At 37.0% G+C, this 288,358-nt stretch overlaps 8 protein-coding genes and 1 long non-coding RNA gene across 16 annotated transcripts; 6 read left to right on the top strand and 3 right to left on the bottom strand.

Moving 5' to 3' along the window:
- Positions 1 to 30,345: 30,345 nt before the first annotated feature.
- Positions 30,346 to 33,451, bottom strand: LOC127869214 (uncharacterized). Its single transcript, XM_052411581.1, has 3 exons — positions 33,285 to 33,451; positions 31,536 to 31,636; positions 30,346 to 31,047 (listed from the first exon to the last, which is right to left on the bottom strand). Exons 1-3 carry the CDS (start codon positions 33,340 to 33,342, stop codon positions 30,898 to 30,900), a joined length of 309 nt encoding a protein of 102 aa, XP_052267541.1. The 5' UTR covers positions 33,343 to 33,451; the 3' UTR covers positions 30,346 to 30,897.
- A 7,538-nt stretch (positions 33,452 to 40,989) lies between these two features.
- LOC127869213 (uncharacterized) lies at positions 40,990 to 60,804 on the bottom strand. Of its 3 annotated transcripts, none has more exons than XM_052411580.1 (3): positions 60,641 to 60,798; positions 42,090 to 42,238; positions 40,990 to 41,966 (listed from the first exon to the last, which is right to left on the bottom strand). In XM_052411580.1, the coding sequence occupies exons 1-3, from the start codon at positions 60,708 to 60,710 to the stop codon at positions 41,796 to 41,798; spliced, it is 390 nt and encodes a 129-aa protein (XP_052267540.1). In that variant the 5' UTR covers positions 60,711 to 60,798; the 3' UTR covers positions 40,990 to 41,795. The 3 variants fall into 3 exon arrangements, with proteins under 3 accessions (XP_052267540.1, XP_052267539.1, XP_052267538.1); XM_052411579.1 differs by lacking the exon at positions 60,641 to 60,798 and adding an exon at positions 42,941 to 43,108; XM_052411578.1 differs by lacking the exons at positions 40,990 to 41,966; positions 42,090 to 42,238 and adding exons at positions 58,669 to 59,648; positions 59,794 to 59,945 and having other exon boundaries at positions 60,641 to 60,804.
- Positions 60,805 to 64,861: 4,057 nt separating this feature from the next.
- LOC127869212 (uncharacterized) lies at positions 64,862 to 67,948 on the top strand. Its single transcript, XM_052411577.1, has 3 exons — positions 64,862 to 65,021; positions 65,982 to 66,130; positions 67,144 to 67,948. The coding sequence occupies exons 1-3, from the start codon at positions 64,961 to 64,963 to the stop codon at positions 67,360 to 67,362; spliced, it is 429 nt and encodes a 142-aa protein (XP_052267537.1). The 5' UTR covers positions 64,862 to 64,960; the 3' UTR covers positions 67,363 to 67,948.
- A 4,366-nt stretch (positions 67,949 to 72,314) lies between these two features.
- LOC127869211 (uncharacterized) lies at positions 72,315 to 74,536 on the top strand. The gene is made up of 2 exons (XM_052411576.1): positions 72,315 to 72,343; positions 72,647 to 74,536. The coding sequence occupies exons 1-2, from the start codon at positions 72,329 to 72,331 to the stop codon at positions 74,375 to 74,377; spliced, it is 1,746 nt and encodes a 581-aa protein (XP_052267536.1). The 5' UTR covers positions 72,315 to 72,328; the 3' UTR covers positions 74,378 to 74,536.
- Positions 74,537 to 84,595: 10,059 nt separating this feature from the next.
- Positions 84,596 to 93,255, top strand: LOC127870453 (uncharacterized). Of its 2 annotated transcripts, none has more exons than XR_008044828.1 (6): positions 84,596 to 84,676; positions 87,791 to 87,880; positions 89,959 to 90,035; positions 90,412 to 90,601; positions 91,401 to 91,604; positions 92,479 to 93,255. It is a non-coding gene; the product is annotated as an uncharacterized LOC127870453 (long non-coding RNA). The 2 variants fall into 2 exon arrangements; XR_008044829.1 differs by having other exon boundaries at positions 91,401 to 91,608.
- Positions 93,256 to 112,049: 18,794 nt separating this feature from the next.
- Positions 112,050 to 117,619, top strand: LOC127870452 (leucine-rich repeat-containing G-protein coupled receptor 4-like). Its single transcript, XM_052413040.1, has 2 exons — positions 112,050 to 112,191; positions 113,597 to 117,619. The coding sequence occupies exons 1-2, from the start codon at positions 112,171 to 112,173 to the stop codon at positions 114,845 to 114,847; spliced, it is 1,272 nt and encodes a 423-aa protein (XP_052269000.1). The 5' UTR covers positions 112,050 to 112,170; the 3' UTR covers positions 114,848 to 117,619.
- Positions 117,620 to 133,242: 15,623 nt separating this feature from the next.
- On the top strand, positions 133,243 to 134,219 carry LOC127870129 (putative protein TPRXL). The gene is made up of 2 exons (XM_052412784.1): positions 133,243 to 133,786; positions 133,865 to 134,219. The coding sequence occupies exons 1-2, from the start codon at positions 133,248 to 133,250 to the stop codon at positions 134,217 to 134,219; spliced, it is 894 nt and encodes a 297-aa protein (XP_052268744.1). The 5' UTR covers positions 133,243 to 133,247.
- Positions 134,220 to 135,082: 863 nt separating this feature from the next.
- Positions 135,083 to 269,463, bottom strand: LOC127869210 (CAD protein-like). 5 transcript variants are annotated; one of them, XM_052411572.1, is made up of 44 exons: positions 269,321 to 269,463; positions 263,769 to 263,858; positions 260,475 to 260,654; positions 254,064 to 254,206; positions 253,072 to 253,213; positions 252,416 to 252,587; positions 251,027 to 251,212; positions 249,242 to 249,343; positions 246,984 to 247,134; positions 245,171 to 245,302; positions 241,980 to 242,213; positions 240,526 to 240,747; positions 239,241 to 239,429; positions 220,728 to 220,961; positions 218,765 to 218,899; positions 215,268 to 215,435; positions 212,024 to 212,106; positions 204,026 to 204,272; positions 202,514 to 202,612; positions 200,640 to 200,741; positions 198,550 to 198,672; positions 188,121 to 188,303; positions 187,299 to 187,517; positions 186,317 to 186,484; positions 185,789 to 185,971; positions 182,530 to 182,634; positions 178,667 to 178,921; positions 171,050 to 171,131; positions 166,684 to 166,847; positions 165,425 to 165,592; positions 164,278 to 164,409; positions 160,435 to 160,636; positions 159,183 to 159,298; positions 158,481 to 158,696; positions 157,626 to 157,833; positions 149,354 to 149,395; positions 144,458 to 144,618; positions 142,346 to 142,423; positions 141,227 to 141,368; positions 140,348 to 140,544; positions 139,989 to 140,133; positions 139,371 to 139,483; positions 138,017 to 138,111; positions 135,083 to 137,284 (listed from the first exon to the last, which is right to left on the bottom strand). In XM_052411572.1, the coding sequence occupies exons 1-44, from the start codon at positions 269,406 to 269,408 to the stop codon at positions 137,182 to 137,184; spliced, it is 6,699 nt and encodes a 2,232-aa protein (XP_052267532.1). In that variant the 5' UTR covers positions 269,409 to 269,463; the 3' UTR covers positions 135,083 to 137,181. The 5 variants fall into 5 exon arrangements, with proteins under 5 accessions (XP_052267532.1, XP_052267533.1, XP_052267530.1 ...); XM_052411573.1 differs by lacking the exon at positions 149,354 to 149,395 and adding an exon at positions 147,420 to 147,440; XM_052411570.1 differs by lacking the exon at positions 149,354 to 149,395 and adding an exon at positions 145,639 to 145,704.
- Positions 269,464 to 275,472: 6,009 nt separating this feature from the next.
- Positions 275,473 to 286,462, top strand: LOC127869209 (uncharacterized). The gene is made up of 4 exons (XM_052411569.1): positions 275,473 to 276,010; positions 280,411 to 280,554; positions 281,058 to 281,110; positions 282,414 to 286,462. The coding sequence occupies exons 1-4, from the start codon at positions 275,951 to 275,953 to the stop codon at positions 285,667 to 285,669; spliced, it is 3,513 nt and encodes a 1,170-aa protein (XP_052267529.1). The 5' UTR covers positions 275,473 to 275,950; the 3' UTR covers positions 285,670 to 286,462.
- Positions 286,463 to 288,358: the final 1,896 nt, after the last annotated feature.

The raw sequence follows: 288,358 nt of genomic DNA, 5'->3' as shown, positions 1-288,358 counted from the left end.
ACGAACTAAACAACTTAACACAAAAACATTGTGATTACGAAAACAATAAAAATATTTTATAGATTTAAAAACTTTTTTTTTCAAGAAAACATTTGACTTTACTCAAACATGGCTCTGTTCAGACACTGGCATCGACTATTAAACTTTTCCAACTACTTGTTTCCGTACAAACAAAAATGACTTTGTGAATGATGCTTAACAGAACACGGACTCGAGAACGTTTCATTCAGCCTTCGCGTAATGCTCAAGATGCAATAGAGCTTTAATAAACATGTTTAAATACTTACACGATTTAAAATTGTATTGTTATCAAAATAGTAACGAAATGACCAAATGTCATTTACCTGTTAATATATCTTCATATTTTAAGTTTTTAAAATGATTTAGCGTTCACTAGAAACTAATAGGGGCCTATCTCACACACATAGGGGAAATAAAGAAAACACTTTTTGTCAGTTATGTGTGTGTTTTATGCGCTTTATTGAACGTTAAGGCCAGCGTTTTATGATCTTCTGTTTAAAGGGAGCGCCTTATCCAATTTTCGGAAAAGTGAAATAAAAATAAAACAGAAAAAAATATTTTTATTTTTATTTTTTCCTCCGTATCCAAAAAAGTGGTCTTTAAAAAAAGTTATTAAAAGAGAAATGTTTTATCTTATCATCCATTTAAATTTTATTTCGCTAATATTTCATAATGTTAACTAAATATGCTGTTAATTGTTATGAGAAGAAATATCGCAACCGAGTCATACCGATTTTCGGACTACTTGCACCGACATGTGTGTGTTTACAATACAAATGCGGATATGTCAAACATCATGAATATTCATGAAATTGACGTCATCTTGTTCACGACTGATTGAACTTTACTACAATGTTTTCAAAATGGACGTAGGACCACCCTTCGCCAAGAAAATAGTACCCGACTTTAAAGTTGAATAAAATGACTTAGGATGGACCGATCAAAATTTTGAACGTAGTTCTAAAAACTAGAAAGTCTAACTTAAATTATCAAAATTATTGTCCGCAAATGAGAATTAGGTATCCGCATCTTTAAACAAAGACGCGCATTTATACCATTTGACCTCAATTTACCTGCAAGAGGGAGGCGCCATTTTTGTTTTGCTTCGCTAATCGGTATCGTTCATAATAGTCGGAATTTATTTAACCATACTCGCGTTTACTATACGGAAAACACCAGAAAAGGTTTGGTATGGTCATTTTCTGATTAATTATGGTTGAAATATATTTAAAAAATCATACCATAAATATTTAAACAAGCTTTTCGGATCGATGGCAACGTTCGCGGTTTGTCAATTTGACACGCAAATCATATAGCCATTATCTGTATGAATATTTCAGTATTGTGTTATGCATGCAAATAATCGCATTAAAATTGCTGTTTACATCAAAACAAATAAATGAATACGTTTTTCTATCAGTATTTACGTAATTAAATGGATTGTTTGAATCGGGTACGAACTTAAAATTTTATTCGCATGTTCGTACCATTTTTTTTCGCGATTTTGCAAAGCTGACAGATAATGGAGTTAAACGAAATCAAAACGATTTTATATGCATTTTATTGTTTTATAAATATTTGATATGTTTTGTTATTTTACCAGTGTGTATGGCTGTGTTAAAGGTGAAAGACTGCAAAGAGTAACGATGGAGTATCCAGATGCCTTAAGCAGGAAGTGGGACTATGCTGCAACTCCATCATAACCCCTCCAGGAGAAAAGAAAGGCCAACGGACTTATCTTCTTCTATAATGTGGTTTAGGGCAGGTTCCAGCCATGCCAAGCCAAGACTTCCTTACCCCAGTCCAGCAATCTAAATGCAGAGTTCCTTCTAAGACTTTCTCAGACTTAAAAGCAGATTACATCGTTGAAAATTACTCTAGCAAAAAACTCTATGTGTTACATACAAATCAAGTGTAAAACCCTACTATATAAAAACTTTTTTTTCCAAAAGACATAACTAGAGTGGAATAATCTAGAAGAAAGTTAATTGAGCGCAGACACGGTTTGCAGTTTCAGGTCAACTGTCCTACAGTGTGACTAACCTGACCCGCCTCTCTACCGTTGTACCGATGCCGAAGGTCCCTGCAAAGTACCCATCCAGATCCAGAACCAAGCAAGTTGAAAAACCCAGTTCATTGACAAATGGAATCGTCATTGAAATACTCAACTGCACGAAGAAGAATGGTTATACCTTAAGACATTTTGTAGAAATGCTCTGTATGTAAAATAATGAATGTAAGCACGTGCTAGCCATCAACTCTGACATCAAAAGTAAGCATTGTTCTTGAGTGTTAAATAGAGAATAATAGGTTAGTGTTGATTATAGATCAGGTTTATCATGCGAGGCTTAGAAAACAAAAAGCACGAGCCTTGGCGAGTGCTTTTTCGTTTTCGTGCCGAGCATGATAAACCTGATCTATAATCAACACTGACCTATTATTCTATTTATCCAACTTTTTATTCAGTAAACTTTTTTTATTTAAACAAAATAAGTTTTCACGAGTGTTTGTCGTACTTTGATAATGACTGTAGTGTAACCAAGGTCAGTGTATTACTCCGCGTTCCAAAAATAACCGCTGATCAAATAATCATTTTTTTAAATCAGAATATCGTTCTGTAACAAAGTGTCGAGCGTTATTAATTACAATTTTAATCATATTGAATTGCAAATCTTTAAGTTTTATGACATCAATATGACATCAAGTTGTTATATACAAGGAACTACATTTGTTTACAACGTAGCCTAACACCACACACAATTCACTTTCGATATTAAACTATCGAGTCGATCACGAGGTGCACATTATTTGCTGCTTTGTTATAATATGTGGTTATTTCGTGACGAAATAACAAAGATTACTTGGATTTAAGCTAATTATATACATTAACATTTTGATGTTGAAAGTGGCACCAAAGAATTGTGAGGCAAAGTTGTTCGAACGCTGGTGAACCGTGAAGTGACTGGGTGGGGCGAACATCAAGATCAACTTGTTCGACGGTAGACAGTGGTTGTCTGGGCTGCATTTCGGCCATAGTTTTGGTGCGTGAAGGTGTACAAGAGGAACTGTTGGATTGTTACATTTACTGGACTGGGCAAGAATGAACACTTTTGCAGCTGTTCAACGGATATGTTGGAATAATTGGTTAAGGAATGGACATTTTTGTGCCCTGTTATTGCCATGGTTTCAGTGGGTGGATATTTGTATTTCGAAATTTTTGGACCAGGAATTTGCGAACTGAGTGGTTCGTTATTCTCTTGTGCTTGAGAAAGCCGGAGTCTTTTGCCATGGCCTTCAGCATCTGACCTAACTTGTTGACACCCAATTGTTGACGCAAGAATCACCGGGATGCAGTGTCATTTGTGCGTATTGCCAGGTAGAAAAGATGCTTTGAAGAAAAATCAGATGGATGCATATCCGAGTACAGCTTGTAAATTAACACAGGATTTCTTGGTCCAGACGATTGTTTTCTACGGTCAAAGGGGAGCAACTCGCACTGACTTCTTCAAAGGGGAGCAACAACAACAGAACCTATTTGCATAGTGTTAAATTTACCCAATACTTGAGGTTTTAATAAAAATAAATGACAAAAAAACGTTTTTTGCTACTTTCCTTTGTTTTAAGGTCATTAAGATTGACAAACATTTGAGATTGTTTTTATTATTGATGCACTTGGCAAACACAGGTGACGAGGTGCGTGGGAAAAAGTAGTCCCGGTCCGGCAGTTGATGACGTCATTTCGTGCCATTGATTATAGCCTTGCCGTTGATTATAGATGAAATTTAATCAACGGGGCTTTAATCAACCGATTTCGCTGTAAAAGTGGGATAAAAGAAGTTAGAAGTAATAAGAAAGCTCCTAGTTTTTAAACTGTTAAACAATTACTGAGAAAAGACTTTAATGTGTGTGTAAAAAAGAAAACTGTTTAAGGTAGCGCACCTCTAATGATTTCGCGCGATTTCTTCGAAGGTTGAAGAGCCTACTATTAGGTACCGTAGCCTAGTGGTTAAGGCGATAGACTAGAAATCTTTTGGGATATTCCCGCGCAGGTTCGAATCCTGCCGACGACGTATACTTTTTTGCGACGCGTTTTATTTATTTTCTAACGTAATTTGATTTAATATGGCATATAAGCTATATTTATTGTTAAATATGTTGCATTTTTTATGCACATTCTTCAATTATTAAAAGTAAAACAACGTTATGGCGAAATTGGGTGATTTACTGTTGAAAATACGAACCATGCATGTTGCATTTTTATTTTTATTTCAAAAAGTAAACGGTAAATCTGTCTATTTTTTGGTATTTTTCCTGTATATAGTGTTTCTATAAAAACTAAGTCTAAAATATTACTTAAATGATACTATTTTGAATTTTATGACACTTTGTTTTTAACCGACCCAATTTTTACTTGGCTGAAATCACTTACATTTCATGGCGCTCTTCCATAGATAAAAATTTGTAAAAAATAAATGTCTGTAAAAGAATACTTATTTCATCTTGTTTAAACTTTAAACACCTTTACAGCATCTGTACACACCAACTGCATGCCCATATTTGGAAATTTGAATGAATTATGGAACTTTTATATACCCCAGGGGTGAAAATAAACTGGACAAAAGCCGAGCGTGGGGGTGGTTTTAAAAAAATCGGTATATTTTTTTAAAAAGCATGGAAAGCCTACCTACAAATTTGCATGTAGTTCAGTGAAATGATGCTGATTAAGAAAATAATTACTTAGATTATATTTGGATATGTGCCCATTAGAGGTGCGCTACCTTAAACAATTGGTGAGTAAGTCGACTCAGTGCAAACTGCTAATGGCTCTGTGAAAATATATGCCGTTCGAACGAGGAAGGGTTATTTCTAATAAAAGGAACTCAAAAAATAATTCTCTAAATTGTCCTTGATAGTTTCAGTATTGAAATATTGAGATTTTATTATATTTTGTTTTATTGAATCGTACCATATGTTAGCACCTGAAATTATTGCAGTTTACATGTTCAATGTAGTATTGACTTATTAAAGATTTTCACCATTTAAAAACACATGTTGTGATGTTGTGCTTTTCAACAATATATTTATGAAAAAAAAAAAAAATTGTCACTCATTAAAAATTAGGGTACTATACCCATTTGTAATCAAGAAAATAATGTTTTTTATGGTAATCTACATGAAAAAAGCGATCAGTATGCCAAATTTCAACATTGTACCTTACACCGTATAGAAAAAAAATACAGAAAAAAGAAACTTAAATATATAAAACGCGGATCTGCAAATCGAATAACAACTTGAAAGCTTAATATAAGCAAAAAAATCACCAAAAGAGCTATTTTTCCTACGTTTCAAATTACCATACATGTAAATTTGAAAGAAGTTTGAAAGAGATAAATTAATAATTCAGACTGATCTGATTCTGGGCTGGATTAAATAAGATCTTAAAGTTAGTTAGTATCAAAAAATTAAAAAATTTTGTGATTTAAAATTTATATATACTTAAAACATTTAACTTCTTTTCATGTTTTTGAGTCCCCTCACACTTTATACTGACTGGGGACTGTCTGGCAATATTAAGCAAGTTTACAGGTAGTTTTTTTAAACTGTTTTTAGTAACTTTCAAAAATAAAATATTTTATTTTTATTATATTTTATTTTTATTTTTATTGTCCTATGAAACTTTTATTTTTCCTCCTTCTACTCAAACTTTCAAAAAAAAAATCTCGTTAAACAGAAGATAATAAAACTCTGGCCTAAACACCACGACGTTTGAACCGTGGTTAAAACGATGTCAGAGTGGAATTTTATCTCCCTTTAAATTGTTGTTTTGCAACTAAACTCAAATGCAATGACTGTAAAACCATATGAAGTATCAGACTTTGTTCAGTTTAATATATTATTTTCTAAAAAGCTAACCACGAGAAGATATAATAATTTAGGTATATAGCATTATAAGACATTATTCATTATCCCCCTACAAATATGCAAATTTGAATTTAAATTTACAAATTTTGACAGACATGTCAGCCAAGTACGTGTTACACGCGCTTGAGAACATGTCTTACACTGAACTATATAAATGAGCATGGGGTTTAGTGCTTATGCGTAAAGTGTCGTCCAAGATCAGCCTGTGTTGCCCACACATGCTAAACAGGGACGACACTTTTAGCGTTTATGCTATTTTTTTCAACCTAAGGCAGAAAGTGTCGTTCCTAATTAGCATGTGTAGACTGCACAGGCTAATCTGGGACGACACTTTACTCATATGCATTTAATCCCCTTTTCACAGAGCACGGCCCAATTAGAATGCAAATGTTTTCGTATAGCTTGTATTTAATCCCCTTTTCACAGAGCACGGCCCTATAAGAATGCAAATGTATTCGTATAGCTTGATTTCCTTATTAGTTGGCCACTTAAGAATATGAGCTGTCGATTGTTAGTAAACAATAACATAAACAATTGTAACAACAATATGTCAACATAATATACATAGCAAACAAGTTTAAACGCGATCTTCTATCGGAAACAGTTTCTTAACAAAAAATACCTCGTTTTTTATTTGACGTTTGTAGGTCCAGTTTGCAGGATGTGGGGTTCCCAATTAAACGTTACTGTAATAGTTGTATATACACACGCCGGTGATTGGTGCTTTAAAAAATACTTTGATAAACAATTGTTCTACAGAATTTCAACTAGTGCATAAAAGAAGAAATTCAGTAACAAAACAAATCTGTATTATACGACATAGAAACATATATTTATGTTATATAATGATAATCTCTTCTTGGCGAACAAATGATTTAAACATTTGAACAAATAAACAATTTAACAAGGACACTTAATGTAAACATGTTTTGTAACAATGACTGCAACGGAACTCGTCAGCGCGTCGCAAAACTCGTTTTTCATGACAGAATTCCACGTGCAGCGGATGTCCGCACAAGTCAAATTGTCCACAGTTGAGGAGTTTACTGTGAGGGCGGTCATTAATGGTTGGTGGCTAGTGTTATGATATAAAACCAAGTATTTATAACGATTTAGCTTTCACTAGAAACTAATATCTCACACACATAGGGGAAATAAAGAAAACATTTTTTGTCAGTTCTGTGTGTGTGTTTTATGCGCCTTATTTGACATTAACCACCTCGACGTGTCCTTGGTTATATCGATATCAGAGAGTGGAATTATTATCTCCCTTTAAATTTTTGTTTTGCAACAAAATCAAAAGTCATTATACAAAACCCTATTTAGTATCAGTTCTTCTGTTCAGTTTAATATATTATTTTTTATGAATTCTAAAAATTTAATTAAAAGAAGATATAATAATTTACACATAGTTATATCAGGCAACGTATGAGAAATCAGTACTATGGCCTAGGGGCTTCGCCCCATGCAAAATTTTGACAGACATGTCAGCCATGTACGTGTAACTCGCGCTTCTGAACGTGTCTTTCACTGAATTACATAGTTGAGCGCTCTGTGAACATGGGGTTGAGTGCACATGCGTAAAGTGTCGTCCAAGAGCAACCTGTGCAGTCAACACATCCTTATCAGGGACGACACTTTTAGCTTTTATGCTATTTTTGTTTAAACAGTTTCTTCTTAGCAAAAATCAACTTAAGGCGGACTGCACAGGCTAATCTGGGACGACACTTCACGCATATGCATTAAACCCCCTTTTCACAGAGCACGGCCCAAAGAGAATACAAATATGTTTGTATAGCCTGTTTTCCTTATTACTACTCAAAGTCAACGAAAATTTCGTACGATGTTTCAAAAATAATCTTAACCTATTAAAAATTCCGTGTTCCTTATGGCAATTGCCGAAATTTCAACGCAAGGGGTGTGGTCTGGTAAAATGGATTTTTGTAGATACAAAATGCTCGTTTTTATTATTGTTTTGCATATTTAATTCCATTATAATTTCCCGCAACGATATATATTAATACGACACATGAACACTAACATGGTGTTCGTGTGCCGTATGAATAGAAATATTCGCGGGAAAATAAAATGGTATTAATTGTTTCACAAATAAATAAAAACCAGCATTTTGTATCTACAAAATCTATGTTATCATACCACATCTAGCGTTGAAACTGTGGCTATTGCTATAAGGAACACTGCTTGTTTAGGTGTAAACTTTATTTTATGAAATACTTTACGAAATGTTCGTTTATTTTGAGCGTTAAAGAGGCTTTAAGAATATAATGAGCTGTGGATTGTTAGTAAACAATAAAATAAACAAAAATAACACGATATGTCAAAAAAATATACAGAACAAACAAGTTTGAACGCGAACTTCTATCGGAAACAGTTTGTTAACAAAAAATTACCCCGTATTTTATTTGACACTTGTATGTCCAGGTTGCAGGATCACGTGACGTCGTGGGTTCCCAATTAAACGTTACTGTAATGGATGTATATATACGCGCCGGTGAGAGGTGCTTTAAAAAAATTCTTAATATTGTTAAACAATTTTTCTACCGAATTTCAACTAGTGCATAAAAGACGAAATTCAGTAACAAAACAATTCTGTTTTATAAAAAAAAAACACATTTAGGTTATATCAATTATTACAAGGAAAACAATGAAAACTAGAAATGGCGCGGCAGAGGCCGACGCGTATCCCCACGCCGAATGTTTGACCTAGGTGTGCCCCAGGGTTGGTAATGGGGCCATGCATAGCTGAGATTGACCGTATTGTCATAAGAGAAGTTCATCATCAATTAGAAGTGAATTGGTGTAGAAATGAAGAAGTTATAGTAAAAGGCAATTTTGGGTGGGTGTGACATATGTGGGCAGGGCGCCCCAGGGTTGGTAATTGTGCCATGCATAGTTGAGATTGACCGTATTGTCATAAGAGAAGTTCAGTATCAATTTGAAGTGAATCGGTGTAGAAATGAAGAAATTATAGTAAAAGGCAATTTTGGGCGGGTGTGGTCTATGTGGGCGGGGCCCCAGGGTTGGTAATGGGGCCATGCATAGTTGAGATTGACCGTATTGTCATAAGAGAGGTTCAGTATCAATTTGAAGTGAATCGGTGTAGAAATGAAGAAATTATAGTAAAAGGCAATTTTGGGTGGGTGTGGTCTATGTGGGCGGGGCGCCCCAGGGTTGGTAATGGGGCCATGCATAGTTGAGATTGACTGTATTGTCATAAGAGAAGTTCAATATCAATTTGAAGTGAATCGGTGTAGAAATGAAGAAATTATAGTAAAGGCAATTTTGGGTGGGTGTGGTCTATGTGGGCGGGGCCCCAGGGTTGGTTAAGGGGCCATGCATAGTTGAGATTGACCCTAATGTCATAAGAGAAGTTCAGTATCAATTTGAAGTGAATCCGTGTAGAAATGAAAAAAATATAGTAAATGGAATTTTTTGGTGGGTGTGGCCTATGTGGGCGGGCGCCCCAGGGTTGGGATTGGGACCATGCATAGTTGAGATTGACCCTAATGTCATAACAAAAGTTCAGTATCAATTTGAAGTGAATCCGCGTAGAAATGAAAAAATTATAGTAAATGGAAATTTTTGGTGGGTGTGGCCTATGTGGGCGGGGCGCCCCAGGGTTGGGAATGGGGCCATGCATGGTTGAGATTGACCGTATCGTCATAAGAGAGGTCCAGTATCAATTTGAAGTGAATCGGTGTAGAAATAAAGAAGTAAATGTAAAATAACCTAAAAAAATGAGTGACAATTTCTGAGGCGGCCCCACCCCAACCGCTATAACTTTTGACCCAGGGGTCAGATCAAAATTCCAAATAGTGCAGGGTCGCACATATGCTCATAGCTACCATATGTGTAAGTTTCAAGGTTCTAGTGCTTTTAGTGTAGGAGGAGATAGTGGCCAGGACGGACGGACAGACAGACGGACGGACGGCGGAGATAACCACAATATCCCCACCTTTTTTTCAAAAAGCGTGGGGATAATTAAAGTCAAAGAATAAAATCTATATTAGAAAATGAGGCATTATAATGAATTTTAGGCACTATGATATTCACAAGCAAATATTATTATGGAGTATAATTGGTTCATGTTGAGGCAGATATTTATTTTAATTTAATAACTTCATTTGATGCCAAAATGGCTCAGCAAAATGATTTGGAAAATCCGTACAGTCAGTCAACAAGTTTAGAATAACCCGACAAAAACGTTGATCCTTTTGACCACAACAATGTCTTTCGGGATTTAGAGTCAATATGAAAAGATGTAAAAATAAAGGGTACAATTTATTTTGTATGATAACAGGTTAGGCCAGACGGCATATGCAGTATTTAGTAAAAAAAAAAAGTTCAACCTTCGGAAATTTATTTAAAATCTTACTGAATTAGTATTTCAAAACATTTCAACCAGCAAAAAGTTTATTTGAAAATAGTAAAGCCTTCTTTATCCATATGCGCATTTCAAAACATTACTCATTCAATCAGTTTCGGTTAACTTGTTGCTGCATTTATCCCCCTGTAAGCTATTTACAATAGCTTTCTTGCTAAAACTTTATTAATTTATTCCTTTACCTTATGTATACCTTAGACACTTTTCATTTTGTTTTTTATTGGATGTATTATGGTAAATACAATACAAATTAATCGGAACTGCTGATTAGCCGGAAATGGTTGACAAACTGTATATTAAACAAAGGGTCGCACTGTACACTTCGATGACAATCATGGTGGACATCGGAACGTACGAGCTAGAATCGGGTTTTTTACGGCCAGGTCTGTGTCTGTTTAGAACCTAGACACACTTCGGGTGGGTGGCGTTTTCGGCTTCATTGGTATTCTCCTCTTTATAGCAGGCGTCGAGTTAAATCCGGGAACGTTTCAGGTGGTAAGAATGATTGTTTACATTAGAATATTTAAATTATGATATCCCGCGTATTAAACCTTTTTGATATAAAGAAGTTCAAGTCTTTGCGTTTTAATAGTCAATGTAGTTGATGATAGAACTGACAGAAAATTATGACGCAGTGCTAAAACAAAATATTACACAAGAAAGAAAATGGCCAGAAACTTAACTGTTTAAGTTAAATATTTGTACTCCTCACGTTAATCAATAAGTCCCTGGGACGCAATCGGTAACGCGTCAGACTTTGGATCCACTATTATATTGTCACTGCGTTGGTTCGAACCCCAGTAGGTCCGGGTTTTTTTCCAAATAGCTTTCATCAATAATCTTTTTAATATTAGCCTATGATGGAAAACGCTTATGCTTTAATGTATTTAAACAATTTTTTGGAAAAAAAGCCCTATGGTGCTTTCAAGCTCTAAATGGAAAAAAAATCGTCCATGAATTTTTTCACGGTGAACTTGTCTGAACTACAACAGAAATATAGGTATAAAATGTGGTTTAAATGGCCTTAAAATGAACCAGAGACATTCTAGTTATGAAAACAATTTGCAGCGGGGGGGGGGGGGGGGGGCATGCCCCTGGAACCCCATAGAATGACCTAAGATACTGCCTCGGCTAAAATTTGGGTCTGGCTACGCCACTGGCTCGTCCAAATATATCTCCGTATTGTAGAGTGTAACGTCTAATAACCTTTAATTATTAGCAATATAACTCATTTAGATGTATACATTCAGATATAAGCCAATTATATATACCGTATAGTTTGAATCACACTTTAATATGTGTATATTTTGCGTAATAAATTTAGCTTTACCCATTATAATTTATTGTAGATACGATTATCATGTAAACATTGTATTCTATCAATCTTTAACTAATACATTGCTATGCACAAGGAATATAAAATAAAACATATTGACTAATAACGCTACCGTAAATCAAATATTGCTCACTACAATGACATTGCTAACGACCAAGGTTTAGCCGATGCCGGTAAGTGTACTCGTATGTGTTGGAGAACGCAACATTGTGTCTGTTAGATTGGTTGCCTTCCCTTCTCTATCGCATATGCTCTATATACACAATGATAGGGCGAATACCACAACTTTTCCGCTCACCGTCGAAATTTTATACTTCTGACAAGAGCACCGTATCCTTTTGTCAAAAACATGACCGCAAACTTATTGACTAATCCAGAAATGAAAAAAAAAACGAGAAAAGAAGGTAAGTTGGTAGTAAAAAGATATTCTATCGAACGAAGTATATACTTTACATCTAATTGCCGTTAACCGCATCAGAATTGAGTCGCTATTAACTTCAAAATAGTGAAAACAATTTGAGCATGTCGTGAAAAAAGTGACTTACATGACGCGAAAAATCGTATTTTTTTTGCACATTTTAAACATTTTAAATGATTTTTTTTTGTTTAACGGTATTTTATGGTAGAAGAATCAATATACGACAAATTATGGCATGCTTTATTGAATATAACTGTCATTATTACATTTATACGTGTTAGCAAGTATGCATCGCTCAAGACTGACATCGAAATATGAACACCGCTCAACAATGTCCGTAAAAGCACCGCATCTATATGATTTTTGGCACCGCTTTATTCTGATATTTTTTCTTTCAGAAGGAAGAGACGTTCAAATATATGTTTGAACAAACCAAAAAAACAAGAAAAAGAGACTTTTTCCTCCGGGTGCTGAATATTACAATGTACTTTGAAAATATTTGGTTTACAATTGTTTTTTTTAATACTTGACGGAAATAACTATATTATATATTATTCGAACCCTTTACATCTGGTTAAAACGGACCGCGCTGTAATTTCTTATCTATGGAGACATGCACTCACAAGCTTCTATAGACAGACTCAAAAAAGTTTATTTTTATAATTGTAACCCCTTTGTTTCTGATATAAGTATCTTTGGTATATATCTTTGGTTTTGGCCACAAACACCAAATTCATATTTTAGTAAATTTAACCAATGCAACATCACTTTGTACACTCTATACATAACTAAATTTATTATTTCCTTCGGTTAGTTTTACACCAACATTTGCTTATACCTTTCCATTTATCGTAGCTGGACATCTTTTTTTTTACTGATTATGGTCTGAAATCAATAAATAATAGTTATCAATAATGATTAGATAAATTGAAACATGAGACTTAAACTTATGCCCTCCACGTACTGGAAAGCAAGACAATCGATGCCGGTGAACCTTTTTTTGGTGCAAGCATGCCATCATGTTCAATATCAATTTTGGGACATGTAACTTTTATAAATGGAAGATTATCGTAAATAAATTCAGCTCGCGATGGCTAGTTCTAGCTTATCATTTAAAACCATGTGCAGAAGTTAGCGGTGCCACTAATTTCAGTGACACGGAATATAAATACGGTGTTTATAACAAGTGTTGCGCGGTGCATCGATATTTATGTAAGTGAAGCATGTTTTCTATAGTCACATTATTCCATGTGAGCAGAAATGAAAAGCAATACACATTTATGAGCCGTTCTCTGTTAAACAGGGGTGCATGTGCCTAAATTGCCGTCCCAGATTAGCCAGTGCAGTCCGCACATGCTAACCAGGGACGACACTGTCCGCCTAAACTGGATATGTGCTAAGAAGATACTTTCTTTGAACTAAATATATCATAAAAGCGGAAAGTGTCGTCCCTTATTAGCCAGTGCGGACTGCACAGGCTCATCTTGAACAATTCTTAACGCCAATGCATCAAAGCCCTTTTAACAGAGCGGGGCACAATTTGATTTCATGTTAGTTGAAGTTAAATGTCTCCATAATCTGCAATAAATTATCATAGCTAGTTAAATGTTTTGGGTGTCTTAAGTTAAAATGTTTTTAATGCGTACTACCTTTTTCCTGTACGACCCATGACACCCAAACCAGTCAGACAGTCTTGAATAGTTTAGCCTCCCATCTGCACCTATGAGGTTTCATAAAATCAACCTGAAAAAGTTGTGATAGGATTCATTAAATTAACAACTGAATTATATGTATTTTGTCAACATTTGGAAAACAAAATAAAAACCACAGCAACACGTTGATGGTAACAATAAAAATGTAAATTAGATATTTCATAACATATTATAAATAATGTGTTTGCATAATTTTACAGATAATCATCATACAAGCCATTTCTCTACTGCCGTCTAAGCATTGAAATCCCTTATAGTTACGGAGCACAGTTTGACTGCCCACGGTCTGAACAGGGTCGTATAGTTCATGTTTCGTTAACAGCTAGTCTAGACCAGCTAAATGCGTGTGAACAGCTGTTATAGGAAGAGGTACTGATTGGTGAGAAACAGCGTTTGAAAAGATGTTAATAGGAAGAGTTACTGATTGGTGGAAGACTCGATATCTCGGTAATTCGACAATGATGCCCCGAAGGCCCTTCTAAGCACTGAATAGGGCTTACCATTAATTCTATCTTCGTCACATTTGGACCATGCCTGTAAAGTTAACTAACAATTTATTCAAATATTTCCAAGACGAACTAAACAACTTAACACAAAAACAGTGTGATTAAGAAAACAATAAACATATTATATAGATTTGAAACTTTTTTACAAGAAAACATGTGACTTTGCTTAAACATGGCTCTGTTCAGACACTGGCATCGACTATTAAACTTTTCCAACTACTTGTTTCCGTACAAACAAATATGACTTTGTGCATGATGCTAAACAGAAAACGGACTGGAGAACGTTTCATTCAGCCTTCGCGTAATGCTCAAGATGCAATAGAGCTTTAATAAACATGTTTAAATAATTACACGATTTAAAATTGTATTGTTATCAAAATAGTAACGAAATGACCAAATGTCATTTACCTGTTAATATATCTTCATATTTTAAGTTTTTAAAATGATTTAGCGTTCACTAGAAACTAATAGGGGCCTATCTCACACACATAGGGGAAATAAAGAAAACACTTTTTTCAGTTATGTGTGTTTTATGCGCTTTATTGGACGTTAAGGCCAGAGTTTTATGATCTTTTGTTTAAAGGGAGCGCCGTATCCAATGTTCGGAAAAGTGAAATAAAAATAAATCAGAAACAAATAATTTTATTTTTATTTTTTCCTCCGTATCCAAAAAAAAGTGGTCTTTAAAAAAAAATAAAAGAGAAATGTTTTATCTTATCATGCATACAAATTTTATTTCACTGATATTTCATAATGTTAACTAAATATGGTGTAATTGAGAAATTTATGAGAAGAAATATCGCAACCAAGTCATACCGATTTTCGGACTACTTGCACCGACATGTGTGTGTTTACAATACAAATGCGGATATGTCAAACATAATGAATATTCATGAGATTGACGTCATCTTGTTCACGAATGATTGAACTTTACTACAATGTTTTCAAAGTTGACGTAGGACCACTCTTCGCCGAAAAAATAGTACCCGACTTTGACGTTGAATTAAATGACTTAGGATGGACCGATCAAAATTTCGAACGTAGTTCTAACAAGAAATATCTTTAAAAAAGATATACGGCGTAAATAGTTTAATGAATGAGATCAAGGATAGCGAATGTCTTTTTCTGTGCAGTTCTTAGCTGCATCACACGCAGTACGGGATGTTACGGGGAGTTTTCGCGGCTTATTTTACATTATAACATATTGCTGGTCATAAACCTATAGATACAAAACAGAAAACCAAAAGAAGAATGGAAGTGAAATTTAAACATATGAGTCAACCGGCCACACGAGAACAAACCTGTTTTAGTGGTCTGTCGGGCATTGCTTTTTGATTCGATTATTAACAGTATCGAGAATCATCGTGCTCATGCTTAAAGTGATATTATGGGCATTTTGCACTGTTGAATTGAGCTGAAAAGAATTAACAGGTCAAAATAGTTAGTTAAAATGTGGTTACTGATCAATTATCTGCAACTCACCTTGCTACCAGTTGTTTATAAAAATATATTTTATATTCGATATTCTTACGTGACCCACCCAGTCCTGTAAGCCGAAATGATCCGTAAAACAATATTGTGTCTTTGTGTCGTATGAACAAATCTGCACTAAAACTAAATTTAGGTTCAACTCGTAAACGCATGATCAGTTGTCAAACGAAAGTACGGTTAATATTCAAATGCATTATTTTTCTCTTTCTGGTATATTGTTTTAGTATGTTGATGCTGCATTAATTACTATAAGTGTATATGAAGTAGAAACATCAAAAATAATCAACGGTTGCGATAGACACCTATAAACTGTTACATGCTCATAATATCACTTTAGTACATTAGGCAATATGGTGGAATAATTATTGTTAAATTTATTAAAAATAATATTTATCATTGTATTGTTGAAAACACATTAAGAATCTATTATTGACATACCATAATTATATTGCTGAATATCTTCTTTTAACATATTTCTGGTCTAAAGAAAATTCCAGGTAACCTAGTTCACGGATAGCGTCTTTATTATATAACGATTATTTTACTGACCGCGAACTCCGGTGATGACCTGTATATAAACTCTGAATGTCCGCGACTTGACCCGAAACCTTGCGGGTTGAAATGCAATTCTTTAAAGTGAGGCCTCGCTTCCACTGCTCTTTATACTTTTACATGTTAACATGTTGACAGGAATATGGAAGTAAGTACTAAATATGAGAACATAGCCTTTTAAGTATAAACGCTTTTGCGCTGGTAATACTCTGAAAATAAAAGGTGTACGCACAAACTGTATTGATGTCGAGAATTGAGTGTAAAACTGTTCTATCTATTAAGCCTTTTCATTAGAGATAAAATTGTTTCATACAGTAAAACAGTGTTACAAAGACGCGGATATGTTTCCAATGTTCCGGTGGTATACTCAAATCAGCCAATGGAATAAATGAAGTGTATTCATTCGTACCTAGCCGCGGGAAATTTTATTTGAATTTTATTGGACACTTACAAAGGTCAAGTCAGGGTGAAAAGCTGGCTTATGCAGCTTACGCCAAAAAACTAGAAAGTCTAATTTAAATTATCAAAATTATTGTCCGCAAATGAGAATTAGGTATCCGCATCTTTAAACAAAGACGCGTTTATACCATTTGACCTCAATTTACCTGCAAGAGGGAGGCGCCATTTTTGTTTTGCCTCGCTAATCGGAATCGTTCATAATAGTCGGAATTCATTTAACCATACTCGCGTTAACTATACAGAAAACACCAGAAAAGGTTTGGTATGGTCATTTTCTGATTAATTATGGTTGAAATATATTTTTAAAAATTATACCATAAATATTTAAACCTGCTTTTCGGATCGATGGCAACGTTCGCGATTTGTCAATTTGACACGCAAATCATATAACCATTATCTGAATGAATATTTCAGTATCGTGTTATGCATGCAAATAATCGCATTAAAATGGCTCATTATATCAATATAAAGAAGTGAAAACAAATAAATGAATACGTTTTTCTATCAGTATTTACGTAATTAAATGGATTGTTTAAATCGGGTACGAACTTAAAATTTTATTCGCGTGTTCGTACCATTTTTCTCGCGATTTTGCAAAGCTGACAGATAATGGAGGAAAACGACATCAAAACGATTTTTATATGCATTTTATTACTCATAAATATTTTATATGTTTTGTTATTTTGCAGTGTGTCTGGCTGTGTTAAAGGTAAAAGACTGCGAAGAGTAACGATGGAGTATCCAGATCCCTTCAGCAGGAAGTGGGACTATGCTGCAACTCCATCATAACCCCTCCAGGAGATAAGAAAGGCCAACGGACTTATCTTCTTCTATAAGGTGGTTAAGGGCAGGTACCAGCCAGGCCAAGCCAAGACTTCCTTACCCCAGTCCAGCAATGCAATCTAAATGCAGAGTTCCTTCTAAGACTTTCTCAGACTTAAAAGCAGATGACATCGTTGAAAATTACTCTAGCAAAAAACTCTATGTGTTTCATACAAATCAAGTGTTAAACCCTTCTATATAAAAACTTTTTTTCCAGAAGACATAAATAGAGTGGACTAATCTAGAAGAAAGTTAATTGCGCGCAGACACAGTTTGCAGTTTCAGGTCAACTGTCCTACAGTGTGACTAACCTGACCCGCCTCTCTACCGTTGTACCGATGCCGAAGGTCCCGGCAAAGTACCCATCCAGATCCAGAACCAAGCAAGTTGAAAAACCCAGTTCATTGACAAATGGAATCGTCATTGAAATACTCAACTGCACGAAGAAGAATGGTTATACCTTAAGACATTTTGTAGAAATGCTCTGTATGTAAAATAATGAATGTAAGCACGTGCTAGCTCCCATCAACTCTGACATCAAAAGTAAGCATTGTTCTTGAGTGTTAAAAGAAGTAAGAAGTAAGAAGAAAGCTCCCAGTTTTCAAACTGTTGAACAATTACTGAGAAAAGACTTTAGTGTGTGTGTAAAAAAGAAAACTGTTTAAACAATTGGTGAGTCAGTCGACTCAGTGCAAACTGCTAATGGCTCTGTGCAAATATATGCCGTTCGAACGAGGAAGGGTTACTTCTAATAAAAGGAACTAAAAAAATAATTATCTAAATTGTACTTGATAGTTTTAGTATTGAAATATTGAGATTTTATTTTGTTTTATTGAATCGTACCATATGTTAGCACTTGAAATTATTACAGTTTACTTGTTTAATGTAGTATTGATTTATTAAAGATTTTCACCATTTAAAACACATGCTGTGATGTTATGCTTTTCAACAATATATTTATGAAAAAAGAACACCAGATTGTCACTCAATGAAAATTAGGGTACTATACCCATTTGTGATCAAGAAAATAATGCTTTTATGGTAATCTACAGGAAAAATGCGATCAGTATGCCAAATTTCAACTTTGTACCATTTACCGGTATAGAAAAAAATTACAGAAAAAAGAAACTTAAAGTTATAAAACGTGGATCTGCAAATCGAATAACAACTTGAAAGCTTAATATAAGGAAAAAATCACCAAAATGGCTATTTTCCTAAGTTTCAAATTACCATATATGTAACTTTGAAAGAAGTTAAGATAAATTAATAATTCAAACTGATCTGATTCTGGGCTGGATTTAATGAGATCTTTAAGTTAGTTAGTATAAAAAAAAATAAAGATTTTTGTGAGTTAAAATTTATATATACTTAAAACATTTAACTTCTTTTCATGTTTTTGAACTTTTTTGAGTCCCCTCACACTTTATACTGACTGGGGACTGTCTGGCAATACCAAGCAAGTTAACAGGTAGTTTTTTTAAACTGTTTTAAGTAACTTTCAAATATAAAATATTTTGAGTTTTATTATATTTTATTTTTTTGTCCTACGAAACTTTTTTGTTGTTTTTTTCCTCCTCCTACTCAAACTTTCAAAAAAAATCTCGTTAAACAGAAAATAATAAAACTCTGGCCTAAACACCACGCCGTTTGAACCGTGGTTTAAACGGTGTCAGAGTTGAATTTTATCTCCCTTTAAATTGTTGTTTTGCAACTTAACTCAAAAGCAATAACTGTAAAACCATATGTAGTATCAGACTTTGTTCAGTTTAATATATTATTTTCTATACATTCTAAAAATCTAACCGAAAGAAGATATAATAATTTAAAATATAAAATTGTAAGACATTATTCCCCTACAAATATGCGAGTTTATATTTAAATTTACAAATTTTGACAGACATGTCAGCCAAGTACGTGTTACACGCGCTTAAGAACGTGTCTTACACTGAACTATATAAATGAGCCTTGATCTGTGAACATGGGGTTTAGTGCTTATGCGTGTCGTCCAAGATCAGCCTGTGTTGTCCACACATGCTAAACAGGGACGACACATTTAGCTTTTATGCTATTTTTTGTCAACTTAAGGCGGAAAGTGCAGTCCGCACAGGCAAATCTGGGACGACACTTTACTCATATGCATTTAATCCCCGTTTCACGGACACGGCCCAATTAGAATGCAAATGTATTCGTATAGCTTGTTTTCCTTATTAGTCGGCCACTTAAGAATATCATGAGCTGTCGATTGTTAGTAATCAATACCATAAACAATTATAACAACAATATCGGAAACAGTTTGTTAACAAAAAATACCTCGTTTTTTATTTGACGCTTGTAGGTCCAGTTTGCAGGATCACGTGACATTGTGGGGTTCCCAATTAAACGTTTCTGTAATGGACGTATATATACACGCCGGTGAGTGGTGCTTTAAAAAAATACTTTGATAAACAATTATTCTACAGAATTTCAACTAGTGCATAAAAGAAGAAATTCAGTAACAAAACAATTCTGTATTATACAAAATAGAAACATATATTTAGGTTATATAATGATTATCTCTTTTTGGTGAACAAATGATTTAAACATTTGAACAAATAAACAATTTAACAAGGACACTTAATGTAAACATGTTTAGTAAAAATGACTGCAACGGAACTCGTCAGCGCGTCGCAAAACTCGTTTTTCATGACAGAATTCTACGTGCAGCGGATGTCCGCACAAGTCAAATTGTCCACAGTTGAGGAGTTTACTGTGAGGGCGGTCATTAATGGTTGGTGGCTAGTGTTATGATATAAACCAAGTTTTTAAAACGATTTAGCTTTCACTAGAAACTAATATCTCGCGCACATAGGGGAAATAAAGAAAACATTTTTGGCAGTTATGTGTGTGTGTTTTATGCGCCTTATTTGACATTAAACACCACGACGTGTCCGTGGTTATAACGATATCAGAGAGTGGAATTATTATCTCCCTTTAAATTTTTGTTTTGCAACTAAACTCAAAAGTCATTATAACAAACCCTATTTAGAACCAGTCCTTTTGTTCAGTTTAATATATTATGTTCTATGAATTCTAAAAATTTAATTTAAAGAAGATATAATAATTTACACAAATCATAATCAGGCAGGATTCAACGTATGAAAATACAGAAAAAATGCATATTTTGACAGACATGTCAGCTAAGAACGTGTAACACGCGCTTCTGAACGTGTCTTACATTGAAATACATAATTGAGCGCTCTGTGAACATGGGGTTGAGTGCACATGCGTAAAGTGTCGTCCAAGAGCAGCCTGTGCAGTCAACACATGCTTATCAGGGACGACACTTTTAGCTTTTATGCTATTTTTGTTTACACAGATTCTCTTCTTAGCAAAAATCAACTAAAGGCGGAAAGTTTCGTCCCTGATTACCCTGTGCGGACTTCACAGGCTAATCTGGGACGACATTTACGCATGCATTACACCCCTTTTTCACAGAGCGCGGCCCATATAGAATACAAATATGTTCGTATAGCCTGTTTCCTTATTACTAGTGGTCGGCCACTTAAAATAACATTACGACTCAAAATCAACGAAAATTTCGTACAATTTTTCGTAAAATAATCTTAACCTATTAAAAATCAGTGTTCCTTATGGCAATTGCCGAAATTTCAACGCCAGGTGTGGTCTGGTAAAATGGATTTTTATAGATACAAAATGCTCGTTTTTATTATTGTTTCGCATATTTAATTCCATTTTAATTTCTCGCAACGATATATATTCATGTGAAAATACTGAGCTCAGGCCGGGGATGGAACCCACGACCTCCAGAGTGGAAGTCCGACACTTTAACCACGTCGCTAAAGAGCTAGCTCAACAGCAAGGCTGTTGGAAGTGACCTTATTTCACTACAATATTCATACGACACATGAACACTAACATGGTGTTCGTGTGTCGTATTATTAGATATACTCGCTGGAAATTAATGGAATTAATTGTGTCACAAATAAATAAAAAAACAGCATTTTGTATCTACAAAAATCTATGTTATCATACCACATCTAGCGTTTAAACTGTGGCTATTGCTAAAATGAACACTGATTATTTAGGTACTAACTTTTTTTTACGAAATACTTAACGAAATGTTTCGTTTATTTTGAGCGTTATAGGGGCTTTAAGAATATCATGAGCTGTGGATTGTTAGTAAACAATAAAATAAGCGATTATAACACGATATGTCAACAAACTATAAATAACAAACAAGTTTAAACGCGAACTTCCATCGGAAACAGTATGTTTTCTAAAAAATAACTCGTATTTTTTCGACACTTGTAGGTGCAGGTTGCAGGATCACGTGACTTTGTGAGGTTCCGAATTAAACGATACTGTAATGGATGTATGCATATATATACGCCGGTGAGTGGTGCTTAAAAAAAAATTACTCTGTAAAACATTTTTTTTTACAGAATTTCAACTAAAATAACTGCATAAAAGACTAAATTCAGTAACAAAATAATTCTGTATTAAAGAAAAACAAACATATTTAGGTTATATAATGATCAACTCTTTTGGGCGAACAAATGATTTAAGCATTTGAACAAATGAACAATTTGACAAGGAACCTTAAAGGGGCCTTTTCACAGATTGTGGCATTTTTTAACTTATTCATAAAATGCTTTATATTGATAAATGTAAACATTGGATCGTAAAAGCTCCAGTAAAAAAACAAGAATAAAATTTGAAAAAGGAAAAGAACATTGCCCGGAGCAGGTTTCGAACCAGTGACCCCTGGAGTCCTGCCAGAGTCCTGAAGTAAAAACGCTTAAGCCTACTGAGCTATTCCGCCGAGTACACAAACGTAACGTATTTTATACATTATATAAGCAATCTTCGTAGTTGCACAAAATTTAACGACAAAAACAGAACTCTCCAAATTATTCAATCGTTACGCGTTGCAACGCTTTATAATTTTTAGGTTTTAAAGTCGTCAAAAGATGCATATAATGGCTATATTAGAGCATGGTAATTGTTCAGTATTACTGTTTCCTCACAAATATCATAACTAAAACGAAAATTTGCGAATCTGAAACAACTTTTTTCAATTTTGTCAATTTACCAAAGCGTGAAAAGATCCCTTTAATATAAACATGTTTACTAACAATGACTCAACGGAACTCGTCACCGCGTCGCAAAACTCGTTTTTCATGACAGAATTCCACGTGCAGCGGATGTCCGCACAAGTCAAATTGTCCACAGTTGAGGAGTTTACTGTGAGGGCGGTCATTAATGGTTGGTGGCTAGCGTTGCTGATAAACGCAGCAGACCTCGTTATTGCCCTCATCTTCATTTCCAGGCTACGAATCTTGGAAGATGTCACTGTTTGACGGCATAGTCGTTATTGGAACATTCTCATTTGCTGGCTTCTTTCCTTTAGCTTTTACGAAAAGTTTTCCTTGTCGAGCTCGTTGATTTCAGTCATGTATTGATCGCCTGTAACTTCACGACCACTTGGATTGGGTTCGCTCTTTTTATGTTCTTTATTCTGCACGGATAGCTATCGGATGTGACAGTAGTTTGGACCACTTTTTTCTTCAAGTATTCTAGTATGGCCTTCCCCACCCCCCCCCCCCCCTCGCATAGCATCCGCTCTTTGTAGCGGCGTCTCGTCCCTAAATGGTTCACATGGGAGATAGTTCTCTTCCGAGAAGGCGCTTCTGTTGAAGGGGAAAATCCCAGCTTTTTTAACTACCGAACTGATGTTTAGCGGGCTCACATCTTTGAAATACGCCTTGCATGCGATGCTGGCCCCACCACACTTTGTCATCCCCTTACCCATGTGTTTATGCATAAAGGTTGCGTACAATGTGTAATAAGAGCGCTGAACGGACCGAATTCGGTAACATCAAGTGGTTGGAGTATGTGCGAAGTTGTGAGCAGGCAATACAAACAAATTGTCATAAAATGTATAATAAAACATTAACTCAAACTCATCAGGTACCAATATCAGTCATATAAAATCATTTCTTACAGTGCCGTATTTAAGGTATTTTATGTGTAAGGTCGACGGGTGTATATAGTAAATAAATTACTTTTGCTTTTGGTAATGCAAAAAGCATAAAGGGCTGGATATTTCCTCTTTAATATGCAATATCTTATGATATTATCACCTTTAGAAACAAAGAAAGTGGGCATGTGGTTACCAGCAGCATTGACTCAAGCTATAAAGGTAGTAGTTGCTAACCGCGGTAAAGTCACTGACTGAACTGACTTGGGCTTTTCTTTAGTGCAGGCAATCGCATTGGGTGGGCGATGCTCTGGCCTTTACGGACGCGTCCATATTGTACACACGCTCTGCACACTCATGTAATCAAAGCTCAGAACGAATCCTGCCCAGATTGTTATAGAAATACCATTTTGACTCTGGAGTTGATTTGGCACTGTTACTGTCAACAGCGGATGTTTTTTTTGACACACGAAAGTTAAGGTCTCATTGGCCGCCGCCTTCTGATCCTTTACTCGAAAGTATATCTTTTGCAAATATCCGGGCAGCCGGTGAAAGTTTGACCTACCTCGGTGTTTCATACTGCGAATGTTTGTACAAGTTCTAATTTGGGGTTTATCATTTTGATAGCAATATATCATGTCAACTGCCCGTGTCAGTTTTATTCTTCTGCGGCCTAGTTCATGTCAAAGATAAGGTGTTACGAGAGTGATGCGTGCTTTCCATATTAATAAAATGAACTTTGAATTTATCTATTGAATGGCGATTCCTGCATATTGGTTGGTCTAACTGTCCCTAGAAATAATAATCATATGCAAGTGCAAAATTTGCCGCCTTTTCAGAGCACAGTTGGTTTTAAGATTTTCGTCAGTAAAGTACGCTTTTGTATATCTATGTTTCACAACGCTTTGGGCACAGATGGCATGTTCAGTAAGTTATTTTTGTTTTGTTTGCCTACGTTCGGGGAAATTGTTTTTGTTAAAATAATTTAGTTTTTGTATATACTAATGAATTTGTTAACACCAATAGCTGCAGGATTCCTTTTGTTAAAGATATTTTATGCTGTTTATGTTAATAATTGTTTATACGTGAGTATGAAATTGCATTTGTATTTTTATATTTTAGTTAGGGTATGAATGTTTGACTTTCAAATAACCGCTATTTACAACGTTAATGTCTACGCTAGATTGATAAATCGCTATTGATAATAGATTGCTAAATTGATGAACGTTATCATCGATGTTTGTGTTTGGGATAAAAGTGAATATATAGCGAATATATTGTATCTTTCGTTGTGTTGCACAAGACACCCTGTGAAGCTGCCCACAACAGCTGTGCGGTTGTACCTATGTAAGTGATTGAACAGTTACTTACTGAACAGTTGCCGACAGTTATTTAAAGGTCAAAAGCACACATCAGTTTTTTGAGACACACTCGGCTAAAAATCCATTTTCCTCCTGGCGTCTCACAAGGGCATGGTCTGCCTATTGATGGAGTCATTAACCCATTCATGCCTAGCGTCCTGAAAAAGGACATTGCAAACAGCGTAGACCCAGATGAGACGCCGCATGATGCGGCGTCTCATCTGGGTCTGCGCTGTTTGCTTATAGGAATTTCAGTAAGTTATATTCTAAATATAGAAATAAATATACTTGACACCCCTAATTTTGGAAATAAATTGATCCAATTAAGAAGGATAGGAGAGTCCACTGGGCATAAATGGGTTAAGACCCAGCGGTATCTGTAAAACAGCAAGCCTGAAATACACACACACGCAAGTTGTATCGAGACTATCCGATAAGCGCAGTGGTAAAAGATGCGCCTCTTTATGAACAGGATCGATCCCAGTTTCATAAAGTATCTGAGTTTGGTTATTGGTCACCATACCGGATCTGTGGGATTTTCTTAGTTTACTCCTATCCCATTCCCCATTCCCAACCCCAAGGCCGAGCCAAATATGAAAATCTTTTAGTATTTAGTAACACCTTTAGAAAGCATGAAATCACAGCTATAATATAAAACTAATCCAAACGTTCGTGAGTCTAGTAAGTTGAGCAAAAACGAGTGCTGGGGCGCTCTTCTGGTGAACACATGGTGCAGCCTCCGACGTGGAAGTACATCATAAACTTCCAAATATACAAAAGTTACATCGAGATGTGGTGGAATCACCTATTTAATGTCCTAAACGTAGCACGATGATGAATTAAGTAATATGGGCTCGAAGGGCTTAATAATTTACTATTTAGAGCATTTTAAACTAAGAAGACAGTCGTACGTGTTCATGTGGGTGTAATACCGTATCAAATTGTGACACGGAGTTCAAAAATGCAAATGTGTTCAGACATAATTAAAAATAAAACCTTGTCAAAAGAATGTTAATCCATTTAATTTCCAAAATTAGGGATGTCTAGTAAATTTATTTCTAATGTTAGAATAGTTCTTATAGAAATTCCTTTAAGCAAACAGCCAAGACCCTGATGAGCCGCCGCATCATCTGGGTCAACGCTGTTTTCCAAGGTCTTTTTTCTAGACGCTAGGCATAAATGGGTTTATAAACTGTACTGTATTGTATACCAAGGGAGACGATCGTTTTACTTATTAATTGAACATATATCATACATAATTATACAATATAGCAAAAAATGAAACTCCAAAAATATGAGTGCATATAGATCTATGAGAGAAGTGTCATGCACAGTAACCATTACCCTACATATCCCTTTGTTGTTTGTGCATTCCTTTACAATTTATTGCTATATATCGGACAGTTAACAGGACTTCAACATGGCACTTTATTGGTGTATAGTTATCAGTGAGGAGAAGTGCCACAGGTACCATAGCACTACACTTGCTTAAATAAGAGTACTTACCCTTTATTATCTCCCGCCATAGGCGGAGGGATATTGTTTTGGCATTGTCCGTCTTACCGTCCGTCTTACCGTCCGTCCGGAGCCATATCTTGGAAGTGCTTTGGCGGATTTCATTGAAACTTTGTATGAGTATATATGGAAAATAGGATGATGCGCGCCAAATGACATTGTACACCATCTGTTAATAACGGAGTTATGGCCCTTTGTGTCTTGAAAGTATGCTTTTTAATATAAGCTTAAAGCTTTATCTCCATTAACATTAAAGCCATGAAACTTGCCATAGTTGTTCTCAATCATCTTGGGTTGCTTCACATTTAACACCCACAATCCTAGGGGCTCAGGTAAAGGTCACACATTGAGGTCGAAGGTCACACATTTGATGAATTATTCATTATTTAGTCATTCCTTTACTATGCCATGAAACCTGCCATAGTTGTTCTCAATCATCTTGGGGTGCTTCACATTCAACACCCATAATCCTAGGGGCTCAGGTAAAGGTCACACATTGAGGTCGAAGGTCACACATTTGATGAATTATTCATTATTTAGTCATTCCTTTACTATGCCATGAAACCTGCCATAGTTGTTCTCAATCATCTTGGGGTGCTTCAAATTCAACACCCATAATCCTAGGGGCTAAGGTCAAGGTCACACATTGAGGTAAAAGGGTGTCGTCCATCCGTCCAGAAAAGTTTTGTTTCCAGAAGCATATTGGCAGGGGATATCAATTCAACGAATGTGCTTGTTGTTGTATGTTTTCTTTGATGTCAGAATATAATGTAAAAATACCATACGCTTTTAAGGGTTTAGTGAATATGCATCTCGAGGAGTGTGATGTCTACTAAAGGGTACAGAATTACGCGTCGCAAGGTGTATGGGATGTTATACTAAGGAAGCGAGGGTTTAGTATCCGCTCTTATTATTATTAGCCAGATCAAGCAAATGTTACCGACCGTAGTCGGCTTCATAATAACATTACCGAGATACATCTCAGGTGAGCGTACTTGGTATTTGTGATCGCCTTTTGTCCGTACTGTTAATACGTACTACGAATGTTTATAAACATACTCGTATATGTATGACACGAATATGTTTTGTTTAGAGAAAACAAATATAAACATATATTTACATATTTCATCTAAATATATCATCCATTAAGATAGATAATTAGAAATATTACTACTTTTGTTTTTTAAATTATTTCCCTTGTTTTAAGGGAAGAAACTATGCGATGGTTGCCACTCGAGATCGCATTAGCTGTTCTGTCTAAGATTGTTGTATCTTTATTGTTATCCGAGCACGTACGGAAATCATTGTTTCCGCTACTTGTCTTTGTGATTTACCAATACCAAATACAATTATAAAAAAAGAAAAAAATATATATATTATAGAGGTATTGTTTCTTATTAACGTAGTTGGTGTAGATAATTTTTCAAGTCAAATCTGACTATTTGAAATGAAGCAGTGACGGTGTAATTTCGATAAAATAAAATTAATTGCTCTTAAACAGTGCAGACCTGATTGGAAAAGAAGTATTTGATTAAATCGAAAGAGATGGGCATTGGCGCTGATCGCTGCTTACGACGATCAAAGAATTAAATAAGTTGGTCTATTAGTATTCGAAAATGCCACGTTGAGCGTGATTTGTCATCCATATTGAACAGAACATTTTTCTGTTCTTAATAACTACGCTGTCAATAGGGAAACAAAAATGAGAAACCCCCAAACAGTTGTCTGGTATTTTTCATTTAGCAGACCTTCGTACGAGTTCATATTTGCAGTCGATGACAAAGAAACATATACTTAAAAACTAGGTATCGATTTTAACATGGTGTTCGTATAGCAAGTTCATGCAGTTCTCACCATTTCGTACTATTCTCCCTTTACTTGAACTATTGTTTTTCTTCCCTATTATACCAAGTGGACTCTCCCATCCTTCTAAATTGGATCAATTTATTTCCAAAATTAGGGATGTCTAGTATATTTATTTCTATATTTAGAATATTTCTTACAGAAATTCCTTTAAGCAAAAAGCGCAGACCCAGTTCAGACGCCGCATCATGCGGCGTCTCATCTGGGTCTATGTTTTTTGCCAAGGCCTTTTTTTCTAGACGCTATGCATAAATGGGTTAATAGCAAGTTATACAAGACAACGTACTAAATGCTCGCATTCATGTTTCATGCTAAAATTACTTAACTACATGTATGTAAAATGTTGTGTAAATCATTAGTAAGATGCCGAAAGGAAATTTTGAATATCTTGTCTTTAATATAAAATTAATATGTCATATTTAAAATAATGATACATTTAAAGCAAAGTTCACAGCTATATTGTGTGGATATTTTAACAGTTGTCGTTGGGAATGTGGATATAGCAAGATTATATCATTCAAACATTGATTGTATTTAATGGGCCCTGATCACGTTTTGATAAATTTACAAAATTGATAAAAAAATTGTTTCATAATTGCAAAATTTTGTTGAAGCTATGTTTTTTTTAAGAAAACAGTAATACTGGACATATATTATGCTCTAAAATATCAATTGTATGCATCTTTTTGACGATTTAAAAACCTGAAAATTCTAAAGCGCTACAAAGGCGAAACGATTGTATAATTAGGAAAGTTTGTTGTTATCGTCATCATATTGTTGTTATCCTTATTATAGTGTAATCGTGTGACATTACAAGGATTACCTATATAAAGTATAAATTAAGTGCATTGTCCCGTCATAACGATTGGCCGAATTTGCTCCAAGGCTCAGTGGTTCGAGCCCAGGTGTGGATAACGTTTTTTTCATTCTTCAATTTCAACCAATTTATGCCTAGAAGACTCTCCCATCCTTCTAAATTCGACCAATTTATTTCCAAAATTAGGGATGTCTAGTATATGTATTTCTATATTTAGAATATTACTTACTGAAATTCCTTTAAGCAAACAGGGCAGACCCAGATGAGACGCCGCATCATGCGGCGTCTCATCTGGGTCTACGCTGTTTGCAAAGTCATTTTTTGCAGGACGCTAGGCATTAACGGGTTAATTTTTGTTTTTAACTGAAACTGTTTTGTTCCGATGTTTACATGAATTTAAAGCATTAGTTCGCAAACTTCAGAACATGTCAAAATCTGTTAAATGTTCCGTTTAAGTCATGGATGTTAAATACTTATTATGACGTGAGCCGTATATAAGTTCAACAGACAGGAGATATTTGCTAATCCATAAGAGCTTATTGCAAATAAATATTATCACGCATGCAAAAGTCAATTTGCCATTTTAAAGTTGAGCTGCTCTTTAAGAAAAGGGGGTTTAATACATGTGCATAAAGTGCCGTCCCAGATTAGCCTGTGTAGTCCGCACAGGCTATTGAGGGACAACACTTTCCGCTTTTATGATATTTTTCCTTTCAAGAAAGTCTCTTCTTAGCAAAAATCTAGTTTAGAGGGAAAGCGTTGTCCCTGAACAATATGTGTGGACTGCACAGATTCATCTGGTACGACACTTTACGCACCTGCATTAAACTCCCTTTTCACAGAGCATGGTCCAATTTTAATATATCCCTTGTCTTTCCCATTTAAATATACGCTTAATCTAGTACGTACATAACCAAATGTATCTGTTTGAATACAATAAGCAAGAATCACAAATTAATAAGCCTTGGTTTTATGTCAAACCCATGATCCACATATTTAAAATAATTATTATCAAAACACTGTGTAATTTTCTTTCTGTTATTATATCTGCAATGTAGACCACAGTACATCGTATACAAAGTATAAAAAGCCTTTTTATCAAAGGTGAGTGTATTTTGCAACACTTTCCACAGACAAAGTATGTTCATTTAACAAATACAAAAAGTGCGAGACGATAATATTTATTAGCAGAAGCGGCCTTAAATACATGAAGCACAGCTTAGGAATTTACAGATATTTACGGCAAATAACAGTTTACAGCTCCTGGTCTCAGTTTGAAAACAATCGATTCGTTTTGTTTAAATTAACAGCATTCTTGAATAACTGGGCTTAACGCATGTGCGTAAAGCGTCGTAATAAATTATCAGAGCAGTCCAAACAGGCTAATCAGGGACACCACTTTGCACCATTATTGGACTTTCGTTTAGAAAATACTTCTTTAGCACGAACAATTCCCTAAATGCGGAAAGAGTCGTCCATGATTAGCCAGTAATTACACACGCAGAACAGGGATGACACTTTTAATACATGCATTAAGACCAGATTGTTTGTTAAAATAGTTTGTCTTGGGAACACACTTAAGTATTGTATCGTATTTGATAAACAATTGTACGAATGAACTAATTTATACCACTGAAATACAGTTCTTAATAAAAAGCTGATCGAAGAGTATAACGACGAAGAAACGTGAAAAGCCGAGGTTAATGTTAACATAGTGTTAGTAGTCGAAGTAATCCTTATCGCATCTCTCATTGAGATCTCGAACGATCTTCTCGCACGTGCCGAAATCTCGCAAGTCATCTGGTATCACAATGACGATGTTGTTGATTTCATTGCTCTTTGGATCCCTCAGGATGAAGTCGTTCCCCTAATTGTACAAATAAACATAATTGCAGTGCTTTGTGAAAAAAGAGTTTAATGCTTGTGCAAAAAGTGTCGTCCCAGATTAGCCTGTGCAGTCCACACAGGCTAATCAGGGACGACACTTTCCGCCGAAACTGAATTTTCTCTAAGAAGAGTATTTCTTTATAATAAAAATATCATAAAAGTGGAAAGTATCGTCACTGATAAGCCTGTGTGAACTGCACAAGCTAATCTGGGAAGAAACTTTACGAACATGCATTAAACCCCCTTTTCACAGAGCACGACCCATATGTTACATGTAATATGTCTCATTTGTCTATATTTTATGCGTATACTCAACCAAACCGTAAAGCGTTTAATATCTAGACTTCAGATTTCCTACTTGCCCCGTACAAATCGATAAGCAACAATAATCAAAAAAGTTGTTAAATCGGTCGTTTAACAACAACAAAACAAATGTGTCCATCGTAGATATTACTAGTAACTGCGTACCATGGAGTGCTCCGAGAGCCCGCAGTTTGTCGCAAAGGTCCGCAAGGCTTCGCTGTTACAGTCGTCTGGAAACCGAAGAGGTGAGTCCGTCGACCACCAGGCTAAAAATACATCAACAACGCCGGGTTTTAGCCAGTATTAAAAATGCCGGGGTGGGGGAGGGGGTTGCTAGTGAGGATGAAAAGAGGCAGTGTGACCTTATAGGTGAAAATTTGTCGATTTTAAACTGTTTACATTGTAATTATTTCATAGAGTTGTTTACACTTATGTACACGAGCATAAATTACCTGCATGGACATTTTGTTGTATTGATACTCGTTTAATTTCTTGCAAGCGTAGAACTATTATCATATGACCCGCGTATGACATATGCCGCAAGCGTAGCTCCTGACAATACGAGTCGTGTTTTGAGAAAACTGGGCATAATGCATGTGTGTACAGTGTCGTGCCAGATTAGCCTGTGCAATCCGCACAGGCTAATCAGGGACGACAGTTTCCGCTTTTATGACAATTTTTCTTTAAATAAAGTCTCTTCTTAGCATAATTCCAATTTAGGCGGGAAGTGTCGTCCCTTATTAGCCTGTGTGGACTGCACATAGCCTGTGCGGACTGCACAGGATAATCTGGGACGACACTTTACGCACATGCATTATACCCAGTTTTCTCAGAACGCGACTCATAGTGTGCGAATAGACAGGCTGGCCAGGTTCTACGCTTGCCGCGGTCCGTTCATGAGACCACGGAGCCTTGCTCGTTATACCGGACAGGTTGGCTCCTAACCAAACAACGCACACTGGTCATATATGACATAAACCCCATTTTCGCATGACGTTGCTTAAATGATGCCCAGCAGTTGTCAAAGCGGATTTTAACAAAAATCGCCCCACAATCGTTCTATCAATATTCGACTTATATAAACTTATATAACAAAAATCGCCCCTACAGTCGTTCTATCAATATTCGACTTATATAAACTTATATAACAAAAAGTGAAAATTGAGTCTTAAACGTAGCACTAATCGAAGCAAGAGAATAATCAGTAACAGCAGTAGTAGCAACAATAGCAGTAACAGCAGTAGTAGCAACAATAGCAGTAACAGCAGTAGTAGCAACAATAGCAGTAACAGCAGTAGTAGCAACAATAGCAGTAACAGCAGTAGTAGCAACACTAGCAGTAACAGCAGCAGTAGCAACACTAGCAGTAACAGCAGTAGTAGCAACACTAGCAGTAACAGCAGTAGTAGCAACACTAGCAGTAACAGCAGTAGTAGCAACAATAGCAGTAACAGCAGTAGTAGCAACAATAGCAGTAACAGCAGTAGTAGCAACAATAGCAGTAACAGCAGTAGTAGCAACAATAGCAGTAACAGCAGTAGTAGCAACAATAGCAGTAACAGCAGTAGTAGCAACAATAGCAGTAACAGCAGTAGTAGCAACAATAGCAGTAACAGCAGTAGTAGCAACAATAGCAGTAACAGCAGTAGTAGCAACAATAGCAGTAACAGCAGTAGTAGCAACAATAGCAGTAACAGCAGTAGTAGCAACAATAGCAGTAACAGCAGTAGTAGCAACAATAGCAGTAACAGCAGTAGTAGCAACAATAGCAGTAACAGCAGTAGTAGCAACAATAGCAGTAACAGCAGTAGTAGCAACAATAGCAGTAACAGCAGTAGTAGCAACAATAGCAGTAGCAGAAGCAGTAGCGGTTTTAGCACTAATAAAGTGAATGAATTGCAACACAAGTCTTACCTGTCACTACGGAGATCATAAGACCTATGACGAAGAGGAAAACCACAGCCTTGCTCATCTTTGTGGACTAACAGGCACGGACAGACAAGCAGTGGTTTAACTGAACATCAGTGTGATCAATTTATAAATCATTTCCTACATTTACAGCCAGTAACGGACATTCGCACTTAGGCTATTACAGGATTATGCATGTTTTGCTTTTTCAAGTCCCACTATTTGTATTGACGCTAGAACGTGTCCTCGATCGTGTATGATTAAAACCTACCTACATGTATGTGTTCCCCAAAATGTACAGTTTTGTGTGAAGCATTCATATCAAAATTATGATATTTTTTAATATTCATGCAAAGTTGGAAATGTTTCATTTGGTCATTTTGCTATTTGAAAAATCAACATTTTATTGCTGGTAATGAAAACCGAATTAAAACAACGTAGGCCTTAAAATAGTTAACAAACGTAAGTGCTGTACGGCCTCATGTCTTTCGCAGGCGGCTAGATTTGTATTGAACAAGGATATAGGACTTGACCGGTTTGTCTTGATATACAAGTGCGGTGGTCTTCACCGACACAACACTCGAGGCATCTAGTAGAGCAGCAAGGGTCGGCGGATGTGTTTACTTCCTTTGAGCAGCAAGGGTCGGCGGATGTGTTTACTTCCTTTGCAATACTACAAATTAAATGTGCATATGCAATACCAAGAAACCTATTATTGTTCTATACTCTATAAAAAATGTAATAGTTTTACACATTATAAATAAATTATAATAGTAGGAACTATTCAATATTTACATAATTATATTATCAAGAAGTATATGATATTTTAGAGGAGTTGCATTGTTTTGCAAAAGCACAGAGACGTGATAGGAGATTGGTTAATGTGTGGTCCCCGTATTCAAACTATCTTCATATAAGTTGCGAGCAGTAATTTCAAATTGAGTTTAAATTGTATGTACCGTTACGTTTGGATGGTTAACTGTCACAGTGGACAACGCTAAATGAAAACTGTTTACATGGTAACGTTCTATTATATCAGAGAGCTCTTGATGCCAATGGAACACTCACTGGGATAGTCGTCGAAGCAGGATGCGATCTTATGGGTTAAAATTGTATTGGACATGGGTAACACTATTTGAATGCCATATGTTCATTATTTAATTCCTGTGCAGTCCGCACAGGCTAATCAGGGACGACACTTTCCGCCTAAACTTGATTTTCGGCAAGGAGGGACTTCCTTGAAACTAAAAATACCATAAAAGCGGAAAGTGTCGTCCCTGATTAGCCTGTGCGAACTGCACAGGCTAATCTGGGATGACACTTTACGCACATGCATTAAGCCCAGTTTTCTCAGAACACGACTCTTATTAACAACTTTCATAACGAAACACGCATCATAAAAATATACTTATTTAACAGGGATCACCGTATTAGAACGGTCAATGCAAAGCATCGGGGATTAAAACCGGTTTGAAAATTAGCCGATCCGAATCAGGTTCCTCCTGATTTTGAATAACACACAAACAGCACACTGACAACAATTGACAAATTATGTTTGATGAACAGAGACCATTAGACCTTATGTCTGATGAACAGGGACCATTAAACCTTATGTTTGATGAACAGAGACCATTAGACCTTATGTTTGATGTATAGAGAGCATTAGACCTTATGTTTTTCTCCTTCTCCGGTATACGAAGCAGTCAACGCTATATCTTTTACCCCATACCCTGAGGTCTGAATATTGAATATCATATTTCGTTTTGGGGCGACTTTTTGCTTGCCTGAATCCAATTTTTCACGCTATTGCTGTTCATGTTTGTAATTCCGTTGTTATACGATGTAAAGGTAAGAAAGAAGTCAATCCTATTTATATTAGCTAGATTGTTTCGTTAGCCCCAGCTTGTATGTAACATTCTCCGCTATCCTGGTAGAACGAGTACCTGATATCTACGGAGAAGATCTTCTAAAGGCTCCCTAGCTCACAAGGGATACTATGGAAAAGACGTTGAAAAACATACATGCATAAAATACAGCAGACAATTATGTGACCGCGTCTCTTAAGCATAGGTTTATTGAATCTTCATATCTTAAAAACGCAGACAATAAGTATTTATTGATGTATCCGTTTTATCTAGGATGTGCGTCTTGACCTAAGAGGTTTCTTTTCCCAGCGCATATCTGCCATTTAATGTAAAGTGTTTAAAATCACGTTTGTTTGAGTACATAAAAAGGCACTCCATTTAATGTCTTTACAAGCCATTATAAACCACACGGACGAAATACAAAAAGAGATAAATCTATATGGATATCAATCTGAATCCTTTTGCAATCGAATGCTTGTGGAAAAGCATTCATCTTTTTCTAAAGTGGCTGTATGTTATATTGTGTCGTGTTGTCAGTTATCTTCCTAAAAAACATAGAACATTTCAAACTGTTCAATCTGATCACGTAAACAATGCTTCATGGTTGTTTAATAAAAATCAACTGATAAATATATAACAGTATTTTGATGACAGCATTTTCAAGTATCATCCGCAATATAAATACTTAAGTTATTTTTAGGAATTCGCAACTAAAATTCGATTTTGTTTTCGATGCGTCAATCTTTGAACATGTTCCTTTAAGAAGTCGTTTGCACCAGGAAATATGTGGATGAGTAGTGATATTCGATATGTCTTGAAGGAACTATTTTTCTTAGTCTGCAGGCTACAGATCAGTAACTCGGTATATCAAATGACCCGCAAGCGGAAAACTGATGTGCTGTTTCCTGATAATGCAACCCCCGCTAATGGGTCATAATATAATTCTTTACGTGATCAATAGAGATGATAACCGATTCGGGTTTAGCATTTTAGACGCTGTATTCTATGACAATGAAAAGTAACACAAAAAGTTCCAACACAAATACAATCAAACAATTACAACAATCCATCTATTCAACATTGTACTCATTGATCGTGGTCAATATTTCATTTGGTTGTATTCTTGCGCGTTTTGCATTCGTTTAGTGAAACCGTTACAGTGCACTCACTCAGGTACTCTTCAACAGATTAAACTCACTTCAATATCGGTACCTAAATATTGTCAAACATAAAGGTCAGTGCCACTTTAATATTGGCGAACTATACTTTATCATACATATCCACATAGTCACAGAAGGTGTTAATAGTCATAGTGCGGGATGACTTGTATTTGCATGTGTTTGCATGAAAACACACGTAAAATATAGCAGTCACGGTATGTATGTCAGTGCATCTTACACGATGACTGCTAAACGTAATACAATTCGTTAAACAAACGTATGATATAACACTCGGGGTAGGTGTTCCAGTGCAAAATACGTAGTGACCGCTAACTGCATTATGATACTCTACACAAACGTAACATATAATCGTCTTTATGTACGGGGGCTATGACGTTTATCTTTGGAGCGGGATAACGAATGTAGGCGCGGTTTGACACTGGCGGCTACCTTCCGAAACAGCTAGATATATATCGAGACGCGTTCTGGGAAAACGGGGATTAATGTATGTGTGTGAAGCGTCCTTCAATATTATCATGTGCAGTCCGCACACATGCTAATCAGATAAGATACATATCGCGTTAATGGTATTTTTCGTTGTAAAAAAGTATCTTCATATTAAAAATCCAGTTTATGCGGAAAGTGGCTGATAAGCCTGTATGGTTTGCAAACTCTAAGCTGGAACAACGCTTTCAACACATGAATTAAGCCCAGTTTTCGCAGAGCGGGGCTCACATCATTACCGCTCTGATATGCGCCCAATATTAAGAATACCAATAAGGATTAAATATGTTCGTCAGAAAACGTTTCTCATGCACTTGATTAACCTTTATTGCGAATATTAACATCAAATAATCAAGCGCTGTACTTAAATGAGTCGCGTTATGAGAAAACTGAGCATAATGCTTGTGCTTAAAGTGTAGTCCCGGATTAGCCTGTGCAGTCCACACGGGCTAATCAGGGACGACACTTTCCGCTTGTATCACATTTTTCGTTTGAATGAAGTCTCATATTAGCAAAAATCCAATGTAGGCGGAAAGTGTCGTCCCTGATTAGCCTGTGACGGCACTTTACGCACATGCATTATGCCCAGTTTTCTCAAATTAATAAACAATAATTTGCATTTTTTGAAATAGTACAAAACAATGAATTCAACATCTAGTTAAACAGCGTAGATAACGTATTTCCATTTCCGCAAGATTGTAACCTGAAAACGGATCTTAAGAAATGTAACTCTGTTACATTAACCGAGAACAACAAAGATTTGTCTACCTTGAATTGCACACAGTTTCTTCAGCTTATTTCTAAGCTCTATTATTAGTCGAGAAGCTGAGGAACCTTGTTCTGGCCATGAAAAGTGCGTGTATTGATTTTACCATTGTACAGCGTCGATGACGTGAAATCATGACTTGGTATTTTTTTTGCACCCATGCGCCACATATTAAATATTTGGAAAACACTTTTTATTTACATTCTAACATTTAAGATGAAATCGGCAACTCTGATTATCCGATTCGTAAAAATTGATAAATATGACGTATTTATATTCTTAAACTTTCATGTTTTATCTATTATAGGTATATAATATTTAGTAAAGAAAAGTTGCTCAAATGATAATACTTATCTCTTGACAGATGGAATATTGACTATGTAATAAAGCGATTTAAAGGCTTGACGTTTATAATACACATTTAGTAGTATAGATATTTAATAAGGCATCCGAAATGCGAAATGGCGCCTACATTTTTACAGGAAGCATACAAAACCAAGAATATATCGTGGTTTTGCAACTGAGTTTAATTGTATTGCTAGTAAACATGCAAAGTTACACCCTCGGAATGTAAGGCATCATGCATTTTTACATGATATGTCCTCCATCGCTCATACATTCAATGCAGAAAATTATATTCCATTCATATGATTACAACACAAAATGGGCATTTAGTATAAATTCAACAGTTTAATGGCCATAACATACGTGTAGCCAATGGCGTAAGAGTGATGTTACAGAATCGTTTTCATCTTCATGAACGCATTTATCGTAAACGTCAAACAATGTCGTAATTTCATCATTGAGGAATCAAAGGCAATGCCTTTAATGATATAAACTTGTCATGAACTTCGTGTAAAATCGCCTAATTTCGTACATTTCTGTCACCTCGAAACGACCTTCGAGTATGTGAGTTAAACTACGATACTTTTGTCAAATGCAGTCGTGGTGTAGTGTAGCGTTGTACATCAACTGCAACATGGTTACGACATGGTTATTGCATATTGATTTTTGCAAACGTCGATGCCATTGCAAGAGAAGCTGGTCATATGTGCGGTGAAACTAAAACATCAGTTTTATAAATTTTTATCTTCAAAGTTTGTACATGTAAACAATAATGAAACTGCCCAATTAATGGACATGATGTTTGTCAATATATGTTTCTATTTTCGTTGTCCTCTTCAAAACCCATCGACATTAAATTAAATATAAGTAATGATAAGTTGTGATGTTATCTTTTGGCAGTATGTTCTTTCTCGACGTCCTGGTTGAAAAGGATTCGCTAAAATGGTAGAAAAAGTGCTTTATTCCGTTTCAAATATAGAAATTGTATATCTCTAATGACAATCATAAGTTAATTGCTGTTTACAAACAGTCTCAATAGTTGTGTCCTGTATTAAGGTTGTAAACTTCATGTATTAAAGTATACACTTTAAGAACAAGAATAATTAACCCATTTATGCCTAGTGGACTCTCCAATCCTTCTAAATTGGATCCATTTATTTCCAAAATTAGGGATGTCTAGTACATTTATTTCTATATTTAGAATATTTCTTATGCGGACTGCACAGGCTAATCTGTGACGATTACCATTTTGGTAAGAAGAAACTTAAAACGAAAAATACAATACAAGCGGAAAGTGTCGGTCCCGATTAGCCTGTGCGGACTGCACAGGCTAATATTGGACGGCACTTTACGCACATTCATTAAACCCCTTTTTCACAGAGCACGGCCCAATTTTGTTTCGTGACTCAAAATTTTCGGACAGAATGTTTCACAATGTAACAACCCTTATAAAATATGATAAATCGGTAGATCGGGTAGGCCTGTCATATCAAAGGTTTACAAACATTTTGAAATGTAAACCGTACACACCATGCATACTTATAATTTAATTAAAATTCCATTAAAAACGCATGATTTTTGTGTTTATGTACGTGCGTTTAACCAGTGATAAAACATCCCTGGTAAAACTTAATATGACCCTATTGAAATACAAAAATATTTCTGCATCGACCGGAAAGCTCCACTCTGTAGTTTATCCTAACAGTGCACGAGATGTTCAAACAAACGTGTTTGCTTTTTGTGGTGGCTTGAAACAAAATGCAAACGAACTAACAAACAAAAAAGCACCGCGACACGAGTGGATACATTTATTTTTATTTCAACATTCTTGCTTGGATCATAGACGTTATTCTAAAATTTTGCATTTTTCATATTTGAATTTGTTATTGTAGACATCTTTGGGCAATGCTCTGTTGAAAGGGGACTTAATGTATGTGCGTAAAGTGTTGTCCCAGATTAGCCTGTGCAGTCCGCACAGGCTAATCACGGGCGACACTTTCCGCTTTTTTGATATTTTTCCTTCAAATAATGTATTTTTTTAGCAAAAATCCAGTTTAGGTGCAAGTGTCGTCACTGATTAGCCTATGCGGCGGACTGCAGTGTCGTCACTGATTAGCCTGTGCGGCGGACTGCAGAGATTTATCTGGGACGACACTTTACGCACATGCATTAAACCCTATTTTCACAGAGCGGGGCTCATTTTTTTTCTAAATTTAATGACAAGCCTATAAAAAAATTATTCGCACCAAGAAATGGAACAGCGATACGTTTAGGACAGAAAGTAGCTGATAAGAGATTGTGTTTAAACTTATTAAGAATGTTTTATGTGAATCAAGGTCTGGAAATTGCATATGCCGACCAGTCCTTAACTTCATAAAATTTAACAATAAAGATGACCAATGAGACAGGTGTTGCGTGTATATTTGTGAGTTCATTCGGATGAACAATTCAATGTCCATTCTTGGCTGAGATACATTATTATGATCAAGTATTAGTACTGTTTGATGCACGCTCGAAAATCCTCTCAGCAAGACGGAATGCTGTTGATATTTGAGCCTCGCTCTGTGAAAAAGGGTCTTGCGCTTGAAGTGTCCTCCCAGATTAGCCTGTGAAGTCCGCACAGGCTAATCAGGGAAGACACTTTCCTAAAAAACTCGATTTTTGCTAAAAAGAGGCTTTGTTCAAACGAATTATATCATTAAAGCGGAGAGTGTCGTTCCTGATAAGCACGTGCGGATACGTATTTTAGATACGTATTTTAAGTGTTTAGACTTTTCTAACTAGATTCAAGTTTTTAAGGCTTCATTTCCAAACCTTAGATACTGATGAGAAGCAAACTGCATAAAACCTGAAAAGGCTGCGAGTTACTCACAGGCTGTTCTGGTTTAATGCTGTTTGCACATAGCCATTTTCACTTTGCCTCTGAGTGGGAAAGGGTTAAGTAGGGAACACATTCCACTGTGTTATTGTTACGTGGTAATTGGGCTTATCAAACTTACAAGCCTAAATTAGTTGGGGACGAACACATTTTGTTAACAAAATGTATTGGGAAAAATAGACACGAATATCAATTAAAATTTGGCTTTTATTTAATATTATTACTTATTTTACAAATAAGTGCATATTTCAGTTGGTTAAATTGCAGCGTTTTCCATAAGAAACATTTGTAAAACTAAATTGATTATTCAACGATTACAAAAATGCAATATTTCTACTGATATTTAATTAAGATAGCAGTTTATTTACAAATTAAACAAACAAAGGGTATTTAATTTAAAATTTGGTTAAAAATGAAATTATCTTCTTCCTTGGAACGATTAAGTATATATATACTACCGAGACTATATGTTAGTTTATAAAGTGTTACATGGTTTGTCCTATACGTAGATATTTTATTTGAACGGATGCACGCCTAGACACAGATTGCTGCAGAAATGAAATGACTGTTCAAGTAGCTTATACATATTACACACCTTTCTCAATATGGACCGTGCTTTGTGAAAAAGGGGTTTAATGCATGCGTAAAGTGTCGTGCCAGATAAGCCTTGTCGTCCGCACAGGCTTATCACGGACAACACTTTCCGCTTATCTAGATTTTTGGTAAGAAGAAACTTAAAACGAAAAATACAATACAAGCGGAAAGTGTCGGTCCCGATTAGCCTGTGCGGACTGCACAGGCTAATCTGGGACGGCACTTTACGCACATGCATTAAACCCCTTTTTCACAGAGCACGGCCTTTATTTAATCATGCCGTGTGGATGAATGTTTTCTAATAAATTGTCTGTTTTATAATGTTTAAATAGTGATTTCCAGATGACTAGTGACCATATATTGGTTGTCAAATGTGTTCTGCGCATCTTTTCTGGGTAGTTCGGTCTACTGGTAATCTCCCTCGCCGTTGTAGTAAGAAGCGTCAGTAGTGGAAGGTTCGGCGGTGGTTGTTGTACCTTCACAGCGGGCTGTCAAAGCGCTGATGATGTTACGGCACCGTTGATTGTTCCTTACTATCCAAGGAATCGTCGTGATTTGCACGTTAGATGCTGGGTCCTAAAAAAAGAAACAAGTTGGTGAAAGTTGAGTACCTTAAAATTTCACGCAACCTTTACTACTTTTCCTATTAGAATTAGGATTGTGACCACTAATAGTGCATGCCATATGCAGAATATTTACCCTGACACAGTAGCCATTCCATCTTATTGAGACCTTGAGATTGCATTTCCTGGCGTATTTCACCAGGGTGCGTCTCGCACAGTCACCTGGCCACCGCAGGCCCAACTGGTCATCATCGATGTCGTAGCGGACATACTCCGCGTTAAAATCTGTAATACAAAGAACGTTGTTACTAAAATATAAATGACGTACTGATAAACATTCAAGTAGTTTAGTAGAGGCAAATTTCGCCATCAGGAAAAGATGCTGATACGGACTGGGGAGCCAAATGGCGAACTGCATCATCAGGAAAGAATTTTGATATGGACTTGAGTTACAAAAAGCAACCTGCTGTATACTGAATAGACACTGGTGCTTATATGATACAATGTACATTAAATACTGAATATTTGAAATTAAGGATGTATTTAGATGGCAACACGGATGCCTCTACTTATGACATGTTTGACATAAAAAAATCCTTTATTGAGACTTAAACTAATATTTAAGAAAATAGGTAACAACAGATGTGCATGATGCATTTTTCATTTAAACATTTTGATGATGACGTCATGGAAAGAAGCACAAAAATCTCTTTTCCATCAGCGATACTGAGTCAAACGGAACATTTTAAAGAACATCACAAACTGTTGTTAAAATCATCTTTAAATAGAAATATAAGATATTTTATTTGCTTAGAACTAAACATATGTTGGTCGGATATTCTACCACGAAAACTATCCGCATTAGAATTCTGAGAACTTTTTGATCGGCCGACAAACAAAGTTTTTTAATTATAACGCTAGTCGTTGTTTATCGTCTAATAAACACTTGAAGATATCAACTTATTTCACAAATACAATGTTGCTTACCTTTGGCACTGACGACCGCCACGCACACAACGACAAATACTGAAAGCATCAGCTTATTCATCTTTGTCATTCAGTGGATCCGTAAAGACTGGCGTAGCCTGAATGCGCACTCGTTTTTTATATACTATACACGACCTTGATCTTTAAAGAGGGCGTTTCAAAATAAGGGACACTACAAAAATCTCCAATTAGTTTGGCGTGATGAACGTCAACATGTTCAGGATCTACAATTCGATGTTTATTTTTTCGCACGATTGTTTAAGTAGCGCTTCCTTAAACGAAATCGATTCATCCTTAAGATTTTGAATCAAAACATCATTGATTTATTTTATTTCCGTTAAATGAGTACTTTCAAAGTTGTTCATTTATAATAAGTCTAGAAAAACAATCTAGCATGTGTTAGCATGAGTCCTCTACTAATGTTTTACAAATGGTTGCAAGACTTGCAACCAATTTGCACTTCAAGATCTCATTTTTATTTATCAATATCACACACGCACGCACACGTACACACGCACCCCCGAAGGCACGCACGCACGCACACACACCCGCAAACACACACGCGAACACGCACGCGCGCAAACACAAACACACACGCACACGCGCACACGCACGCGCACACACACCACACACATTAATAAATATGAGGGGTTTGAACGGTTATTACAAAGTTTAAGGGCCTTTCATCGGTTGTGTGCTTAAATCTCACACTCGGGCCAGAGTTTTAAAAATTCACCTTATATAATCAAACTGACAATTAAACATATGCAACAAAATAATACATTTCAAATGCATTACCACTTTATTTCTCATTTTGAAACGATGTAAAAAAACGTTTTAACAAATGCCATTGTGAGTGCAATGTCTGTACTTATTATCTGGAATCTTTCTTATCAAAAAGGATTTACCAGACAATACATTATATACGCTTTATGTTCTATTAAATACCAAGCAGTGGATGTTATTATGAACACACAATACAGCAGTTTGTAACAAAAAGTACGAAATTCACACAGCAACTAGCAATACATTTAAAGTAAATAGTTACACAAATGCAACAACATAAAAAAACAATCATCATAAGTCAAGCATTTAAGAAATACATGTTTAATTACGAATTTGTAAAATTGATATAACAATAATCCGGTTTCCGCTCTAGCGATATAGCAGATGGTAATGTTTCTTTAATTCTTTAAGTTTATCGTACTTAAAAAATATATACATTTGTTTAAACTTAATATGATGTTTGTGTTTGCTGTATGTCTTAAATCTATATGCCATTGTATTGTTATATTTAGTTGTCAATTAAACGTGTTATTTTTCTAAGCAATCTTATCATAGTACTTTTCTCTAACGTAATTGTACTGCAATTGTCCTGTAACATTTTTAAACATCTGTGTGCATGTGTGTGTGCGTGTGAATGTTTAGATATGCAAGTTTATGTTTTAGTTAAAATTTTAATGTCTTTATATGTAAAGTATTAACTGCCTATGTTTTAAATAGAGATTTGTTTCTTATACCTCTGAACTGAGTGGCAACACACTTGTAATATAATGAATGACTCATATGTGTACATAGTTGTAAAACATGTGTATTGAAGAGACGTTAATAAACTATTAAACCTCTGTTCCCTTTCTCTCTAAAACTATTATTGCGTATCTATGACGTAACTGGATTCCTCCAATTAACTAGCATCCAAAATGTGTTAATGCTGAACAATCATATCAGTGTGACCAAAACATATAACAGTGTGTGTAGTAAATGCCATTTCAAATGCCATGTAAGGGACGTGTCACCTTTCTTCCCAGTTCTCCTCACGATCCAACTGGACCTAGACAATACAGAAACTACTAACAGCTACGCATGTGGACCTATAACAAGGCCAAGGACAGCGTCCTTCAGCGCCGTTTAGAGACAAATTAACACTTGTATAAGCCATAACTCTAAATTAAAAAAAAACTTGCAGCTGAATAGACAAATACATTATCTCATATCTGATCTTATGTTCAAATCCAGTGGCAAAATCAAACAAATTTAGTGAGCGAAGAAAATCAATGTTTTGGTCAGTCCGCCTCATGTTTTTAATATAACATCGCACATCTCTCGATCAGAGATCCTTCATATTTAATGAGTTCCAAATCACAATCACATCACAAACGCGATTATCAATGTTGTCAATCAGTCCGGATCAGATCTTAAAGATAACATCGCGGATCTCTCGAGCACCGATCCTTCAGATTTAATAAAACTCTAAGTTTATATATCTGACCACACTTCGAACTCAAGTGATACATTGATTTGTCACTTAGAATATACTACGGACATGAACAGATGTTTACTGTTGAAATGACCTGCTGTTTATGATTTTGATTTATTTGATATATACAACAACCGTGTTTTTTACATGAATGATTTAATCGTTTTATCCTGAATGATTTATGAATAACATTTGCATCATAATATTTTCTGTAAACTCATTTCTGTATGAGCACAACAGTGCTATTGTTTTAAGTAAGTCAAGTCAGGTGCTGTGTTGGGTAATATTTTGACGTCTTAATGCCGTTATTCTCCCATGTAATGTTATTGACTTTATGTCACTTTTGTCATCAAACAAATAGCACGAACATGTGTCTTATATGTTTATTATTTGTTAAAGCCCATTAAACAGAACAATTTAAGATGACTATGATTAAAGTGGGGACATAAATTTCAAAATAGCCGTAGTTTTCAACAAAGAGATCATAATTTTTTGGCGGACTGCACAGGCTAATCTTGGACGACACTTTACGCACGTGCATTAAACCCCCTTTTCACAGAGCACGGTCCATATATTTTAAGAACGTACAAGTCTAGAAATGTACGATCATATCCAGAGATGAAAGGTTCGACAAATGAACACCAATAAGACTATGTCTGGATTTAAGCAGTATTAATATATCAATAGAGGGATACGAGCAGACGCTGTTGCCATAACAAGAGAAGTACCAAATTATTACTTCAAAATATGAAGGGGCAAAGGTATCCCATTGTTTAAACGAAATTCCATTGTAACAGTACATGTAGTAAAATCACATTTTTATGAACATTGTACTCTAAGTACGGTAGTTATAATGCTAGCTACTTCATGACACATACATCGCAAGACTTATATGTTAACAACAAGGTTCAAACAAAAGGAACTAATAAAGTTCGTACGCTATCATGAATAATAACGCAATACGTTAGAATTTGAGTATAGTATGCATGTATTGTATTATGCACATTGTATTGTTTTGAATTTTTTTTTGCATACACACATTCTTTCTTGTGGCTTTGATACAAACATATTATTTTTGCGGTACCCAGATTAATGTGGCTCTTCATAACGTGTCAGGTTCTTAGTGACTTATCAAATGATTGGCGTCGCACTGAAGTGCGGCGACTAGTATGTAATACGTGTTTTTTTCGCTTATGGGAGGAGAAGTTATTGTACGGATCAATGTATATATTTTTGTTTAAAGAATATCTTGCATAGTGGTGATTTGTTGTGTAAATTAGTGTAAATAAGTACTGCATTTGTGCCTATTACATTTACTACAACATTTATTGCCAATAATGCAAAGCTAATTCTTTTAATTAATAACTGATCACAGGGACTTGGCAATAATAAAAGACTGGGCAAATACGCGAACCGGTGAAACTTTCTGGTTTTGTATAAAAACAAATCATAATCAAAATATAGTTATTTTGTGTTTTTACTAACAATAGCGCAGACTTTTGCTGTTCGAGTTTTGGTTAACGCGTATTTTCTTCAATTTTACAAGACGACAGCGATTACACGGTTTATTGCTTTATTGATAACCGTTACACTACAGTCACTTATTAAGGCAGTAGGTGCCTAGTGAGATCGGGAATAGTCGGTCGATATCGCCGTATTCGGAAAGCGTTTCGGCTATAAGCGATATCTACGGTAAAGTCCGGAAATTATACACGAAATTAATTTGTATTTTTTATTTTAAGAGTTAAATTTGCTTTTCTCTTTGAGATTTAATAACTTTACAATACAAATATAAGTTACATAAATTCGTTTCATAAAATATTTGTGTTCATGACGTCTAGGTTGTTGACATTTTCTTAGCAAAATGAAAGTGCGAAATAAAAGCGAGCGATTTGCAAAATCGAAAAAGAAGCAAACACCGATCGACAATGTTGTGTTCGATAACAAATATTCATTTACCGAGCTCTGCGATGGCGATTTGAGTGAAAATGACTCAAGTAAAAGCTATTCGCATTTGCTAAATGGCGTGCAAATGAGCAAGCAGAAGTGGGTGGGGGAATGGAAGAAGATTGATTGACTCGTTGAGCTGGAGGTTTTGCTAACCAAATTACAGAATGGTAAGTTTTGTAATCTGTGTCCCATTCCTTTGACACAATATAACATTGTTGGCGAACTCCAAAATGGCCTCAGTGGTTATTTGTACGTTGTTTGTGAAAACCCTGACTGTAGATAAGTAAAACGTGTTGCTTATGGAAAGCAGCACCATCTCAAGATCAGGGGAATGCCATGCTTTGACGTAAATACCAAGCTTGGAACAGGTATGCATGTCCTAATTGTTTAACCTGCCATTTCTATCAATGTTTAATCATTGTACAATTGCCATTGATCTTTGGACTTCTTACACATTTTCAGACCCCTTAAGGGGTGTTGCTGCAGTTTTGCTGATTTTTTTTCCATCGAATAGATTTTGTCCACAATTTATATTTAAGATATACATACAAATACTATATGAGAAAAAAAAAAAAAACATAGGGTCACCGGCGCCTTGTTTTGATTTTATTCACCATTATATAACATGTACATTTTCAATAAAACTGAAAAATCTATGAATTAGTAAAATAATTAATAACCTATGAAATTGGCAACATGGAGATATAATATAAGCTAAGATACATCATATACCATTTAATTAAACCACACACTACCAATAAAATTGAGTACACAATTATATATATTTTTTATAATTTTTATGTCGCCCCCCCAAAAAAACGTCATATTTTTACTATTCTAAAAGGTTAAAGTTTAAAGGTGCGGTTTATAGTCTGCTTCTATATACATATTCAGCCGACTTCACAATCAACCCCCCGATCACTGGGATCTAAGTCGTCCGTTAACATATGGCGCACCAGGCAGCCACGGCACATTGGCTTATTTCCCTCACAGGTACCCATTTAGACACCTGGGTGGAGAGGAGCAGATGTGGGACAAATTTCTTGCTCAAGGAAATTACAGCGGTCAGGGCGGGATTCGAACCTGGGACCTCTCGATCCCTACGACAGCGTCCTACCATTAGACCACTGCTCTAACCACATAAATAGAATTTTAAAAAATTCGGTCAAATAGAATTCTGCGAAACTGCTCACATATGTTCATCTACGTATTGTTATCATTAAACCAAATAAAAAAGGGTGTCACCGCACTTTTAACAGATAATTTTTGTTTAAATTATCCCTACCGTCTAGACGTCAAATTTCATTAAATACAGCAATAAGGCAAACCCAAATACCGGTACATAGATTGTTAGAAATATACATAAACATTAGAAATTGTTTACAATTTTAACTGGGATCACAACAGCTTACCAAAAGACATTAATAAAAAACAATATTTAATCACAAACATAATACCATACAGTATCAAACTCGACCTTCATCATTAATAACGTACATGTTCACAGATTTCGGCATGTTTTGAAGTTTGATATAAATGCCTTAAATTGATAAATGTAAACAACAGGACTAAAAAGCTCCAGTATAAAACAAGAATGAAATTAAAGAAAGAAAAAAAAGTATTTAAAAAAAGTTAACCCCACTTGGGATCGAACCACTGACAATTGTATTATGAACCAACTCGGTCATTTCTGATGATACTGATAACAAAAATATTGAGTTGTGATAATAGCATCATCGGTGTTGCTATAAATTTATCATCGGTTAAATAAACTGCCGCAACACCCCTCAAAATTCCAAGTGTCATTCCCAGTGAATATTTGTTTATCGTGTAATATATAAGGAAACATTCCGGTGTCCGTCATATTCAGTTTTCAAATTTAGTTTCGCGTTTGTGTTGTTAAATCTAATTGATTGCTCATTCATGTTATTTAATAATGTAATGATGATACGAATGGATTCTATGAAAATACATTGTGACGTCATTATTAAGTAACTACGGCCTTATTTTGTTGTCATGTTCTTATCATTTTCAATTCTCTTTTCAGCAATGAAAGTCAGTTTGGGCAGGCCGGTGAAGGTAAATAACTTCCTAACCACTCTAAACATAACGCTTATTGCAAATAGAAATCTTAAGAAGATGGAGGCTCGTGCTGGGAAGGCAATCAAGAAAATTTCAACTGCATCGTCTAACAAGGCTGCCATTGATGCTTATGTGCTTATGAGAAAGAAATGGAGTAAGTGTAAAAACTAACTTTTAATACAATGTTATTGACTATTCTGGTGCCAAATTTTAGTATGTTTTCTGATCAACTGTCTTCTTATTTTCTATTCCAGATGAACATGAAACATATTAATAATAATTGTTTTATTAAAGGCACTGTGTTCATAGTTTGGTAAAATTACATTTTTTTTAAAGATTTTGGTTAGAACCCCAGGGCAGGCACATTATTAAAAATATTTGTGATTGTTATTATAAATATTAAAAGCTATTCAAAATATTACAATTTTTAAAAATAAATTCATTACTTTTAGTAATAAATCTTATGGAGGAGCATAGGTATATTAAATTTCTGAGCTATTAATATAAATGGTGAATTCTTTTCACAAGCGATAATTTGAGTTCAACGACTTGTCAATATGTAATGTGCTTGTTGTGCTGAAAATTGATTTTTCTCATAACCAACGATCATATAAGGCGTCAGGATGAAACTTAGAGGGGAATTATAAAATTCATGAAATAAGCATTGTGTGAATTTAATTTTGTATTTCAGTTCGAGGCACAGTAATGCCTGATATTACTCAGATAGCTGCTGTGCATTTGAAGACGGGTTTAAGTTCTCGACATATGTGAAGACAACAGTGCCAATTTCTTCCGAAGTTCAGAAAGTGATTGGCATCTCTGTTGATGATCATGGCATAATGCGTGTAAATGGTGGAAGTGTTGATAGTGTATCAATTAAAACTTCTCTACATTATTGTATGATGTGGCTTGCAAAGTTTCCCAGAGCCATTTTTGTTGCTCATAATGGGCGCAGGTTTGATTTTCCGGGTTTGGTTAGTGCATTGCTGAACACACACTGTTTTGAAACGTTTTGTAATTGTGTTAGCAGTTTTGTTGACTCTTTGCCGGTTTTCAAAAATCGACAGTCACACAAACAGGAAGATCTACTGAACGTGTTCTCCAGGCAACATGCAACGCCCACAGTGCTCCTGATGATGTTGAAGCACTGGGATCTTTGCTTAAAACATGTACAATTACTGACAATATGGCCCACATCTTTACTGTAACTGCAATCCATTATTCAGTTTGTTTAAGTCATGAAAAGCCTTAAAGGCAAAGAACATTAGATTGTTAGACGTGCTGTTGCATAGAGGAACTCTAAAGCGACCAACAGCTGAAAACATTGCGGGATATGGACTGGCCTTGTGTCATTTGAAAGCCATATTTTCTAGTTCCGGAGAGCTTGACTTTAGGGATACTTTCATTGCTAAAAACAATGAGGGACTACCAAAAGTCACAAACGCAAAAATATATTTTATCTGAAGTGTTCCCTAAAATCGGTCAGTTGTTCAGTGACGAAAAGTGACGGAACGAGATAATATGGCTTTCAAATTACACGCGGCCAGTCAAAATCACGCAATGGCTTTATACGGATACTAAATTATGTACATCTAGTTGTCATTAATCTGGCTGTTTTTATTAAAATATAAGTTGTATATTATTGTGCTACATGTTTAAAGAAACATGATAACTTATACATCTTTATGCTACGTAATATTCGGACAACTTTGACATTTTGTAGTGAACTGCGCCTGTATTCATATGTTGCCTTTTGACTTTAGGTGACTTTAAGATTGCATTATTAATGTATTATTATATCAATATTAATTCAAAGTTAGCTAAATTTCTTCGCATGTCATGGTGTATAACTGTAGCTTTTAATAAGCAACTAGAAAACCCCCAAAAAGAAGTGATATACAAATTTATACATAAATTCATTGCGTTAAAATGAATTGGGGTAGGCATACTCAAAGTAAAATTTCTTGAGATAGGAACGGTAAAACTTCCTGAAATTCATTCAGTGTGTAGAAAATATGTTATGTTAAATAAATTTGTACAATATATGCATTTGATCACACTACAAGTGACATAAAACGTAATAAAAGTTTCTTGTCACTGAACCATTTGTTGTCGTTTTTGCCATTTTATCCAGATACGTGCATATATTATTGGACATCAAAGGCACAATTCGCTTTCAATGACACTTTTTTCATTGTGTTTCTACTAACAAAATCCAGTCGAGTACGTTTATTAAGTTCATTGTCAAAATATATGTATATCCCATTACAAACAAGAGGCCCATGAGGGCCTGAATCGCTCTACTGCTATAAACACTGTGCAAGTTTGGAAAGAATAAGATGTAAACTGTGTACTTATTTCTCCGGTACTACTCATATTCAATAGTGTTCAAGTCCTCATTGATATAAAGATACTGTGCAAATTTGGAAATAATTGGATGAAACTGTGAAATTTATTGCGTAAACAAGCGGGATTTCAAAATTTTCTCATATTCAAGGGGAAGTCATTCTGGACTTATTACTTCGATATTGCTCTTTTTAAACAAGAGCTGTCAGAGGACAGCGCGCTCGACTATTCGAGTGCTTGACAATATAACATAATCCATCATGGGGAAATTGTTCATATTGAATAATTTATTAGACGATCTTTGAAAAAATAAAAAAGGAAAAAACAATTATTTGGGGGTGAGGTAGGGGGGTGAGAGGGGGGTATAATATGGTGTGTGGTCATTTATTAGATGATCTTTCAAAAATAAAAAGGGAACAAAAAATATTTATTTATTTTTTTTTGGGGGGGGGCGGGGGGGGGGGGGGGGGGCAGGGATTCTGGGTTGGGGCGTGGGGTATTGTTTGGGTGGAATCCATTGTGGTATTCAGGTAAGTGTTGTTTTGTCAAAGTATTAATAAAATCTGATCATAAATAAAGAAGTTATGGCAATGTAACTAAAGTAATATGCATATTGTAAATGGAAAAATGGCCATTATTCTTACAAAATGCCTGATACAGTTGTCTGCTCTTGTTTATAGATTGGGGTCATGTTGGTAAAGAAGTTAGCAAAATATGAAAGCAATATGTCAAGGGACTGTGCAAGTTTGCCAAGAATTGGATGACAATTATGGTGTTTATCACATAAAAAAACTGATTTTTCATATTTTTCTCAAATTCAAGGGGAGATTCTGGACTTATAACTCCGATCTTTCTCATTTTCAATAGGGTTTGACTCATCATTCAGATAAAGACACCGTGCAAGTTGGGAAATAATTGGATGAAAACTGTGGACTTTATTGCGTAAACAAGCCTTATTTCACTATTTTCTCAAATTCAAGGGGAGATAATTTTGGACTTTTTACTCTGATGTAACCCATTTTCAATAGGGTTCGAGTCCGCATTAATATAAAGACACTGAACAAGTTTGAAAAGAATCGGATGAAAATTGTGGACTTTATCGCGTAAACAAGAAAAAGTCTAACGCACGGACGGACGGAAACCACGCCATCCCATAAGCTCTTCTGGCCTTTGGCCAGTGGAGCTAAAAACTATATATTTTGGATATAGGGTAAATAGAAAACGCCCAACCGAGTCAAGGGGTAGGTGTATTCAACCAAGTATAAAAAGTTAACCGGCTGGTAATCAAATTATTTTATTTGTGTTTTAAGTTAATTTTTTGTTTTGATGTAGACATTTTAGTTAATAAATATGCTGTTTTATTGTAACCATTTTTTGTTTTTATTATGCTCATGAAATATATGTGTGAGAGGGTGGGGGGGGGGTTCGTAAACATTATTTATTAAAACCTTCTTTATTCCACTATCCTAGCAACCACCTAGTTACTAATAAAGGCGCTATAGAGCGCGAAGCGCGACACGTATTATTAATTGTAATAATGAGTCTTGATAAAGGAAGCAGCCGCTTATCAATGAGGAGCACCATCACAGCACCCCAGTCTCATTACTATCAAGTCCTCATACAGGTTTTTTTTTAAACCACAAATAGAAGGCCGCAGGCCTGACCCGTATCTTGCCAGTGGTATGGACCCTTTGGTATGGACCTTTAACCCTGCTCACTATCCAGCGTTTAAACTTCCGGGTTTACATTTAAACCGACTATTAATAGCTTATTAATATCTTAGTTAGAAGGTGATATTTCAAGCGGTTCCGTAGTGTAGTGGTTACACGCTCGCTTCACATGTGAGAGGCCCAAGGTTCGAGCCCCAGTAGAATCAAATTATTTTATTTGTGTTCTATGTTAACTTTTTGTTTTGATGTAGAAATTTGAGTTTAAATAAATATGCTGTTTTATTGTAACCATTTTTGTATTAATTATGCCCATGAAATATATGTATGAGAGGGTGGGGGGTTCGTAAACACATTAAAACTTTTACAGTGTTTTCATATCAATGAGTACTCAACCCCTATCGTAAATGAGCAACGTAAGAATAAGTTCAGAATCATCTCCCCTTGAAGTTGAGAAAAATATGAATTTACGCTTACAAGATAAAACCTACACAGTTCTGTTCCATTAATGAAAACTGCACACGGATGCCAGTACAAAAAGGAAACCAATGTAAATAAAATGAACTTTGAAATAGTTGGGGGTTACAACACAAAATCATAGATAATGGTTATGTGGGGGTTATAACACAACATCATAGATAATGGTTATTTGGGGGTTATAACACAAAATCATAGATAATGGTTATACCAGTATCTTTTTTTATTTTGTTTAAAATAATCGGCCAATATATTAATATTTACAGTAGAAAAGAAATCGTTCCATGTAACTTCATTGAGTGCCTTTTACACTGAAATTCCCGACGCCCTTTGATGCTTTGCATCAATACTTATCTTGTTACGAACTGTAATGTCATGTATTATTGTATAACGCATACAAAATAAATAACGTGTAATTGCATGATGTATTCGATACATAACCGTATGTTTGTAAGTGCGTATTGTCCTGTTGTTGCTTATAAGAATGTGCAACTATGGTCATTTCCGGTTTAAATAATCTAAGGAGAATGGTTATAAAGTTGTAAAGAAGTATTTTCTTAGCGAAAATCCAGTTGAGGCGGAAAGTGTCGTCTATGAGTAGCCTGTGCGGACTGCAAACTCTAAGCTGGAACGACGCTTTTGGCACATGAATTAAGCCCAGTTTTCGCAGAGCGCGGCTCACATCATTACCGCTCTGATAAGCGCCAAGTATTATGAATACGAATAAGGATAAAATATGTTCGTCAGAAAAGGTTTTTCATGAACTTGATTACCCTTGATCGCGAAGATTGATATCTAATAGTCAAGCTAATAATTTATGTTGTGTTCTGAGAAAAATGGGCATAATGCATATGCGTAAAGTGTCGTCCCAGATTAGCCTGTGGAGTCTGCACAGGCTTATCAGGGACGACACTTTCCGTTTTTATGAATTTTTCGTTTAAATGAAGTCTCTTTTTAGCAAATGTCCAATTTAGGCGGAAAGTGTCTTCCCTTATAAGCCTGTGCGGACTGCACAGGCTAATCTTGGACGACACTTTACGCACATGCATGCGACTCATTTACTTAAATTAATAAACTATAATTTGAAACTTATAACAGTGAATTCAACATTTATTTCAAAAGCGTAGAAAGCGTATTTCCATTTCCGCAAGATTGTAACCTGAAAACGGTTTTTAAGAAATGTAACTCTGTTAACATTAACAAGAACACAACAAGATTTGTCTACTTAAAAATTGCACAAAGTGTGTGCAGCTATTTCTTAGCCCTAAAATAAGTCGATAAGCTTAGGAACCCTGTTATCGCCATGAAAAGTGCGTGGATTGATTTTACCACAGCACCGTATTGATTACGCGAAATCACGACTTTGTATTTATTTGCACCCAAACGCCACTAATAAAATATTTGGAAAACGTTTTTTATTTACATTCTTACATTAAAGATGAAATCAGCAATTCTAATTGTCCGATTCGAAGAAATTTTAAAAATATGACGGATTTATCTTCTTAAACTTTCATATTTTATCGATCAGTATATAATTTTTAGTAAAGAAAAGTTGCTCAAATGATAATACTCATCTCTTGACAGGTGTAATATTGACTATGTAATAAAGCGATTTAAAGGCTTTAAGTTTATAAGTTTACACTTTAGTAGCTTAGATATTCAATAAGGCATTCGAAAAGCGAAATGGCGCCTACATTCAAACACGAAGCATACAAAACCAAGTAGTAAACATGCAAAGTTAAACCTTCTGAATGTAATCAAGCATGATGCATTTTTTTTGCATGATATGTCTTCCATCGCTCATACACGGATTCAATACAGAACATTATATTCCATTCATATGATTACAACACAAAATGGGTATTTAGTATAAATTCAACAGTTTAATGGCCATAACATACGTGTAGCCAATGGCGTAAGAGTGATGTTACAGAATCGTTTTCATCTTCATGAACGCATTTATCGTAAACGTCAAACAATGTCGTAATTTCGTCATTGAGGAATCAAAGGCGATGCCTTTAATGATATAAATGTGTCATGAACTTCGTGTAAAATCGGCTTATTTCGTACATTTCCGTCATCTCGAAACGGCCTTCGAGTATGTGAGTAAAACTACGATACTTTTGTCAAATGCAGTTGTGGTGTAGTGTAGTGTTGTACATCAACTGCAGCATGGTTACGACATGGTTATTGCATATTGATTTGTGCAAACGTCGATGCCATTGCAAGAGAAACTGAGAAGTGCGGTAAAACTAAAACATCAGTTTTATAAATTTTTATCGTCAAAGTTTGTACATGTAAACAATAGTGAAACTGCCCAATTAATGGACACGATGTTTGTCAATATATTTTTCTATATTCGTTGTCCTCTTCAAAACCCATCGACATTAAATTAAATATAAGTAATTATAAGTTGTGATGTTATCTTTTGGCTGTATGTTCTTTCTCGACGTCCTGGTTGAAAAGGATTCGCTAAAATGGAAGACAAGTGCTTTGTTCCGTTTCAAATGTTCTAGAAATTGTATATCTCTAATGACAATCATAAGTTAATTGATGTTTACAAACAGACTCAATAGTTGTGTCCTGTATTAAGGTTGTAAGCTTCATGTATTAAAGATACACATTAAGAACAAGGATAATTAACCCATTTATGCCTAGTGGACTCTCCCATCCTTCTAAATTGGATCAATTTATTTCCAAAATTAGGGATGTCTAGTACATTTATTTCTATATTTAGAATATTTCCTACAGAAATTCATGTAGGAATTATGCGGCGTCTCATCTGGGTTTACGCTGTTTGCCAAGGCCTTTTTTCGAGACGCTAGGCATATATGGGTTAATTAATAGATCTGATTTAACGTTTAAATAGCGTGTTCTTTCTATAAGGGTAATTTAAAGTTAAGGATAATGTTTTCCAACGTACCGTTATAACTCTTAGTTTAAGGGCACTACATTTTTCGGACAACTACATTTTAAGCAAAAATAATTTGGGGCGGGCTGTGTGAAAAAAGGGCTAATGCATGTGCGTAAAGTGCCGTCCCAGATAAGCATGTGCAGTCCGCACAGGCTAATCACGGACGATACTTTCCACTTTAACGATATTTTTAAGAAAGTATTTTCTTATCAAAATTCTAGTTAAGGTGGAAAGTGTCGTTCCTGATTAGCCTGTGCGGACTGCACAGGCTTATCTATGACGACACTTCACGCACATTCATTAAACCCCTTTTTCACAGAGCACGGCCCAATTTTGTTTCGTGACTCAAAATTTTCGGACAGAATATTTCACAATGTAACGACACTAATGAAATATAATAAATCGGTAGAGCGGGTACGCCTGTCATATCAAAGGTTTACAAACATTTTGAAATGTATACCGTACACACCTTGCATACTTATAATTTAATTAAAATTCCATTAAAATGATTTTTGTGTTTATGGACGTGCGTTTAACCAGTGATAAAACATCCCTGGTAAAACTTAATATGACCCTATTGAAATACAAAAATATTTCTGCATCGACCGGAAAGCTCCACACTGCAGTTGATCCTAACTGTGCACGAGATGTTCAAACAAACGTGTTTGCTTTCTGTGGTGGCTTCAAACAAAATGCAAACGAACTAAACAAACAAAAAGCACCGCGACACGTATGGAAACTTTTTGTTTTATTTCAACATTCTTGCTTGGATCATTGACGTTATTCTGGGTCATATCAAATTATCATAAATAGGGGTAATCTTCTGCTTATGCATATGAAATTTTGCATTGTTCATATTTGAATTTGTTATTGTAGACATCTTTGGGTCTTGCTCTGTTGAAAGGGGGTTAAATGTATGTGGGTAAAGTGTCGTCCCACATTAGCTTGTGCAGTCCGCACAGGCTAATCAGGGGCGACAATTTCCGCTTTTAAAATATTTTTCGTTCAAAGAATGTCTTTTCTTAGCAAAAATCAAGTTTAGGCGCAAGTTTCGTCACTGATTAGCCTGTGCGGCGGACTGCACAGGTTAATCTGGGACGACACTTTACGCACATGCATTAAACCCTATTTTCACAGAGCGGGGCTCATTTCTTTTCTGAACTTAATGACAAGCCTATAATATAATATAAATTATTCGCACCAAGAAATGGAACCGCGATACGTTTAGGACAGATAGTAGCTGATATGAGGTAATGTTTAGACTTATTAAGAATGTTTTATGTGAATCAAGGTCTGGAAATTGCATTTACCGACCAGTTCCTTAACTTCATAAAATTTAACAATAAAGATGACCAATGAGACAGGTGTTGCGTGTATATTTGTGAGTTCATTCGGATGAACAATTCAATGTCCATTCCTGGCTGAGATACATTATTATGATCAAGTATTAGTACTGTATGATACACGCTCGAAAATCCTCTCAACAAGAAGAAATGAAGTTGATATTTGAGCCTCGCTCTGTGAAAAAGGGTCTTAAATGCATGTGCGTGAAGTGTCGTCCCAGATTAGCCTGTGAAGTCCACACAGGCTAATTAGGGACGACACTTTCCTCAAAAACTCGATTTTTGCTAAAAAGAGGCTTTGTTCAAACGAATTATATCATTAAAGCGGAGAGTGTCGTTCCTGATAAGTACGTGCGGATACGTATTTTAGATACGTATTTTTAGTGTTTAGACTTTTCTAACTAGATTCAAGTTTTAAAGGCTTCATTTCCAACCCTTAGATACTGATGAGAAGCAAACTGCATAAAACCTGAAAAGGCTGCGAGTTACTCGCAGGCTGTTCTGGTTTTATGCTGTTTGCACATAGCCATTTTCACTTTGCCTCTGAGTGGGAAAGGGTTAAGTAGAGAACACATTCCACTGTCTTATTGTTACGTGGTAATTGGGCTTATCAAACTTCCAAGCCTAAATTAGTTGGGGACTAACACATTTTGTTAACAAAATGTATTGGGACAAATAGACACGAATATCAATTAAAAGTTGGCTTTTATTAGTTAGTATTACTTATTTTACATATAAGTACATATTTCAATTGGTTAATCTGCAGCGTTTTCCATGAGAAACATATGTAAAACTAAATTGATTATTCAACGATTACAAAAATGCAATGTTGCTACTGATATTTAATTACGATAGCAGTTTATTTAAAAAAGTAATCATAGCAAAGGGTATTAATTTAAAATTTTGGTTAAAAAATATAAATTCTCTACTTCCTTGGAGCGATTAAGTATATATATATATATACTACCGAGACTATATGTTAGTATAAGTTTATAAAATGTTACATGGTTTGTCCGATACGTAGACATTTTATTTCAACGGATGCACGCCTAGACAAAGATTGCTGCAGAAATGATATGACTGTTCAAGTGGCTTATACACATTACACACCTTTCTCAATATGAACCGTGCTCTGTAGGGGTTTAATGCATGCGTAAAGTGTCGTGCCAGATAAGCCTTGCAGTCCGCACAGGCTTATCAGGGACAACACTTTCCGCCTAAACTAGATTGTTGCTAAGAAGAAACTTAAAACGAAAAACGCAATAGAAGCGGAAAGTGTCGTTCCTGATTAGCCTGTGCGGATTTCACATGCATTAAACCCTTTTTTCACAGAGCACGGTCTTTATTTAATCATGCCGTGTGGATGAATGTTTTATAATAAATCGTATTTTCATAATGTTTAAATAATTATTTCCTGATGACTCGTGGTCATATATTTGTTGTCAAATGTGTTCTGCGCATCTCTTCTATGTGTCTCGGTCTACTGGTAATCTTCTTCGCCGTTGTAGTAGGAAGCATCAGTAGTGGTAGGTCTGTAGGTGATAGTGGTAGGTCTGTAGGTGCTCGTTGTACCTTCACAGCGGGTTGTCAAAGCGCCGATGATGTCACGGCACCGTTGATTGTTGAAGACTATCCACGGAATACTTGTGATTGTCCTTTTAGTTGATGGGTCCTACAAAAAAAAAAAGAAACAAGTTGGTGAAAGTTGAGTACCTTAAAATTTCACGCAACATACACGTCTTTTCTTATTAGAATTAGGATACATTTTATGAACATGGTGACTACTAATAATGTATGCCATATTGCAGATTAGTTACCCTGACACGGAAGCCATTCCATCTTATTGAGACCTTGAGAAGGCAATTCCTGGCGTAGTTCACCAGGGTGCGTCTCTTACAGTCCTTTGGCCACTGCAGGCGGCCCAACTGGTCATCATCGATGTCGTAGCGGACATATTCCGCGTTAAAATCTGTAATACAAAGAACGTTGTTGAACAAATATAAATGACGTACTGATAAACATTCAAGTAGTTTAGCAGAGTCAAATTTTGCCATCAGGAAAATATGCTTATACTGACTGGAAAGCCAAATGGCGAACTGCATCACGAGGAAGTAATTTTGATATGGATTTGAGTTACAAAAGAAACCTGCTGCATACTGAATTGACACTGGTGCTAGTATGATACACTGTACATTTAATACTGAATATTTGAAATTAATGATGTATTAAGATGGCAACACGAACGCCTTAATTATGATATGTTTGACATAAAAAATTCCTATTTTGAGACAAAAACTAATATTTAAGAAAATAGATAACAACACATGTTAATGATGCATTTTTCATTGAACATTTTGATGATAACGTCATAGACAGAATCACAAAAATCTCTTTTCCGTCGGCGATACTGAGTCAAACGGAGCATTATAAAATAACACAAAATGTTGCTGTTAAAATCATCTTTAGAAAAAAAGATATTTTATTTGCTTAGAACTAAACATATGTTGGTCGGATATTCTACCATAAAAACGAGACGCATTAGAATTCTAAGCCCTTTTTGATCGGCCGACAAACACAGTTTTTTAATCATAACGCTAGTCGTTGTAAACCGTCTAATGAACACTTAACCATATCAACTTATTTCACAAATACAATGTTGCTTACCTTTGGCACTGACGACCGCCACGCACACAACGACAAATACTGAAAGTATCAGCTTGTTCATCTTTGTCATTCAATGGATCCGTAAAGACTGACGTAGCCTGAATACGCACTCGTTTTTTATATACTCTACACGACCTTGATCTTTTAAGAGTGCATTTCAAAATCAGGGACGCTACTAAAAAAACTTAAATTAGTTTATCGTGATGAACGTCAACATGTTCAGGATCTACAATACGATGTTGTTGTTTTTGTTCGATTGTTTAAGTAGCGCTTCCTTAACGAAATCGACTCATCTGTAAAATTTTGAATCAAAACATTCTTGATTTATTTTATTTTATTTTATTAAATGGGTACTGGCAAAAACAATCTAGCATGTGTTAGCACGAGTCCTCTACTAATGCTAGTAAAGTTTTACAAATGTTTGCAACCAATATGCACTTCAAGATCACAGTTTTATTTATCAATATCACACACACGCACGCACACACGCACACACGCACTCGCATACGCACACACACTGAGCACATTAATACATTTGAAGGGTTTGAACGGTTAATACAAAGTTTTATGCCCTTTTATCGGTTGTGAGCTTAAATCTCACACTCGGACCAGAGGTTTATAAAAAAACATTTCATTTAAAAGTTACCTTATATAATCACACTAACAATTAAACATATGCAACAAAAATAATACATTTCAATTGCATGACCACTTTATTTCTCATTTTGAAACGATGTTAACAAACGTTTTCACAAATGCCATTGTGAGTGCAGTGTCAATACTAGTCTTATTATCTAGAATCTTTCTTATCAAAATGATATACCAGAAAATACATCATAATTATAGGCTTTTTGTTTTATTAAAAAAATACCAAGCAGTGGATGTAATTATGAACACACTATAAAGCAGTTTGTAACAAAAGGTAAGTAATACACATAACAACTAGCAATACATTTAAAGTAAATCTTTACAAAAATGCATTTACAACATAAAAAAAATAATCATCATAAGTCAAGCATATAAGAAATACATGTTTAATTACGAATTTCCGCTCTAGCGAGATAGCATATGCTTATGTTACTTTAATTCTTTAAGTTTATCGTACTTTAAAGTTTAAACATTTGTTTAAACTTAATATGATGTTTGTGTTTGCTGTATGTCTTAAATGTATATGTCATTGTATTATTATATTGAGTTGTCAATTAAACGTGTTATTTTTCTAAGCAATCTTATCATAGTCCTTTTTTTCTAACGTAATTTTACTGTAACTTTCATGTAACATTTTAAAACATCTGTTCCCTTTCCCTCTAAAACTATAATTGCGTATCTATGACGTAACTGGATTCCTCAAATTAACTGTCATTCAAAATGTGTTAATACTGAACAATCATATCAGTGTGACCAAAACATATAACAGTGTGTGTAGTAAATGCCATTTCAAATGCCATGTAAGGGACGTGTCACCTTTCTCCCCAGTTCTCCCACGATCCAACTGGGACTAGACAGTACACAAACTTCTAACAGCTACGCATGTGGACCTATAACAAGGCCAAGGACAGCGTCCTTTAGCACCGTTTACAGACGAATTAACACTTGTATAAGCCATAACTCTAAATAAAAAAAAATTGCAGCTGAATAGATAAACACATTATTTCATATCCGATTTTATATTCAAATCCAGTGGCAAAATCAAACAAATTTAGTGAGCGAAGGGCATCCTTGTGAAACATCCTCGTAAGTTTGATATAAATTCGATCACTTACAAGATAATCAATGTTTTGGTCAGTCCGGTTCATGTTTTCAATATAACATCGCACATTTGTCACTTAGAATACTACGGATATGAACACATGTTTACTGTTGAAATGACCTGCTGTTTATGATTTTGATTTTTTTGATTAATACAACAACCATGTTTGTAACATGATTGATTTAATCGTTTTATCCTCAATGGTTAATGAATAACATTTGCATCATAATATTTTCTGTAAACTCATTTCTGTATGATAAGCACAACAGTGCTATTGTTTTTAGGAAGTCCAAGTCATGTGCTGTGTTGGGTAATATTTTGACGTCTAAATCCCGTTATTCTTCCATGTAATGGTATTGACGTTATGTCACTTTTGTAAGGAAACAAATATCACGAACATGTGTTTAATATCTTAATTATTTGTTAAAGCCCATTAATCAGAACAATTAAACATGACTGTGATTAAAGTGGGGAAATAAATTTCGAAATAGCCGTATTTTACAACAAAGAGATCATAATTTTTTGGCGGACTGCACAGGCTAAACTTGGACGACACTTTACGCACGTGCATTAAACCCCTTTTCACAGCGCACGGTCCATATATTTTAAGAACGTACAAGTCTAGAAATGTACGATCCTATCCAGAGATGGAAGGTTCGACAAATAAACACCAATAAGACTATATCTGGATTAAAGCAGTATTAATATATCAATAGAGGGATACGAGCAGTCACGGTTGTCATAACAAGAGAAATACCAAGTTATTACTTCAAAATATAAAGGGACAAAGGAATCCCCATTTTTAAACAAAATTCCATTGTTAAAGTACATGTAGTTAAATTACATTTTTATGAAAATTGTACTCAAAGTACGGTAGTTATAATGCTGTCTACTAAATGACACATACATCGCAAGTCTAATATGTTAACAACACGATTCAAACAACAGCAATTAATAATGTACGTACGCTATCATGAATAATAACGCGATACGTTAGAATTTGAGTATAGTATGCATGTATTGTATTATGCACATTGTATTGTTTTGATTTTTTGTTGCGTACACACATTCTTTCTTGTGGCTTTGTTACAAGCATATTATTTCTGCGGCACCCAGATTAATGTGGCTCTTCATAACGTGTCAGGTTGTTAGTGACTTTTAAAATTATTACAAATCTTTAATGTCATGTATTATTTTATAACGCATACAACATAAATAACGTGTAATTGCGTGATGTATTCGATAAATGACCGTATGTTTGTAAGTGCGTATTGTCCTGTTGTTGCTTATAAGAATGTGCGCATGTTGTCATTTCCGGTTTAAAAAATCTATGGAGCTTAGTTATGCAAATCAAAGTCCATAATAGTGACACAGAACAACTATATATTCTTAACTGTATTGCTAATAGATACATCCTAGAAAACTTGACGTCCGAAGTCCAAACATACAAATAATAATTATAAATGTATCGCGTTCTGAGAAAACTGGGCATATGCATGTGCGTAAAGTGTCGTCCCAGATTAGCCTGTGCAGTCCACACAGGCTTATCAGGGACGACGCTTTCCGCTTTAATGACAATTTTTGTTTCAATGAAGTCTGTTATTAGCAAAAATCCAATTAAGGCGGAAAATGTCGTCCCTGATTAACCTGTGCGGACTGCAGCGGCTAATCTTGGACGACAATTTACGCACATGCATTATGCCCAGTTTTCTCAGAACACGACTCAAATATGTATCGTTTACAAACTGCGTATGTATGGTAAAATTAAAAACAAGATAGGACCAGTTTTCTATCATAGATTCAGATCCGACATCCTGTTCTTCAGAATAGATAGTCAACGTCATTGACATTAAATGTCCCGCATCTGGAGTATTCTACGCCACCATATAAAGGATCTAAACTGCGATGCTAGATTTCTCGTTTGTGTGTTAAGTAGAAATCCCTTTAAACGAAATCAATTCATCTCCAAATTTTAAATCAAAACATCCCAGAATAACTTTATTTCCGTTAAAGGGGTACTGTTAGAGTTTAAGACTTTAAATTGATAATAGGTCAATGAAATCAGTCTATATTGTTTTAAGAGCGAAACTCTACTATTGTTTTGAACATTGTTGTAACCAACATGCGTTTCAGAAACACATGGAATATTAATATCCTATGTATATATGAACCGCGCTCTGTGAAAATCGGGTTTAATGCGTTTGCGTAAAGTATCGTCAAAGACTAGCTTGTGCGGTCCGCACGGGCTAATCAGGGACGACACTTTCCGCTTTTATAATATTTTTCGTTTCAAGAAAATCTGTTCTTAGCAAAAATTTAGTTAAGGCGGAAAGCGTCGTCCCTGATAAGCCTGTGCGGACTGCACAGGCTAATCTGAGACGACTCTTTACGCACATGCACTTAACCCCGTTTTCACAGAGCACGGCTCATATGATTGTTTAAAATGCCACTTTTCGTCCTGTCCCAAACTGTGAAATGGTCCCTTTAAAGTTCAAGGTTGCGTGGAACGTATAAATACGATCGCGTATTCAGGTCACATCAGTCCTTTACAGATCGACTAAGTGACCAAGATGAACAAGTTGATACTTTCACTCTTTGTCGTTGTGTGCGTGGCAGCCGTCAATGCCAAAGGTAAGAGAAATTTCTATTTTTGAAATAAATTCATATGTACAATTGTTTGCATAACTGTTATGATTAAACAACGGGGTGTTTGTTTATTATTATCAAATAATATAGTAGTGTATGCAAAGGATATGTCCGTCAAGATAATGTGTCTGTTTAGTTTTCTACCGATTTATATATTTTTGTATACGAAATGACTAGTTTATTGTACAGTTATGTTTCTCGTCGCATGTGCTTTGTTCTACACTAAATTCGTGAATCATGCCGTTTGCATACACTTGGTAGATGTTCGTGTAATTAATGCAATTGAAGAAAATCAGTAACAAAAAAGCTGAGTTTATACATTAATCCTTAAAACATCCTTATAATAAATGCATTGTATACAATAATATACGCCCATGTCGTCTTTTAATCAGCCAATCTAGATATTTTAATTGATACTATCATGATAGGTAAATGTGTGTTAACGTAAAAAAAACATTTTTTTTATTAAAAATCGAAAAAAATATTGAAAAGCGGTTTCAGTGATTTAGCTGAAGCAAGATGTTGATTATACTTTTAACATAAAATGTCTGGATTGCTGCTATGTTCTCATGATCTTCTTTGATCCATATTTCACGCATTCTCGCACGATCATACTTGTTTTTTTCCTATATTTTGTTTAAATACTTGCAGTTTTATAAGCTATTTTCTTTATATTTGTGCCTCGTTTTTGGAAAATCGGGCTTAATTAATGAGCGTAACGTCTTGTCAAAAGATAATCTTGTGCGCTATGAACAGTCTAATCATGGCCGACACTTACTCCTTAACTTGATTTCGATTAAGACGAGACTTTCCTTAAACTACAAATTCCATACAAGCGACAACGTACTTCCCTGGTTAGCCTGTTCGGACTTTTCGCACATGAATTATGTCAAGTTTTTTTTCCAGAAAGAGGCTTAATTATTAAAAAAATTCCGTTCGTTTCAGTTCTGAAATCGAACGAGGCTCTCTACGCCATTGAAGATGACCAGGTGGGTCTCGAATACCCCGGCGCCTGTCAGAGACGAACCCTTGTTAGATACGCTAGGGACTGCAAACTGATGATCGCAAGGAGATGGAACGGCTACTGCGTCAGGGTACATATGCAATATTCTCTTAAAATTTGAGTGTTGCACTGTCATTTGTGTTCAATACATGCACTGTTACAATATGAATTTTCGTTATGCTCTGTGAAAAGGGGTATTAATGCATGTGCGTAAAGTCCGCCTGAAATGGATTTTTCCTAATAAGAGACTTTATGTAAACGAAAAATATCATAAAAGCGGACTGCACAGGCTAATCTGGGACGACACTTTACGCACATATTATTCTAATATTTGAATAAGACTCATAGGCACGTGTTCTTCTGATACATTAAACCTGGTCACAATAATCATGTAATGTTTGTGTCTTTGTATCTTTACTTTTATTTAAAAGACATCCAAGACTTAACTATCTTCTAATTAAAAATTAATGTATATGGTATATGTTTAAATGCAGAGATTACAATAAAGATGTTCCAGTTGTAAATGGTTACATGCATGTAAAGATGAACGTGTTTACTAAGTATCTATTAAAGACTAATCCAAATATAAAATATTTTAAGCAAGTACACTTTACGACATGCAGTATAACTATATGAACTTTTATTTATATGTTACCAATTTTGATTATTGGATAAGACACATATGCACGTTTGCTTCTAAAACTAATGCTTATTAATACTCGATTCATAATTTGTCCGTGTGCTTATAGAGTGTGTGAGCGATAAGGTGGGCTATTACATCGTGCAATCTGGTTGCTTCTGTTTATTATGAAAACAGAGTTGGTGAAAAAAACGACTCTTTTTAATGCAGTCATTTGAAAACAATATGTAGGTTTTGAGGTACTTAATATCACATGTACATATATCATTGTGTTTTTACGAGAATTGTTCACACTTTGGTACACAAAAAACTAACAATTGCCATGAATTTTCAAGAGAATGTATGTATTTTATTTAAATAAGCAAGTTAAAACAACGTTCTAAGTACATGTTTGTTTATTGGCATTAGATACATATGGCGTGAAATCTAATAGTCCTCTGCACCAACTTGTCTCGTGTTTTTAGGACTCCAATACTAATGTGCAAATCACCGTCATCCCGTGGATAGTCAGGCCGAATGAACGGTGCCGTAAAGTCATCAACGCTCTGACAGCCCGCTGTGAAGGTTCAACAACCACCACTACACCGGTCACTACCACGGAAACATATCGCGGCGAGAAGGGGCCTGAATATTACGGCGAGATGGAGTCTGAATACTACGGCGAGGAGGAATACTACCAATAGAACGAAACACATAGAACAGATACGCAGAACACATTTAGTTTCCACGTCAAATGCAATGAATCCTAATGCAATCAAGATTTAACCCATTTATGCCTGGTGGACTCTCCAATCCTTCTAAATTGGATCAATTTATTTCCAAAATAAGGGATGTCTTGTATACTTATATCTATATTTATAATATTTTTTTCAGAAATTCATTTAAGCAAACAGCGAAGACCCGGATGAGACGCCGCAACATGCGGCGTCTCATCTGGGTCTACGCTGGTTTTAAGGCCTTTTTTGTAGACGCTAGGCATAAATGGGTTAAAAGAAATCAAACTGACGGTTTATTGTAAAATATTTGACATGATGTAGTGTAATATCCTGAAATAATATTTTCGTAGCTTGTTGGTGTTATATTTTTGAAACAACTATACTTTGGTTAAATATGTTGGTAATATGTCTATGCCAGTTGAACAATTTCATATTTATAATGCAGCAATTTCTCAATATTTTTGCAAAGGAAAACCAAGCGATGCCATTTAACCACTTAAATTAAGTAGGCAAATATATTTTTGAAATTACCAATAGTAAATCAAAACTTTTATTGATATTAAATTTTAATTTTCCCGGTGCATGCCCAGTCCTTGTCTCCAAAAAATGGCCTTGATTAGTTGACAAATCCATTATCACGTAACAAATTGACGGTGGAATGTATTCCCTTCATAACGGTACGTCGAATTTAAAACAAATCGCACGAATGGCCAGGTACATATAATTGTGTGTAGATACACGATGGTAAATTGCCCAATTCAAACCACATGTTCATATAGAAGTTCGTCTACATCACTGATTTACATACTATTTATAACACTTAATGCTGATTTGTGAGAGTTGCTATACAAGTCATGTCTCTGACATTGAGATTATGGTCCAAGAAATAGGAATAATAAAACTCCAGAAACCTCATCAGTAGAGACATTTTATAAATTTAGTCTTGTATTAAATGATAGAACCCGATTGGTCATAGAATACAGCAAACTATACGCCATTCACTGCGGCATAAAACAGCAAAATAATGTATTTAAAGCTCGTTTTGGAAAAGTCCATGTAAAGCATTTGAGATACACCCCGGCTGTATGGCGCACCGAAAGTCCCACTTTAATAGCCAGGAAATAATCATTAACACACACTTGTAAAACATAAATATCATATAACTGTTATTCAAATTAAAATGGAATATAAGAAAATTTAAATTCGATGATATTCCAACTTTTTTAGTGAACAATTAGAGCGGGTGTTCATAATTCCGAACATCTAAGCAAAGAAATCTACAGTTCGGAAATGCAACCACACTTCCGCAAATCGATGCTATTTTTAGAAACAACAACGCATACGGGACCTTTTAAGAACATCGATTGCGTGTATGGGTCATCGTACACTATTATTTTTGGGTTAAAGGAAAGGCAGTAATGTATGCTAAATCCGAACACTGGTTTCAATTCCGAACATTGGTGGTTTTAATTCCGAACACTCAAAGTGCATTCCAAAAATGTAAAATATTCAAGGAAAAGAAACAGTCAGACTAATTTATTCCACGAACAATCAAAACAAGAACATATTTCCAACAATTGTAACAGTTATGCACTTTAAAATTTCAACAATATTTGCATTCGAAAGAAAGTTTATCGCAAATCAACTGATTTTCAACACATGCAAAATGAAATCTCCGACCACAGTAAGTGCATTCAATAAAGTTGTCATACGTCTTTTCACATGCAAAACGTTTGCCGGCTTCAACTTCGACGTCACTGTATGATAACAAATCATTGATTTCCCGAAGAATTGCCTCCTCGTTCTCCTGTCAAGGTGACCAACTGGTTGGATGGTGAAACAGATGGAACTTCTGACTGGTTGGTTACCATTACAGTTTGGGCGACGAACTGGTTGGGTTGGCTGTCGGACATTTCTGATCAGTTGATTGGGTAGCGTGTCAGTCGGTGGCTGTTGGGTTGTATGACGGACAGAGTCACCGATGGCCTGGCTAACATAATATTTCGAGTGTCTGTCAAATTCGGCAAACCAACGCTAAATTATCTCTATTGTGATGACGGCCCGTTCCTTCCCTAATTGGATAGTTGTGACGAACAAATACGGATGACGCTTTAAAAACCCACGCAATGGTTGCCGTCCCAGTTTGTTAACGAGAAAAGGGGTTTCTCTGCCAGTGTCATAGAGAATCTTCTGGACCACCGTACACAGGCCATGTCTTGTTCGACCGTAGCCAACCCTACTCATATGGACCACCCATTTGGCAATTCGTTGCTCTTCGTCAGCACTGAGGACGGTCTTCGCATCGATATGGTCAGTTGCGTACTTCCCATAGACACGATCAGCGAGTGTTGTTTTGGGTATATTATACGTTTTGGAAGCCTGGCCAAGTGTCATTGTACCCGATTTTATTATTTCGACTGCGCGACCAACCACTTCTGGGTCGTTCTTTTGACGTTTTGCTTGTAATTGACGAATCATATATAAAATAAAACGAATTCATGTGTCAAGACATTAGCCTTTTATTTTAAGTTTTGGTAATTTATAAAACAATGTTCTTGTAAGTCTTTGCTTTCTAATTCTTGCAGTAAACTAAAATCATAAACACTTAAAAGAAATTCGTTTGTAATTCCGAACACTTGATTTTTGCCTTTTTTGTTTGTGAAAGCTATAAATAGAACATACACACTAGTTGGGAAATGCCTAACTAACAATATACTAGGAAAGCCTTATCGGGGAAATACTTAAATGACGTCACGTAACCTTAGGAATTAGTGAAGGTGAAATTGAGATTTGCGTAATTCCACTCAATTGACTGGTTGGTGAAACGACTTTCCGAGATTCTTCAAAATTTAAACATCCTTACCGCTCAAACATGGACGAAACGGAAAGAGTTAAGTTATGATGTAATAAATATGATGTCATATGTCAGAGTTCATGCTTGAATTATATTGTTTTTAAATGTTTAAATTTTTGTTCGGAATTAGACGCTGTTCGGAATTATGAGCACCCGCTCTATACCATAGTCTAGCGATATAATTAAGAAATAGTAAACTTCACTGAGGTCCCTATGGCATTATATAAACAGTTTGCGGCTGTCTGGCTGGTCACTGTAATGCCATTGGGACCGAAGTGGAGTTTACTATTTCTAATATTACACCAAAAAGTTTCCCCTTTACCATTGTACAGTGTTGTACGATTGTTTATGGTTTAAAAGAGATAAACTGAAGAATTTCGCAGGAATAATGACGTCATTTCGTTAAAATATGACGTCATTTTACAGTAAAACAGTGCAAATTTAGTGGTGTGTAACCCCGAACGGTCCATATACAAAAAATAGTGACCGGTCCATATACTTTTAGGTTCCTCTATCGCATTTTACAGACTGAAACCGGTCATATAGATATAGAAGGACCAATATCTCTGAGGTGTAATATTTACAATTATATCGCTGGAATATGGTATAATGGTTCACTAAAAGTTACGGTGTATCGATTCGATTTGGTTTATGATTTGAAGATGTATTCTTTTTGAAATTTTGAAAGATATACGATTGTGCGTGCAATATTATTCTTTACAATTTGACTATTATAAAAGTACACTAACAGATTAGACTATTTGGGTTTCATAATTTAAAATCAAAATTATGCTGAATCAGTTCAAGACATTCATTGTTCGCCTCTAACTTTTCTTCAAATCATATGTATTTGAACTATCTTAGTGAACATTTTTGTAATGTATTTCAAGTCATTTCTATTATCACTGCCGACTGTTGACACTCTGGTTAGAACGTCAGTACATAAACACACAAATGAATACGTTTTCAAGGGAAGTAATTCTTGTAGACCAAACAAGTATGTAATGACGTATCCTCCCTTCGAAATGTTTCGCGTGTGTATTACATGTTTGTATACTCCTATATTAAAAGGCGTACTCGCTCTACCGATATAAATAAATAAATAAATAAATATATATATGTGTGTGTGCGGGTGCATTCGTTTGTGTGTGGGTGTGTGTGCGTGTGAGCGTGCGTGTGTGTGGTTGTGTGTGTGTGTGTGTGTGTGTGTGTGTGTGTGTGTGTGTGTGTGTGTGTGTGTGTGTGTGTGTGTGTGTGTGTGTGTGTGTGTGTGTGTGTGTGTTTGTAAATGGTGGAAACCCACTACCGGTCTATCGTTACACACCAAACAACCCACTACATATTGGCAACCCACTACACAAAACCTGGTAGTGACTTTGACATTTTGCTTTTTTGGGCTAAATTTGACATTTACTTTTTAAAAATTGTATTTTTACCATGGAATTGACTTGGCGGTTTTTATTCGCGATTGTGTGTTGCCGTACACTCTTGCGCGATGTTGCCATTTTCATGTCTCACACATTTTGCTCCAGTAATTGTGCGCATGCGCGCGTGTTCCAAAATGTCCTACAAGACCGTGCTTCAGATGGGAAATACAATTTAAGGTATTTGTATGCTGAATACGTTAATTTTAAATGCGATATTAGGCGGTTAAATAATAAATGTTCTTCTTGTATGAAATAAAGCGCACGTTGTCGGTTAAACTGCTTATTTTCGTATATAAACAGATACGATTTTACTAACAAATGTCATTCGTCCTTGCTTGTAGGGACCGTTGCTTGTATCAAAATAAACATTTTCAAAGCTAACCTTTTACAAGTTTTAGGTGATGTGGAAATAAGCTCAATGGCAACGTTATTGGAAACAGAAAAAGTATTCAATTTTCATTAGTATTTGCGAAATACGATTTCATTGATTGTAGTTTTGAGAATCATATGGCTTGTTCTCATTGAGTCGTGGGTTCCCTTTGTGTCGTGGTTATAGAGATCGCGTGAAATCACTTGAAAGAACGTTCGCAGGCGCTGCAGTTCGTTCCGGTAAAAAGTTTGACAGAATCTGCGTTCATTTTACAGATCGAAAATGCGTCAAAAACAGGTAAATAATTCAATTAACCATAACCCGATGCATTTTTATACACAAATAAACACTATTTCTACCCTTATATTGTTTCTTAGTAACACAAAATCCCCTATTTATGAGTATTTCCATGTTACATCGTCTGTTGACATTTTTACACAAATGACGGTTTGCGCATGCGCGAAGCACTTGCTGTAAACACACTAAAGTTTAGGTCACACTCAACCAATTGTTCCTTAATTGAATTGTTAAAATCAATTGAGAAACAATGGGTTCACTTTGAGAATTCCAATGAAACACATTTTTGTTTTTATTTTTCAGAAACAACCTATCAGACTGATGAAATGCAAGGCATATTCTAGGGAAATGATGATGAGTGCATACAAGGCAGTGAAAGATGACCATTTGCCAGTTGATAGAGCAGCAATCATGTATGGTGTGCCAAAACAAACACTGAGGGACAGAGTGTTGAACAAAGTCAAGATCAGCTCAAGGTGGGGAAAAGATTCATTATTCACCCATGAAGAAGAAGAATTGCTTGTTAGCCATCTGGAAGGGTTGGCCCAGGTTGGGTATGGCATTAATCGCTCTCAGTTGAACATTCTTGCAGGTGATTTGGCTGTGAAACTGGGTAGACGTTTAACTGACTCCAAACTAAGCAACAACTGGTATTATGCCTTCTTGAGACGATGGACACACAGGCTGAAAGTCATTAAACCAAGGGGTCTTTCATCAACAAGAGCAGCCGCTGTCACACAGGAGAATATTGACAGCTACTTCAGGGATTTGGATGCTATTCTTACCAAGTACTCCCTGAAGTGTAAGCCACATCTAATTTATAATCTGGATGAGACTGGCATTCAGCCAGAGCATCGACCATCAAAGGTTATCACAGGAGTTTCGTCAAGCAAAACTCAAGCTGTCACCTCTCCGAATACAGGCACCACAACCATTGTAGCGTGCGTAAATGCGGCCGGAACAGCTCTACCCCCTTACTATGTGTTCAAGGGAAAACGGACAAACGATGACCTATTGAAAAATGCAGCAGTTGGTGCCAACTACGCCATGTCGGATTCTGGATGGGTAAACGGGGAGGTATTGATGAAGTACCTTGAAGAACACTTTCTGAAATTTGTTCAACGAGGATCAGGTGACATTTCCCAACCTATACTGCTCATATATGATGGCCATGCTTCACATGTCTCCATTGACATAGTCAACTGGGCAAGAGAGCACAATGTCATACTGTTTGTGCTACCCCCACACAGTTCTCATGCCCTCCAACCATTGGACATTACATGTTTTGGGCCGTTCAAGTCTATTTTCCACAATGAATGCCATCTATACATGGCTAAGCAGAGGGGAAGAGTCATAACAAAATATGACATAGCTGACTTGTCCGGGAAGGCTTACTTAAAATCCATGACACCAGCAACAATCCAGTCTGGATTCCGGAAAGCTGGCATATCGCCATTTGATCCGACAAAAGTACCAGCAGAAATGATAGTGCCGTCTAAATCATTCCCCAAAATCATTCCAGAATTGCCAATTAGGACCATGAAAGAGCTCCTAGATGAAAAGTTAATGGAAACAGCTCCAAAAGCCAAACTTGAAAAACCAAAAGCTAATAAAAATAAGACACAGGACAAAAAGAAGAAACCAAAAATGGGTGGAAAGGCCATTACAGAAGACTGTACATACTTTCAGCTGCTAGAATACCAACAACAGAGAGAAGAAAATAACACAAAAGAAAAAACAAATAGATCAAAACAAAATTTGCACAAATCACCCCAACCAAGCACAAGCAAAGGAAATATCGTGGACTCTGACATTGAAAGCGAAATTGAAGACGAAGATCCAGCTAACAACTGTTGTATATGCAAGAAGTTTTCACCGCCAGGATTGGATCAGTGTGATGAACTTGTGATCGTCAAATGGGCCCAGTGCACAGCGTGTGGTCATTGGTGCCATCTGCGATTTTGTTCACAGATCAGAGTAGTGCGCCGGCTATCTGATTTCTTCTGTCCGCATTGTGCTGAAAGAGAGTGTTAAATCTTTTGACGGTTACTGCATCTGTTAGGTTGTTTAAATAGTATTTTTATTAAATTGTTATGGATCAGTTAATTTCATTCCATCAGTATTTAATGTTTATAATTGTTTTTGTTGTTGTGTAAATAGTAAGTGACTATCAAGTAATTATTGAGTTTATGCACAGCAATGACTTTTGCATATTTGTCAATAAAATCAATTGTGAAGATATTTTGCAATAACTGTTTATTGACTTTTCTTGCATTAGCTTTATTAACAGAATTTTGCTGTTTTAATTCTTAATTATTGATCAACTAATTTGTTTATCATTTAAAATTATTTATTGTTATAGAAAATAAAATTGCATATGTATTTCAATAAAATTTTATGATTATTGTTTGAAATAAATTAGTTATAAAACACACACACACACACACACACACACACACACACACACACACACACACACACACACACACACACACACACACACACACACACACACAATAAAACACTTACTTGGTTTGCATATAACATTCAATAAAGAATGTAACCTGCAGTTTATATTGCATTAGTGTGTTTACAGCATGACATATTTGCTTACATACAACAGCCAATCAGAATCCACGACTCAATGAGAACGTATTTCCAAGATGGCCGCTTGACATGATGTAAACAAAACAAATAGTTAGAAGTTTTTGTATTCGTTTAAATCAGCAAAAAGTATCCAAATTGATTAACAAAGGGTTATACTTGTGAAATTAAATCTTAATTGATTTGAACTCTTTAGTTAATAAAATATTTTACCGATTTATACACAATTACCCACGACTTAACAAGGCAATAGCATAATCGGTAACTGGTCAGTTCGTACCTATTCTAAGCTCGTACCATACAGCATTGTACATTGTACAGATGCTGAACAAATTTGTTGCAGGCAGTCTCCGCCAAACTAGTCAAATTTTTACAGGACAGTAGGTCCTGTAACTGGGAAAAAATACAGGACCTCCTCTTTTTTCACAGGACCTACCAACTACATAAATATATTAATACAATCACACGAAAAGCGGCCATACATGGTACTTGTTTAGTTTTATGAAACATGTTCTGAAAACTATTGAACACATTTATCATTATAATTGCACTATGTACAAAAAGATTTTAGGAGCATTTCATTTTCAGGTGTTGCCGGTCGTTTTCCACCGGGAGTCGCTCCCTCGTAATATCGTAGAAACATTTTTCAAACAGTTTTCAAAGTCAAACTCGGCGGTAGCGTTTGTTGATTCTTGTTGCTAAGTGTCAGTGCGCATGTCAGAGAGGAATCTGGTCAATACGGCCTAAACCCACGACGGCTTAGATCATTGATCTCCAGCCTTTTTCACGCAGGAACATTGACTGTCAAGATCATGACATTGCGAATGAAGATGATCACAATTATTAATAACTATCTCGATTACGTCCATACAAATTGATATTTGTTTCATTTAATAATCAGATTTATAATTAAACTAATTAGCGACTAGGCCGTCATGGATTTAGACCCTCCTGACGAGCATTCGTCATATGGTAACGACGCAAAAAAATGGACCAATCAGGTGCATCGAAAAATTCCGTAGAGTAGAGCGTTGGAACGGAAAGACGCGATCGCTATTTTTATACCGAGGAAAACTTTTAGAGCCGTAAAAACATAAATAATCAACAATTTCGTTCTTTTTTTTACCGGACAATCGGTCCTGTAAATTAGACCGACAGGCCGGACCTTACAAAATTTTACAGGACATGTCCGTCGGTCCGACCATGTTTGGCGGAGACTGTGCAGGCCTAAAAAGCTAAATGTTTTGTGCAATAGGTAACTTAAATTTTTTCCGTCAGGTTCTTCTTCCATGTGATGACATCATGTCTGCAATGAGACCTCAAAGAAAGAATTTCAAGAACTTTAGGCGATAAGTGGGACAGATCTGTTTCTAAAACGGGATGAAGAAAAAGGTATGTGCATCAATGAAGGTAAGCATTTAATTGTATGCCGATTCATCATATAGACAAGTTGATCGTTATATAGACGAGTTGATTGTTATTGCTTACAATCTGTATTTTTCTTGCATGCGCAGTTACTGGTTGGGCTATGGCAAAAGCGCTGATTACTGATAGCCTCAGGGTACCAATTCTCGAATTTTTTACCGATTTTATTTAATTTGTCAAACTGTTTCAAGTTTTAAGCTGATATTTCATGTAAAAGACTTCTCTTTCTGAAACTATAAAATGTAAAGAAAACAAGCATTAATAACTCGACCTTACCGTTGGTCAAATGAAGTTGGTTATGTTTACATTTTGCAACCGATTCGGAACCAATTATCGAACGCTCACTCATGCAAGCCATCAGACATTTGCAACACACATAAACTGGTAAAATAAATTCATTTACATTGCAACTGACGTGGATAATCATTACAAATATATTTTGTTCATTTAATCAAAAGATTAATACTAATTGATACTTTGGACAAACATTTTCCTTTTTTGACTTCTCTAACTACTGCTTGTAGAGCACAGACTGAGTATTTATTTGAATTTTTTCGTGTCATTTGTCTAAATGAGAGAGAGAAAATTAAATCTAAATAGATGTAATATATTTATCAATATAATGATTCTCAATAAATGTTTTTGAATGGTACCGAGTTATAAATGTGGTTGAATGGTACCGAGTTACAAGTTGGCTTCAGTACGAATTGATCATAAAACAACTTAGTTGATTGCAACCTAAGCCTTTAAAATAATATTGTACTCACCGAGTTACAAGAGAAGTTCCGCAAACAATCCTCCACAGCTGGACAGAGTGATGCCGAGAATAATCAGGAATTCTGGGTGATTTAGTTGTCTTTACAACTTCAGCTTGTAGCATTTTCGTGGTAAATATTAAACTTTTACTTGGTTCAATGAATCTTTGTCTGCAGTTGTGTTTACAAAGTCAATAAGAGGCTGTCAAAATGGAAGTTTGCAAATAGAATGTATTCATATTGGACTTACTTAAATAGGACCCGATTTCAAATTAGATAGATAGATAGATTTATTTCGGAGATAGCATACATACTCACAATGCATCGAAACAACATGTACATAAAACAATATGAAGTAAAAACAATCATAATTGAAAAGTACATGCATAGAATGCACTATGGCATGCACACTAACGCCAAGGATTACACAAAAAAGAGTAATATCCCTTATTTCCATTGTGGTCCTTGAAATTCAACTATTCCACCGTGTGTAAATTTTATAATTTATAAAAATCGTTCGAGAATTGGTTCCGTTTGAGAATCGGTACCCTGAGGCTATGAAAAATATATGCAGTAAGTCATGTTTTTATCAGAAAATGAGAAAGAACTTCTAAAATGAATACTTTAACACAATAAATGAATTTAAGAACTATATGACACCACACCAACATCGGCTTTGGAATAATTGTATTGTTATTTTTTGTAATAATAAGCCTACATTTGTAAATGATTGAGGTTCACCGTCCATTGGTCTTCAACTTGGAAGCTCTGTCAAATGTTTTGTGACAGAAATAAAAGTATTTTATTGGGAAAAAAAGGTATAATCTTTTTGAATTAATATTGGAGCAGTTGTTGGAATCATTTTAATGAATTAACCTCGTTAGTTCTGTATGTATTTGTAATACACAAATGTAGGTGGTAAATTGGAGAGTAAAATGAACCTACAAATGATTCATAATATCAATTTAAAATAATTACATCAATATAAAACTATTTTATCCTTCAATGGACAAATAAATAAATAAATAGGTATATATATTGTGTTTTTGTTCATTGTAGTACGCATTTATACATATGTTGCAATGATTTCATAATTTATTCGATCAAAATATATGCCACTGATGTACGATGAGCTTCCAATGTTTGTATTAAGGATAAATAGTTTTTGATCAAATTCATTATTAAACATTGTTCACCACATAATGACATTTTGATACTAAAATAATCGTAATATAACATGCTTACAAGGTCATCCCTTTAAAAAAAAATAGAAAGATACAGGTTATCTATACTATACAAGTGATGATGGGGATGATTATGATGATGATGCAGTTGATAATGATTAAAAGTGCGAGCATTCGCTGATTGCATTCAAACATTTATGTTTACTGAACCACCATTTTATTGGATTAGTATTATAAAATTTTTTATTTATATGCAACAATTTATTGTCTATTGTTTCTTCTATATTATAAAATGTATTTATTAAGATGAAGAAAGAGAAAAAAAATGACACAACTGCATGCTTTTTTTAAGGTTCAAGATGAAAGCATTATTAATCTTGTTTAATTACTGGACAGACATTCGCCACCTGTTGGGGGCGGGCACTTTGGGTCACTAAAGTTTATGACACCCGTGTTAATAGTAAGTATATGTCAAACAAAGGGCCAATTATACCACGGTTTACATGTTGAAATCACGAGTGTCGACGCTTGTGAACACATGCAAATTATTTTAAAGTAGACAGCCACTTTCCATTTGTGCTTTTACATTTTGTCCAGACTTGGTAAGGTTTCAATATTCAATTTATCGTAAAAATCAAAGAATGCAATCTAATAAGAAATGTTTTTTATACATGTTGGATTAATTGCTTAGTCCATTTAGTTTATTTTAGAACCATATATATGCTGAAACAACTTTAAATGATAAACCAATGATAATCAAACGGTGTTAACTTGTTTGTACAAGTAGTTGTCACCTAAATATTGTTTGTGTATATTTATGTTGAACAAGTTGATTTCATAACTTCAAATGCTTTATTAGCGAAAACAAAAATACAATCTTACGTTTTTTATTAAAGTTATTTATTATAAATAATTATTAATATAATTGAGTTTCACTGTGTTTTGATGAGTTAAATAATTGCGGAAATTACAGTTATTTTCAACATAATCTATAGATCAGCGTAAAGCCAACTGCCTTTTTCCCACTAGTGGGCGTAGTCAGAAAATAGCAGGTGCGCGTAACGTCATTCTTCAAATTGTCTATAATAGCACATTAGAGCGTAGGCTACTTTGCTCCATATTTTCTTGCACAGTCCAGCATTTATGTTATACTAATACGAATATTTTCCATATAGGAAACAGTAATTTATAGAAACGTGATATAATGATGAATTGTTTCACCCAAACTTGATAAACTTTCCAGAAATGATATTGTTTGCTCTACACTATTTTACCTAGTACTGAATATGGATGTTTTGTGGGTGGAATCAATAGTTCGCTTTTGCAAGAGTGTTATTTAGGTTGAATTGATTAAAAAAGATATGATGCTGTATACAATTGAGCGCTTTTTAATATTAATATAAAATGATGACAATGGAATGCAAGTGGTAATAAAGTTTAACTTTGAAGAACCAAATGAATTGATATTAAATGTTGTTATATATTAGACCTATTTAATTTATCATTTTGCCTGTTCTTTATTGTACATGATTCTGATACAGTGCAATGTCTTGCAAGGACCTGTCTTGTGTAATTTGTTATAGCAACTATCTCTAAAATTAACACTTATGCCAAACATAAATACTTGTATGTTTCTAAACAACACTTTACAGGCGGACTATGTTGACGATCTACTTTCTGAAAAATTGGCTCATATGAAGAATCGGCTTACATTCAAATGTTTCCGATCAATTCATGTTCGTAGGCATAGTCAAAATAATTAAAATAAAAAATAATAAAAATAAATTGATTTAAAGTTAATTTCAGTTTTTCTTGTTTAATCTTTGCTTGTACATAAAATTAGTATTAGTAAAGTAAACAAAGGTAAAACTTTAGCTGCCCCAGCACCAGAACATTCCCATCATCAACCGCGCCTACTTGAATTACGATAGCTCCTTAAAAGAAGTGTGAGAATTATATTAGAATATAACTTTTTGTATACATTTTGAGAAAAAAAAACAACATAACACACAAATTGTATTTATCTGTTACTCTCAATTATAGAACTACTTTGAACAAAAATATTATAGCAGTTCTCTGTCTGCAGGCCCTTATGTTTTGCTAAAATCAGTTAGTTAACAGGTCTACACAATATATTTCTAAATGAAATACAAAAATAAGTATAATATAATTAATAATATTAATAAACACACATGATAATATTAATTACACACATGGCAAGATTAAAGTTCTAACCAAAAATCAATTAGGCATTCCTGGTATTAATTTCGTCAAGTCCTTCGTATAATCCTATGTATAGAGAAACAAGTTATTTATAACCGACCAATGACGTTAAACAATGCAACTTTCAATTGACACAGTGCCATACGGTACAATCGGAATGGAACAATGATAGTGTTTTTAGATCTGGAATAGCATTACTTGTAAGTTTTTATTAACTTTATTGTAATGCAACTAGTAAAATAATGTTTATATTTTATATTAAGTAACTCTTGCATGATCATCTGCACTGTTTGCAGCCGTTAAAGCTTCCTACTTTTCTTAACTTGTTGAAACGATGCTATTGTAAATGGACGTTCAACAATATGAGGTCGATATATATTTATAGGAGTAGTTTGTAAGCTGTAGTGACTTGCATAGTTTGTTTGCCAACGTAGTAACTAACTTAATTTGTATGACAGTGTAGTGACTTGCCTAGTGTGTATTCCAATTACATGACATGCCTAGTGTGTCTGCCGCTGTAGTGACTTGCATAGTTTTTATGCAAATGTTATAACTTATTAAGTCCATAGTTTGTATGCCAGCGTAGTGACGTTCCTAGCGTGTATGCAAATTTCATGACTTAGTTACATAGTGTGTGTGCCACTGTAGTGAGAGGGAGCAGTGGTCTAATGGTAGGACGCTGGCTTAGGGATCGAGATGTCCCGGGTTCGAATCCCGCCCTGACCACTGAAATTTCCTTGAGCAAGAAATTTATCCCACATCTGCTCCTCTCCACCCAGGTGTATAAATGGGTACCTGTGAGGGAAATAAGCCAATGTGCAGTGGCTGCATACTGCGCCAAGATGTTAACGGACGACTTATGACCCAGTGATCAGGGCAAAAATGTAAAGCGCCTTTGAACGCACATATCGAGTATGAAAATGGCGCAATATAAATGTGGTACAAACAAAAGTGACTGGCTTAGTTTGTATGCCAGTGTAGTGACTCGCCTAGTGTGTATGCCAATTTCATGACTAACATAGTGTGTAAGCCACTTTAGGGACTTGCATAGTTTGTATGCCAATGAAGTAACTAGCTCAGTTTGTATGCCAGTGTAGTGACTCACCTAGTGTTTTTTCATGACTTACATAGTGTGTGTGCCACTGTAGTTACTCGCCTAGTTCGTATGCCAATTTCATGACTTACATAGTGTATGTGCCACTGTAGTGACTTGCATAGTGTGTATGCCAATGTGCATGTAGTAACTTCCATAGTTTTATGCCAGTTTAGTGACTCACCTAGTGTGTATGCCAATTTCATGACTTACATAGTGTATGTGCCACTGTAGTGACTTGCATATAAATATAAAATATTTATAAAATTTTATATACTATATGGTTAAATATGTATAATATTGATTAACTTTTACAAATCTTTTATTGTTTATTTCTCTTTCAATTAGGTTTGATGAAACTACAGAAGATGGCAGTTTTGGAAGGCTTGTAAATGACTCCACACAGCCCAATTGCAAAGTGCAGTGCTTTGAGGAGGAGGGTCTACCAAGCTTGTATGTTGTTGCCCTCCGTGACATTCTGCCACTGGACAGACGCTACAGGTGACTGTGCCAGTGTCATCTCTCGTGCAGAGAAGAAGTTGTGTATAATTATGGTGCAGGACCATATCCATGGAGGAAAAAGGTACTTATTAATAAAGAAATGTTTCCTCTAAATGGCCCTTTTTACACCCCCACTACTAGATGATCCGTCTGTCCCAAAATTGGCTGTCCTCTAACTTCCTGATGAATTGCCTGAGGCCTGTTTCTACTGCCTTCATGGGTCCGATAGTCGGACCCTTTCCCAATGCCAAATATGCATAGTTTTTCCCAATTCGTACCCCAAAATTCCCAATTTAAAAAAAAAACCTGTTATTTTTTAGCTCATCTATGCTATTATGACCTGTCTTTTTCCGTCTAGGGGGGTCGTGTGTCAACATTTTTACTTAAATGACATCTCCTACTAAATCGATGGGCCAGTCTTGATGTAAATTGCCAAGAGTGAAAGTTTTTCAAAGAATTGCATGCCAACCGAAAGGAAAAAAAATCTCTCTAAAACTGCAAGGTTTAAGACTTTAATAGATATTTGGCATGAAGCATCGTCTGTTGGAACTCTACCAAGATTGTTTGAAGTACATTGTAACGCCCATTTATCGCAGACCGGTAATGCGGCCTACTATGGCATGCAATGAAGCATGAAAACAGTCGATTAGTGACAGTGTTGTTTGCACACAGCCGGGGTTGTTTTTAATATTTAAGAAATAACTAATTAGTGTCCCTGCATAGGTTATAATGGCAGTTTACTGTACTATAAGTCGTTAAATTTCGCAACTGGTCATTCTGTCTCTGTACACGAAATACATCGCAAAAATGGATACGCATAATACTGTCACACGCAAACATAAACAATTCTCGATTACTGAGAAGATCGAGATAATAGACACGAACTGAAGAAGATGGCAACAGATTTCCATTGGTCATTCCATACTGTTTGATAGGAAAGTATGTGTACATAACATTATTTCATTTATTTTGGCAGTCATTTTAAGGATCATCTCATGCTATTGAATTACATCAATAGATATACCCTGTTGAAGGTTTTATAGAGATGCCACTTAAGCAAACCTTTATACATAAAATATTGATTATCTAAAACTGAACTAACTACAATGCATTGCAGTTATAATGTGATCAAAGTCTTCTAGTCATTTTGTGAGAAGGAAATTTAAGTTGTTGTGTCATATTTGCTGCTATGTTTCATATACTGATACAGTGTGCGAAATTCAGATTTTAAAGTATTAGCCCAAATTCTTACATATATAAAAAGTAAAATTTCTTAGTAGCCCGACTATATAAATGTTTAAATTGTTCCCACTAGCCCGAATGGATTTTCACTAGCCAAAACCCTTCAGGCTAGTGCGAATTTCGCACACTGCTGATAGGTAGCAAACAAAGTTAAGTCATTAAAAGTTACAGTTTTATTTATACAGAGTTTTTTTATGCCTCTGACATCTTGATGCAGGACACATATAATGATTGTGTTGGCCATCAGTAAATCCGTCCATAGGATGGTCTAGCGCAGGGATTGACCTTTACTGTTGGGAGGGGACGGTCCACAGGACTGGCTACCCTCAAAGCCCACTTGTTTGATACTGAATATGCATGTACTGGTCCTGATAATCAAAAAACACCAATTTGCATTATCCCATAGTGCATACAATAGCATAAAAATCCAAATGATTATCAAAATTGAATTTTGGCAAATAATAAAGCACATATAAATATTTTCAATGTATAATATAACATATTTCGCTTAGAATATTATAAACCATTGTTGCTTAAATAAAGATCTAATATAGAATACTTTAACTTGACTTAAATTTGACACTATGGTTTTTTGTGTGCTGAGCAATCAATAAGCAATTAGAGCAATTTAAATATTTATCGATATTTGATAGGGCTTTCCATTTCTTTTTGTTTTGCAATAATTCCTAAAATGTGAAATCTTGACATGAATTTTGCTTACTTTGATTGTGTGTTTTTTAAAATAGGGTTACAATTTAAAACTGCCTTTTGTAGAAAAAATAATTGCTGAGTTGAAAAGTTGTTCATCAACTATTATTGCGTCTGGAGAAATACTAATGATATCCAATTTTAGTCAAATAATGGCCTAATGACGCATATAAGCCAACCTCACTTTGGCCTTGACATAGTTTGTACTTAAAATATTAGAAATGGGTCATCCTACACGAGCAATAAGCCTGTGTGGGCAGTGAGCACAGCATCTTGTTTTCAAGGAAAATAAAAATATGCCTAATGTGTATTTTGTGCTCTAATATATAAACTAAATAGTACATGTACAAACACATTACTGGGATTATACATATAAATTACAAAATAGCCTATGCCTTCCAACACAGCTTGTCAGGGCATAATATATAATAATACAGTAAATATATAAATGAAATGTCGCTATTTAATTTGAAACATGTTTTGAAATCCAAACAGTATTGTTATTTTTAAACTGCAATTCGAAAAGCTGTGACGTTATAGTATCCAAGCCAGGCGTGAGACCAGTCCATTGCCTACTTGAAGTTTAAACAACGGAAAGGTAAGTATTTAAACCCTGTAGATTATTTTTCATGGCATTGTGTAATATGACGCATGTTGCATTTAGCTACAAAACTGTGTTTTTGAGCAAGCAATCAATTTTATTCGCCTACAACTCTTATAAAAAAAAAAATTAAATTGATATCAAAACTTAACAATTAGTCACGTTAAGCAGTTTGATCTGTAATAATTGACAAAATCCTGTCCGTATCAATCCTCGAGCCATATTTACTGTGTTGCAACAAATAAGAGCACAGCAAATATGAGTGCAAGAAAATCGGAAGCTGTCTTAATAAAGATAACTAACAATAAAGAGCTTGAAACTAGATTTTTAGCTCTTGTTACATTGTTCAGAAAGTCGATAATGTGAATGTAAAGAAATAGTTTTTCCTGTTCTAATTCATAGCGATAAAACCTGTAGGCATTTTTAAAAGACAGTGCTAGTAGCATTGTAAACATATCTGGTTTATTAAAGTATGTACATTTGATCTTTCCTATCAGTTATTTGCAAAATAATCAGATTAAAATGACAATAAAACTTGAAAGCAGACACGAAAGCATTGAATGACAAAAAAAGTGCTTCCATAAGCAATAAATAAACAAGTACTGATGTAGATTTCTTCCATCGTTTATTAGGGTTATGTACTTTAAACCAACTGTCAATTTAACTTGTATGTTCAGATGAAAACTAATCGTTGCTTTAAAACAAGCTTATTGTTCATTTGAAAGCAATGATTGTTCTGAACTTTTATTCAATTTTAAATTTAAATATGTTTATTTACTTTATTTGGTTAATTTTATTTATGTCACTGTATCTAATGAAAAACTCTACCCAATCTAAGGTAGCGTTCCCCTCTCATCATTCTGTTTATACAAGAAATGCAGTTATAAAGTAAGTACTCAATTCTAATTTGATAATAACTTTAAAAAAGATAATGAAATCACTGGCATAACACTTCCTGAAATACTAGATTATTGTTTGATACTATCTTAGTTTTAAGAATTAAGGGTTATACTAAATTGACCTGAAATGCTCTGTAGGTGTAGTATATGCTACTAGTAATTCTTATCTACTGGTTTCATTTACTGCCCTTTTGGGGGATCTTTCAACTTGCTTTCTTTATGAAATACATGAAATTACATTGTTATATTTGTCAATGCTTAAAGAAACATTACTACTTAAAATGAAGGAAAATTTTGTTCAATATTTCGTAAAATAAAGCTAAACAATTAAAAATCATTGTATCTTATGGAAATTGCCAAAATTTCAACGCCAGACGTGGTCTGATAAAATAGATGTTTGTAGATACAAAATGCGCGTTTTTATTCTTGTTTTACATATTTAATTCGATTTAATAACATGGAATTAATTGTGTCACAAATAAATAAAAACGAGCATTTTGTATCTACAAAATATATGTTATCATACCACATCCAGCATTGAAATTGTGGCTATTGCTATAAGGAACACTGATTTTTAAGGTGTTTACTTTATTTTACGAAATACTTTACAAAATTTTCATTGACTTTGAGCGTTATAGAGGCTTTAATTGGTGGCTCCCAAAGTGATAACCCATGACAATGCAGGCTCTAGTGGCCTGAGTGTTTGTACACACACTCTACATGCAAGTCACTACACAGTACACACTCTGCAAGTCAGTACACACTATGCAAGTCACTACACAGTACTCACTCTGCAAGCTAGTACACACTATGCAAGTCACTACACAGTACACACTCTGCAACAAGCCAGTACACACATGCAAGTCACTACACAGTACACACTATGCAAGCTAGTACACACTATGCAAGTCACTACACAGTACTCACTATGCAACAAGCCAGTACACACATGCAAGTCACTACACAGTACACACTATGCAACAAGCCAGTACACACATGCAAGTCACTACACAGTACTCACTATGCAACAAGCCAGTACACACATGCAAGTCACTACACAGTACACACTATGCAAGCTAGTACACACTATGCAAGTCACTACACAGTACTCACTATGCAACAAGCCAGTACACACATGCAAGTCACTACACAGTACACACTATGCAAGCTAGTACACACTATGCAAGTCACTACACAGTACTCACTATGCAACAAGCCAGTACACACTATACAAGTCACTACACAGTACACACTATGCAAGCTAGTACACACTATGCAAGTCACTACACAGTACTCACTATGCAACAAGCCAGTACACACATGCAAGTCACTACACAGTACACACTATGCAAGCTAGTACACACTATGCAAGTCACTACACAGTACTCACTATGCAACAAGCCAGTACACACATGCAAGTCACTACACAGTACACACTATGCAAGCTAGAACACACTATGCAAGTCACTACACAGTACTCACTATGCAACAAGCCAGTACACACTATACAAGTTACTACACAGTACACACTATGCAAGCTAGTACACACTTTGCAAGTCACTACACAGTACTCACTATGCAACAAGCCAGTACACACATGCAAGTCACTACACAGTACACACTATGCAAGCTAGTACACACTATGCAAGTCACTACACAGTACTCACTATGCAACAAGCCAGTACACACTATACAAGTCACTACACAGTACACACTATGCAAGCTAGTACACACTATACAAGTCACTACACAGTACACACTATGCAAGCTAGTACACACTATGCAAGTCACTACACAGTACTCACTATGCAACAAGCCAGTACACACATGCAAGTCACTACAGAGTACACACTATGCAAGCTAGTACACACTATGCAAGTCACTACACAGTACTCACTATGCAACGAGCCAGTACACACTATACAAGTCACTACACAGTACACACTATGCAAGCTAGTACACACTATGCAAGTCACTACACAGTACTCACTATGCAACAAGCCAGTACACACTATACAAGTCACTACACAGTACACACTATGCAAGCCATTACATACCATGCAAGTCACTACACAGTACTCACTATGCAAGCTATTACAGCATAATTAATTAATTTGACATGAGATCTATACAGTTTTCAAGCTCTTCATTAAGTTCATGAGTATGATTTTTATTTTTTATGTGTTTTAGTAATAAATTTTTTAATCTTCAGGACAAGTTTGCTTTATACACTGATGTCGGAGCTTGGAGAAATTCACTTGACTACATTACCCAGCTCAGGCAGTCTGCAATACTCAAAGAAGTGAGGACTCTGAGATAAATAATTTGTACGGATCATGGTGATAAAACAACATGCATCATAGATAGCTAAATCAGGGCTTTTTCCTTCTGTGAGAATGGGCTTTCACAAATTTGAGAAATTGGCGACTCAAATTTCACAATTTCAAGAAGTTTGTGACTCAAATTTTCAAAACTTAAGAAAGTTCACGACTCATTATTTCACAATTTTGAACAGTTTTTGACTCATTTGTTCACAATTTTGAACTGTTCGCGACTCTTTTTTTCACAAAAGGAGGGTTGGGGCCAAGGCCGCTCCACAAAAATAGGAAAAAAAGCCCTGTGAATGAGTACTTTGTATTAAGTAGTGTGTTAATTTTTGAAGGCATTATGAATACTATTGTGTGAAAATCTGTCATAGCCTAGGACTATAATTACTATATTTAATAAAACTGGTCCAAGGAATTTTGACTATATACTTTTGGTAACAAAATCAAACATGTTACCACTGAGACAATCAAAAATTATAACTGAAAGCTATATTTTAAGGATATGTGAGTAATGATAATACATGTTTTGACATTATTGGAGTTTTCAGACATAAGTGGAATGTAGGGCACCTGTGTCATTTGGACATATTTCTGTTTGAATCTGTGACAATTTTTTGGATATTTGTCATTTTGTTATGTAGACAATTCTCTTTGAACATTGTGGCATGCGTAAAAAAGTTTTTTCTAATGTTTATAAGGTATTGAGCTTTTCAAAGAATGAATTTGTCTGTGCCATGTATATTGTTGGCTAAGGGATTAAATTTGTCTTTAAAGGGATCTTTTCACTGCTTTGGTTAATTGACAAAATTGAAAAAAGTTGTTTCAGATTCGCAAATTTTCGTTTTAGTTATGATATTTGTGAGGAAACAGTAATACTGAACATTTACCATGGTCTAATATAGCCATTATATGCATCTTTTGACGATTTTAAAACCTAAAAATTATAAAGCGTTGCAACGCGAAACGATTGAATAATTTGGAGAGTTCTGTTTTTGTCGTTAAATTTTGTGAAACTACGAATATTGCTTATATAAGGTATAAAATACGTCAAGTATGTGTACTCGGCGGAATAGCTCAGTAGGCTAAAGCGTTTTTACTTCAGGACTCTGGCAGGACTCCAGGGGTCACTGGTTCGAAACCTGCTCCGGGCCATGTTCTTTTCCTTTTTTTAATTTTATTCTTGATTTTTTACTGGAGCTTTTACGATCCAATGTTTACATTTATCAATATGAAGCATTTAATGAATAAGTTAAAAAATGCCAAAATCTGTGAAAAGGCCCCTTTAAAGTGGGGCTCATAAAAACTTTTATCTGCAATATGTGCCAGTTATCCACTTAAATTGAACAGGATGGGTCACATATAACTACACCGCATTGCATTGCTGCGTGTCCCTATTTGAATGCTACACTGTCCTCAGTTTGACTTTTCACTGTCCTAATTAAATAAGATATTACTTTTTAACCAGGTTTTCCGAAGGAAAAATTAACCAGGTTTTCCGAAGGAAAAAACTGGTTATTAGATTGGCGAATGCGGGCGGGCTGGCTGGCTGACGTGCTGGCTGGCTGGCGGGCGGGCGGAACAAGCTTGTCCGGGCCATAACTATGTCGTTCATTGTCAGATTTTAAAATCATTTGGCACATTTGTTCACCATCATTGGACGGTGTGTCGCGCGAAATAATTACGTCGATATCTCCAAGGTCAAGGTCACACTTTGAGTTCAAAGGTCAAAAATGGCCATAAATGAGCTTGTCCTGGCCATAACTATGTCATTCATTGTGAGATTTTAAAATCATTTGGCACATTTGTTCACCATCATGGGACGGCGTGTCGCACGAAAGAATCACGTCAATATCTCCAATGTCAAGGTCGCCACGACTAAAAATAGATTTTTTTAAAAACAAACTTACAAAGGGGGTTAGTTTTGTTTGTTCATTTCAAAAGTTCAGTTTGAGTTTTCTCCCTTTATCAGATTTTTTTTTCACAATGAAAACCTGGTTTTGTGACAATTTTGTCCCTTGTTATAATAATATTATACAGTTCTTGATGACTGCAGTGTCCACGACTAAGATGTTGAACCAGATGGCCTACATCCAGAACTGACGCATGGAGTTCAAAACTACATGGATAAAGGTATTCTTTTCTGTAAAACCTTTTGAAAAAAAAGATTTCATGTACCTCAGGCTAGTTCAGTTTATAGGGAATTTGTCCATAAACCCCACATTCAAAGGTTAGATTCAAATAAAGAAGGAATTTATACATATGGAGGTGCAAAACAGCTTGGAGCAAGATATTCTTTGGTGTGAAACATGTTGAAAAAAAAAGGTTTACATATACATCCAGCTAGTTCTATTATTTTGGAACTGGTTGATCAACCTCACATGCACAAGTTGGATGACAGTGACAGTCACAATGTTTACATTTTAAAATTAATGTATGTGGCTCAATCTGTTTTCTTATGTCATGTTGTTACATGTACAGTGATGAGTCTGCATCGGTTACCTTCTAGGCAGCTACGTTCGATTCGGCTTAAGGTCACCATAGTTAGCCCAGACAGCCCTCCGGCACTTTGTCAGAGGACAGATCATCTGAGATGTGATTGAGAGTCATGAGGTAACCGCTGTGCAAATATTTGGCTCGGATCTGACAAACCGCAAAAAGTTTGCCTTTTAAAGAGTGTGGCATATCATTCCAACAAGGTACATTTTATAACAAAATGATTAAATACTTGTTATATATACATTTGTCACTGTGAGACCATTATTTAGTTTAGCTGTTCGTAATGTTATTATATTTTAATAAGAGTGAATTGAAACCTAAAATTTTTGTATTGTATTTTCACCTATATGGAACATGTGTTAGTAAATGTTTTTAATGTTTCTTATGATTCGAGACAAATAGTGTAAGCATTTTTTGTTTTGATAATATATTAATTGTAATGAGTTAAATATTTTAGAAAAATATGTACAGTACTATATGCGTAAATGCATATACTTCACATTTCTTATTTTATCCGAGGAAGAACTTGTCCAAAACACTCAAATGTTGAGTTTGTAAATATGTTTTGACATTTTTGGTGGTCAGTAGTTTTTTTAGATTCTCGTCTTGTAGTTAGTTCATGTACTGTAATAAGGTATTGATAAGAAAAGTTTATTGGTTTGGTTTAAAAATGTATGAAGCGTTTAGATGATTAATTACTTCAATGTATAACTGTCATAGACTTTATAACTGGCGATTTATTTTAAATAAAAATTAATGTTGGATTGATTGTGGCTTCAAGTCACAGAAGACATCTCAGATACAGATCATTCCTGGAGTTCAAACATCACATTAAATTATTTCATTTTTCATATGTTAATGTTTGGACTAACAATAGCAAATAAGCAAGCATATACACGTATATATATATCCAGTTCAAACTGTGTTTGATTTCAGTTATAAGTGCGGTGTAAAATATTCATATTGTATAAACCATAAACTTAAACATAACAATTACAGATGTGCATTGCCCCATCACCTTTGTCCAGCCACCTGGCAGATTCCCTGCGGAGTAGTTGTGTGCTAACTTCTCGGGTTCCATCACCAATGATGGCTTCCCCAAGGCTACAACTACATACAGAAGATGATAGTCAACATTCAGCTTGTGATGTAAGAAACGGGCATTCAGCCGGCGAATATAAACCAGCACACCTTAACTGCTTGGTAGGTATGTAGTTACGAGTACATGAAACTGTTTAGTTGTTGAAAATTAAAAATTGTTTTCCCTTGAATCATCAGTAGCAACATTAGCCAATGTAAATTTTGATGTATTCTTAATTAATTTATCATGGAAACTTTGAAAAGAACAATTTAAGTGTTAATATCTGTAACATTATTGTTAATTTTATTATTAAGCTAAATAATGTTTTTGTACATTACTCTTTCTTGAATAAATTTGGGATAAAATAATTCCACTTTCCAAGCACGTGTACTTTGTACACATGTACATGTATTTGACTTTATCTGTTTGTTTTACATTTTTATACTAGTTGATAATAGTAAATGTAGTTGACAGAAATAATTGTAAACAATATTGCTGTTACTGGAAAAATCCTTATAGTGTAAGCAAACACACCTTTCCATATGGAGAGGAAATCCAGGTTCAAATCCTGGTGGGGATCCCATATAAGCAGCAACTTACATAATGTGCATATAAATTATACAAATAATAGTATATGTTGTCATAGTGTGTGATATTTAATATTCATATTAAAATAGTTATTAATTTTTTGACATTTTCTCTATCACACACACACACATACGCAATATACGCTGGCAGTGACATATTATGTATTTTTACTTTATGTGATTTATCATTAGGACACCATCATTAGCTTTACGCTTCAAAAAAGGCCCATCACTTTCTCCTGGCAATTAATTATAATTATTACCCTTTTTTAATTTAAAAAGAAAAGGGTTTGTTTTCAACGAGTGTGCATCTTTTTTCAACTACAGAATCTGATGTTCATATCTTCAGTGTCTTATTATAAGGCAAATACTGAAATAAAATGAATATTTCATGCAGTTTTTGTGTCAGTTTTCATGTGCAGTGCTCATGGAAAGTGCAGGGAGAGGATCTTGCTGGAACAGGTGCTCACCCTTCAGTTGGCTCGATTGGTAGCGCCCAAGTCACTGCCAGCGCCCATGAAAAGGCCAGATGCCCTGGAGATGGGAACCACTGACACATGATCAGTTCCCCATCTAGAGCAGCACTAAAGGCGACCTCCATAAAGCCTACTTTCTGGAATACATCTGTGTGCAGAGCTTGTACATCAAGTTGAAGACTTACAATTCATCTCATTGACAGTGATACAACATTTAAACAAAACCGTTTTATGACTGAAAAATCTAAATAAAAACAAAATATGTTGTTGCCTTATACCAGTGTCATGGCACACTGGTCGCTTTACTATATGCTGCAATAAATTGCTTCTTTTCAAGGATGAGGCTTTGTTGACTGCTTTAATAAATATATAATGTAAAATTACCTGCTCAACTATGAAATTATATGAATCAAATATTGTGTACAACTACTGCTTGCCTCATTAAAAAAACACAATATGAAGCTTCATTACTAAATGTGTCCGCAAAATTTTATTCCCGATTCTGATCAGTGACTCCTTTGTGTAGCTTATGTTTAACGACTGTTCAGTTTAGTTGCTTTTTTGACCAAGTTAGTTATTTATCAAATACAGTGTACTTTTCTAATCATTTTGCTCTATGTTGTATAAAGTTACTGTTCAAAATGAATCAGATATCTAAGATGAGTATTGTCTAATCTTTTTTAATTAAAATCACTTGTCATAAATATAACTTCCTGGGCTAGTTTTCAAAATTGCATATGCATTGCGCAAAATGTTTGTTCATTTGAATTCAAGTGTTTCAACAGTCAATAAATTAATATTAAATAAAAACAGTTTTAGTTGAATAATAATTGATGTTTTGGCTATTCGGTCTTTTTTACACTTACACAGTATTTCTATACAATTGCGGATAGAATTGAATTACAGATTGATATTATTTGACTATTTGACAATTTGCATTCTACTGATTAATATACACAATCGAATAATTAACATGTATCTGAAAATCAAGAATAAATACAGTAACTTATTGTTATGAGTTATTACGGATTAAGTTCATATTGTATATTAATGTACATATATATCTTGTATAGTTGGTTGCTCATTCGATGATGCAGCCTGTCAAGTTTATAAATGAAGGTCACTCGCTGAATGCCAGATATATCCAAATCTTTCATTTACATTTAATTGATTGTATGTCTTTAATATAATTAACGGGTACTTCAAATATAGAAATGTTTTAAAATAGGTATCGTAAGGAAAAAAATAATCATAAGGTCCGTTTTGCGATAGACGTCTGCAGTCGAACATGAATTTTGCTATTATAATAACCGTGTAAATAAAAACTATACGCAACTACAGTGCCTTTAACGATAATCGATTTTTATGCCCCCGAAGGAGGGCATATAGTGATCGGACCGTCCGTCCGTCTGTCCTTCCGTCACACTTTGCGTTAAGGTTTCTCAAAATGCTCATAACTACTATGTCCCTTGAGATATAACCTTCATAATTGGTATGCATGTGTATGTGGAAAAGGCCTTTCCATACGCACAAACATGTTGACCCCTGTGACCTTGACGTTCAACCTAGGGTCCGCATTTGGGTTTCGAAATCTACGTTTAGGTTTCGAAAAATGCTCATTACGTCTATGTCCCTTGAGATATAACCTTCATATTTGCTATGCATGTGAATATGGACAAGGCACCATATGCACACAAACTTTGATCCCTGTGACCTTGACCTTGAACTTAGGGTCCGCGTTAAGGTTTCGAAATCTGCGTTTATTTTTCGAATTATGCTCATAACTTCTATGTCCCTTGAGATATAACCTTCATATTTGGTATGCATGTGTATATGGACAAGACCTTTCCATACGCACACACATTTTGACCCCTGTGACCTTGACCTTGAACTTAGGGTCCGCGTTTAAGTTTCAAAATCTGCGTTTATGTTTCGAACAAAGCTCATAACTTCTATCAAGCGTTTATAGGGGGCATAAGTTATCCTATGGTGACAGCTCTTGTTTTCTATATAAATATATATATATATATATATATATATATATATATATATATATATATATATATATATATATATATATATATATTATTCAAAACGATGCACTACTGCAAATGATGTTCTGTGCACTCGAAGTGTCACATTAACAATCCTTTACAATTATGAAGTTAAATATTTCTTTTATAAAATCGTACCCTATGTGATAAGCAATCATTTTATAAATACTTCAAAAGCTTAAGTAAAAATTAACGAACACCTATTCTCATTGATCAGCTATCGCGTGTGCATCTAATAGCTATTGCATGCGCACGTTATCACTCTTACGTGCACACTTAATAGCTATCGCATGCGCACGTATTAGCTATATCATTCTAACACAGTAACTGTAGCGTGCGCTCATAATTTTATTGCGAACATGATCAATACTATCGCCCGCGTATGTAATACTATCAAGAGCGCACGTTATAATAGTGTAACGCACATAATAACTTAAGTGTGTGCACGTGATAACTATCGCGTACTCGCGTATTTACTATCACTTATGAAATAGCTCTCTTAATATCGCTGAACCATTATATCCCAGTTTCAGCATATCGGTCTTTGCATGGCGCACTCACGACCTCCAAGATATACACAGAACGCAAAGGTGCTCGTTATGCAGTCGCCGGCAACGTTTGGCGCAGCGACTAGGCATAGGCGCCATGTCGCCGCGATTACTTTGACCTTATTTCAAATAGGGTCGCCGTTCAAATGCATTGAATATGACTTTTGCAAGAGGCTATAAAGAGAGTGCGTATGAAACGCCGTAGAAACACATCTTTGGCATCGTTATCTCTACAGGCGCTGTATAGACGCGCTAGAAAACGTTTAGGGTCGGAGCCATCGGCGTGATGTGTTGGCGTCCTTCAAACCTGCTTATACACCTATAAGATGTCAGAAAGCAGCCACCAAACCAACATACATAAGGATATAGCGTCTGTTAAAAGCTTGCTTATCAACATTGCAATGCAAATGTATATTTACATGTTTTAACTTAAGACATATTTTAAATACATGTAGACATGTCGACATATAATACGCTGTCATTAGTGACAGGTCACACTGTCCTCAGTTATGGATCACACTGTCCTCAGTGATGGGTCACACTGTTTTCGATGGTCGGTTGCCAAAAAATAAAAATAAGCTTTGTTTTGGATCCTGCGTCCCTTTTCACAAACATTTAGAGTCTGAATCCGATACTAAAATACAAGTTACTAAACTGTGAGACATCTTCAGCTAGAAAATTGTTTTACTCTACCTGGTCATCTAAGTGTTGTCAACACTGTGATTGATTTGATGTTTTTGACAATAATATAATTGTATATACGCTATATAATTCTTTTGAGTCTTAAATAAAAAATCTGTATATTTATGAAAATGATGAAGTTGTGAAATAGTACGTGATTTTAAATCATATTGCCCTCATATAGTGCAATCTATGCGGAAAACGTACGGCGTCTGCGCAAGGCTGCCCCAGTGGTATTCGTCACCGCTGTTAGTTTAAAAAACTCATAGCAAGCAGATTACATCACGACTCTTGTCAATTTGTATATGCATTTAATAGCGGTGGGTAATATTATTGCGCACGTTATCACTCTTGTGTGCACATGTAATAGCTATCGCATGCGCACGTAATAGCTATCGGTCTCACATAGTAACTAAAGCGTGCGCTCGTAATTTTATTGCGAACATCATTAATACTATCGCCTGCGTATGTATTACACACACTATGTAAGTCATGAAATTTGGATACACACTAGGCAAGACACTACACTGGCATACAAACTATGCAAGTCACTACACTGGCATAACGAACTAAGATAGTTACTTCATTGGCATACAAACTATGGAAGTCACTACAGTGGCACACACACTATGTAAGTCATGAAATTGGCATACACACTAGGCGAGTCAATACAATGGCATAAAACTTTGGAAGTTACTACATTGGCATACAAACTATGCAAGTCACTACAGTGGCACACACACTATGTAAGTCATGAAATTGGCATGCAATGATACACACTAGGCATGCCACTTCACTGACATAAAACTTTGGAAGGTACTACATTTGCATAACACTATACAAGTCACTACAGTGGCAAAAACACAATGTAAGTCATGAAATAGGCATACACATTAGGCGAGTCACTACACTGGCATACACACTAAGTTAGTTACATTTTCATACAAACTATGCAAGTCACTACCGTGGCACACACACTATGTAAGTCATGAATTTGGCATGCAGTAATACACACTAGGCAATTCACTACACTGGCATAAAACCTTGGAAGGTACTGCATTTGCATAACACTATATAAGTCACTAGAGTGGCACACACACAATGTAAGTCATGAAATTGGCATACACATTAGGAGAGTCACTACACTGGCATACACACTCACTAAGTTAGTTACTACATTTTCATACAAACTATGTCACTACAGTGGCACACACACAATGTAAGTCATGAAATTGGCATGCAGTGATGCAAACTAGGAAAGTCACTACACTGGCATAAAACTATGAAAGTTACTACATTGGCATACATACTATGCAAGTTACTACAGTGGCACATACACTATGTAAGTCATAAAATTGGCATACACACTTGGCAAGTCACTACATTGGCATACAAACTAAATAGGTTACTTCATTGACATGCAATTGGCATACACACAAGGCAAGTCACTACACTGGCATAAAACTTTGGAAGTTACTACATTGGCATACAAACTATGCAAATCACTACAGTGGCACACACACTATGTAAGTCATGAAATTGGCATACACACTAGACAAGTCACAACACTGGCATACAACTTTGGAATTTACTACATTGGGGTATGTATGTACGCAAACTTTTTGGCAGCAGTATAGTGAAGTTCTCTTTTTGTCAGTAAATCTAAGTACGTTTCATATTCTAGTGATGTGTTGAGTACCCTATACATATCTAAAACTGAACTATTATTCATATTGTCAAACCATTCTTGTTTAAATGTTTCTATAATTCTACATTTAAATTCACATAAAAACGAATTTGTACTAATCGTATTTACATTTTCGAATGTATTAGAAAATCAATAATCATTTAACAACTTTTTTGTACATTAGATACCCATTTTGTAAACCGTTTATTACAAACATTGATTGCTTGGTTATACACAGTTTGCATGATAATATGTTTACTATTAACAACTTTAAGCCAATATTTTATAATACGAACATATATATTTGCATACAGTGGGTGTCTACCTAATTATCCATACAGCGTGGTATGACATGTGTTGATTTTAACATTTAACAACATTTTGCAAAATTTTAATTGAATGCTTCGGTTTGTTTAAGCTGACAGAACGACTTATCGGGCGATCTGCTATGCAGCTTTTTACAACGTGAATTACAATAAAAAATGTCTTCACACGCATTTTAATTATTTAAACTATTACGGTAAATAATTTGAAATTCAGTGAACAGTAATAAGACACGAAGCATGGTTATATCGTTTGATACGTATGTCGATTAAATAAAAAAATAATCTATATAAAAAAGCGCTTACCTTTGATTTATAATAAGAACGTGAGTCCGCCTTATATCGGTAGACCGCTGTATGCGATGGACATCAACTTCTCAAACAGAACGTCATGGAGACGATTTAGTATTGCTTTGTTTGTGATGTCCATGGCTCTCAAACATACACCGGAATAACACGATATTACACGCAATGATTATGAGGGATGGAATACCCTTTTTCCCGATCTTTCATTCATGGCCATTCTCCTGCTTAAGATTTCATTTTAAAATAAAGATCGCAACTATGTTAATAGTAACAATGAAAACACTTTTTGGGAAATAATTTGTGTCTACATGGTCACCATAAACTAAAATTCTATGTCCAGACATGCATACAATTATTTAAGTACAACAGTTCACAAAGCAAAATAAAAATGTTGCTAAAATAGGTGAAAATAACCATACATTTTGAATAAAATCTATGCTCATTCATTTTCGTTCTAAAATCGATATTCAATGTTCATTATAAACACATATTTTACTCAAATTGTTTTGTAAAATTTACAGATTTGTGCTGAGAAGTTTGCAAATTACTGTTATCTTATGAAAACCTTTATACATAATTGAGTTGCGCATGACAAGTTACAACACATAGTATAAGGATAGGCATCAAACAACTGCAAATTAAAAGATCTCTGATCGGGGTGTAGTAGTTTCATATTGTGTTGCCAAAATGATCGTTAAATAACTAAACGTTGGATTAAAGAAACAAACACGTTAAGATTAATGAAAGAACGTGACTATTTATCCAGTAAATTCAATTTCACATTTTAATTATTGTGATTTTTTTAAATAAATATTTTGGCCAGATTGTACCAGACTACTTGTACGCAATTATGCAAAGATAATGTTAAAAAGCAAAATAAAAACACGTTGTGTACGGTTAATTAAAATATAACATATACATGTACTGCTGATTGTGTACCAAGGTTCTTTCTGAACGTTTTTCACATTATATAGTTATTTTTATGCTTTGCAATTTATTTTCACGTACGTACATTAACGTATTTGAACAGTTTAGAGATTTCAGCCCTCTTTATTAAGGGTACTTCGAACCCCGATTTTGCCCCAAAATCCGATTTTTAATAGGTGTATAAAATAATATATAATGCATCGAAAGGATTATCAATATATGATGTACAACAAATGTATTTATAATTAAAGTATTTTAAGAAGAACATTTAGTTGCGAAAAAAAACAATTGAAGAAAATGAGGCTCTTTGGATCTTCAGTCAAATGCGTAACCGCTTGGCTTAATTGCTAATAAGTATGACTGTATACATGTATGAGCTTTAATCAAGTACATTAAGTTAGGTTGTATAAGATTTGATAATTTTATTTCAAACAAAAAATAATACACGTTTATTAACATCCTGGCATCACCCGTTATCCATATCAACTTATGGATTACCGTTTCCGCTTAATGGTTTATTTCATCGCCCAGGTTATTGGAGTTGAACGACGTACGATGACGTTTTATGATTTGAAATTACAAAAATATCAATGACTTTTTAGGATTCGGAAAGTTCTGACTAAAATAAAAATATCAACCAAATGTCATCGTGTATCAATAATCCTTAATGCAACTTATCTTTTAAAGTTGTGTTATACGTTAATATAAAAATGCGTGTTGTCTTTTTTTATTATTATTACTGTCGTTTTTGACGTTTTCACATTCTTGAGCGCAGTACATTTACATAATATTTTATATTTTACTGGGGTATTTGGTAAAGAGATCTAACTTTGCCAATGTACTCCAGTGTATTTTGACAGTCTAAATGCCTTAAACTTGATGACGCTTCGATGTTAATAGAAATATTTGGATAATTGCAAAGGAATGGTTGACATTTAGATATGAAGCATCTGAAAAAAATGTGGACGGCTCATTAGGAAATGGTAGGCGAGGTATAAAACCCGGAAATATCCGGAAAACTCGGAAATCTTTAAGGTTAACCACGGAAAATGTAAAAAAAGGTTATTATTCGTCCGATATGAATAATAATGGTACCGTTGGAAAGAAGAACCTCAAAAGTTTCTTACAATTTAAAAATAGTGTATGGCTGGGTCAGAAGAGTTAGCCTGTAAATCGCGGTCAAAGTCGGCCTATTGTGAGGGTGTTTTTTTACACACCAAAATGCCTAAAGGAAAACCCGGAAAAGGTAAAAGTGGTTATACAAACATTATTATAAATTTCGATATTAATAAAATGCTACCGTTGTAAAGAAGATCATATGAGGTTTCTAACGATGTAAAAAATAGTGTTTGTCGGTATAATATTAGGGCGGCCAAAGTCGGCCTATTAATATGATTTTTTACACAAAACAATGTATTAAGGAAAACCCGGGAAGATAAAGGGGTTATACAAGCAACATTTTTTCCAACCGACCATACATTATTTGGTACCGTTGTAATGGTATTCCTCCATCGTTTCTAAATATGTAAAAATATATTGTGAGAATAGCATATTATTACTGCTAATTGCGACCGAAGTTGGTGTATATTTTTATATTCATTACAATGACAAACTGTGTTTCCAGTAAAATCCGGATATGATAAAAGTGACTATACAAGCATTATTCATTCGATATAATTGTAAATGGGGATCCTCTTAGAATCTAAAATATGCAACATATATATTATATATATAGTCGTGATCAGAGCTAGACTTGTATTGTAGTAATGACTGTTTCATACAAAAAAATCATATTTAAGTATTCGGATCGGAACGGTTTGACAACAAGCTGTATATCTACTAATTATACTTCATGGAATATCGAGATTTTGAACAAGTGCGTGTATAAATGGCTTTGTTTGCCTGATCAATCTAATAAGTATTGCTTGAAACTCATAGCGTCCAGTAGTTATATTTTGAGATAATTGTAAGTAGTGAGTTGTCTGGGAAAATGTGTGTGTACATGTAGTGACAAACTAGTGTGTATAAATGTAGTGATTCACCCGGTGTTTTTTTTTCAGAAGCGTGTATGTAGTGGGTAACATGGTAAAATATAAGTTTGATAAAATACATTAAATTGAAATAATAAAATCATCGTTCAGTAAAGCAGCCCATTTGACATAATTTTTCCAAATATTAAATCGCTGGCATAGCTAGATCTAGTGGTAGTGGGTTTCCGGGAGAAAATGTAGTGTAGTGACTTTGCACCATTTGCACGTATGTGTGTGTGGGTGTGTGTGTGCGTGCGCGTGTGTGGGTGTTTGTTTAGGATGGAATATTTATAAAAATGTTGAAATATTTGACTCGAAGAAAAACCTAGCAACATTCTACTTTTCTCCGTGTGTTCGTGTGTGTCTTGCAGACATGTGCATGTTTGAGTTACTACGCTTATAAGGCTTCAGAATCAACGGGGTTTTTAAGGGTTTACACACCGGCTGCACGGAATTTAAACATAACGTTAAGAACTTGAAATACATTTGCAAAATCTAGTTAAAAAACAGTTTTCTTGCAGTTTGTACCGATATTTCAAGGTAAAAAAAAGTCATTGAATACGTCCGAAATAGGTGAAAACATTTCCCGTTGCGTGAAACAAAACAGTGTAAAATGAATTCAGTCAAAATGGAAATTTGAACAAGAACTTATTATCATGCTTATTAAATAAAGTATTTCTGGTGTATTTCTTTTATGCACTAGTTTAAATTCTTAAGAAAACTTGTTTAAAAATAAAGCACCACTTACCGTCGTCCTAAAATCCAGTAAAGTTAAAAGATGAAACCCTTAAAAGTCACGTGATCCTGCACCCTGCCTATGATTATACAACTAATTTGAGTATTAACTTGTTAAAAATAATATTATGTTTTCATAACGTATAGATATTCGCAATTATTCATCACTTATAATTGGTATAAAAAGTAATGTAATTAGCTGATAAGAAGATGTTAATGTTATTATTGAGCATTAGATTAATACATGTTTTATTATTTATAATAGCACAATTTATGCTGACCAGTTATAGCGTCCTTGCTAGGTACCTACCTTTCGTAAATAAGGGATCAAACGCCACTGTCTCCAAGAAGATAATAGATGGCATCATGTTCGTGCAAAAAAGTGATTGTTATAAGTATATCCTTGCCATTTTTAAGCACCGTATCATGGTCAAACACAACCTTAAAAAATAACTCATGTTCAAATAATATCAAGATAAAATATTATTGTGTGAAGTCTAATCGCCTCATTTTATTATCAGTCATAAACAGGAATATCTATGCATGAAATACTGTGATAATCCAGGATAATTATTTTTAAGCTTTTCAATATTTTTTATAATGATAACTTTCTCAAACTTATAAGCATGTGTATCCGAAGTAAAGAACCTCTTGATGGATACAGCTTAATATTAATGGAGTGCAGATTAAAAAAAAAACACCAGTTTAATTCGTCAAGGTATAGTTAAGTGTGTAGTTTTGGACAAATCAACGAAAACTGTATTTTAATCGGCAATGTTTTGACCAATTAGTGCCTAGATTGAGTTCCCTGTAGTAGACATTGTATCATGTACAATGTTTCTCATAACAACTAAACTATGATTGGTTACTAAAATTTGTTACTATGCGCATGTTTTCTATAAATAGTTCTTTTATTGAAAACGAAACTTTTGTTCATATTGTTAAAAAACGGTTTACATTTTTTTAGAAGTAGGCGACATTTAACTTTGCTCTTAAAATATTGTTACATTTTTTCACAAATAAACGACTTAAAACTCATTTAATAAACTGCAAAATAATACTACAAAATCGCACTCAAACAATTAGATGATACGTAATTCAAATTAGCCATTGCATGTCTCGGGTAAACATGACATACTTTCAATGAAAACGTGGAATCATCAATAGATATTTATACACGGAACAAAACATAAAACTTAACTAAAAATTTAACTTACCAGCACTTCTTTACTTTTTTAATAGACTCGTGATAATAATCATAACTATGTTGCTGTTTTCGAAACGCTTAATTAATAAAAAAAATCTTTGATGCCCTTCAATTTACAGATTTACCGCGATATATTTTGTTTCATTGTTATGTTTTTATTGCATAACCTAACAATTGTACATGCTCTTTTATAGTATTTTATACTATTTTTATTTTGCAAATTTATCATTTCAAAACAAATAGTAGTAAATATTTCAATTGCCGTCTCGCTTTCAATTGTAAGTATGGGTTAATTCCATTACTTTATTAAAACTATCGCTATTCTCAACAATAACATTTCATACAACTTTTCGATACTGAAAAACATTTCACATTTGTACGCTCAACTATGCCATTGGACGCAAAAGGACGCAAAGTAGAATATTCCTTCATTGTTAAGCGATCATCCGACGTTCCTTAAAACATGAGGTGGAAATATCAAGGTTCAGGAAAATCATAAGGATAGTTTGCGTTGAGGATACTACTTGAAGAATATTTAAACAAATGCACTAATTCAAAATCATATGAACTACAGTAATGAACACATATTTTTGGAGAAGTTTTCTGGACCTTTTTTAGATTAAAATACTTGTTGGATGTTTATCGCATATCTCGAAACTAACTACTGCTAGATATGCTAACCTTAATAGTGTTGATGTAAATGCATTTGTTACGCGACAGATTTGTAATACAAAAAGTGGAATGCAGTGTATCCTATCTAAATAGCATGCATCCAATAAACAAAGTGGTAATTACTCATGTAACAATAAAGACATTGATGGACACTGAAGTGTCTGTTGGAGATATGCAACACACACTCGCAATAAATTTAAACAACTGTTTGTATTGTGTGTGTCACTGATTAAGGTGAAAGATGAACTCACAAATTCTAGACTCTTGTCTTAAGTTAAGAGTCATTGTCAAATTTTGACAATGACTTTGGCGTTAGCCTGTTTATGGGCTGAGCTTTATTAGATGAAAAACGCATAATTTGTCACAGAAACTTGCACTTGTGTTGCTTTGATGAATATTAATCTAATACGTATTTAAAATGATAATGAACTGGCAAGTTGTATAAACGGTTTTTGCTTTTAAATTACTTTTACAACGTTATGAGTTTTATTTTTAGTAAGACTCGTGATGTTTGCTATTTAATCAGGGCTTCTTGTGAGGTTTGGCATGATGTGTACGAAGTGTGACCCTCAATACAACGAATTAACCTTTTAATATTTTCAACTCGGCTGTATAATATGTAAGAGAGCATGATTAAGAAATCTTGATTTCTTAAATTCATTCTTAATCAATGGAATAAGCGACTGACTTCTTCAAAATGTTGTTTATTGAAGATCATGTAGCGAGGCTTAGAAAACTATTTATCGTTTTAATAGTACTGTTACTATTACGATTAGTTGCATCAATGAATGCGTATTAGAGCTTTGAGCATGTTGATGGTTTCTTTGTGTTGTATTTGTGTTTGCTTTACTCTTTTAAACAAAATTACGATGCAGCATCACGTGACGTTATTTTGCTCTTTGGATTGTACATGTCGCGTAAACGAGTAAGTCATTTAAGAAATTACACCGCGTATCGAACTTTTATTTTGACATAAGAAATCAACATTTTGTTACAAAACAACAGAAAATCTCCAAATTATTCAATCGTTTTATCACTCTAAATCCATGATATAAATTGGGAAATTGACGTTTACAAAATAATTGAAAATGTCCCTTAAATTAATAAGTAGTTTTGTGCTATTGTTAAATGGATACATAGTTTAACAATAAGGCATGCCGCAATGATAGCAGATTAAAACTTTAAACCTTAAATACAGATCTCCAACTTAAGATCGTGCGTCAAAATATAGTATTACAGTCATGTACCTGGATTGTGTGTAGGTCTTCTTTAATGTAAGGGTATTAACATTGAACAAGCCCAACTTTCTGAGAAGGCGCCTCTTGTAAAAAGCCTGTTAAATACGAGTTTTACATATGGAAGAATAATTGATATGATGTGTATAATTTGATTCGCTTATAATTCATCCGCTCTTGATTTTACGGGATTCAACGATTTCACTACGAGCAAAATTTCTACTTCTGTTATAACAGATTTAAAAAGTTCGTTATGTGATTCATCAAAATTGTCAGTATTTGCATTTATATTGATGTTGTGTAGCTCTTCATTGTCATAATTTTCTAAATTAAACAGTGTTTTAAAATGGTCATACCATTTGTCACATGATATGTTATGCTCTGTTGCTGAATGTTTGTGGAGATTTTTTTAATTTTTCCTTAAAACGTTTTTGGTTTTTGACTGTGTACGACAATTTGGTTACCACATTGTCCTTATATTGTATACGTTTTTTGCCACAAAATATGTGATAGTTCTGTTTAGCCGATAAATTGTCCTCTAGATTATTCACATTATCGTCGACCCTACATAACCGAAGAGCCTTATTAACTTGCGTTTTATTATTTTTGTCATTCTTTATCAAACCGTGTTGCTTTTCGCTTTTTATTGTTTGTTTTTATTTAAGAAAGTAGATACCGACTGCAATTAGAAAGGATATCGTGAAACTTATTAATAATGATGCCAAATGATTAATCTGTGTTAGAACACATAGCAAACAAATCATTAGTTTTAATTGCCTTCGAAAGGTTAAGATTGTACAAATCTAGCTGGTATGTACGGAGAATTAGGACGATACCCGCTATACATAATACGCAAATTACAAATATTCCGCTATTGGTTAAAAATACTTAAATCAAGTGATAACAGTATCACAAAAACAATATACTCTGTGATATTTAACGATGCACAACAAAATATCACATACAACCATCGAAATTGGGCGTCACACATAAGAAACACTCTCGACGAGCTTGGGTTAAGCAATATATGGGCGGATCAAACAACTATCATAAATCAAACCGATCAAACATTCATCTACAACACAATTAAACAACGTTTATTAGATAATTACAAACAAAGCTGGTATAGTGAAATAAATAATTCCCCTAGACTCATGAGCTATTGTAGATTTAAACACACTTTTGAGTTAGAACCATATCTTGATTTTATAACAAATAAGAAATACAAAACATCACTTACACGATTTCGATTATCGTCACATAGATTAGAAATCGAAAGAGGTCGTTATAATAACATACTACGCGATAATAGAAAATGTAAGTTTTGCAACGGACACGCTATAGAAAACGAGTATCACTTTCTACTTGTTTGTCCTTTATATAGAGAAATTAGAAAGAAACATTTAAAATCATATTTTCAAAGGTGGCCAACGTTCAATAAATTTGACTTTCTAATGCAGTCGGCAAATAAAAGAGACATAATAAGCCTTGCTAAATATATTTTCAATGCTAATGAAATGCGTAATAATATAGACAATCAGTTATAATTGTTAACTTCTACAAGACATAGCCATGTTATTTTTTATTTTATTTTTTTCATTGAATATGTTTGTATAATTAATTTATTCTACATTTTCCTCGTATTACAGTTGATGATATAATTATATTGATTACTGCTGTACGTACTACTGTTTTTTGTAAACTTCTCTTATTGAATATTGAATCAATGTATGTTTAACACACACACTGCGTAACTTTCTGTTTTGTGGCAAAAAAGCATTGTATTATGCTTATATGCTAATAAAGGTTGTTGTTGTTGTTGTTGTTGTTGTATAATTCTAGATTCTGCACACTGAAGTTTGCCTTAAATCGTTCTTCCAATGTGTTGCTCTTGAAGGTTACCATTTCACTTCTTTCAATTAACAATGTTTCTAATTTTAAAATAATTGGTAAATGGTCAGAAGAAATTTCCTCGTCAACATATATCTTTGTTTATATAAAATAATTCAGCATTGCCGATGAAATACTCGATAACACTACAGCCATTTGAGCTTTCATATGTGAAATTAACCTTATCTCTATAAGATCCACATCTACCATTTAGATATTTTTTTCATATGATGCATACATTTTACACAAATTCAGCAAGTTTCTATCACAGGCATTAACATTTATTTTTAGTTTAGTTTAGTTAGTTTATTTCACATACTCGAGGATCTACATTTTGGACACACACACACACACACACACACACACACACACGCACACACACACACACACACACACACACACACACACACACACACACACACACACACACACACACACACACACACACACACACACACACACACACACACACACACACACACACGCACACGCACACGCACACGCGCGCGCACACACACACACACACACACACACACACACACACACACACACACACATACAATGACAGACAGGCCGAAAACAATATACCCCCGATCATTAAATCGGGAGGCATACAAATAGACTCATATTCGTTAAACCTTGGCAGATTTGAAATCGATTCAATTCGGTCGCCTTCGACAACGACTCTTGCATTAAGATCGCCTGCTAAAGTCTACAATACTCGTCTGTTTAAATTGAATAATACATGTTCAATTGTATCTATAAATTTAACATCTCTATTTTCGTATACAGGAGAATTCATGGGCGGTATATATACATATATCAACCGTATAACGCCAGCTATCTTCAATACCTGTTTATTAATTTTAAAAAGGCGTCTTTAAACGTTTGAGGTACTTGGGTAACAGAATGATTCAATTATCGTCTTAAACCTATCAAAACACCACCATATTTCTTCCACCTTTCAAAGACCTCTTTGCTGGCGATATATACCACACAAATACTTTCAAAAAACTAGATTGGTAAATTAAGGTAGCGCACCTCTAATGATTTCCCGCGATTTCTTCGAAGGTTGAAGAGCCTACTATTAGGTGCCGTAGCCTAGTGGTTACGGCGATAGACTAGAAATCTTTTGGGATATTCCCGCACAGGTTCGAATCTTGCCGACGACGTATACTTTTTTGCGACGCGTTTTATTTATTTTCTAACGTAATTTGATTTAATATGGCATATAAGCTATATTTATTGTTAAATATGTTGCAATTTTTATGCACATTCTTCAATTATTAAAATTAAAACAACGTTATGGCGAAATTGGGTGATTTACTGTTGAAAATACGAACCATGCATGTTGCATTTTTATTTTTATTTCAAAAAGTAAACGGTAAATCTGTCTATTTCTTGGTATTTTTGCTGTATATAGTGTTTCTATAAAAACTAAGTTTAAAATATGACTTAAATGATACTATTTTGAATTTTATGACACTTTGTTTTTAACCGACCTAATTTTTACTTGGCTGAAATCACTTACATTTCATGGCGCTCTTTCATAGATAAAAATTTGTAAAAAATAAATGTCTGTAAAAGAATACTTATTTCATCTTGTTTAAATTTTAAACACCTTTACAGCATCTGTACACACCAACTGCATGCCCATATTTGGAAATTTGAATGAATTATGGAACTTGTATATACCCCAGGGGTGAAAATAAATTGGACAAAAGCCGAGCGTGGGGGTGGTTTTGAAAAAATCGGTATATTTTTTTAAAAAGCATGGAAAGCCTTCATACAAATTTGCATGTAGTTCCGTGAAATGATGCTGATTAAGAAAATAATTAATTAGATTATATTTGGATATGTGCCCATTATAGGTGCGCTACCTTAAAACAAAATTTACTTCCCATCGTATTAAATAGTACCAATATTGTCATATAACATTTCAATCATATTGTTTAAACTTTACAAATACTATCCTGTTAGAGTTTTTGTTTACTCGCCTACTCGTTTTATATCTAACACGTGATCATCTTGGAACGGGAGTGTTCGGAACAGCGACAGTGTATACATCTGATACAAATTTCTGTTTTGTTTTATCGACTGTTTCATTTTGTTTCATCAGTGAGGCCAAATATCATAAGACAAATTTTATTTCAGCATATTCAATTTTCTCTATGCGTTAACCAATTTCGTTCAGTTCTGCACTATCTTTATCAACTTCTTCAAACTCACATCTTATGTTATTGTTCATTTTTAATGTCGAAATGCCTGCACTTCCATACGAACAACGGCTATACAATCGTTCGTCTGCCTTATATAAGCCGCCATGGTATTCACAATACATAAGGTGTCCGAATTCATACAATGGCCAAAGTATACATCATGCGGTTGGGTTGAAGCCAAACTACTTGTATCGCGATGCATAGGGCCAGGATTAAATTCGACATTCATCGCTAATAATAATGTTCGCTGGAGATAGCCTCTGTGCACAAATGGATAGCTTTGTGTTTAGCCACATTATATGTATGGCATGGGTACAATGTATGACATTGGTACAATCCATATAATTTTCTGTAATGCGATAAAACTGTGCGTTACGTTCAATAAGTGTAGATTATAAGTCTACCGAGAAATAGATACCTTTAATATAGATACAAAGGCCCAATGCAACCAACATGCACGCGAACAGTCTGAAATTCACATCGTATCACGGCTTACAAGGATTATACAGCTTATTTTCATTCCGCTGAGCTGGATGCGACTAAGTTTGCACCAAACACTCAACACGTAAACGGTGTTGATTGAGCTCGATACCCATTTTTCCGTCTAACAACAGTTATGAGATTTCACACGAAAAAAAACTTGCAACGCACGTGTAAATTGTAATGTCCACTGAACATTATCAACCACTACTGACCAACTCTACACAGTCTGTGTGTCTGCACACAGTCCTCGCCAATCACAATTAAAGGTAACAATAAACATGTATGCACGCTGAGAAAATGAAACCATATACATGTAGTTTATAAAAAGTGTATACTAAATGCTAAAGACTCGTATGTTGTACTGAAACTTTCACGTATTATATTTAAGAACATTACAAAAGAGCTCACATTAAGATAGTTTTTGGTCCAAGGCCACTAAAAATCCTTACAAAGGCATTATATATTATAAAAAGCAAGATTTGCTATATTCTCGTCTAAGGAACCGCTTCATCCTTTGTTTAAAGCCTGAAAAAGTATAGATTATCTATTCCATATGACGTTTTACGAACGTATACAGTAAAATAATTGTTTGTACGATAAAAAACGATTTTGTTTTGGAATCAAAAGAATGATTCGTGTTAATAAACGTTCATATATTTGTTTTAGTTAACAGTCCGATACATTAAGGACGTTTTGTTCCATATAAAGGATACTAAAGTCCTGATCTGATGATAGTTTTAGTTATCATTGTTCTGAATAGATGCCGTGCCCTGATTGTTCTATTTTATCACTAGCCCCACAAATGAAGCCTGTCTGTCTGTCTGCCCCACAAATGAAGAATGATCTAATCTCACGTGCTTGGCCAAACGTGCGAAAATAAATTAGAACAGCCATATTTCAGACTGTCTTAAATTAAGGGTAAGGAATAAGGTGTGCAATGATAAGAAAATGTACAGCCGGTTGCAAACCCCAGCGGTTGTTAATGACTATAGAGCAACGTGTTATCTAAAATATAGATCTTAAAACGTATACTATGCAAACTCAGTTAATAAACTGTTTTTACATGCAATTACCTTTTTAGATTGGTTTGACATAATTGACAAATGAAGTTATATAATTCCGATGAACGTTTCCTAATATAGTTATCAGATAAAGACCGGTTTTCATATTCTATAAACACCTCATCAATGTATTTACAATAGCCTTTAAAAATCGTTTTTGTACGAATTGCATTCAATTTCTTATGTAATTCTACTCAGTTTGTACATTACTCTTAAATTTAATTAACATACATTCACATTGAACTGAATTCCAATAGTTCACTTTTATTTTGTTTTAAAAAAAAGGCAGGCAGACAGACAGACATACAGACATACAGACAGACAGACAGACAGACAGACAGCAAGACTGACAGAAAGACAGACAGAAAGACAGCAGGCAGACAGACAGACAGACAGACAGACAGACAGACAGACAGACAGACAGACAGACAGACAGACAGACAGACAGACAGACAGACAGACAGACAGACAGACAGACAGACAGACAGACAGACAGACAGACAGACAGACAGACAGACAGACAGACAGACAGATAGACAGACAGACAGACAGACAGACAGACAAGACAGACAGACAGACAGACAGACAGACAGACAGACAGACAGGCAGACAGGCAGACAGACAGACAAGACAGACAGACAGACAGACAAGACAGACAGGATGTATATGCGCAGAACACACACGTCTACAAACATGAATTTATACAAGCGAAATACAGAGGATGAACAATTTCAATTAATTTTTACGACTTAACAAGTTTTATCTTATAGTCAGTTCCGACCTATTGGTTGATTGCAGCGATTGCAAATACTTAAAAACATATGGATGATTATTAGTAATAGTTGTGTATGTATTTCTTCGTTATATCAACACATGTTGAACCAATACATACAAAATCAAACACGTCTTCAATATCCGTGACATCAGAACAAATACAATATATTGCGTGTCTAGCAATATTGTTTCCATTATATCTACCAGTATGTATAAGAAGAGGGTCAACAGATATTCTTAATCGGCATAAATAAAATCTTAAATTTGTCGGAACTAAGTCTAGGTAAATCTCATATTCAACACTTTTATTATAACAGTCGTTATTAATTTTGACAAACAGCTCAGTTACGTAATTCCTCTATAATTATAAATATCTGTTTTGGAACCTTTCTTTATGAAGGGGGATACTATTACCTTCCGTCCATTGATCCGGAAAATAACCGGAATTAAGTATATTCTTTAGTATATTGTTAAACAAATCGCAAAAATGAGACGATAGAATGTCAACCGATTCTATAAAATATTCATTTAACAGGTTGCCACTTCCATAAGCTTTAAATCGTTGAAGTGATTTTACAGCAGTTGTTATTTCATGCACCGTTATCGGTTCGTCTAATTTAACACATGCATTAGTGCATAAAAGCAAATAGGTGGTCTTCAAACCCGTTCAAACAATGTCCTTGAATTAATGAACACATCGTGAGTCTCAGTCACGCTGATTTTAGTATAAATACGACGCCAAACGTGTGGAAAATCGTTTCATGATCTTTTTATCGGAGACAACACGTTCACCATGTCAAACCAAAGCCGAGTTGTAAGTTAAAGCTTGTTATTATTTTGTAAGATAATTTTGTGAACATAATGTTTAATTTATGATTTTGTTTAGAATTAACACAGGTTATATATGTAAAGGTAAACATTTTCGAAAAGTTTATTTTTACAAAGTCAATAAATTGTCAATTATCATTCAACAAACGTTGCATTTCATCAATCAAATATCAATTATTTATATATATATTTATATATATTTATATTTATATTTTTATTCATTTATTTATTTATATATTTTATTTATTTATTTATTTATTTATATTATATCATTTATATCGATTATTTATAGTATAACCAATCAATAAAATACTGCTTTTCAACGCATGCACACAAAATATTTAATGTATTTGTATTTGCATTGGAAGTCCGTTTGTATTTCTATTTTTGTTTTTGTCCTCAATTTCTTCTAAAAATATCCATAATATAAAACAGAATATATGACAATTTATAAAACCGCCATGCTTGAAAAAGTGTTCAACAAATAAAAGCGATACAGTTTACTACAATTGGAGATTGGTTTACACATATTAAACATCCGTTGTCGTTTTTTGTTCAATAAATTTTAAGATATAAATTCAAATTTTTAATAATCTCTTTTTGAATGTGTTGTTTTGTTCACGTTGATTATTGTTTCAATTTAAAAATATACTTGCAATTACTTTTTGAATTACACGCAACAATCTGTGCGGTAATGCAATATCAATTTTATTACAGACGTGGGTTGATTTGTTTTTGGGTCAATTCATAGCAATTTGGATTTCTGTAGTGATTGCATAAGACCATGAGTGAGTTATTAAGCAAAAAAGTAGTAACAATTGATCATTAAATGGAGTGATAAATATGCATAACATGAAAGTCTTTATTTTACTAAGATGTTCTCCGGATTGGAACTACTATTTGCGTTGTTAGTCTGTTACTGTACAGAGGTTTTTTTCCATCATAAAAGGTTTAACCATTAGTATATTTCTAGAAGAAAGACTTTTACTACCGACTTAACTACACAAATATTTGATAACACGCAGCTGTTATAATCAAAACCTAAAACAGTAGGAGTAGAAAGTACTCTTGAGTTTAAATACGCACACTGTTTTATCTATACATATCCTATTCCTCCTAAATATCATAAACGTCTACTATGTTTATTAAAACTGAGAGCACGTTTTTATTATTATACAAACCATATTGAAATAAAATGATAACGAATACAAATGCAGATTTAGCACAACCTGGACTAATTACAAAAGTTACTGTGTTTGAACATTGAACTATTGCATATTAGGAGTTGTATATTACACAAGCATATAATATGCATGCACTGTAAATTGCTCTTAGTTTGAAACATTACACAAGTAAAAACATTAATACCATCGATATTAAATGCGCTTCAGTTCGTGTGGACCATGCTGGTATCTTCTTTGTGTCATCCAATACAACCATTTCTTCTGTCTGGAGGCGCTGTTTGTTTCGGAATATGCAACTGCGTTGAAGAGATGTTGTGGAACCCCTACATATTCGAAACCGAAGTGAAACTGGTACGATGCGATGAGAGGAACCTCAGATCTATACCAACCTTTGCTATTCAGAATCTTCCTACTGGATTCTACCCCGGTGGAAAAAACTTTTCCGTTGACTTGCATCGCAATTATATACAAACTGTTCCTGATAAAGCGTTTGGAGACCTTCCAAAGCTGTCCAGCGTTGACGTATTTGGAATAAGTCTATATGATAATAGAATATCTTCCGTAAGCGATACGGCATTTCTTGGTCTTGAAAATACAAGAGTTGTTTTAGATCTCGGACAAAATATGTTGACGACAATCCCTCAAGCACTGCGTATTCTAAGAAATATCGAAGTGTTACAAATAGAAGACAATCAGATTATGACCTTAGATGTTTCCATGATTCAACACATCAGTCCCTTGTTAGAATTCAGTTTAAATTTGACTTTGTATAATAGCTGGCCAGTAGAACTCAATAATCTCCATGTAGAATACCTTTGGTTAAATGGTTACTCTGGAAATTCGTTTCAGAATTTCGATGTCCATGGCATCGGTCAACGTGGGTTTGAGTTAGAACTTATAGGGACGGACATTGTAGATCTAAGTGGGGTGATTTGTAACAACCAAATAAACTTATCTAAGCTTTGGGTTTATGAAAATTACAACGTAGATATTAGACCTTTTGAAAGGTGCAGCCAAGGAAATGTGATGCAAAATATTAAAGTTTTGCGGCTTAGTGACTTTGACATTTCAATGATCCCCAACTTCGTCCACACATTGTCCAACCTAGAAGCGCTCTCTCTCGAATTTAATAATATCACCGAAATAACTGCAAACGACTTTCGGGGACTCACAGAGCTAACATTTTTGGCTCTTAATAACAACCGAATCACAACAATACATTCACATGCATTCGACACCAACACAAAACTTCGCACGCTTAGCCTCTTGAAAAACATGTTGACGAATATTCCAAATAGTGTCGCTAATTTAAATCTTGAATATTTGGAAATGGATGCTATCGATTGCACATGCGCCAGTTTGCAAAATCTGAAACGAGTTAATGCAACATTTGCCTATGACGTTCCTTGCCTTGGCAACACGCGGTTTGTCAAAGACGCCCTCGCTGCCTGTCCCTAATAAAATTGTTCAGCTAAATCATTCTAGTCGTACTTGTTTAATTTTATCCATCGATATTGATATAACACTTGGAAATTCTTAACTACATTTTTTCAAATACAAACGCGGATAGTTGATGAGATTGTGAAGATTTTCTTTACGCATTTTTTAATTGTGTCTATGTTGTATTACCACTCTGCCTTGTCTCTATGTAAAACGTTAAACATAACGTATAAATAAATATAGTTTGTTTTGCTTTGTTTCATGCAAATATGATTGTTTATATTTTAAGTTATCATATTAATGTAATGGGTATGTGAATGTTGTGCATGCCAAAATGAATAATTGATTAGATATGTATTTTAATCGGGATATGTATAAATTGTACTTAAATGCGCGTAGCTGTCCAAAAGTGTAATGTGTTATGTTGATTCAATGTTTACTCTTATTGAACATGTGACGGTGTATGGAGTTTTATATTTCATAATGTGTACATTTTGTTTTTGTTTTTGTAATTTTTACTGTTGAGCGTTAGTGGATTTGCAGATGTACAATATTTAGATGTCATTTAAAAGCTGTCTTCCTATTTTTATTGTTACAGCGTATGTGCATAATATTTTAATACACTTTTTGATTGTTAAAATAGTTGTATACGATTGCCCACCACATGCCAAGTTGCTTAAGGTTGACAAGGTGACTTAACTGTTTTCCAACCGTTGGGCATAATATTTTTCACAAGAAATTTACCGAATAATAAATGTACTTCTTTCCGAATGTAGACCCTAACATATCAAGTACATAACCATTTAATTTTAGAATTCTACCATATATTTGAAAACCGCTGTGTGCATATGCTCATGAAATGCAGGTTCCGTTGATCAATTAGTCAAACAGCAAACTCACAGACACTCAAGTTTTCATGAGAATATTAATGCAAATACATTTTGAAATATCAGTTTACCGGTATTGAGCTTATAATGATAATGAATTTCCAAAGCCAATTTGAGCACAATATGTACACTCTTTGCTGATCATGAACAAACACTTAACAAAGCATTGCGACTTATTTAAATACATTCAACTAAACCAAAATGCCAAGAAGCAGATAACAATATGTTTGTGTATTGAAAATGTCTACAAACCGTGGGTTAAAGCCAACTCTAAAAGTAACAAAATCATCAAAAGTTCGCTTCATTTCGCATATTGTATAACGTTACAATTGTGTTATGATAATCTACAAAACTACGTTGCTTTAGCAGGCGTTTTTAAATGATTAAAAGCTATTTGTTGAGTTGAATGAAATAACGTAGGTTCTTTTAATGGTGGTCATAAACAACTAGTTAAATTATAATTTATTTGCTTATTCGACACTACTGCTACATTAAGCACGTTTAATAATGGTTATGTAAGCACATTGTATTCTCTCATTTACGAAATAATGGAAGACTGTCAAATGTATCATGTCGATGAGGATCGATGTCGATTGTGAAGGCTAATCAATATGTACTACCAGTACACAAATCAACTATGTTGCGGGATACAGCCTGTGGCTGTCAATTTATTACTTAAAGTGTTAAAATAACGTACATTTGATCCGATGACTGAATGCTGAACATAAGCACATGTGCCGTGTCATTATCAGTTTGATGTAAGTGTATAAATAAACATCTCAGTGTTAAATGGCTAATATTGATGAAACAAATACATTTTTTATTTAGTTATAACCGTTTCAATTGCATAGCGTATTATTCTTCATTAACTCTCAGAATGATACTTCAATTATACATGGTGATGTATAATTCTAAAGATGTATAATTTTACAAGGGAAAGGTAATTGCATTTTAAGAACACCTTCCCCTGAGTCCCGTGTTCCCATTAGTATTACCCCTTAGACCGACATGACGTTTGAAACAGCGGCGGCTGCTTAAATATCCACTATGTTTAGCTGTTAAAGTCACCTTATATTATAAAATGATAACATTAGTAATGCCGAAATTGAAAGACTGATCAGGACAAAAGGAGAATATATAAAAATGTTTAAATTGTTTTGAATGTGCAAGATGTCTAATACATAATTTCCAATTCGTTCAATAAAGAACAAAGACTATATTAGACATGTTCCAAAAATACCTTCGTTAAACCGGATCGGCGTCCTCTATCCCAAAGTAACCAGTTTTTTCTTGCAAAGCGCCTTCAGTGCATTTAAAAATAAATCCATTATCTTTTACGTAACGACGTAACGTCGTTGACACAATGTTCTTGGTGTGTCTTATGGGACTCTGCTGTGACCTTAACTTTTGAACTTCGTTTCCACGACCAAACAGCTTGTACGTTGCGTGCATACCGATGTTGTTTTTATGCAGAAAGTTTTATAATATATCCGCTCATTAAATTGTCAAGACGGTATTTGAATATGTATTAGTAAAAAGTTGTATATACAACACAGTAATGGTCAAGGTAGCAAAAAGCCAAGACTTCAAACATTACCTTTATCGGTTAGTTTTTGCAGACTTGCACTAATACTTAATCACTTAATACATTGACCATACCCTATGCTTATAAACATCAACATAAAATTTCAAATAAATCAACTATTAATTAGATTTAACTTAGTACTTCATCATAGTGTGTTGTTCTGTTGCGTAAGATGTCAAGAAGACGTCATTGCTCTATTTTTGACGAAACGTAGCGTATAATTTAATGTTAATGTACCAAGTAGCTGTTATTAGGCCAAGTTGGATGGAATGGCCCTTAAAATATGAAATATGTGTTACGAAAACGCATGGAAGTAAATGTAACATGGAAGAAAAACATTAGAGGTCATAAATTTCTGCCAATATATATGTAAACTACACAATCATAAACATAACTTAATGACTAATTATTACAAAACATGGTTTGTGTTTCAGTAAGACACATTTTGTATGCTGATTGAAAGACAAGGTACATGTAAATAAGTAAATGTATATAAAGATGAAACGAAATTTATAACGCATGTAGAGTTTGGTTCTTTTATAACACACAAGGGTTAAATCGTTTGTTTTGTCGAACTAATTATCCTAATTATGACATGCACATTTGAGCAAAGTTCGAATTTTGTAGTAACATATTTCAAAGACAACACACAGCTAACAATCGATTCAAGTATATGTTTAGGGATGTGACTTAATAACGTTGTATGTGAGTGGGAATGCAATTTTGACTATTCCGGCGCTTACTTCGTTTCCGAGAAAATAAACGACTTTAAGTTGTGAATACCGTTTCGCGTACTTAGTCAATTAATTTTTTAGCCATTAATAATAGTTTAATTTTCAAGTAGAACATACAGCAAGATTGTCTTTTGCGGGAAATTAACATTTATCATTTTTCATTTGATTTGATATTTAATGGTTTACATTAACCTCAGCTTAATATAACAATGAGCTGTCGGGCAGATTTGGAGTGTATATAAAACGAAGCTTTCAGCGCATGCTGCAAATTGCAGGCTGTGTTATCGGGGTATTAAACCACCCGTTACGACTCGAGTTATACTGTTCAAGAGGCCTAAGGTTAACGGAGTTACGCTCTATTGACAGGCAAAGGAATTACCATTAAACCATTTGGTGTGGAGTTAGCCTCTAGATAACCTGGCTGAAAGATATATAAATAAATAGTTTATTTATAGATAACGAAGGAAGAGGGATTAGGCCACGGTATCTCGATCTTTCGATTATTTATTAAAAATAATGAAAGAAAACGCCCTTTTAAGTCTTAAACTTAATAAAGAAGTGAAATACTGAATGAAAATTTACATTTTGTTCAAGGAATTTTAAACATTTTAATATTGAATACTGTGAAACCACGAAATTTCGTCCTTTTTAAAAAAATGACTGTTTCGTCAGCACTTAAATTCGTCCATTTCTGGTTTTGAAAAAAAAAGCGTCCGATTTGTTTGTAATGTTTGTAATACATTTAATACGCGGTTGCGAAAAAATCGTGCTGGGGAAAGAGGGGTGACACTTGGTAGTCACTTGCAGGAGGTGGGCCTTGTTTGGCATATGCCAATTAACAAGCCTGTTATTTCAGGTGATAGTAACTGTCCCTTATTATTTTATGTCATTGACACGTTCTTTGTTATGATTAGCGGATAAGTGGGACTGAATAACCGTTCACGAGTGTTTTAAACAACGAAGCCAATTGCCAATTAGTCTTTTTCCATAACAATCACGGACAACCAAACACACATCAATATGTTCTTTATTAATTTGAAATAAAAGCGCAGAATATATTTCAGTCAGGTGTTGATCACAAATCGTCATATTTTAATTCCGTTTAATAGTATTGTCTTTAATTTACATTTTTCAATGGAAACACCTGTCAGGAACCGGATGCCAAATGTTTGAACAGTTCCCACCGGAAGTGGTTGAAAAGCGCCGAAAGTTAGTGCCTAAAATGAAGGACGCCAAAAAAGAGGGAAAACGATCTTGGATCGTGTACGATACCCTGTACGTGGACGGTAAACCAGTGAAACAGTAGGAGCACGACGGGGATGAACTTTCTATCCTTTCGTGGAACATTCATGGCCTTACCAGAGACAAAAAGGAAAGTCCTGACATTGTAAATATTTTAAAACAGTCTGATATTTGTTTTCTTTACGAATCATGGTGTGATTCTAACAGTAATATAAATCTAAACGGATACATTTCACATAATTTTTACCGTAAATTTCAGCATAGAAGAGCCCGTAGAAACAGTGGAGGAATTGTTTTATATTATAAAGAGCAATTAAAAGATGGAATACAAATAATTAAAAATCATTTTGATACAATCATTTGGCTTAAACTTGACCATTTATTTTTTAATACCCAGAACGATATTTATGTATGTGGAGCCTATATCTGGGGAGAAGATTCACCTATGTACAACAGTATTAATATCGATTTATTTGATATTCTAGAAAATGATTTGTTTCTGTATGATAGCTTAGGAAGTGTTTTTATTTGCGGCGATTTTAACAGTAGAGTCGGTCAGAAAAGTGATTTTATTATATTTGATAAAGTAAATGATTGTTGTGATTGTCCTGATTATGTTTTCGATAGCACACCTGCACGGGCCTCCAATGACAGGTCACATAATAACCACGGGATAAAATTGTTAGATCTTTGTAAAGGTACATGTTACCGAATTATTAACGGTCGTATAGGTAATACTGATCAATATACATTTTTGTCCAATAATGGTTGCTCAGTTATTGATTACTTGTTAACAAAAGAATGTAATTTTTCCCAGATAAAGTCATTTACAGTATGTCCATTCAATGAATGGAGTGATCACGCCCCATTGCATTTTTCACTGAACTGTAATAACATTCCCCGAGATGGTTTATACTATTCAGAGACTAGGTATAAATGGGATTCTACGTTTAGAGAGGAGTTTCGCTCACGACTTATTTCTCAATTGCCTTTGTTTAATACCATTGTTAATACCGCAGATTATTTAAGCAGGGATTCCGTGAACAATATGTTACTTTTATTTACAAACACTATTCGTGATATAGCTGACCCTTTGTTTTCGAAAGAGTGTATTTTTAAAGATCAGGTTGCTTTTGAAAATTATACTAGTAGTAATAAGGAGTGGTTTGACAGTGATTGTATAGATTCCCGTAATTTATATCTAGATGCACTTCGATGCTTCAACACTGATAAAACATTTAACAACAGAATAGTTTTATGTGAGAGAAAAAAAGAGTATAAAAATATTGTCAGAAAGAAAAAATGTTGCGATTATAAACGAAGAATGGATAAAATTACAGAATTAAGGAAAAGTAAACCAAGGCAATTTTGGAAACATTTTAAGTCAAACACCAATAGAGCTAATGATATACCGTTAACTGAATTCACAGATTATTTTTCGAGGATTAGCTCGGATAATGTTGGTGCATCGAATTTAGAAGCGGAAAGTTTTAATTTGTGTAATGATTTTAATCTTCCTAATAATGTATATCCTGAACTAGATGAACCGATAACGGTGCATGAAATAACAACTGCTGTAAAATCACTTAAGCGATTTAAAGCTTATGGGAGTGACAACCTTTTAAATGAATATTTAACAGAATCTACTGACATTCTGTCATCTTATTTATGTGATTTATTTAACAATATACTAAATTCCGGTTATTTCCCGGACCAGTGGACGGAAGGTATTATTATCCCCCTTCATAAAAAAGGTTCCAAATCCGATGTTAATAATTATAGAGAAATTACGTTAGTGAGCTGTTTGTCAAAATTATTCACTACTGTTATAAATAAACGCGTTGAAAATATCTGTACAAAACATAACATAATTTCGGACGCCCAATTCGGATTTCGAAAAGGACGATCTACTACTGACGCAATATTTATTTTATTTTCTTTGATAAATCATCATTTATTTGAAAACAAACGTTTGTATGTTATTTTTGTCGATATGATGAAATGCTTTGATACTATTTATAGAAATGCTTTATGGTTAAAAATGTTTAAATGTGGTATTCAAGGCAAAATATTAAGAATTGTGAGAGATATGTACCAAAAAGTTAAGTCATGTGTGAAATCATTATCTTCATTTTTGGATTACTTTAGCTATGCTGTTGGCTTTCGTTAAGGAGAAGTTATGTCGCCTTTGTTATTTTCTATCTTTGTAGAAGATCTTGAGTTGTTTTTGCAAAATAATATTGATTCAGGTTTGCAACTAGATGACATTGTTTTAATTTTATTACTTTTTGCAGACGACATGGCCATTGTGGGTAAATCACCAGAAGAAATTCAGAACCATTTAGATAATTTATATACTTATTGTAATACATGGGGACTGAAAGTTAATATTGATAAGACAAAGATAATGGTTTTTCGAAAAAGAGGCGGATTATTGCCAAATGAAAAGTGGACATACAATGGCCATGCTATAGAAACTGTAAATGATTTTAATTATTTAGGTGTTGTATTTAATTATACAGGTAGTTTTAATTTAAATCAAGAACATTTAATTGGTAAAGCTCTTAAAGCATTGAATACATTGTTTTGCAAATGTCAAGAATTTGATTTAAAGCCAAAAATTCTTTGTCAGTTATTTGATGCATTCGTAGGGTCTACTTTAGGTTATTCATCAGAAGTATGGGGTTTTACGAAATCTAAGGAATTGGAAAGGATACATCTGAAGTTCTGTAAAAGGCTTTTAAGAGTTAAAACTAATACATGTAATGCATGTGTTTATGGTGAGTTAGGAAGATATCCTCTTTTTATACATAGATACATGCGAATCGTACAATATTGGTTTAAAATAGCAGCCTCTGATAACATAATTATTAAAACTGTATACAATATTGGAGTTTCAGATTACGCCAAAGGCTGTCGAAATGGGATTTATAACATCAAGAAATTATTGGATGATTACGGATTAAGTTATGTCTTCAATAGTGTCCATGATATTGATTTTAATTATTTTAAACCCATTATAAAGTCCAGAATTATAGATTCATATAAACAAAATTGGCACCGTACACTAGAAGATAGTTCAATGTTAGACATCTATATAACATTTAAGTCAAATCTCGAATATGAGATTTACCTAGACTTAGTTCCGAAACATTTAAGGTTTTATTTATGCCGATTAAGATTATCTGTACACCCCCTTCGTATACAAACTGGTAGATATAATGGAAACACTATTGCTAGGCAAGAAAGATATTGTCTTTGTTGTAATACCACGGATATTGAGGACGAATTTCATTTTGTATGGATTTGTTCAACATTTGTTGATTTAAGAAAGAAATACATAAAAAAAATATTTCTATCAAAATCCATCTGTTATTAAGTATGTACAATTGCTACAATCAACTAATTGGTCTGATTTAATAAAACTATGTTTGTTTGTTAAGGAATCATTGAGTATTAGATTGAATTTGTTAAATCGTATAACATAGTTTTCTTATTGTTCATCCTCTGTACTTCTGTATATATTTGTTTTGTAAATATTCATTTTTGTTGACACTTGTTTTCTGCGCATATACATGTTGACATATATCAATTCTAACCACCTGTGATGTTGACGATGTACATTGTGCAAGTCAAATAAAATGTCTGTCTGTCTGTCTGTCTGTCTGTCTTTAATCCGGATTCGCAGCGTGTTGGCTGTATAATCTGCAACACCCCTGAAAAACACAATACACACAATGGGTAATAAAGTTGTTAACAATTAGCGCTAATCAACACTATTATACCTAAACGAAGTCGACGCATTCAATACAGCCTTATTGCATTCGCGATTGACAGGAAATGTCAGTTGTCAGTACACTGAATAATGTACACCCCTTTTTGTCAAACCGGATTTAACTTGAGTGTGAATAGTCGACTTTTTCATGTTCTTTGTATCAATACCATCCGGGTATCTGTACTATAAGTATACCAGTCTACAAACAAGGTGCGCTCTTCCGCATATGGGTATTCGGACGTTCAAAAAATTGACCTACGGTTTAGCGTTCATGCCGTCGAACGCATTTAGCAATATAACTCGTTTTTTTTTCACTATTTTTTTACTTGCAAAAAATACTAGTGGCTTATAACTTACCTTGCAATCTTTTTTTCTCACATTTTGGGAGTGTGCGAGTGTTAATTTCGAGCCCTGTGTATATGTGTGGATTACGCTGGATTTAAATGCCTCATGCCTACGGTAATTCAGTCTTATTTGTTTCAAATATGGGACATGATTGTTCGTTAGGATATTGAATTCGCCCATCGGTCGAAGGACGAAAAAAGACGAAAATTAATGTCTGACGAATAATAATGGTTTCACAGTATTATACATACTAAAGTGAATCTTGTTACCGCGTGGTTTATTTGTCATACCTCTTAAATGTATTATAGATTCATAATTTTGAAAACACTATGGATATGTTGATAAATATATTATATTAAGCATGCAATAGCAAAAAAAATAACACACAAGAAATGTTAACGGAATAGGGTTTTATTTAATTATTTATTTATCTATCTTTTAATCTATTTATTCATTCATCCTTCTATCCGTCCGTCCGTTTGTTCGTTCGTTTGTGGGTTCGTGCGTTTGTTAATTGTTTGTTGTTTGGTTCGTTCGTTTGTTCTTGTGTTCGTTGTTTGCTTCGTTCGTTTGTTTGTTCGTTTGTTAGATCGTTCTGTTTTTTTGGTTGGTTCTTTGGCGGGAATTCTTTCGTTAGTTCCTTTGTTCATTCGTTCGTTCAATTATTTATTTATTCATTTATGTATTTATGTTTTATGCTTTTATGTTTTTATTTATTGAATAATTCATTTATTCATCTGTTCATCCGTCCGTTTGTTGGTTCGTGTGTGCGTTCGTTCGTTTGTTCATTGGTTTGTTCGTTTGTTCATGAGTTCACTCGTTCGTTCGTTCTTCCTTCCATCCAGCCAGCCAGCCAGCCAGCCATCCATCCATCCATCCATTCATCCATCCAGCCATTTATTCATTCATTCATTCATCCATTCACTCATTCATTCATTCATTTATTTATTCATTTATTCATTTATTTATGTATTTTGTATTGAACTTTTAACCTTTTTTATTTATTAAAGGTATTTAATGTCTATTTAAATATATTAGTGTAAAAAAACCTTCAAAATAAAATATACATATAAAAATGTTCTAAATTGAAATACTGTAAATAACTAAAAATAAATATATCATAGAAAAGCGGTTAAACCATCCTGTTCATTCAGTAAGATGCTTGATAAATATTCAATTGATACGATTATTTGCCATAATGTATGTCTATATGAATGTGTGTAGATTCAAAACTTGTTCGTATGTAAAAGTCTTCAGTAAAATTTCATCGGTGAAGTACCATGGGCGGCTGGGTGGTTTTCAAGGTATAATACAAGTTTTAACTCTCAAAGACGAGAAAACCTTTTAAGGCACTTATGATATAACTTTCTATTATTACCATTACCGCTAGAAAACAATTATAAACATTATTTACCGAATTTAAAAATCACGGTACCCGGTGTTACAAAACTTTTATCGAACATAAACACTTCAAAAGCTGTTGAACCAGATAACAGCTAAAATGCTATTTAAAAAAACAATTCAAAACAACTTGCACCCGCCTTAACATCGATATTTCAAAAATCTGTTTCAACTAGAGAGCTTCCTAGTGACTTGGTAAATGCTAATATATCGCCCATCTATAAGAAGGGAAATGTACATGCAGCAGAGAACTACCGGCCTGTGTCATTGACCTCAGTAACCTGTAAAATGTTGGAACATATTATTTGCAAACATTTATTGAATCATTTGGAAGAAAGCAAGACCTTAACAAATTTAACCCTTGGATTTAGATCAGGATATTCGTGTGAGACCCAGCTTGTTGTTACACTCGAAGACTTGCTAAAAAACAATGATGAAGGATACCAAACTGATGTTATGATCCTAGACTTCACGAAAGCGTTCGACACAGTCGCTCATGAAGAACTCTTAACAAAACAAGATAGCTTTGGTATCAAAAGACCCATTAACACTTGGATCAGGAACTTTTTAACAACCAGATATATGCAGGTACTTGTCGATGGAGAATGCTCAAAGAAAGTGACAGTAGACTGGGGTACCTCAAGGTATTGTTATGGGACCATTATTATTCCTCTGCCATATCAAGGACATGCCGAAATCAGTACACTCCCAGATCAGACTATTTGCAGGCGAGTTCTTACTTTATCGCAAAATTAGAAACAAAAATGACAACCAAAGCCTACATCATAACATCATAATGAATTAGAAAAATGGACAGAAAAGATGACATGCGTTTTAATTCAAAAAATTTTTTTACCTTCTCAGTGTTAATAATAAATCCATGCAATTGTATTCACTTTGTGGCAAATTTCTGAAACAGGTAGAAGAAAACCCCAACATTGGATTAACGGTACATGAAACTTTGAAACGGTCTTCACATATAATAAAAGATGCACAGTAAGCAAACTCAACCATGACATTTTTTAGATGAAACCTAAGAAATTGTTCTAAAGATTGTAGAAAACTTGGTTACATCTCCCTGGTTAGATCATTGACAGACTATGGCGCTATCATCTGGGACCCCTACCTTCAAAATGACATAGAAAAGATCGAACTCGTGCAAAGACAAGCAGCACGCTTCGTAACAAACAATTATCATGATAGAAGTGAAGGCTGTGTAACAAGGATGCTAAAGGACCTTTAACTCCCACCACTCCAAGATCGCAGAAGATCCAGCCGGCTGATCTTCCTATACAAAGTGATCGAGGGTATGGTGCCAGCTATACCACCGGAAGAATATATCCAACCAGCAAAAAACAAGAGGCAAGTGAAAGTTAAACCGACAAAGACTTTAAAACAGCAAACATTATAGATCGCTACAGCATAAAAAAGAGGCTTGAAAGTGAAATCCGTCAATACTGAGCAGAACAAAAATTCATTTTTTATAAAGACTGCGGTGCATTGAACCACCTTGGTTACAATATCGCATGTGCACAGACAATTGAGGGCTTTAAGACAGCCTTCCCACAGTGCTACTAGCACTCCACATCCGGTGTTTACGCCGTAACTGGCCCTGCACAGGCCTGCACTGTACAGAAGCAGTCGCAGAAGCAGAAGATTGGTCTTTGATTTGTTCATACTTGTATAATTATTATTTAATATTCTGACTTTTTATGAACCACACAACCATGCAGCAAATGGCATGTGTCCATCAGAATTAAAGTTGAATGTTCGGATTGTCCATCCGAATTTCAGTTTTGGACTTTCTAACAAAAATTTTGATATTGTTTTCAGAACTGTGCACATTGATTAAAGATATTTGAAATCATGTTTGGTCGATAATTATTCGAGTTTTCTCAATTAGTTTGGTAGTGTAAACGTTTATGACAGGTATTATTTATAGGACGAAAATGTTTGATCATGTTGATGGAATAAACTTCTGCTCCGTAAATGTAAAACGTAGCTGTTTATTTATAGATCACCAGCGATGTATCACTTAGTTCTGTTCCGTCTCATTCGCCCAAGAGGCCTCCCGCAGAGAGGACGAGGAAAGGCCAGATTGGTTGGGCGAGGAGGGGGTCGCAGCCAGCCTGCGGCCCGAGGCCGAGGTAGAGGTTGCAGAGGAAGAGCTTGTTTTGTAATCTGTTTAAAATATGATCGTGTAACTGTTTTTCATAACACTAAGATATCTTTTACAGTGGCACACTTTTTTATTATTCCAGTCTGCATTCTGTTTAACATACTTGTAATAACTGTTTTGCAGGATGAGATCAATGCAATGTCAAGGGACGAGATGGTGGCTCTTTTGGTGCAGACAGTAAGGATCAACCCAGGTCTGATGTTCAACGTCATGAGGCCTTCTGTTGCACCGGAATGCGGATTCCATCTACCAGGAGACCAGCAATCTCCGCATTTGGGTAGCTGCGTCCAATGCAGGGATATGCCAACTCCCGTTGAGCGTGTTTGCTGTGGAAAAAGAGTGTGTATCACTCACATCCCGGTAGTTGAAATAATGAAATATAAAGTTTTAATTCAAACTGACTGTCTCCATAAGCAGGAGCTGTGCTACTACATGATGAACCAGTACTAAATAATATAAAACAAAAAATCTGCTGAATATTTTTTTCCATTTTTATGCATATTTGTTTATTACTAGTATGTTGAAAATTAGTTCCGTTTTTATTGTTTTTGTGAGATTGTTAGTGTCTTAGTAAACAAATTAATATTAAACCACATTGTTTCTTGCTTTATGTTTCACATCTATTTTTAACAAATGTTTCCTGTATATATTTACAGAAATTCAATCTTGGTATTGGATGAGCGTGTCCTGGCTCTAGGACGGTTACTGCGTAGAGACAGTCTTTTGTTCCCAGATGAACAACAATGAGAAGAAGAAGATGACTACAAAGCGGCCAATAGGTTTCATGCCTACACGAATTATACCCTTTGGGGGCTATAGGCGCTGGAGTAAGGCTTCCTCCCCCGGCCTGTGCTGTGTGGAAGATAAGAGACAAGTTCCCCCACCCATATGCACAGTACACCGGTTTCAAACCATCAAGAGTGTAAATGTTATCATCTAGTGTTCGTTATTTGTATGTTGTGCTTAATTAAATAATGAACACTTATTATTTAGTTTTTATTTCCATTAGGTGCGGGTACTTATATTTTTTTAAAGAGGCCATTCCAAATGCTCAAAAGAAATGCAATAAAAGGCATACTGTAAAATTTAACAATACTGTATACACTAGACTATGTTTACAACTATATAAACTGAAATTATATTTAAATATAATAATATTGTTTGCCCCTTTCGAAGAAGAGGGGTATATTGTTTTTGGCATTTTTGTCTGTCTGTCATTGTATGGGATGAAGTTGGTTAGATGTTATTTTACACCTTTCATGGGATTGACAACAGCGTTATCCCTCGGTTGTTGTAGTTGGAATTGAGCTCGCCTTTCTTGGAGACTTGATGAGGTAGCCAGCCTGTTGGTATTTCTTCTTCCTTCCATATCTTGTTGAGGAGCAGGTCGAGTAACTAAACATAGGTCTAAACATCTGCTAGTATGATACCATAGCAGCTGGGCTGTTTAGTAGCCCCTAGAAGTGATCGATCCGCCTCTTTTTCTGTCCTTCATCATTTGCAATCACTCCGTTTTTGTCCTTACTGGTCTGTCCGGTATGTCATTTCGACGTGACGAGAACTTAACCAGGGATCTTGTCTCAATGTCTTATTTAGCTGACCCATATTCGAGTGATTAAATATAATAGTCGATGTCCATAGGTAAATAGAGCAGACCAAATGTCATGACTTGTAATTGAAGTCGAAGTCGTAAGGGATTTGTAGCATTATAATTATTATTAATTTACTGTTCCAAACCAATTATTTTATAAAAAGCAAATGATAAAGCCAGGTAGCGTATGGAAAATTATATATCTTATCGGGGTTTAAATTTATTCTCTGAGCCATACTAAAGACCCGAGACTCGGTCGACCGAAACGTTGCACTGGCTAAGCAAACTTTTCTGCTATTCCTCTGGTGATGGAGTGTGTCTTCTTGTTTTGTTCTGTCAGTCTTTGCTGCTTCTGTAAAAAGCGTCTAATAGGGCCGCTTGTTTGCTCTTATACTTCTCTTGACGTTCCTATTTTCGTTTGTGTACTCAGTGCTTTCACATTTGATGCTGTTGTTCTGATGCTGTTGACACTTGCTTTCTTTACTCTTCCTTTTCCACTTTAAGTAGCTTTTCTGCTGATATTCACTCCTTGTGTATGTACGTCTCATTTTGCGATTCTGCGGGCTTTATAAATATTGAAATACATGAAATAATTCCACCCCCTCTCCACTCCAGATTTTGGAGGTGGTTCTGTTTGTAGTGGTATTTCTACAATAATCTCATCCATCCAGAGGCATATAAACAATAATATTGAATGTATTCAACGGGTTTAGTATATAGTCTAAATTATGTCGTACTTTAGTGAGTAGGGAATCATAATGCACCAACGTTGATCAATTATATTACTTCCGCTACGGATACTATTATAATTCCTTGTGCTTCGATCATCGAAGTCGTTACCAAAACTAATTAAGTCGTTCACACGAGTAAGCTTTTTCATTAACACCTTTTACTACGTCGGCCCAACTACTTACTTATATATTTTCATGAGGTACCAATCCATGGATTTGCCGTGGAAAGGACAAAAACCCATGCACATGGCAGATCTTTGTATGACAGTATTTTTTAGGCTATTGTCAGGCAACTAAGAAATGTAAAGGGAAATTCGACTTGTATGCATTTATATTAATCAATAAATGATAAGAAAAATGATTTTGTTAAAAGTGGCGTTTGCGTTTTAAAACATTTCTTGATGGTGTCGATGGATTTTACACATGATGCATTTAAAGCTGTGTACGCCATCTGGAATGCCGAAAATAGAAATTGATGCAAACCATGCAGATAGACGAGCAACTTTCATTCAAATATTATTCTTATACGATTTAAAAACTGAAATCCTTGTGTAAATTATCCAAATAACCATATATATGTAGAAAGGTTTCCAAAGTTAAATAAAACAAATTGTTCAGAGCAAAAAGTTCGTTCAATGTTCTGGATCTTGTTTTGCTTAAAAGCGTGCGCTATCGGATTATGTAAGCAAAATATAGAACATTTAGGACTCAGCGTGCTCATTCGTTTACTTTCGCGTTTCTTAACTGCAAACGAAAAATCTTGCCAAATAAGAATAATTGTACAAGTTTTCTTTGTGTAAAGCACTTACAGTTTTATCTTGATCAAGATTTGAATAAATTGTTGCACCAAATGTAATACAGGTATCACATACATTTTTATTTACGGTTTTTCCAATTACCAAACGTATTATTTGAAAGAAACATTAACAATTACCTTATTTAACCGTATCTTATCATATAATTTGAAATATTCATCGTTGTTTATCCACATATGTCGATTCGTGTTTTAAGAACCAGTTGATTACATCTTATGAAATTATAATATGCATAGATTAGTTTAAATCGGCGCTGAATAACTTTGGCGACGTTTCGTGTTTCTGTGTGTGCGTGTTTTTCCTCCAATTCATTAAATGGCTCAGTAATTTATATATAATTTATCCTTTATTTTATCTACATCATTTATATGTACAAAAAGGATGAACACATAATGATTCGATCATTAAATAATTAATGCGCAGGCGATTTTAATTTTGAAACTCAAAATATACCAATTATCTTGTGTATGAGCGATGGTATATACGAGTGTAAGGAAAAGCAAACTATTAATCTTGTAATATTCAAAGCATGCCCCCACTACTGACGCCGCGTTAATAAAAACAGCTCTTTGCATCATGTTTAATTTGTGGGATGCTGAATTAATAATAAAGTTCTATATTTTCAAAACATTACATTATAAGTGCGTTGAAAATGTCAACATAATACAAAGCAAAGCAATCCGATCTCAATATGGCGTGACTATACATTTCTCACCATTCTGTTTAATTAGTTTGATGCTCAATCATTATATACCATCCACAAATAAAATGTATGTTATTTGTTCCCGCCCAAAGTCTGTCTGTTTTTTGCTTTTATGAATAATAATAACTATTTAATGACATCTCGGTTTCATAGGAGCTATTGAAATTAACAAGCAGTAAAACAATGCATGTAGACATGAACAATTAAAGTTACAAAATGGTACAGCATAATCGTGGTCTCGACAATTTTAATTACATATTTCGCATTACATAAATTAATTCACCCAGTGCCGTATCAAAATGAATGTCATCATTAAGAGTTGCATGCCTAATAAAAACTAACAACTTTCTGTATCCGTATGGATTATGTCTGATTTTATTTGGACGAAAAAAAGATACGTTTCGAAATATGTAGTCTTTTGTATGTTATGTCCGCGCTAATCATTGTAATCTTTGTTTTAAAATAGAAACTTCTGTTATATTTTTAATGTAATTGCGGTGACAATGTGTACCAAGAGTTGAACAAGATCAGCGGGTGTAGTGGCTCTTCTACATAGTACTCTGTTTCACCATTTAAGGAACACCATTTGAGGCTCAAACACAATTGAAGGTTGTTCCAGTTAATTAACATCCTTACTCGTCAAGCAAACACATCAGACTACCGTTGCACATGCTATCAAAGAGGCCTTTATGCCGGAGGCGTGTTCTGCAAGTAGGCGTGGCCAGTGCGAGCTATACCAAAGCGGGCATCGAGTTCACGGAAACCAATTGCTGAAGACTTGACCACACTTTACCACACTTGACCCCCGATTCAAATATTGCCGCCATTATTTTAAAGAAAAATATTCTTATCAAGTTAATCAAGACAGAGTCACTAATTCTGCCCCTAGAGTTGTAAAACGGCTTTTCTAAGATTTTACCTGGTGACCTACTTTTTTCTTTTAAATCCTTGGTATTGTCAAAGCTAACATTCTTAACAGAATCATGATAATATTCTCTAGACAGGTAAACAATGTTATTTCTTAAGATTAGACCTTTAAACTTTTTTTTTGGACACACGTGACCGAGTTTCGAACGCAGTTTAGAAAATGTCAATATAAACAATCTGCTACAGTTTCATGAAGTACTGGTAGTACATGTGGCCGTTAAGGGAAGCGGAATGTCCTGGTGAGGTCCCGTTCTCGTCTCTTGCCTTTGAAAATCCACACTGCATTGAATCCAAAAGATGCCGGGAAATGCTTCGGAAATGAATTATGCATTAAATGCTTGTACATTTTCAAAGTCCCACGACTCAAAATATCATTGAAGAGGGACGCCTCGAGTCACTGCGCGCCGCTTTATTGTAATGCAGCTTCTCGGGATGTTTAATTGACCCATACATCCAATATTTGCTGATTACATCTCTACAAGGATGTGTGTTATATGGCCATAGGTGGTTTAACGGGAAAGTATGCTCAAAGTTTATGTATGGTGCAATAGGAATAAATGTTTTTACGCCATTTGTGATGTAACAGGAATTAAAGTTCAATGGCCGCATTTGCTGTAAAATGAACAAATGTTCTAGTACTATATGGGGTGTAATAGGAATGAAAGTGCTATGGTAGAATGTTGTGTAATATGATTATTTATTATATGGGCTATACGTTGTGCAAGGCTGAATGTATATTGTATTGACTTATGTCGTGTTATAGGATGTTTTAAGGTGGTGTAGTAGGAATGTAAAGTGTATGGACATATGTGGTGTAATAGGGAAGTATATTTAATGCCCATACGAGGGGTAATAGGAATTAATGTTCTATGGTCATACGTTATGGAATGGAAATGTACGTTCTGTTGGTGATGTTATAGGAATGTTGATGATGTAAACAGAAGCGTATGATCAATTGCCATAGGGATATGTTCTCTATGCATTATTCGAGTTATATGCCTGTAAAAGTAATGTTCGGAAGGCACGGATGGTGTAATAGGAATGTAATTTCTCTTGGCAAAGGTGGTTTTACATTAAGTGTGTTTGATAGGAATAGGGAATAGGTTATGAAATACAAATACCTGCTCTTAAGTCATAGGCGGTTTAATTTCAATGCATTCAAATGGCATGGTGCAGTAGGACTGCATATTTAATAACATGTGTGAAGTTAAAGGAATAAATAATCTTTATGAATATGTATGTTTTAAAGGTGTAACTATCACAGAACTTACATGTAGCTGCTACAACCAGTCATCATCTGAGAAACAATCTGTCAAGGCCTGTTTTGTCATTTCAATCTCATGCAGGTTCGGGATAGCAGGGCAGAGATGTATGCCCACAACTACCCATTCATGGTGGGCTTCAGTAACTGGCGTTTTGCTCGTGCCACAACCAACTGGAGCTTTTTTCAGCTTATTGTCTTACCATTTACCCACAAGGCAGTCAACATCCAGTCATAGTGCAATGAAACCCCTGCCAACATCCAGTCAGAGTGCAATGAAGCCCCAGTCAACATCCAGTCAGAGTGCAATGAAGCCCCAGTCAACATCCAGTCAGAGTGCAATGAAGCCCCTGCGAACATCCAGTCAGAGTGCAATAAAGCCCCAGTCAACATCCAGTCAGAGTGCAATGAAGCCCCAGTCAACATCCAGTCAGAGTGCAATGAAGCCCCAGTCAACATCCAGTCAGAGTGCAATGAAGCCCCAGTCAACATCCAGTCAGAGTGCAATGAAGCCCCAGTCAACATCCAGCCAGAGTGCAATGAAGCTCCAGTCAACATCCAGTCAGAATGCAATGAAGCCCCAGTCAACATCCAGTCAGAGTGCAATGATGCCCCAGTCAACATCTAGTCAGAGTGCAATGAAGCCCCAGTCAACATCCAGTCACAGTGCAATGAAGCCCCAGTCAACATCCAGTCAGAGTGCAATGAAGCCCCAGTCAACATCCAGTCAGAGTGCAATGAAGCCCCAGTCAACATCCAGTCAGAATGCAATGAAGCCCCAGTCAACATCCAGTTAGAGTGCAATGAAGCCCCAGTCAACATCTAGTCAGAGTGCAATGAAGCCCCAGTAAACATCCAGTCAGAGTGCAATGAAGCCCCAGTCAACATCCACTCAGAGTGCAATGAAGCCCCAGTCAACATCCAGTCAGAGTGCAATAACGCCCCAGTCAACATCTAGTCAGAGTGCAATTAAGCCCCAGTCAGCATCCAGTCAGAGTGCAATGAAGCCCCAGTCAACATCCAGTCAGAGTGCAATGAAGCCCCAGTCAACATCCAGTCGGAGTACAATGAAGCCCCAGTCAACATCCAGTCAGAATGCAATGAAGCTCCAGTCATTTTCCAGTCAGAGTGCAATGAAGCCCCAGTCAACATCTAGTCAGAGTGCAATGAAGCCCCAGTCAACATCCAGTCAGAGTGCAATGAAGCCCCAGTAAACATTCAGTCAGAGTGCAATGAAGCCCCAGTCAACATCCAGTCAGAGTGCAATGAAGCCCCAGTCAACATCCAGTCAGAGTGCAATGAAGCCCCAGTCAACATCCAGTCAGAGTGAAATGAAGCCCCTGCAATAAACTTCCACTAGATGGTTCAAGGTTTGCCAGCCTTGTTTCTAGCATTATTCCAGGAGAACCTGGTTCATCTCCCTTTACCCTTCATTGGCTTGCACACGTCTCATTGCCCGTGGGACAGCTAGATCTACGATAGATCCTGCTATCGTCATACCACTCTTAGAGCTGAAGAAAGTATATGGTCTCAATTTTATTGTACTACAATATATGGTGCGAATGAATGTAGGGTCCATGGGCATACATTTTTCAAAGCAATATCTGGTGTATCATGGGCTATTAAAGGGTGTAATAGGAATGTATATAGATCACGACATAGGAGTCCATGTTGTTCACATATATGGTGCAATTTGAATCAATGTTTTCGTATCATAGTTGGCATGATACGAGTTTTCATTCAGTGGGTATAGGTAGCATATCAGGAATGCATGATTTATGGCATAGATGATGTGATATGAATGTATATTTAAAGACATAGATGATGGTATAGGAATTCAATGTTTATTGGTTAGGGCATATCATGTGAACTATATGAACGTATGTATCTTCTACACGAGAAGATGGTGTAATATGAATGTATTTGAATATATGTTCCATGGTCAAACATCATGTAATAAGGAAGTATGTTCCATGGCAAAAGATTGTGTAATTGGAACGTATGACAAAAGATGATTTCATTGAAATGTTCATGTATGTTCAAAGGGAAGCAAGCACAAGTAATAATATAAAGGCAATAATTTGAACAAGTCATTTAATTTTACTGAATAATTTCAAAATAAGTATCAATATTTTCATGCACAAAGTAGTATTAGTGAAGAAAAAGTCAAATAAATTCTAGACACATTGTGCAATTTTTTCCAAAAAAAGAGATCTAAATCCATTCAATTTGTTCTAGCACTTACATATAACAATTGAGCATAGAAGTAAATCTGAACACATTTTGTGATTGCGTAAGCATAAGAGATCAAAACAAGAAACCGTCAGAGACGGGTGATGCTCCCCAAAGGTTTTTCTTTGTCACAATATTGCACTATATATTCAGATAAAAGGAAACGTCTTGAGGGCACAGTAGTTGGGGGGGGAGAAGAATTTTTTAATAGAAAATTTCATCAAAGGGCCATAACTCTGTGAAAAATCATCCGACCAGAACCTGGTGATAATATGCACATCTACTCCTGGTAGTGAAGCTTCCCATAAAGTTTCATTGAATTCCGGTCATTAGTTGCTGAGAAATAGCCCGGACAAAAATTGTGCTCAGACGGACACAGACAGACACACACACGGACAGACAAAGCGGCGACTATATGCTCCCCCCAAAATAAATTTTGAGGGAGCATAAAAATAAAAGCACCTTAAGCATAAGTATACAAAAAGTTTTTTTATAAAAATAGGAACGCATTTTCTGAGAGTGTGTTATCAACAGAGATCGAAATCCATTTTCTAATCATAAATCTTATCTTGAAATATACCATATGGCACAGGTGCCCCAACTGTCCACTTTTGTCTTAAAACCCTACTTATCCCAAGCAACACTAAGTCTGGTACTATCTTTCCAATACCAAAACTTCTAGTATTACCTGAATAGTATTGAATAATGATTTTTCATTTTATTGTAATTAATGAAGACTTCCATTACTATAGGTTTATATAGTCTATCATTTTTGCACAAACAACAAATAAGTTTACAGATGAAAAAATGCTAAATATTAATATTATTAATAATAAAATTTCTGACCAAATATTAACTAACACGAAAAATATGAAACGCATATAAAATAGAAATAAACAAAAATTCTGAAAAAAGAAAATAACACGATAATAAATCCATGAAAACTGTACCAGTATAACTGTAGATTAATGAACACATGTAAATGAGATTCAGATGAAAACAAAGTTCCTCCATACTTTGGTACTTTTGAATAACATAGAACACAGAAAATTGATTATAACACATAAAAGAAATAGTGTTATACAGACAGATTTGTGGAAACAATGCTAGGCATACACATATTTGATCAGCTTTTTCAACCCATTAACATTTAAATTGCAATTTCTAAATATCAAAACATGATACATTTAAACCGCAATTATCTCTGCTAAATTAAGCACACAATCAAGCAAAAAGCAATCAATCCATAAGACCTACCAAGTAATGAATATTCAAGCTTTGGACATATTTTTTTCTATTCAAAATACATAATTTAAGCATTACCTGTGGAAGACAACTGTACTGTGTTATAAACTTTAAAACTCCGCTTCACAGAAAATAACTCGAAATATGTCACAAATATGGATGCACAAAAAGGAAATGTTTTGACACAGACACACCATATATATATAAAGTCTACTATTCAGTAATTGAAGAAGAGTTTAAAACAAAATATTTGAGAGTATAAGTTTTGCCTTTTTAGCACATTTCAGCTCAGTTAACCTCATCCACATGGGCAACTGACCAGGACATAATCATCTGAACACATTTTTAAAAAAACTTTCACAAAAATCAATTAGAATCTAAAGATTATTCAAGTAAAGTTTGGTCAAAATCTGAAATAAAGTTTAGAAGTTTAGAAGGATGTGGGGTTTACAACAGATAATGATTACAGTAACCACAGGCAAACCAGGAGCTAAAGATGACCACGTGAGCTAAATTTGTACTCTTGCATCCATGTTTTTACAGCATGATGACACTTGACAACAGACCATGCAGGACAAGTCCCAAACATCAATAATACAAAAAAGCTACCATAACAAAAAGTTGTCAAATGACCTTTTTAGACTCAAATGACTTTTATACAGCTAGTCACGCCAACTCTTTGATCCCAGCTTGCAGGTTCTAGCCTTTGCCGAGAACCAGAGCTAAAAGCGCCATTCTCACATACATTCCATTCTCTGCCTGACGGAAATACGCCGCACGAGGGTCCGAGTCAAATGTTGGGCTATAAAATAATGACATTTTGTGACGTTCTATTTGAAGGCAAATATGTCTACTGTAAGCATGTTTTCATTATGCGTTTCAAAAAGCCACAGTGAAAACAAAGCACATTTAATTGCATTATTCAACAGTGTAACAATCGCCCATAAAACTTAGTTCTGGTAAATGTTTTAAAGTCTTACACATTTAAATAACTAAAGAAATAAATTTAAGTAAATATTGGGGAGTGTAAAGATGAAATTGTTAAATGATATCATCTTAGCTTCGGTTCTTGATTCAATTTCAAAATTGTACAATAGAACATTGATAAAAATTGTAGGTATGATATAGATTGCGTGTAACCTTGCATTTAAAAGCTGCTGGGAGATAACCATTTAAAACTGCTTACAAACTTAAAGAAAATAATATTGACGTATGAGGATAACTACCATGTTTTTGTGATATATCTCCTAAATAGCAATGTGTAGAGGGTCCCAAAGTTTGAAAACAAAGCCATTCTTTAAGTAGCTAAATATTGGCTGTTAAAAGATGCCACAAAATCCTTAATTGAAGTTCATTGAAATAGACACACAAATGTAACATAAAGTCAGCGTAATTTTAGGGTCTAATTGTGAAAGTGACATCATGCAAATTGTGTTATAAGATACTTTGAATCCAAAAAGTCAGCAAATTTATGAAACAGCCTTCTAATATATGGAAATGACATTAATCGTTAATCAATATACAGTTTGTTTACCTGATTTCAAAGTTTCTTGGTAAAGGATGCATGACAACCATTTTCTTCTTAGCCTTTGTCATCAGCTCTGGTGTTACCACAAACTTGCCACAAGCCTACAATATACAAGGTTCACTTTAAAGAAGTCAGCACTTTGTCATGTACAGTACATCTGTGTCTAAATCTGCTATCAACCTTTGTACATGTTGACCTGTTCAGTCAGCACTTTGTCTAAATCTGCCATCAACCATTGTACATGTTTACCTGTTCATACTCCTGCGGGGATGTAAAGCGTTCCTTCTGTATGCGGGTCATGTACAGTACATCTTTGTCTAAATCTGCCATCAACCTTTGTACATTTTGACCTGTTCATACTCCTGCGGAGATGTAAAGCGTTCCTTCTGTATGCGGGTCATGTACAGTACATCTTTGTCTAAACCTGCCATCAACCTTTGTACATGTTTACCTGTTCATACTCCTGCAGAGATGTAAAGCGTTCCTTCTGTATGCGGGTCATGTACAGTACATCTGTGTCTAAACCTGCCATCAACATTTGTACATGTTGACCTGTTCATACTCCTGCGAAGATGTAAAGCGTTCCTTCTGTATGCAGGTCATGTACAGTACATCTGTGTCTAAAGCTGCCATCAACCTCTGTACATGTTTACCTGTTCATACTCCTGCAGAGATCTTAAGCGTTCCTTCTGTATGCGGGTCATGTACAGTACATCTGTGTCTAAACCTGCCATCAACATTTGTACATGTTTACCTGTTCATACTCCTGTGAAGATGTAAAGCGCTCCTTCTGTATGCGGGTCATGTACAGTACATCTGTGTCTAAAACTGCCATCAACCTTTGTTCATGTTTACCTGTTCATACTCCTGCAGAGATGTAAAGCGTTCCTTCTGTATGCGGGTCATGTACAGTACATCTGTGTCTAAACCTGCCATCAACCTTTGTACATGTTTACCTGTTCATACTCCTGCGGAGATGTAAAGCGTTCCTTCTGTATGCTGGTCATGTACAGTACATCTTTGTCTAAACCTGCCATCAACCTTTGTTCATGTTTACCTGTTCATACTCCTGCAGAGATGTAAAGCGTTCCTTCTGTATGCGGGTCATGTACAGTACATCTGTGTCTAAACCTGCCATCAACCTTTGTACATGTTTACCTGTTCATACTCCTGCGGAGATGTAAAGCATTCCTTCTGTATGCGGGTCATGTACAGTACATCTTTGTCTAAACCTGCCATCAACCTTTGTACATGTTTACCTGTTCATACTCCTGCGGGGATGTAAAGCGTTCCTTCTGTATGCGGGTCATGTACAGTACATCTTTGTCTAAACCTGCCACCAACCTTTGTACATGTTTACCTGTTCATACTCCTGCGGGGATGTAAAGCGTTCCTTCTGTATGCGGGTCATGTACAGTACATCTGTGTCTAACAGGGCCTCCTCCAGGCTAGACAACTCCTGCTGGTTAATGCCTGAAACAAACATGTGGCTGGGGTTTAGTGTGGAACTATTTTATTTCATGTTACTTTGTGTTTAATAAATAAAGAAAACACAAGCTTAGCAAGGATGACAATTACCAACAGGATTTTTGTTCAGAAAAGACCTCATGTGTCTTGTTCTGTGAAAGCTGGTCATAATGCATGTGCATAAAGTGTCATCCCAGATTAGCCTGTGCAGTCCGCACAGGCTTATCAGGAAAGACACTTTCCGCCTAAACATGATTTTCGGTAAGGAGGGATTTCCTTGAAACTAAAAATACCATTAAAGCATAAAGTGTCGCCCCTGATTAGCCTGTGTGGACTGCACAGGCTTATCTGGGACAACACTTTACGCACATGAATTAAGCCCAGTTTTCTCAGAACAAGACACACATTGAAACAAAAAATTCTGTAAATATGACAAGTGTCGTCCCTGATTAGCCTTTTCTGGGACAACACTTTAAGCACATGCATGATATACACGCCCGTCCATACATACCCTTGCTCTTGACGTAGTTGATCACATCTGCAGGCATTCTCAGGTTGCCGGGGGAGACATAGAGCAAGTTCACCCGGTAGTTGGTGAGAAGCTTTGCCAGCGAGTGGACTGTCCGTCCGTGCTTCAAGTCACCCACCATGGTGATCTGGAAAACATACTGGGCATGTGTCACCAAACTAGAGCTATTTCACAAAACCTCACTTAATACTCCAGACCGCTTTGTCAGTTAAAAAGTTATTAATGTGTGAATTAGTGAACATTTTGCATATCTACATTTTATCTTAAAGACATTTGAAGCTTCAACATAATTACAAGATAATGTGGAAAAAGTTTGTTCTACAAATGTATAACAGATTTACAGTGAGTCCGTTCACGGTGCCAATCTCCTCTCTGATGGTGAACACGTCAAGTAGAGCCTGAGTGGGGTGCTCCCCGGTCCCGTCTCCCGCATTAATAACCGGTCTTGTGCAGTTAGCCGCCGCATTTGTGACGGCGTGAGGCAGAGGGTGGCGTATCACCAGGACATCACTGTAGCCACTCAGTGTTTGCACCGTGTCTGTAAGAGGACGATGACCTCAAATTAAAAACATCTTAAACAGTTTTAGCTAGGGATTGATGTTTTATTTGTGATAAATTTTTCTTATTACAGATTTCCCATACAAGGAAATTTAATTAAAAATTTAGCACAAAGACACACTGATGTTTTACTCCTTACTGTTTAACAGTATTGTTTTGTTGTGATGATTTGTTTTTATACTTGGAAATAAATTAATACTGGCAAACAAACAATATTTATAGCTTGGTTGATTATCTTCCTCCTTTCCCTAACAAATAAATCTATTATGCAGGTGTGGAAATATAATTGTCTTACCCTATCATTTCTAATTTGACTGCTTTGAGAATATTTTCCCTAAACGCAACACAAACAAGACAACACAAATGAGTTCAAAGGTTCCCATCTCAAACAAGTGAAAAAATACATGAACCTCACTCTGAGAAAATGGGGTCTAATGCATGTGCGTAAAGTGATGTCCCAAGATTAGCCTGTGCAGATCATATCAGGAACAAAACTTTCTGCTTTATTTTTTTTTCCTTTAAACTAAGATTCTTGTTGATGAAAATCCAGTTAAGGTGGAAAGTGTCACCAATAATAACCTGTGCAGGCTTGACAGGCTAATGTGGGAGGACACATGCATTTAAGTACGATTTCTCAGACCGCAATGCAAATGTTGTCTCACCATCCATTGACTCTCCCTTCTTAACTGACGACGTGGCCTCATCAAAGTGTATCACAGAGCCTCCCAGACGCTGCATAGCTGCTGAGAATGAGCAGCAGGTACGTGTGCTCACCTCATAGAACATGGACGCCATCACCTTACCCTGTAACAGAGGTTACACTACACTATAGAGGCCATAACATAATACTGCAACCTTGCTAACAGTACACAAGAAGGCATCCCTTTTCCCTGAAGAAGAGGTTGCACTACACTAGAGGCTTAACATAAAACTGAAACATTGCTAACAGTACACAAGAAGGCATCCTTTTTCCCTGAAGCAGAGGTTGCACTACAATAGAGGCATAACATTAAACTGAAACCTGGCTTACAGTACACAAGAAGGCATCCCTTTTCCCTGAAGCAGAGGTAGCACTTCAATAGAGGCATAACATTAAACTGAAGCATTGCTTACCATTCACAAGAAGGCATTACTTTTCCCTGAAGCAGAGGTTGCACTACAATATAGGCATAACATTAAACTGACACATTGCTTACAGTACACAAGAAGGCATCCCTTTTCCCTGAAGCAGAGGTTGCACTACAATAGAGGCATAACATTAAACTGAAACATTGCTTACAGTACACAAGAAGGCATTACTTTTCCCTGATACAGACATTACACTACAATAGAGGGCATTACTAAAGACTGTAACAGAGGTTCCACTACACTAGATGCCATCACCTTAACCTCTTACAGAGGTTACACTACACTTGAGGTAATCACTTTACGTCTTTACCCTTTAGAAGAGTTTACACTACACTTGAGGCCATCACTTTTCCCTGTAACAGAGGTTACAATACTCAAATGCTGCCTTACACACCAACTTCTTGGTGAGTAGTATAGCTCTGACTATTTGGACAATAATCAAGGTAAAAATGTAACATTGGGCCTTGGTATTTTCAACTCTTCAGTAACAAACCAATATATTAGAACTAATTCATGGAAAAAAAACATTCCAATTAATAATATTCGGTAATAAATAATACCATCATCAAAACTTAACAGCCGAGTGTGAAACTGTAGTAAGTGGTAGCAAAGCAGATATGTCTCTTTTCCACTCAATAATCTTCCTACCATACCTTGAGTATGTAGTTCAATGGCCGGTCTCTCTGCACAGCCGCGCGGAACTGGTGAGCCAGGTTAAACAACTGGTGGAGCTGGAACCCACAAACAGGACTGAGTACGGTAAAACATAAACAGGTCTGAGAACAGGAAACACAAACAGGACTGAGTAGGGGAAAACACAAATAGTACTGAGCACAGGAAAACACAAACAGGACTGAGTAGGGGGAAACACTTAACGGGACTGACAACAGAAAAACACAAACAGGACTAAGTATCGGAAAACACAAACAGGACTGAGTACAGTCAAACACTTAACAGGACTGAGAAAAGAAAAACACAAACAGGACTGAGTACAGGAAAACACAAACAGGACTGAGTACGGAAAAACACAAACAGGACTGAGTAAAGAAAGTCACAAACAGGACTGAGTATGTGAAAACAGAAACAGGACTGAGTACCAGAATACACAAAAAGGGCTGAGTACGGGAAAACACAAACAGGACAATGTAAAGAAAGTCACAAACAGGACTGAGTTTGGGAAAAAAGAAACAGGACTGAGTACCGGAATACACAAACAGGACTGAGTACGGGAAAACTCAAACAGGACTGAGCAGGGGAAAACACAAACAGGACTGAGCAGGGGAAACAGAAACAGGACTGAGCAGGGGAAAATAGAAACAGGACTGAGTATGGGAAAACACAAACAGGACTATGTAAAGAAAGTCACAAACAGGACTGAGTTTGTGAAAAAAGAAACAGGACTGAGTATCGGAATACACAAACAGGACTGAGTACGAGAAAACACAGGCAGGACTGAGTACGGGGAAAAAAAGACTGAGGTAGGGGTAAACACAAAAATCACTGAGTACAGGAAAACACAAACATGCCGGAGTACCAGAAAACACAAACAGGACAGAGTACAAGAAAACACACAGGACTGAGTATGGGAAAACACAAACAGGACTGAGTAAGGGAATACACAAACAGGACTTAGTATGGGAATACACAAACAGGACTGAGTTCAGGAAAAAACAAAATGGGACTGAGCATTGGAAAACACAAACATGACTGAGTACAGGAAAACACAAACAGCACTGAGTACAAGAAAACACAAACAGGTCTAAGTACAAAAAACACAAACAGGACTTAGTACAGTAAAACACTAAACGAGACTGAGTATGAGCAAACACAATGGACTGAGTACAGGAAAACACAAAAGGACTGAGTATGGGAAAACACAAAACGGGACTTAGTACAGAACTACACAAACAGGACTCAGTACAGGAAAACAAAATCAGGACTGAGTTCGGGAAAACACAAACAGGACTGAGCATGGGAAAACAAACAGGACTGAGTACAGGAAAACACAAACAGGACTGAGCATGGGAAAACAAACAGGACTGAGTACAGGAAAACACAAACAGGACTCGGTACTGTAAAACACAAACAAAACTGAGTACAGGAAAACACAAACAAGACTGAATATGGGGAAAAAACAAGCAGGACTGAGTACAGGACAACACAAACATTAATGAGTCAAGGAAAACACAAACAAGACTGAGTATGGGCAAACACATAATAATAAATGCTGTGTATTCACATTTTTGTGGTCCTTCCATGACTCAGGCTGCATTATGTGAGTACCCACAGTGTGTCCCTGCAAACTTACCTCATTAACTTACTAAACTTATGAAACTATGACAAAATTTGAATTTTAGCTTTAATAACCATCTTTGTAGTTTTTACTGAAAGAAATTCAATTTTAGTGTGGTCTTGTGCTGAGGAATGAAATCAGAGTATCCATCAGAACCACGGATGATAGGTATTGTAAACACAATCCCAGGTTTAATGCACGGACATGAGATGTAAAAAAACACTCATGATTTAAAAAAAAATCAGAGGAATAAAATGTTTTATATGAAAATTGTATTTCAATTACATCTTACAAAGTGTGTTACTATAATTTACATTACTTTGTACCTATAATTTGAAACATTATAAAGAGATGAATTAAATTAATTTTTCAAAAATGAGTAACTTATTTTACGAAAAAAAAATCCAATTCAGAAATTGGCATTTTTCCCAAAATGGCCAGGAAAAGGCCTGTAGTCACTTTAAGTACATACCTGATCCCTACTAAAGTTGGTGACAGAGAGGACATGGTTACGAGTCAGACCCCCAGAGAACATGTGGGGCAGGACCTCTCTCGTAGGGCCAGGAAGAGGCTGTGGGGACAAGAGGCCAAGGTCACGGCGAGGGGGCTCTGCAAGGTCACCACGAACCCCATCTGATAAAAATAGATTAGGAACACTATGTGGAGAAGTGAGCGCATGTGTAAAAAGTGTTGTACCGTGATCAACCTGCGTAGTCTACATGTAAATATTGTTTTGGGAAAACAAATCACACTTAAATGGAATTAAGTTTGTATTTGTTTTTTCCAAATCAACTGTAGGCAGCAAGTGGTGTCTTGGTCAAGCGTAATGGGCACTATGCCTTTTTTTGCCCTTAACTAGCATCACACATCCAATGAACTATAAACTGAGTATAACCTAATTGGTTCAGAAGAGGTGCACAACAATTTTCCATTAAATAGATAATATACATTGTTTGGGAGATTGAGCCATAATCGTTCATAAAAGTAAACTCATGATTTAGTTATGTTATCTTTAGATTTTGATGAAAGGTTTAATATATAAAATCTTGACAAGTTTCTAACAAATGTTTCAAAATGTTTTATAATGTAATAAATCAATAACAAAACTGTAAAACGTGCATTTTGTTAGTAAACAATGTTTTGTGCAGATTAAAAACCTTTATTTTATGTTAGTGTAAAATCATGAGCCATGTTAACTTTATTTCACACCAGCAATCAATGTTGAAAGTATATCATGTTTTAACAAATACATATTTTAAAGCAAGTCCAACATACGTAACTATGAATTCAAAACCCGAATCCCAAATTCAAAAAATGATTTCAGAAGTTAAGTAATGTTTCCACAATATAATAATTACAAGAATAGCAAAAACCTTTATTCTACAATAAAGTATAAGGTGATGCTATCTAAGTTTCTTACTTCCAACAAGTTAATTATTATAATTCAATCAAAAAATATCACCGATAGCAAACTTATTCAGTAGAGAAAATTGTGTTTACAATACCTTGTGTGCAGGGAAAAAATCCAAATACATGTCTTGTTAGTTGAACATGCAAAACCAATTCATATAAATTCATATTAATTATTAATTGCATTCAAACAGAGTAACTGTTTAATCAACTTGTGTGACTGCTGTCCATATATATGTATACCACGGTCACTTTTGTTTTCCCCTTTCATGGGAGACCATGAAGCCTCGGACACAGTCCTTTTAGGAACTACAAAGGGAGACAATCCAAATGGCGAGTCAAGGTAGATGATGTACATGGTGAATCAATGGAAACAATTCACAAGGTCAATCAAGGGAGGTTAAACCCTTGAAGAGATACAAAAGGACAATTTTCTTTCTGAAACAATATTGGAAGGGCTTGGGGAGGGGGGGGTTAAACTAATCCCTCTGAAAAATAGGGGATACAAAATACATGCAATAACAAAAGTGATACTGGTATTCAAATAGCAAAACAGATGGATATGTATTGTACAAAAAAGGGAAAGCAATGCCCCTTATGAAAACAGAGAGAGCATGTACTGTTTGAGACAATTAATCAAGTAAAATACAGTGTTGAAAAACGACACAGTGCAAACAATACTTACTCAAAGAAAAAAAACACGTTTAAAACTTACTTTATTTGGTTACCCATCAATATAAGAGGGATTACACATGTAAAGAACTGGGAGACATTGCCCAAGAACTGGGAGACATTGCCCAAGAACTGGGAGACATTGCCCAAGAACTGGGAGACATTGCCCAAGAACTGGGAGACATTGCCCAAGAACTGGGAGACATTGCCCAAGAACTGGGAGACATTGCCCAAGAACTGGGAGACATTGCCCAAGAACTGGGAGACATTGCCCAAGAACTGGGAGACATTGCCCAAGAACTGGGAGACATTGCCCAAGAACTGGGAGACATTGCCCAAGAACTGGGAGACATTGCCCAAGAACTGGGAGACATTGCCCAAGAACTGGGAGACATTGCCCAAGAACTGGGAGACAGTGCCCAAGAACTGGGAGACATTGCCCAAGAACTGGGAGACATTGCCCAAGAACTGGGAGACATTGCCAAAGAACTGGGAGACATTGCCCAAGAACTGGGAGACATTGCCCAAAAGGTCATGTCTGATAAAGAAACAAGACCCGGTATAAAACATTTGAATAAAACATAGAACAAGATGGATCATAGTTAGGTATGTTGGGAAACAGATTACACAATGAGCTGGTAAGCAAGGGGGGGGGGCTATGAAAAATGTGAAAAACTTAATGGAAAAAAGCGGGGACATAACAAATGCAATTAATCAGTTTCTACATAGATCACTTTGCAATCCATAGAGGGGTGCATAATTTCACTGATGAAATTGTCACAAATGAAAAATTGATTTCAGAGTTGGGAAAATCATGCCCCTTTTTTCAAACAAGCAAATTCGTTGAATTGATATCCACCGCCAATATGCTTCTGGACACAAAAGTGTTATATCTGACACTCAAAAAAGCATTTTTTCAAGATACAAAGGGCCATAACTCTGTTATTAACATATGGTGTACAATGACATTTGGCGTGCATCATCCTCTTATCCATATATATACTCATACCAAGTTTCAATGAAATCTGCCAAAGCACTTCCAAGATATGGCTCCGGACGGACGTACGGACGGAAAGACTGACGGACAGAAAGACGGACGGACGGATGGATGGACAACGCCAAAACAATATCCCTCCGCCTATGGCAGTGGATAACAAAACAAAAGTATTAATCAACAACTGAGTTCACTGAGCTATAAAATGATGTTGATTAACTCAGGAGAGGATGATCCATTTTGATATAAGAAGGAAAAGAGCAGAAATCAACATGTAAAGCAAGGTTTCTTTATAATGTTCAATGAGAAACACATTAGAAACAGATATCAAGTAAGCACAATCTCTATACTTACATACCAAATCGGCTTATACCAAGTGCTAACAACAACGATAAAAATATTTTTAATGAAGTATATACATTCTTTTGTACAAGAAAAAATATAAAGCACATGAATAGAGCAACAAACAGTAAAATCCAAAGCCCCAAGGTCCCTCACCTGACCCCGAAGAAACAAAATTGTTAGATGCAATACACACCATGGTCAATGAAAACAATAATTGACAACCATGAGCATGTTGTGCTCAAGTGAGCTAAAAAGAAGTACATTGTATAACACATCACAGCAGTTGAAAGACTGTATGGATATGTTTAAGAGGTATTGCAATTGAAAACAAGCAAATAATGCGTACTCATTCAAACTTATGATGCCGCAAAAAGTCAGTCTGGTCAAGAGCCTGTCCACAAATTAGAGCATAAAACCTTGCATGACTTGATAGTGAATAGGGTAGCTCCAAACGAGACTGCATGAGTGCACTGGCTGAGCCTGCTCTATTGCTTGCTACATAGAGTCACTTTATCATGATGCCGCTCATACAATACCAGAACGCCACAAAACTGACAAGAGAAAATACAACAACCAGAATCACCACAATCATATGTGTCGTCCCAGATTAGCCTGTGCTGTCCACACATGCATTATGCCCAGTGTTCTCAGAACGCAGCTCATATCTGTTTTGCCAACCCTATCCATTGCTTAGTTATTACAAGCGTCTAAATGTGTATGAACATTAGATAAGGCAGGTAGAGCGTTAAATTTATATAGCATAATATCTGATATACAAATGTTAAGCAGGTACAATACTTTAAGTCTCATCATAAGATACATGTATATAATAATTCAATGAACTGAAAGTCCAACATTCCAGTACATTCCCTGTGCTTAATGGTGCAATACATGTAAATATTTTCTCACCCGCAGCACTTGACACGTTTTATACCAATTAAACAACCCAAAATCCGTCATTCCAGAAAATTTCCCACGCTACATGTCGCTCCTATCTATCCTATCCATAAACATCCCCATGGTCAAAAGCCACTCAAATACAATCTATTATTGATGGACTGTGGAAGACTAGGCTACAAAAACTGTGATAATGAGACGCATATTCTTGTGTTTTGGTCAAAATCCTTTTAGAAAATAAAAGGAAGAAACCATGAATATCAAATATTAACCTTTAATGGTCTATTGAAAAGTTGCATAACACACTCATTTTATAAATATTTAGATGTTCAATGCTGAATCATCAATAAGAAGATGACTCAATACAGGGGGTTTTCTGCTATGTAAAAAAGGCCATTAAACGGACCAGATCCCAAAGCAAACAGACCAGATTTATTTTTTTTTAAGAAAGAAGTGTCTTATGATTATTAGGCTCTATATCTCAATTTTATTTCTTAAACAACTCACAATATATATAACCATAATTTGTATGATTTTTATAAAATATGGCCAGGAAAACACCTGTTGTGTCAATATTTGTTGATAAAAAAAATCCCAATTTGGTCCTTTATGTCGATAAAAATTTCCCAAAGTTGGCATATATATGGGTTTAAAAAATCCCAATTTGATCAGACTCCTTTTCCCAAAATGGCTAGAAAAACCCCTGCAATAATGCAAAAGAATTTTGACATTCTGTTCTAAGAGAGTAAATTAAAATATAGTGTGTGGGGTTTGACAATCAATTCTTCCACACTATGTTATAATATTGTTTGTCGGTTTGATCGTCACTTCTCCAACAGAACATTATAATGTAATCCGTGGGTTTCGACATTAACTTCTCCCACAGTACATTTTAATGTAATTCATGGTTTTCACAGTTCTCCCACAGTATTTAACAATGAAGTAAGCGGGTTTTGACAAAGCTTTTATAAAGTAAATTATAATGCAGTTTAAGCTTGTTCTCCCCCAAAACATTATAATGCAGTCCGTGGGTTTTGGTGATGATCTTACCCTTGTTCGGACCAAAGAAGTCCATATTCACTTCATGCGCAGCTTTACAGAAATAAAACAATACATGGTACATATAGCATAATGTTGAAAATGGCATAAATGTAAGATAACCTTATAAAATTCAAAATACGACTTACTACTTTTTTCTCACTTTAACTGAGATTGACCCTTCAAACTATGGTAATGCACTTCATCAACAAATACAAATTAAGACAAAAATAATGATTTTTTCTATAAACACAAGATATGTTTGTCAGAAACACAATACCCCCCTACTGCACCGCTTTGATTGATTTATTTATTTGTATTATATACCTGTTTAATGCTTTTATCAAAATACAGGTTGTATCAATCGTTGAAATAAAAAATCCCGTATTACGCTACTCGCTGTTTCCAATCCGTATTACCATACTAGCCCGACTACTTCAACCCATTTAATGACGTCACATTACGCGCAGCGAAAATAGAAATATTTTATATCACGAAATATATTACGTAGTATATCGTGTGACGTCATTTCTGTGACGAAACACAATAGTTTTTATCTAAACTCTATGGAATTTGAGAACCTGTCGGATGTTGTGTTTTTTAACAGTAAACTATTTGTTAAAAACATTGAACGAATTCAACACTTATTTTGGAGTGCGTATTTATCATGCATAAATGTATTATTCGATAGGAATACAATAAACTAGTGTGGTTTAAACTAAGTTTCGATAAAGACATGGAAGATAGAAGTGGAAGTGCATATTGTTTCAACGTTTTTGTTGTAAACATCGCATTAAAGTTGTCAACTTAATTGTTATGAATATTGGATTAACGATGGCATTAAGGTAAGCGTGTCGGAAACCTGTGTTTTCCGGGTTCGAATGTTTACACGTTAATTTACATAAACTTTATTCATACGCGTCTTAAATAAACTATTGCGTACCGTTTTAGTCATTGTTTTGTCAGTTTTGTTAAAGTAAAAAATATAATTCGTTAGTGGCTGTATATAATAAAAGGAATATTACGCTAGTCAATTGTTCCAAGAGTTTGTATCACTCTCGTGGCTTGTGCTATTTCGCATCACACTCGAGGCTCCGCCTCTCGTGTGATACGTCATCACACAAACCACTCGAGTGATACAAACTCTTGGAACAATTGACTAGCGTAATATTTTGTATGTATTACATCCCTTTAAAAAATATTACTTCCCTTGCGAAAATGATCTGTACCTGCTAAATGATAAATAGAAATTATCTCCCTTTACAGCTTGTTACTTCCCTTGGATTGTTTTTATTTACCTTTGACCTTGAAGGCTGACCTTGACCTTTCACCACTAAAAATGTGCAGCTCCATGAGATACACATGCATGCCAAATATCAAGTTGCTTTCTTCAATACTGCAAAAGTTATGGCCAATATAAAAGTTTTTGGACGGACAGACAGACAAATGGATGGACTGACGGACAGTTCAACTGCTATATGCCACCCTTCCGGGGGCATAAAATATCATAGTCATTAATGTCCGATTTACCAAGCCAACAAGGTGTCTGCCTAGCAATGGAGAATAGGGTTTTATCTCCATGATGCGATGTTCTGAATATCTTCCCTTAAAACACTGGTAATACCCAGGAAGACAAATTGACATTGTGTATAGTAGTCCAGTCGATTTGTGCAGATTTCCACCAGAATTGTTCAAGCATGAAAATTTGCAGAATACTAGCTAAGAGCATACTGAATAAGATCAGATATGGACCCACTCTCAAAAATTTGCATATAAGGGTATGGCGGCCATTTTAAAATGGCGGCCATCAAATTTCCAAAAAATACATTTTAAAAATTCATCAAAATAGTATTAATGTATCAACTGATCTGAAATCTTGTATTTTCCATGCAAATGACCGTATAAATGTTATAAAAACCAAATTAAAAATAAATAAGATCTAATGTTATCAAAAACCAAATTAAAAAATAAATATGATCAAATTAAATGACGGCCATCTTGAAATATGAAATTCTAGTCACATTTGTCAAAATTATTACAAAATATTATATTATACTGTCTTGAACATTTTAAACGATTTATTTGAAACATACACTGTCAACATAATAACAATAGCAAGTGGTTGGTATAATTTGAATAGTTTTTTAAACAAATTTAGGTTAATTAAGAGTTCACTATCCGTAAACAACACAGATCACATGTGCATGATCAAATAAACAATTATTGTCAAGTCCAAAGTAAAAGTTAATGTTTTCATTCCCTATCACATTTCCCTATCACATTTCCCTCCACATTTACATAGAGCTGTGCAGATTTAAGTAGAGCTGTGCAGCTCAAAGCTGCTTTAACACACTTGCAACGTCCTCGGCAGCCATTTTCACTTTTGCATCCACATCTGATGAGTTCAGCACAAGACTCAGACGCTTGCTGTAAGGTTGTCCAGAAAGGTTCCCACATTCCATCTTTGTCGCGCTGCCAAGGTTAGGTGGTTGGGGCTCTTGTTGTTTGATCAGTGACTGTCCCCAGCAAAATCCTGCCTGGTAAGCCGCTCTCTTGATGTGTTGGTGTAACGCGGCAGAGCTTGGTGGGATATTACAGCACGCCCTTTTCGAGTAAAAAAATATTTTCTTGCCTCATCTATGGTTATGCACTCACTGCTCCTATCATACAACAATACCACAGAAAGTTATGTTTGAAGTACATTCATTGATGCTATTGATATCTGGCTTATCACTCAGTGTTTCGAAAACTGTAGTTAATTCATCAAAGACGGACCATGTTTCCCATGCAGGTTTCTTTCCACAATTAGAAAAGAATGACACTTGGTCACAGCCGGTTAAGGCACGAAAGAAAAGAAATGCACTGGACTTGGAAGATCCCAAATTGGCAGCGGTTTCATGAACTGGTATGTATCTTAGATTTTTACAGACTCCAAATGCAATCCACAAGGTAAGTATGTTCAGTTTATGCACAATCGATATTGCAATGGCAACAACATCAGTATCTACGGTTCTGATCATTATTTGACGCACATCAGTGTGTACTGCATCTTAAACGTGTAACATAATGCTCGTGTCTGCCTCTTCATGGTTACACGGTGATATTTTACTAGTATCCTTGCTTGGGCAATTGCACACAACTTCCATTCTGAGTGTCCAAACCACTATCTTGTCATTGGTTGCGTTAATTGTCGATAACTGTTCTGCTAGATAGGTAAATAACTCTTATTGTCATCAATGCGAAAAAAAGATTCCCAGTTTCATGGAATGGCTGAATCTGCCTGAACACGTCTTCTTATTCCTTTTCCACACTTGCCATGGGTTGAAGCTTCTAAACTGCCTTGGCGCTATTCATCCCATACATCAACTCTGCTACACGTCTTCAATTGGTTATCAATATAAGGTAGAAAAACGTTTTTGGCATAATCTTGGAACGTCTTGAATATCTTGGGTTCAGCATATTAACAATTACAGCTCCGTCTACGATCAAAGCTTCTATCTCGGGACTTTCAGATTCTGATGTGATGATCTTCTCTAGAGGCACTAACAAATCTGACTTTGAACTGAGTCTCAACTGTCCGAATTGTGAAAGAGAAGGTGGATAAGCTTGATTCTCATGACTAAAGAATTCGTCAAGATTACAGTCACAAACTTGACAGAAGACATACAACTGAGAAAATAACGAACAATTCTGTTTAAGTGAACTAATTTGCTGTTTATCCTTTGCAACAACCTTGGATTCTTGACGACTGAATAGATGTAATATATTTTGTTTTATGGGATCAGAAAGTGGTTAAGTTCGATTGTCCAATTTGTCTTGTGTAAATTCCTGGTATTGATTCTTCCCAATCTGTTCAATATTTCGTATTGTATTTGCAACATTCAGAACAGCAATGTCACACGTGCATATGACTAAAAGATCCTCACATTCTTCCAAGAATGGATTACCCATTTTCTCAAGAGTATTTGTCATCGCTTTGACTTTTTTAACAAATGAGTTCTGTTTACTTTCTACTTGCTCATGGTGTTTTATGTCCGGCCCTTTAGTTTGTTCTTGCTTGATACGTTCTTATGAAATCTCAAACTCATTGACCACACGAGCCATTTCTGGACCACATACCATCTCTGTAAGCCCAATAACTCCACCTTCTCCCTTCGCTAAATTGTTGTTTTGCTCATGAGCATGGTCCATAGCTATTGCAGAAAATGCGTGGTGAGTTTTTTGTACAACAAAATGACACTTCTTAAATTCTGTCGCTATACTTGGTGCTATGCTGTCCAATTCTATCATATCTCTCACATGAATAGGGAGCCAACGAGCGTAATTTGGATGGTCAAAGGCGAAGAACCAGGGAATTAACATGGTTAAAGATTCTTTATACAGCTCAAAATTTCTTTCTCATAGTGACCTGACAAAGATAAGAACTATCAGATCAAACTTAAATGTAAGTGACCAGAATTTGAACAGTGGACTTTCCATTTCTCTGCTTTCTTTTCACTCCTAAAAACTGATACTATTGATCGCTATATCATTGACACTGTCTAAAAAGTGATTATAGGCTTTATGCATCAAGATATGTAATAACAAGCAGTTAAATGTTGCACATGTCGGGGTCTAGTTACATGTGATTACTTAAGGAACTAGTCTACTGTACCGGCAGATGCAACATTAGACTGACTTAACGCATTCACCCAGCCACTATCCTGTAGCCAATCCCCAATCTTTCTCAAAGCAGCAATCTCTATGTGAAGACCACCAAACATCACTACAATAAGATTCTCTCTCTCTGTATCTCTCGGGCCAAATCCATTGAATGTTTTTGGCTAGGGCATAAAGTGGCTGATCACATGCCAAAACACGAATATGTCCTGGATTAAGAAAATTGACACAGACTTTGATAATGGTCATTGAGTGCCGAATCATTGCAGCAGACGTCGCTTCTTTCTGAAACAAGGGTAATATGGAACTAATGTCCAAAGGAATGGCCTTAACCAAATGACTCTGAGATAAATTTGCATGAAAGGCAGGCCATGTCATTGTATCATTGTCTCTAGCATCACCTTTTTCTATCTCCTGGCGTACATGATTGAGCCACCTCTAAATTAGCAAGAGTAAGCCCAATTAAGTTTACATATAAGCATGAATATGTTCAGATAGAACATCTCAAGTTTGATGCTAGATCCAGAATTGCATCATCAAAGCAATTGTAAGTGCTACATACTGTAAACGTATAGAAATTCGTCGGTATGAAATTTCGTGGTTTAATAAAAAACAACTAATTTGTTGACACGTAATTTCGTGGATTTCAAATTTTTGGGGAAGACTGACCGTCATAATAATTTAACTTTTATTAAAACAACAAGAGTAATAACGAAGCATAATCTGCTAATCTGTGTTGACAGCAAGACTTGAGGTTAATGTGCACTGAAGCATGAAAGTGTTGCCGAGTATTGTCGATTAGAGCAATAAAGCGGCGCACTTGTTTGTCACCGCTCGCTAATTACCATCAATGTTGTTTTGACAATATTTGCAATTCTCAGCGCAATCGATCCCTAGTAGTAACAAATGAGTAATAAGGTCCCCAAAATACACGTGTGAAAACCTAAACTTTAATTGGCACTAATTGACATATGTGATAAATCTGCAAACTGTTAATTTGACGCATCACCTAAAAGAGAACAATTGTTGATGTACAGTTTAAATACATTGTTTGATTTAAAAAGTATTATTACCCAAACACTTATAAAGAAAACAACATATTGTATTAACTAGCATAGCTCAATCAAACAATGTCTCTTTCAAAATGGTTGAAGACGGGAAAAGTTCAGACACGTTCTCCTACTATAGCATGATTTCCCGACATGACATTCTGAAATGACCGATTTCGGATTACAAATGTATAAATAATTGTTGATACTTGAATTCGTGGTTCAGCGGACCAACAAAATCCACGAAAATTCATACCACATGAAATTTAATGGTTTTACAGTAGAAGTCATATGCGCTAATGTTATTTTTATACTACATGTTTTTATATATATTTTATAAGCTCTTCTAATAAGTCTTGTGCATCACTGGAATGGTCTGAATGGATCAACAAAAGTGGTACAGCAGCTGGCTGTTTCGGGAGAATGACAGGTGGTACTATTGAGTATCTTTCTGGTAACGGTTTTATTTTGTCTCTTTTCAGATTTTCATTGATAAATATCCCTTCTCTGTCAGTACCTAGGTTATCAACTTCTGGGTGTTGAAATAGAGAAATCGCTGTTCCATGCAACGATCCTTTAGCTGTAGTGGAGCTTGGATTGTGGTCAATATTATAAACTGCTCCGGTTGTAAAAATATTGCCACGAAGTTTTGCTGGACAAACAACTTCATCATTTTGAAATCTGTCACAAATAGAATTACCCAATTGCTTTCGATATATTCATCAATCTGTCATATGATATGCTGAGTCTTAAACTGAAAAGTTTATCAACAAGATCCTTTTTTCTTGTTTCTGCGTGGATAACCATTTCTAAGTATATTGGCAATGGAGGCTCTCTATCTGAAGAATGGTAAATTGCATCTGCATCATTTCTAGCACGTATTGCACAGTTGAACTGTACTAGCTGAGAAATGGTCAGTATTTATTGCGATTCGACAACATTTCTAGAATAAGACTCAATGCTCAGTCCTCCTACTATTAATAAAACATAATAAAAAAATGAATTTTCTTTTTTGGCAATTTCGAAAAATATAATTTTCAAAATGGCCGCTATTTAAGATGGCCGTTGTATTTTTGCAAATTGAATACGTTTATTGATTGGGGATATTTTTTAGAGATTTGTATACCAAATTTTATTGAAATATATTAAAAAATATATTTGTTATGATTTTCTGAAGATTTTTTATTAACAAATTATGGCCGCCATTTTAAAATGGTTGCCAAAATCCGCCATTTTGATTTTTTCAGATGGGTCCATATCCGAAATTAATTGTTATAACATTAACTCCATTTCTGCAAAGTTTTATGCTTTTATCATTTTCTGAACAATTTTCACACAAATGGACTGGACTTTAGCAGTCACAAACATGATTCCTACCCCAAAACCGGTTTGTCAACTATTCTTAGGTGAAAATTACTTGGGAACATGAAGACAGGGGTGTGACTGAGGTGAAGTCTGAGGGGAGGAAAATTCTGTGGACTGATTTTGGCAACGCGAATCGAGTGCATAACGCAATGAAAACCCTTTAAACAGACATTAAAATAAACACCATCTTAAACTTATAAACAAGATTTATTTATGAAAGCCTTTTTAAATTCACATTTATTAACATTTTATGCAAAGTCCCCAGTATTATTTGTGATCAAAATCAAAGGGTGTTCCAATCCCCGTGAACAATCTTACAGTATTCAACTAACGACAATTTACCATGGGATCCGTAGTTCAAGATTTCTTCACATGGAATATGACTTTAGCCTCACCAAGACAGTTGATTTTCCATACCCATTCAAAAAGTGGTATCGCTTTCTGATTAATATCCACTGTTGTTTCTCATGAAAACTTATTTTTTAATTTCCGAGATTTTGTTAGATTCTTTCGTTCATTCAATAATCTTTCACAAGGGTCGAAGAGAGCCATGAGCAAACGAATCAGCAAAGAAATATGAATCACATTTTTAAAGACCAATTTGAATTGGAAGATTGGGAAACAACAGCCAATTACATCTCGTTTCAAATAATCCTAGGCAGATTAATACGAAGTGAGGATTCGCAGGCCGTGGATTTTTTGGGTGGCTTATGAAATACGCCCACGGAATCAATCAAACCCCCCTCCCCAATTTTTTTTAACAAATTTACATAAACCGCAAAAATGACCCCCGGACAACCCAATCCGCGGAAATCAGCGGAAAAAACACACCCCTGTGAAGATCAACAGGTATGAAAGTGTCTTGTACATGTAAATCTATTCTTTATGATGATCTTATACTTTTCCATAAGTTTCCAGAAATGTGCAAGTTATTTCACTGCCCAAACTTACTTTTTTTTGCCAACCAACTGACCATCAAATCCACCAACTCAAATGACTTCAATATAACCCATCTACAACTTGTTTTTCAATTAAATTATAAAATAAAAATCAGGCAAATGCTTTTGAAGCAACAAAACAAAAAAGAAATATTTTGAAGCAACAATACAAATAAATGTATTCTTTTTAAGAGACAGTAAAACAACAGTATTCATTTGAAGCAACAATACAACAACAATACAAGCACTGACATATGTTTTCCTCCCACTTACCATGAAGATTATAGGTGTCCGTAAACCTGCCAGGTTTGGGCAGGGAGGGAAAGGTGGGCCGGACATCTCCCGGGATACGCTTCAAGGGGCTGGTTGGTTCCGAGGTTGGCAGGGATGAGAGGGGTGGTATGTTGATGGACAGCTGGTCAGCGGCCGGAGGGGGCCTCATGGATCGAACGTCCAAGCCGAACCCTGGCCTGGCTAGCACCTGATCAATAGCAATAAATATCATGTTCACTAATATCAACTGAGCCTTGTTCTGGGAATAATGGGCCGAATCGTCATTCCAGATAAGCCTGTGCAGTTTGCACAAGTTAATCAAGGAAAACACTTGTTTGCTTTTATGGACAGTGTGTTAAAGGAATTCTATTTGAAACCTAAATCCACTTACAGTGGAAAGTGTTTCCCTGATTAGCCTGTGCAAATTGCACAGGATAAACTTGGATGACACTGGCTGACACTTTACTCATATGCATTGAGGCCAGTTTACTCAGAATGAGGCTCAATAAACTTGTTAAACAAGAACTGCCTAACAGACAAAACAGAAGTCCCCTTCTGGGTCAATCTTATAACTCAGTATAAACATCACTGCACAACCTCAATGAGGGATAAAGCAAACAAATGATGTAAAATGACATTTTTCTGCTCAGTTGTGTGATGTAACATCTGATTTCAGTGAAAATCTGTACTTTTCTTGAGCTTTTGCCTTGAAAATAATTAAAAGAAAAAATGATTGCAGCAATCTAAGATATGGATTATCAACTTACAAATGCTAATGGCAGAATGGTTCACAAAATCCATGAAAAACAATAAACATAATAACCCTGCCCTGAAAACAGATCCACAGATCCCTACCTCCCCGTCAATATAGGCGACCTCTCCGCGAAGTACCACCCTACGAACCATCCCCTTCACACTGCGACCAGCAAACGGTGTCCACTGAGCCTTGCTAAACTTCATGGCAGGGGGGATGATCCAGGTTGTCTCAAGGTCAATCTCTATGTATGTGTCCGGTTGCTCGGGGAGGTTGAAGATCTTACGGGGGTTTGTGTACAGACGCTCAACCAGATCCTACATGTAAAGTGGGAAAAAATGGCGAAATTTTGCTAGCGTAAAAGGGTAAAACAGTGTGTAGAGACAAAATGGAAGATTTGACATCATTATGACAAACGAAGTTCACAAAATTGTGGCAAACAAGGAAATGACACATACATCTATAGTAACAATTGTAAAAACAATTCCATCTCTGTTTACCATGGTAACAACACATACATCTATTGTTACCATGGTTACAACATAAACATCTATGGTTAATGTAAACACACATACATCTACAGTTAGCATAGTAAAAACATTTCTATATAATAATCACATATCCATTTATAGTAACTATGGTTACACACATGAATCTGTAGTAAGAATGGTAACAATATCAACAAATTTGTATTAGTTATAATACATACATCTATGGTTATCTTGGTAACAGCACATACATATCATAGCATGGAAACAACACATACATCTATGGTAACCATGCTAACAACAAACATAACCTACCTCTATAGTTAGCCTGCTCTCAGCGACAGCTGTCAGCAGGAGGGGTACCATAGTCTCAAGACCAGGGAAGCCAGGTGGAGGGTTGTCACTGTTCTTTTCCTCCACTGTGTGAGGGGCTGAAGAAAAGCAACGTGCTATTCACAAACTGTAAAAGAATTTATATTTGTGGGAATTTAATTTGTGTTGTTTTTATGGGTTAACAGACCACGAATCAAACAAGAACACATCAGACAAGGGACAAAATTGTCACAAAACCAGGTTTTCAACTCAAAGTGTGACCTTGACCTTGGAGATATCAACGTAATTCTTTCTCGCGACACACCATCCAGTTATGGTGAACACATGTGCCAAATGATTTTAAAATCTCAACATGAAGGACATAGTTATGGCCCAGACAAGCTCATTTTATGGCCATTTTTGACATTTGAACTCAAAGTGTGACCTTGACCTTGGAGATATCGACGTAATTCTTTCGCGCGACATACCGTCCAATGATGGTGAACAAATGTGCCAATTGATTTTAAAATCTCATAATGAACGACATAGTTATGGCCCGGACAAGCTTGTACCGCCCGCCCGCCTGCCGACATTCGCCAATCTAATAACCAGTTTTTTCCTTCGGAAAACCTGGTTAAAAATGAGCATCACAGATTCCTCAATCTTTCCAAAATTAGATCCACAAATTTACATTTCATTGAAAGTCTTTCTTTTTATAAAACACAAAATTTCAAGCTAACTAAAATAATGGATTGTACAGTATATGATCACAGTCCCTAATGGGGCTATTTTATTGGATTTAAGGCCATCTCAAGGCACACTTCTTATATGTCCAAAGAGGCTGAATATGCTTACTTTGGCCACATTAAGGGTCAGAAATTATTCAATCAAACAGGTTGTGTTCAGGAAAGCTTCCTGCCGCAGCAATTAGTTTCAGATGTTGTGGAAAACAGGGTTTACTGTACGTAGAAAACTAATTAAAAAAACCTGGATTGCAACATAAATGGACACTGGTTTTTGCAAACTCCTAATCTTCTCCCAGGAAGAGAAGATAAATTAAATTACTTATCATTTATCTGAAAATTACAAACAGTTTATCATTTCTTTGGAAAATCATGCTGTTGTTTTTTAAACTTCTGAACATGACATGAGTTTATAATCTTGAAGAATAATTTGAATATGATCAATGTTTGAGGAAGCATCTATCATCATTCAAATGTATAAATATATATGTGTTGCTTCACAATAAATTTACCATGATCAGTTGCAAAGATGTCAATAAAGGCCATGTTGTCCCACAATGCATCCTGGTCCTCCTTAGTGACAAGTGGTGGCTTGACCTTTCCGCGACCTTGACCCACAGTGTCAAGGTCATCTGAGGTCAAGAACAGGTGATGAGGCGCGACCTCACAGGTGACAGGCAAGCCACGTTCCTTGGCAGCACGAATGACAAGAATCTAGAAAAAAAAATGAAATAGTGTAACACTTGGTATAAGCATTGGCATCTTACATAAAACAAATTGATTAAAGCCAATACTAAGTGCTTTCACATTGTGCAAATTACCATTTCATGTAAAGTTTTCACGTTAAGTATGTTTCAAAGAATACTTGATCAGTTCAATTGTAAAACTTACAAATAATCTTGCAAAAAACCTGACTGTTTCAACTAAATGTATCCCTTATTCTCATAGTATAATCCCTCCTTATTTTATCAGTACATAAATAATTCAACTTTTAAAAAAACTCAAGATGTGCTTAACAGTTAATGTATTTTAATTTTAATTATTTTTAATGAGAAGGACCGGTAATATGAGGAACATTGTACATGATCCAGGGAGCTAAATCTAATCATATAAGCATTGCAAATTTAACAGCAGTTTTTGTTTTTTATGTCAAAGAATTAACATTTAACTATAGATGGACATATAAAACATATGTCTTTTAAAATGTGTTCACTTACAAATTTGAGATTTATTTATTACAAGGGTCGATCGTACAGATATATTCATGCTAGCTAGCAACTGAATTTGAAGCCCATATTTTCATAGAATAGAGCGGAACATAATTGTAAAACGTTACAACATCCTTAGTGATAAACACAACTGAATTATTCTAAGATCAGATTCTGGGAAAACTGGGAAAATGCCCAACGTGACTCCCAGATTTGGGCTTCCAGTCTGCACAGGCTAATCATGGACAAAACTTTCAGCTTTAACTGAATTTTTGGTTTAAAGGATGTCTTTTCTAAGTAAAAATCCAGAATAGAGGCGTACTACACAGGCTTATCTGGGTAAAACTTTTACAGTAGACTCTCTGTAAACCGGATGGTCTTGGGACCGGCCTGATCGTCCGGTTTTCAGAGAGTTCTGGTTTACCAAGAGTATGCATATTGCCGAAACATACATTGTATGAATTGTGTACAAAATCATATAAGAATAAAACAAACCATATACATTTACATGTACCGTGTGATAACTGTACTCATGGAAGGTTTATGTTTAAAGCATTCTTCAAAAAATGTGTTTTTATTAGATTAAAAGCAAAAAACATTCCATACAGACTTGATTTGATTAATCCCAAAGTGAGCGTGGTGCTTTATACATATACGTACGTGACATTTGTCATATAGGCGAGTGAGTTGTGTTTCAGTTCGCTATAAATAGCTTTGAATTAATTAAACCTCAAAGACAATTTTGAAGAATATCGACACAAATATGATTGTTGTGGACGCACGATTTATAATTCAAGACATAACACATTCACAAAACATACACACACACAAAAGAACAGAGTCATAATTATTTTCAAGCCATTCATAATCTCAGAAGGTCTTGTCAAAACATACACATGCACGAAGTTCATGATTTCTTGAAAAAGTCCGAGATCACTCTCTGCTTCAGTGCACATTTCTGCTTTACGATCTTAATATCTGAACTGTTGATGAGGGTGTCTGTAGTTGCCAGGAAGTCATCATCTGACTCATGTCCGTACCGCTGCAGACGGAGAGCAAAGTCGTGGATCTCTTTGAGAGTCACAGGAGGCACTTCCGGCCTTTCCTCTTGATGGTCCTCATCATCGGCCGCATCTGCTGGATCGGCAGCGTCCTCTTTAAAGCAGTTGACGATGTCTATATCCCACTAAAGTCATGAGTCTCAACGTCTGTGTCAAGTGGTGTTAGCTCATCCAACTGGAACCGGAAAAGCATGACCAGGTCTGCCAGAGTCATGTCATCGTCGGGGTAATGGTCGCTGGTCTCCGTGCTCTCCGCTGTGAATCCGCAGGCTCTGAAACACTTCTGGATGTTGAAGCTTGTGTTTCCTGCCACGCCTTAACTGTCCACTTGATGGCGTCCAGGATTATCACTGAGCGACAAACACTGGCAGTAAGTCTCCTCCATTGTGGCCAGCAGCGCTCGCAGCATGAACCTCCTGTAAACAGCCTTGAACGCTCGATCAGCTGGTCCAGCAGCTGAAGCGTGGATGTAGTGTTGGCCGGAAGAAAGCTCGACTAGACGTGGCTCAGGTTCATGTCGGCGGTGTGGGACAAAGCGTTTTACAGGAATAACAGGATCTTGCGTCCTTTCCTCCGCATCTCTGAATTCACGTCCCAGAGCCAATCAGAGAACACATCTGACGTCATCCACGCACGCTTTTTACTGACGTAAGTAACACCGAGACACTCTCGTCGCACGTTCTTCAAGCCGCAGGTATTTGCTACCATGCCAATGACCAGCGTTGTCAGCTTCTCTCCCGTGGCGCTGCATGCGAAGAGGACTGTTATCCTATCCTTGTGCACTGTCTCCGCGCACAGCCAGGGTCTTGTCAGGTAACACTTTGTGGTAGAGTTCGGTCTCCAGGCTGTATCCCTGTATGATGTCTCGCAGCTGGCTTGAAGTCACTGACTGTCTGCTGTTCCACCCAAGCAATCTCCCCAGACATCTTGAACCTCTTCACTGAGTAATGGGACTTCCAGGAGGTGAGCCAGCCGCTGGACCCCTTGAAGTCATGGTACCCCAGTTCCTTTGCGAATCTGCTTGTTTCTCCTGGATCACAGGTCCAGACAAAGGGAAGTTCTGGGCCCGCTTCCGGCTAAACCACTCCCACGTCAGCTCATCAGTCGGTTTAACTTGCATTTGTTGTCAAAACGGAACTTGGAGCCAGACGCATTCCTCTCCCACTGCTCCTGGTAGACGTTCTTTTTCTTCAAGATGACGCTGACCGTTGACTTCCCGATCTTGAAGCGCTCGCCGAAGTTGATTCCGTGATCAGCTTAATCGTATCCTCTAACGTAAGCTCTACGCGTCTGCGTTTAGCTGGAGGCTGCGACATTTTAGATTAGAGAAGACTTGTAGATTTGAGACTATTAATGCTGAAGATGCGTTTGAAATCAAGAAAAGGAAAAGAATGAATTTGCAGAAAGATGGATGGATATTTTACAGTCATATTTCTCACAGTTTTATCTGACAAACAACCATTAAAGCGTTAAAAACATGGGTATAAGGTCTTTTAAACTACCCGAAAATATCACAAGAAAGTGATCGTCACAACGGCATGCATTAATTTTGTAATTAAATTGTTTATCATAAGCTTAATAAAACAATCGAGTCAATCACTTTTTGGTATTACAGCACGTCTATTATAGACATTCACAGTTTGTTTTACATTATTTAATTGGACTTCTTTAGCCGGTAACCACTTGACACCTTTATGGTATGTTTAGTCTGATTATCGATAATTGCGCGAGCAAAATGTGTGACACCGCACGCGCTCTGCTGACTAGGTATTGTAATTTTTACGCCTTGGGCATCTTGAGAATTTGGATTGTCCAGTGAACTTAATGTATTTTACGTTGAAAATGACCAAATTCACGGAGATATCCGTTCGATTTCTGGTTTTGAGAGAGTTTGGTTTATTCAACATTTATTTAACAAAGAAATAGAAGGAGAAAATACGGGACTGGCCAGAACGTTCGGAATCATGAGAGTTCCGGTATTCAGAGAGTCCAGTATTGGCAGAGTCTACTGTACAAACATGCATTCAGCCCAGTTTTCAAAGCAGGAGGCTCAAACATGGAACTGGTATCCATAGAAACACCCTACCTCCTCCTTCCTAGCAACGTGGCACACGTGCACTGGTCGGTTGAACAGCTCTGCCATCAGAATGACGGCTGCAGTGTGGGAGCCCTCCGCATGAGCACACAGGGGCCAGGCACGAGGCCAGTGCTCAAAGTGCTGAAAACATTAACAGCATGTTTATGTATGGGAGCCCTCTGTATGAGCACACAGGGGCCAGGCACGCTGACAGTGCTCAAAGTGCTGAAATCATTAACAGCATGTATAGGTGATCGGGGATCTTATTTATTTTATTTTTTTAAACAAAATCAATAAATGAAACATGAGAATAAAAGATCTGGAAAAGTTAGTAAAAATCCATTAAATTTAAGAGTTTGTATACAATTCAGATAATTTTCTGCTGTTAAGTGCATAACTCATTCGTGTTCAAGTAATCTACATTATTGAGAAAATCTCCAACATTCTGCACAGATTTGTTCCTATAACATATAGACATAATTTTTATTAGATGACAAATAGAACCATGTCTTTAAATGAAGCCTTTAAAACTTGAATCTAGTTAGCTCTTCAATTAAATTTAACTTTCTAATGGACTTCAAATGCGACAAAAAATACATATCAAAGTGGTAGAGGGTTAACCTCAGAACCACCCCCAGTAAAAAACAACACAAACAACATAACAATGGCACCAACAAGAGTAAACAAGACTATTTCCAAGCAATATATGTCCTCTACCGGCTCCACCATTGTCAGATTATTATTTTTTATTTGTTGCCATAGCAACCAGAATTTTTTATGTAGGACGAAAATGATATGACGTGCATAATGTCCATATTGACATCTATGCATGTTTCAAGTTTCATGAAAAAGTATGAAGAACTTTTAAAGTTATCGCAGGATCCAGAAAAATGTGCAGGATTTCTAGTCTATTTGTTGCCCTAGCAACCAAAATTCTTGACGTAGGAACAAAATGAAATGACGTGCATAATCTCCATATTGCAATCTGTCCATGTTTTAAGTTTTATGAAAAATATGAAAAACTTTTCAAGTTATTGCAGGATCCAGAAAAATGTGACAGACTGACGGACTCAAGGACACACAGCCACACGGGCGCAAACCATAAGTAACCTCCGGTGAAACTGGTAGGGGACAAAAACAGCATGACAATGCTTACCTTCATCCAGATCGATAGGTCGTCCAACTTGAGAGTGGTGAAGGTCTCATTCAGGTACATCTTGAGACCAGCCGCTGCCGGGGCCAGGGAGGTCAGCTTACTGTAGTTGTCCGTACTGGCTCCCACATACACACCAAAGTCACACCTGGCACCAGCTCGGGCTAGTTTCTACAAAGATTAATCATTATATTGTATGTTTTTAAAACAATACAAGATACATCTCAAACAGCCCATTTTTATATAATGTCCAAAATATCTGAGTTACCAAAGTTACATTATTTCAGACAAATCAAACTAAGCAAATTAACACAATTCTAGCCATATCCAATCTAGCCAAATTTAATAAATCCATTCATATCAAACTTAGCCATAATTTAAGACATATATTCCACATGGCAAATTTACATTATACCCAAAATATCTGGAACAGCCTATATACATTAAACCAGAAACATTCTACACAAGCTATTAACAACAGAAATATATCATCCAAGTCATATCTACAACCTTTTTATGGTATACCACATACCCCCTCCCACACTTACAGTCTATTGACATACAAGGGACAAAATTGTCACAAAACCAGGTTTTCATTGTGAAAAAAAATCTGATTAAGGAAGACAACTCAAACTGAACTTTTGAAATGAACAAACACAATTAACCCCCTTTGTAAGTTTGTTTCAAAATAAATCTATTTTAAGTTGTGGTGACCTTGACATTGGAGATATTGACGTGATTCTTTCGTGCGACACACCGTCCCATGATGGTGAACAAATGTGCCAAATGATTTTAAAATATGACAATGAACGACATAGTTATGGCCCGGACAAGCTTGTTCCGCCCGCCCGCCAGCCCCCAGCCCGCCAGCCAGCCAGCCCGCCCGCATTCGCCAATCTAATAACCAGTTTTTTCCTTCGGAAAACCTGGTTAAAAATTAGACATCAATCCCCTTTACCCTATTGAAATAACACCAGATAAACCAAAACAATTCCATACCACATATTGACAGAATACAGAAATCTCTAACAGCATATGGCTATAACACAAGAAATTTCTGCCACATTACTAATTAACAGAATACCAGAAAAATTTCCAACACAGCCTATAATGAAGTTAATGAACATAATACTATGAAATTCACCAAAACGGCCTTTTGACAAAATACCATAAATACCTCCCACATAAGCTATATGATTGACATCTATTATCTCCCACACCATCAAAGAACAACAGAAATCCCTACCACCCAGCCCGCTCACCTGGGTGAGGTTGAACGCTGCCTCGTCCACTGTGGGTGGGTTGGTGTTGGGCATGGCCAGGATGGTGGTCACACCCCCTGCCAGCGCTGCCGCAGTGCAGGAGCTCCAGTCCTCCTTGTGGGTGGCCCCAGGCTCACGTACGTGAACGTGAACGTCAATGAAACCTTCACAAGGAAACATAAAAAGTTACATCTCATTCAAATATCACATATAGCTGACATATTTTACTTTGAATGTGCAAATGATCCTAAAATTGGTTGCCTGTCAATGAAACCTTCCATATAAAAGAGAGATCTTAATAAAATATCACATGTTGGAAAACAGATTAAACTTTGATTGAGAAATATACTGAAAATGGTAACATTCATAAATTGAATTATTAAATGAAGAGGCAACATCACAGTTCCTGTATTTATTAATAAACACTGTGAAAAATCTTCCCCAGAAACAGAGAGATCTAATTAAATATCACATGTTTAGGAACAGATTAAAGTCTGCATGGAGCAATACTGTGAAAATGGTGACAATCTTTTTCAGGCTTTTGTAAGCCGTATCTGCTGGTCCTTTTAATACCAATGGTACCATTTCAAAATCAAAATGTTTGTAAAAAAATTATTTGACTTTTTTTTTTCCGGAGTGTCTGATGATTATTATATCGTAATTTTATTTAAATCTCATCTAATAAAGTACATAATATTATAAATATGATATTGTTATTTTCATTAAAATAAGTTATATATGAAATTCATTTTGGAAAAATATTTCAATCACAAAATTTCAGTTTTCACAAAACTGCCAGACAAAGCATGTTCTTTCATAAATTGAAATTTCATCGAACTAATCAATAAGAAATAACAACACAGTATTTACTAATAAACACTGTAGGATGGAGGTACTCATAGTGCACACTTCATAATGACATCTAGCCAATGTTTATAGTGTATTGAAGCTTTCACATGGGACTAATTTAATGCACATGGGTCTAATTTAGTGCACATGGGACTAATTTAGTGCATATGGGACAAATTTAATGCACACGGGACTAATATAGTGCACATGGGACTAATTTAGTGCACATGGGACTAATTTAGTGCACATGGGTCTAATTAAGTGCACATACGACTAATTTAGTGCATCTTGGACAAATTTAGTGCACATGGGACTAATTTCGTGCACATGGGATTAATATAGTGCACATGGGACTAATTGAGTGCACATGGGACTAATTTAGTGCACAGGTAGTCCAAATAATTAGACGTAAGCTACCCCGCTTACGTCTAAACGGCTACCGTCGTTTTCCTATAGCAAATTGAGTTCAACTTAAACTTCAGTTTTTCTCGTTAAATCTTTGCTAATGCATAAAATTATCATTAATTAGACATAAATGTGAGCGATTACCTCTTAAATGTGTAAAAATTGTGCTTTTAAACCACTTACAGAATGTACATTTTTAAAAATAAACATACACAACACATGAAGTGTGTTTGTCGTTTATAGAATTACATTGAATTATCTTGAACGAAATTATTTTTTGAATAGGTTACACATAACCAATTGTTGTTGTACAACAAACCACATCACTTTTTAGCTTTCTGTACTTTTTAATTAAATGAAACCTATATGTATGTGTTAAAACTACCAGTTGTATTACGGAGTGTATATTGATAGGAGATGATTCGAGTATTTGACCCTTACTGTAGTAAATTCAATCTTATGCAAAAACTATTCATTCGATTTTATTGGTTTATACGTTATCTTGTTGCTTATTAATTCCTCTTTCAAAAAATATACGTTTTAGTATACTCCCGTTGCTATTAATGGATTTATAGCGAGATAAACACAAGAAATACACATTTTATGTTTTACCACCGCGCGTTTTACCGTGTTGTGGCTATCGATCTTGTACAATTAGCGTAAAGCGAAGCGCCGAGGTTATACATTTTGATGTACCCACTCACGTCTTTTGTTGAATTATAGTTTCATTTCTCGGCCGATTTTGACAAATTATATATCATTAGAAAGCTTACGTTCCGTAGTAAACAGATATATAAACATATATTAAGTGTTTCTTCTGATTTCGACAGCCCGGCGAGTTATAACTTTAACTTTTGCAAATATCATACCGTATTGGAGCTTTAGAATCTAGATTTACGGTTGACATGTTCGTACTTAATACCAATTTGTAGCGTTTATATTTGGAGTTCAGTTTTAAAAATTACATCTTGCTTAGGAGAATAGAATTCTGTATACGATAGAAAAAAATTGTTTAAAAAAACGAAAGTAATTAAGGAATGAAGGCGGAAGAAAGTAGCGCGCGTTCCTAACGCACTGAACTGATGCTACGATCTTGGCGATTATGCTTTTGTTTAGAAACCGGCCATTGAATTTCCTTTGCCATGATTATTATATTTTTGATGGAATATATTGTGGTATTTTGTTCACGAAACATATCAATAAAGCTTATTATAAATAAATCTTAACAAATTAACGATTTTAGCTCTTGTTTATAACACAGAAAGGGTGATAACTTTATGATGAAACAGCTTTTATAGCGGATCCTCTCGATTTTATTCGGCTTTGCATGCATACTTGAAATAAAATGGGTGTCAAAAACATTCATTGTTTGCTGTTAATTATCAACGAGGGACTTATGTATAATTATATGAAATGTTATTTACCTTAAATTATCAATTTATTAAAGATTCTTGAATATCACGGTCGGTGTTACGCATTTCGTATTTTGACATCAGGGCATCATGTCCAACTATTCAAAATCATATTTTTTTTCACTGGGACGATGACGGCTTAGATTTAGACAGGCAGACAGATAGTTTATTCAGACTTATACAACAGTACATCGTCTTCAACTCAAATATATAAATTATTTTTAGACGAATTGTTAGGTGATTACACATATAGCAGTGATGATTCTGAGAATGTTGCCATGTTTCTTATCCGTATAATCTAGAGTCCGTGGTTTGAGCATTTTTATCGCGGTGTTCAATAAAAGATAACTCAATAATCTTGTTTATCGATAGATCTGTGGTTTTATTGCCCCTGTGTTCAGCACAAACCAATTATCACTTTATGATCAGATACTGTGCCGACCAATACTAAATAGCACTATGGTGTCATACGCCACAGCAGGGACCTATACTTGTGATCATGGAGTCTTAGTGCAAGACTTAAAAAAGTATGTTGTTTCGCTTTCGGTTGTTAAAGCTAAAACGGGGCTTCCCAGCTGGCACAGCTGCAGATATTCGGATTTGAATACCTAAACTTATTCAGACCTTATTCTTAACCGTTGCGCGTTTTACGATATCGGATTTTAGGCGGGAATACAACTCAGTGAAACTATTCAATTTCTTATACAACATTAAGCATATTATTATCAGAGTTATTGAAATTAACAATATCAGCGACATCTTTTTAAAGACTAAACACCTTTTCAAGTATCGAATTTAACATGTCAATAAAATATATTAATACCAAAAAAGGCTTCATTTAATATTGTTCACATTAAACCTTTAAATGAAAGTGTCGCTTTAACCATTTTCCGTGTCTTATTTAGCCGCGAATCGTTTGCTAAAAACAGTTAACAAAAAGGGCTACACGTTCTAATTCTTAATGAAATACAAAAATAAGTATAACATAATTAATAACGTCCATAAACACACACGGCAAGATCAAAGTTTTAATGGAAAACTAATATGACATTCCTTGAAATTATTATTTTCGTCTAAATCGAATACTATATATAGAGAAACAATGTATTTATAACCGACCAATGAGGTAACATTATGCAACTTTCAATTTACACAGTGCTATATGGCAACAATATGGAATTTGAACAGTGGTAGTGTTTTAAGGTCTGGACTATCATTACTTGTAAGTTTGTATAAACATTTTTCTAATGCAATTAGTAAAATAATGTTTATATGTTATGTTTAATAATTTATTGCATGATTATTCTGTGCTGTTATATGAATTTGATGCCGTTAAAGCATGTAAATCGACCTCATATTTATAGGAGTAGTGCACAGGAGACTAATATAGTACTAATTTAGTGCACATGGGGCTAATTTAGTGCACATGGGACAAATTTAGTGCACAGGGGACTAATATAGTGCAAATGGGACTAATTTAGTGCACATGGGACTAATTTAGTGCACATGTGACTAATTTTGTGCACATGGGACTAATTTTGTGCACATGGGACTAATTTAGTGCATATGGGACTTATTTAGTGCACATGGGACTAATTGAGTGCCCTTCATATCTTCATATCTTCTGTAGCAAAAACATCTGTAGCAAAAAAAGTCAGTGCAATACAAATTTAAACCTGTAACAATATTTCAGGACATACCTGGCAGCCTGATGACCCGGTGAGAGGCAATACAGTCCACATGTGTCTTCATGGGAGGGGCTGTGCGGAGCAGACGTAGAGCCTATTGAAACATATCACAGAGTTAAATGGTGAATTGTGCATGATATACAACAGTAAAGTACATATCACACAGTTAAATGGTGAGTTATGCATGATATACAACAGTAAATTGCATATCACACGGTAAAATGGTGAGTTGTGCATGATATACAACAGTAACTTACATATCACACAATTAAATGGTGAGTTGTGCATGATATACAACAGTAAATTACATATCACACAATTAAAAGGCGAGTTGTGCATGATATACAACAGTAAGTTAATGGTGAGTAATGCATGATATACAACAGTAAGTTACATATCACACAATTAAATGGTGAGTTGTGCATGATATACAACAGTAACTTACATATCACACAATTACATGGTGAGTTGTGCATTATATACTACAGTAAGTTACATATCACACAATTAAATGGTGAGTTGTGCATTATATACTACAGTAAGTTACATATCACACAGTTAAATGGTGAGTTGTGCATGATATACAACAGTAACTTACATATCACACAATTAAATGGTGAGTTGTGCATGATATACAACAGTAGGTTAACGGCTTAGTAGTGCATGAAATACAACAGTAAGTTAATGTTGAGTTGTGCATGATATACAACAGTAAGTTAATGGTGAGTTGTGCATGATATACAACAGTAGTTAATGGTGAGTTGTGCATGATATACAACAGTAAGTTAATGGTGAGTTGTGCATGATATACAACAGTAGTTAATGGTGAGTTGTGCATGATATACAACAGTAAGTTAATGGTGAGTTGTGCATGATATACAACAATAAGTTAATGTTGAGTTGTGCATGATATACAACAGTAAGTTAATGGTGAGTTGTGCATGATATACAACAGTAACTTACATATCACACAATTTAATGGTGTGTTGTGCATGATATACAACAGTAAGTTGCATATCACACAATTAAATGGTGAGTTGTGCATGATATACAACAGTAGGTTAATGGTGAGTTGTGCATGATATACAACAATAAGTTACATATCACACAATTAAATGGTGAGTTGTGCATGATAAAGAACAGTAAGTTAATAGTGAGTTGTGCATGATATACAACAGTAAGTAACATATCACACAGTTAAATGGTGCGTTGTGCATAATATACAATAGTAAGTAACATATCACACAGTTAAATGGTGAGTTGTGCATGATATACAACAGTAAGTAACATAATGGTTAGTTATGCATGATATACAACAGTTAGTTACATATCACACAGTTAAATGGTGAGTTGTGCATGATATACAACCGTAAGTTACATATCACACAGTTAAATGGTGAGTTATGCATGATATACAACAGTAAGTTGCATATCACACAGTTAAATGGTGAGTTGTGAACGATATACAAAAGTAACTTACATATCACACAATTAAATGGTGAGTTGTGCATGATATACAACAGTAAGTAACATATCACACAATTAAATGGTGAGTTGTGCATGATATACAACAGTAAGTAACATATCACACAGTTAAATGGTAAGTTGTGCATGATATACAACAGTTAGTAACATATCACACAGTTAAATGGTGAGTTGTGCATGATATACAACAGTAAGTTGCATATCACACAGTTGAATGGTGAGTTGTGCATGATATACAACAGTAACTTACATATCACACAATTAAATGGTGAGTTGTGCATGATATACAACAGTAAGTGACATATTACACAATTAAATGGTGAGTTGTGCATGATATACAACAGTAGGGTAATGGTTTAGTTGTGCATTATATACAACAGTAAGTTAATGGTGAGTTGTGCATGATATACAACAGTAAGTTAATGGTGAGTTGTGCATGATATACAACAGAAAGTTAATGGTGAGTTGTGCATGATATACAACAGTAAGTTAATGGTGAGTTGTGCATGATATACAACAGAAACTTACATATCACACAATTAAATGGTGAGTTGTGCATGATATACAACAGTAAGTTGCATATCACACAATTAAATGGTGAGTTGTGCATGATATACAACAGTAAGTTAATGGTGAGTTGTGCATGATATACAACAGTAAGTTACATATCACACAATTACATGGTGAGTTGTGCATGATATACAACAGTAAGTTAATTGTGAGTTGTGCATGATATACAACAGTAACTTACATATCACACAATTGAATGGTGAGTTATGCACGATATACAACAGTAAGTTACATATCACACAGTTAAATGGTGAGTTGTGCATAATAAACAACAGTAAGTAACATAGCACACAGTTAAACGGTGAGTTGTGCATGATATACAACAGTAAGTAACATATCACACAGTTAAATGGTTAGTTATGCATGATATACAACAGTAAGTTACATATCACACAGTTAAATGGTGAGTTATGCATAATATACAACAGTAAGTTACATATCACACTGTTAAATGGTGAGTTATGCATAATATACAACAGTTAGTTGCATATCACACAGTTAAATGGTGAGTTATGCATGATATACAACAGAAAGTTGCATATCACACAATTAAATGGTGAGTTGTGCATGATATACAACAGTAAGTTACATATCACACAATTAAATGGTGAGTTGTTCATGTTATACAACAGTAAGTAACATATCACGCAGTTAAATGGTGAGTTGTGCATGATATACAACAGTAAGTAACATATCACACAGTAAAATGGTGAGTTGTGCATGATATACAACAGTAAGTTACATATCACACAATTAAATGGTGAGTTGTGCATGATATACAACAGTAAGTTAATGGTGAGTTGTGCATGATATACAACAGTAAGTTACATATCACACAATTTAATGGTGAGTTGTGCATGATATACAACAGTAAGTTAAAGGTAAGTTGTGCATGATATACAACAGTAAGTTACATATCACACAATTAAATGGTGAGTTGTGCATGATATACAACAGTAAGTTAATGGTTTAGTTGTGCATGATATACAACAGTAAGTTAATGGTGAGTTGTGCATGATATACAACAGTAAGTTAATTGTGAGTTGTGCATGATATACAACAGTAAGTTAATGGTGAGTTGTGCATGATATACAACAGTAAGTTAATGGTGAGTTGTGCATGATATACAACAGTAAGTTAATGGTGAGTTGTGCATGATATACAACAGTAACTTACATATCACACAATTAAATGGTGAGTTGTGCATGATATACAACAGTATGTTAATGGTGAGTTGTGGATAATATACAACAGCAAGTAACATATCACACAGTTTAATGGCGAGTTGTGCATAATATAAAACAGTAAGTAACATATCACACAGTTAAGAGGCGAGTTGTGCACGATATACAATAGTAAGTAACATATCACACAGGTAAATGGTGAGTTGTGCATGATATACAACAGTAAGTAACATATCACACAGTTTAATGGCGAGATGTGCATAATATAAAACAGTAAGTTACATATCACACAGTTTAGTGGTGAGTTGTGCATGATATACAATAGTAATTAACATATCACACAGGTAAATGGTGAGTTGTGCATGATATACAACAGTAAGTAACATATCACTCAGTTTAATGGTGAGTTGTGCATGATATACAACAGTAAGTTACATATCACACTGTTAAATGGTGAGTTGTGCATGATATACAACAGTAAGTAACATATCACTCAGTTTAGTGGTGAGTTGTGCATGATATACAACAGTAAGTAACATATCACACAGTTAAATGGTGAGTTGTGAACGATATACAAAAGTAACTTACATATCACACAATTAAATGGTGAGTTGTGCATGATATACAACAGTAAGTAACATATCACACAATTAAATGGTGAGTTGTGCATGATATACAACAGTAAGTAACATATCACACAGTTAAATGGTAAGTTGTGCATGATATACAACAGTAGGGTAATGGTTTAGTTGTGCATTATATACAACAGTAAGTTAATGGTGAGTTGTGCATGATATACAACAGTAAGTTAATGGTGAGTTGTGCATGATATACAACAGAAAGTTAATGGTGAGTTGTGCATGATATACAACAGTAAGTTAATGGTGAGTTGTGCATGATATACAACAGAAACTTACATATCACACAATTAAATGGTGAGTTGTGCATGATATACAACAGTAAGTTGCATATCACACAATTAAATGGTGAGTTGTGCATGATATACAACAGTAAGTTAATGGTGAGTTGTGCATGATATACAACAGTAAGTTACATATCACACAATTACATGGTGAGTTGTGCATGATATACAACAGTAAGTTAATTGTGAGTTGTGCATGATATACAACAGTAACTTACATATCACACAATTGAATGGTGAGTTGTGCATGATATACAACAGTAAGTTAAATATCACACAGTTGCATGGTGAGTTATGCACGATATACAACAGTAAGTTACATATCACACAGTTAAATGGTGAGTTGTGCATAATATACAACAGTAAGTAACATAGCACACAGTTAAACGGTGAGTTGTGCATGATATACAACAGTAAGTAACATATCACACAGTTAAATGGTTAGTTATGCATGATATACAACAGTAAGTTACATATCACACAGTTAAATGGTGAGTTATGCATAATATACAACAGTAAGTTACATATCACACTGTTAAATGGTGAGTTATGCATAATATACAACAGTTAGTTGCATATCACACAGTTAAATGGTGAGTTATGCATGATATACAACAGAAAGTTACATATCACACAATTAAATGGTGAGTTGTGCATGATATACAACAGTAAGTTACATATCACACAATTAAATGGTGAGTTGTTCATGTTATACAACAGTAAGTAACATATCACGCAGTTAAATGGTGAGTTGTGCATGATATACAACAGTAAGTAACATATCACACAGTAAAATGGTGAGTTGTGCATGATATACAACAGTAAGTTACATATCACACAATTAAATGATGAGTTGTGCATGATATACAACAGTAAGTTAATGGTGAGTTGTGCATGATATACAACAGTAAGTTACATATCACACAATTTAATGGTGAGTTGTGCATGATATACAACAGTAAGTTAAAGGTAAGTTGTGCATGATATACAACAGTAAGTTACATATCACACAATTAAATGGTGAGTTGTGCATGATATACAACAGTAAGTTAATGGTTTAGTTGTGCATGATATACAACAGTAAGTTAATGGTGAGTTGTGCATGATATACAACAGTAAGTTAATTGTGAGTTGTGCATGATATACAACAGTAAGTTAATGGTGAGTTGTGCATGATATACAACAGTAAGTTAATGGTGAGTTGTGCATGATATACAACAGTAAGTTAATGGTGAGTTGTGCATGATATACAACAGTAACTTACATATCACACAATTAAATGGTGAGTTGTGCATGATATACAACAGTATGTTAATGGTGAGTTGTGGATAATATACAACAGCAAGTAACATATCACACAGTTTAATGGCGAGTTGTGCATAATATAAAACAGTAAGTAACATATCACACAGTTAAGAGGCGAGTTGTGCACGATATACAATAGTAAGTAACATATCACACAGGTAAATGGTGAGTTGTGCATGATATACAACAGTAAGTAACATTTCACTCAGTTTAATGGTGAGTTGTGCATGATATACAACAGTAAGTTACATATCACACTGTTAAATGGTGAGTTGTGCATGATATACAACAGTAAGTAACATATCACTCAGTTTAGTGGTGAGTTGTGCATGATATACAACAGTAAGTAACATATCACACAGGTAAATGGTGAGTTGTGCATGATATACAACAGTAAGTAACATATCACTCAGTTGAATAGTGAGTTGTGCATGATATACAACAGTAAGTAACATAGCACACAGTTAAATGGTGAGTTGTGCATGATATACAACAGTAAGTAACATATCACAGTTAAATGGTGAGTTGTGCATGATATACAACAGTAAGTAACATATCACACAGTTAAATGGCGAGTGCATGATATACAACAGTAAGTAACAGTTAAATGATGAGTACCAAACAGTTTCATGACCAGTGGACAAGTTGTTTATAATATTCTTCAGATGGTTAACACCATTATATTAACTATAAGAGGTCACACAGTTTTCATATCTGATATCCATACCAAACTATATACCCTCTCAAAAGTACATTTAACACAGTGGGGTTGGCACCATACGTGTGCCATTCATAGATAAATGTATTATACAAATTTACTGTTTGCAGACTTTCATAAATATTTGAATTGGTCTAAATAACAACGCGTACATCATGAACTGTACCTGTAGTACTGTTATGTTATGTAGAATCAAATACAGATATATGCACTTGATTGTACTTTAAATCATTAACATTAGCAAAAGTAAGCACTTCACCCTTATGAGTATATTAAATACAGGAAACTTTACACTCAGATTCTTTTGAAGATTATTTGGGGCAGGCTCAGTGAAATGTGCGTAAAGTGTCGTCCCAGATTAGTCTGTGCAGGCTGATCAAGGACAACAATTTCTGCTTGTACAATATTTTCTGTTTAAAGAAAGTCCCTTTTTAGCAAAAATCAAGTTTAGGCTAAAAGTTTTGTCCCTGATAAGCCTGTGCAAACTGCTCAGGCTAATCTGGGATGACACTACGCACATGCATTCAACCCTCTTTTGACAGAGCACGGCCCATTGATATTTACCAAACAAGAGATGTGTTTGTCAGAAACACAATGCCCCCTATTGCACCTCTTTGAAATAAAATTTCAACATATCATTTGGCAGGTTTTGAAATTATCTCCCTTTTAAAGCTTATTACATCCCTTGGTTTGTATTTTTTTACTTTTGACATTGAAGAATGACCTTGACCTTTCACCACTCAAAATGTGAAGCTCCATGAGATACACATGCATGCCAAATATCAAGTTGCTTTCTTCAATATTTTTTAAGTTATGGCCAATGTTAAAGTTTTCGGACCTACGGACGGACAGACTGACTGACAGACTGACGGACAGTTCAACTGCTATATGCCACCCTACCGGGGGCATAAAAAGTATGTATCAAAACTATATGATGCAGCTTCATATTGCCTGTGTATTATGTTAAAATGTTCTTCACATCTGTATTATAAAAGGTAGTGAAATTTTAATAAGCTATATTCTTTGCACGTCATCGACTTCTATTATAAAGATAGCTAAATGTGATGCATATGTTTTTTCATCTCTGATTGCATTGCATAATTGTGTTATTGTTAACATTGTATATGTATTTAGTTTCAATCTTAAAATAAAAGGTGTAAACAAACAAGAGGCCCATGAGGGCTGAATCGCTCTACTGCTTTAAACACTGTCACTGTGACCTTGACCTTTGACCTACAGTGACCTTGACCTTTGACCCAGTGACCTGAAAATCAATAGGGTTCGAGTCCTCATTAATATAAAGACACTGAGTAAGTTTGAAAAGAATCGGATGAAAACTGTGGACTTTATCGGATAAACAATACAACGTCTAACACACACACAGACACCATGCCATCCAATAAGCTCTTCTGCCTTTGGCAGTAGAGTTTAAAAAAGCATTGTACCTGCACAAACATCTTGGTACACTTCACATCTGTGATCAGTGGCACAGAATAGTCAATAGCCATACGGCGGGTCTTGTAGCCCTGGGTGACAAAGGAAGAGGCGCGCTGGGAGCTGTTACGCAACGGGAGGTTGATAACTAGGTCAAACTTGTTCTCCGACAGGTAGTCTGCTATCGTCTGCTGATTGGGTGTTTTCCCAGATTTTCCAGCATCATCACTTTCAATGTCGTCATAAGGCCAGTCTATCGGACGGACCTGATGGGAAGAAAAACCTACTGGGAAACTAGCAAACATGTGGATACTGTATTATTAGTCTTCCAAACTAACACACTTTGCCTAAAGTCAAGGAAAAGTTTAACTCTTTTCTGTTTTGGTTTTGGGATGATATTACAAAATGAGAAATTATTGTTTAAAAGGATATAAGAAAATGAGAAATTATTGTTTAACAGGAAAACCAAACAGACAGTGCTGAAATTGACATTTGTATTTTCAAGTTATATAATGTAAGATATTTTTGTAGAAGAAGTAATTTTAAAGTACAGGCTGTCAAAAATAATGTAAGTTCAAAAAGAACAAGTATATTTTATACCAAAAAACTGGTGGATGCAACATAAAAACAAGCCTTGCGGGTGCAGACTGCTCATCTATTTTCTTTTTAAAGGTGAAGGAACTCTCATTTTCAATCACAAAGGAGGGAGGGGTGGAGTGAAGAGGGGTGTATAGTGTGGGGTTGTGGACATTTATTACATTATCTTCAAAAAAAGCGAAAAAAAAAATAAAAAAATCAGGGGCGAGGGGGGGGGGGGGTGGGGGGGGGCGATGGGGGGGGGGGGGTATAGTGTGAGGGTGTGGTGGTAATTTCTGAGATGATCTTAAAAAAAAAAAAAAAAAAATGGGGGGGGGTGGGGTGGGGGTGGGGTGGGGGTAAAGTGTGAGGGTGTGGTGGTAATTTGTGAGATGATCTTAGAAAAAAAAAAAAAAAAAAAAATGGGGGGGGGTGGGGTGGGGGGGTGGGGTGGGGGGTGGGGTGGGGGGGTGGGGTGGGGGGGTGGGGTGGGGGGTGGGGTGGGGGGTGGGGTGGGGGGTGGGGTGGGGGTATAGTGTGAGGGTGTGGTGGTCATTTGTGAGATGATCTTAAAAAAAAAAAAAAAAAAAAAAAAATATGGAGGGGAAGGGGGGAGGGTGGGGAGGGGGGAGGGGGGGGAGGGCACGGGGGATGGTTTGGGTGGAGTCTATTGTGGTATGTCAGGTAAGAGTAGTTTCGTCAAAGTATCAATCAAATCTAATCATAAATAAAGAAGTTATGGCAATTTTAGCAAAATTTTATAATTTGACCTTGAGAGTCAAGGTCATTCAAAGGTCAAGGTAAAATTCAACTTGCCAGGTACAGTAACCTCATGATAGCATGAAAGTATTTGAAGTTTGAAAGCAATAGCCTTGATACTTAAGAAGTAAAATGGATCGAAACACAAAATTTAACCATATTTTAAAATTTACTAAGTCAAAAAAGGGCCATAATTCCGTAACAATGACAACCAGAGTTATGCAACTTGTCCTTTTACTGTACCCTTATGATAGTTTGTGAGTGTTCCAAGTATGAAAGCAATATCTATGATACTTTAGGGGTAAAGTGGACCAAAACATAAATCTTAACCAAATTTTCAATTTTCTAAGTATAAAGGGCCCATAATTCCGTCAAAATGCCAGTCAGAGTTACATAACTTTGCCTGCACGGTCCCCTTATGATAGTTAATAAGTGTTGCAAGTATGAAAGCAATAGCTTTGATACTGTAGGAATACAGTGGACCTAAACACAAAACTTAATCAATTTTTCAATTTTCTAAGTATAAAAAGGGCACATAATTCTGTCAAAATGCCAGTCAGAGTTACATTACTTTGCCTGCACAGTCCCCTTATGATAGTTAGTAAGTGTTGCAAGTATGAAAGCAATAGCTTTGATGCTTAAGGAATAAAATGGACCTAAACACAAAACTTAACCAAAATTTTCAATTTTCTAAGTATAAAAAGGGCACATAATTCTGTCAAAATGCACGCCAGAGTTATCTAACTTTGCCTGCCCAGTCCCTTCATGATAGTAAGTAAGTGTACCAAGTTTGAATGCAATAGCATTGATACTTACTGAGAAAAGTGGACCTAAACACAAAACTTAACCAAAATTTTCAATTTTCTAAGTATAAAAAGGGCACATAATTCTGTCAAAATGCACGCCAGAGTTATCTAACTTTGCCTGCCCAGTAGCCTCATTAAAGTAAGTAAGTGTAACAAGTTTGAATGCAATAGCATTGATACTTACTGAGAAAAGTGGACCTAAACGCAAAACTTAACCAAAATTTTCAATTTTCTAAGTTTAAAAAGGGCACATAATTCTGTCAAAATGCACGCCAGAGTTATCTAACTTTGCCTGCCCAGTCCCCTCATGATAGTAAGTAAGTGTACCAAGTTTGAATGCAATAGCATTGATACTTTCTGAGAAAAGTGGACCTAAACGCAAAACTTAACCGGAGGCCAACGCCGACGCCGACGCCAAGGTGATGACAATAGCTCATAATTTTTTTTCAAAAAATAGATGAGCTAAAAAAGGAAATATATATTATTTATTATGTCCATAACAACAAAACAACTGTGTTAATTTTAACAAGAGATGTGTTTGTCAGAAACACAATGCCCCCTAATGCACTGCTTTTTTTTACCTTTGACCTTGAAGGATGACCTTGACCTTTCACCACTCAAAATGTGCAGCTCCATGAGATACACATACATGCCAAATATCAAGTTGCTATGTTCAACATTTCAAAAGTTATTGCAAAACTTTATTATATTAAAGTTTTAAATTTTTTACCTTTGACCTTGAAGGATGACCTTGACCTTAAACCACTCAAAATGTGCGGCTCCATGAGATACACATGCATGCCAAATATCAAGTTGCTATATTCAATATTTCAAAAGTTATTGCAAAACTTTAATATATTAAAGTTTTAAATTTTTGACCTTTGACCTTGAAGGATGACCTTGACCTTTCACCACTCAAAATATGCAGCTCCATGAGATACACATACATGCCAAATATCAAGTGGCTATGTTCAATATTTCAAAAGTTATTGCAAAACTTTACTGTAAGGTTAAAGTTTTGGGACAGAATGACAAAATGACAGACAGACAGACAGACAGACAGGCCAAAAACAATATACCCCCGATCTATCGATCCGGGGGCATAAAAAGTGAGCAAATCACATGTACTTATATAACATACCATTAACCTATGTTATTATAAAAAATACCTGAAATTTATATACTTTTAGAACATACGCTTAAACCATAGTTCTTATAGAACATACCTGAAACCTCAATACATGTAGAACATGCATATAACCTTGAATAACGTACTTTATATGTACTTGTGTTACAGACATTATAGTCGTGTTTTTACAGAATATACCTTAAATCTAAATGCTTGTAGAACATACCTATAACCTATATACTTTTTTTAAATACCTATGTACATATAGAACACACCTTTAGCCAATTTATCTATAGAACAAACCTTGTAGGCTACCAATTAAATTGTAAAACACCTGAAATCTGTTTTTTAGGAACATGCCTCTAAACCTTTGCATTGTAAAATACACATAAGACCCATATTCATTTTTGAGCTGACCTCAAAACACACTCTGTTTAAAAAGCTTCATTTCCAACCCTTAGATACTGATGAGCAGCAAACAGAATAAAACCTAAACAGACTGTGAGTTGCTCGCAGGCTGTTCTGGTTTTATGCTTTTTGCACATACATGTAGCCTTTTTCTCTTTGCATCTGCGTGTGAAAGCGTTAAACATCATTATTCTACCTTAAATCCATGTTCATTGTAGAAGTCTGCCGTGCCCATGCTGGCATAGAGAACATATCCCAAGTCTACCAGTGTCTGTAAGGTGGGGATCAACTCCTGCTTGTGCTGCAAACATAGAGAATATAGCCCAAGTCTACCAGTGTCTGTAAGGTGGGGATCAACTCCTGCTTGTGCTGTAAACATAGAGAACATAGCCCAAGTCTACCAGTGTCTGTAAGGTGGGGATCAACTCCTGCTTGTGCTGCAAACATAGAGAATATAGCCCAAGTCTACCAGTGTCTGTAAGGTGGGGATCAACTCCTGCTTGTGCTGTAAACATAGAGAACATAGCCCAAGTCTACCAATGTCTGTATGATGGGGATCAACTCCTGCTTGTGCTGCAAACATAGAGAACATAGCCTAAGTCTACCAGTGCATGTTAGGTGAGGATCAACTCCTGCTTGTGCTGTAAACATAGAGAACATAGCCCAAGTCTACCAGTGTCTGTAAGGTGGGGATTAACTCCTGCTTGTGCTGTAAACATAGAGAACATAGCCCAAGTCTACCAGTGTCTGTAAGGTGAGGATCAACTCCTGCTTGTGCTGTAAACATAGAGAACATTGCCCAAGTCTACCAGTGTATGTAAGGTGGGGATTAACTCCTGCTTGTGCTGTAAACATAGAGAACATAGCCCAAGTCTACCAGTGTATGTAAGGTGGGGATCAACTCCTGCTTGTGCTGTAAACATAGAGAACATACTGTGAAACCATTATTAATCGTCAGGCATTAATTTTCATAAATTTCGTCAGTCGACCGATCGGCGAATTTAAGATGCTAACGAACAATCATGCTCTATGTTTGAACAAAAACAAACACTTAGTTGAACTGTATTTTAAAACTTTACCGCAAACATGAGGCATTAAATTCCAACATAATCCATGCACACATTCACTGCTGTTTCGTAATCAAGATTAATCCGGTTTTGACACAAAGGGATGTTGATTACACAAGGTACTTAGCTGACACGTTACACTTCTTTAAAACGCGTGTGCAGTACAGCTGTATCGAATGCGTTGACTTCGTTCATGTAGAATGGTAATGAATTAGCGCTAATTGTTTATAACTTTATTACCCATTAGGTGCATTGTGTTTTTAAGGGGTGTTGCATATTCGCCATGCCGATGAAAGACAACCAAATGAAAAGATGACGATGTGTGATCAACATGCGTATTTATCACAAATTAATAAAGAATATTTTAATTGCTGTTTGTTGTTTGATTGTTTGCGTTTAACCACACTTATTACTATTTTATATGTATCAATTTATTTATTTTTAAATTATTGACATTATTGATTTATATACCGGTAGTTTACTTTTTAAGAACAAACACACACATAGAGTTTATAATTTTAATGTTGATATCGGAATAAAAAAGCATTTTATTCGACTATAATAATAGAATAAGACTAATTGGCAATTGGCTTCGTTGTTACAAACACTCGTTGACGGTTATTCGGTCGCCCTTGTCCGCGAATCATAAAAATGAACGTGTGAATGGCATACATAAAGAGGGTCCATTACTGTCTCTTGATAACAAAAGACTAGTTAATTGGCATGTGACAAACAGGCCCCACCTCCTGCAGTGGTTCTCATGTGTGTTCCCGTATATGTATTACACACAAATCGGCTATTGACTTACGCATTTTTTTTAAAATTCAAAATCAGAAATCAGCGAATTTAAGTGCTGACGAAATCGTCATTTTTATAAATTTTGTGTTGTCGAAAATAAATGGTTTCACAGTAGCCCAAGTCTACCAATGTGTCTGTAAGGTGGGGATCAACTCCTGATTGTGCTGTAAACATAGAGAACATAGCCCAAGTCTACCAGTGTCTGTAAGGTGGGGATCAACTCCTGCTTGTAATACAAACATAGAGAACATAGCCCAAGTCTACAAGTGTCTGTAAGGTGCAGATTAACTCCTGCTTATGCTGCAAACATAGAGAACATAGCCCAAGTCTACCAGTGTCTGTAAGGTGGGGATTAACCCCTGCTTGTGCTGCAAACATAGAGAACATAGCCCAAGTCTACCAGTGTCTGTAAGATGGGGATCAACTGCTTGTGCTGCAAACATAGAGAACATAGCCCAAGTCTACCAGTGTCTGTAAGGTGGGGATCAACTCCTGCTTATGCTGTAAACATAGAGAACATAGCCCAAGTCTACAAGTGTCTGTAAGGTGGGGATCAACTCCTGCTTGTGCTGCAAACATAGAGAACATAGCCCAATTCTACCAGTGTCTGTAAGGTGGGGATTAACTCCTGCTTGTGCTGTAAACATAGAGAAACATAGCCCAAGTCTACCAGTGTCTGTAAGGTGGGGATCAACTCCTGCTTGTGCTGCAAACATAGAGAACATAGCCCAATTCTACCAGTGTCTGTAAGGTGGGGATTAACTCCTGCTTGTGCTGCAAACATAGAGAACATAGCCCAAGTCTACCAGTGTCTGTAAGGTCGGGATCAACTCCTGCTTGTGCTGCAAACATAGAGAACATAACCCTAGTCTACCAGTGTCTGTAAGGTGGGGATTAACTACTGCTTGTGCTGCAAACATAGAGAACATAGCCCAAGTCTACCAGTGTCTGTAAGGTGGGGATCAACTCCTGCTTGTGCTGTAAACATAGAGAACATAGCCCAAGTCCTGCCTGTGCTGTAAACATAGAGAACATAGCCCAAGTCTACCAGTGTATGTAAGGTGGGGATTAACTCCTGGTTGTGCTGCAAACCACGACATAAATGGTTAAGGTAAAGTTGTTTGAATATCTTAACATGAACATCAATAAATATGCTCAGGGATATAGTACACATGTAATGCATAGCATCGGACCAGCCTACGCATGTGCTCATTCTGTGTTGGAGCTAGTCTGTTGGCTAATCTGAAATGCCTGTCTAAAATAGCTTTACATTTGGGCAATATATTTTTCAGTATTGTACAGAATAAATTAGATAAACAGCTCATAATGGTTTACATCATATGTGTGACCTCTTTTCAAGAATAAAAAAGAATTAACGAAATTAAATACTATCAAAATATTTAAAGGGCACTCATATACTTAAACATTCAAAAAAATATATGATAAACAAATACTCACTACCAGACAATTTGTTATGCTTCCAGATTTAACACCAAAACAAATTTCACTGAAAATAACATTACATTTTCTTTAAACATTGTCACTTATATTTAATACAAAAAAGACAACAACAAAAAGCCTAATCTATACCTTATAGCTGCCAATGGACACCAGGATGTTCTGTTTGGGAATCCTGAAGCCCGTGGCCAGCTGAGCCTTCAAGTACGCCTCATATCGGTTCTCCCCGAAACATGCCACCTCCCCTGTGCTGGCCATCTCCACTCCCAGCAGAACATCGGCCCCTTGCAGACGTGAGAACGAGAACACAGGCACCTGGAAAACAGGTGGGATAATAATTACATGAGGACCTTAATTTGAACACAAAAATAATGCTTGATAATTAACCTTAATACATTAACCTCTGAAGTCCTCTCTATAATTTTTAAATCTGTCTTTCATAACACACCTTTTTTCTCAAAGATTGTTCTGTTTTTTATGTGGCCGTTGTTACATTATAATGTGCTTATATAAAAAAGTAAAGACAACATTTCACATAGTATAACGATTCAAATTAAAAAAAATTCAAAACATAACAACCATTATTTTCAATAATCTATACACCAAAAAATGCTAAAAAAAACTTTTTTGTTACAATATATCCATGGTTACAGTTCTCACCTTGCAGGCAACTCTGCCGCACCCATGCAGAACGTTGACTGGTTCCACGGCCTCTCCCATGATCACCCTGGTCGCCATGGCAATGAAGTCATGGTCAAGGGCCTTGGAAACAAACGGAAATGACCTTGACACACGCACATTGCACTCAATGACCTTCAGCTTGTTATCCTGAAAAGGTCAGAGAAATAAATAAAAGGTGCATATTAGCAGTTTTTTCCCTTAATGTAAGCATATATGTGTATCTCAAAAATGACAATTATACAGTGATGGAATCGTCATGGAAATATACTGTGAAAGCAATTTTATTAGGTCGACACAAACTTTTGTGGATTTTGGTGATTCTAATCAATCAAGACGTTGAATGTCCTGAAGAACATTTTTAAGTCTCATATCAGACAAAATAACCAAATAAACAACTTAAAGATAAAACAAAAATGGCATATTTTATTAATCCATAAAATTTCATGCCATTCAAACACTGAATTAACAGTATATTATACACATTGAGCTTCTATTTCACAATATCTAATAATGTTTTATCAAACTCAAAAACCTTAACAAACTGCAAGTAACAGCCAAAGCAATAATATGCATGTAGAATGGTCCAAAGACCAATAGCATTATATTACAATAATTTATTTCCCGCTTACCAACCTTAGCTATGAGCTGTATAATTTTAAGTCGCCCCACCTATGAGCTTAACCGATTGTGCAGCTGTTTTGCAACAATAACTCTTCATCAAATCCAAAATATATCCCAACAAACCCCAACCACCAACCTTTGCTATGAGCTGTATACAGAATAGTCCAAAGACCAATTGCCAAAAAACTCTATAAATCCTTTCCATCCAACCAACCTCAGCAATGCACAGTATGCATTAAAAAGTCCTTCAACCATTGGGCTTAACCCATTGTGCAGCGGTTCCACAACTAAAACTTTCCGTCAAATCAAAAACATATCCCAGCAAACTACAAGCACGAACCTTTGCAATAAGCTGTATGTTGAACGGTCCATTGACCTCGAGGGCTCGACCGATCGCACAGCAGATCAGTCGGATCTTTGCCAGTGTCTCTTCGTTCAGATCCTGCGGGGGCGTAACCAGAGTTGCGTCCCCTGAGTGCACTCCAGCGTTCTCCACGTGTTCTGAAACGGCCATGCAGACCACCTCACCGTCATAGGCCACTGCATCAACATCTATCTCCTACAAAAGGCTACATATAACACGCAAAACTCTATAACCCAATTTTTTTTTAATTTATAAATTTAAATTTTGCGAAATGAAATCAATACAGAAAGATCTAAATCCTTGGCTAGGTAATTTCAAAAATAATAATAGAAAATCTTTAATTGAATAAATTCAATTTTAAAATGATAAGCTAATATCACCTATGGAAGAGTATACAATTAGTAAATTTTCATTGCCCAAAGCAATCAATGAAATATCGTCCCCTGGCCAGTGAAAATATAAGGTGTAACTACCATGAACACAAATGCATTTAGTTTTTTACTTTATACTACAGAGTTCATTTTTTACATATTAGCTGTTCTGTGGGGAAAAAGGGGTTTAATGCATGTGGGTAAAGTGCCCTCCTAGATTAACCTGTACTGTTGGTACAGGCAAATCAGGGACAACACTTTCCGCTTTTAATGGTATTTTTCATTTAAAGAAAGTATCATCGTACAAAAAATCCAGTTAAGGCGGAATTGTCCCAGATTAGACTTCAAGGGCTTACCTATGACAACACTTTACACACATGCATTTAACCCCATTTTTCAAGGGCAATGTTCATATTGTCTTACAAACCTTTGCCTCCAGTATGAACTTAGAGATGACCACGGGATGTTCCTTGGACACAGCGCTAGCCTGTGTGAGGTAAGACTCCAGATCTCCAGGGGAGTTTGCCACATTCATAGCAGCCCCACTGAGCACATAGGAGGGACGCACAAGACAAGGGTATCCCACCTCCTCACAGAACTGCTTGGCACTCTGAAATGACACGGGATGGTAATGGTCTTCATGTACAGTAGGAAGTGGGGGTTTTCACCATTTTGGGAATGGGGCTGGGTCCTTTATCATTGGGAAAAAGCGCTGCATTTTGAAAAAAAATGGGAAATTAGTGAGGTTTTTGTGCTAATGAATGCTTAACAAGGGCTGTTTGTAAAACAAATTTTTAAAATAAAATTAATTTTAATTATTAAATACTTACCGGTTATCGTATGCTTATACTTTCTCAAGGGGAAATAACTAATCCGGAATTTTAACTGGGAATCCGCCACCTCAATACCGTAATACAGGCCAGGTTAAACATAGTGCAATGCAACCTAGCCAAAAATCGGTAACCAACCCTCAATATTCTTTCAATATATATACAAAAATATTAATCGAATAGCGGGGTGGGAGGTGGGACTTACCGATAACAGGTAAGTATTTAATAATTAAAATGAATTTTATTTTAAAAATTTGTTTAAATGTCATGAATACTGACCTGTTATCGTATGCTGATTTTGCAGCTGCGGTGGGAAGGTTCGTATATATTTTCCCAACACAGTAGAACCCATAAACAGGGTTATCAGCTAATGATAGCGCAACCCTAAACAAGGGTTATCAAGTAATCTTCGTTAAAACGGTATTAATTATGACTTCTCGGACAAAGTAATATGTCTATGTCGTAAAGAAGACAATACCATAAGTGAAACCACAACAAGCCCAAACATATACAAATTGTATTGTTGGCACTTCAGAAAACGAAGATAAAAAGATGACAAAGGTGGTCGGATTCCTCCAGAAAACAGCTTAGAGCACGTCAAAAAGTGGGGTGTGATTAATATATGCCCACAAAACAGACAGAGCTCTTAATTCATGCGGTCAGATCCTAAAAAGGAATGAATCCTTAGATAGGATAAGAGTAACTTTCCTTAGTCGAGGTCTAACCCCGAGAAATAGAAGCCGCAGAGACATCCCCCCCCCCTTTTTGGGGGAAATGAAGAGTGTCTTTTGAGAACCTCGAATGAACTTCCGACTAACACTGCTGAGATAGAACTTCAAAGCCCTGATTGCCCAAAGAAGTTTATCCTCATCTTCATGACTACCAGTTTAAGATAAACTTGGAAACTTGAAGGTAGAAGCCATATAGAGGACTTGATATTAAGCAAGGAATCCTGGCTGACACAACAAAGTGAAAACGACAATAGATCCAACTGGCATTGGTCGTATTCAACAGAAAAAGCATGAATTTCACTTCTCCGTATGGTAAAAGCCATAATAAGAAGGAAAACCGTCTTAAAATTATATTGGAACAGTTAATAAGCCTGATGAAAAAGGTTCATAGGGAGCTCATTAAGCATCCCAACATGTAACACAAGTCAAAACCGCTTAAGAAGGTAAAGGAACGAAAAACATAGTGTTGACGTTCCATAGTTTGGGTCAGTTCCAAAATAGGTAAGTGCAAAATAGGTAAGACAGCACAGAGTTGCGATGACTTACACAAAACAAGGTATAAGAAAGCATAATCTCTATCCTTTGATGAAGAAAAGAACAAATTTCTTATCATCAAGAAAAAGATGAGAAAAACCTCTATGTATCTAGCAGAGTGATTAAGGTAATAACTATGCTCTTGAATACCCAGTCAAAAATGAATTTCCATAGAACCTTTATACAGTTCTGATGGAATTATCCTTGCACAAGTAACAAGGATTGAAACTCTAACAGAAAAACGTTTTTCTGTAGAGATAACTAAAAGTTATTAATGGCCAGACATGTAGTGGCACATGTTTGGATCAGTAAAAATATGTCTCTCTGAGATATGATATTTGACCTGTGAAGAAGTTTCCTGAAAATAATTGTACAGGAGACTTAAAAGGTCGTAGAACCATAATCCCATGGTTCATTAAGTATATTGCATGAAATTATGGCAAAAACTCAGTTATTGCAAAAACTCACCAAGAAGGCAATATATTCCAGTTTATGTCAATGGACGAATGTATAACAATCGCACACCCTGCTGGATAGATTTCTGTGAACTGCATTATTGACGTTGTTCAGCATACCGGTATATACTGCGATATACGATCGCATAACGCTAATTACAAGCGTTTGATGATAAACAACATTCATTGATATACTATGTACACCATGCAACTTCACTGCCGCGCATGCGCAATTACATTATTTGAACCCAACGGAAAAATAATTCGAAAGAAAGAACTGCAGGACAAAACGTCCAACAGGGCGTTGAGACGACCTGGTATGAGTAAGACGATAGAAAGAACGAATAAGTTCCTGATTTCCAGTTACAAGGAGTGATAATATGATCACCTCCGTGTCTGTAAGTAAACCACAACCGATTTGTGATAGTTGAAACCATCACAAAGGAATCGTGAAAATGTGTTGTAAATGAAAAACAGCTAAAAAGAATTTTCGCTTTTCAAGATGTAGATGTGCAGGTGATATTCATTAGGATACCACATAATTGAGAAAATCAAGATACGTTGTTCTATGTGATCGTCCATAACCTTCTCTGCTCACATCTGTATAAGATGTAAGGAAGGTTGTGGTAGAATAAACTATATTCTTGCCAAGATAATCTTTAAGTCTAGACACCACTGAATAGTGGTAAATAATGACAAAAAGATGGAAATCTGTGTCATTGAATTATCCCGAGATTTATACAATTAACTTAAAAAATAAAGCTGAAACGGACGTAAGAAAAGATGTCTCAGCAGAAAGACCGGTGACCGGACCGGTTAATACCGACCGGTGACCGGAACCATTTGTCAAGGATGGGTGGGCAAAGAAACAACGGCAAGCCGAACTTTCCCACTCCAAACACACTTGAAAATTGGTAGAATAGGACAGTGTTTAACACTTATAAGTTTATGACCTATCTACAGAATATAGCCTCTTCTTGAACCAATAACAGGTGCCTTTAAAATCCTGGATAATACAGGTCGTGAAGTCATCGATTTGCGAAGTACGGAAATATGATTGACAGTGGTACCTCCGGAATTGGAGGTGTGATGGCAGAAAAAGGTGAAAACCCTAGGAGTAACCTTAAGGAGGTCCACGCTTGCCGGTAGAATGCATGGAAGTCTTAAATTCTGACTTGATTAATCCATTTACTTCAAGACTCCTAACCGGGACAAATTCCAAAAGGAATATGACCAGTTATAGGAAGACGGCCTGTTATGGCCAGAAGTGTAATAGAAGAATAACTTAAGATGAGGTCCCTCCAGATCCTTGGATCTAAGATCTGAGTTCAAAAGGTCCTAAGCCATCTACAAGACTGTAGCCGCTATGCGGTCAATCTGATAGGCAATCCTATGTATCAGAACTCTTGTTGATTCCAGTAGCTTGAAAATATGCACTGTCGTAGGAGCAATAGAAAAGCAGAAGTCGATACAAAATGTCGTCTTGCTCATCCTGCTAGCGTCATTGATGTGTCCCAACTGTTCCGTGACACTGACTGCAAAGTCTGTAGCCGACAGGTAAAGGCGGTTAAAATAATTCATCCTTCGGGTCTCGAACATAAATTAATAGAGGTCAAATAGTAATGTTCGACCTCAATGCTAGTCTCTGAGCCCACTTCAGCCGATCTATCTGCAAGACCAGTAGTCTGCATGTAGCCGGTTGAGATAGAAGTACAAATAACAGATATAGCATGATTGGTAACCGTCGCCAGTAGAACATCAGTATTGAAAAACACAAAAAGTAATGTAGATTGTTGAATCCATAAAATATAGTATTCAATACAATCATAGCCAGGGGTATACAACTAGGTAATGTAGACGATACCCGTGATACTAAAAATTGACCGATGAAAACAGTGGAATACCGGTAATTGGTAACTGGTGACCGAACCGGACCGGTCAATGACCGGTAACTGTAGCCAGGTGAACGGACCAGTCATAATATGACCGGTGACGTTACCTGTTAAAGACCTAAAAATGGTGGAATCCATATGGTCTGATATCAATGTCAAGCACTGCTCGGAAAAGAAGATCGTGCCAAAAATCCAATCCGATGGCGATGAGACATCACTTATTCTGACCAGTGATCAGTGATTGGTGATATGACCGATGAATGGTGACCGATGTCCGGTGATCGGGACCGGTATAATATAACTGCGTCAGAATGGAAATATCTGGTGCAGAAGAATGACCATCCACGAAGTCATCTGATAATGTTAACCGGAAAACAACGGTAGATTATCAGTATTAATAGGCATAAGTGTCCTTGTAGTCGTAGTGGAGAAAAGAACAGCTTATCCCGAAGCCTGAAAGTTAAACGAACTAGTGTTCGTATACAACTACGGCTCGGTGACTGCAACATGTGTGGATGCCATAAGAAAAACCATCACACGTGGAATGGAGACATGATATTCCTAAAGGAATAAAATGAAGAACGTCGATATGACCAGTAGGTTCATTAACGCCTATGTAAGAAGTGGCGACATCCATATAACTGCGATGCCGAAATATTGTTCGGTTACGCTGGAAAAATTGTCTCCTACAATATTGTCTCCGTGATCGCTTACGAGCGTATCAACGCCGAGAACTGCTCAATGAAGGAGAGGTATGTTCGATAACTATCCTGTTGTGCTCAATGAAGTCCGCTGATGTCTACGTGAAGGTTGACGACGTCTTCGTTTCCTGCGATGTTGAGATCTGGATCGGCTGCGCTGTCGAGATGTGGATTGGCTGCGATGAGACCGAGATCTTCTAGAATACCGTCTCCGTGAGTGACGACGTGACCGCTTACGAGAGCCGCGACGATGAGAACTGCTCGACGAAGAAGAGCGTGTCCGATGTCTACTCCTTGATGAAGACAATGTATTCGACGACGAATAGGAGAATTATTCAATGAAGACCGAGTTCTTCTTCTTGACCGGTGACTGGTGTTATCGGTGGCAGGCCTAACTGATGACTGTTGACCGGTGACCGGACCGGTGATCAATGACCGGACCGGTAACATGACAGGACCGGTGACATGACCGGTGACCGGTGACCGGACCGGACCGGTGATCAATGACCGGACCGGTGACATGACCCGTGACCGGACCGGACCGGTGATCAATGACCGGACCGGTGACATGACCGGTGACCGGACCGGACCGGTGATCAAGGACCGGACCGGACCGGTGACCGGACCGGTGACATGACTGGTGACCGGACCGGACCGATGATCAATGACTGGACCGGTGACATGACCGGTGACCGGCCCGGACCGGACCAGCCGGTCAGATGTCGATCAAAGGTCCGTGATCAACGTCCCCAGTGACGTACCGGTCATATCATGACCTGTGTTGTCACCGGATAATGGCTGTATGGTGGATGCCAAATGGTCCGGCATTGGTCGATGTCCTTGACAAATGCCATCGGGCAAAGACCGGCTGACGGGTGTCGCCATATGGTCTGATGTTGACCGACTGTCTAAGAGACTTAGCAAAGTACGGTCGCGATCGTGCCCGATACCCGGTGACTGATACTGCAACTATCATTCATGATCTGCGAAGTCACCGGGTATTTATCCACTCTTGTTTCTGTGACCATCATGTAGTCGAATATATGAAAAACAAGAGCAAAGCATATTCAACCATAAACTGGCCACAGACCAGATTATCATACGGCACATAAAATCATTATTTGACCATAATGAAAATTATAATAATACTGCCGTAGATCATAAATTAAACAAAAGTTTAATTCAAAACAGATGAAAAATAAAATGACGATCAATTAGATTGTCATACAGAACGTTAAAATCATCATTGCACACAATGGCAAATGATAAACAATCTGTCAATAGAAGAACACGCTTTGCACGATCTCGTAACACATTAGAAGAACATGCTTTGCACGTTCTAGCAATGTATTAGAAGAGCACGTTTTGCACGTGGTCGTTCGCGCCTGAAAACACCCAGCATGGTAGAAATAAACCATTGTTCGATAAAAACAAGCATGGCTTACCTTTTTACAAGTGAAACAAAATCCATTAAATCCACACAAATTAATCCGAATGAGAAATAAAAAAGATAAATAACACAATTTATCTATTCAAAACCCCAATCAACCAAGCGAAATAAATCGAAAAACAATATTTTAATTCAGAGCCGCAAAAGACACCTATACACCTGGTTGATCCGGAAAGAATATTGAGGGTTGGTTACCTTTTTGGCTAGGTTGCATTGCACTATGTTTAACCTGGCCTGTATTACGATATTGAGGTGGCGGATTCCCAGTTAAAATTCGGGATGAGTTATTTCCCCTTGGAAAGTATAAGCATACGATAACATGTCAGTATTTATGACATTAAAACATGCATGCCCCCCATATTGGCTGTCAGTTGTAGTGGCAGCCATTGTGTAGATACGTTTTTGTCACTGTGACCTTGACCTTTGACCTAGTGACCTGAAAATCAATAGGGGTCATCTGCCAGTCATTATCAATGTTCCTATGAAGTTTCTTGATCCTAGGCCTAATTATTCTTGAGTTATCATCAGGAAACCATTTTACTGTTTCGTGTCACTGTGACCTTGACCTTTGACCTAGTGACCTGAAAATTTATAGGGGTCATCTGCCAGTCATGATCAATGTACCTATGAAGTTTCATTATCCTAGGCGTAAGCATTCTTGAGTTATCATCCGGAAACCATTTTACTGTTTCGAGTCACTGTGACCTTGACCTTTGGCCTAGTGACCTGAAAATCATTAAGGGTCATCTTCCAGTCATGATCAATGTTCCTATGAAGTTTCATGATCCTATGCGTAAGTATTCTGGAGTTATCATCCGGAAAACACTGTTTCGAGTCACTGTGACCTTGACCTTTGACCTAGAGACCTGAAAATATATAGGGGTCATCTGCCAGTCATGATCAATGTACCTATGAAGTTTCATGATCCTAGGCTTTAGCATTCTTGAGTTAACATTAGGAAACCGTTTTACTGTTTCGAGTCACTGTGACCTTGACCTTTGACCTAGTGACCTGAAAATCAATAGGGGTCATCTGCCAGTCATGATCAATGTAACTATGAAGTTTAATGATCCTACAGGGCTCGAAATTAACACTCGCACACTCGCAAAATGCGAATGAAAAATACCGATTGCGAGTTAAGTTTTAAGCCACTAGTAATTTTTTGCCAGTAAAGAAATAGTGAAAAAAAACACAGTAATATTGCTAAATGCGTTTGACGTCATGAACGCTAAACCATAGGTCATAGAACATCCTAATACCCGTATGCGGAAGCGCGCACCTTGTATATAGACCAGTATACTTATAGTACAGATACGAGGATGGTATTGTTACAAAGAACGTTAAACAGTCGACTAATTCACATGTGTTCATTGAACTTGAACAGACATGGCGTCGAAGGGAAAAATAACTAACTTCTTTTTGCCCACAGATGGAAATAACAATACGAAAGATAAAGCAAAGTTAACTGTTGAATAAAAAAACGAAATTTAATTATGTTTCCAGCAAAATTTGCGAGAATGTTTTTGATTTTGCGAGTTGGTATTAAAGCTGCTCGCAATGTTTTGCAAGTAGAAAAAAAAGTTAAATTCGAGCCCTGTCCTAGGCCTAAGTGTTCTTGAGTTATCATCCGGAAACCATCTGGTGGACGGACCGACCGACGCACCGACCGACGGACCCTGAAAATCAATAGGGGTCATCTGCCAGTCATGATCAATGTAACTATGAAGTTTAATGATCCTACAGGGCTCGAAATTAACACTCGCACACTCGCAAAATGCGAGTGAAAAATACCGATTGCGAGTTAAGTTTTAAGCCACTAGTAATTTTTTGCCAGTAAAGAAATAGTGAAAAAAAACACAGTAATATTGCTAAATGCGTTTGACGTCATGAACGCTAAACCATAGGTCATAGAACATCCTAATACCCGTATGCGGAAGCGCGCACCTTGTATATAGACCAGTATACTTATAGTACAGATACGAGGATGGTATTGTTACAAAGAACGTTAAACAGTCGACTAATTCACATGTGTTCATTGAACTTGAACAGACATGGCGTCGAAGGGAAAAATAACTAGTTTCTTTTTGCCCACAGATGGAAATAACAATACGAAAGATAAAGCAAAGTTAACTGTTGAATAAAAAAACGAAATTTAATTATGTTTCCAGCAAAATTTGCGAGAATGTTTTTGATTTTGCGAGTTGGTATTAAAGCTGCTCGCAATGTTTTGCAAGTAGAAAAAAAAGTTAAATTCGAGCCCTGTCCTAGGCCTAAGTGTTCTTGAGTTATCATCCGGAAACCATCTGGTGGACGGACCGACCGACGCACCGACCGACGGACCGACCGACATGTGCAAAAAATTATACCCCCTCTTCTTCGAAGGGGGGCATAAAAATGAGAATAAGTGTTTTAAATATTACATTTCGTAAGGTGTTAGTTGTAGAGCTGAATGGGAGATGATCTAAATGTGGAGATCTAAACAAAAATAAATTGTAAAATAATTGTTTCTTTTCACATGCATCTAGAGCTTGCATATTAAAGTGTTCAACTAAGTTACATAAAAATAGAACATACTCTTTAAAAATAACCTTGGAAATATGGAAAAACAAGCAATAAAGGCAATGCTCAAAATAAGCACAAGTCTGAAAGCCCTTCACCAGTAGAATTCCAACTATACTCGGCCAACTCAATACTAGAGATTGTGAAGTTCAGATGAAAACTACTTGAATTTAAGAAAGGGTACACCATGCTCAATGATTAAACGCACTGAGTGGCCCCGTGACCTAGTGATTGACCCGGCATGACCCATATTCAAACTTGACCTAGACATCAAGATACAAATTCTGACCAATTTTGGTGAAGATGGGATGAAAACTACTTGAATAAAGAGCGGACACCATGCTCAATGTTTAAAACGCACTAAGTGACCCTGTGACATAGTTTTTGACCCAGCATGACCCATATTCGAACTTGACCTAGACAAGATACAACATCTGACCAAGGTTGGTGAAGATTGGATGAAAACAACTTGAATTAGAGAGCGGACACTTACTAAGGACCGACCAACTGACAGACAGACAGACAGACTGACAGACAGACAGACAAGCTCACTCCTATATACCCCCCCTTCGTTTGTGGGGGTATAATAATGACTTTAAACATTTTCTTAGTCCTTAAATAGAATATAAAATCATATTTAAAACAAGGAACCGTCGGAGACGGGTGATGCTCACCAAAGTTTTTTTTTGTCACAATATTGCACTATATATTCAGATAAAAGGAAACATCTAGTAGTTGGGGGGACAAGACTTGCACTATATGTACAGTTTATAGAAAATTTCAAAGGGCCATAACTCTGTGAAAAATCATCCAACCAGAATCCGCTGATAATATGCACATCTCTTGGTAGTGAAGCTTCCCATAAAGATTAATTGAATTCCGGCCATTAATTGCTGAGAAATAGCCCAGACAAAAATTGTGCACGGACGGACAGACACACACACGGACAGACTAAGCAGCGTCTATATGCTCCCCCCAAACATTTTGGGGAAGCATAAAAAATACAGAAAAAATACAGCAAAAAAAGAAAGAAATCAATCTTTAGAAACAAACAAGAGATGTGTTCGTCAGAAACACAATGCCCCCTATTGCGCCGCTTTGAAAAAAAAAAATTGTTTTGTTTTTTTGACCTTTGACCTTGAAGGATGACCTTGACCTTGAACTTCCACCACTCATAATGTGCAGCTTCATGAGAACGCCGCTTTGAAAAAAAAAAATGAAAAAAAAATTACCTTTGACCTTGAAGGATGACCTTGACCTTGAACTTCCACCACTCAAAATGTGCAGCTTCATGAAAATGCCGCTTTGAGAAAAAAAAGGTTTTTTTTTTGGACCTTTGACCTTGATACACATGCATGCCAAATATCAAGTTGCTATCTTCAATATTGAAAAAGTTATGGCCAATGTACAAGTTTTCGGACGGACAGACGCCATATATTTGATATTTGGCCTTGAAGGATGACCTTGACCTTCACCTTTCACCACTCAAAATGTTCAGCTCCATGAGATACACATGCATGCCTAATATCAAGTTGCTATCTTCAATAGTGAAAAAGTTATGGACAAAGTTAAAGTTTTTTTTCGGACAGACTGACATACACACATACTGACATACAGACATACTGACTGACGGACAGTTCAACTGCTATATGCCACCCTACCGGGGGCATAAATAACATCTGTCAAATTGAAGTCAAAATGTACCTCTATTGTTGAGAGCTCCTTCCATCTGGGTTGACTGATGCCCATGTTGTCAAGCATGCGGGAAAACTTGAACCTGTTCTCAGCGTTGTCAATGCACTCTGGGGACGTGCCCAGGATTTTAGCCTGAAATGAATCTAGTCATAGTCATATAAAGTTTGATATGAAATGAATGTGACATCAAGTGTGATATTTTTCAAATGAATATGATTAAGCTTGAGTCGATAACATCTACCTAGATCTCAAACGTTAGCCTCTGAACACTGGGTTTTATGCACGTGCATTAAGAATTACCGCCTTAACTTGATTTTTCCTAAGAAGTCTTTTAACACAAAACTACCAAAAAGCGGAATGTGTCGCCCCTTTATTCATAGCACTATGCAAGCAATTCAACCAAGACAGAACTTCACAACATATATTGATCAACCATAATCAATGAAACACCACCTATTGGGTTACCACTGCAACCAAGCTCGATGCCGTTTTGACTAACCAACTTCCTTAAGCAACCCAGCAAATAAATCGAGTGGACTCAAAAAATTATTCACTGTGACATTATTTGGTTACTATTGCAATTACAGACTTGACACTCATTATTTACACCTAACTTTCAATAAACCTTGAACCACCATACTTGGTAACATAAGCAACAAACAACCACAGGCTGACCTGAAATTCAGAGTGAAATGTTCTAATACTGATGATAGGTTACAAAGGCAGCTAAGCAATCACTGATCTTGTTGCTAAGCAATCACCCACCATGTTTCCAAGGGCTCACTGACCTTGTTGCAAATCCCTCAATTATTTTGTTGCAAAGCATTCAAGCACCTTCATGCTAAGCACCCACCCACCATACTTCCAAGGCCTCATGGACCTTGTTGCTATCCCTTCACTAAATTTGTTGCTAAGCACTCACTAACCTTGTTGCTAAGCACTCACTGACCTTGTTACTAAGCACTCACTGACCTTGTTACTAAGCACTCACTGACCTTTTTACTAAGCACTCACTGACCTTGTTACCAAGCACTCACTGACCTTGTTACTAAGCACTCACTAACCTTGTTACTAAGCACTCACTGACCTTGTTACTAAGCACTCACTGACCTTGTTACTAAGCACTCACTGACCTTGTTACTAAGCACTCACTGACCTTGTTACTAAGCACTCACTGACCTTGTTACTAAGCACTCACTGACCTTGTTACTAAGCACTCACTGACCTTGTTACTTAGCACTCACTAACCTTGTTACTAAGCACTCACTGACCTTGTTACTAAGCACTCACTGACCTTGTTACTAAGCACTCACTGACCTTGTTACTAAGCACTCACTGACCTTGTTGCTAAGCACTCACTGACCTTGTTACTAAGCAATCACTGACCTTGTTACTAAGCACTCACTGACCTTGTTACTAAGCACTCACTAACCTTGTTACTAAGCACTCACTGACCTTGTTACTAAGCACTTACTGACCTTGTTGCTAAGCACTCACTGGCCTTGTTAATAAGCACTCACTGACCTTGTTGCTAAGCACTCACTGACCTTGTTACTAAGCACTCACTGACCTTGTTACTAAGCACTCACTGACCTTGTTACTAAGCACTCACTTACCTTGTTACTAAGCACTCACTGACCTTGTTACTAAGCACTCACTGACCTTGTTACTAAGCACTCACTGACCTTGTTACTAAGCACTCACTAACCTTGTTACTAAGCACTCACTGACCTTGTTACTAAGCACTCACTGACCTTGTTACTAAGCACTCACTGACCTTGTTACTAAGCACTCACTGACCTTGTTACTAAGCACTCACTAACCTTGTTACTAAGCACTCACTGACCTTGTTGCTTAGCACTCACTGACCTTGTTGCTAAGCACTCACTGACCTTGTTACTAAGCACTCACTGACCTTGTTACTAAGCACTCACTAACCTTGTTACTAAGCACTCACTAACCTTGTTACTAAGCACTCACTGACCTTGTTGCTAAGCACTCACTGACCTTGTTGCTAAGCACTCACTGACCTTGTTACTAAGCACTCACTGACCTTGTTGCTAAATACTCACTGACCTTGTTACTAAGCACTCACTGACCTTGTTCCTCTGTAGAGGCATGGCGATGTTGTTGGGTAGCTGACCACCCATGGACAGGATGATGCCCTCTGGCTTTTCTAGCTCATAAATGTCCATCACAGTCTGAAAAGGATGCGTGAAAGGGTTTCAATTTTTTTTTTGGGGGGGGGGGGGTGGATATCTAAAACGTTCTAATAATAAGAAATAATTATGGGTAACATTCTCAATGTCCTGCATTGAAACATGCACAAACTCTCAGGACGTACAGCCAAAGACCTGAGTCACTGTCTGAAAGTATGATGTTGAAATCTTACATAGCTTCTGAGATGAAGCCTTGAAACATTTGTGGCAGACAGGAGGGACAACGCAAAAACTATATAACTTTGGAGGATTTAAATAAGGAGCGACTGAACTGAGGATGTGTGCATTAGACACAGATGCTCCCACTGTCCATTTTCACCTCATAGCTCCATTTATTTCAATAAAAATAAAAACAAGGGACAAAATTGTCACAAAACCAGGTTTTCATTGTGAAAAAAAAATCTGATAAAGGGAGAAAACTCAAACTGAACTTTTGAAATGAACAAACAAAATTAACCCCCTTTGTAAGTTTTATTTTTTTTTAATCTATTTTTAGTCGTGGCGACCTTGACATTGGAGATATTGACTTGATTCTTTCGTGTGACACACTGTCCCATGATGGTGAACAAATGTGCCAAATGATTTTAAAATCTCGCAATGAATGACATAGTTATGGCCAGGACAAGCTAATTTATGGCCATTTTTGACCTTTGAACTCAAAGTGTGACCTTGACCTTGGAGATATCGACGTAATTATTTCGCGCGACACACCGTCCAATGATGGTGAACAAATGTGCCAGATGATTTTAAAATCTGACAATGAACGACATAGTTATGGCCCGGACAAGCTTGTTCCGCCAGCCCGCCAGCCAGCCAGCCAGCCAGCCAGCCAGCCAGCCAACCCGCCCGCATTCGCCAATCTAATAACCAGTTTTTTCCTTCGGAAAACCTGGTTAAATATATATCTAGGTGCACAATTGAGCATGTTGGTTGTTAAAATTGTAAAGTTTCATCTCTCTAACAAAAATACTTTTAAGTTACATGCAAGACAGTCCTTGAAAAATCCTTTCAACTGCATGAAGTTGGGATAGAATTTTTCAACAAACTGCTGGACTCTTATTTTGGTGTTTGAAAATAAAAATACTATGCCAAAACTTCTGACACAGAAGTTCCCCAACAAACAAAATACTGTACAAAAAGAACTGAAGCTAAGTTTTGATAGTTTGAATGTTGGTAAGGGGCATGGTTAAATAGATGTCCAATTTGGTTGCACAGAATGCGCTTGATGTGTTGATTTTAGGATGACACTTCTTCAATCTAATTATAATAGGATGTCTATAGTTAGTGTATTTATATAGCACTGTTAGTGTTGAATGTCTCTTTTGAATTTCAAAATGGAGAGAACAGTACTGTATACTTTGATTCATATAAAACTATTTTTTCACGAAGTTACCCACGAGGAGTCATCCTACAATGATAATTAATTTTAGAATATATAAGCTTAACATCATATATTATATGTCATATAAAATAGTGCCCAAGATTTGGACATAACTATTAGGGTAGGACAGAAAACAGTCAATAGATAACCATGACATCCAAATCACAGAATTCAAGCTTACCTCGAAGGAGATTTCATCAAAGTAGAGTCTGTAATTCAAGCTTACCTCGAAGGAGATTTCATCAAAGTAGAGTCTGTAATTCATGCTTACCTCAAATGACATTTCATCGAAGTAGAATCTGTCACACATGTCATAGCTTACCTCAAAGGAGATTTCATTAAAGTAGAGTCTGTCACACATGTCATAGCTTACCTCAAAGGAGATTTCATCAAAGTAGAGTCTGTCACACATGTCATAGTCTGTGCTAACTGTTTCAGGATTGTAGTTCACCATAATCGTTTTCTTACCCATCTGTGAAATAAAGACAGCATTTAGATCACTCGAAACTATAACAGTAATTAAATAAGACAAATACGCAAAAAAATTGCTTATATAAAACAGGTGCAAAACTTGAGTGCGGGCATAAGGAAAATCATAAATCTGAAAAATCTATCATTCTCTTTTCACTTTAATTACACATTACAAAACAATGCACATTGATTTATTTTATTGATATCCTAAGTTCAAGGGCACTTAAATCTGTAACAAATAGTGTTATATACAAACAAGCAATGTGTTTGTGAAACACTATCTCCCTATATATTTGACCTTTGACCATGAAGGAAGACCTAGACCTTCATCTTTCACCACTCAAAATGTGTAGCTCCATGAGATACACATGCATGCCAAATATGAAGTTGATATCTGCAATGTGCAAAAGTGTACATTAAATAAGCGGTTTTGACCCATATATTTGACCTTTGACCTTGAAGGATGACCTTGACCTTTCACCTTTCAAAATGTGCAGCTCCATGAGATACACATGCATGCCAAATATGAAGTTGCTATCTTCAATATTGCAAAAGTTATGGCAAATGTTCAAGTTTAACGCAAACACACAAACAAACAAACACACAAACAAACCAATAGACAGTATAGTGGTGGGGGACATAAAAGGTATCGCGCTTCTACAAAGTACAAACAACAGAACTATGAAGTTTACTGTTGATACGCAGAAAACTAAGAGACAAGTGCATGACATAAAATCCACATTTATCCAAAATGTTCCAAAGTTCAAAGGCACATACCTTTGCACAAATAATTTGATATACACAAAAATATCTATTATTTTTACCGAGAACTCATATGTTCAGGAAGTAATGAAAATACAAGGGTTGGTAACCTTGGAGGAAATGAAAGCCTCCAACCCTTCACTAACCCTGTGCAATTCTCAGATACAATTCACCGTAAACCAATCAACTCACCCTGCACAGTTCTCTGATACAGTTCACTGCACACCAATCAACTCACCCTGCGCAGTTCTCGGATACAGTTCACCGCACACCAATCAACTCACCCTGCACAGTTCTCTGATACAGTTCACCGCACACCAATCAACTCACCCTGAGCAGATCTCGGATACAGTTCACCGCACACCAATCAACTCACCCTGTGCAGTTCTCGGATACAGTTCACCGCACACCAATCAACTCACCCTGCGCAGTTCTCTGATACAGTTCACCACACACCATTAAACTCACCCTGCGCAGTTCTCGGATACAGTTCACTGCACACCAATCAACTCACCCTGCGTAGTTCTCGGATACAGTTCAACGCACACCTATCAACTCACTCTGCGCAGTTCTCGGATGCAGTTCACCGCACACCAATCAACTCACCCTGCGCAGTTCTTGGATACAGTTCACTGCACACCAATCAACTCACCCTGCGTAGTTCTCGGATACAGTTCACCGCACACCAATCAAACTCCACGCTGCTGCCGATACGATACACGCCACTTCCCAGGACCATCACATGACCTCCCACAAAGCCAAGGTCGTGCTCCGAGGCGTTGTAGGTCAGGTACAGATAGTTGGTCTGAGCTGGCCACTCCGCTGCCACTGTGTCTATCTGCTTCACGAATGGTACGATGCCCAGTTTGTATCGAAGCTTGCGGACAACTTGGCTTGTGCTGCAGTAAAATTATAATGATACAGCGATTAACCCCTTACTACTTAGATTAATATTTTGACGTGTTTGTAGTCCCTTGGAAAGTTAAATTTAATTTAAGACCTTTCTAACTAAGTTCAAGTTTTAAAGGCTTCATTTCCGACCCTAAGATACTGATAAGAAGCGAATAGCATAAAACCTGAATAGACTGCGAGTTACTTGCAGTCTGTTCTGGTTTTATGCTATTTGCACACAGCCATTTTCACTTTGCCTCTGAGTGGGAAAGGGTTAAAACAAGCACAAGCATTCAAGTCATGCACTGGTAAATGTTTAACCATATATGGAGGGACTGTCAGTTTTATAATGGCAGACTAACAACAAGGAACAAAATTGTCACAAAACCAGGTTTTCAATGTGAAAAAAGTCTGATAAAGGGAGACAACTCAGACTGAACTGATTGTTTATAATTAACCCCCTTTGTTTCAAAATAAATCTATTTTTAATCGAGGCGACCTTGACCTTGGAGATATTGACGTAATTCTTTTATTTGACACACCGTCCCATGATGGTGAACATATGCGCCAAATGATTTAAAAATCTCACAATGAATGACATAGTTATGGCCCGGACAAGCTCATTTATGGTCATTTTTGACCTTTGAACTCAGTGTGACCTTGACCTTGGAGATAACGACGTAATTCTTGCGCACGACACACCGTCTAATGATGGTGAACAAATGCGCCAAATGATTTTAAAATCTCACAATTTACAACAAAGTTATGGCCCGGACAAGCTTGTTTCGCCCGCCCGCCAGCCCACCCGCCGACATTCGCCAATCTAATAACCAGTTATTTTCCTTTGGAAAACCTGGTTAACAATTTGTTTGGTCTCACTCAATAAAATTATCCGCGTCATTCAATAATGAGTCCATACCATATGCAGACATCATAGATACACACCACCCTGCATATTTGTGCAGTCTGGTCAGGAGCTTCCCTGTCCACTATTGAAACCAGGAAACCTTGCCTCTATGGTGGACAGGTAAGCTCTGGACCAGACTTTGCTTATGCGCAGACTGGTCAAGAGCTAAGCTGACCATGAATATAAATAAAACATAAGTAACATTTTCGCAAAACACATTCTGTATAAGACTTTGGACATGCTTGATTATACAGCTAATTTTAGTGACAACAAAGGGGAATGGACTGGAAATGTCCAATTGGATATAAGATTATGAATCAACTTGTTAATTACCTCTATTAAGTACTTAAAATCAAGAGCTGTTCAAAGACAGTGATCCCAACATTTTTTCTCCTTGGAAGTATAAATGTAATTTTTCTGACATGTTTTTGTAGTGCATTATAACTTAAACCTGAACATTTCTTAGTTCAAAATGGATGCTAAATCAAATAAGAAAATGGCAGAGGGGTTTTTTCTGTTCAAATTTCTAAATGGAATTTTTTTTTTTTAAATCCCAATTTGGACCAAAAAATTCCCAATTGAAGGTTTCAAAAAAATGCGTCCACACATGTCAATAATCTCCTAATCCAGCTCTATAAGTTGAACCTTAGAAAATATAATACTGAAATCACTTTAACTGTCAAGTTTAAAGTATTTGAAAGCATAAAATCAACAACATTAACTTCCCAATCGTAGAAAAAAGTACAGGAAATTTCCCAATCCAAAGGGAACCAGCCCCATTCCCAAAATGGTGAAAAAAAACACTGTACTAATAAAAGAATCTGCACAATATACACTACATCTAGCGCGATTTCTGCCATCCACCACCTATCACCGTGATTCAGCCCAGAGTGGACAATTACTATCTCACCGCGATTCACCGTTGAACACGTTGATTTCGCTGCGGTGTCAGTCTCTGCGTTATTGGGTAAATTGATCTCACGGTGGACCAACGCGATCGCGGTGGACCACCACGGTCTAGGTGGTTCGCGGTGAAATACATGTGCAACAACAACATTATACAAATGTACGGTTTGCAATATCGAAATGTACATGTTCTTTCACATTGCAGATCGTTTAATGTTGTTTTTTTAAACTTTGTATGTACATGTATTACATGCACTTCATAATAAAATCACCGAATGTTCAACACTTTTCTCTCGTGTTTGCCCTCTTTACAGAATCATTGACATGTCTTACATCGAGCGTGAGTATAGTTTGCGTTTCATGCTTCAGGTTTTGTTTCAATTGTTTCTGCATGAAGTTTCCCTTGTTGTTCTTAATTAAAGATTTGTTTTTTGTTAACCTTACCAAAACCATTGCTCGTTTGTGTACATATATAGCTCGCCAACAATTACATACAAACATGTTACATGTACATGTAATTTGATATCAGACTAATTTTGTGATTTACTGTTTCTTTTGTTACATGTATTGGATTGAATAAATGTACATGTACAAATTCAAGACATCCGCAGTAAGTATTAAATTCCGCGATATTTCAATATCATAGTCATGCGAAAAGATCAGTTGTCATGTTGGTGAGTGACTAATATTATACCTGTTCTTTGTTCAATAACAAGTTCATTTTGAAACATAGACTTTAAGTAAAATAACGTAAAAAAAGAAATCGTAATATTATGGTAAATATTGATTTACTTATTGTGTTACAATAATGTTGTGCATTGTGCAAATACAATACATATCAAAGTTATAAAGTATAGATAAGAAGTGTTGTTAAGAAATCGCGGTGAATTTAACGAGTCAGAATTTCACATTTAGCTTTTTTTTAACTGCTTTACTCTTTTATTTCAGATACGCCCAAGAATAACGTTTTCGGAAAATAATTAACATGGTAACAACGCTGACGAGTTTTTTATTATTAATATTATAAACATGCATTTAAATACTGATTATGTTATAAATATGATTTTGTTATACATGTATATGTATGTCTATTTATTGTACATAAATAATGTGTACATAACGTACACGTATTACAACATACAGGTGCCGTATTACAATACGAATAAAACGCTTGTTTTCTTATCAAATAAAATGGAGAATTTGATGTCTACATGAATTTACTATATCAAATAAAATGGAGAATTTGTTGTTTACATCCATTTACACATAACAGAACAGATGATGGCAATATATTTTGATATAATTAGGTTAATTGGTAAAAAAAGAAACTCTAATTTGACATTCACAGGAACTAATTACCAATTATTTTACGACTGCAACGATAAAACAACACATTACTCCATTTAACTAGTTTAATGAACCGATTCCAAAATATTTTGCCTCCCAATAAACATCACAAAAATGTAATAGAATGCACAAAGTATTCACTAACAGATCTCTTTAATATATTATACGAGTAAAAAGTGGGATATAAAAGGCCGCAGCGAAAAAACAGCCGGTGGTAACCACGAGCCCAACGAAAGATCGGCTACTCACTCGTGGAAACCTGTTACTTTGAAAATATACCTATTGGAGGTGGATGAGCACACGATAAAATTACAAAACGTGAAGTAACCCCGTTATAGTAGCAACACCGCGTACCCAAAATAAAAAATGCTATTGCTCATAAAGCGACCGAACTAGGAAGAACCATATACTTTGCTGGGCTAAACCTAGTTCTACCAATCGCTTGACCATTGGATCCACTTTAACATGATAATCGCAATGACACTTTTAATGACACACTAAAACTTTTACTTGATCACTACACTTGTGATCACACTTTTTCGCACTTGCGAATTACATACTTAATCGGACATTGATCACTACACTTGTGATCACACTTTTGCGCACTTGCGATAACACTTACTTGATCACTACACTTGTGATCTTTTACATACTTAATCGGACATTGATCACTACACTTGTGATCACACTTTTTGCGCACTTGCGATAACACTTACTTGATCACTACACTTGATATCCAATACTTTTACTTGTACCTTTTACATACTTAATCGGACATTGATCACTACACTTGTGATCACACTTTTTCGCACTTGCGATAATATACTTAATCGGACATTGATCACTACACTTGTGATCACACTTTTTCGCACTTGCGATAATACTTTTACTTGATCACTACACTTGTGATCACTTTTATCGCCACACTTGTGATAATATTACTTGTACCTTTTTACAAACTTAATCGGACATTAAAATACAACTTAACGCTCCGCCAGCGATTTGACACCTAAACGTTTTTTACCCTACGGTATTGCTACTATTTTTTATTTTGTTTAAGCTTAAACTTTAATAACTTGGAATTACCCGAAAGGACAAGGATGATAAACTACGCAAGTAGTCACAGAGTCCATTCAGATAAATGTATAAATGCGCATGCCCATCCGACCCCCGGCAAACAGAATTTTCCGGCACTGCGACAGGAAGGCAAATGCAACAAGAAATATATGACAATAAAATTACCAGACATAATAACACATATAAAAAGGCTCATATGACAATAAAAAACAGACATAATATAAAAAACGACACCAAAGTGAATGTTCGGATATGGAAGTGGCATCAAAAATTCCTGTGCACTTATATTAAACACGAGACAGTTCATTGTTCACCGGCAGAATGCATGTGCTCTATATAAACGTGCGACAGTGCGTTTGTCCATTGTAGCATTTGATGAAGACAGTCAAAGCGCCGAGTCACGCTGTCCGCTGGAAAGCGCCCCAGTTGTACAAGACCAAGTTTGGCACCATCTCGATCGACTGTAAGGGGTGTGGCCTGGCCCCGGCACCAAAATGGGTGTGAATGTCTGCCATCAGATGTTAGGAGCCCGCCATGAGCCGGTGTACATGTACTGGAAATAGAGAACTTGCCGGCAGAATCGTATAGCTCAAATGTATAATCCATATATGTGCAAGATATGGTTTTTAATCGACTCTGAGCATCTTAAAATGTGGATGTCGGACCAGTCGAGGTATTAATCAGGGTGCGGTGGGTGGGGTTTGTTTACGATCCGAACAAAAGCACAGGCAGTTTGCAAAAGGCGGAATGACGTAATATCACGTGGTACGGAAATGCGTAATTTCATTGTTTTAACGAACTCAACCGAAGCATTCCGTACATAACGTTACATCCGTAATCGTATCTATAGAAACCAGCAAACAACATTCGTTTCCGCGAAAATAAATATTATTAATTTATATTCAGAAATTAATAAGTCTTATTTTACGACTGCAACGATAAAACAACACATTACTCCATTTAACTAGTTTAATGAACCGATTCCAAAATATTTTGCCTCCCAATAAACATCACAAAAATGTAATAGAATGCACAAAGTATTCACTAACAGATCTCTTTAATATATTATACGAGTAAAAAGTGGGATATAAAAGGCCGCAGCGAAAAAACAGCCGGTGGTAACCACGAGCCCAACGAAAGATCGGCTACTCACTCGTGGAAACCTGTTACTTTGAAAATATACCTATTGGAGGTGGATGAGCACACGATAAAATTACAAAACGTGAAGTAACCCCGTTATAGTAGCAACACCGCGTACCCAAAATAAAAAATGCTATCTTCTCAAAATCAATAAAGCCTCTACCTGGGTCCGGTTGTAAGAGCCGGGTATCGTCCTCTCCAACCTCTTCCACATTTCCGGTAATTTCCGCTTTGTTCCACGCGGCATTATTTCAGATGATTCGAGATTTAATTTAAATTAAGTTTGTTTACGATCCGAACAAAAGCACAGGCAGTTTGCAAAAGGCGGAATGACGTAATATCACGTGGTACGGAAATGCGTAATTTCATTGTTTTAACGAACTCAACCGAAGCATTCCGTACATAACGTTACATCCGTAATCGTATCTATAGAAACCAGCAAACAACATTCGTTTCCGCGAAAATAAATATTATTAATTTATATTCAGAAATTAATAAGTCTTAACAGATCTTTTATAATAAATAAAGTAATTATCAACTCTACATGGGAGTCGACAGACTTAAAAAATCACTGAATTGAATACTTACTGCCGATGTTTCGAACTTATATTCGAATCAATACATGTAACAATATAAACAGGAGGAAGTCACTAAAATAGTCAGAATCAAATTACATGTAGCATATTGGCAAGCTATACGTACACAAACGAGAAAGCATTTCCGAAATTTTAACAAAAACAAACAATTCTTTAAATAAACAACAAGTAAATCTTCACGCAGAAACTGTAGAAACAAAACATAAAGTCATCACGCTCGATGTACGCCATGTCAAATGATTCTGGAACGAGGGTAAACAATAGAAAATAATGACGATTGTTAACAATCAAGTTACAATGTATACAAATGTACATACAAATGAAACAAAACATTCTAGAACTTTGCAAAAATTATACGGTCTGCAATATCGAAATATACATGTTCATTCACATTTACCTGTATTTCACAGCGAACCACCGAGGCCGCGGTGATCCACGGCGATCACGGTGGTCCACCGCGATCGCAGTGGTCCACCGTTAGATCGATTTCCCGATAACGGCCACGGTGTTCAGCCACTGTGGACGCGATCAATCATTATGGAAACACCTTCAGATCGGGTTGATTTTCCACGCTCACGAAAAATTGTCCACGGTGGGAGTGTGGTGGATGGCAGAAATCGCGCTAGACGTAGTGCAATGCCATTAAACCAGTCATACATGGAATTTCCCATTTATTAAAGATTCGTTCCTACATCCCAACAACAAACATATTATGCATGCCAAAGAAATTAGTTCACATACTTCCATTTGGACTAACAAATGTGTTTGCAAACCTCTTAAAAGACATAGCAATCTATTCACATACTTTTAATAAACCAAGCAATCTACACAATGCACCTCTTATTGTACTAAGTAATCTGGTCAAAAACCTCTGGACTGACTAAAATTGATGTTATTTCACATACCTCATAATAAAGCTAGGAATTTACAAACAAACATTCAAATGGACAAAGAAATCTTGTCATAAACCTTTCTATTGACTTCAAAATCTTCATATTTATAGACTAAGAATTATGTACACATGGATTTCAATGTGATCTGTTCAAAGACATCTTCATGGACAAAACAATTTGTTCAGATACCTCTTCATTAATTTAAAAATATGTACGCATACCTTTTTATGGAATAATGAATCTGTTCAATCATCAGTCTGTTCACATACCTCTTAATGGACTGGGCAATCTGTTCAATCATCAGTCTGTTCACATACCTCTTAATGGACTGGGCAATCTGTTCAATCATCAGTCTGTTCACATACCTCTTAATGGACTGGGCAATCTGTTCAATCATCAGTCTGTTCACATACCTCTTAATGGACTGGGCAATCTGTTCAATCATCAGTCTGTTCACATACCTCTTAATGGACTGGGCAATCTGTTCAATCATCAGTCTGTTCACATACCTCTTAATGGACTGGGCAATCTATTCAATCATCAGTCTGTTCACATACCTCTTAATGGACTGGGCAATCTGTTCAATCATCAGTCTGTTCACATACCTCTTGATGGACTGGGCAATCTGTTCAATCATCAGTCTGTTCACATACCTCTTAATGGACTGGGCAATCTGTTCAATCATCAGTCTGTTCACATACCTCTTAATGGACTGGGCAATCTGTTCAATCATCAGTCTGTTCACATACCTCTTAATGGACTGGGCAATCTGTTCAATCATCAGTCTGTTCACATACCTCTTAATGGACTGGGCAATCTGTTCAATCATCAGTCTGTTCACATACCTCTTAATGGACTGGGCAATCTGTTCAATCATCAGTCTGTTCACATACCTCTTAATGGACTGTGCAATCTGTTCATCACAGAAACCTAGCTGCTTGGCCTTTTTTATTAAGTCAGGTGGCAACTCACGGGCCTAAAAAGTAAATGTGTTTATGAGGGTTCAAAGCCCATTCAGACTAATTTTTGTGGTTGAAAAATAGTCATAAACAAGGCCAATTTACATGTGAAGTATCAACCCAATCGGTAAATTCCTTGAAGAGTTATTGATCGGAAACGATGTTCGCACTTATTGTGACAGTGAAATTGACCTTTGACCTTGTGAACCAAATTCCAATCAAGGTCATCTACTGATCATGGCCAATACATGTGTCAAATATCAAGCCAATTGGTCAATTCATTGATGAGCAATCAATGTGTAATATACCTCAATCTATATTTCTATCAGAATGAACTTAATAAATATGGTGGAAATCTTGTTTTTGAATGTGCACTTAATGAAAAACATACCTCTTAATGGACTGGGCAAACAATTTTCACACTTATTTTGACAGTGACCTTGACCTTCAACCTAGTGACACCAATTTCATTAGGCTTCATCTACTGTCCAAGGCCAATGCACAAGGGAAGTGTTAAGCCACTCAAACACTGATATTACTGCTCTAATACATGCTAATAAGGCCAATTGGGTCAAAGGATTAACAGACGTAAACAATAAAGGGCAGTGGAAAATTTTCTATCAGAATGAACTTAATAAATATGGTGGAAATCTTGTTTTTGAATGTGCACTTAATGAAAAACATTTTGTTTCCAATTTTAAAAATGTATTCCTCAGAGATGTCATTATCTCTTGGAACAAGATTAAATCGAAAGAAAAAGAAGGGCATGTAAATAAAACGATTATATGGAATAACTCGAGGACAGAAAAAAATAACCAACATTCCTTCTTCTACCTAAACTGGTTTAATAAGGGTATAAAATTCTTAGAACACGTATACGACTTTAGGTCAAAAACCTATTATTCATTTGAAGCTTTTAAAACCCTATATGAATTACCCACAACAGATTATCTTAAATATTACACACTAATCAAAAGTATCCCAATAGCTTACAAACAACAACTATCTCAAATGGATTTTGTCAATTTCAATCATAACACATTACTTGAAAAAGTACAAAAATCAAAAACAGTGTGTAAATATTTATATAATCTACAACAAACCTTAGAAGAAAATAAAACTAAACAAGAAAAGAAATGGGAAGACATAATGTCCCCCTATGAACAAAGTATCGACTGGAAACATGCTTATTTAACACCATTTAAAGCCACCATAGATAACACTTTACGCAATTTTCAATATAAGATTCTACAGTGCATATTACCAACTAATTCATATTTGTATAAATGTAATCTCACATCTTCAAGTCTGTGCACTTTTTGTGAAAGTTGTAAGGAAACAATTTTACACGTTTTATATGAATGTAATTCTGTACAACCCATATGGCAGGAGCTGACGTTGTTATTAAGTAGAAAACAATAACACATAGAACTGAATGTAATTGATATTATTTTTGGAGCTTAAAAGGAGGCACTCATAATCAAGTGATTAACTTTATATAATTATCCTTATGAAATCTTACATATTCAATACCAAATCAAAAGCCGAAAAGCCAAATATTGAGACCTTCAACAATGCTCTAAGAATGAAAATTATGTTAGAAAAGCAAATTGCTTTCAAAAAAGGCAAAATTGATCAACATAATAGAAAAATGGCACAACTTGGAAATAACTCATTCAGAATCTTGCCTACATCCCAGACACTTTAGGATGTTGCTGTTCAATCTTTCTTTTTAAACCGCTAAAAAAAAATCTTTATTTGTGTCAAATTTTGTGAAATATGTCAAATATTGCGGGCCTTTTGATTTTTGTTTGATATATATTTTTTTTTTTCACTTTATTTTTTTTATATTTTAAACTTATTTATCAATGCTACAACTCTCTTATTATTTAATCTAGCTTTTCCCCTCTCCTTTTCACTCTTAAGAAAATAACATAGCATTGTCTCAACAATATTTTTCTGGTAACAATGTTAAGCAATACCATGTTCATACCTAAACAAATAAAGTGTGTGTTTTTTCTCTTAGTATATACATAAAACACGTATAAGTGCAGACATAGTCAATGCATATGATACTTTAGTATATGTAAGAGACCAAAATGTTTTGTTGCTTCATATGTGTATTCATGTTGTAATAGAGATGTTTGTTGAAAATCAATACAACAAAAAAAAGAAAAAACAAAGCCACTCAGTCAATTTGTTGACATGTTATTGTTAGCAAATGATTTTCACACTTATTATGACAGTGACCTTGACCTCTAACCAAGTGACCCCAATTTAAATAGGGGTCATCTACATTACGAGGCCAGTGCACATGGATAGTATCAAGCCAATCTGTCAATCCATTGACAAGTTATTGATGGGATACAAACTGGTCTACAAACTGGACAGACCGACAGACAGACCGATATCCAGCAAAACAATATACCACCTCTCCTTCGAAGAGGGGGTATATAAATAATACTTATATTAAAACAGATATTTTCACTGATACTTAAATTTCTGTCGCTCATTCAGTAAATTAATGATCATTCACTTATTAAATTATGTTACTATGATCAAGATGAATCCGCCATAAATCATAACAACACTTTTTAACAACATCTTGATACCATAGAAAGATAAACAACAAGTTTTTTAATCAATTATCAGAGTTGAATTTGATCAAGCTAACCACTACAGACACTTTCCCGAGTTCCAATGGTTCTAACGTTGTTTCCCTTATAAGGTCTAAACCACTGGGACATAATGTTTAAAAACAAAAACGGCTGTGTTGTTTTTTTTCAGACCTGATTTCACCACAGAATTTTTAATTTTACTGCTACACATATTAATTCCTTAAAATGCCATACTTCTATAAAAATGTGGGCTTCTCAAAGAGACAAGAAAAAGCCCTGAATTTTTTCATATGAGCTGCACTGTGGGAAAATGGGTCTTAATGCATATGCTCAAAGTGTTGTCAAATATCAGCCTGTGGAGACTGCACAAGCTAATCAGGGGCGACACTTTCTGGCTTATATCGATTTTTAGCTAAGAAGAGACTTCCTTCAAAAGAGAAACACCATTAAAGTGGAAAGTGTCATGCCAGATGAGCCTGAGCAGTCTGTGACGACACTTTTAGCACATGTATTAAGCCCCATTTTTACAGGGCATTGCTCAATTAAATAATTCGCAATACTTTTCCCACATAGGCCTCCATCCGCTCCCTATGGTCTATGATGTTTTTGAACTTGTGTAGAAACCAGCGGTCAATCTTGGTCAGTTCGTACAGCCGGTCAATGGAGTACTTCTCACACAAGGCGTGGGCAAGGACCAGGATGCGTTTGTCTGTTGGCTCCGTCAGCTCCTGTGAAACAGTGGTGTAGTGTTTTTTCTCAGAATTTGGGAATAGGGCTTGGACTATTTAGATTTGGCAAAATCACTTTCTTTTTTTATCAAAGTTGAGAAAAAACAATAGATTTGTTTGTCAGAAACACTATGCCCCCTATCATTTGGCAGGTACAGATCATTTTTACAAGGGAAGTAATATTTTAAAGGGATATAATAACAATATTACTTCCCTTGTGAACATGATCTGTACCTGCCAAATGATAAATAGAAATTATCTCCTTTTCAAGCTTATTACTTCTGTTGGATTTGTTTGTTTGACCTTTGACCTTAAAGGATGACCTTGGCCTTGACCTTTTACCACTCAAATTTGCAGCTCCATGAGATACACATTCATGTCGAATATCAAGTTGCTATCTTCAATTTTGCAAAAGTTATGGCCAATGCTTAAGTTTTCGGACGACAGAAAGACTGACTGACGGACAGTTCAACTGCTATATGCCACCCTACTGGGGGCATAACAAGAGCTGTCAGAGGACAGCGCCTCGACTATTCGAGTGCTTGACAGTATAACGTAAGTCATCATGGAGAGGGGGGGATATAATGTGGGTGTGTGGTCATTTAATAGATGATCTTTCAAAAATAAGGAAAATAAATTTATTTATTTTTATTTTTTTTGGGGGGGGGGGGGGGGACAAGAGCTGTCAGAGGACAGCGCACTCGACTATTCGAGTGCTTGACAGTATAACGTAAGCCATCATGGAGAAACTGTTCATATTCAATAATTTATTAGACGATTTTTCAAAAAGAAAAAAAAAGGAAAAAAAAACAACTTTTTTTTTAGGGTGGGGTAGGGGGGTTGAGAGGGGGGTATAATGTGGGTGTGGTCATTTAATAGATGATTTTTTTTTAAATAAAAAAAGGAAAAAAATATATATAAAAATTGGGGGGGAGGTGGGGGGGGGCAGGGATTCTGGGTTGGGGCATGGGGTATTGTTTGGGTGGAATCCATTGTGGTAAAAATGCTTGATACAGTTGTCTGCTCTTGTTAATAGGTTGGGGTCATGTTGGTAAACAAGTATGCAAAATATGAAAGCAATATGTCAAAGGACAATGAAAATAATTGGGGTAGTACGCAAACTTCAGCATTTGCACGCTAACGCTATATATATTATACTATATATAATAGTCGAGCTAAAAATTGCTCACAAATACTATTAAATTGAGAACAAGAGCTGTTACCATAGGATGACTTATGCCTCCTATAAACGCTTGATAGAAGTTATGAGCTTTTTTCGAAACCTTAACGCAGATTTCGAAACCTAGACGCGGACCCTAAGTTCAAGGTCAAGGTCACAGGGGTCAAAATTTGTGTAGGTATGGAAAGGCCTTGTCCATATACACATGCATGCCACATATGAAATTGCTATCTGAAGCAACATAGAAGTTATGAGCATTTTTCTAAACCTAAACGCAAAGTGTGACGGACAGACCGACGGACGGACAGTCTGATCACTATAATTAGGCCCTCCTTCGGGGGCATAATAAAAGCAGTTTTCTAGAATACACTAGATAAGATTTAACTCATGAAGCTCAACAGTAAGATAAACAGATATTTCACATTTTAAACAAAATTGGTTTTTACAACTTTTCTTTGGGAATTTTTTGCAGTCATGTGAGCAAAATGTATACTTAATGAGAATGGGAATGGATTACTAAGCTCAAGTAACTTAAACTCAAAAACAAGCAAATTCGCTGATATCCCTTGCCAAACAAATTTTGTTTCTGGAATGGGTTCAAATCCCTTGATATACTGTATAATCATAAAAATTAATTATGTGTAGGTTATTTTTTTTGGCAATGCAATTCTCCTCATTGATATCTATACACCCATAAAGTTTCATGTTGAAATCTTGTACAGTATCTGCGATATAATCTTGAAAAGTTACAACATACAAAAATAACAAAGGCAGTAACTCTTAGTTAAGAAATTGTAGGGTTATGGTTCTTGTGCATGGCACTTTTTCCCATTGATTTCTGCACACCCATGAAATTTCATGTTGAAATGTTGTATAATATCTTAGATAAAGCTCTGACATGTTCCATCATACAAAAACAACAAAGGGCACATTGTTTTATTTAAGAAAGTGAAGGGTTATGGTTCTTAAGCATGGCACTTCTCCTCATAAATATCAATACACCCATGAAGATATAACGCTGAAAAGTTCCATCATACAACAAACAAAGGGCAATAACTCTTTTTAAACAAGCGATGTGTTTGTGAAACACTATGTCCCCATATATTTGACCTTTGACCTTGAATGATGACCTTGACCTTTCACCACTCACAATGTGCAGCTCCATGAGATACACATGCATGCCAAATATCAAGCTGCTAAATTCAATACTGCAAAAGTGTACATTAAATTAGCGATTGCGACCCATATATTTGACCTTTGACCTTGAAGGATGACATTGACCTTGACCTTTCACCACTAAAAATGTGCCGCTTAATGAGATACACATGCATGCCAAATATGAAGTTGCTATCTTCAATATTGCAAAAGTTATTGCAAATGTTAAAATTCGCACAAACAAACACACAAACCAACCAACCAACCAACAAACCAACCAACAGACAGGGCAAAAACAATATGTCCCCCACTATAGTGGTGGAGGACATAAAAAACTGCATGGTTATTTTTATTGTGTGTTGCACTTCTACTAGTTGATGTCTATACACCTATGAAGTTTCATGTTGATATCTTACATAGATTCTGAGATATAGCCCTAAAATGTTTTGTGAAAGACCGACCGACAGACTGACTGTCAGACTGATAGACGGTCGGACAACGCCAATTTTATATTCCCCCGTTTTTGGCATGGGATAATAACACTGAGGCATGGTTGTTTGCTTAAGATCGCCTAAAAACTGCTGGACTCAAACAATCAAATGATCTGCAAGCCCACAAACCTACATTTTATTCTCATTTTTGGGCATAAGATTATCAGTTGGACTGATTAAGATGGAAAAATGAATCAAACTACATCAGCAAATCATAATGCATCATCATCAGTGACTTCAGTGGGGGCATAAAAATGGTTTGGTGATAAATTTAAAACTGAATAACTGGTAATTTTAAGCTACAGTAAAATTCTTACTATAGAACTTGCACTTTTTACTATATCAAATAGATTTTTAAGTGAACATTTCAAGTATAAAGATGTCTTAAACATACGACAATATTAAAAATATTTATTTTTTCTTCAGCATAAGTAAGACAATAGGCAAATTAATAATCTTTCCTTGTTGCGGCAAAACAAAAAGAATTCATTTGCTAGGTTTACCGTCTCAATCTCACGCTCGTGAGGTTCAAAGCCGAGCAGTGACTCATCCATCATTCGAAGTGCCTTCTGGAAGGCCTCTTCAAAGCAGCGCCCTATTGCCATCACCTCGCCTATACTCTTCATGGAACTGCCAATCTGCAGAAAACAAACTCAGATGAGATGTGCTCTGGCAAAACGGGGCTTAATTCATGTGCTAAAATTGTCGGCCCACATTATCCTGTGCAGTCTAGGCAAGCTAATCAGGGACAAAACTTTCAGCTTCAATTGCATTTTTTTGTTTAAAAGAAGTGTCTTATTAAGGAATTTAAAGTTGAGACCGACAGTGACGTCTCTGATTAGCCTTTGTGGACTTCAAAGGATAATCTGGGACTTCTGGCACAGGCTTTAAACATAGTTTTCCCAGAGCAGGAATCAGATATATCACTTGCTGGGCCTTTTTTCAGGGCCTTCTGATGTGACAAAGGCTGTGAGAGTTTGGAGAAATTTGCTGCAAGACTACAAAACAAGATGCCTTTTAGAAATATATTAAAACATTTTAAGAACAAGAAACTGTCGGAGACAGGTGATGCTCCCCAAAGGTTTTTTTTGTCACAATATTGCACTATATATTCAGATAAAAGGAAACGTAACAAGGAAAAGGGCATAACTTTGGACAAAATAATACGATGGATAGTTTAGCAACTTAAACATTTCAAAGGGCCATAACTCTCTAAATAAATCATCTAACCAGAACCCACTAATAACATGCTCATCTCCTCAAGGTAGTTAAGCTTCCCATAAAGCTTCGTTGTATTCCAGTCAGTACTTGGGGAGAAATAGCCGGGACAAAAATTGCACTAAATGTACAGTTTATAGAAAATTTCAAAGGGCCATAACTCTGTGAAAAATCATCCGACCATAACCGGCTGATAATATGCACATCTCCTGTTGATAGTGAAGCTTCCCATAAAGTTTCATTGGATTCCCATAATAAGTTGCTGAGAAATAATGGAAAATTTCAAAGGGCCATAACTCTGTGAAAATCATCCTACAAAAACCGGCTGATAATATGCACATCTCCTCTTGGTAGTGAAGCTTCCCATAAAGTTTTATAGAATTCCCGTAATTAGTTGCTGAGAAATAGCTCGGACAAGAATTGCACATTATGTACAATGGAAAATTTCAAAAGGCCATAACTCTGTGAAAAATCATCCGATGAGAACCGGCTGATAATATGCACATCTCCTCTTGGTAGTGAAGCTTCCCAAAAAGTTTCATTGAATTCCGGACATTAATTGCTGAGAAAGAGCCCGGACAAGAATTGCACTATATGTACATTTAATGGAAAATTTCAAAAGGCCATTACTCTGTGAAAAATCATCCGACCGGAACCCGCTGATAATATGCACATCTCCTCTTGGTAGTGAAGCTTCCCATAAAGTTTAATTGAATTCCGGTCATTAGTTGCTGAGAAATAGCCCGGACAAAAATTGTGCATGGACGAACACACTGACTGACGGACGAAGTGGCGACTATATGCTCCCCCCAAAATGTTTTGGGGGAGCATAAAAATGCTACAGTTATGGCTTACAATTTTTCTTACATTTAATCTACAGGTGTGACCTTGACCCTTTAACTTTTGAGTTTGACAAACTGCCTCCACATTTGAGGTTTTTTGTTTTGTTTAAACCAGAATAATAATGAAGTTATAGTCTAGAAAAGTAGCAATTATTCTCGTATAAGACCCTTGACCTCTAAGTGTTACTTCCACCTTTAAGTTACTGACATATCTTGTTTGTGACGCCATCTAAACATTTGTATCAAGTAACATGCACCTTCCATTACCATTTTTAGGCTTATGAGATTATTAACCAAAATATTTTGCAATCAAACTCAACTTGGGAGTGATTATCAAGTGACATGTTTCATTACAATTTTAAGGCCAATAAAATGCAAAAATATACGGCAATCAAATCAAACCCACCTTGGACGAAACTCTAGTAAACTTCTTCAAATCCCAGCGAGGTATCTTCACCACGCAGTAGTCCAGACTTGGCTCAAAGCACGCTGTTGTGGAGTTGGTGACAGAGTTCCTCAGAGCGGGTAGGGGCATGTTCAGTGACAGCTTGGCTGCCACGTAGGCTAACGGGTAACCTGTCGCCTTACTCGCTAGGGCGGAACTGCGCGAGAGACGTGCATTCACCTCGATGATGAAGTACTGAAATAGACCGAAACTAGGCATTTGTTAATTTGAACCAATGACAAGAGAGCTGATTCAGCACATTTCTTGTGCTTTAAATCATCTCATGTTAAAATGGTTTGGAAAACCTGATTATTTCAGTGTATGAGTTGTTTGTTAGTTAAACTGGTATATCTATTTCTGCCACAAAGCAATCTTTAAAATATCAAATTGATGAAGACTAGAAATGTATTGGAAGTGTAAGTCATTGTGAAAACATGACAAACACTATATCTAGAGGGAAAAGTCCATACCTCTTGAGGTTCTTGTCTGAGCACATCTTGTTTGTATATAAAGTATACCAAACCATCTTCAGTGATTTTTTTTCGCTCTATATTTTACAGCCATTGCCTTTTGAATTGGGACAAAAAGCTCTTTAGACCATGAAATTGGTATAAATTAAACATTATTAATATGATTATAATAAACAGTATATATATATTGTTAAGAAGAGCATGTAAATCTGCTTTCTAAAAATTATATTATAAAGTGCTTGGGAATTAAATTGCTGTATAATAAACTCAATAAAACTATAATTGAGTTTATTGCAAAAGTTTGGGTATTAAGTGAAATGTTAATTTTTGCCTTTCGGAAACAGACTACATTTTGCTGGAAACCTGTAAGTGGTTGTAATTTGGGGCAAAACAATTCACTGATCTCCAATTGGGATACAATACACACCAAACACTACAAATCAATACTTCTTGAGACTACAGGTTCTGTGCAAACTGTATGTTGCACTTCAAAACAATCCTACACCATACAAGCCCATACCTCTTGAGACTCAGGGTTCAGTGCATACTGTATGTTGCACTCCCCCCCCCCCCCACGCACACACCACAATCCCACACCATACAAGCCCATACCTCTTGAGACTCAGGGTTCAGTGCATACTGTATGTTACACACCCCCCTCCCCCCCCACACACACACACCACAATCCTACACCATACAAGCCCATACCTCTTGAGACTCAGGGTTCAGTGCATACTGTATGTTGCACTCCCCCCCCCCCCCACGCACACACCACAATCCTACACCATACAAGCCCATACCTCTTGAGACTCAGGGTTCAGTGCATACTGTATGTTACAACCCCCCTCCCCCCCCCCACACACACCACAATCCTACACCATACAAGCCCATACCTCTTGAGACACAGGGTTCAGTGCATTCTGTATGTTGCACTAACACACACACACACACCACAATCCTACACCATACTAGCCCATACCTCTTGAGACACAGGGTTCAGTGCATACTGTATGTTGCACTAACACACACACACACACACCACAATCCTACACCATACAAGCCCATACCTCTTGAGACTCAGGGTTCAGTGCATACTGTATGTTACACCCCCCCACACACACACACACCACAATCCTACACCATACAAGCCCATACCTCTTGAGACTCAGGGTTCAGTGCATACTGTATGTTGCACTCCCACCACACACACACACCACAATCCTACACCATACTAGCCCATACCTCTTGAGACTCAGGGTTCAGTGCATACTGTATGTTGCACCCCCCACACACAAACCACAATCCTACACCATACAAGCCCATACCTCTTGAGACTCAGGGTTCAGTGCATACTGTATGTTACAACCCCCCCCCCCCACACACACACCACAATCCTACACCATACAAGCCCATACCTCTTGAGACTCAGGGTTCAGTGCATACTGTATGTTGCAACCCCCCCACACACACACCAAAATCCTACACCATACACGCCCATACCCTCTTGAGACTCAGGGTTCAGTGCATACTGTATGTTGCACCCCCCACACACACACCACAATCCTACACCATACACGCCCATACCTCTTGAGACTCAGGGTTCAGTGCATTCTGTATGTTGCACTAACACACACACACACCACAATCCCACACCATACACGCCCATACCTCTTGAGACTCAGGGTTCAGTGCATACTGTATGTTGCACCCCCCCCCCACACACACACCACAATCCTACACCATACTAGCCCATACCTCTTGAGACTCAGGGTTCAGTGCATACTGTATGTTGCAAACCCCCCCCCCCCCACACACACACACAACCACAATCCTACAACACCATACTAGCCCATACCTCTTGAGACACATGGTTCAGTGCATACTGTATGTTGCACTAACACACACACACACACACCACAATCCTACACCATACAAGCCCATACCTCTTGAGACTCAGGGTTCAGTGCATACTGTATGTTACACCCCCACACACACACACACACCACAATCCTACACCATACAAGCCCATACCTCTTGAGACTCAGGGTTCAGTGCATACTGTATGTTGCACTCCCACCACACACACACACCACAATCCTACACCATACTAGCCCATACCTCTTGAGACTCAGGGTTCAGTGCATACTGTATGTTGCACCCCCCCCCCCCCACACACAAACCACAAATCCTACACCATACAAGCCCATACCTCTTGAGACTCAGGGTTCAGTGCATACTGTATGTTACACCCCCCCCCCCACACACACACCACAATCCTACACCATACAGCCCATACCTCTTGAGACTCAGGGTTCAGTGCATACTGTATGTTGCACCCCCCCACACACACACCAAAATCCTACACCATACACGCCCATACCTCTTGAGACTCAGGGTTCAGTGCATACTGTATGTTGCACCCCCCCACACACACACCACAATCCTACACCATACACGCCCATACCTCTTGAGACTCAGGGTTCAGTGCATTCTGTATGTTGCACTAACACCACACACACACACCACAATCCCACACCATACACGCCCATACCTCTTGAGACTCAGGGTTCAGTGCATACTGTATGTTGCACCCCCCCCACACACACACACCACAATCCTACACCATACTAGCCCATACCTCTTGAGACTCAGGGTTCAGTGCATACTGTATGTTGCAACCCCCCCCCCCCCACACACACACACACACCACAATCCTCCACCATACAAGCCCATACCTCTTGAGACTCAGGGTTCAGTGCATTCTGTATGTTGCACCCCCCACACACACACACCACAATCCCACACCATACACGCCCATACCTCTTGAGACTCAGGGTTCAGTGCATACTGTATGTTGCACTAACACACACCACATACACCACAATCCTACACCATACAAGCCCATACCTCTTGAGACTCAGGGTTCAGTGCATACTGTATGTTACAACCCCCCCCCCCCCCCAACACACACACACCACAATCCTACACCATACAAGCCCATACCTCTTGAGACACAGGGTTCAGTGCATACTGTATGTTGCAGCCCCCCCCACACACACCACAATCCCACACCATACACGCCCATACCTCTTGAGACTCAGGTTCAGTGCATACTGTATGTTGCACCCCCCACACACACACCACAATCCTACACCATACACGCCCATACCTCTTGAGACTCAGGGTTCAGTGCATTCTGTATGTTGCACTAACACACACACACACACCACAATCCCACACCATACACGCCCATACCTCTTGAGACTCAGGGTTTCAGTGCATACTGTATGTTGCACCCCCCCCCCCACACACACACCACAATCCTACACCATACTAGCCCATACCTCTTGAGACTCAGGGTTCAGTGCATACTGTATGTTGCAACCCCCCCCCCCCCCCACACACACACACACCACAATCCTACACCATACTAGCCCATACCTCTTGAGACACAGGGTTCAGTGCATACTGTATGTTGCACTAACACACACACACACACACCACAATCCTACACCATACAAGCCCATACCTCTTGAGACTCAGGGTTCAGTGCATACTGTATGTTACACCCCCACACACACACACACACCACAATCCTACACCATACAAGCCCATACCTCTTGAGACTCAGGGTTCAGTGCATACTGTATGTTGCACTCCCACCACACACACACACCACAATCCTACACCATACTAGCCCATACCTCTTGAGACTCAGGGTTCAGTGCATACTGTATGTTGCACCCCCCCCCACACACAAACCACAATCCTACACCATACAAGCCCATACCTCTTGAGACTCAGGTTCAGTGCATACTGTATGTTACACACAAACCAACACACCCCCCCCCCCACACACACACCACAATCCTACACCATACAAGCCCATACCTCTTGAGACTCAGGGTTCAGTGCATACTGTATGTTGCACCCCCCCACACACACACCAAAATCCTACACCATACACGCCCATACCTCTTGAGACTCAGGGTTCAGTGCATACTGTATGTTGCACCCCCCCACACACACACACCAACAATCCTACACCATACACGCCCATACCTCTTGAGACTCAGGGTTCAGTGCATTCTGTATGTTGCACTAACACACACACACACACCACAATCCCACACCATACACGCCCATACCTCTTGAGACTCAGGGTTCAGTGCATACTGTATGTTGCACCCCCCCCACACACACACACCACAATCCTACACCATACTAGCCCATACCTCTTGAGACTCAGGGTTCAGTGCATACTGTATGTTGCAACCCCCCCCCCCCCCCCACACACACACACACCACAATCCTCCACCATACAAGCCCATACCTCTTGAGACTCAGGGTTCAGTGCATACTGTATGTTGCACCCCCCACACACACACACCACAATCCCACACCATACACCGCCCATACCTCTTGAGACTCAGGGTTCAGTGCATACTGTATGTTGCACTAACACACGCACATACACCACAATCCTACACCATACAAGCCCATACCTCTTGAGACTCAGGGTTCAGTGCATACTGTATGTTACAACCCCCCCCCCCCCAACACACACACACCACAATCCTACACCATACAAGCCCATACCTCTTGAGACACAGGGTTCAGTGCATACTGTATGTTGCAGCCCCCCCCACACACACCACAATCCCACACCATACACGCCCATACCTCTTGAGACTCAGGGTTCAGTGCATACTGTATGTTGCACCCCCCCACACACACACCACAATCCTACACCATACACGCCCATACCTCTTGAGACTCAGGGTTCAGTGCATACTGTATGTTGCACTAACACACACACACACACACCACAATCCTACACCATACAAGCCCATACCTCTTGAGACTCAGGGTTCAGTGCATACTGTATGTTACAACCCCCCCCCCCCACACACACCACAATCCTACACCATACAAGCCCATACCTCTTGAGACTCAGGGTTCAGTGCATACTGTATGTTACAACACAACCCCCCCCCCACACACACACCACAATCCTACACCATACAAGCCCATACCTCTTGAGACTCAGGGTTCAGTGCATACTGTATGTTGCACCCCCCCCACACACACACCACAATCCTACACCATACAAGCCCATACCTCTTGAGACTCAGGGTTTCAGTGCATACTGTATGTTGCAGACCCCCCCCCCACACACACACACCACAATCCTACACCATACAAGCCCATACCTCTTGAGACTCAGGGTTCAGTGCATACTGTATGTTGCACCCCCCACACACAAACACACCACAATCCTACACCATACTAGACCATACCTCTTGAGACTCAGGGTTCAGTGCATACTGTATGTTTGCACTCCCCCCAAACACACACCACAATCCTACACCATACAAGCCCATACCTCTTGAGACTCAGGGTTCAGTGCATACTGTATGTTGCACCCCCCCCCACACACACCACAATCCTACACCATACAAGCCCATACCCCTCTTGAGACTCAGGGTTCAGTGCATACTGTATGTTACGCACACCCCCCACACACACACAACCACAATCCTACACCATACAAGCCCATACCTCTTGAGACTCAGGGTTCAGTGCATACTGTATGTTGCACCCCCCCCCAACACACACACAACCACAATCCTACACCATACAAGCCCATACCTCTTGAAACACAGGGTTCAGTGCATACTGTATGTTGCACCCCCCCCCCCACACACACAACCACAATCCTACACCATACAAGCCCATACCTCGTGAGACTCAGGGTCCAGTGCATACTGTATGTTCCACCCCCCCCCCCACACACACACACCACAATCCTACACCATACAAGCCCATACCTCTTGAGATACAGGGTTCAGTGCATACTGTATGTTGCACCCACCCCCCCCCCCCCCACACACACACCACAATCCTACACCATACAAGCCCATACCTCTTGAGACACAGGGTTCAGTGCATACTGTATGTTAAACCCCCCACACACACACCACAATCCTACACCATACAAGCCCATACCTCTTGAGACTCAGGGTTCAGTGCATACTATATGTTGCACCCCCCCCCCCTCACACACACACCACAATCCTTCACCATACAAGCCCATACCTCTTGAGACTCAGGGTTCAGTGAATACTGTATGTTGCACTCCCCCCACCCCCCCACACACACACCACAGTCCTACACCATACAAGCCCATACCTCTTGAGACTCAGGGTTCAGTGCATACTGTATGTTGCACTCCCCCCCCCCCCCCCCACACACACACCACAATCCTACACCATACAAGCCCATACCTCTTGAGACTCAATGTTTAGTGCATACTGTATGGTACAAAACCCCACCCCCCCCCACACACACACACCACAATCCTACACCATACAAGCCCATACCTCTTGAGACACAGGGTTCAGTGCATACTGTATGTTACACCCCCCCCCACACACACACACCACAATCCTACACCATACCAGCCCATACCTCTTGAGACTCAGGGTTCAGTTGCATACTATATGTTGCACCCCCCCACACACACACCACAATCCTACACCATACAAGCCCATACCTCTTGAGACTCAGGGTTCAGTGCATACTGTATGTTGCACTCCCCCCACCCACCCCCCCACACACACACACCACAGTCCTACACCATACAAGCCCATACCTCTTGAGACTCAGGGTTCAGTGCATACTGTATGTTGCACTCCCCCCCCCGACACACCACAATCCTACACCATACAAGCCCATACCTCTTGAGACTCAGGGTTCAGTGCATACTGTATGTTGCACCCCCCCCACACACACACCACAATCCTACACCAAGCAAGCCCATACCTCTTGAGACTCAGGGTTCAGTGCATACTGTATGTTACACACCCACCACACACACACACCAAAATCCTACACCATACTAGACCATACCTCTTGAGACTCAGGTTCAGTGCATACTGTATGTTACACACACCCCCCCCCACACACACACACATACACCACAATCCTACACCATACTAGCCCATACCTCTTGAGACTCAGGGTTCAGTGCATACTGTATGTTGCACTCCCCCCCCCCCACACACACACACCACAATCCTACACCATACAAGCTCATACCTCTTGAGACTCAGGGTTCAGTGCATACTGTATGTTACACCCCCCCACACACACCACACCACAATCCTACACCATACAAGCCCATACCTCTTGAGACTCAGGGTTCAGTGCATACTGTATGTTGCACTCCCCCCCCCACACACACACCACAATCCTACACCATACAAGCCCATACCTCTTGAGACTCAGGGTTCAGTGCATACTGTATGTTACACCCCCCACACACACACCACAATCCTTCACCATACAAGCCCATACCTCTTGAGACTCAGGGTTCAGTGCATACTGTATGTTGCACTCCCCCCCCACACACACACACCACAATCCTACACCATACAAGCCCATACCTCTTGAGACTCAGGGTTTCAGTGCATACTGTATGGTTACAACCACACACCACCACACACACCACAATCCTACACCATACAAGCCCATACCTCTTGAGACTCAGGGTTCAAGTGCATACTGTATGTTACAAAACAAACAAACAAACAACCCCCCCCCACACACACACACACCACAATCCTACACCATACAAGCCCATACCTCTTGAGACTTCAGGGTTCAGTGCATAACTGTATGTTACACCCCCCCCCCCACACACACAGCACCACAATCCTACACCATACAAGCCCATACCTCTTGAGACTCAGGGTTCAGTGCATACTGTATGTTGCACTCCCCCCCCCCCCCCCCCCACACACACCACAATCCTACACCATAAAGCCCATACCTCTTGAGACTCAGGGTTCAGTGCATACTGTATGTTGCACCCCCCCCCCCCACACACACACACCACAAACCCCACACCATACACGCCCATACCTCTTGAGACTCAGGGTTCAGTGCATACTGTATGTTGCACCCCCCCCACACACACACCACAATCCTACACCATACACGCCCATACCTCTTGAGACTCAGGGTTCAGTGCATACTGTATGTTGCACTAAAACACACACATACACCACAATCCTACACCATACAAGCCCATACCTCTTGAGGACTCGGGTTCAGTGCATACTGTATGTTACAAACCCCCCCCCCCCCCCCCCCCCAACACACACACACCACAATCCTACACCATACAAGCCCATAACCTCTTGAGACACAGGGTTCAGTGCATACTGTATGTTGCAGCCCCCCGCTACACACACCACAATCCTACACCATACTAGCCCATACCTCTTGAGACTCAGGGTTCAGTGCATACTGTATGTTGCATCCCCCCCCCACACACACACCACAATCCTACACCATACTAGACCATACCTCTTGAGACTCAGGGTTCAGTGCATACTGTATGTTGCACTCCCCCCACCCCCCACACACACACCACAATCCTACACCATACAAGCCCATACCTCTTGAGACTCAGGGTTCAGTGCATACTGTATGTTGCACCCCCCCACCACACACACACCACAATCCTACACCATACAAGCCCATACCTCTTGAGACTCAGGGTTCAGTGCATACTGTATGTTACACACCCCCCCCCCCTCACACACACACCACAATCCTTCACCATACAAGCCCATACCTCTTGAGACTCAGGGTCAGTGCATACTGTATGTTGCACTCCCCCCACCCCCCCCCCACAAACACACCACAGTCCTACACCATACAAGCCCCTACCTCTTGAGACTCAGGGTTCAGTGCATACTGTATGTGCACTCCCCCCCCCACACACACACCACAATCCTACACCATACAAGCCCATACCTCTTGAGACTCAGGGTTCAGTGCATACTGTATGGTACACCCCCCCACACACACACCACAATCCTACACCATACAAGCCCATACCTCTTGAGACACAGGGTTCAGTGCATACTGTATGTTACACCCCCCCACACACACACCACAATCCTACACCATACCAGCCCATACCTCTTGAGACTCAGGGTTCAGTGCATACTATATGTTGCACCCCCCCCCCACACACACACACCACAATCCTACACCATACAAGCCCATACCTCTTGAGACTCAGGGTTCAGTGCATACTGTATGTTGCAATCCACCCACCACCCCCCCACACACACCACAGTCCTACACCATACAAGCCCATACCTCTTGAGACTCAGGGTTCAGTGCATACTGTATGTTGCACTCCCCCCCTCCCCGACACACCACAATCCTACACCATACAAGCCCATACCTCTTGAGACTCAGGGTTCAGTGCATACTGTATGTTACAACACCCCCACCCCCCCCACACACACACACCACAATCCTACACCATACAAGCCCATACCTCTTGAGACTCAGGGTTCAGTGCATACTGTATGTTGCACCCCCCCACCCCACACACACACCACAATCCTACACCATGCAAGCCCATACCTCTTGAGACTCAGGGTTCAGTGCATACTGTATGTTACACCCCCCCACACACACACACACCACAATCCTACACCATACAAACCCATACCTCTTGAGACTCAGGGTTCAGTGCATACTGTATGTTACAACCCCCCACACACACACACCACAATCCTACACCATACAAGCCCATACCTCTTGAGACTCAGGGTTCAGTGCATACTGTATGTTGCACTCCCCCCCCCCCCCCACACACACACACCACAATCCTACACCATACAAGCCCATACCTCTTGAGACTCAGGGTTCAGTGCATACTGTATGTTGCACCCCCCCCCACACCACACACACCACAATCCCACACCATACACGCCCATACCTCTTGAGACTCAGGGTTCAGTGCATACTGTATGTTGCACCCCCCACACACACACCACAATCCTACACCATACACGCCCATACCTCTTGAGACTCAGGGTTCAGTGCATACTGTATGTTGCACTAAAACACACACATACACCACAATCCTACACCATACAAGCCCATACCTCTGAGACTCAGGGTTCAGTGCATACTGTATGTTACAACCCCCCCCCCCCCAACACACACACACCACAATCCTACACCATACAAGCCCATACCTCTTGAGACACAGGGTTCAGTGCATACTGTATGTTGCAGCCCCCCGCAACACACACCACAATCCTACACCATACTAGCCCATACCTCTTGAGACTCAGGGTTCAGTGCATACTGTATGTTGCATCCCCCCCCCCCACACACACACACCACAATCCTACACCATACTAGACCATACCTCTTGAGACTCAGGGTTCAGTGCATATTGTATGTTGCACTCCCCCCACCCCCCCACACACAAACCACAATCCTACACCATACAACCCCATACCTCTTGAGACTCAGGGGTTCAGTGCATACTGTATGTGCACCCCCCCACACACACACACACACCACAATCCTACACCATACAAGCCCATACCTCTTGAGACTCAGGGTTCAGTGCATACTGTATGTTACACACACCCCCCCACACACACACACACCACAATCCTACACCATACAAGCCCATACCTCTTGAGACTCAGGGATCAGTGCATACTGTATGTTGCACCCCCCCCACACACACACACACCACAATCCTACACCATACAAACCCTACCCTCTTGAGACACAGGGTTCAGTGCATACTGTATGTTGCACCCCCCCCACACACACACACCACAATCCTACACCATACAAGCCCATACCTCTTGAGACTCAGGGCCCAGTGCATACTGTATGTTCCACCCCCCCCCCCCCACACACACACCCACAATCCTACACCATACAAGCCCATACCTCTTGAGACCACAGGGTTTAGTGCATACTGTATGTTAAACCCCCCACACACACACCACAATCCTACACCATACAAGCCCATACCTCTTGAGACTCAGGGTTCAGTGCATACTATATGTTGCACCCCCCCTATCACACACCACACCACAATCCTTCACCATACAAGCCCATACCTCTTGAGACTCAGGGTTCAGTGCATACTGTATGTTGCACTCCCCCCACCCCCCCCACAAACACACCACAGTCCTACACCATACAAGCCCATACCTCTTGAGACTCAGGGTTCAGTGCATACTGTATGTTGCACTCCCCCCCCCCACACACACACCACAATCCTACACCATACAAGCCCATACCTCTTGAGACTCAGGGTTCAGTGAATACTGTATGTACACCCCCCCACACCACACACCACAATTCTACACCATACAAGCCCATACCTCTTGAGACACAGGGTTCAGTGCATACTGTATGTTACACCACCCCCCCCCACACACACACACCACAATCCTACACCATACCAGCCCATACCTCTTGAGACTCAGGGTTCAGTGCATACTATATGTTGCCACCCCCCCCCCCACAACACACACCACAATCCTACACCATACAAGCCCATACCTCTTGAGACTCAGGGTTCAGTGCATACTGTATGTTGCAATCCCCCCACCCCCCCCCCCCCCCCCCCCCCCACACACACACCACAGTCCTACACCATACAAGCCCATACCTCTTGAGACTCAGGGTTCAGTGCATACTGTATGTTGCACTCCCCCCCCCCCCCCGACACACCAAAAGTCTACACCATACAAGCCCATACCTCTTGAGACTCAGGGTTCAGTGCATACTGTATGTTACACCCCCCCACACACACACCACAATCCTACACCATACAAGCCCATACCTCTTGAGACTCAGGGTTTCAGTGCATACTGTATGTTGCACCCCCCCCACCCCACACACACACCACAATCCTACACCATGCAAGCCCATACCTCTTGAGACTCAGGGTTCAGTGCATACTGTATGTTTACACCCCCCCACACACACACCAAAATCCTACACCATACTAGACCATACCTCTTGAGACTCAGGGTTCCAGTGCATACTGTATGTTACACCCCCCCCCACACAACACCACACACATACACCACAATCCTACACCATACAGGCCCCATACCTCTTGAGACTCAGGGTTCAGGGCATACTGTATGTTGCACTCCCCCCACCCCCCCCACACACACACCACAGTCCTACACCATACAAGCCCATACCTCTTGAGACTCAGGGTTCAGTGCATACTGTATGTTACACCCCCCCCACACACACACACCACAATCCTACACCATACAAGCCCATACCCTCTTGAGACTCAGGGTTCAGTGCATACTGTATGTTGCACTCCCCCCCCCCCCCCCCACACACACACCACAATCCTACACCATACAAGCCAATACCTCTTGAGACTCAGGGTTCAGTGCATACTGTATGTTGCACCCCCCCCCCCACACACACACAACCACAATCCTACACCATACCAGCCCATACCTCTTGAGACTCAGGGTTCAGTGCATACTGTATGTTGCACTCCCCCCCCCACCACACACACAACACCACAATCCTACACCATACAAGCCCATACCTCTTGAGACTCAGAGTTTAGTGCATACTGTATGTTGCACTCCCCCCCACACACACACACCACAATCCCACACCATACACGCCCATACCTCTTGAGACTCAGGGTTCAGTGCATACTGTATGTTGCACTCCCCCCCCCCCCACACACACACCACAATCCTACACCATGCAAGCCCATACCTCTTGAGACTCAGAGTTCAGTGCATACTGTATGTTGCACTCCCCCCCCCCCCACACGCACACCACAATCCTACACCATACAAGCCCATACCTCTTGAGACTCAGAGTTCAGTGCATACTGTATGTTGCACTCCCCCCCCCCACACACACACCACAATCCTACACCATACAAGCCCATACCTCTTGAGACTCAGGGTTCAGTGCATACTGTATGTTGCACTCCCCCCCCCCCACACGCACACCACAATCCTACACCATACAAGCCCATACCTCTTGAGACTCAGAGTTCAGTGCATACTGTATGCTACACCCCCCCCACCCACACACACCACAATCCTACACCATACTAGCCCATACCTCTTGAGACTCAGGGTTCAGTGCATACTGTTATGTTGCACTCCCCCCCCCCCCCCCACACACCACACCCACAATCCTACACCATACAAGCCCCATACCTCTTGAGACTCAGGGTTCAGTGCATACTGTATGTTATTACCCCCCCCAACACACACATACACCACAATCCTACACCATACAAGCCCATACCTCTTGAGACTCAGGGTTCAGTGCATACTGTATGTTACAACCCCCCCAACACACACATACACCACAATCCTACACCATACAAGCCCATACCTCTTGAGACTCAGGGTTCAGTGCATACTGTATGTTGCACCCCCCCCCCCCCCCCCATACACACACACCACAATCCTACACCATACAAGCCCATACCTCTTGAGACTCAGGGTTCAGTGCATACTGTATGTTGCACCCCCCCCCACACACACACACCACAATCCTACACCATACAAGCCCATACCTCTTGAGACTCAGGGTTCAGTGCATACTGTATGTTGCACTAACACACACACATACACCACAATCCTACACCATACAAGCCCATACCTCTTGAGACTCAGGGTTCAGTGCATACTGTATGTTGCACCCCCCCCCCACACACACACACCACAATCCTACACCATACAAGCCCATACCTCTTGAGACACAGGGTTCAGTGCATACTGTATGTTGCAGCCCCCCGCTACACACACCACAATCCTACACCATACAAGCCCATACCTCTTGAGACTCAGGGTTCAGTGCATACTGTATGTTGCACCCCCCCCCCACACACACACCACAATCCTACACCATACTAGCCCATACCTCTTGAGACTCAGGGTTCAGTGCATACTGTATGTTGCACCCCCCCCCACACACACACCACAATCCTACACCATACAAGCCCATACCTCTTGAGACTCAGGGTTCAGTGCATACTGTATGTTGCACCCCCCCCACACACACACCACCACAATCCTACACCATACAAGCCCATACCTCTTGAGACTCAGGGTTCAGTGCATACTGTATGTTGCACCCCCCTACACACACACCACAATCCTACACCATACAAGCCCATACCTCTTGAGACTCAGGGTTCAGTGCATTACTGTATGTTGCACCCCCCCACACACACACCACACCACAATCCTACACCATACAAGCCCATACCTCTTGAGACTCAGGGTTCAGTGCATACTGTATGTTGCACCCCCCCACACACACACACATACACCACAATCCTACACCATACAAGCCCATACCTCTTGAGACTCAGGGTTCAGTGCATACTGTATGTTCCACCCTCCCCCCCCCCCCACACACACACCACAATCCTACACCATGCAAGCCCATACCTCTTGAGACTCAGGGTTCAGTGCATACTGTATGTTACACCCCCACACACACACACCAAAATCCTAAACCATACTAGACCATACCTCTTGAGACTCAGGGTTCAGTGCATACTGTATGTTACACCCCCCCTCCCCCCCCACACACACATACACCACAATCCTACACCAAACTAGCCCATACCTCTTGAGACTCAGGGTTCAGTGCATACTGTATGTTGCACTCCCCCCCCCCCCCCACACACACCACAATCCTACACCATACAAGCCCATACCTCTTGAGACTCAGGGTTCAGTGCATACTGTATGTTACACCCCCCCCCCCCCCCACACCACACACCACAATCCTACACCATACCAGCCCATACCTCTTGAGACTCAGGGTTCAGTGCATACTGTATGTTGCCCCCCCCCCACACACACACCACAATCCTACACCATACAAGCCCATACCTCTTGAGACTCAGGGTTCAGTGCATACTGTATGTTGCACTCCCCCCACCCCCCCCCCCCCCACACACACACCACAGTCCTACACCACACAAGCCCATACCTCTTGAGACTCAGGGTTCAGTGCATACTGTATGTTGCACTCCCCCCCCCCACACACACCACAATCCTACACCATACAAGCCCATACCTCTTGAGACTCAGGGTTCAGTGCATACTGTATGTTACACCCCCCCCCCCCACACACACACACACACCACAATCCTACACCATACCAGCCCATACCTCTTGAGACTCAGGGTTCAGTGCATACTGTATGTTGCACCCCCCCCCACACACACACACACCACAATCCTACACCATGCAAGCCCATACCTCTTGAGACTCAGGGTTCAGTGCATACTGTATGTTACACTCCCCCCCCCCACACACACCAAAATCCAACACCATACAAGCCCATACCTCTTGAGACTCAGGGTTCAGTGCATACTGTATGTTACACCCCCACCACACACACACACACACCACAATCCTACACCATACAAGCCCATACCTCTTGAGACTCAGGGTTCAGTGCATACTGTATGTTACAACCCCCCCCACACACACATACACCACAATCCTACACCAAACTAGCCCATACCTCTTGAGACTCAGGGTTCAGTGCATACTGTATGTTGCACTCCCCCCCCACACACACACACACCACAATCCTACACCATACAAGCCCATACCTCTTGAGACTCAGGGTTCAGTGCATACTGTATGTTGCACTCCCCCCCCCCCCACACACACACCACAATCCTACACCATACAAGCCCATACCTCTTGAGACACAGGGTTCAGTGCATACTGTATGTTGCACTCCCCCCCCACACACACACACCACAATCCTACACCATACAAGCCCATACCTCTTGAGACTCAGGGTTCAGTGCATACTGTATGTTACACCACCCCCCCCCCCCCACACACACACACCACAATTGTACACCATACAAGCCCATACCTCTTGAGACTCAGGGTTCAGTGCATACTGTATGTTACACCCCCCCACACACACACATATACACCACAATCCTACACCATACAAGCCCATACCTCTTGAGACTCAGGCTTCAGTGCATACTGTATGTTGCACCCCCCCCCCTCACACACACCACAATCCTACACCATACAAGCCCATACCTCTTGAGACTCAGGGTTCAGTGCATACTGTATGTTACACCCCCCCACACACACACACCACAATCCTACACCATACAAGCCCATACCTCTTGAGACTCAGGGTTCAGTGCATACTGTATGTTACACCCCCCTCCCCACACACACACACCACAATCCTACACCATACAAGCCCATACCTCTTGAGACTCAGGGTTCAGTGCATACTGTATGTTGCACTCCCCCCCCCCCCCCCACACACACACACACACCACAATCCTACACCATACAAGCCCATACCTCTTGAGACTCAGGGTTCAGTGCATACTGTATGTTGCACTCCCCCCCCCTCACACACACCACAATCCTACACCATACAAGCCCATACCTCTTGAGACTCAGGGTTCAGTGCATACTGTATGTTACACCCCCCACCCACACACACACACCACAATCCTACACCATACAAGCCCATACCTCTTGAGACTCAGGGTTCAGTGCATACTGTATGTTACACCCCCCCCCCCCTCACACACACCACAATCCTACACCATACAAGCCCACACCTCTTGAGACTCAGGGTTCAGTGCATACTGTATGTTGCACTAACACACACACACACACCACAATCCCACACCATACAAGCCCATACCTCTTGAGACTCAGGGTTCAGTGCATACTGTATGTTGCACTAACACACACACACACACCACAATCCCACACCATACAAGCCCATACCTCTTGAGACTCAGGGTTCAGTGCATACTGTATGTTGCACTAACACACACACACACCACAATCCTACACCATACAAGCCCATACCTCTTGAGACTCAGGGTTCAGTGCATACTGTATGTTGCACTAACACACACACACACACCACAATCCTACACCATACAAGCCCATACCTCTTGAGACTCAGGGTTCAGTGCATACTGTATGTTGCACCCCCCCCACACACACACCACAATCCTACACCATACTCGCCCATACCTCTTGAGAATCAGGGTTCAGTGCATACTGTATGTTGCACTCCCCCCCCCCCACACACACACCACAATCCTACACCATACAAGCCAATACCTCTTGAGACTCAGGGTTCAGTGCATACTGTATGTTGCACCCCCCCCCCCCCACACATACATCCACAATCCTACACCATACAAGCCCATACCTCTTGAGACTCAGGGTTCAGTGCATACTGTATGTTGCACTCCCCCCCCCCCACACACACACCACAATCCTACACCATACAAGCCCATACCTCTTGAGACTCAGGGTTCAGTGCATACTGTATGTTGCACTCCCCCCCCCCCCCACACACACACACTACAATCCTACACCATACAAGCCCATACCTCTTGAGACTCAGGGTTCAGTGCATACTGTATGTAACACCCCCCCCCCCACACACACACACACCACAATCCTACACCATACAAGCCCATACCTCTTGAGACTCAGGGTTCAGTGCATACTGTATGTTGCACCCCCCCCACACACACACCACAATCCTACACCATACAAGCCCATACCTCTTGAGACTCAGGGTTCAGTGCATACTGTATGTTACACCCCCCCCCCCGACACACACACACACCACAATCCTACACCATACAAGCCCATACCTCTTGAGACTCAGGGTTCAGTGCATACTGTATGTTACACCCCCCCCCCATCACACACACACACCACAATCCTACACCATACAAGCCAATACCTCTTGAGACTCAGGGTTCAGTGCATACTGTATGTTGCACTCCCCCCCCCACACACACACCACAATCCTACACCATACAAGCCCATACCTCTTGAGACTCAGGGTTCAGTGCATACTGTATGTTACACCCCCCCCCCATCACACACACACCACAATCCTACACCATACAAGCCCATACCTCTTGAGACTCAAGGTTCAGTGCATACTGTATGTTGCACTCCCCCCCACACACACACACCACAATCCTACACCATACTAGACCATACCTCTTGAGACTCAGGGTTCAGTGCATACTGTATGTTACACCCCCCCCCCCCCCCCCACACACACACACTCCACAATCCTACACCATACAAGCCCATACCTCTTGAGACTCAGGGTTCAGTGCATACTGTATGTTGCACTCCCCTACAATCCTCAGGTGTCGTATGACCTTGATGGCGGTGGAACGCAGGATGTTGTATTCCACGTTGGTGAGGGTCTGGCTGGGAGCCACCACTATGGACTCTCCTGTGTGGATACCCAGGGGATCAACATTCTCCATGTTACACACCTGATACAGGGAAATAAAGATTTTAATTTAGCATCGCTCTAGGAAAATGGGATAAAATGCATGTGGGTAGTGCAGTCAGCACAGGCTAAGCGTGGAAGAAACTTTCTGCCTTAACTGGATTTTTGCTAAGTTACTTGTCCGGAAAAAAAAGCAGAAAGTGTTGTCCCAGATTAGCCTGTGTGGACTGCATGCACAGGCTAATCTGGGACAATACTTTACGCAAATGCATTAAACCCTATTTTGTCAGTTGGTCAGGGTCTGACTGGGGGCTACCACTATCTACTCCCCTGTGTGGATACCCAGGGGGGTCAATGTTCTCCATGTTACACAACTGTTGAATGGAAAACAAAGATTGAATTATGAGATTAGTTTTATTAAATTGAATATAACAGATTTCCTGGTGTGTCCGTAAGGCTTTTTTTTTATTTAGTCATGTTCATAGGAGGGAAAAAAAAAAAGTTAACTCAAGTTTGGTCATAATTGTATTAAAATGAGACTTGTTTGAAATAAGCTATGTTGCTTTAATCACTTGACAAATGTCATTCTGTCCTGCTAATCCGTTAATTGCTGACATGTGTTAAAAACATATCCGCAAATGACCAATGCAAATTCTTTAGTAATTTCTTTGCAAAACTCAGAAATCCTAGAATTTTAGTGTCAACAAAATTGCCATTTCTTGGAAAAACATAAACATTTGATACACTCAAATATAAATGATTTTGTAGTAAATATGATACACCTTTTCAACATAACACAACTCAATATTTCCCTTGTATTTTTCAAATATCAGAAATCCAAAAGTTACAAATAAACAACATTTTAATTTCTTAAAACACAAAACAGTTTCAAAGCGGCAAATATAAATGATATTTATGTATTCTGATCCTCTTGTGCTATATTATGAAACTCTTTATCCATAAAGCCAAATGTTCAAAAAAAAAATTTATTGAAAACTTCAAATTTTTATGATGGCAAACATAAATGATTTTGCTGTATTATGATTTCCCTTTACTGTCACTTAATAGCTTAATCCACAAAAAGAACGCATTGCAGTTGTATAAAAACTGTAACACAACTAACTATCGCCACAACTCACTGTGATGCAGTTGTCGTAGGCATCCCGTACCACCTCGTACTCCACCTCCTTCCACCCCTTCAGCGACTTATCAACAAGCACCTGGCTGGTATGTGCGAAGGCAGACGTTACCAGGACATCCAGCTCCTCCTCGTTGTTCGCAAACCCAGACCCAAGACCCCCCAGGGCGTATGCAGCACGGACCAGGACCGGGTAGCCAATCCTGGCAGCCGCCTTCACGGCCTGTCAATGAAAAACAAATCAAGTCTTTGCGAAAAGTGTCATCCCTGATTAGTATGTGCAGACTGCACAGATAATCTGGGATGGCACTACGCATATGCATTTAGACCCGGGAAGCCAAAACCATTCATTGCATCCACCTTCACTGCCTGTACATAACATAATTCAATAATTTATTAATATTCGGAAACCCAGCGCCTTAAGTGCACATCAAGTGTGCATTAAGTGCGCATTCAGTGTCGTCCCAAGTGTAGTCTGTGCTTATCAAGGATGGAGCTTTCTGCTTTAATGGATATTTTATTTTTAAATAAAGTCTCTTTAAAATGAAAATCCAGTCTAGGCAGAAAGTGTCCTCCCTGATCAGCCTGAAAGTACTGCCCGGCTAATCTAAGATGACACTTTACACACATGTTATTTGCCCAGAACAACCAGCCTTTCACTGTCATTTAATACACAAAACTCCTTAACCCTTTCCCACACAGATACCTGATTTGGTCATTTTTGTGTTTGTTTGTTTTTTTGCGTTAAAATATATTAAACACATGTTTGTGTACCAAATTTGTGTTTGTGTGTTGTAATAAAGTTATGCCCAATGTTAAAGTTTACTGACGGATGCACAGACTAACAGACAGACAGTTCAACTGCTATATGCCACCCTACTGGGGGCATAAAAATTGAATCCCTTATATTATAAAGAATATAGAGCTTTGTTACAAGTGACTAAAACTATCCCCACACAGTTTTGTTATGGGCATAAAAAAATTGTTTTTAGCAAATCTACATTTCAAGCTGATGACCCATTTCACGTCATAATACAATTGCTTAAGAAATAAGTAGTTTGCTCCATATAAATGTAACATTTTAAGATTTTGACATAAAACGGCCGATTTCAAGGGCACATAACTAAGAAAGTGTGGATCACTCGACATGAAAAAGATGTCATCTACACTTCATGGTGGGCGTGGCGTGTTCAAGTCTCAAATCAGTTGCTAGAAAAATGTAGTTTGCTTCACAAATAAATATAATCTATGCAGACAGACTGACAAACCCACAAAACAACCAACAGACAGACTAAAAGTGAGACTCCAATATACCCCTTGTCAAACTGAATTCGCAGGGGTACAATAAACTGTATCCATTGAATGCCAAAACGCCTTATCAACATAAAATGTAACACCCATAACAGAACCTTGTCGCTTTCGTCATACACAAAGACAATAATTGCATCAACCCACCTGTTCCACACTGTATGCAGCCTCGCTGGGGGCCACATGTTCATTAATCTCCGCCATTTTCTCGGCGAACACCTTCCTGTCCTCCGTCCACTCGATGGACTTAACCTGGGTACCGAGCACACGCACATTGTACTTTTCCAGCACGCCAGAGTTGGTGAGCTGAACGCCGCAGTTCAGGGCTGTCTGACCACCGAATGTGAGCAGGATCCCGTCTGGCCGCTCACTCTTTATGACCTAAAGAAACAGTCATTGCTATTTGCATAATATAGAAAACGAAGTATGAAATAAAAGCTTCTTTTTTTTTGCTTTTTTTTCAAAAAAACAAAAATAATTAGTAATTACTCTAGTCAATCTCTATCTCTTTAAATATTTTAAAAAAATATTTCATTTGAAATTTGTATATAACGATCCACGATAAGCACTAAAATTGGGTAAAAAAATAAATACAAACAGCTAATAACAAGAGCTTTGTGACAAACCATACAAAAAAACTCCTCACTGCTTTGTCACAGGAATAGCAGCCCATGCATAATTTCAAGGGTACATAACTCTAAATGGCTTATTGCGCCTGAAAATTTGTGTATTGCATATCTACACAAGTTTCATAAAGTATATGTAATTTGGTTCACAAACTATTGTTGCTGTGCTCTGTGAAAAGGGGGTTTAATACATGTGCATAAAGTGTTGTCACATCCTAGCCTGTGAAGTCCGTACAGGCTATTCAGGTACGACACTTTTTGCCTAAAGTTGATTTTTGCTAAAAAGGGACTTTCTTTTAATAAAAAATATCATAAAAGCAGAAAGTGTCGTCCCTGAATAGCCAGTGCAATCTGCATAGGCTAATCTGGGACGACACTTTATGCACAAGCATTAAACCCCCCCTTTTCACAGAGCACAGCTCATTTATATGCTTCTTCAATGAAAAACAGCTTAGTTCAAAGGCACATGGATTACTGCATGTGTAAATTGGGTCTTGCAATTGAACAGATCACAGTGAGGTTTAGTTCAATACCTTGAGAAATGTAATAGCAGTTTGCTTGAAATCTTATAACATTGTATGCACACAAATGATTGAGTTTAAGGTCACATAATTAAGTAAAATGAGGATTATTGCAAAAGAAAATTGTGCCTTGCACATCACAACTTCATGATGATGAAATATTTTTTTTAAAGATTCTAAGCTATTGGTTGAGAAATGTGGAAGAAGATTGGCTAACAAACTGAAAATTATTTTGTAGATCAATCAATCACCCAACCAACTGATCAAGTAACTCCTTAATATCCCCTGGTGATAAAATATCAATATTTTGCATTGGCTAAAGGTTAGATATTCTGAGTCATATATTTGACCTGACATATTCCAGTAGTTTACCTTTAATTGTGACATATTCCTGTAGTTTACCTGTGACATATTCATTTGGTTTACCCGTGTGACATATTCCTGTAGTTATAATGTGTGACATATTCCTGTAGTCTATCTTTGTGACATATTCCTGTACTTCACATGTGTGACATATTTCTGTACTTTACATGTGTGACATATTCCTGTACTTTACCTGTCTGACATATTCCTGTACTTTACATGTGTGACATATTCCTGTACTTCACATGTCTGACATATTTCTGTACTTTACATGTGTGACATATTCCTGTACTTTACCTGTCTGACATATTCCTGTAGTTTACCTGTGTGGCATATTCCTGTAGTTCACCTGTGTGACATATTCCTGTAGTTTACCTGTGTGGCATATTCCTGTAGTTTACCTGTGTGGCATATTCCTGTAGTTTACCTGTGTGGCATATTCCTGTAGTTCACCTGTCTGACATATTCCTGTAGTTTACCTGTGTGGCATATTCCTGTAGTTTACCTGTGTGGCATATTCCTGTAGTTTACCTGTGTGGCATATTCCTGTAGTTCACCTGTGTGACATATTCCTGTAGTTTACCTGTGTGGCATATTCCTGTAGTTTACCTGTGTGGCATATTCCTGTAGTTTACCTGTCTGACATATTCCTGTACTTTACCTGTCTGACATATTCCTGTAGTTCACCTGTGTGACATATTCCTGTAGTTTACCTGTGTGACATATTCCTGTAGTTTACCCGTTTAACATAGTCCAGTAGTTTACTTGCATGACATATACATGTAATTTACTTGTCTGACATATTCCTGTAGTTCACCTGTGTGACATATTCCTGTAGTTTACCTGTGTGGCATATTCCTGTAGTTTACCCGTTTAACATAGTCCAGTAGTTACTTGCATGACATATACATGTAATTTACTTGTCTGACATATTCCTGTAGTTTACCTGTGTGGCATATTCCTGTAGTTTACTTGTGTGGCATATTCCTGTAGTTTACCTGTGTGACATATTCCTGTAGTTTACTTGTGTGGCATATTCCTGTAGTTTACCTGTGTGGCATATTCCTGTAGTTCACCTGTGTGGCATATTCCTGTAGTTCACCTGTGTGGCATATTCTTGTAGTTTACCTGTGTGGCATATTCTTGTAGTTCACCTGTGTGACATATTCCTGTAGTTTACCTGTGTGGCATATTCCTGTAGTTTACCCGTTTAACATAATCCAGTAGTTACTTGCATGACATATACATGTAATTTACTTGTCTGACATATTCCTGTAGTTCACCTGTGTGACATATTCCTGTAGTTTACCTGTGTGGCATATTCCTGTAGTTTACCCGTTTAACATAGTCCAGTAGTTACTTGCATGACATATACATGTAATTTACTTGTCTGACATATTCCTGTAGTTCACCTGTGTGACATATTCCTGTAGTTTACCTGTGTGGCATATTCCTGTAGTTTACCTGTGTGACATATTCCTGTAGTTTAACTGACTGACATATTCATGTAGTTTACCTGTGTGACATATCCCTGTAGCTTACTTGTCTGACATATTCCTGTAGTTCACCTGTGTGACACATTCTTGTAGTTTACCTGTGTGACATATTCCTGTTGTTTAACTGACTGACATATTCCTGTAGTTTATCTGTGTGACATATTCCTGTACTTTACCTGTGTTACATATTCCTTAAGTTTACCTGTGTTACATATTCCTTAAGTTTACCTGTGTGACACATTCCTGTAGTTTACCTGTGTGACATATTCCTGTAGTTTACCTGTGTGACATATTCCTGTAGTTTACCTGTGTGACATATTCCTGTAGTTTACCTGTGTGACATAGTCCAGAGTGATAGGCAGGAAGTAAGTCTTCTCAGCCATGCCCTTGGACGTCTGTACGGTTGCGATGTTTGGGTTGATCAACACGGTCTGTACGCCTTCCTCCTTTAAGGCCTTGATAGCCTGAAGAATGGAAGGGGCTGATAAGTTATGTAGCATAGAATAGAAGGGGCTGATAAGTTATGTAGCATAGAATAGAAGGGGCTGATAAGTTATGTAGCATAGAATAGAAGGGGCTGATAAGTTATGTAGCATAAAAACCGGAGGGGGCTGATAAGTTATGTAGCATAGAATAGATGGGGCTGATAAGTTATGTAGCATAGAATAGAAGGGGCTGATAAGTTATGTAGCATAAAAACCGGAGGGGGCTGATAAGTTATGTAGCATAGAATAGAAGGGGCTGATAAGTTATGTAGCATAGAATAGAAGGGGCTGATAAGTTATGTAGCATAGAATAGAAGGGGCTGATAAGTTATGTAGCATAGAATATAAGGGGCTGATAAGTTATGTAGCATAGAATAGAAGGGGCTGATAAGTTATGTAGCATAGAATAGAAGGGGCTGATAAGTTATGTAGCATAGAATAGAAGGGGCTGATAAGTTATGTAGCATAAAAACCGGAGGGGGCTGATAAGTTATGTAGCATAGATAATGGAAGGGGCTGATAAGTTATGTAGCATAGATAATGGAAGTGGTTGAGAAGTTATGAGGCACATATAATGGCAGTGGCTGATAAGTTATGTGGCACAGAATGGAAGGGGCTGATAAGTTATGTAGCATAGATAATGGAAGTGGTTGAGAAGTTATGAGGCACATATAATGGCAGTGGCTGATAAGTTATGAGGCATAGATAATGGAAGGGGCTGATAAGTTATGTGGCATAGATAATGGAAGTGGCTGATAAGTTATGAGGCATACAAAATGGAAGTTACTGGTAAGTTATGTGGCTTAGATAATGGAAGGGGCTGATAAGTTATGTGGCATAGATAATGGAAGTGGCTGATAAGTTATGAGGCACAGATAATTGAAGGGGCTGATAATTTATGTGGCATAGATAATGAAAGGGGCTGATAAGTTATGTGGCATAGATAATGGAAGTGGCTGATAAGTTATGAGGCATAGATAATGGAAGGGGCTGATAAGTTATGAGGCACAGATAATTGAAGTGGCTGATAAGTTATGTGGCATAGATAATGGAAGGGGCTGATAAGTTATGAGGCACAGATAATGGAAGGGGCTGATAAGTTATGAGGCACAGATAATTGAAGTGGCTGATAAGTTATGTGGCATAGATAATGGAAGGGGCTGATAAGTTATGAGGCATAGATAATGGAAGAGGCTGATAAGTTATGAGGCATAGATAATGGAAGGGGCTGATAAGGTATATGGCATAGAAAATGGAAGTGGCTGATAAGTTATGCAGCATTAATAATAGAAGGGGCTGATAATAAATTATGTTCAGTATATGCTGAGAAAAAATCCCAAACAGAATAGGCATTGGCAGACAAGGCAATGACCATTTGACCCCTAGAATAATGTCTACCAAGCCTAAAAACACAAAATCCACACACACATGAGAAAACAGGGCTTAATTCATGTGCGCTGAGTGTCATCCAAAATAAGCCTGTGCAGTCTACTAAGGCTTATCATGGACAACACTTTACGCCTTGACTGAATTTATATTAAGCTAGGGTTCCCATTTCACAAAAAAAAACATAAAAGCAAAGAGTGTCATCCCTTATTAGCCTGTGAAGACTGCACATGCATTTAGGCCCGATTTCTAAGAGCCAGGCTCAAATACCAACCTGTGATCCTGAATAGTCAAACTCTCCGGCCTGGCCGATGGACAGCCCACCTGACCCCAGCAGTAGCACCTTGCGTGGCTTCTCAGTAATGATCTCTGACAAGGGAACCGAACTGCATAGCACGCTGTGGAGACGCTCCTTAATAGTGGGGCTGTCAATGAAAAGGTATATTATGTGAACATTTTTTTGGCAAAATTGGGGACTGGCCCCATTCCGTATCTCAAAAATTATATTTCTTTCCTAAATGAATACCTTAAATTATCAGTTTTTAAAAGTTTCTTGATTATTTTTGTTTTTTTGATAAATTACAACTTTTAGTACATCTGCTTCTCGAGCTATATTTGTTCCACTTTAGAACCAAGAGCTGTCACCATAGGATGACTTATGCCCCCTATAAACGCTTGATAGAAGTTATGAGCTTTTTTCGAAACCTAAACACAGATTTCAAAACCTAAATGCGGACCCTAAGTTCAAGGTCAAGGTCACAGGGGTCAAAATTTATGTGCGTATGGAAAGGCCTTGTCCGTATACACATGCATACCAAATATGAAGGTTATATCTCAAGGGACATAGAAGTTATGAGCATTTTTCAAAACCTAAAAACAGATTTCCAAACCTAAACGCGGACCCTAACTTCAAGGTCAAGGTCACAGGGGTAAATTTTTTTGTGCATATGGAAAGGCCTTGTCCATATACACATGCATACCAAATATGAAGGTTATATCTTAAGGGACATAGAAGTTATGAGCATTTTTCGAAACCTAAACGCAGATTTCGAAACCTAAATGCCGACCCCAAGTTCAAGGTAAAGGTCACAGGGGTAAAAAAAATTGTGCGTATGGAAAGGCCTTGTATATATACACATGCATACCAAATATGAAGGTTATATCTCAAGGGACATAGAAATTATGAGCATTTTTCGAAAACCTAAACGCAAAGTGTGACTGTAAGACAGACAGACGGACAGACAGACAGTCCGACCACTATATGCCACCTTTTCTTCGAAAAGGAGGCATAAAAATTACGTTGAAAACAATTTTATTCTCAATTTCAACATTTTTCTTAATCAATAAACAACATCACCAATTTCCTATTTTTTGTCAAAACGACCAGATTGTTCCCAATCAAATCTGTAAAATGTGACCAATTCTAACACTAAAGGCTACTTGTTTTCTATAGACAAAGAAGGAAATCAAGTGTGGGTTATTCTGCAATAATTATGGGTGGAGCTTAATGTTTCAAAAATAGTTCTGAATAAATAAAGAAAATATTGTGTAAAATGCACATGCTAAAACCCACTCTAAAATAAATTTAATTACTTGTAATGAAACAACAAATTGTATATATGGTGATAATGGCATAACCACGCCTACAAAGAATGTTATTTGTTAAGAAACGTAATTAAGAAAACATGTATAGCATGTCAGCTTTTCAGTAGCATCAATAAACGTGACGTCATTTAGTTTCTATGAATTTTGTTCTCAATGAAAGAGACATCATTTGCAAAATATTTATGAATGAAAACAACGTCATATGTTTGTTCAATTCAAAGACGTCATTAAGAAGGGCATAGTATTGAAAAATATAGTTCACGTCCAAAAGCTTGAACCAAATCAATCAAAAGTCGCGTTAGAATCGAAATAATAATTTTCTATGATGGTTTGTTGTCGAATAACCCACAGTACGGAGTCGGTTTCGCACTTGTGATTTAATTCATACACATCTATACTCCTTACTGTGGGTTATTTGACAACAAGTCATGATAGAAAATTATTATTTCTTTAAAAAAAAACACAGGTTACTGATATGAAGCCTAACAATTATGTTTTTCAACTTAAACTTGTAGTTAGGAAATCAATATGACATTAAAAACTTTCTCACTAGATTCAGGTTTTAAAGGTAAAGATACTGATCAGCAGCAAAAGGCATTAAACCTGAAACGATTGCAAGATATTCACAGGCTGTTTTTGTTTTATGCTGTTTGCATATAGCCAATGCTACTTTGCCTCTAAGCAGAAACACATTAACCCATTGCATGCTGGGATATTTGTCGTCTGCTAAATTGGTGTCTGCTGAAATTTTAAAATCATCATTTTCTTCACTTTTTTTCAAAGACCACTTTCAGAATAGCAAACAGTTTGGATCAAGATCAGACGCCAAGTTTTGTGGCATCTGATCTTGATCCCAACTGTTTGCAAAGGCCTTTTAAATTCGGTTCCAGCGCTTTAAGGGTTAACTCACACACTATGGGTACCTACCTGTATCTCATCAGTTTGTAGGAGCGCACATGGTCCAAGAACACGTCAAACAGGTGCTCGAGATCTCTAGGTCCAGCCATGTGCTCTGGGTGAAACTGGACACTGCAAAACACCACAAAACACCCAAAACTTTTAACAAATTTTCAGCAAAATTTGACTTATTCAACCAGCATGGTTTACTCATGCTTTCAGCACATGATCTCAATAACCTCAGCATTGCAGCCATGATTCATGAGAATCCTTCAAGGGGTATCAGAGATATGGAACATACAATAATTGCTTAAATATTTTTCTACTTTTAAGGTCCTTAACATGCATCAGGCATGACTTGACCTGGAGCAGTCAAGACCCCTGCCTTCTGAACATCTCAAATTTCTGAAACATTGTAGCTAAGTTTCATAAAAATCCTTCAATAGGTATAGGAGCTATTGACCGGAAACAAAAATGGAGGCTAACACTTGTTACCTTGAAGTTGACCTTAACGTTAAGCGGGTGTGACTAAATAGTGTTTTCCTTCTTTACAAAGTACCTGTAAAAGGTATTTTATCGATTGAGGAAAAACTACAAAATTCCCAATTGCAACCTAAAATATTCCCAATTGCCATCTGAAACAAGAGCTGTCTCCATAGGATGACATATGCCCCCGATAAACGCTTTGATATATAAATTATGAGCATTTTTCGAAACCTAAACCCATTTTTGAAACCTAAACGCAGACCCAAAGTTCAAGGTCAATGTAAAAGGGGTCAAAACTTATGTGCGTATGGAAAGGCCTTGTCCATTTACACATGCATACCAAATATGAAAGTTACATCTGAAGCGACATAGAAGTTATGAGCATTTTTCGAAACCTAAACGCAAAGTGTGACGGACAGACAGACGGACGGACAGACGGAGGCACAGATGGATTGACAGACGGAGGGACGAACAGACGGACAGTGCAATCACTATATGCCCTCCTTCAGGGGCATAAAAATCCCAAAAGAAAAAGTATATTATCTGCTAGATAACAAATTAAATGAGCACTAAACTGAACATTTCAAGCAAAACACATGTAAATGAATATTTAAATTGATTTGTGCAATTTATACCAAGCAACTAAAATGACCCATATCTGCTAATCTGAAGGTTTTGCAACACAAATTTTCTCCAATTTCTGTGTTTTTCGCACTCATTTTTCCTGATTGGTATGATACTCATACAGGGAAAGTTCACAATTGGGCTAAAAAGTTCACTGTCATGCCATGCCATCTTCACATTGTCATAATGACTAATGTAGGAAAGTTTCATAAAAATACTTCGATGGGTACAGAGACATGTAGGGGACAAAAATTGAAGGCTAAAATCTTTGACCTTGAATACAACCTTGACCTCAAGCCAGCATGACTGACTCATGCCTTGAACACATCCTCTGTATGTCCCTAATATTTGAGATAAGTTTCATGAAAATCTGTCAAAGGGTATAAGAAATATTGAGCAGAGCATTAATTAATTGCTACATGGTTACTGCAACTAACATAACTGGGTAAACTCACGCATTTTTTCATAAAAAAATATGAAGTTTGTGGAGAATCAAGTATGAACATTTCTCTATTTCTATCAGTTATTTTCTCTGTGCGCTGTTTTAGTACAGTTTTTACAAAATAAACTTTTTAATATCATTTTAAAGTTACTACAATAATATATTAATTCCAAGCATGGGAATGGAACTGAACAAATATGGTAAATTCCCCCCCCCCCCCCCGCCCAAAAAATAAACACACACAATAGTAAGGTACACCCCACCTAAAGACTGGTTTATGTTTGTGCACGATGCCCTCATTGCTGTTGTCATTGGCGTTGGTAAACAGTGGCGCCCAGTCAGTGGGCAGACTGGTAGCGTCCACCGCAAACCCGTGATTCTGGGTCGTGATGTAGCAGCGCGTGGAGCCCTCGTACAGACACGGCTGGTTGTGACCACGGTTACCAAACCTGAAATATTTTAGACACACTATGGGAAAACATATGAGCGTAAAGTGTAATTCCAGATAAGCCTGTGCAGTTGTCACAGGCTAATCAGGGATGACACTTTCCAGCTACACTGATTTTTTTTTAGAAGAGACTTCTCGTAAAAAAATACATAAAAGCTGATATTGTCCTCCCTGATTTTCCTGTGCAGACTACACAGCTAATCTGGGATGACACTTTATGGCACATGCATTAAGCCCTGTTTTATCAGAGGGCAGCGCTTTTTTTGTTAGGATTTGTTTGGTGCTTTCCATAGTAAGTCCATCAATAGTATGGCGGTCTATTTACTTACTCACACTTTGCAAGGGTTAACTGGATTTTTCCAGTACAAAGTTTACATACTTATGCCAGTATCTGAAACTATCACTGGTAGGTGAGAATGGATCTATATTTGATTGAACAACCTGAAATGTAGCCAATCTTAATCGATTGAGAGTATATTGTTAATAAAGAATCATAAAAATATGTAGCTTGTTGATCATCCAGTTTTTTTTAAGTTTTGGGGAAAAGGGGTCGGGTCCCCTGAGAAGGGGAAAATTTGCGCATAAAAGGGGAAAAAGGGGAAATTTCAATGCTTAGCAAGTAACAGTACAAAATCAAGTTTTAACACTATATTTCACCATACCTAGAGAGAAAAACATTATTCCAACTCTTTTTTTCATCAAAATGTTATGTTCATGATCAAAGATCAACATTTCTTGGCTTTTCTGCGAATTTGTCAATTATTCTGGTGACCTCATCTGAGGTATTGATTAAAATTGAATTACACTTCAGAGAGGGGAATTTTTCAAATATTTGGGGGAAAAATATATACTCTAGAGATGGGGAAATGGGGCCGAATAATGCTGAATATTTCATCCAAAAAAAAAACACTGTCATCAGATGGAATACCATAAAGGCAAATGTTTTTGTTTACACTAAAAAGACAGTAAACTGTACAGCCTAAATATGCTTCATGCCCATACATCAAGCACAATGTTCCCAAAAACATGTCATGTCTTTGTTTCAGATGACTTGACCAACAAGTGTAGGTGGGGTGGAGTTATAAACATTAACTAGGCTAATGGTTTAAATATTTTGTCTTAATATAAAATACTGATAATTTGAATATATTTTTCTTAAACAGGCAAGCAGAATGTTTTTATACCAATACAAAAGACAACTCACGGCAATTTGTAGGTCGTTGCCCCAATGGCAAGGGCAAGTAACTGGTGTCCGAGACAAATACCAAAAACAGGCTTGATGTTTTCTGTCGCTAGGACACAGCGCAAATTAGAGATGGTCTGAGAGCACATCATCGGGTTGCCAGGACCGTTGCTAAGGAACAATCCATCATAATCTGAAACACAATGTGCCATGGCAGAGTTGAATATTTCTGATAAATTCACACTTTGGCCTGATATGATGATGTCAAAAAATAACAACAGACATTTTAGAACACATCCAATTATAAAATAACATCTTTTAAATTTTCTTTAAAATCCTGAATGCCTCGGATTTTTTGGGGCTTAAAAAGTATGAATTGTGAACTACTAAATGCCTCCCATTTTTTCTTCCTGTCTTTTGGTTGGCAGAAAAAAATCACTCAGATTTACACTTCAACGCATTGTAGTCCCTTAGAAAATCAAATTAAATTTAAAAACATCCTTACTAGATTCAAGCTGCGAAGGCTTCATTTACAACCCTAAGGTACTGATAAGCAGCAAACAGCATAAAACCTGAACAGACTGTAGGTTACTCATAGGCTGTTTTGGTTTTATGGTGGTTGCCCTTAGCCATTTTCTCTTTTTTTCTAGGCGTAAAAGGGTTCAACTGATTGCTACCTTTGAAGTCTACTGGGCTATCCCATGGTAGAACAGTGACAGTTGCACCCCGGTCACACAGACACCGTATCTGATTGTACTTGATTCCACAGTCCAGAGCTGCGATGTGTACGTCACCACCCTTGTTGTACGTCAGGGGCTCCTGATGCAATAAGGAGAGATTATGAGTTCGTGTTCTGAGAAAACTGGGCATAATGCATGAGCGTAAAGTGTCATCCCAGATTAGCCTGTGCAGTCAACACGGGCTAATCAGGGACAACACTTTCCGCCTAAATTGGATTTTTGCTAAGAAGATACTTCATTTTAACAAAAAATGTCATAAAAGCGGAAAGTGTCGTCCCTGATTAGCCTGTGCGGACAGGCTAATCTGGGACGACACTTTACGCACAGGCATTACGCCCAGTTTTCTCAGAACAAGACACATTATAGAAGTGCACAAGAGAACCATTTTGCGTACGGGCCTTGCTCTGGGAAAATTAGGCGTAGTGACATCCCAAATAAGCCTGTCTGCGCATTTGTTTGTTTAAAGGAAGTCCCTTCTAAGTAAAAATACAGTTTAGGCAGGAAGTGTTCTCCCTCATCAGCCTGTGCGCACTGTGCAGGCCAATCTGGGGCAACACTTTATGCACATACATTAAACCCAGTTTTCCCACAATTATGCACGTGTTTTTCTTAAAGCAGTAAATTGAGATTTTTAAGAGTATAATGTGGCATAATTAACATTTATTGACTGTCATGCATGCTGTATTTCATACGTTCTTACCTACTTAGACTTAATATTTTTGGTCCAACATGTGTACATCACTAGAACATGAAATTGTCCACATCAAACAAGTTTACAAGAAAATAGTATATGAAACTAAAAACAAGGATATCATTTCATAACATCAACTATTAACAAGTACAAAGCAAAAGCTTAAGTCACTTAAACTTATTCTCAAAACCATGCAAAGATAAAACATGGCCTAGTTACCCATTTCTAATGTACTTACCTTCAGTGAAACCTCCTCGACAAGGTTAAGCTTGTTTGGGTCCATAAAGGTCACAAGGTCAGGATCATGGCCCTCCTGAATGACCTTGCCAAGCAGGGTACCAGACTCTCTGATCCTTTTGGTGAGACTTCTAGTGTCAATACCTGAAGAGGGTCAATGTAAGAAATAGAATCCCGTAAGGAAAAGTAAACTGCATAAATGGAGAGCTCTGGGAAATGTTTTATCTTTTTATTTATTTGCTAACTCCATTGTATATTAACCCTTTAAGCATTTGTAGTCCCTTGGAAAATTATATTTAATTAGAGTCTTTTCTTACTAGATTCAAGTTTTAAAGGCTTCATTTCAAACCCTCAGATACTGGTGAGCAGCAAACAGCATAAAACCTGAACAAACAGTTACTCGCAGGCACTTCTGGTTTTATGCTGTTTGCACATAGCCTTTTTCACTTCGCTTCTGAGTGGGAAAGGGTTAATTGAGTGCTAGGCTTTTGAGTATTTGTGGCTTCAAATCATATTTTTGATTTGTTTATAGAATATCTGCAAACATTTTGCATTTCTAAAGATAATCTAACCTTGCTTTGTTGACATTCTAAGAAAGGTACTTAGGGAAATCAAAAATAAGCACCTAGCAGCAACAGCTAATCTGCAGTAGATTTTGAGCTACATTTGTACATTTTGAGAATATTCTAAAGAATATGAACAACAGATTTCTTGAAGCTTATCATTCTTTGAATACATTTTTTTTATTTGGAAATTGAAATTGGAATGTCAGCGTGTTCTTTTAGTGTACTTTTTAGCATTGTAATTTTGCCAATAAAAGACACATAAAAAGAGCTGAAAACAAGAGCTGAAAACAAGAGCTGAAAACAAGAGCTGAAAACAAGAGCAGAAAACAAGAGGTTGATTTAGAGCTGAAAACAAGAGGTTGATTTAGAGCTGAAAACAAGAGGTTGATTTAGAGCTGAAAACAAGAGGTTGATTTAGAGCTGAAAACAAGAGGTTGATTTAGAGCTGAAAACAAGAGGTTGATTTAGAGCTGAAAACAAGAGGTTGATAACCTCAAAAAACTTAAAAAGACCCTGATAGAAGCCTTGTCATTTTGTCCTTCTCATTTTTACATAAATTTTTTTTCAAATAAAATACAGAAAAGAGCAATTTTATCTATAGCTCTAGCCAAATATCGACTACTTTCCATCAGAACATTCCTTTAAATCATTTAATTTATAAAAAAAGAAAATTACCCTTACAAAAGCTATTCCCTTGATTTCATCACACAGATGCAATCCCCAAATTCTATAGATCAATTTTAACTATTTTTTGTTCTCAATTGAAGGCTAAGGTCCATTCCCCAAGAGTAATAAAAGGTTTCATTCTAGTAAAAAGTTGATATGTAACATAACAAGAGGGCCATGATGGCCCTGAAACGCTCACCTGACTAACCTTGCTACATCAACTTAAATTCTATCAGATCCATTTACAATCCCAAGCCAGATTTTATTAATTAATACATTGACAAAATTTCATTAAGACATGATGAAAACTGTGACCTCTTTCATCTAAACAAGGTTTTACTAGAATTGGCCCGGTGACCTAATTTTTCACCCCAGATGACCCATATACGATCCAAAATCAGATATTATCAAGATAAACATTCTGACCATATTTCATTTAGAGTTTCTTTTGATTATATTGCGCGAAGTTTTTTTAAATTTGTGCGGGCAATTTCGTCTCTTTTATTGATATTCTTTATGGAATAATGTCCAGGTCTTTTTTCCAATTCTGCAATTTTGCACCTAGCTAAGTTGATGTTCTTGTTTAGTTTATTTAAATTCTTGTTTTGCTTTGCACACAAATACCTTGTCATTTTATAACATTTTGTATTGTCCGAATCATCATCACACTTGAAATTTGTTTGACAAGACACTGACTGTTTTTTTCTTGATTTAGGGATGTTCCAGATGAACTACTACTACTACTAGGCGGGGGAGTAGGCCATGAAATTTCAGTCATGGTTTGGCACACAGTCAAATCAATGTTTTCATTGGAAACATTACTGCATCTTTTGGCAGGCACCATTTGTTCAAAATGTTTACTGTCTGTGAATTCTTGTTTCAACAACTCTGGCAGAATTTTTGCACATTTTATTTTTTGTATGTTGCAGTTTCTTTTTGTTTCAGACAGACGCTGACTTTTCATAGTAACTGCATGTTCCTTACAGTTTACTAATGCTTCATCCAAGAAAGCCAACAAACCGGCAAGTTTACTGCTGTGAATATTTTTATTCTTTGCAATCTGCCACATTTCTAAAACTGCTCCATTTTGTAGTGAGTGTTAGTTTCTGGAAGTTGTCAGGTTTGCTGCGCAGAATTAAATCTGTGATGCCCAGTGCTTGACAGTAAGGTCCAGGGTAGTTCTGGGTCCCCATCATTACATCTAAAATTTGAAAGATAAAATCACACACATGATTCAGCTTTTTGTGCAATAAATAATGTAAACGTAATCGAGTTTGCTTGTTAACAGTAAGAAACATTTTTCGTATTTTTGGTACGAAAGTGATCGCAAATAATTTGCAATATTGGTTTTACATCGGAATATCGTTATTATCTACTTCATTAGCGGAAACAAATAGACGTAATAATTTAATGACTAGTTTTTACGAAAATTACTTAAAATATCTTTGACTGATTTTTTTTTCTATATTCCGTTCTACTGCAAACATTAAACGACTACGACTCGTAGTACGAGCCGAAAAATGGCTTGGTGACGAATGCACTTTCGTTTTTCTTGAAGACTATTTATAATAAATATGTAGAGATTTATTGATATAAAATGAAATAATTCAATTATTTATTTACTTACCAATTGATTTTTATTCCATCATAACGCTTCAACAATCCAATAATTGAACGTAAAGCTTGTTTCTGATTGTAAACTATGCAATGCGACTGTAAACAAAATGGCGGCTAAGCTTGACCTTCGACTCAACTGGAATTTTCAACAAAGGCGCGTTTTCAAAGACAAATGTGACGCGCTAAAAATCGTTTGCGAATATTTTTTTTTGGTATCAAAATAAAGTTAAGAATGTCTAGTTTATAAATATATTTGTAATATTTCGAAATACTGACGAGATTTTCGGCAATTTACGATTAACTTTGGGACTTATTTTCTCGGCGTAGGAAGGTCATACAGTAATTTTACAAACACCTGCATAAAGCTCGGTCATTGGTCTATAAAAATAGCCTGTAAACAACAATGTGTAACTGATTCCACTATGTCGCAAATTGAATAAAACCAGATGCCTCTCACAGTATGATTGCACAAAGTGTGATAAACAGCGTAACTTAAGAAATTTGCACAGAAGCCAATTAAGTAATAGGCTATATAATATCGTAATCAATCAGTATCAAATTGATATTTATACCATTTGAAAGGTAATATTATTTTCTATTTAAATAACTTTGAATGATAATCATATCTTTAAAAACAAATGTGTAAGACCCATTTTAGTTGAAGTGGTGTCAATGATTACGGGGTATTGGTTTTCTCCTGTTATCAGCTGATTAGCCACTCAGCTTCTGAAGTTGTTACAGTAGACTCTCTGTAAACCGGACAGTCTGGGGACCGGCCTGATCGTCCGGTTTTCAGAGAGTTCCGCTTTACTAAGAGTAAGCATATTTCCGAAATATACATTGTATGCATTGTGTACAAAATCATAAAAGCATAAAACAAACAATATACATTTACATATACCATGTGATAACTGTACTCATGTTAGGTTTATGTTTAAAGCATTCTTCAAAAAAAGTGTTTTTATTCGATTAATAGCAAAAAACATTCCATACCGACTTGTTTTGATTAATCCCAAAGTAAGTTTGGTGCTTTACACATGTACATACGTGACATTTGTCATATAGGCGATTGAGTCGTGTTCGAGTTCACTATAAATAGCTCTGAATTAATTAAACCTCAAAGACAATTTTGACGAATAACGATTTGAGAAGACTTGTAGATTTGAGACTATTAATGCTGAAGATGCGTTTGAAATTAAGAAAGGGCAATGAATGAATTTGCAGACAAATGGATGGATATTTAACGGTCATATTTCTCACAGTTTTATCTGGCAAACAAACAAACAACCAAAAACATGGCTATCAGATCTTTTAAACTACCCGAGAAGATCACAAGAAAGTGATCGTCGCAACGGCCTGCATTAATTTTGTAATTATATTGTTTATCATAAGTTTAATAAAACGATCAAGTAAATCACTTTTTGGTGTTACCTCATGTCTATTATAGACATTCACAGTTTGTTTTACATTATTTAATCGGACGTCTTAAGCGCGGTAACGATTATCGATGATTGCGCGAGCAAAATGTGTGAAACCGCACTCGCTGTGCTGACTAGGTACTGAATTTTCACGCCTCGGGCATCTTGAGAATTTGGACCGCCCGGTGTACTCAATGTATTTTACGTTGAAAATGACCAAATTCACGGAGATATCCGTTCGGTTTCCGGTTTTGAGAGAGTTTGGTTTATTCAACATTTTTTTAACAAAGACATATAAAGGAGAAAATTCGGGACTAGCCCGACCATTGGAATCGGAGAGTTCCGGTATTCAGAGAGTCCGGTATTGGCAGAGTTTACTGTATTCATTAAGATCATATGAAAACTATGACCTCTATAGTCTTCACAAGGTTTTTCTATGATTTGACCTAGTGACCTAGTTATTGACCCCAGATGACCCAAATACAATCCAAACCCAGATTTCATCAAGATAAACATTCTGACTAAATTTCATAAAGATTGGATGAAAACTGTGACCTCTATTGTCTGCACAAGGTTTTTCTCTTATTTGACCTAGTGACCTAGTTTTTGACCCCAGACGACCCAAATACAATTCCAACCCAGATTTCATGAAGATAAACATTCTGACCAAATTTCATAAAGATTGGATAAAAACTGTGACCTCTATAGTCTACAAAAGATTTTTCTATCATTTGACCTAATGACCTAGTTTTTGACCCCAGATGACCCAAATACAATCCCAACCCAGATTTCATCAAGATAAACATTCTGACCAAATTTCATAAAGATTGGATGAAAACTGTGACCTCTACTGTCTACACAAACAAATTGTTGACGGACACACGCACGCACACACACACGCACGCACACACAACGGACGCCAGACATCACACGGTCGCATAAGCTCCCCATGTCACTTCATGACAGGTGAGCTAAAACAAGAGCTGTCAGAGGACAGCGAGCTTGACTATTCAAGTGCTTGACAGTATAACGTAAGCCATCATGGGGAAATTGTTCATATTCAATAATTTATTAGACGATCTTTCAATAATAAAAAAAGGAAAAAAATAAAATTAATATTGGGGGGGGGGGGGGGGTAGGGGGGGGTGAGAGGGGGGTATAATGTGAGGTGTGGTAATTTATTAGATGTTTAATAAAAATGTTTTTTTTTGGGGGGGTGGGGGTAGGGTGGGTGGGGGGTGGGGGTGAGAGGGGGTATAATGTGGGGTGTGGCAATTTATTAGATGATGTTTAAAAAAAAATGGGGGGGGAGGTTGGGGGGGAAGGGATTCTGGGTAGGGGCGTGGGGTATTGATTGGGTAGAATCCATTGTGGTATTCAGGTAAGTGTTGTTTTGTCAAAGTTATAATAAAATGTGATCATAAATAAAGAAGTTATGGCAATTTAAGCAAAATTTTCAATTATCTAAGTGTAAAAGGGGCCATAATTATGTCAAAATGCTTGATACAGTGGTCTGCTCTTGTTTATAGGTTGGGGTCATGTTGGTAAAGAAGTATGCAAAATATTAAAGCAATATGTCAAAGGATATAGGAAATATTTGGGGTAGTACGCAAACTTTAACATAGATTTATCAATAATATGCATATTATTAGTATAAAAGGGGCAATAATTCTGTCAAAATGCTTGATACAGTTGTCTGTTCTTGTTTATAGGTTGGGGTCATGATGGTTTACATGTATGCAATCTATCAAAGCAATATGTCAAGGGACATGAAAATAGTTGGGGTAGTACGCAAACTTTAACATTTGCTGCATATTCTAAGTGGAAAAGGGGCCATAATTATGACAAAATGCTTGATAGAGTTGTCTGCTCTTGTTTATAGGTTGGGGTCATGTTGGTAAACAAGTATGCACAATATGAAAGCAATATGTCAAGGGACAAAGAAAATATTTGGAGTAGTACGAAAACTTAAACATTTGCACGCTAACGCAGACACCCATGCAGACGCTAACGCTAACGTCGACGCCGGGGTGAGTAGGATAGCTCCACTATATATATTTTATATATAATAGTCGAGCTAAAAAAGCATAGAAAGTTCTAAGGAACCTCAATAAAGGTAAGTGCTGTTTCGTAACATGTAACTACCATATATTCCCGGAATGTTGTGGTCTCTGAGCCATTTTGACAGGGACTGGACAGCACTCCAGTGACTGTACTCCTCTGTGATATCTCCCACAATCAGGGCAGAAACGTGAATGTTGTCCGACTCAAACCACTTGATGAGACCGTACTTGTCCACTTCCTCCTGAGGAACTCCATAGTTACCTGCAAGTAGACCATTCCATAATGTAACATCAGTATTTCAGGTTGTTTTAGTAAATATTTAATGACAAAATTCATGCAACTTTATACATAAATACTAATATTACCGGTATATAGGGTTGTTTTGGGAAAACTGGGATGAATGCATGTCTGTTAAGTGTCATCTCGAATTAGCCTACACTTGGTTTTTGTATTGAAGAGACAACTTTAAGACGAGAAATTCCATAAATGTGTCAAATGTCCTCTCTGATTAGCCTGTGCAAACTGCCCAGGCTAATCTGGGATGACACTACTCACATGCATTAAACCCAGTTGTCACAAAACAAGGCTCTTCTCATTCACACTGCTCACAAAGTAGCATTTTTGACATTGGGATTTTGTTATGCCCCCAGTAGGGTGGCATATAGCAGTTGAACTGTCCGTCAGTCAATATGTCAGTATGTCAGTCTGTCGGTCCGTCCGGAAAAAAACTTAAACAGTGGCCTTAACTATTTAAATATTGAGGATAGCAGCTTGATATTTGGCATGCATGTGTATCTCAAGGAGCTGCACATTTTGAGTGGTAAAATTTCAAAGAGAACATCATCCTTCCAGGTCTAGGGATCGAAAAATCAAATCCAAGGGAAGTAATAAGCTTTAAATGGACATAATTATCTGACCTGCAAAATTATTTTATTTTTTTAATAAATCAAAGTGGCGCAGTAGGCAGCATTGTGTTTCTGACAAACAAATCGTGGTAAAAGGTCAAGGTCAAGGTCATCCTTCAAGGTCTAAGTTCAAAAATACAAACCAAGAGAAGTTATAAGCTTTAAAGGGAGATAATTATTCAATATTGAACATAGCAACTTGATAGTTGGCATGCATGTGTATCTCATGGAGCTGCACATTGAGTGGTGAATCTACAGTCACGGTAGTGGCTTTGAATTATTTGCTTCTAAAAATAGAGAGTGGCTTTTAATTATTTGCAGTCGTCGAAATTCGCACTAATCCGACAGCAAAAAACTAGTATTTTTTCTTTCGGGCTTGTAGGAAATCCAATATTACAAGCCCGACGTGCTTGTACAATTCATTTAACAGAAAACGAGTTCCACTTTCATTTTCAATATTTGTAAACAAAATTTCGAGCTGCTTAAATCAACAGCCGCTTATGTTTTAACACACTGTGCACATGTGCTGGGAAATAAGCCGATAATTGGATTACTGCGCATAAAGCGCATGGTAACTGTGATTGACGCATTTGTCAACTGGCTTTTTGTAGAATAACCTGGCACTTAATTGCTTTTATATTTTCTGGTGGTTCAGGTGTCTGTATTTGCTTGAGTTATCGTCCAGAAACCATTTTACTATTTCAAGTCACTGTGACCTTGACCTTTGACCTAGTGACCTGAAAATCAATAGGGGTCATCTGCCAGTCATGATCAATGTTCCTATGAAGTTTCATGATCCTAGGCGTAAGCATTCTTGAGTTATCATCCGGAAACCATTTTACTGTTTCGAGTCACTGTGACCTTGACCTTTGACCTAGTGACCTGAAAATCAATAGGGGTCATCTGCCAGTCATTATCAATGTACCTATGAAGTTTCATGATCCTAGGCGTAAGCATTCTTGAGTTATCATCCGGAAACTGTTTTACTGTTTCGAGTCAATGTCACCTTGACCTTTGACCTAGTGACCTGAAAATCAATAGGGGTCATCTGCCAGTCATGATCAATGTACCTATGATGTTTCATGATCCTAGGCATAAGCATTCTTGAGTTATCATCCGGAAACCATTTTACTATTTCGAGTCACTGTGACCTTGATCTTTGACCTAGTGACCTGAAAATCAATAGGGGTCATCTGCCAGTCATGATCAATGTACCTATGAAGTGTCATGATCCTAGGCCTAAGCATTCTTGAGTTATCATCCGGAAACCATCTGGTGGACGGACCGACCGACATGTGCAAGACAATATACCCCCTCTTCTTCGAAGGGGTGCATAATAAATAGAAATTTTATTTCAAAGCGGCGCAGTAGGGGGCATTGTGTTTCTGACGAACACATCTCTTGTTTAGCAATGATTTGGGATCAACTCATTTAATTATTTATAATAATTAAAATTATAAGAACAAACATGAAACTCATATAAATTATAGTTCTGAACTCTCTAAGATGTAATTAAAATAAAATTGAGACATTATAATCAATAGACACTTCTTCCAAAAAAAATATTTGTGGTTTTTTTTACCATTTTGCTTTGGGAATCGGTCTGTTTAACGGACTGGTATATATGGCTAGAAAGGTTAGAAAGGCTAGAAAATTTACACCAATGTTTAAAGCTTTAGATTTCAGAAATGTATAATGTTTGATGAGGAAGTAAAGCAAACTTTTAAAATCAAAAACTTATATTTAGAAATGTATCATAAATTATTACTGACATATAACCATAACAATAAATTCTCTTTCAATTCAAACCTCCTCTTAAGATTCAAAGTAAATTCCCAATAAAATGTTTATTATATACTTCACATTTTTACCTTCGCCATCAATACAGATAAACCATCAAATTTGTCTACAACTCCGACATTAGATTGGACTTCAAAAATTTCACTCTTATATGCAACGCTTTCAGATATAGAGCTGTTTTTTTGGTGAGTATACCTACATGACCTAAAGATGAGGTGTGATATTTGTTCAGGACCGTTTATTTTTTGCGAAGGTCCTTAGCCTTGAACTTAATATTTTGCTCAATAATAACCGTTTTACGGCGGTTTTTTACCCAACCGTTTCAGATATTAAGCTGATTTTTATGTTTCCAGAAGGGTGCATATTTCAGTCCGTCCGTCTTGCATTTTATTTTCCAGACTTTTTCTCAAAACGCTTTTAGTTATTGACCTGATATTTAGTGTGCGAGTCTTAATTACTAACTTGACAACCAGCTGGGGGGGGGGGGCAGAGCCCCAGGTCTCAGGGCCTGGGTACGGGCCTGCACAGAGACGTTTTAAGTTAACAAAAATTCCCATTGGAGATGAGCTCCTTGATTCCTATGACAGCAAAACTTATATTATATATGTACTCATACAAGAAAATCAAGGACTAGCCGGCAGTTACATATTTATATCACAGAAAATCTTACCAATCAGTGGATAGGTGAGCACAAGAATCTGTTTGCAGTAAGACGGGTCTGTGAGGGACTCAACATAGCCAACCATTCCGGTCTGGAACACTGCAAAAACATCATGATGTAATGGTAAATACTCAGTGATGCAATAGTAAAGATAGAAATGTTTTCACAAAAATTATACCAACATGCTATATATCAAGTCTGAATTTCTTACATTTTTCTTCAGGTGTGGAACTGTTATAGCCTGCCTGAACTTCTAGTGTTGAGCAAGGGAATTACTAACTTTAGGTCAAACCCATATTCACTTAGATTTTTTTATAAGGGTGACACAAGTTATTTTCAAAATAATTTCAAGAAGAAATTTAAGATTTTCTATCATATTGTTCTTGATTTTGATTGTGGTAACAGATAATACTAAATAATTTAGATGTGCAATACTATGCTTTGAAAATAATTGGATTTACTGCAAGACAGATTTTCAGTTAATGACACTCATTTTTTTTAGATGTGATCTGGGGAAGAATTGATGTTCAGCAAGAAATAACTGTCAGTGTTCTCTGGAATGAAAGGCAGAAGGCAATTTCACCAGTTACTAACAAAATGGCACCTGCTACTTTTCCCCAAAATATCAATTCAAAACAGGGCAAGACAAGAACAGTCTTGGCCGTAAACTATCGACCGTCGACCGGGTCCAGTGATTTTTGCATCGGTCAAGTGAAAATTCTAAGCCGGTAGCCCGATGGGTCGAGTGCTTTTTTCGTGTCCGAACTTAGTAACGAGTCCGAAATAGCTTCATATAGACGCTTATTCAAGACTGCATTGGTATTTCCCTTGAGCACTTATTGATTAGACGCTTATTAAACAGTGTTGTAAGTCGATCTCGCGAGAGGCTATAACAATTATTATTACTTGGTGGAGAACTTGCGGCGATACATTTATTTTAATGTATTTTCGGTGTTATTTTGAGGGCGCATCGCACAAACATCAACCGCAAAATGAGAATGGAGGTAGCAACACAAAATATGAACAACAAAACGAAAATTCCAAATGTCATGAAAAATAATCAGTCTTTGCTTCGTTTTGATGTCTCCAAGTATTGAAAAATTTGATTCTGGGCCTGCATTGCTGACTTGCTGGTATGTGCATGTCATACATAATGTAAAAAAATATGCAATTAAATATCATGCACTAACTAACAAGTATAATTTTTTACAGATAAAAGTTATCTGTCAAGGAACAAATCCTGACAGTAAATTCAAAGGTGTATTATACTGCATTTTAGATGCTGGTACAATCTGCAAATCGGCGACAAACCATATGTGGCTTAGGCAATATAACTACTGCTACAAATGTGGTTTTAGATTTAGAATACTCAGAAGTTTGGGCAGGAAAGTTGCCTCCTTGTGCTACGTCTTATGCACAGGTATTATTGCTAGTTTGACTTTTTATTTACTTTATTCAGATATGTGTTTAGAAAATTTATATCATTTTATACAATTGTTTTTTTTTCAGGTCACCTTAAGGAGCATACATGATATGTCGGACCTTGATGTCGGAGACTCAAGACAATGACCATGATGGAATGGAGATGTCAGGAGACCTTGTGTTAATTTTTTTGTAAGATATTAACTGTGAATTAAAACAGAATCAAGTGTTATTTGTTTTATCTTTATTGTTCTATGTTTCATCAATACAAACTTAGTTACAAATGCAACAGAATTATAACTTTTAATTCGGGCTAGTTAAAATTGATTCGGGCTAGTGAAATTTCAAAGCTGGTAGCCCAACCAGGCTAGTGGCTTAAAAAAATTAATGCCAAGACTGCAAGAATATCAGTGCAACTGATGGATGTTCCCGATGATGCGCTTTGTCAATGTATGTGTTAATAAACACCTAAAATTATCTATTATTAGCCTCGGTGACTGTGACCCAGTCCCCTCAAACCTCATCAAAAGGTAGAGGTCCATGCAAGGTACCTACATGGCAAATATGAAAGCGATTGGTAAAGTATTGAAGGCGCTATGAGAAACGGTTGCAAAAGTGTGACAGAAGGAAGTCTAATATTAGCCTCGGTGACCTTGACCCCAGTGACCTCAAACCTCATCAAAAGGTAGAGGTTCATGCAAGGTACCTGCATGCCAAATATGAAAGCAATTGGTTAAGTATTGAAGGCGCTATGAGAAACGGTAGCAAAAGTGTGACAGAAGGAAGTCTATTATTAGCCTCAGTGACCTTGACCTTGACCCCAGTGACCTCAAACCTCATCAAATGGTCCATGCAAGGTACCTACATGCCAAATATGAAAGCGATTGGTTAAGTATTGAAGGCGCTATGAAAAACGGTTGCAAAAGTGTGACAGAAGCATGTCTATTATTAGCCTCGGTGACCTTGACCTTGACCCTAGTGACCTCAAACCTCATCAAAAGGTAGAGGTCCATGCAAGGTGACTACATGCCAATATGAAAGACATTGGTAAAGTACAGGCATTGAAGAATTTTTCCAGAGCCACTCACCCTGCTGGGCGAGTAACCCTTACAATCCACTCGCCCTACACTTTAATCTACTCGCCCTGCATTTAAAATATATATCTATATTTATAGTTATGATCAACCAGAACCTTTTTAACCTACGTAACATATGGACACTAAACTGCAAACAAATTAACTACATTATCTGATGGATTTTATTTGCTTTCCTTACGTTTTCTGCACCTGTTTCCTTTTCTCAATACCTCTTCTAGTTTTGATGACCTTTCTTTCTGTTCCCTGTCTCCACCACCTTGCACATTTTTTAAAACAGAGCCCTTTTCCATGCTGAGTTTTTTAATATTTCAGACGAACTTTTACTGAAAGACACGCTTGATTGAAAAATGGTTACAATATGGTAAATTTGGCTAAGGCTTCTAATCACAAATTATTTTGTTTATTAAAAATTATTTTTTCTGTTTATTTTTAATTAAATCTAAGAAATATTATAATTTACCAGTTTTGTATTATTTTTTATTGATATTTACATTAAAATGAAATTTTATTCTTCACGGAATGACCAATATATTTAACGTTTTTTTCCCTTTTAATTGATTAGCTAAGAGCACTGACACGAAAAGAGCGCAGCAGATTTCGAGAATTATTTTTACTGTGCCCGTGTCGTCTTTTTTCATAGTCAAAACAAAAGTGCAGTTTCTTTGTGTACTAAACCTATTTTTTGTTCATACACAAAATTGTTCGCAATTTGTATCGATGAGGCAGGAGTTCTAGAACTGAATTTATATTTCTCAATTTGAAAAACAGCACTCGCCCGATCGGTCGAGTATTTAACAAACTTTACTCGCCCGACCATCAACTTCACTCGCATATGCGAGCGGTGGAGTGGATTCTTCAATGCCTGAAGTATTGAAGGCGCTATGAGAAATGGTAGCAAAATTGTGACGGAAGGAAGGAAATAAGTAAGGAACTACAAACTGGCAACTATATGCTCCACCAAAAATATTTTCGAGGAGCATAAAAAAGCCTAAGTCTAAGTCACTCGATACTTTGATAACAGTGCTGCGCCCCTCTAAAATTTGCCCACTTAAAAAGCGCCCCTCTATTTTTCTATCAAATGCCCTTTTAATCTCTAAATTCCTGCTTTCAGGCCGTATAAATCGCCAGAAACATCGACATGAATACACAGATAACACCCTTACATGACTGCCTGTCAGCACATTGTGAACAAACAAGCCCCAAGGCCATGGTTTGTTATCAGATCACTTATTAGCCTTTTGTTGCAGACGATAGTAACATGCTGTGAAAGATTATCTCTGAGGTCACGCTTGGTTAGGCACAATCACACTCGAATGAAATCAAACTCAGCACTATTGATTTTTTTAAACTTCTGAATTCTTTGGCTATCTTTTTTTTGTTTGCAAAAATAGTGATTTTTAATTCAAAATACCTATTAACATTTGAAAATTAATAATCTTTTTTAATGCTAATATGCAGTTAATTTTTAGTCCGAAATTAGGGCATGGAAAACATATTTGTGTTTGGATTTTATTTCTGAACTTTAAAACACTGTCTGTCCTCAATCATGATGAATTTTAACATGTATTGGGGCAGACAGTTGTTATTTCAACAAATAAAGAACTTGTTTGGAAGGAGGATTTATCAATCTGAAAGTAAAATGTTATGTTGATATTGTCATATATTTTCGCGACCTAACAAAAACTGTCAACGTTGTTGACATTAGTTGAAATAACGTGTTGTGAAATAAATATATCCTATTATTAACAATAACAATGTTTCATTTTAATCTCCAGACTGGATGCTACTTCATGGTGACATTGATCATTGTTTAGAATTTAAATTTGTCAATATAGATTTTTGTTTTAATGAATATTATTATTGTGGATAAAAATTGGCTCAAAGTTATTTAAAGCAACGAATTTAAGTAGTGACAGTCACAACGTTTTTTTGACCCAGTGAAACCCCTGAATTTATTTCATGTTTTCTTCATTTCATTTTCTTCTAAAAGGCCACTGATTCTGAAACTGGAACCTGAAAGATTAACATGCAGTTCAATGATGATAGGTGATAAAATAAACATCAAAATTCCCCCCCCCACACACACCGGATAGAAATATGATATCTACATATCTTTAATGCGTGAAGTCGGATGCTAGCCCAAGTCGGTTAGGAAATTGGCTACTCAGTTGTTTTCCTTAGCGCCAATGTAGATAGTAATATATTTATTGTAATTTCATTACACAAAATGAGGAACAGCATACAATTGGTGAAGTCATCCAATGCACTAATGTTAACAATTAATAAGTATATAGTATAACCAAAGTATATACTTAAGTATATTTATAACCAAATGCCCTATTTTCCAAAATTACGCGTGAAATGTGCCCTTTTTGGGGAAGCTCCCCTCTATTTTGAAAAGCTGGCTGTAGCACTGGATAATATAACTGGCTACTCAAATTTTTATGGAGAACACTGACTGTTATATTTCAAGATTGGAGACTATAGCAACAAACAATTTCTTTTCCTAGCTATTTTTGGGTAATAATTCAATTTCGAATTATTTCTGGGAAAGTCTACTAATTGTAATTTAGCTTTTCATTATTATTCACATTTGAAGCACAAAATAACATTTTTAGAAATTACTTATATTTTTTTCTTAATAATTAAAATAAAATTGAGATATAATTATCATTGGACATTTCTTTCTATAAAAAAAGGCCAGTGACTGAAACTGAAAATAAGCCAGACAAAAACTTTGAAAAAAGTGCTATATGATTCGTTATAATTCTGTCATGCATGTTGAATGACATACCTTTTTATTTCTTTAATACATTCAGCTCCAAATTCAGCTCTTTAACAAGAATATATGGTTATGGGGATCCCTTAGAGCAAAATTTTCATTTTATTTTTTTACTTTATTTGAATGTTAAACATTAAATACAAAAGGATTCAAATTAGTGTATTGTGACCTAAATTGTGCGAAATATTGCCACAAAATGGATTGCATTTATAATCAATTTTTAAACATTTATAAAAAATGACAACCCAACAGCGTATTACCAACTTCTCCAGGCACGTCCAGTTCGGCACCGAATGAAATGCCTTCGTATTCGGTGCCATTTTCTAGACACAACTTCGCTTTCCTCATGTTGACATTTATACACGTGTGAGAGACAAGTGCGTTGCGTAAACACCGGTTTTAGGTTACATTATAGCAATTAAATGAGGTTAAAATCTAGGAATAGAATTTATGCTATTGAAATATTCAATGGCAGACCTCCTAAACGTGATCTTGATTTACTGAAAGACATGTTTTATGTTAAAGACACTCATTCTAATTTTGTCTTACTCTTGTTTACAAGGAGAAAATTTATAATCACCAATAAATCAGTGTTTCGTAAAAATATACTTGTAAATCAAATTCTGGATCTGCAGGGGGCATTTTGAAGTGAGTGAGTTGATGCCTCAACTTGTATGTATATTGACTACGCAACTTTACAGCTCCATTATAATAACACAACTATTATTTCATTATTATAAACTGTTATTTTATCAAATGATAAGAATAATACATAACATGTGAGTCTTACTGTTGATATTGAAAATACCGTGGTATTTGCAAACAAATTCACCAAATTAATTATAGCTCGATTGGTCATTGTCGTGTACTACTTAAGTATACCCCGGGTACGGAAAATATACTGAAACGTACCCGGCCATAAGACATGGTCTGTATTGCATAAATACCCTATTGCCTTTGTACAATTATCTTAATAAAAAGCAAATTGTATTGAATTGGGATCAGTATATTGTAACATTTACTAAACATGTCTATATAGAAACGTGTTTTCCGCAAAATTTGAACAATTTGCGAACTTACGTGAATTAATGGTTTATTTTATTTTTATTTGTTATAAAAAGTTCTTCAGCACCGAATAAACAATCGAACTTTATTTAAAGTTTACATTCAGCATAGATACAAGATCTCTTGATTGCTCAATGCATAAAATATACATAAAGAAAGTGTATTAAACGTACTTTAAAAGCGACACAAATACATTTGCTATCAATGCGCATTAAATACGTGCACTTTAACAGATCACGCAAGCCAACGCTTGCTTGAATGCGCGCTTCTCTCTGCAAATCATACACAAGCTTTTTTATAATTGTATTCGAGTTCCATTTTAGGAGACAACCATTGTCAAAAACGGAACGTTTCAACGCGTGCAAGTAGTTTCTATAGGCGTTACGCATGCTTTTCACCTTCTTTATGAACCGTAACATTTAAAGTCATTTTTAGCGGCGTTATTGGCGTCGCACTGAAGTGCGGCGACTCGTATGTAATACGTTTTTTTTCGCTTATGGGAGGAGAAGTTATTTTACGGATCAATGTATATATTATATGAAGGTATATGAAGGTAAATATTTTGTAAGCATTTACTTATCTTGAGCGCTCTTTCCGGAACATTAAATATGTTTTTAATAAGTTATTAAATATGCACATTTATTAATATTATTAATAATATTATATAAAATTATTTCAAGCGCAAAACGGTTTCATATAAGGTGTTTGGTTATAACTCTATCAGAGCAAATAGCACTAGACATATCACAGTTCAGTTGTGAAATGTAACATGTACATGTATTTGTACTTAATCGAACGAATTAGAAATTATATTTTAGACACCTTGCACTTAACTATTTCGTAAGCTTCAAACAACTTTTTATTTATTGTTCTTGTGTCTTGTTCTTTATTTCAATATTGGCAGTACTAATACAACTTTAACATTCTATTATGTACGGTGATGTAAAAAGGGGACATTTTAGCAGCCGCCGCCGATTATTGTTCTTCTTTAAACATCATTCGGGTTAATAATAATTGGAATACGGGAATCAGGGGAAGGGGTATTACAGCTCTTAAAATGTAAGGACCTCTCCCTAATTATAGGACTAAAACGAGTTTGTTTTTTTGTAAAATTAGTACTGAATTTGCATAGTATAGAGGCAAAGAAAAAGCAGTGTCATAAGGGCAAAGAAAAAGAAGTGTCATAAGAGACTAACTATCGCCCTATCAATTCGGTTGGATCGACATGAAATACCGGTACGTTTGGAAACATTTAGATGTCAGATTATGATCATTTCAATTTGGACAAATACATAATTTGGAAAAACAACTGAAAATATCCACGTCTTCTTCCCTAATACGGCGTGTCTTTCTCTCCCCCCAAAATGCACGTAAGAAGCCATCCTGGTCGAAAAACAACTGAAAATATCCACGTCTTCTTCCCTTACGGCGTGTCTTTCCTTCCCCCAAAAATGCACATAAGAAGCCATCCTGATCGAAATAAGTGATGTATTCTTATGTAAAGGAAAAAAGAACGCGCAATAGCCACGAATGAGTTACCTCCCCAAGACAGCAGCACAGAGCAAAGATCTTTTTTATTTATAGATTTTTGAACAGCGCCACTCGTTTTTCGTTTTTTGTAAACCGTAATATCAAACCAAGAACGGTAAACGAGACCAAGTTTTAATCATTGATTTTCGTTGTATGAAGATTGAAACGAAATTTGAAGAGGGAAATACATTTCGCATTTTGTTTTATAATAAGTACAACAGAAAACGATAAAAAGAAGTTAATTTTGTTTTCGTACTTTGTTTTTGTTTCGGTTATTAGAAAATCGGAATATAAACGAATATGCCTTAATTCTCATGTTTCGTTGTGTCGAATACAAAACGAAAAAGGAAAAGACGGTATATACACGGACCTTAATTCTCATGTTTCGTTGTGTCGAATACAAAACGAAAAAGGAAAAGACGGTATATACACGGACCGCATTGTCTGCTGGTATACTTGTTTTCGAAAAGGGTACGGTGTGGAGATTACGTAAGATCGTACAAAACATCTATCAATTAGTAAAAGGTCTTTGATCTAACTCAGTTCCTCTCCAGCAGAATTCAGGTTGTTTACAAAAGCATTATTAATTTGAAATACAAGCGACACAGAAAAACTAACGGCCGTTTAACGTTTTGGTAAATTGACACAATTTAAAAAAAGTTGTTTCAGATTCGCAACTTTTCGTGTTAGTTATATTTTTGAGGAAATAGTAATACTGACCATTTACCATGCTCGTAAATAGCCATTATATGCATCTTTTGACGATTTGAAAACCTGAAAAATATCAAGCGTCGTGCGACGCGAAACGATTGAATAATTAGGAAAGTTATGTTGTTGTTGTTATATTTCGGGAAACTACGAGGATTGCTTATATAGGTAAAAAATACATCAGCTCTAAGCATGAGCATGGATGGTCGGGTGGTCTAGGCTGGAGACTTTTTACTCCAGAACTCCAATGTCAGTGGTTCGAGCCCTGTTGAGGGTTACTTTTTTTTTTTTTTTTAAATTGTATTCTTGTATTTTTTTAATGGAGATTGATATGTCAAATGTTTAATTTATCATTATAATGCATTTAATGACATGCTTTAATACATGCCAAAATTTGTTAAAAGGCCCCTTTAATTACCCGTTGAAGACGGCGGATTTTATTCCGAGCTATGCTCCGCACCAGTCAAATCTTGTATGGTTGAATGTTTAAAGGGAGACAACTCGAGAAAGACTGATGTGATTGTCAGTTAAATAACTGAGTTGTATGCCTTGAAACGGGAGTCTGAAAACGGTTGTCAAGTTTCTATCTTACCTTTAAATGTTATTGTATTTTAAAAGGTATCGTTATTGCAGGTACGTATATATACACAAACCTGGTTATTGTACTGTTTAATCGATTAAATACTAAATTATAATTCAAAACAATGAAATAAAAATATTTTAAATTTAGCGAGACAAATGTGCTGAAAAAAGTGCACATATACTTCATTTCAGACAGTGTCATAGTGATATGTTACTTTGATATTATTGTATTAAGAGTTCAAACCTAAGTATGTATTATGCAAAATATAAAAAGTGGGTTTCCATCATTTTATTGATCAATCATATACTTATATCACAAACAAGAGATAGCAACTCGATGCATAATTATGTCATATTTTATAAACTTGTTTTGTTTTGGAAACGTAAAAAGTGGAAAACACTCCTTTAAGAAATGTCGGCAATATATTTACCCGACGTTCATCCCGAAAATGTGTGGCATTGCCAGGATTTACCTGTCTGGGCGATGTGAGACGCTGCACGAGGAAAATAGGCCACGTGCCAGCTACGCTCTCCTAATTTGGGAGAGCATTAGTTATCACGATGCAAGGTTATTATATCCAATTCTCCGGGAATTTCTCCCTGATATTATTTATGAAGGTAACACAATGTATAGGAATAGCTTAAGAACTCGTATATAGTCATCGTATGAAAATATTATACCTTAGTGTCATTGGATAACGAATTTGAAATGTTGATATTGTTTAATATAACGTGTGTTTTTACGGGCGATGTACAATAATCAATTTGAAGTGTGATCTATTTAATTATTTACTAACTCTCTTCTTTCGCTCTTTGAGTTAATTTAAAACAATCTTATATGTAGAACCAGACTTTTGCGTCTTTGTTCCACATCCTACCTTAACGCGGCACTCATACACTCGACTTTAAAATCCGCGAGGTAAGAACTAAATGTATACCATTATTCAGATTATACATAAGTTGGGATGTTTCATAAAATGATTGCAATGTCGTTATTGCATGTGAGATCATACGAATGATTATATATTTGGTTTCCCACTTACTGTATAAAAATGCTTGAATTACATTATATGTGTTATATTATATAATTAATATTTAAGGTCATTGTTTATATTTATAAAAAGGACCTACACACATGTTAAACTACATTTGAGCCGCGTTCTGAGAAAACTGGGATTAATGCATGTGCGCTAAGTGCCGTCCCAGATGAGCCTGTGCTAAACAGGGACGACTCTTTCCGCTTTTATGGTATTTTTAGTTTCAAGAAAGTCCCTCCTTACCGAAAGTCACGTTTAGGCGGAAAGTGTCGTCCCTGATTAGCCTATGCGGACTGCACATGCTAAACTGGGATGACACTTTACGCACATGCATTAAGCCCAGTTTTCTCATAACAAGGCTCATTTAATTACTATGTTACGTAGTATTTTACTCGCACATGTTCCTCGCATACGATTTCATCTAAAGTACAATCTGTTATGAACGATATACATGTATTAAGAGGTAGGAGCGTGAAATTCTATATTTGACAATATTTTGGAAATAATTTCATGAAAGATTGACGTTTCTCTATGACGTTTGAAAAGTGTATTTTAATCTGATGTCTTGGTAAATAACATTTATTCTAAGTTGGTTTAAGTCTCGTTTTTTTTCAAAACTTTAAGCTGCAGTTTCTTTAAATATTTAAGTATGTGAATGTAACAGAAATAACACTAGTGAATCAGAAGCATAATATGATTGAGTGCGTACCGTTTACTTGATGGGTACAGTAAGATGCAATCTTGTTTTGTTTCAGCTCACATGTTCGTACCGTTTACTTGATGGGTACAGTCATATGCAATCTTGTTTTGTTTCAGCTCACATGTTCGTACCGTTTACTTGATGGGTACAGTCATATGCAATCTTGTTTTGTTTCAGCTCACATGTTCCGAAAAATGCGGTAGGTAGTTCGTCCGTATAATTTATTGTTCGGGAATTGTTATTATGACATGCACTTTATTTCCATGGACTTATTGCATAAGATTATTAAATGACGAAAATATTCAAAATTGTATACACATTTTTTTCATAAAACGTTTAAGATATAGTAACGAATATGATCAAATTTAGAAATTCTTTAACTTAACTTTGAATACCCCCTCCCTCCCGACAAATGTTTACGGTCGGCATACAAAAATAGGGTCGCTAGTGTGGAAACAAGCAACTTTTGTAATTAACGTCAAGTCATCTTTATTAATTGCAAATTAAATTAATAACTCTCTGATCCTTGTTACGCCAAACGACTCTGTACAGCGGAATATCATCGCTCGTTATTTCACGGCCGGTCTTAAAAGTCGCATCGCGTAGAAAACCCTGAAGCCGATTCACACACAACACATTTGTTCAGTTGATAGCTTCGCGAAACGCGCACATAAATATCGCGAAAGCCGATTGGGGCTTATCAACCTTTTAAACCGTGTACAGTAGCGCTAGCTATCGTCGGCAGCTGCTGCCGGTATTTTTCCAATATTTAGACTCGGGAAGCAAGCATTTGCTGCAGGGGAAATATCCCGCTGCGCGAAACTCGATCTGCGTGTAAATTAAAGCCTCCGTATATGGCATGTGCTTATAGGCCACACTGGCTGGGCTGGAAAGCAAATAATGCCAAAATACGGGGTTTACATTCGCCGATTTAGAACACAGTAAAGCGGGCGACGGCAAACATAAATGAGTTTGAGTTATGGTTGTGTTGTAATGTCATAGAGGTCGTGTTAACTTTTTGGGAAAGTAATTACCATCGGTTGAAAATCATAACAGGAACGTAGAAATAGGAACTATAATTAAGCGCTTTCTTTTACGGATTGATTAAGTTGTGATTAAGGGTAAATGATTAAGGGTACTATTGAATCGATTCTGTAGGTGATTATGTGACTTTATTAATAGCGACGTTACGTTACGTCAGGAATACGTTTAGTTTGAATGTGGAATATCTGCAACGGTATCTCAATGAGCGAGGTTAAAGGGGGACAATGGCTCACAGAAGAAAGAGTGCACACCCTGTGTGCAAATCTAAACGCTGGGAGACAGAGGTAGATACTTATTCACTTTAAATTGGAATTATATATATAAACATTTTTTTTATTTATGCATTTATTTATAAACTTATATTTATTTAATTGTTTAATGTTGTTATATCAAACAATATTAAAATTTTCAAAAGCTTACGAGCGAATAGTCGTTATAGTTAAATTCCTTAAGCAAACCATTAAGATAAAAAAAGTCAAGCTGTTCACATTTCAATATCAGCTTGTTTTAAAGTCGACGGGTATAGATGAAAGTCTGTTCATGTTAAATTGACCTACCCTCAACACAACGAAGAGCTCCGACCTACCATCAACATGTCGGGTAGGGGTAGTCCGACCTGTTGATTGTATTAACCTTATATTTCTCCACTAATAAGATGTTTATTTTTAAGTGTTTTTTTTTTATTGAATATTGACTTTGTGTGTGTACGCTATCCTCTTCAATTTCATATTTATTACTTTGCCTTTGTGTTTGTTTCAGTTTTATTCTTAGAAATAAAAGGTTGATCCTTTTTAATAAAAAAAAAACATATTCTATTTACTGTAAATGGAACATGAAACAAGCAATATTTGAGGTTTAATGTTTGATTATGTAAAATATGCCTACACATTAGTAAGACTTACCACGGTACTCTAACCGAGGTTTACTTCGGGTATAATCACCGGTCACAGAAAATTCATCAAAACAAAATAATATTTTTAGAATATCTTATTTCATAGGAGACAGACGACTAATTAAACTTATATAAAAATATGGTAATAAAAATAATTTTTATTATAAAAATGTTTATATAAAAAAAGTAACTAATCAAATGTTAAGTATTTACTTAAGTTTTAAAACAACAACAAAGACAACTGCCGACACACATTCACCATCTGTTTTGCCGAGCGCTTGTCAGGTGATAATGACATCTTATCTCGAGCAGAGGGCCCAATGATCATGTCTTAATTAGGTCCGCATGGCATGGTGATTTACAAGATAGGTTGCCACAGCGCTAGGGGCGTGCAGGACGCTGTTAAAACCCACCCTGGACCGCTCATGTCCCCCTAGGTCGAAAAAAGGCATCTGGACGTTGTTATATAACAAATGTTACAACACATAACGACTAAATTAAACATTCATGAGAGCAAGTTTTCTGAAATTAAATAAACAGCAAGTAGAAGATAAAAAGGAAATGAACTGAATAACTGACGTACCAAGTATAATTTGTACAAAGGTGTATTGTAACTTTAGATTTATTGTGCGATGTTAAAAATAGTGGGCTTTAAATAAACATCTATTAGGGTACATGGTGTTGCTGTGTACATTCGCGGTAGGATATCGCGTTCTATAATAAAAAGTATCAAGTATAAAAATATATACCTGGCAATATTTGAAAAGTTTGGGGCGTTTGGTCAGATTAATATGATTATTAGACATTATCTTATATATTTGATTTGAAGTAAGTATACCTAAAATAGGTTCTATGTATCTTAACTTTGTACCTTCAGGTAAGGTAGGTAAGCCGCCTGTCTGTAAGTCGAATCAAAAGAACGCTAAGAGTAAATAATGACTTAATAGCATCACTCCTGTACAATTTACAAGTCTAATGCGTCAGACCTTAGAGGCATCGAATTGGCGCCAGCGACTTAACTGGCTTAAAGAGGCATGTCGCAGATTTAACAAAAATGCATACACACAAAATATCTCGAATAGGTCGGAAATAGCTCACTATGGTATTATACTAGTATAAATACATCAGTTCTGTGTGAATCAAATACATATATGGGCTGTATATTGTACTTGATTATTTTTGCTGAAGTGAACCAAATCTGACGGATGAGCTTTTATCTTGGAGAGCTTTTGTCTACCTAGCATTTAACGCGCATAGGCACAGAGGCCCGTTAAGAGGCGACGCCCGAGGACACCATTAGGTCCGTCGTCGTGCGTCATCAAGTTTTAGCTCTTTAGCTCTTTATCACGTTATGGACTGCACTTTGTATCCAATCTCGATGACACTTACAGTAACCATGGTACCAATGTTGAGATTAATCATTATATCGAATAATGTATAACTTTTTCTTGATGAAACGAGGTCAGAATGTTGTATTGGCAATATGTAGGCCTTGTGCGAATCTAGGCCATTTGAACCCAGAACTTGGTAATCAGACTAAGTCGTAGAAAACCCTTTTTAATACACTTCAAGGAGCCAAATAAGATTGTGAAGTTATAGTGTTGAAACCTGGTCAGAATGTTTATCTTGACAATATCAAGGGCATCTATGAATCCGGGTCAACTGGGGTCAATGTCATTTGTGAACATTGAACCCTGAAGGTGAGCACTTTAGTGTCATCATGGCCCTCTTGTTTAACCCATTTATGTCTAGTGGATTTTCCCCATCATTCTAAATTGGATCAATTAATTTCCAAAATTAGGGATGTCTAGTATATTTATTTCTATATTTAGCATATTTCTGACAGAATTCCTTAAAGCAAACAGCGCAGACCCTGATGAGACGCCGCATCATGTGGCGTCTCATCTGGGTCTACGCTGTTTGCCAATGCCTTCATTTCTAGACGCTAAGCATAGATGGGTTATCTGCATGTTACATACAAACGACTCCATTATGCATCAATGACAGCATTTAAACTGCTCAGTCATAACGAACTCTTCATTCTGAACATCGTAAATTAAATGTACAATATAAGAATTCCGAGAAAAACGATCAAATTAAACTCTCAAAATCTATGCCTATAAAGTTTCTCCCCGAAATGCGTTAATGGCCTGTATTTGACTTCATGCGCATGGAACAAAGATACGATCCGTGTGTAACTACCCAAACAAGAAAGCCATCTGGGAATTATTTTCGTTGCCTAGCGACCGTGTTTTAAGTAAAGCGCTGTACACTCTATACACCCTTCAGATAACGTTAAGTCGAAAACGGCTTATGAGTCAGGTATCGCGAAAACGCTCTGAATGCGGAAAGCGCTAGGAACAGCATCTACAAGAGACGAGAAAGAAAGATAACTTTATTTAAGGAACACAATTTGTCAAGTTTTTGTTCGCTCACCCACATGCGTTTCCCGAAGCTGGGTTTTATTTGCGTGTACTCTTGGCCGAGTTTAAGTTGAATTCTGTTTCGGTGAGAGAATATGATTAAGATCGGGATGATGTTTCCGAACTTTGGAGTGGGTTATGTTTGCGGCTTCAAAGAAGATGATTAAGTCGGTATTTTCTACAAGTGTGCTATTAAAGGCGCCGTGCCAAATGTTTCTTTAAAGCACTTAAATGCGATCATGAACAAAGTTACAGTAAAGGTATCATGCAATACGTAACTTTCCTAAGTCAATCGTCGTCTACTTACATGGTTACTTGTATCGCATTCAACAAGCGAGTAATTAAAATTAATTAAAAAAACTCTCCGCGGTTACAAAATAAACAAGTGTTAACGATTCAAAATAACTAATAGTTACGTCATAACTAAGTTTTTAAAAAGTGACCTTAACACACCCTTTTGAATTCAAACATCCTGATTCACTTCGCCATTATTATGATAACATATCTACCTTTATAGTGAGAAAAAAACTCATATCAACATTGAAACACGACATATCACCTTAGTAACTGAAACTCGTTCAATTGACTTAGCAGCGCGTTATTATATATCACCTCGGCATTACGAACTAATTAGTACAACACGACTTATTAACTTATATTGCTCTATAAATTAAATTGTAATGGCTATGTTCATGCACTTTTGGGGACAAGGTAAGGAAGCCAAACGCAAGCAAGCCTATTTGAGATGAGCTTAAGCTTAGCAAAAATAAAGTAAAGTTAGGAGTCCTTTATGAGTCCACTGAAAGGTAGCTCATAGGGTCCCATCCACATGTAAAGCAAGGTTGCGGTACTCGTGGTGACCTTCCCGGATGCTTACACAGTGGCCTCCCCTGTCGTGATTCTCCCCTGTCGTGATTCTTTGTCGTATCAAACCGTACAATACAGCGCTCAGGGTCAGTAAGCATGGACGCCTTCGTCATGCATTACCCTCCGAATTTTAATGACACTTTAATGACGATTCTTATATAATACAACTGTAATTTATAAACTATTTAACTCTGCACAGAATACGGGCTAATTTTGGTACGTTCATTTAGCTATTTTGTATATGTTAGGATCATGCTCGGGAACATTCTCGCTCTGAAAAAAACGGACAAAAGATTAGCCTCTGAAGTTCGCACATGCTTATAAGGTACAACCTTAACGTCTAGACTAGATAATCGTATACAAGAGACTTTCTTGAAACAAAACAGTCTACGAACCCAGAATGTATCGTCCAAAATTAAACAGGGATGATCCTTTTCGCACATGTATTAAGCCCTGTTCCATAACAAAAGAGACTCATCTAATCGAGGCCCGTATGTTACAGGAAGACGACGATGACTCAGACCAAGGGGAACATGACGTCATCACGAGGAACGGCCCCGTTGTTATGGACACGGAAGGTGGTCAAGGTCAGCAGATCGTGCTGCCCTCTGATCTCTTCAAGGACTTCGAAGCTGTCAGAACCCAGGTAAACATCGAACGATAGCTGATTATTCATCAGTAGTAGCTTCCATGAGCGTACAGTTTGTGATCACCTTTTGCCCGTCGACAAGCGTGAATATTTACATTGTAAAAACTAGGGATTACATCCATCGATCAAGTTACATGAACCTTTGTAAAAATCTTTTGTTGCCAAACTATTATGGCACTTGCTCAGAACATATATTGTAATGATATATCAGCAAAGTTGGAACCTTTTTCCGGTCCGTTAAAAACATCGTTGATGAGGGCGGGTCAGTTTTCCTGAACATTCCTTACAGTGAAACCATATGAACACTGCCTGCTCAAATAAATTGATTCCCCGAGGTGAGCGGCTTATGACCGGTTGTCTTAATGACCTTTTTGTCTATCGCGTTTTTGAACCATATTTGACCAAAATATCACTTATAGACTAAAGTAATATATGGATGTTAATTCCTACACATAGCCTACGATTTTGTTATAACCACATAAATGTATGTACATTTTCAGACGAAGCTGGATGCCACAGACCTGATGCGCAGATTACTCAAGGACTATCAGAGGTATTGAACATTCTCATTTGAGTCGCGCTCTGGGTAAACGGGGCTTAATGCATGTGCGTCAAGCGCCGTCCCCGATTAGCCTGTGTTGTTCGCACAGGCTAATCTGGGACGACACTCTCCGCTGTTAAGCTCACCTGAGTGAGCACAATGGTTGTTCGTCGTCAGTTGTGCTTTGGGCGGCGTTATCATTTGCCTTGTTAACACTCAAGAGGCCACATCATGTTTTGTCCGATATTTATGAAATTTGGTCAGAAGATTTGTGTCAATGATATGTTGGACGAGTTCAAACATGGTTCCGGTTGATTGAAAAACAAGGCCGCCAGGGGTGCGAGACATTTTTCCTAATATAGCTATTGTAAAACCATGTAAACACTCTAGAGGCCACATTTATTTTCCGATCATCATAAAACATGGATAGAAGATTTTCCTCACTGATATCTTGGAAGAGTTAACAAAAATGGTTCCAGTTACTTAAAAACATGATCGTCAGGGGGCGGGGCGTTTTTATAAACACTCTAGAGGCCACTTTTATCGTCCAATTCGCATAAAACGTCATTGCTTGGTCAAAAAAAATTCCCAATGATAACATGGGCGAGTTCGAAAATGGTTCGAGTTGCTTGAAAAACATGGCTGCCAGGGTGCGTGGCATTTTTCCTTATATGGCTATAGTAAAAAAAGTTGTTAACACTTTTAAAGTCACATTTATTTTAAAATCTTCATGAAACTTGTTCAGAACATTGTTTTAATGATATCTTCGATGAGTTTGAAAAAAGTTCCGGACTTTTGAAAAACATGCTGCCAGGGGGCGGGGAATTTATCTTTATATGACTTAAGTAAAACCTTGTTTGCGCTCTTAAAGTTACATGAATAGTTCACTCGTCATGAAACTTGGTCAGAACATTAGTTCTTATGATAATTTTGGCTGCACAGAACAAGTCAGTTCTTGTTTGTTTTTTTCGTTAAAAGGAATATCGTTTATAGGGAAAATTCATTTAATGCGGAAAGCGTCGTCCCTGACTAGCCTATTCAGACTTCACATGCATATCTGGGACGACACTAATCGCACAGAGTGAAGTTAATTAATGTTACCGACTGATGTGTGTCAAGCAGGACGACTGTACCTGAGGCCTTTTATACAAATATTATACATTATTTAAACAAATATTAAACAATATACATGTCTAAAAGATGACATTAAAAGTTCATGATTAGATTTTTGAATGAATTGATTGCGAGTTGAACTGTACAGAACATAGATTTAAGCTGTGTATTTGTGATGATCGGTTATCATAATGCATTTCAGCTTAGCGTCAGGAGCGGAAAAGTCCCTAATTGTGGCTACATCCGAAGGTCATGAAATCGATTACCATGGCAACGAATCCATGGCAACCTCGACAACCTCCATCGCTAAGGACGTTTCCTTGGCAACCACGCGCGTGGATACCGAGGACGACCAGTACCAGGGCTTGGATCTGTCGGTGGGAACACGGAAGATCAATTCTCAGTTGTTCGACACTAAGGGCCTAGGGATGGCGCCGTTTGAACAGCCGCTTGATCTGACGTGTACCAAGACTCATCACCACAAGGACGAGCCGGGGAGTCCGTCCCCCGAGCATATGGACATGAACAGCGGTGGAAACGAGTTTAATTACGTGTACGTGTACCCAGGGATCTATCCGCCCGGGGTGATAGTGAACGCACATGACGACCTTGACCCTCATGCTGAGATGACGTCACCAGTACCGGAACTAATGTCGCCTGAGCGAATTCCTTCCCCTGACACGTTGTCGCGTGCTCAGTACCTCGCAACTTCCGTAGCGCTGGAGACGGCTTACGGTTTCTCGAACTTGGGCGATCGAAACGGCATGAAGGGCGAGTCTTTTTCGCCGCGTTTGAAGAAAGAATCGTCCATGGATCTTCCGATACATCACAAACCGGTTCACAAAGATTCCATCCCGTACATACCACGCGCACCACCCAACAAGACTGGGAAATCACGTAGCGTAAAGCGGAGCACGGAAATGAAGGTGATCTCTGAGCACACTAGCGCTGGCGTGTACACCAGTGTCATGAAGCTGCCTTGGAGTCGTCGCACGAGAACGAAGAAATCAAAGACCAGAGAAAAACTAGAAGACACATTGATCCCCCAATTCATGCTGGAGCAGCAGCAATTCGCTAACCACGAAGATGATGAAATGCTAAGCCCGAAGTCATCGCCCGGAAGCGGAAGCGTGGTTTCCTACGGACAGAGCGCTCCGTCACCACATCCGCCTCCATGCGCGACGCCGACTTCATCGGAGTCCGTAATGATGGTATACCCGCATACGGGTAGCAATGTCCACGGGAAGCCTATGAGGAAACGTGGCCGGCCTCCCAAGCTGCCTATGCTCGCAAAGCTTCTTCACCAACAAGGCAAACGCAAAGAGATGCAAGGAACCGGCGATGAGGAAATGCATGCTCAGCTTAAACAGCAGGTGCAAGCAAATGGTGGAATTCTGTTCTATAATTCCGGCGGACGGATCACAAACGCTTACGATCACGGCGCGTCAACGCCGGTATCTCTTTCCGATACTTCCGGTAAATCGGGTGATGAGCCGGCGCAATTTACGGCACTGACAGGATTTCCTAATATGTCTCAGGCACAGTTTATCGGACAGATACCTCTGTCGCAGCTGATGGGCGGCCCAGTGCAGTTCCTTGGTCAATTTCCGGCTAACGCGTTACCGTTCCCGGGGCATCATCTGGGAGCGTTTCCGATGGCGATACCTGTGTCCGAGGATCAAGCTAATGTCAAAGTCCCCGACAGAAGTAAAAATGAGCATTCGGGCAGCCAGTTCAATATATCGACAACCGCCCAGATGGCAATGCCGCCGATGCCGCCGCTGTTCTTCCCAAATGCGATCGGGCCATTTTCGGAGCCGATGAAACCAAAGACACCAGATACCATCACCGCAGGAGCAGTTATAAAACACGAACCAACTGACGTTTGTTCAAACGGCAGAATTTCCTGTATAATGTCGTCTGGAGCAACGCACGTTATGACCATGCCTAATTCAAACACAATCAGCACAATGAGCACTACAAGTATCTCGAACACCAATTCCGGTGCCATTTACCAGGAAATGATCTTGTCCTCAAAGTCCCTAGTTGACGTCAAGAAACGCAAGCGTCCAACGGCCATTCAGATGTTGAAATCCAAATCTGGGGATAACAACTTCCTGTGCACGTCGTTCAGAATAAGACCGCGTTTGGTTGCGCAGGCACAGGCGCAGAAGGAACGGCTTGCGGCTCGTGAGGTAAAAGTTGAAGCAGACGATAATTTTACTATTTCAAAAAACGTGCCGGTTCCCCAAAATGATTGTGATCATTTTGGGGAGAACAACGAAGACAGCATTGTGGATTTTACGAATATTCAAATAAAACAGGAAGTCGATACTGATGACGATGTGTATGGTACCCTGCAACAGTATGGCCTTGTTAATGATAAAGCAGACACTACAGAAAGAGCCGGGACACGACCTATTTTACCTACAGCAACCTCTTTGAAATCATCGGACGTACCAACGACACCTGAACATGTCAAAACAGGTAATGACTCAAAATCGTTTATGCTCAAGGGTTCTCAAAAGCGGAAAGCAAAGTTTTATGGAAGCAGGATAATCAACGAGCCGACGGACACGCCTGCTTACAAAAATATGTTGCACGAGTCGACAGTTAAGAACGAGGAGGTTCTAAAGGATTATATTCAGGAGATGTTTAATTGCAAAATCTGTAATAAAGTCATATCTGTAGATGAAATGGAGTCCCACAGTCTAGACCACATGAAAATAACGCTTTACCAATGTCACGCATGCAGCAAAAGTTACAGCAAAGCTCAGATTGCCAATACAGAGTTCCCAACATGTGAATCTTGCAATGCCCCGCTTGTCACTGTAGAGGAACTTAGTCAACACGGGGATGCCATCATCGCATGCGACGAATGCGACGCGATGTTCAAATCGTTGCCGGAATTCTACGAACACAAAACCTGGCATAAAAATAGTCTCGTATCATCGCAAGCGTTTGAATGCGACTTTTGTGGTAAGAGTTATCAGTACTACCACGCTCTACAGTTCCACAGGCGAACGCACAGAGAAAGAAGAGTTCCGTGCCTTGAGAAAACGTGCGACATGAAATTCAGGAGCCGGAAGGAGATGGAGCACCACTTCGACGCAAAGCACCCCGATAAGAAAGAATACTTCCACTGTATCTACGACGGGTGCACGAAGAAGTTCTTGAAGAATTTTCATCTTCAGGAGCACATACGCGTCAAGCACTACAACATCAAGGCGTTCCAATGCCCGTGGCCCGGATGTACGAAGGAGTTTGCAGCCCAGAGACATTTAAAAATCCATCTTTTGATCCACCGAGACGAAAAGCCAATGAAATGCGACCATTGCGAGTATAGGTGTCGCCAGCGTAGCGCTATGAACTGGCACATGCGTAAACACCCGGATGTGCCGTACAAATACAAGCGCGCAGTGAAATCGCCAAGCGTCTCGAAATCTGAGAGTGAATAGAATCCGATTAATGTTTTGGGATTGAATCAGAGAACTTTTTGAATTTCGACACTTTTTGTATTAGGATAATTGAAATCTACTTTTAAGTATCATGTATCTTGCGCGTCTTGGTCAACATGATGCTATCATTATCAAGGCTATTTAAATTAACTGAACGAAGAAAACTATAACGTTTAAGTTCATTTTTCAATTTAAAACAAATGGAACAAACATGTAAAAAAACTTTTAACAATTTATACGAAAAACTAATTTCTAAAAAACGTCACTCATTATCGGACGATCAACAATGGCTGTATCAGAGCGAACGCAAAAGATGGATTTTTAAATGTCTCTAGTTTGCAAATCAAGGGAGGACAATAATTGAAGGACAGAAACTTTTTGTGGAAGTCTACCTCAGCAAAACGTCGAGGACATAATTACAGTGCGCATTAAAGTGAGAAAATGGTTTAAAATTTATTAACGGACGAATAAAGGGAGGCAACTCTTATATGAGTTCAATCATTATTTTTTGCATTGGTGTAGCAGTTTCAGGTGTATCAATCATTTTGTTTAAATATTGCCTCTACTTAAATGAAAATTGCATTTAATCAAGCGAATTAAAGCTTATTTGCCTTGTATTTGTATCACTGATGTGTTTTTAAAAGGCAACGAAATTTGTAATTTTGATCAGGTGCGAACAGTGTAACCGTAGTTTAGCCATGTAAAAACTGCATTATAAGCAGGGACCTTTCAAGCATTTTCTCAATCTTTGTTATATTATATGCCGTATATTGTACATTAATTTGAATGAATAAAGCAGAGTTTTATATGTCTTGATCATTGGCGTTGCTGGTTTACTACAAGCATTCATCATCATGTTCGATCGTTTCCACATTTCGTTACTTTAATTACTTTGTCGTAAAGCTTAACAATCTTAAAGGGGCCCTTTCACAGATTTTGGCATGTATTGAAGTTTGTCATTAAATGCTTTACATTGATAAATGTAAACATTGGATCTAAAAAGCTCTAGTAAAAAACAAGAATAAAATTAAAGAAAGAAAAAAAAGAAACCCTTCAACTGGGCTCGAGCCACTGATCCCTAGAGTAAAAGTTTATGGCTTAGACCACTCGGCCATCCGTGTTCATACTATGATTGTTGTATTTTAAAATTTTACATAAGCAATCCTCGTAGCATCACAAAATATAACGACAACAAAAGAACTCTTATTCAGTCGTTTCGCGTTGCAAAGCTCTATAATTTTCAGGTTTTTAAATCGTAAAAATATGCACATAATTGATATTTTAGAACATGGTGAATGTTCGTATTACTGCTCCTCACATATATCTTAACTACAACGAAAATTTTCGAATCTGAAACAATTTTTGTTTGTTTGTCAATTTTACAAAACATAAAAAGGCCCGTTTACTAGTAATTACTTTGTCGTAAAGCTTAACAATCTTGCGGTCACATTATACCGGTACTCACAGATTTCCTCCAACAAATTCAATGCGAAAGAAAACTTTTAACAAAAAATAATATCAAACTTTTGCAAATAGAGTCTAAGAGACCCTTTTCTTTAAAAGCATTCCAAGCTGAGGTGATTGAACCATAAAGAAGAAACGTCATGTGGTACAGATGTATATAAGAAAGAACTCGACGCAAATCGAAGCTCATTGTTTTACCGCCATCTTTTTACCGGATTTCTCTAGTTGATCAGATTTCCCGCCATCTGTCAAAACTTCATGTTGTCTCCAATCGTAAACCCTTATAAACGCCCTTTTATGCATTTTTTGTTCCTTAGTAAATCTAATTAAATTTAAAATCTTCATTATAAGAAACCAGTTCTAAAGGCTGCAATTTCAGCCTTAAGATGCTAATGAGCAGCAAACAGCATAAACCTGATCAGACTGCGAGTTACTCGCAGGCTGTTCTGTCTTTTGGTGGTTGCAAAAGCCATTTTCACTTTGCTTCTTATGGGGCAAAGGGTTAAACTAAACAGTGACTTTTAGTACACATTCATGTTTTTCCTACCACATCGACACATAAATATTCAAAGCGTATGTCATACATATATCAATCCTGTTGATTTTTTAAGAGAGTAAAGCATTACACACCAATAATATTTAGTAGTCTGTGAGTTTGTGTGGTAGATGCCCTTTTGTTAAGATGTTCGGTGTTTGAATTGTCACAAAGCATTTCGGTAAACAGCTTTAGAAATAAGCTGGTGCAATAAACATATAAATAGAATTGGCCTAATTTTCATACTTTTCAGCAAATTGCACGGGTAATTACAATACAATAGTTTTGTGTGCGGTTTGTTCTTATTCACTCGTTTGAGTCCATAAAGCATTGATCATTAGTTCAACAATGACTTTACTATCGACAACGACCAAAAAGTGAAACATGGATCAAGCTGTACTACTGCAACCCACTTTTACTCTAATTGCTTAAATGTAAAAAAAGAATTGGCTATTATGTTTCCTTTCGCTCTGTTATATAGTAATGCCCGTTATTTAAATAAAATTGTCGGTTGTCAGTGACCATGATCGGGCGACATGTCAAGGTCATGGTCATAATCCAAGGTCAAAGAGAGTTCACTGTATCCGTTCACTGTATCGTGTATAATGGTTCGCTCAAACCATTGCGCCTGAATACTACATACATCATAAGTTAAGTCTCACAAGTATCGGAAATTTAATTATGAGTTAC

This window comes from Dreissena polymorpha, chromosome 2 (assembly GCF_020536995.1).
Source record: "Dreissena polymorpha isolate Duluth1 chromosome 2, UMN_Dpol_1.0, whole genome shotgun sequence".
Lineage (NCBI taxonomy): Eukaryota > Metazoa > Mollusca > Bivalvia > Myida > Dreissenidae > Dreissena > Dreissena polymorpha.
The sequence above is the reverse complement of the archived record's forward strand: the minus strand, read 5'-3'. Positions and strand labels throughout refer to the sequence as shown.

Bases quoted from the DNA above. Each gene is read 5' to 3' on its own strand.
- LOC127869214 (XM_052411581.1), bottom strand. From the start codon at position 33,342: ATGAGCAAGGCTGTGGTTTTCCTCTTCGTCATAGGTCTTATGATCTCC. The intron at 31,637-33,284 runs GTAAGACTTGTG...ATGTATTTTTAG, and splicing joins TATGATCTCCGTAGTGACAG to CCTGGTGGTCGACGGACTCA. The intron at 31,048-31,535 runs GTACGCAGTTAC...TTGTACAATTAG, and splicing joins GGCTCTCGGAGCACTCCATG to GGGAACGACTTCATCCTGAG.
- LOC127869213 (XM_052411578.1), bottom strand. From the start codon at position 60,710: ATGACAAAGATGAACAAGCTGATACTTTCAGTATTTGTCGTTGTGTGC. The intron at 59,946-60,640 runs GTAAGCAACATT...TTTGTATTACAG, and splicing joins GGCGGTCGTCAGTGCCAAAG to ATTTTAACGCGGAATATGTC. The intron at 59,649-59,793 runs GTAACTAATCTG...TTTTTTTTGTAG, and splicing joins GGAATGGCTTCCGTGTCAGG to GACCCATCAACTAAAAGGAC.
- LOC127869212 (XM_052411577.1), top strand. From the start codon at position 64,961: ATGAACAAGTTGATACTTTCACTCTTTGTCGTTGTGTGCGTGGCAGCC. The intron at 65,022-65,981 runs GTAAGAGAAATT...CGTTCGTTTCAG, and splicing joins GGCAGCCGTCAATGCCAAAG to TTCTGAAATCGAACGAGGCT. The intron at 66,131-67,143 runs GTACATATGCAA...TCGTGTTTTTAG, and splicing joins GGAACGGCTACTGCGTCAGG to GACTCCAATACTAATGTGCA.
- LOC127870452 (XM_052413040.1), top strand. From the start codon at position 112,171: ATGTCAAACCAAAGCCGAGTT. The intron at 112,192-113,596 runs GTAAGTTAAAGC...AATGCGCTTCAG, and splicing joins TGTCAAACCAAAGCCGAGTT to TTCGTGTGGACCATGCTGGT.
- LOC127870129 (XM_052412784.1), top strand. From the start codon at position 133,248: ATGAAACCCCTGCCAACATCCAGTCAGAGTGCAATGAAGCCCCAGTCA. The intron at 133,787-133,864 runs GTCAACATCCAG...GTAAACATCCAG, and splicing joins CAGAATGCAATGAAGCCCCA to TCAGAGTGCAATGAAGCCCC.
- LOC127869210 (XM_052411570.1), bottom strand. From the start codon at position 269,408: ATGAGGAAAGCGAAGTTGTGTCTAGAAAATGGCACCGAATACGAAGGC. The intron at 140,134-140,347 runs GTAAATCTGTTA...TATGTTTTCCAG, and splicing joins GCACCGTGAACGGACTCACT to ATCACCATGGTGGGTGACTT. The intron at 138,112-139,370 runs GTAAACATGTAC...TGTATATTGTAG, and splicing joins CCCCGCAGGAGTATGAACAG to GCTTGTGGCAAGTTTGTGGT.
- LOC127869209 (XM_052411569.1), top strand. From the start codon at position 275,951: ATGGCTCACAGAAGAAAGAGTGCACACCCTGTGTGCAAATCTAAACGC. The intron at 276,011-280,410 runs GTAGATACTTAT...CGTATGTTACAG, and splicing joins CTAAACGCTGGGAGACAGAG to GAAGACGACGATGACTCAGA. The intron at 281,111-282,413 runs GTATTGAACATT...AATGCATTTCAG, and splicing joins TTACTCAAGGACTATCAGAG to CTTAGCGTCAGGAGCGGAAA.